General features: G+C 40.6%; 4 protein-coding genes across 12 annotated transcripts; 2 read left to right on the top strand and 2 right to left on the bottom strand.

Annotated features, from left to right (window-relative positions):
• The first annotated feature begins 50725 nt into the window (after positions 1 to 50725).
• On the top strand, positions 50726 to 54152 carry LOC122557328 (G protein-coupled receptor 12-like). Its single transcript, XM_043704915.2, has 2 exons — positions 50726 to 50909; positions 51633 to 54152. Exon 2 carries the CDS (start codon positions 51633 to 51635, stop codon positions 52629 to 52631), a length of 999 nt encoding a protein of 332 aa, XP_043560850.1. The 5' UTR covers positions 50726 to 50909; the 3' UTR covers positions 52632 to 54152.
• Positions 54153 to 60858: 6706 nt separating this feature from the next.
• On the bottom strand, positions 60859 to 181227 carry LOC122557329 (actin-binding protein WASF3-like). 7 transcript variants are annotated; one of them, XM_043704918.2, is made up of 12 exons: positions 181073 to 181223; positions 170149 to 170225; positions 128696 to 128742; positions 128134 to 128266; positions 124967 to 125122; positions 116454 to 116588; positions 108125 to 108278; positions 101709 to 101826; positions 85364 to 85539; positions 81712 to 81975; positions 79730 to 80112; positions 60859 to 78557 (listed from the first exon to the last, which is right to left on the bottom strand). In XM_043704918.2, exons 5-12 carry the CDS (start codon positions 125097 to 125099, stop codon positions 78400 to 78402), a joined length of 1521 nt encoding a protein of 506 aa, XP_043560853.1. In that variant the 5' UTR covers positions 125100 to 125122; positions 128134 to 128266; positions 128696 to 128742; positions 170149 to 170225; positions 181073 to 181223; the 3' UTR covers positions 60859 to 78399. The 7 variants fall into 7 exon arrangements, with proteins under 7 accessions (XP_043560853.1, XP_043560855.1, XP_043560851.1 ...); XM_043704920.2 differs by lacking the exon at positions 170149 to 170225 and having other exon boundaries at positions 128684 to 128742; positions 181073 to 181227; XM_043704916.2 differs by lacking the exon at positions 170149 to 170225 and having other exon boundaries at positions 181073 to 181227.
• Positions 181228 to 242603: 61376 nt separating this feature from the next.
• Positions 242604 to 263772, top strand: igbp1 (immunoglobulin (CD79A) binding protein 1). Its single transcript, XM_043704923.2, has 6 exons — positions 242604 to 242866; positions 246426 to 246734; positions 246848 to 247043; positions 255833 to 255903; positions 260082 to 260194; positions 262895 to 263772. Exons 1-6 carry the CDS (start codon positions 242625 to 242627, stop codon positions 263032 to 263034), a joined length of 1071 nt encoding a protein of 356 aa, XP_043560858.2. The 5' UTR covers positions 242604 to 242624; the 3' UTR covers positions 263035 to 263772.
• A 5445-nt stretch (positions 263773 to 269217) lies between these two features.
• Positions 269218 to 288042, bottom strand: LOC122557511 (serpin H1-like). 3 transcript variants are annotated; one of them, XM_043705258.2, is made up of 6 exons: positions 287909 to 288042; positions 282977 to 283044; positions 274773 to 275386; positions 274558 to 274656; positions 273704 to 273936; positions 269218 to 270249 (listed from the first exon to the last, which is right to left on the bottom strand). In XM_043705258.2, exons 3-6 carry the CDS (start codon positions 275353 to 275355, stop codon positions 269950 to 269952), a joined length of 1215 nt encoding a protein of 404 aa, XP_043561193.2. In that variant the 5' UTR covers positions 275356 to 275386; positions 282977 to 283044; positions 287909 to 288042; the 3' UTR covers positions 269218 to 269949. The 3 variants fall into 3 exon arrangements, with proteins under 3 accessions (XP_043561193.2, XP_043561199.2, XP_043561191.2); XM_043705264.2 differs by lacking the exon at positions 282977 to 283044 and having other exon boundaries at positions 287909 to 288011; XM_043705256.2 differs by lacking the exons at positions 282977 to 283044; positions 287909 to 288042 and adding an exon at positions 277403 to 277500.
• Positions 288043 to 288358: the final 316 nt, after the last annotated feature.

Here is a 288358-nt window from a genome sequence, read left to right as displayed (position 1 = left end):
GGGGTGGTTGGGTTGGTTGGTCCGGGTGTCCCAGAGGTGTTCTCTGAAACGTTCCGCAAGTAGGCGGCCTGTCTCCCCAATATAGAGGAGGCCACATCGGGTGCAGCGGATGCAATAGATGATGTGTGTGGAGGTGCAGGTGAATTTGTGGCGGATATGGAAGTGTCCTTTGGGGCCTTGGAGGGAAGTAAGGGGGGAGGTGTGGGCACAAGTTTTGCATTTCTTGCGGTTGCAGGGGAATGTGCCGGGAGTGGAGGTTGGGTTGGTGGGGGGTGTGGACCTGACGAGGGAGTCACGGAGGGAGTGGTCTTTTCGAAACGCTGATAGGGGAGGGGAGGGAAATATATCACTGGTGGTGGGGTCCGTTTGGAGGTGGCGGAAATGACGGCGGATGATAGGTTGTACATGGAGGTTGGTGGGATGGTAGGTGAGGACCAGTGGGGTTCTGTCCTGGTGGCAGTTGGAGGGGCGGGGCTTAAGGGCGGAGGAGCGGGAAGTGGAAGAGATGCGATGGAGGGCATCGTCGACTACTTATGCCCGAAACGTCGATTCTCCTGTTCCTTGGATGCTGCCTGACCTGCTGCGCTTTTCCAGCAACACATTTTCAGCTCTGATCTCCAGCATCTGCAGCCCTCACTTTCTCTCACAGAAGATTAAGTCACATGGAATCTATGGATACAAAATGGGTTTAGTCATAGAAGACAGAGGATCATTGTGGAAGGGTGTTTTTCGGACTAGAGGTCTGTGACCAGTAGTGTTCCACAAGGACCAATGCTGGAACTTCTGTTGTTTGTAATAAATATAAGTGATTTAGATGAAAATATAAATGGTCTGATTGGAAAGTTTGCAGATGACACGAAAATTTGTGGCATTGTGGATAGCGAGGAAGGCTGTCAAAGAATACAGTAGGATATAGACAAGTTAGAAAATTGTGCGGAGAAATGGCAGATGGAGTTTAATCCAGACAAGTGTGAGATGACGCATTGTGGGAGGTCAAATGCAAGAGGGAAGTATACAGTAAATAGCAGCACCTTTAGGAGCATTGATATAGAGAGGGACCTTGGGATGCAAGTCCATAGCTCCCCGAAAGTGGTAACACAAGTGGATATGGTGGTCAAGAAAGTGTATGACATGCTTGCCTTCATTGGTTGAGGCATTGAGTATAAAAGTTGGCAAGATTAGAGTGGTGCTGGAAAAGCACAGCAGATCAGGCAGCATCCGAGGAGCAGGAAAACCAACGTTTCAGGCGGGAGCCCTTTATCAGGAATTCTTCACTTCCACTTATAAAAGTTGGCAAGTCATGTTGTAGCTGTATAAGACTTTATTTCGGCCACTTTTGGAGTACTAAATGTAGTTCTGATCACCACACTTATAGGAAGGTTGTGGAGATTGTGGAGAGGGTGCAAAAGAGGTTTACCAGCATGTTTCCTGATTTGGTGAGTATTAGCAATAAGGAGAGCTTGTCAATCCAGGATTGTTTTCACTAAAGTGTCAGAGGCTGAGTGGAAGAGACATGGATAGGGTAGATAATCAGAGTCCTTCACCCAAGATAGAAATGACAAATACTAAGGGATAGACATTTAAAGTGAGATGGAAAAAATTAAGAGATGTGTGTGAGGCATGTTTTTTTACACAGAGTGAGGTAGGTGCCTAGAACATGTTGCCAGGGGAGGCGGTAGAAGTTTAAGAGGCATTAACACAGACGCATGAACAGGAAAGAAATAGAGGGACATGGACCATGTACAGGCAGATGAGATTACTTTGGAATGGCATCATGATTGATACAAACATGAAGAGCCCATTCCTGTGCTGTACTGTTCTATGGTCAGTGTTCTATATTCTTTGGGAATGGCACTGACCCAGATGTCAACATCAGAGCAGGCTCCTGGATTGGATATCAGGATCTCCTCTACCAGTCTTAGGGACAGCCTTCCTCTGTACCTCCAGTTAACCGGGACTTATAGGTTCCTATTAGCATAGCAGGATGATAATTTGCCTTTCTCCACCATCTGTTTTAGAATGTTGTAGTGACAAACTCTAAAGGGGGTGCAGCTAAAGTTTGAACATGGAACTGGCAGAGTTAATTCCAGAGAGCTAGCAGTTCTGTCACTGCCAAGGGCAAGATTGTACAGGACCAGGGCTGTGGAGGGCAGGGCAGGGTGCATACTTAATAGTTGAGGAGCTGAGAATTGTTTGAGAAAATTGTGTGGGCTCATGTTAGGAGATGGGGCCTCCACGAAATTTCCCAAAATTGACAATTGAAATGTGGGAATATTAAGTCCATTGTTATGGCTTTTCTCAGTCATTTATGCACTTACATGCTTGTCTTTTTGGTCTTTAGTTCAACCTATATGGCCTCATTCAATGGTCCTTCAAGCGCATAATCTCTTTTCTCAGCTCTAACCGTTCCTTTAAGGACAAGCTTTGGAAGTGATTAAAATTGACCTCTGTATGACAGAAGGAATGGTTGAACAAAGGGAATCCCATTGTGGCTCTTGGAGGAAGAAGTAGGGTGCAGGAAGAAGTGCAGAAAATCTGACTTACATTCTTAAAGACCTTCTGAACCATGGTGGAAAGACATCTTCAATTGAGGATAAAGGAATATGTATTGGAAGCACAGGTGTAAATATGTTTACTTTATTGGTAAATATATACATATTAGACTTTCCTGGTCACCAGCTTCTTTTGGCTTAGGAGAGAGCCTCTAAAGGGCTTCCTGGTTTTTTGAAGCTGTGCATGTCTGAAGATCATCATTTCCTTCATGATTAACAGCACCATGTTCAATGAAATTGAAAGATGTGAGACATCAGACTTTTTCAATGACCTTAATAACTATTCTAACAGCTGAATTAATTGTTCAGAATCTATTGCTTTATATTAGCAATTGGTGTTTATGAATTACATCAGTCAAGTATTATGCCACTTTATACAATACAATATTGGATATCTTTTACCAGGGAACAAGAGAAGCTTTGTTTATTTCAAGTCAAGAAACTCCTCCATTTCAGGATACTTTACGGTAAACGGAAAGCATTATTCTTTGATTGTTCAACTGAAGCCACAGAAGGTCTAATACTTGGAAAAGCTAAAGATTCCTTTCCTTCTACTTTGGGGATCTACCCATGGCTACTCTAGTTGAGATGGTTTGTATGCCAGCTTGGAGCAATCAGCCAACTGTGACCTATGTTATTGATCGGCTGAACATTTACCTGTGGGATTAATAGAGTGCGTGGCCAACACATGTCCAAGTCTTACGAGTAACCTGCCCTCTAAAAAGAGAAATGTACTCAATGTAAGGAAACTGCTGTTGACTCGTTGCAAGTACAAGTTGAATAAATGGAGCACCAAGAAGACAAAGGCTTGAAGGATCACAGATGCTGCTCTTGAGACCTGAGTGAAGAAAATGCCAGGAAGAGAGAATCCATGTGTCCATGGAAGCCTGGAAGCCCTTTAGAGACTCTCCTAAGGCAAAGGAAGCAGGTGACCAGGAAAGTCAAATCCCACAGTCAGGTCCCATGAACATGGCTAAGATACTCCAAAATGTTCAATGACCTAACACATCTCATCAAAGTTGGTGAATCCATCTTCACATTACGTTTCACACCCAATGCACATCAAAAATGTATTGTGCAATGTACCACCCCTATGTACAGTATCCAATGGCAGTCAAGACACAGGTAGAACATTCATTTACACTTTTTCATTACCTGCACACATCTCCTAATGATACTAGGCTCACTCCCACCTCTTGCTGCATTCAGCTATTTAGAAGGGCAGAGGTATCCCTGAATACAATGCAAAACCATCAGCAACATTCTTTCCCTCTCTCATGCAGATCAAGGTTGCATGCAATTGTAGTGAACAGAGAATACCAGTGGTGGCCACACTTATAGCTCCTGTAACCTAAGGAGGAAGTGGCTCTGATGTTGTGGAGCTAACTGTTAACAAGCCCACTGCAACCAGTATCATCAAGAGCATTGTTGATGATGGTATGCTATTTTTTTTATGCCCCTTCTCAATTGCAATTTCACCATCATTCTTTAATCTGGTATGAAATATAAATTACTGATGTTGTAACCATGACATTCTTGCTTTCCACCCCACAATGTCCTTCACTCCCAAACTCCTTTTCTGACTTTCTCCATTCAGACACCAAAGACCTGCTGTGTATGAAACACAGCAGCTCTCAGAGGAAGCGAATGAGCTATACATACTATTTTCAGTTCTCTATACAGTAGTGTGCTATTTCCTATTTTGGTCTCCATTGTTTTTTTTGTTTCTATAAACCATTCTAATGACTTAGAAATCAAGCAGTGAAAAATATTTTAAGATTGTCATATTTTGTCTAGCCTAGGCTGGTAGACAACATAGTTGCCTTCTCACTTCCTCTCTCCAATTTAACTTGATCAAGATTAAAAAGTAGACCTCACTTACACTCACTTAGAATGACAGAAGATAGAATGCAAGTTTCAGTTTTAGGCTTGCTTATGGAAATTACATTAGGCTACCATATCACCAGGATCAGATGATATACCATCCTATAATTCTGAAATAGCTTTGACAGGAAATTGAATAATCATTGGTAATTAATTTGCTGCCATGAAGATATAATACTTAGCAGAGACAATAAGACAAAGTTCCTTAGGTAAAGGTAACCACAGGCTTAGTAACACAATTGTAGTAAAACAAAATGTCATGGAAACTATTTTAGGGGCTGCGGGAATACCTGTACAAAATAACACTGGAAGACCTAGCCTGACAAAATTTCCAAAATTCATGTATATAGAAAAATCAATGAGCTCCCTGTGATGCAGTTTATTTAGACTTTCAACAGATTTTGACTTGTTTCCAAAGAAAGATTAGTAATTAAATTCAATGTCATTTTAAACATTTCCAAATACAACTGGATTGATATCAGATCAGAAGAAAACTGAAGGTTATAAGGACAACACAAGTAATCAGATATTCTGCAAAATGATGGTTAACTCATCAGCAGATTTTAACTGATCAATGTTGGATTAATGGTCTGGACATTTGTTTTTCCATAAGCTTTGGGAATGAGATAGAAACTTTAACTTTTATTTAGATTATTAAGTAAGTTTGGAAGAGTTTCTGACAAGGCAAAATGTTTGTGGTATATTGGAAAGAGAATGTCTTAATGGCTTAAATATTTTCTCATTCTGTACTTCATGTTCTTTTATGCATGTTTTGTTCACAAGCAAAACTTTGCAGTACAGCAGTTTAATGCTGCCCACGTCACAAACTGTTAACACAGCAACAACACAGCGAGCCAAGTCTGATTGGAAGGACAATAAATATTTTAGTGTTTACATTACAAATCTAATGAGTATTAAAAATACTACAGAACTAATAAATATTTATTGTACTTTCCTGGAATGTAAAGCATTACACATCCACATTTGCACTTTCAGGGAATATTACAGCATTAAATATTTAGTACAAAACTAAAGTTATTTTAAATACACTATTGTTAAAAATGTCAGCATTTTGTTTCAGTCTCTACATAAAAGCTTGCAGTATGTGCAAGAAATTGCCCACATGAAAACTAATTTCGATATTTGCTTTGCACTGAAAAATTGACCCTTACGCCTACAGTCAAAATCTTTGGCATTGTGTTCCACCACAGTGGTAAAAGATTTATCTGAGGGTGTAAGAGTGAAGTGTAGATACTAAACAAATATTGAATTTAATATTTCACATGAAGAAAGAATACACAAAATACATCAAACAAATAAGTAAGCAGAATTTGATTTAAATAGATTGTGCAAGGTTCTTGCTAGAAGGACAAAGTAGAACAACTATCATGCATGTGGTAAAATGATAATATACAATGATTTTCATTGAACTATCTTGATATATCATGCTACAACAAACAAATCTCAGAATGTCCTGGCATTTCTTATATGGTGGCATGTCTAATAGGTTGTATCACATTCTCAGAAATATCATTAATTTTCTTACTCTTTCACTGACTTCAGTTCTGCTGAATCTTTCTCCCTTGTTTTTCTCCCTAGCAATCTGATATACAGCAAAACCATTTATGACTGTAATTATGGACTACAAATCTGAAAGAATATATGTCACAAAAATAATTCTGAATCTGAGTTCTCTATCAGTCTTTGCATGCCGATTGCCAGTAACAACATTTAAAAGGCATCTAGATGGGTATATGACTAGGAAGGGTTCAGAGACATATGGGCCAAGTACTGGTAAACGGGAGTAGATTAATTCAGGATATTCGGGTTGGCAAGGACAAGTTGGACCGAAGGGTCTGTTTCCGTGCTGTATGACTCTATGACTCTATAAACCATATTTGATATTGGTCAACTGATTCCTAACTTACCAACAATAGATCAAAGAATATTATAAGCAAATGAGGTGGGAGTTATTGTACTTGACGTTATGGCAGCAGATGATCAATTTTGGCATTGAGCAGCCTTGAAAAATTGGAATTCAATGCAATCAACTAATTAAAACCATAATTAGTGCAAAGGAAGATGGTTTTGTTTGTTGGAGGTCAATTATCTTAGTTCAAGTCCTTTGCTGCTAGGGTTCCTACAGTTAGCAACCCTAGCTCATACATCTGATACTGCTTCATCAATAATTATCCTTCCAATATAAGGTCAGCTAATTGCTTCACATTGTTCTGTCATTAATACCTCCTCTGATAACTGCTAGTGGTAGCAAGAAGGGTTTCGGCAGATATTCAGGTTTGAACAGATATGTAGCAAGTAACATCTGGTGGCACACAACTGCCAGACAATGATCAAATCTAACTAAAGAGAACCTAAACATCACTGATCAATGGATTATTCAATCACCCACCATCAATATCATAGAGTTGCCATTGAGCAAGAACTTAACTGAAGCAGCCACATAAATACTATCACATCAAGAGCAGGTCAGAGGCTGGGAGGTCTGTTGTCAGTTACACACCTCTTGACTCAAAGCATGTCCATCAACTAAAAGGGACAAGTTAAGAATGTTATGGAATACTCTCCACTTGCCTAATAAGTGCAGCTCCAACAATACTGAAAAAGCTTCTCACAAATCTCAACAAAAAGGCCCAATTAATCAACACCCCAGACAACACCTTCAAAATTTACCACCCTTATTACTGGCATGCAGTTGCAGCAGAGTGTACTTTCATTCCTTTGTTGCCACTGGTACTGTGACTCTGGCTTTGTGGTGGAAAAAACACTTTTTGACAGCAAACTCACTTAGCAGAATCAGAGGCACTTTTTAAATATTCATTCATTGGACATGGATTTTGCTGGCTGGGCCAGCATTTATTGTCCATCCTTGGTTACTTTCACAAAGGTGGTGGTGAGTTGCCATCTTGAACTGCTGTAGTTAGGGAGGGAACTCCAGGATTTTGACCGAACAACCCTGAAGGAACTGTGATAGTTTTCCAAGTCCGAATGTTGAGTGGCTTGGAAGAGATTTTGCAGGTGGTGATATTCCCATATATCTGCTGCACTTATCCTTCTATATGGTAGTGGTCAAGGATTTGGAAGGTGCTGTCTAAGGATCTTTGATGAGTTTCTGCATTTTGTAGATGATACACACTACTATTACTGAGCATCACTGGTGGAGGGAATTAATATTTGAGGATATGGTATCAATGTCCCAAACTGTTTTGTCCTGAATGGTGCCAAGCTTTTCGAGTTGTATTTGTACTGCTGTCATCCAGGCAAGTGGGAGAATTCAATCACATTCCTAACTTTTCCCTTGTGGATTTATATATATATGGTTTAGTCTCTGGCCTGCTCTAGTAGCAACAGTATTTATATGGTGACTCTAGTTGAGTTTCTCATCAATGGTAATCCCCAGGATGTTGAAATGGGGGATTCAGTGATATTGATACCATCGAATGTCAAGGGGAGATGGTTAGATTGTCTCCTGTTGGAGATGGTCATTGCCTGGCATTTGGACAAATGTTATTTGTCACTTTTCAGCCCAAATCTGGATATTGCTTCTTTTGGACATAGGTTATTTCAGTATCTGAGGAGTCGCAAATGGTGCTGAACATTGTACAATCATCAGCGAACATCTCCTCTTCTGACCTTATTATGGAGTCATTATTACGGTCATTAAAGAAGCAGCTGAAGACAATTGAGCTAATAACACTGCCCTGAGGAACTCATGCACAGATGTCCTGGAGCTGGGATGATTGATCTTCAACAATCACAGCCATCTTCCTATGTGTCGCATATGACTCTAACCAACAAAGAATATTCTCCTGAGACCCATTGCCTTCAGTTTTGCAAGAGCTCCTTGATGCCACACTCGGGTTGAATGTGGCCTTGATATCAAGGGCTGTAATTCTCACCTGACCTCTGGAATTCAACTCCTTTTGTCCAGCTTTGAACTAAGCTGTAATATAGTCAGGAGCTGAGTGGCCCTGGCGGAGCCCAAACTAGGCATCACTGAGCCGGTTGTTACTGAGCAGGTGCCAGTTGACAGCACTGTTAGATGTCACCTTCCATCACTTTGATTGTCCTTACTTGACTATCTTTGTCTCTTCAAGTGTACTTAACAACCTTTTTATTTCCAGAACATCTACTCTGTCGAGCTCACTCATTTGTCATTCTCACCATCCAGCTGGTTCTCAGCATCCTCTGCCATTTCAAAAGTTGTTATTATCCTCACACACTCTTTCTTCAGAATCCAATTCTTGCATAGCACAAACAGCCTTGCTGTGCAAAATAGCCACAGGAGAATAGAAAACATCAAGCATTTCAAACTGATTTTTAAAAAAAATTAAATAGTTTGTTTCTGTCTTTTCTTAGTTGAATTACTTTCTTATCTTTTAGGCTTCCCTTGCCATGCACCACATGTCAGCTACTGGAAATGGTGACTAAGTAACCTGGCACCTGTTGGTAACCAGATGTATCATACTGCAATACATTGGCATGTCCATTAGTTCTTTTTCTTTGTCCTTGTAAAGGAAATGACTGCCCAGATTTTATAGTAAGAAATGTGTAAATGCAGCTCAGCATTCACCTTGCAGCTAGCTGTTCACAATGTCAGCTGTCCTGGAAACACTTACGGCATTGTCTCCAGGTTTGAGGAGCCACACTCCTGCCGCTTACTTCCCTGGTACTTTGCTCCATCCACATTTTCTTGCTTGGAGAGGCTGGATTCTTTCTAACAGCCTGGAAAATATCATGTTATTTCAGTCCCCTACTTCCTGCAGAAGAATGTCCAGGTAAGATTCTGAAACAGGAGAGACAATCTTCCCAATTATTTCTCTGTATTCCTGTGGTTACTAAAATCAGAGGAATCAAGGCACAGTTCAGCAATTGTGAACCTTTCCTGGGCTCTTTAACAAAACAAAAACCTTCCTTTGACAGACTTGCTACATCACCTCACATGTTCTTGCTGATCAATCAAGGGACTTGTTTGGGGAATTCCAGTACTATGGCTCTTTAATTCCCACCTGTGTCAGTGTCACTTTAGATAAGATTTTCCCTAAAGATTCTAAACCAAGAAATAAAAGCCACGAAGTTTAAAAAAGATTAAATCGTGTGGGAAGGCAGACCAACAATTGGGAAAGGAAGACATTTGGGGCAGCATGGTGTCTCGGTGGTTAGCACTGCTGCCTCACAGCCCCAGGGACCTGGGTTCGATTCCAGCCTCGAGCAACTGTCTGTGTGGAGTTTGCACATTCTCCCCATTCCTGCATGGGTTTCGTCCAGGTGCTCTGGTTTCCTCCCACAATCCGAAAATGTGCAGATTAGATGAATTGACTATGCTAAATTGCCTATAGTGTTCAGGGATGTATAGGTAAGGTGCATTAATCAGGGGTAAATGTAGGAGAATGGGTTTGGGTGGGATGCTCTTCGGAGGATTGGTGTGGACTAGTTGGGCCTACAGGCCTGTTTCCAAACTGTAGGGATTCTATAATAATAAGAATAAAAGAGAGTAAGGTTAAAAAGCATGAAGGAAGAAGATTATTTTTTTTAAATCTCCAACAATAATAAAATCCTATCGGAGTGAAAAATTACATTGTAAAATGTTATTTTTGGAGTCAAAGTGCAATCATTATCATTTATCACATAGTCAGAAGTTCATATATATTTGAATGGAGCAACCCTAACCTTCTCTGACATTTTAGTGAGGAACTAGTGGGTAAGGAACACCACTTTTCTAAAAGATTATTTGTCACTGGCTAGGCAAGCATTTTATTGCCCATCCCTAATTGCCCAGAGGCCAGTTAAGAGTCAAACACATTGCTGTGTTTCTGAAGTCTCATGTAAGTCAGACCAGGTAAGGATGAAAAACTTCCTTTGCTAAAAGACATGAGTGAACCACTTCCTGACCTAGCATTGATTTTAATGACAAGGGTATCATTGAGGTGCTGTTTTCACACAGTCTGCAGAGAAGCAGGGTAGCTCAGAATTTCTGGCTGGTAGGTCAGAGTTACCTTCTGAAATTCGGCTTTTTAGCTGTTCATGAGTTTACTATAAACTTTGCTATCCAAATTAATACAGATAAACAGTGAGCACCATTATTCTCAGCAAAAAATCTGGGCTATTATCTGACGTTGGCTCAATATTTACCCAATGACAGGCACAGATGAGAGTAGTCACACAGAATAATTCTATTCCTTAACATCTGTTGTCATAAGGTATTAGTAAATCAATAAACAATTAATCATTTTGAGTGAGAATAACTGCTTATGATTTAGAAATGCCAACTACATGGATATCATTCCATATTACAGCATAGGAGAAAGTGAGGACTGCAGATGCTGGAGATCAGAGCTGAAAATGTGTTGCTGGAAAAGCGCAGCAGGTCAGGTAGCATCCAAGGAGCAGGAGAATCGACCTGACCTGCTGCGCTTTTCCAGCAACACATTTTCAGCATATTACAGCAGAGCTCAATTTTTATCAAACTTACAACAAATCCATTCCTAATCAAAAATTTCACCCATAACATTTTTTCTTGATGTTGCCGTCTCTTGGTGGTCTTAACTGAATTCAGTGCATCTGATCCTTAGACTATTTCTAAGCAGCTTAATCATGACGTTTTTACTAATAAACATTGTAAATATGATCCTTAGTGCTGACTTATTGGCATATTAGTACATTACAATTTGAAAGAAAACAGTAGGGGGATTAAATCATTATCATCAGTTCTTTTAAAAAATATTCCAAAGGAATCAGTGTTGGAATTTTTATCCAAATACATCTAGCATAATGCTACTTATATAACTCATGTGGGAGGGTTATTGGTTAATACATTTTGGTTATTCTAGTGTCTTCCATTTAGTATAATATATTCAATACTGTGAGACTATGACTAATTTGCTGCTCCACTCAATTTTCAGAAATGCTTCAGTTAATTTCTTCCCAAATGTAGGTTTTAATGATTAGTTGCAATGCCAGTCAGAATTTCAAATGCTATGATTTAATGGTATTGTAAATATGTACAAAATTGGTGGTCAGAGGAAAAGTGAACCAGGAGATGTGTCTCATTTCACAGCAGATAGAGGCAAGACATCACATCAACGCTGATGATAAACTGAAGGTTAAAGTCTGACAAAATTGGAAACCTTACGTCTTCCTGATAATATTCCATATTTCTCGAAATTTCTCAGTTAAATTACACACATACACACAGCACACAATTCATCATGCAATTGTTGTTAGGCTCTTGATCAGAATTGGGGAAATTAATATCTTTTCAGTGTTTATATGTTTGGGCACAGCATAATTACATTTCTTTGGTAAGCTTCAAATCTCTGTCAGACGGAAGATGGTCAAACATTCCTTTTTTTAAATACATATTTTATTGAAAAATAGATTTTTTAATATTACAGCAAATACAAACAATACAAAGAAGAACACAAAAAAATTTTAAAACCCAAACCGTCCTCATCTACAAATGTATAAATATATATTAAAATATATATTTAAAAAACCAACTAACTACTTAACTAAATAAATAATCACTAACAGCAAACTAATAAATAATAATAATACAGCTCAGCAAAACAAAATACTCACTCTCGAATATCATGGGCATTAATTTTCACAGACTCATACGGTCGCAGCTCCCCCTCTCTGGATACTGCACTTATTAAGCACAATCATTACATCTATATAAAAGTCCAGACAAATCTGTGTCAAGGTACTCCAAAAAAGACTGCCATGTCTCAGTCATGTGGTGTACCATACTTGTAAGAAAATCCAAGGGGATATACTCCATAACAGTCTTATGCCAACCTGACAGGCCCGGGGAATTTTCGGATACCCGACCTAACAAGATATTCTTCCTTGCGCAGAAAGTGAGGATGTTGAAAAGTTTTTTCTCATGCGCATCTATAGGGAACACACTGGGCAGGCCAAGAAAAAGAGAGATCGAGTCCATCTCCACCCTTACACACAACATCCCCTCAATTACACCTGCTGCAGCACTCCAGTATGTTTGACGTTTACCACAGGATCAGAGACAATGGGTAAGAGTGCCCATTTACATTCAGTTTTGGGACATGTTGAAGATACTCCTGGTTTATACTTTGACAAACGATCCAAAGCCAAGTGGACCCTGTGGAGAATCTTCAACTGTAAAGCATGGGCCTTATTGCAAATTGATATCTTTCTTGCATTTTCCTACATATTTTCTGAGGAGACCTTAATGCCTAGATCTCTCTCCCACACCCTGCAAGGTTGATCGAACTCATTGGGGGTGTCATCCCCACCCCCAGTTGATGATATAAAGGGCTGACAGAAAGTATATTCTTAGCACTGACCACCCTGCTCTCTGTTGGATTTGTAGGGATCAGTCAAAAGAGTAGTCTTTTTTTGAATAAAATCCCTCACTTGAAAAGAACAAAAGATGTCCCTACTAGGTAGTTCATATTTCTGCACTTACTGATCAAAGGACATTATTGTGTCTCCCTCAAATAAATCACCCATGCAAGACACCTAGCTGCCCAATGTTTGAATCCCGAATCCATCATCCCCGGTTGAAAACCCGGCATGCTCGCTATAGGTGTAAGAAAAGATGTTTTGCCAATATTGCCTTCCTTCTGCTTTAACAGTATTGATAACTCTCGGGTGATGGCAATATTCCTTAACTGTCCTCATTTTGTCCAAAAACAGCAAGCTAGTAAGGAGGCCCCCTGCCCGAGAAGTTTTGATATCTAACCATATTGAAAGAGGGCCCCCACAAGCCCGATGACACACTTAAGATAAAAGCGAGCTTAGTTGGTCGTTTTTAATGTCCGGGAGATCCACCACCCCAAACTGTGAGACAATGGCAGTTTAGCTAATTTAATAAGGGGCTGCTTACAATGCCAAATAAAAGAGTTGAACCAACGTTCAGTGTCCTGAACATTTGCTTAATGAAATGTTCCATGGGAGCATCCAGATAGCATACAACAAACAGGAGAGAATATTCATCTTAATAAGAGCTATCCAACCTAACCATGAGACCGAAAGCACCTCCCATATTTGAAATTAAAAATCACACAACACCAGGTTGTAGTCCAGCAGGTTTAATTGGAAGCACACTAGCTTTCAGAGCGACGCTCCTTCATCAGGTGATTGTGGAAGGCTCGATCGTAACACAGAATTTATAGCAAAAATTTGCAGTGTGATATAACTGAAATTATACATTGAAAAATTGATTGTTAAGCCTTTCATCTGTTAGAATACAGTGATAGTTTCACTTCTTTTATGTGTAAATCACAAAACCTTTTTTTTAAAGTTGCATTCTCGGGTTAGCTGTTAACAATGGTGATAGCTAGACAATATGTTGAAGGTGTTAGCCCCCTGTGTCCTCTGTCTATGACCTGATGTTTAGATTGATTCTAATCTAAAAAGTGAGATAACAGAGTTTTATATAAATTCATGCAGTGTTTGAGCTCAGAGTTCTATATGAATGTATGCAGTTTTTGAGCAAAGTGCAATGTAACTCTGCAAGTACAAATTCACCCCATAAAATATATGTGTGCATGTGGGTCTTTGTTTGTCTGTGTGTGTGTGTCTGTCTGGGTTGGGGGTTGTGAGTGTGAGAAAGTGTGTGTGTGTGGTGAGTGCAGAGTGTCTTAAGTCTGTGAGGGGGTGTATGTGTGAGTGTGGGAGTGTATGTGTCTATAAGGGTGTGTACGCGTGTGCGCGTCTGTGTGTACCTGTGTCCGTGTGTATGTGAGAGTGTGTGTGTGTAGGAATATCTGTGTGTGTGTGTAGTGCAATGGTGATCACCTGTAATGTGACATGAACCCAAGGTCCCGGTTGAGGCCCTCCCTATGGGTACCAAACTTAGCTATCAGCCTCTGCTCGGCCACTTTCCTCTGCTGCCTGTCCCGAAGTCCGCCTTGGAGGATGGTCACCCGAAGGTCCGAGGCTGAATGTCCTGGACCACTGAAGTGTTCCCCAACTGGGAGGGAACCCTCCTGTCTGTTGATTGTTGTGCGGTGCCCATTCATCCGTTGTCGTAGCCTTTGCTCGGTTTCCCCAATGTACCATGCCTCTGGGCATCCTTGCCTGCATCGTATAAGATAGACAACGTTGGCTGAGTCACATGAGTACCTGCCACGTACAAAGTGGGAGGTGTTCCCACGCGTAATAGTGGTATCTATATTTGAAGGTCTTGTTTAATTTTGTCGAATAATTGAACAAAATTAGCTTTAAACAACTGATCAAGCACTGGAGTGACGAATATGCCCAAATACATAAAACCCCACTAGAGGGTCACTATAGAGAACCTTCTCCCATCTTAGAAAGGCTTCAACCAAGCCAAACTGCTCTAGAATATAAAAAAGGTGAGCCCTCTCAACTCAGTCAAATGCCTTCTCTGCATTTAGAGAAATCACCAATCCCTGTATTGGCTATTGTTGATATGCTTGAATTACATTATGCAACCTCCTAACATTATTGGAGGATCTGTGGCCCTTTGTGAAAGCCATCTGGTCCTCTTAACAATAGAAGGTAAGACAGTTTCCAGTCTTAACACAAGAGACTTAGGATTTTAAAGTCAATATTTAAGAGTAAAATGGGCTGTAAGAAGCAAAGTACTCCAGGACATTCACTTTTTAAAGAATAATTGAAAGATTGGCCTCTCTAAGAGATGGCAGGAGTTGATCATAACTGGATGAGTAATTGAACATGCTGAGCATCAGGCCTGACAAAATGCTTATAAATTCCTTATAGAATTCGCTGGGAAGTCCATCAGGACTGGGCGCCTTTCCACTCTGAAGTTGCTTCACAGTCTCATGCACCTCTTGCTCTGATAAGGGTGCATTGAGAAAAGACTCTTATTCGGGGGTCACACCCGGGAGCTCCAGATCCTTGAAAAAGGATTCCATTTTGGCCCACTCCTCTTCACAACCCTCAGGATAGTATAATTCAGACTAAAATCTCTGAAATGCCGCATTAATCTTTTTGGAATCACACGTTAGGTTCTCAGACCCTTTCCTAATTGTTGTGATGGCTTGAGGGGCACTCTTTTCCTGGCAAGATATGTGAGGTACTTGCCTGGTTTGTCACCATGTTCATACAACCTTTGTTTTATGAAAGTAAGCTCCTTGTTTGCTGTCTTCAATGCAGATCACAGCACCATAATTTTCTATAGCTTGGCCAATGAGGACCAGTCAAATTAAGCCTTCTCGATTGCCTTCAACCGTGCTTCAAGGAGACGTTGCCGCTCGCCCTTCTGCCGCTTCCTACTGACAGAGTAGGAAATAACTAAGCCCTTGGCATAGGCTTTGGCAGTTTCCCAAAGAACAGATGGACTACGAACCGAGCCTGAGATAATGTCTAGGCATGCCTTAAATTCCTTAGAGAAGTACTCCACAAACTTATTATCCTTAAGGATAAAGGGATCCATTCACCAGTGCCTCAGGCTCACTGTAACATCCTTAATTTTAATCAACAGGTACACTGGAGTGTGATCAGAGATGGTAATATTTTCAATTGTACAAGATGCCACCAAGTCCAGGGTTGCCACGGGGGTCAGAAATAAATCAATCCGGGTGTAACATCTGTATGGATTGGAAAAAAAAACATGAAATCCTTCCCTGTAGGGTGGAGACACCTTCAGAGGTTCACCAACCCCTAACTCCACACACAGATCCACTAATTGTTTAGTTTGTACAGAGGGTATCGGAGGGCCCTTGGGCAACCTGTCTAGTGTAGGATCCATAAGACAATTAAAATCTCCCCCTAAAATGATTTGCCGGGTCTCAAGACTGATGAATTTAGACAACGCATCTACCAGAAATTTGAGGGGACGGGCAGGAGGGCAGTAAACATTTAAAACACTATATTTTTCCCTGTTTATCAGGGCTTTGAGGATTACAAACCTCCCGTGTGTGTCTTCAACTCACTCTAGTAACCTAAATGGGAGATTCTTCCTAACCAATATAGCCACTCCCCTACTTCTGATATTAAAAGATAAAAAGTAAACCCGATCAAAGCCATTCTGCTGTAATTCCAAATGCTCCCTATCATCCAAGAGTGTCTCCTGTAATAAAGCAATATCCACCTTTTCCTTTCTAAGACTCGTAAGTACCTTTTTCCTCTTAATTGGTGAGTGACTCCCCTTGATGTTCCAGATACACCATTTAATCAAGTCATTATCTGTAACCTTCCGCAGTAACATTTAGGTTCCAGAGAGGAGGAACTCGAATTACAAATCACCGAGCCTTAGTATCACAAGATCCATCAAATGTAAAAACTACATAAACTAAACCCACTACCTTAACAAACCTACAAAGCTATCAAAGATTATATACAACAAAAACCAAAAAGAACCCAACATACAAAGCACCAAGGGTGCTAAATAGGGGAACTCACCCCTGCCCAACATAAGCATCTCCATATGCCAGAACCCAACTTCCCATCCTGCTGCCAATACAGCAGACAAGGCATTTAAATACCTGAACCGGGCATAAACCGGGCGTAAGTAGACATCCAGCCATCCCAACCATTTTCTCTCCTCCTAGCTAGCGCTGCACCACAAACACAGGCAGCAAAGAAAGTTAGAAATTAAAGGTAAACATTCCAGCTGCCCCCGAGAATAGTTTAGACTGGATTGTTACCAATTAAAAAAAAGAAAGCCCCGATCGGACTTCCTCTTTTTATTAAAGAAAAGTAGAGACCTACCCAAACAACACTACTATTTGTACATACTAACTTGTTCAGATTAAGTAAATTTGTCCACAAAGTTTCTCGCCTTCTCCAACATGTCAAAGAGATGTACAGATCCATCTAAAGTAATCTGAAGCACCACCGGATATCTCAGAAAGCACTGAATCCCAAGTTCCCTCAGTCTTTTCTTGATGCCACCACAGGATTTCCTTTTCTGGATCACCACCACTGAGAAGTCCTGGAAGAACATGATCTTAGAGCCCTCATAAACTAGGGCTTTCAGATTCTTCCCCTGGATTCTAGAAGCTTCCACGATTCTCTCCTTATCTGGATAGTGATGAAACCGCACCAAGATAGGACAAGAACGTTGGTCCAGACCTGACCTCTGAGCCGTAACCTGGTGAGCCCTCTCAATCTTCAAGCTTCCCATTCCAGTCTCCAATTTAAGGAATTTTGACAAGCTGTCTTCAATAAATTCAACTGGTCGCCTTCGTTATCTTCCATCAGACTGACAATACGAATATTTTTTCTCCAGCCCCTGTTCTCGAGGTCATCAACCTGGTCAAGCAAATTACGGGCCTGCATCTCCAGGGCCTGGATCCTATCCTTGGAGGAATCGATATCAGCTTCCACCACTGTGACTCTGAGTTCTACCTCATCCATCCCTTTCTCCAGGTTTCCCAGCTACTGTTCATGCTACTGCAGCATGATAGAGATCGGGGCCAGCTTCTCCTCTACCCACTTGCCCAACATTTTGCGAGATTTCACGATGTCCTTTACCAGGACCTGGATCCTACAGGCTGGGCCGTGGGCCCAGCCTCAGACATATCTGCTCCCTTCTTCGGCATCCCTGGATGGCGAAAACTGAGATAAATTGCTTTTTAAAATTTTCCAGGGACTCCACGACCTTTCCAGAATCTCAGGATATCGCTGTGGTCCGGGTAAGGTGGGTTAGAACCTGGCCCTGCTTGTGCTGTGGCACGGAGCTCAGCAACGCTATCTTTCTAAATCGCCGCCATCTTGGATCCCCTGGTCAAACATTCTTAAGTCAGATAATTTATTGGCTTGAGTACAGTTTTCCTATTAATTATTTTTGAAGTAAATCACAAAATGATCAGCTGACCACTTAGCCCATTGCATCCAATTTCCTCTCAACCGCTTCAATTGAACCTGCCTCCATCACAATCAAAAACATATTCCAGACACTAACCACTCACTGTGACATGTTTTTCCTCATGATTCCATTGCTTCTTCTGCCAGTGACACTAAATCTGTGCCTATTGTTCTCAGCCATTCACCAATAAGGATAGTTTTTACAGATTTATTCTGTTCAGACACCTCATGATTTTCAATACCTACATCAAATCTCCTCTGAACCGTCTTTCCTCTCATTTTGTACTCTGTGCCCCTATTAAATAAAGGCCAGGATGGTGAATATTTCATAAACTGTACTCCCAATCTGTCATGGGAGAGAGTGAGGATTGAAGATGCTGGAGATTTCAGAGTCCAGAGTGCGGCGCTGGAAAAGCACAGCAGGTAAGGCAGCATCCGAGGAGCAGGAGAGTCAACTCTCCTTCTCCTCAGATGCTGCCTCATCTGTTGTGCGTTTCCAACACCACACTCTCGACTATCAATCTGTTCTGCTATTTCAATGGCTTATGTAAATATACATCCAGGTCTGTCTGGACCTCTACCCCTTTTAGAATTGTACCTTTTTTTTAATATTGTCTTCACATGATCTTCAAAGGAAAATTAATTATTTTACATTTCTCTGCCACTTGTCCATCCATTCTACAAACCTGTCTATGACCTTTTGAGGTTCTACATTGTCTGCCTCACAGTTCGCAATGCTGCCAAGTTTTCCGTAATCCCCAAATTTTGAAATTGGATTTGTTTCCCCTGCCTTTCCATTCATGTGAATATTTGACTGAGTCTGAATAACTTCCCCTTTAAAGGCAAACATTATTCATTACGATAGCCCGCCAACCTTTTATTCTAACTTATCTAGCCCAATCTTACCCATTGAAGTTGAATTAACCTCAAATGATTTTTGTTTACTTAGATTTTTTTTTTTTGCTTTCCATAACCAAACTAAACTTTAAGATATAGTAATCATTGTCCTCTAAATATTTTCCTAATGACACAATCTACTTGGCTCACCCTATTCCCAAGATGCTGGTCAAACAATGATTCCTTTCTTGTTGGATTGGAGACATACCACTGTAGAACATTTTTCTGAACACATTCTAGAAACTCTTCCATTTCTCTGCGTTTTATGCTACTACTATCTCAGTGTAAAATCAAACATCTAAAGTCTTCCATTTCAAAAAGCTCTTTAATTCTTGCAACTTTCTTGAACTTCCTTGAAAATTTCTTGATGTTCTAGAGACTAAACTGGACAATATAACTGCATTTTGTTTTGTTTCTTAGCTGTAACAAGAAAGATTCTGTCCCTGTCCACTCTGAGATATTCTCTCTCTGCAGCACTGTACATTTTCTTTTCAACTCGTACTGCCACCTTTCTCACTTTCTTTCTTCCCTTATCTTTTCTTAACATTGTGCATTCAGGAATATTTAAATCCTTTTTTGACACAAGAAACAGGAAGTGCTGGAGAGACTCAGTAAGTCTGGAAGTATCTGTGGAGAGAAAGCAGAGTTAATGTTTCGAGTTCAGTGACGCTTCTTCAGAACTGTTGGTATAGCTGTAAAGTCTATCAAAATTTTGAAACGAAATTGAACAGGAACAGCAAGGAGAGAGGAGTAACAGGATTTAGGAGATAAATATAAACTCGCAACATCTGAATGCAGAACTGGTAAATAATCAAGAGTCAATGCATCCCGAAACAGAGAGAAAAAAATGTAGTCACTGTATCAGTTAAACATTGACACCAAACAACTCATTAGAGGAATGCAAGACCAAAGCCCATAACGAGAGCTTCTGAAGAGAATCACCTACGGTGCTTTTAAAAAAACTTATAATTCATGTAATTGCATCACAACATCTAAAGTAAAGGTCAAAACGCAGTTTTCATTACGTTTTGTTTGTGAATACTAAGCGTGATCATTTTCACAGCTAAGACTAACCAATAGCCTGTGTGTTGGATTATTTCAGAAACAAACAAGAATCCAATATAAAAACTGAAAATGTTATAAAAATACTGAATAGGTCACATAGCATCTTCGTAAAAAGAAACAGAATGAATTAGCAGGAGCTTATAGGGGCCTGAATGAAATAGGATACATTGAGAAATCTGGCATAATCACAGGAAACTATCTTGAACATCAGGATCAACTCACTACATCTTTTCGCTGGGTTCCAGACATTTGAGGCAAGATTGTCGCTAGATACCATGAGTTGTCTATGAAGAAGAATTATTGCTTGTTAACAACCTTAGTAACTGCAGACCTTGCCTCATTAACACACAGCTCTTTATTCTAGCACTGGTTGCAAGAAGCTGAGAATTCTAGACATGGAAGTCAGTACGGGTATCTGGTGACCCCAATTGGTGACTTGCTCCAAAGAATCTTCAAGTTGAACACCAAGCACAAACATCTCAGGGCACACTCTATGAACAATAACTGCATGCATCCCACATCAACAGACACTGGCATACGACATATGCCAGTCTACAAACCCTCCTGACATGTCTTCAAACCACCAACAGTGCACTTCTGCAGTTCAATGTTGCACATCAGGATGCAACAACAGCTGACATTGTAATGCTGCAGCAAGGACACTGTGCTCACAGACATGCACCCAACTCATGGTCTGGACTAAGCTGCATCTTTTGGCTGCTTGCTCGCTCTCTAAACGCTCGCTCACTTTATGCCTACTTGGATGCTCATAGTTCCTCTGCCTTGCCTCTCAGCCAGTGATGCCAGGCTCATGCTACTGATTTATGGCCTTGCCAATTCGTGCAAATACTAAGCCAGGAAGCTCATCATGGTTGCCAGCAGCATCCAGTCAAATCAACGTAGATAGCCTTCACTCAGGTGGTTACAGCACAGCAAGTGCATTTGGATGGGTATATGGATAGGAAGGGTTTGGATAGGTATGGGCCAGGCGCTGGCAGGTGGGACTAGATTGGATTGGGATATCTGAGTCTAGATTAGAGTGGTGCTGGAAAAGCACAGCAGTTCAGGCAGCATCCGAGGAGCAGTAAAATCGACGTTTCGGGCAAAAGCCCTTCATCCTGATGAAGGGCTTTTGCCCGAAACGTCAATCTTACTGCTCCTCGGATGCTGCCTGAACTGCTGTGCTTTTCCAGCACCACTCTAATCTAGACTCTAGTTTCCAGCATCTGCAGTCACTGTGTTTACCTGGGTTGGGATATCTGGTCAGTATGGACGGGTTGGACCAAAGGGTCTGTTTCCATACACCTCTATGACTCTATGACTCTAAGTGAAGGGTAGCCTCCAATACCACTCCAAGGGCTTGGACACAGTCAGTCAGCTACCTGGGGTAGTTAGAGGTATGATTCTCTCCACATAAAGGGGTGAGGAGCCGAATGTCAGTAGTCTGCCACCCATCTTTGCTTTTCTTTATTCATTCATGGGATGAGGTAATCACTGGCTAGGCACAGCATTAATTGTCCATCCCAAATTGCCCAGTGGGCAGTTAAGAGCCAGCCACATTGCTGTGGATCTGGAGTCATGTGTAGACCAGACCAGATAAGGATGGTAGTTTCCTTCCCGAAAGGATATTAGTGAACCAGATGGGTTTTTCCGACAATCAACAATAGATTCATGGTCATCATTAGACTCTTAATTCCAGATTATGTTTCACTGAATTTAAATTCCACCATCTGCCAAGGTAGGATTCAAACTTGAATCCCCAGAACATTATCTGGGTCTCTGGATGAACAGTCCAGTGGTAATACCACTAGGCCATTGCCTCCCTTAGATAATCTTGTCTCTTTCTGCTATATTGTGGGCTGTTTTCCTCCTGGAATGAGAGAGAGGCAGGTATTAACGGTGATGAAAGTGGATGGCACAGCAGTCCTTTTTGGTATAGGTGGGAAGGTACTCCGAGCAAGTGATTAGGCAGCACAGGGGGCATCATGCAGGGTTAATACTGTCAGGGGTTGGGTTGGGTGGGAGACAGCAAGTGAGGGAACATTTTCTAGGCAATAGTCAGAGTGGTGAACCTGGGAGGAGGGTACAGTTTCAGAGAGAACATGTGAGATATTAGAAAGACAATGGTGATACATTGGGCAGAGTGAGGAAGGTGACTGACCTTCTTCCTACTCTGCTGTGCATTCTTCCAGACGGCTGAGAATGAACTGTCCCGGGGCCAACCTTGGACTAGGGTGGCATGGTTTGCTGTTGAGGCCTCCACTGCCAGTCCAGGCAGTAGCGGATGCCTCATCTCTGCACCACTCTATCCATCAGGACCTCCAAGTTCCTGCCCACAAAGCGGGGTGCCAATCTCCCCATCTCTGCTATTTCCATGGCAAATAATCAGGAACCATGCAAGGCAGTTCCAGACTAACATTACTTGGCTGAGTGCACAAAAACCTTTTAAAATTGGTACTGGTGCCACAGATGTCAGTGAACATGGTGAGGCAGTGGCCTGGTGGTATTACCGCTGGACTGTTAATCTGGAAACCCAGGTAATGTTCTGGGGACCTGGGTTCAAATTCCACCACAGCAGATGGTGGAATTTGAATTCAATGAAAAAGTGGAATTAAGAGTCTAATGATGACCATTGCCAATTGTTGGAAAAACCCATCTGGTTCACTAATGTCCTTTGGGGAAGGAAACTTACCTGGTCTGCCTACATGTGACACCACACTCACTGCACTCTGGGCAGTCAGTGATGGGCAATAAATGCTGGCCTAGCCAGCGATGCTCTCATCCTGTGAATAAATAAAAGAAAAGAATTCCGGGATCTCCTTTGAATGGCAAGTTGCTCTAAATATGACGAATGGTAGAATGGTGCTGGGGGTTTGGGCAATACTTGCACTGTAGGGATAGGATACATAGTTAATAATGTGGCTTTGATAAGATTTGGTAAGAAATATCAGTAGATCCTGTTGTGAGAAACCCTCTAGAAACTTCACAAAATTTACACATAGCCAACCTTTGATTCCATGACTGTGCATTAGACATTATGCCTAATTTCAACTTTTGGAATAGCAAAGAAGCATTAAGTTTTAAATTTGTTGACATCAAGGAGAAAGGTACAGTAAATTAAGAAAAAGATAGTGTGAAAATTAGTGAAACTAAGAGAGCACATTAGATCTAATAATCTTGCAGAAAATAAGGATCAAATAATGGGCACCTTGGGGATTATTTTTCAGAATTCTATTAAGGGTATATATGTATCAGAAAACTGGATAGTGGCTAATTGATACACATTTTAAAATACATGACAGAGCTAGCCAAGGTAACCTTTGGCCAGAAAGACAGAAATGTTGGAAATATACAGCAGGTCAGGCAGTATATGTGGAGATAAAAATGAAAGTTAACATTTCAGATTTGTAATCTGTATCAGCTTCACAAGATATTAAAAGCAGGTCAGTGAATAAGATCACATAGAGAGAAAGTTTCCTTTTTGTGGGGGCAAATGTAGAACCAAAGGCCATCATTAAAAGCCAGCTCTCAATAAATCTAATAGGAGTTTTAAAGATGTGGCACTCGTTACCACTGCCAATGGTTGAAGCGAATAATAGAACTGTATTAAAGGAAAGCGAGACTAGCATTTGAGGTAAAAGGTTAAAATGCTGGATTTAAATGGGAAACTATGTAAGGACCCTCAAGTGAAGCATAACCACCAGCTTGGACTAGTTGGGACAAATACCCTATTTATCCTAAATACTATATATGCTCCATGATCTTATGCAATAAAAACAAAGAGTGCAATATGAGGAGTAGATTTTATGACACAAAGGGCAAAAGTGAGGACAGCAGATGCTGGAAATCAGAGTCTAGATTAGAGTTGTGCTGGAATAGCATAGCAGGCCAGGCAGCATCCGAGGAGCAGGAAAATCAACGTTTCAGGCAAAAACCCTTCATCAGGACTGAAAGCAGGAAGCCTCCAGGGTGGAGAGATAAAGGCACAAAGGCATAGGGATAAATCAGCTCCAGAAAACTGACTTATGGATCACAATAGACAATTAGCAACTAATTACATTGCTTCAATGCAAGCAACATGCAAAGTTAGTGCTTCTTGTTCATTAAAATTATTGTAGCGTACAACAGCTAGCAATACTTAGAACTTATCTGTAAGACAGACACTTCTTGGAAGGGAGGGAAGGTGCATTCCTTATGCATTAGACCCTGGAAGTAGTAGAGGAGAGGATTGTGACAAATAAGGAAAGTGAATAATTGCATGATAGATAAGAGAATATGCTCCATTGTTCTCAGCAACGGCACTGAAGGCTTTGGTGGGAAAGTAGAAGGGAGGAGAGATGTCCTTCATCGAGAGGAGGCCCAGAGATCTTCTAGACAGACATTGCAAAGGTAAATTAGGTATTTATCACAATCAATGCTCCAAGTTTATCCCCAACCACCTGAATGCAGTTTAGAAAGAAGGTCAATGATCTCCAATGGGTCACCAATGTCAGTACATCATCAAGTGCAATATCGTACCAACTGAGCCATTAGTTTCAGACACTGCTCAATTCAACACATTCCTCTCACTCACTGACAAACACTAACAATCACAACTTGTACCTATGGCTACACTTCACCGTATCACACATAGCATGTCTGCAATCCTCACATCCACGTATCACAGCTCCCACACACCGCCAGCTACTCAACTTTGCGAGCCATAACATCCAAATAAATTACACATTCATTGGCACACTTCACTTTTTCTTGCATAACTTGTTGGCAAATAATTGGAAGCAGAGGCAGCAAACTGATGAGGGACAGGCATGGTTATATTTCCTTACGACCCTCACCCCCACCCCCATTATGGAGATAGTACTAAATAGCATTTTGGCAGCTATAACTCACCCAATAACTGGAAATGAGGCTGAAAACATCAAAAGTGAATGTAGACACATCATCTTTCTAACATTCCACTTTCCTTTTATCCTACAAGCTCCGGATTTACAAGTATCAGATACACCCTTTGCTTTGCATCGTTCTGCTCACCACATGCAGACTATTGCAGAAATTTTCCCTGATTGCTAAAGCCAACTTGAGAGGTCTGTGAAAATTACAAGAAATAAATAGCAGCATACTCCCATCTCATTCCACCTTGCCCAGAGCAGGTAGGAGGTGAAGTGGAGAGCCTACGTAGCAAACAGGGGAAAATAATTAAAATTGTTAAGCAGATAATTAGGAGGGATTTTGTGCATTGAATCTCTGTTTCTCAAAATGGGAGCAGTCCCACACATAATCTCCTGTCAAGCAAGTCAGGGATGACAGAACAGTGGGAGGGATATTCTCAGGGTGATGGATATGCTGTGAAAGCATGTGTCAGTTCCATTGATGCAGTCTGGACATGGTCAAGTGAGAGACTGCTGTGAGCAAAACATTTCATCCCTCAGAGTGTGCTATTACTCTGTGATAGGTGTTTGCCAGATCTTTGGAAGGCATTTCATCTGATCAGTACCTCATTTACTTTCATTGCTAGTAGCCTTCAGAGCTCTATCATTGTTAATGCAGAACTAGGGAAGGGGATTTCCTTTGCAATTTGCCCAATTGCAGCAGGAACCTTACTAGAAGAAGCATCAGCTGCCTCCTCCTCATCTATACGCCCCTTCACAAGACAGAGGGGATGGTTAATGTGATCCAGCCTGAAAGAGTCAGTGCCCAGGCCAGACTGCATGCATAGCACCAACTATCTAGACATATAGAAGCACCAAAGTCTCAGGAGGCTCTTGTGGCAAGTCACAGCCAATATTTTAATCCTCAAGATACTTGGACTATTTGGGCACAGATTGATACAAGTTGCCCATCAATCAGCGGCCAACTCACCCCTACCTCTAACAATCATGCATCTCTACCCCTAACTAAGTTGTGTGGTCTCCTCAACTATAAGGATGGCTGAGTGGTTGTAATGACTTTGGGCAGAGGAGTGAAGGTGGCCATTTGAAAGAAAATGGCTATGGCTGTGAGAGGGTAAGAAGCTGAGGGTGGCTGTGAGCACTGGCTGTTCAAATGGGTATGTTTAGTTACTGTGGGGACAGGAATGAGTGTAGGAGCAAGTTGTGTTGACCCGAGCAGAGTTGTTCAAGGAAATTCAGAGCAAGTCAGAGTTTGATACTTGGCATCTCACTCTTAAGGCCTTGATGCCCAGTCTCCAAGATGAATAGGACACCATGTTGCTTCTCACTTATAGTCATAGAGTCATAGTCATAGAGATGAACAGCATGGATGGTTTGGACCGAAGGGTCTGTTTCCATGCTGTCCAACCCATCCATGCCGACCAGATATCATGTGATTGGAGAGGCTGTGCTCTTCCACCTTTCTTTTTTGGTTAATATACCTTAGTGCACTCATCTGAATCTCAAGGCAAGAAGGAGAGATCTGTAGAGCAGCTTTCACAGATGTCTTCTCCATTCTGATTGTGCAAGTCTAATAAAAGCAACTGCGGGTGAGATTCTCCACAATGTGCCATGGTTGGCTTGAGCAGAAACCACTCCTTGACAAAATAGCCATGTCATCCTGTCTACTCTCCCTAATTGGAGGGAGCCCATTGGTGTATTTTAATTGGTCCCCTTAAAAAAAGAGCATTTGTACCTTTCTCCATTCAGATATCCAAGAGGTACCACCAGGTAGAAAAGAAAGAGATGAGTGTGCAAGAAGAATGGGATGAAGAAGAAACACCATCACTCACTCTCAAACTCACAGACACAAGCTCAGACATTAAGATTAAGAGGATAGCATACAATGGGACTTGCACTGATGATGAGTGCCTGCAGCCAGGGGAAGGGACAAAGGTGTGTGAGGCAAAATAGGAGTTCCAACACAAAAGACTCAAATGAGGACTTTGATGAAGTGGCTGAGAGATGATGGCTGATGACTATACGTGAACAAATATTTGGTGCATTGACAAATGTGTCAGAAAACTTAAAATCACTGTCAAGAAGCATGGAGTAATCCAGCATCAACTTGGGACAGAGCTTGGCACAGAGCTTAGCATTCAGCCTCTGCAATTTGTTGTGAACATTATTAACCATCACAATGCAGCATCTAATGATTGATGTCATGGTTCCTTTGCAACACAAGCAGAATCTAACCAATGTTTGGATGTTGCCGTGAAAGCTCAGCCTTGCTGTCATGTAAGCTTATAGCTGCAGATACGAACAAGAAGCTAGCAGGGTATCTCAGCAATCCACCACTCTGTCTTCCAACTGTCATGTTACATTATGTTGTGGCATTTTACATTTTTAAAAATTGAACAAAAGATTGCAAAGTATGGCTGCCCCAGGGTCACCTCACTTCTTTTGTGGATGAAATTATTTCTTATCACCTCAAAGATGGTGGTGGAGTAGGGACTCTTCCATTCCCATCTGCTTTCTTCCTCTTTTTTCTTTTCACTTCTGATCTTTTCTTCCCAGTGGTCAGAGGTGGCAGCAGCAGACACGGCTCCTGCTGGTGATTGGAGACGGTGATGGCAGCGGCAGCAAGGACGTTCTCCAGTGTTCAGGGCCAGCAGCAGCAGCGGCAAACATCTTCCAGCAATCAGGGCGGCTGCAGCAGAGAACTCTGCAAGGTGGCAACACCGACAAGGTTTCATCTCCGAAGCCAGTGGCCAGAGCGGGACTCTTGGTATGGCGGTTGCCTGGCCTGGCAGCAGAGCCAGGGACACCTGTTTGCAATAGGCCCAGAGTGGAGACTTCTGGCCAGGCAGCGGAGCTGGGGACATCTGTTTGCAATAAACAGGGGACTCAAGGAGCTGGCAAGGTAGAGCAGGGACTCCTGGTCTGGCAGTGGAGCCAGAGACTCGTGGTTGCAATAGGCCCAGAGCAGGGACTCCTAGAACTGGCAGCAGAGCCAGGGACTTCTGGTTGAAATAGGCCCAGAGCAGAGACTCCTGGATCTAATGAGGTAGATGCTCAGAAAGGGTTGTCCTGGCATCACTGAGGTAGCAGCAGAGCTGGGGACTTCTGGTTTCAGGGTGACTGTGCGTTCAGCATTGGACTCGGCAGTGCATCGGCAAGTTAGGCCCAGCAACAAAGAGATGGCGCCTAAACAATGACAACTCGTACATTGGTGGGTCCAGTGCAGGCAGTGGAGGAGGGATGACAGCACAGACATTGCTGGTGAAATGGCTCAGGGCTCATGGTGGAGGCGGTGGAACAAAGAGAGAATCTTTCTCAGTTATATCTTTATACCTCTTCTTATTCTTAAACTAGTCAAAATGGCACCAGACTGTGGCAACAGTTGAAGCTTTTCATTGTACTTCACTGCAAAATGCAGGTGACAATAAATCATTCAATTCAAAAATGGAACAAAAGAGGAACTTGACAGACTAATATTGAATCAAAGTGCTTCCTGGATCTAAATCAATATGCTAATTTTACTTGAATGTGTTATTCAAAGTCCTAAGGTGTTAAATGATTACACAGAATGATTGGAATCAACAGGCACACACCACCCGTTATTTGGCAAAAAAAAATTGAACTTACAGATGTTATGACAAAAAGTCATTTTTGTTGTCTGTTCATAAAATGAGCAGACACTGCTTGTAGACAGAGACTTTCACTGGAAGTCATCAAAATAGCTGGAAGTCATCCAGTGATCTTGCCAGGTAAGGTAATAAAAAACAATACCTTGAAAGTAGGAGAAGGAATTTCCCAACCTGTTTCAATTTTAAGTTCACTTGAGAATCAATATCATGGAAATTTGATGACAAGATTACTGAAAATCATTTGCTATACCAAACAACTGTATCAACTACAAAGCTTTTGTGTTCTCAATAAGATAACAATGTAACACTTGGTCAGAAGCTAGGGTAGCTGGTTGCCTGGAGACAAAAACAGATTTAAATTAGACCAATCAGTTTAAATTATACCCAAACATATACCAAATTCCAATCAAATTTGAGTTTAGTATATTTACAATCTTAAAAGCCACTGACAATCTAATGCTTTGGGTGTGTAGGACCGGGAAAAATTGAACAGACGAAGGAGAACTGCCACATCACCGCATGCAAAGACTGCCTGAAAATTAGCTCTCTTAAAGGTACCTTTATCGATCCATGACTGGTGAAACATAATTCCCAAGAAGAAAAGAAGACACGGGAAGATCCAAGTAGCTGATCCAACTGGTTTTGAAAACTTGAATTTTTAGTAAATCTTAATCGGGGGTTTTTATTGGACTAGTATTGTAGAAGGAAAGGTAAAAGGTGGGTTAGAGGAAGGAGTTGTAAATAATTGTTAGTTAATTATTCTCTGTTATACTTTAAGAAAGAGAGTTGTTAATTTTTACTTTAAATAGTTCTTGGCCTCTCAAATTGTGCGGGATAAATCTTTTCTGTGTTGCTGTTTTAAATTAAGCAGGACGGTTTACCCTGTGTCATAACCGTTTACTTTCATCTAAGAAACTACAGGCCTACCACAAAACCAACTGCAACAATTATAAGTTGCATGCATGTTGTTTACCTTTGTCTGTATCTACATTTTGCATGAAAATCTCAAGCAAGTGAGATATTACCTTTTATAAATCAGGGTGTGTATAGTGATAACCTTCCTTATTTTAAAACTTATATATAAACCTTGCTGCTGAAATTATTTAGTTGGGACATTCACTCTGAGGGTAAGAAAAGACACTTTTTTTTACGTATTTACATATTTAACACAGGCAGCAAAATGTGACATATAAATTCTGTCCACGACGCAACCACACCCTCAGATTGCTGAGGTGCCTCCCCGAGCAGGACATGAGGTGGAGATAGCAGGGGCAAAATGGAGCAAGAGGATATTGTTGTCCTTTCTTAAGTGAGAGCATTTGTTCTCCATTGGTATCCTTACTGTTTCCTATCAGGAGGCCATCTAGGCTGTTACCGCCCATGCTGAATTGGTGCAGTCCAAAGCAAGTCATTTTAGGACCAAGGTATTGTAGCCAGAAAGATACTGCAATGGTCAGTAGTGGAGAGTCGGGGTGGTTTGAGACTGCTGTTGAATGGGGAATTTGGATTCATACTGACAATTACAGTAATTAGATCATGGAATTAAAGGGATCAGAAAGACAAAGTTCTGAAATAACTCAGCAGCTAAGGTAGCATCTGTGAAGACAGAGGGAAAGTGAAATAACATTTTGGATGTGCAATCTTCAAAAGGGGTATGTGTTCATTGATACCTCCTCTTACTTTCCACTTCAGTGACAATATGTCAAGTGACAAGGACTGCACCCTTTCAAAGGTTTTGAAGCATGATCCAAGCAACAGAAGCATTGCTGAAGCACCAAAATATCCTGCTATATCACATTTTGTGTGCAAACATGGCTTATATATAAGCTGTCAACCAGAATTGTATGATTAGCAATTAAGCCAGTGATACCCTTTGTTTTGGTGTGTCAAACACAGACTGCCAAAGAATGAAGAGATCATAACTACTGCCAGGAGGATGAGAGGTGACATCATTGAAACATATAGGATTCTTAATGAGCTTGACAAGGTAAATGCTGAGAGGATGTTTCCCCTCATGGGAGAATCTGGGACCAGAAGACATGAAAGGAAAAGGACACCATTTAAGACTAAGATGAGGAGGAATTTCTCCTCTCAGAAAGTTGTGACTCTTTGGAAATCCTTGCCACAGAGAAATGCAGGGGGCAAAGTCATTTTGATACTTAAGGCAGAGGATTGATAGATTCATGATCAGAAGGGGAAATAAGGCTTAAAGGGAGAACACAGGAAAGTGGCCATGAGGAATGTTGGATCAACCATGATTCTATTGAATGGTGGAGAAAGCTCAAGGGACCAAATAGTCCACTCCTGTTCCTATTTCTTATGGTCTTATAGTAGCAACTCTGTCATCAAAGTGCCACAGTGCCAAAGAGAAACAGGTGCTGTAAAACCAAATTCTTCAGTCATTTAGGTCAATGTGAGACATAGTGGGCAGAAACCAACTGTTCCCAATGTTTGACACTGGGAAGTGAACAATGCTGAAATAAAGATCATCAAAATAGTTTAGATTAGTTAGTGAATTTTATGTGTTGACTGCTGTTCCACAGTTAAACTCCATTAATCCTTAAAACCAATCCCCTAAGGATAGCAACAACAATATTTTAAAATCTTTTTGGTTTCACAAAAAGAACTTTGTTTGGGAGTTTTCAAACCAATGAATCATCTAGTACATGGTTGCAAAGTTTGCAGTCATATTCAAGATGAGATTCTGGCTTACAATTTCCTGGAGGTTTCAACATCCACATTTAGTGATCTAAAAAGGAAATATTTATCTGATTATAACCCAGTTTCTTGCTGTTGCAGTAAACCAGTAGGGACACAATGTGTTGAATGGCCTCCTTCTGTGCTTTAACTACTCTACAATTCCATGACATAATAATTGTTCTGCCCTCTGATAAAAACAAGAGCAAATTTGTTGTATTAACAGTACTTCAATTGTCACTGCTACTTAGCTCTCTGCTGTATGGTGCCGTATTTAATCTATCATACCATGCAACTGCCATGCAATAACCATAGAATCCCTCCAGGGTGGATAGAGGCTATTTAGCCCATCAAGTCTACATTGACTGTCTGAAGGGAAACCCACCCAGACCCATAACTGCATTAAACATGGCTAAACCACCGAGCCTACATATCTCTGGACACTGCAGAGCAATTTAGCATGGCCAATCCACATAACCTGCATGCCTTTGGACTGTGGGAGGAAACCAGAGCACCTAATGGAAATCCATGCAACTCCTCTCCAATAAGAGACAATGAAACCATTTTGGTGTTCTTGAACTTGATATTCAATGACATTAACATCACTGAAGTCCCGACTATCAACATGCTGGAGATTGCCACTGACTTGAAGCTAAAATAGGCAGGCCTTGCAAATACTCAGTCTACAGGAGAAGGTCAGAGGTTAGCCATTATGTGGAAAGTAGTTCACTGCCTGTCTCCCCTAAGCTTTCCACCATCAACAAGACATGAGTCAGATGTTTCATGGATTACTGTCTGCTTCCATGGATGGGCACATTGCCAATTACACTCAAGAAGCTTTGTGCCAGCCAGGACAAAACATGCGATTATGTTACAAGGAGACAGGCAGCCAAACCAAATTAGCCTTTCTGCCTTGGTATTTGCAACATATTAAAATTAAAATTGTCAAAGGCCCCCAATAGTTACTCCTATAGTTCCTGAACTGACTTTTTAATAACTAATCTCAGACTTTGCAAATAATTAACTCCAGACACCAGTTTTGTATTTCAAACAAAAGACTTAACAATTTATTAAATATGCCATCACTTAAGCAGAGAAATGTTAAACAAGTTAATCTAATTAATGTATCTGCTTTAAAACTGAAACATTTGTTTTCAGCCCCCATTCGCACAAAAGACAGACTGAGAAATGAACACAATTGAGGGATAAATGTGAAAAAACACAAATTGATCAGATCACATAATGGCTTTCATGATGCTTTGTTTCATAGGCATAGTTGTAGACTCCTTGGTAGCTTATCTGGAGACATCAATAAGGATCACCTTTTCAGTTCATTCTGGTAAAGGTAGTGATGCATCAGTAGTGATTGTAATGAGGTCAGCCAGATGGGGCCTCATAGAATATTAGTTCCCCAATTGGGGCTGTTAATCTCGTGCAATCAGGGAGCCCTGGCTGACAGATATAAACAGGGTGTCAGACATCCTGTTCACACTGAGAGCTAGCTCTGGGGGAGCTGGATTAGTACCAAGGACTTTCCACATGTAAATAAAGTGACTCAGTGACAGGACACGAGCCTCTGTGGAGTTATATCAGCAACTAACTCTGCTTTCTGCTCTTTGGGTTTCTGGAAGCCAGTGAGGGGGTTGAGGCAGGGAAGTTTTCAGATTTTCATGCTGTTTCAGCAACAGGCAAATTAACCTTCCCAGAAAACACAATTCAAAACAAACAACTTCAACTCTGGCTCTGCCCCAATAGACTGATCATCTTTCCTTGAGGCCTCAATTACTATTCTACTTTTCCATTTTCTTGAATATAAGGTCTCTCCCAGACTTGCCAATAACCAATTCCTAGATACTGATCTCATTAATAGCCAACTTCTACCTTCTGTTTAAACACAATGCTCTTTCACAGATTGTTGTGCGTGTAGGAACCCTTTTAGTCAAGAATCAGTCTGCAATTAACCTCCTGACCTGGTCTCACAAACAAAAACAAAGCTTGTTTTATCTTTTCATTTTACCACAGGTTGTTTCCCAAAGTCCATAAGCCATCTTCAACTCACAATTCCCCAGTTCACAGCTCCAAAAAAAATTGATAAAAAGAATTTTTAAAAGCTGTGGTTCTAACAATTGACACCCCATCCAACACCTTCAACATTCACTCTTTTCACCACTGATATACATGACATGCGTCTGAGAGGGGTTCCTGGTTTGTGAATTTTAGGTACAACCGTGGTGTGTTGGATCCGTTTGGTTTCATTTTTTGGAAGTTGGTCTAATTTATTTCTCCAGAACCCCCCCCCAGACCCATAGTCTTGCTTCCTGAAACACCAACTTACAGATTGGCTAAGGAGCTACACCAAAGACAAAAACACTTCGTAGAAGACACACACCACCCCATCCACTCCATCCAAGAATTCCTGAAGACCATCAAAGACACAAAGATAGAAGAGGATGAAATAATGGTCTCCTTTCATGTAACAGCCCTGTTCACATCAATCAACATCAACCTGGCCCAGTAAACACTTGTGACACTATTAGAAGACCCAAAGACACATGCATCAAACACCACCAACTTCATCAGCAAGGACAGTATCGTCAAGCTAGTGGACCTATGCCTTCTCACCCACTTCACCTTCAACAACAAAACCTACAGACAAACCAACAGAACCCCATGGGATCTCTGATATCAGGGTTCTTAGCAGAGACAGTAATGCAGAGACTCGAACAAATAGCTCTGCCAACCATCCAACCCAAACTTTGGGTCCACTACATGGATGACACCTTTGTCATCACTAAACAAAACAACTTAGAGGAAACCTTCAAGGCCATCAAGAATACCCTTATTGGCATAAAATTCACTTAAGAGGAGGAAAACAACAACAAACTGCCATTCCTAAATGTCACAGTAGAGCGAACAGCCAATGGGGAACTTCAAACTAGCGTCTACATGAAAACAACACATATGGCCCAAATATTGAACTACAGAAGCAATCATCCCAGCATCCACAAACGAAGCTGCATCAGAACATTATTCCAATGAGCACCACAGACTGCAGCACAGAGGAACTGCGCAGAGCAGAGGAAAATCACCTATACAGTGTATTAAAAAAGAACGGGTACCCAATGAACACAGTCTGCCGATTCCTCAGCATAAAACCCCAACAAGCAGACAAAGTGCGCCCAGAAACCCTAATCACTCTCCCCTACATCAAAGACATCTCAGAAATGACTGCCAGACTATTCAGACCCCTTGGCATCATGGTAGCCCACAAGCCCACCAACACACTAAAACAGCAGCTAATGAACTTGAAAGACCCTATACAGACAACAAGCAAAACTATTATCATTTACAAAATACCGTGCAAGAACTGTAACAAACACTACATTGGACAAACAGGCAGAAAACTAGGATACATGAACTAGCCACAAAATGGCATGACCCTCTCTCAGTGGCATCCTTACATGCAGATGAGGAAGGGCACCACTTTGACTGGGACAACACATCCATCCTAGGATGAGCCAGAGACATGCACGAGAATTCTTAGAAGTATGGCATTCCAACCGGAACTCTATCAACAAACACATTGAGTTTGGCTGAGGAGTTGGGGCCTGTCTAAAGAAACACAGTTGCTGAAATTTCTGGCAACTTAACGAAAGTGTCTGTCATAGTAATGGACCTCATTGCCACTTAAAGGTGGCATGATCTCCCACTAACCCCACAAACTTGACTGGATCAACAGTAGTGGGTACTGCATGGTGGTTCAGTGGTTTGCACTGATGTCTCACAGCGCCAGGAACTCAGGTTCTATCTCACCCATAGGTGACTGTTTGTATAGAGTTTGCACATTCTCCCCATGTCTATGTGGATTTCCTCCCACAGTTCAAAGATATGCTGGTTAGGTGATTTGCCCATGCTAAATTACCTCGTAGTGTCCAGGGATGTGAAGGTTAGGTGGGTTAGCCATGGGAAATGCAGGGTTACAGGGATAGGGTAAGGGGGTGGGCCTGGGTGGGATGGTCTTCAGAGGGTTGGTGTTGGCTCATTGGGTAAAATGGTCTGTTTCCATGCTGTAGGGATTCTATGATTCTATGATACTGGTACATCCTTCACATGCCTGTCATGCATTTCTTGCGGACAATGACATTGAGCTTATAATCTTGACGATACATGGCTGAGGGATAATGGCACCATTCCCTTAACTGAAGCTTCTTCAACTCATTGTACTTTTCGCTAGTTGCCCTGCTGAAACATTTGCAGTGCTCTAAACCGTTCCTTGGTCTTTCTCCTTTCACCACTGGCAATTTCTCCTCCTTTGAGCTTTTCACCTTGTTCTATCCTACAGACTTCTCACTTAAAATCGGTTCTGTGTCACCCTCCAAATATCACTCCAAATTTCTCACTGACATATCTTCTTGACCATCTTTCTTCTGCCTCTTTGCTGAGTGACTTCTCAGCTTCAGTAATATCAATTGCCTTCTCAACTCTTCCATCCTCTGTCCTCAAAGATTACTGTCATTTTCTCCTCCCAAAATCTCACCCATCGTATAAACACTTCTTCTCACTTATATGGCCACTCATCTTGTCATCTTGTGCAGACTTGGTATCATTATCATAGGCCTTCGATTAGTTCCTTGTATCATGTCCTATTCATAATCCCCTCCCACTCCCTAAGCCCACTATCTTCTGTCCCCAAATCTGGAAAAAAACCTCTCCCACAAGTAAATATCCATTGCACTTTTAAATGGCCACTGTCTCATCTTTAACCTTTAATTCATCAGGCAATTTCAGCAGCTATTTGCTAAATCAAACTCTCTCAAACTTTGATGCATTTGCCCCCACTATGACTTTTTTGTTTCCTCGCATTAATCATTCCCCTCATACCTTTATTTTACATTCTTATATGTCCAAGAGACATGGATTTGAAAGTGCTTGATGAACAATTGGTTGAACTATTCATTGCAGCACTTGGATAGACCATTAACAGAATTTTCAAGCAATGCTCTGTTTCACTATAATTTCCAAATATAAACCTTAAGACAGTAAGATGTAGGTACTAAAGAAGGCTATTTGGTACAGCATATCGGCTTGCCAGTCAATGACATTGCGGCTGATCTGATAATCCTCAACCCCACTTTCCTGCCACCTTCCCCATAACCTTTGATTTCTTTGCTGACTAAAAACTTGTCTGTATTAATCCTGAATATAACTTAATGGTTCAGCTTTGATAGCCCTCTGTGGTAAAGAATTCCAAAGATCGCTATCTCAGAGAGAAGAATTTCATGCTCATCTCTGTTGTAATGGGGTGAGCCTTTATTTTGAGATAACACCCTGTGATCCTAGATTCTCCGATAAAAGGAAATAATCTCTGCATCTACCCTGTCAAGCACCCTAAGAAACTTACTTTTTAAAACAGAATCTTATGTTATTCATTCTTTGAAACTCCACTGAGTACAAACCCAACCTACTTAACTTCTCCTCATAAGAAAATCCCTCCTTGCCCAGGATCAACCTTTAATATCTTCTCTGGGCTGCCTCCAACAGCAGTGTATCTTTTGCAAGTTAAGGGGACCAAAACTGTTCAAAGTATTCTAGGTGTGATCAGGCAAGTAACTTGTATAGCTTTAGTATGACTTCTTCATTTTGTACTCCATTCCATTTGAAATAAAAGCCAATAGTCATTTGCCTTCTCTCTTACCCACTGAATTTGTATACAAGCTTTTCATGATTTATGTATGAGGACCCTCAATTCCCTCTGTGCTGCAGTTTACTCCAATATCTCACCATATTTAGCTCTTCTATTCTTCCTGCCAAAGTGCATAACTTTACTGTTTCACACATTATATTCCATCTATATTCCATTTGCCCACTCACTTAATCTGGCTATATTCCCATGTAAACTCTTTGCAAGTCACCATTTGCCTTCATGCCTATTTTTATGTTATCCACAGTTTGTCTATAGTGCATTCACTTTCATCATCCAAGTCATTAATAATTAATCGCAATACAAAATAGTAACTATTCAAAAATCATCCAGTTCAAAAAAATTTGCTTTTCCTTCTGCAATGACAACACTTCACCTCGACCTCCTCCACCTACCCTTCCAACAATAGGTTTAACGAGCTCTTGAATTTTCTGGTGGAGAAGTTGGTGGGAAGTTTAGAGCTGACGAGGGAGTGAACTGTCCCTGCAGAACATGGATAAGAGTGGAGAAAGAAATTTCTTTTTGATGGTGGGGTCTATATGGGGGACACAGATGTAAACGGCCTGCACGTCTATGGTGAAGATGACGTATTAGGGGCTGGGGAATTGAAAGTTTTGGAAAAGGTGGAGGGTATTGGTTTTGTCACAAATGTAGGTAGGAAGTTCCTGGACCAAAGAGGAACAGAGTCGAGGTAGGAGGAAATGAGCTCAGTGGGATAGGAGCAGTCAGAGACAAAAACTCAACTGGGGCAGTCAAGTTTATGGATTTTGGGTAGGAGATAGGAACGGGCAGTGAGGGGTTGGGGAACTATCAGATTGGAGGCTGTGGACAGGAGATCTGATGAGGCTGTTCATTGTCTGGGCAATGATGGCTTGGGTGATCAAAGGTGGAATCATAATTGAGGGAACGGTAAGAGGTGTCAGAGAGTTAGCATCTGACCTCAGCGATGTAGGTTGGCATCTGACCTCAGCAATGTAGAGGTCAGTTCACCATACTACCACCGCGCTCCACTTTATCGGCAGGTTTAGTAGGTTCGAGTTGGAATGAAGGAAGCGGAGGGCTGCGCATTCCGATGGGAAGAGATAGGAGTAATTGAGAGGGAGGGAGAGGTGGCAGTTTGAGATGAAGGAGTTGAGGGAGTGTAGGAGGCTGGGAGGGGTGTCCAGGAGGATAGACTTTGCTGGAGGTGGGAGAAGGGGCTGTTAAAGAGTGGATTAGATTCCTGTTCAAAGAAATAGGTATGAAGGTGGCAGAAAAAGAGCTTGACATCATGACGTATGCGGAATATGTTTATGTCTGGGTGAAATGGAATGAAAATGAGCCCTTTGCTGAAGACTGACCACTCAACCTCAGTGAGCGGAAGGTCTGGGGGAATGGTGATGTAGCAGCCACATGGTCCTCAACGTTAGCGGAACCGGCTGCCGGGTTTTCACCATCTCCCTGGACCTTGCTGAGATATTCGTATCATTGATAGCCACTGGTGAAGTGTTGGAAGAGTGGAGGTTGGTTCACGCGGCTCAGTATTTAAGAAAGGTAGTAAGGAAAAACCAGGGGACTATAGACTGGTGAGCTTGATATCAGTGGTGGGTAAGTTGTTGGATGGAATTCTGAGGAACAGAATTTACATGCATTTGGAAAGGCAAGGACTGATTAGGGATAGTCAACATGGCTTTGCATGTAGAAAATTGTATAGAAAATTGTTTCTCACTAACTTGATTGTTTTTTTTGAAGAAGTGACTTGGGATTGCTTTCAGACTGTAGGCCTGTAACCAGCGGTGTGCCACAAGGATTGGTGCTGGGTCCACTGCTTTTCATCATTTATATAAATGCTTTGGATGTCAATATAGGAGATATGGTTAGTAAGTTTGCAGATGACACCAAAATTGGAGATGTAGTGGACAGCGAATCAAGTTACCTCAAAATACAATGGGATCTTGATCAGATGGGCCAATGGGCTGAGGAGTGGTAGATGGAGCTTACTTTAGATAAATGTGAGGTGCTACATTACAGAAAGGCAAATCAGGGCACGACTTATACACTTAATGGTAAGGTCCTGGGGAGTGTTGCTGAACAAAGAAACCTTGGATTGCAGGTTCATAGCTCCTTCAAAGTGGAGTGGCAGGTCGACTGGATTTTGAAGAAGATGTTTGATATGCTTGCCTTTATTGGTCAATGCACTGAGTATAGGAATTGAGAGGTCATGTTCCAGTTATAGAGGACATTGGTTAGGCCACTTTTGGAATATTGTGTAATATTCTGGTCTCCCTGTTACAGGAAAAATGTTGTGAAACTTGAAAGGGTTCAGAAAAGATTTACAAGGATGTTGCCAGGATTGGAGGGTCTGAGCTACAGACAGAGGCTGAATAGACTGGCCTCAGCAATGTAGAGGTCAGTTCACCATACGACCACTGCGCTCCACTTTATCGGTGGGTTTAGTAGGTTGGAGTTGGAGCGAAGGAAGCGGAGGCTGTTTTCCCTGGAGCATTGGAAGTTGAGGAGTGACCTTAAAGAGGTTTATAAATTCATGAGGGTCATGAATAGGGTGAATAGTCAAGATCTGGATAGGGGAGTCCAAAACTAGAGGGCATACGTTTAAGATGAGAGGGAAAGATTTAAAACGGACCTAAGGGGCAACATTTTCACATAGAGCATGTTGCATGTATGGAACGAACTGCCAGAGAATGTGATGGATGCAGGTACAATTACATTTAAATGGCATCTGGATGGGTATATGAATAGAAAGGGTTTAGAGGGATATAGGCCAAATGCTGGCAAATGGGACTAGATTAATTTAGGATATCTGGTCGGCATGGACAAGTTGGACTGAAGGGTCTGTTTCTGTGCTGTACATTTCTATGACTCTACTGTATGCTGCTGTATCTCCTCCTTCCCTCCCTTCCTCTAACACACCAGCCTAACTTAAGATTCCCCATCGTCCTAACCCTGAATTTGCATTTTCTATTCATTTCACTCCCATCTCCCTAAATCTCCAACCTGGTCAGAGATGTTATTACACACCTCTGGAGCAGGTGGGTCCATATTCACCTTTTCTCCTGAGAGTCTAATCCTGCTATACTGTTAACAACTCAGCTTCCTCTCCTGGCTTCCATGGTAGCCAACATTACTAATACTCATCTCTCCTCAGATGCTGTGTCTTGCCATTCAGGTCACCATCATTGTCCCTCTCTTCAAAATAACAATCCTTGAGCTCTGTGTCTTGCAAATTACTGCCCCATCTACACCCCCACACCACCTTAAATATGTTAACCTTTCCCAAATCCATGCCTATCTTCCTCAGACCTTCTTGTTGAATCACTACAATTGAGTTTCCAGCCTCATTAGAGTGTCAAAGTGGCTCTTACCAAAGTCACAATGAAATCCTGGTTGAATGCAACAGAAGTGTACTATCCCACCTCATTATTTTCAAACTGTGCACAACCTTTGGCATAACCGACTATGAATTTCTTCTTCTGCACCTTTCTATCATTGTCTACTTCAGTGCGATAGTATTTCCCTGGCTCCTTTCTTATCTATTCCTTCAGAGCCAGAGAATAATTTACAATGGCTTCTTTTTTCACTCTAATGATTTGCATTTGGCATCACCAAGTATCAATATTTACTCCATTTTCTACTCATTTACTACCTTCTTCATTCAAAATCAACTTCATTCAAAATCAAGATGTCAACTTCCATATGAAACCTGGGACTCCTGTGGTGTAGTGGCACTGTCTGTATTTCTGAGTCAGGAGGTCTGGGTTCATGACCCACCTGCTCCAGAGGTGTGTAATAACATCTCTGACCAGGTTGGTTAGAAAATATGACCATATGAATGCTAATGGACAGTTCATCCAATATCCAGTATGATGAGAAGAAAATTCCTGCAATTAATAAGACATAAATTAGAAAGGCAGAAACCATTATTTCCTGTTCTTATAAGAAATTGAGTTCCCTTGCACCCTGATTCCATTCCTCTCTTTGCCAACTCTCCAAGGCTGGAATAGATTGTTCTCAATTTTGGTCTTTATATTTGAACCTGAAATGAACTTGCTATCAGTCTTCCATGTTGTCACTATCACTACCTATTACCACCTCCATGCCACTGGCAAATCACACCTCCCTCAGTTTCTTTGCTGCTCAAACATTCATTCATTCTATCAATACCTCTAAACTTGATTGTTTTAATGCATTCCTAGTCAGCCTCCCATCTAGCCTCTGTATATTTGAGGTAATTCAAAACTTTGCTGTCCATATCTTAACCTGTAGTAAGTCCCATTCAGCCTCTGTTTCTCTGTGCACTAATCAACATTGGCTTCCCATCAAGCAAGACCCCAATTCCAAAATTCTCATTTTAAAAAAACAATTCCTTCATGCCCTCATACCCGTCTATTCCTATAACTTCCATCAGCCCTACAAACCCCCTAGATCTCTTTACTATGCCAATTCTGCTCTCCTAAGCATTCCCAATTTTAATCACTCATCTGTTGGCAGCCATTCAGTTGCCTAAGCACTAAATTCTTGATATCTTTCCTTCTCTGCATCTCTTTATTTCTTAATCCTTCTTCCTTCCTTTTAGATCCTCCTTGTTTCTTTGACCAAGATTTTGGTCATCTGACTTTATGTAGCCATGTGTCAATTTGTTGTCCATAATGTTCCTTCAAAATGACTTAGAACATTTTATTATGTCAAAGGTGTTATATAAATGCACAGGGTTATTGTTAATAACCAGGATCAGCCTTTTGTCCTTTCTCTTGCGTATATTACTTGTATTTAATGAGATGCTAATTCACAACTTTTTTTCCCAGGCACCATATTTTGTTGGACAGTCACAAATTACAGAGAAAAAACTCCTTGCTTTTTGCTTTTAAAACTTTGAGTTGTAGAAGTATTTTACTAGATTTATGGCTACATATTATGTTTGATTTAGGAATAATTTTATCCTCAGTCAAACCATTCAATTGAAAATTGAAGATTAGTAGGAAGCCAGAGGATTGAGAAACCTTTGAAAATCAGCAGAGAATAATCCAAAAATGCAGTAAGGGAAGGCAAGATAAATTAGTAGAACAAGCTCAATAGTAATATTGTAAAAGATTGCAAGACTCTTTTCTTGCAGATATTTGAAAGTTAAGAGAGAGGCAAGAGTGAACATTGGACTGAACTGCGAAATGAGGCTGGAGAAATAGTAATGGAGAGCAAAGAAATGGCAGAGGAACTAAATAGGTACATTGCATCAGTCTTCATGATGGATGACACCAGTAGCATATCAGAACTTCAAGAAAGTCAGGGCAGAGGTGAGGCAGTGGCAATCTCTAAAACGCATGTGCTGGGGAAGCAGATATGTCTGAAGGTGGATAAATCACCCAGACCAGACAGACTACTCTGAAGGAGATAGCTGCGGAGATTATGGAGACATTGGTGGTGACTTTCCAGGAATCACAGGAGTCAGGGAGAGTCCCAGAGAACTAGAAAATGGCTAATGTAACACTCACATTTAAAAAGGGAGGGAGGCAGAAGGCAGGAAACTATAGGCCAGTTAGCCTAACCTCAATCATTTGTAAGATTTTAGAGTCGATTATTAAAGATGAGATTGTGAGTACTTGGAAATGCATTGTAAAATTGGGCTGACTCACCAAGCTTCATCAAGGGAAGGTCATGTCTGACAGATCTGTTAGAATTCTTTGAGGAGGTAAACAGTAAGTTAGACAAAGGAGAGCCAGTGGATGTGATCTATCTGAATTTTCAGAAGGCCTTTGACAAGGTGCCATACAGTCGCCAATATTGTGAGGGGGAAGATACTGGCATGGATCAAGGATTGGCTGCCTGGCAGAAGGTATCTTTTAAGTATGGCCTTGCAGTAAGTCTGCAGTAGTGAGTAGAGTGGGTTCTTTCTTAATTATATGTTTTATTGAGATACGTCTCTTGATTAAACTTAAAATATAAGCCATAAATATTAATTTAACCTGGAGCAGTGTTTTGCAGAGGAAGAAGACAGTGCTGTTTTCTGGGTCTGAAGATTGAAAGAAGCAAAAATGGCCTTTATGCTCTTCTTGTCGGATGTGGGAGTTTAGGGATAATTTATGGGTTACTGAGAATTATATCTGCAATAAATGCCATTGGTTGCAAATCCTATTGGATCGAATGGATTGGTTGAAGAGACAGTTAGAGGCAGTGAGGAATTTACAAGAGCAAGAGGGTGTGATGGATGGCAGTTATAGGAAGGGGAAGGTTGCAGACACAGTCACATAAATGGATTAACTGCACGAAAGGTAAGAGAGGTAGGTAGTTCATGCAAGAGTCGCCTGTGGCTTTCCCCATTTCAAACAGGGACCCAGGGAGATAGTGAGAAAAGAGATCTGGTACAGTTGAGAACGAAAGCGAGTCAAACCGTCAGGGCAGGCAGGGATAAAGCAGCTCAAGGTAGGACTGATAAATTAAACTGCATTCATTTCAATGCAAGAGACCAGCAGGGAAGGCAGATGAACTCAGGGCATGGTGAGGAACATGGGACTGGGATTTCATAGCAATTACAGAAACATGGCTCAGGGATGGGCAGAACTGGCAGCTTAATGTTTCAGGATACAAATGCTACAGGAAGGATAGAAAAGGAGGCAAGAGAAGTGGGGAGTGGCGTTTTTGATAAGGGATAACATTACAGCTGTGGATATTCCCGGAAACACATCCAAAGATGTTATTTGGGTGGAACTGAGAAATAAGAAAGGAATGATTACCTTATTGGGATTGTATTATAGACCCCCTAATAGTCAGAGGGAAATTGAGAAACAGAATTTGTAAGGAGATCCCGGCATCTCCAAATCATAAGGAGATCTCAGTTATCTGTAAGAATGATCAGGTGGTTATGGTAGGGGATTTCAACTTTCTAAACCTAGACTGGGACTGCCATAGTGTTAAGGGTTTAGACGGAGAGGAATTTGTTAAATATGTACAAAAACATTTTCTGATTCAGTATGTGGATATACCTACTAGAGGAGGTGCAAAGCTTGACCTACTCTTGGGAAATAAGGCAGGGCAGGTGACTGAGGTGGTCAGTGGGGAGGACTTTGGGGCCAGCGACTATAATTCTGTTAGTTTTAAAATAGTGATGGAAAAGGATAGACCAAAACTAAAAGTTGAAGTTCTAAATTGGAGAAAGGCCAATTTTGATGGTATTAGACAACTACTTTCAAAAGCTGATTGGGGACAGAAGTTTACAGGTAAAGGGACGGCTGGAAAATGGGAAGCCTTCAGAAATGAGATAACAAGAGTCCAGAGAAAGTATATTCCTGTTAGGATGAAAGGAAAGCCTGGTAGGTATAAGGAATGCTGGATGACTAAAGAAATTTAGGTTTTGGTTAAGAAAAAAAAGGAAGCATATGTCAAGTATAGACAAGAAAGATTGTGTGAATCCTTAGAAGAGTATAAAGGTGTATACTTAAGAGAGAAATCAGGAGGGCAAAAAGGGGACATGAGATAGCTTTGGCAAATAGAGTGAAGGGGAAGCTGAAGGATTTTTACAACTACATTTAGGACAAAAGGGTAACTAGGGAGAGAATAGGGCCTCTCAAAGATCAGCAAGATAGCCTTTGGGTGGAGCCGCAGGAGATAGGGGAAATACTAAACAAGTATTTTGCATCAGTATTTACTGTGCAAAAGGACATAGAAGATATAAAATGTAGGGAAATAGTTGGTAACATCTTGAAAAATCAAGATTAGAATGGTGCCTGAAAAGCATAGCAGGTTAGGCAGCATCCCAGGAGCAGGAAAATCAATGTTTTGGGCAAAAGCCCTTCATCATCTTGAAAAATGTCCATATCAGAGAGGAGGAAGTGCTGGATGTCTTGAAATGCTTAAAAGTGGATAAATCCTCAGGACCTGATCAGACCCTAGATCTCTGTGGGAAGCATGGGAAGTGATTACTGGGCCTCTTACTGAGATATTTGTATCATCGATAGTCATAGGTGAGGTGCCGGAAGACTGGGGGTTGGCTAACGTGGTGCCACTGATAAGCCAAGGAACTATAGACCAGTGAGCCTGACATCGGTGGTGGGCACGTTGTTTGAGGGAATCCTGAGGGACAGGATGTATATGTATTTGGAAAGGCAAGGACTGATTAGGGATAGTCATGTCTCACAAATTTGATTGAGTTTTTTGAAGAAGTAACGAAAAGAATTGATGAGGGCAGAGCGATAGATATGATCTACATGGACTTGAGTAAGGCATTCGGCAAGGTTTCCCATGGGAGACTGGTTAGCAAGGTTAGATCTCATGGAATACAGGGAGAACTAGCCATTTGGATACAGAACTGGCTTGAAGATAGAAGACAGAGCATGGTGGTGGAGGGTTGTTTTTCAGACTGGAGGCCTGTGACCAGTGGAGTACCACAAGGATCGGTGCTGGGTCCACTACTTTTAATCATTTATATAAATGATTTGGATGTGAGCCTAAGAGGTACAGTTAGTAAGTTTGCAGATGACACCAAAATTGGAGGTGTAGTAGACAGTGAAGAAGGTTACCTCAGATTTCAAAGGAATCTTGATCGGATTGGCTAATGGACTGAGACGTAGCAGATGGAGTTTAATTCAGATAAATGCATGGTGCTGCATTTTGGGAAAGCAAATCTTAGCAAGACTTAAACATTTAATGGTAAGGTCCTAGGGAGTGTGGCTAAACAAAGAGACCTTGGGGTGCAGGTTCATAGCACCTAGGAAATGGAGTTGCAGGTAGATAGGATAGTTAAAAAAAGCGTTTGGTATGCTTTCCTTTATTGATCAGAGTATTGAGTACAGGAGTTGGGAGGTCATGTTGCAGCTGTACAGGACATTGATTAGGCCACTGTTGGAATACTGTGTGCAATTATGGTCTCCTTCATATCAGAAAGATGTTGTGAAACTTGCAAGGGTTCAGAAAAGATTTACAAGGATGTTGCCAGGGTTGGAGGACTTGAGCTATAGGGAGAGGTTGAATACGTTAGGGTTGTTTACCTGGAGCGTCGGAGGCTGAGGGGTGACCTTATAGAGGTCTATAAAATCATGAGGGGCATGGATAGGATAAATAGGCATTTTTTTTCCCCTTGGGATTGAGGAGTCCAGAACTAGAGGGCATAGGTTTAGGGTGAGAGGGAAAAAATATAAAAGAGACCTAAGGGGCAACTTTTTCATGCAGAGGATGGTATGTGTATGGAATGAGCTGCCAGAGGAAATGGTAGAGGTTAGTAAAAATTGCAACATTTAAAAGGCATCTGGATGGGTATATGAATAGGAAAGGTTGGAAGGATATGGGCCAGCTGCTGGTAGGTGGGACTAGATTGGATTGGGATATCTGGTCGGCATGGACAAGTTGGACCGAAGGGTCTGTTTCTGTGCTATATATTTCCATGACTCTATGAATACAAGTGTGAGCTTATGCACTTTGGTAGGAAGAATAGAGGGATAGACTATTTTCTAAATGGGGAAAGGCTTTGGAAAGCTAAAGTACAAAGGGACTGGAAGTCCAAGTTCAAGATTCTCTTAAGGTTAACACACAGGTTCAGATGACAGTTATGAAGGTAAATGAAACTTTAGTATTCATTTTGAGAACAGGATGAATAATGCTGCTTTCATGATACAATATTGGGATTCTGATCTGTGTCAATGCTTCTGATAGCCACAAACATGCTCATGAACATTAGAATCCGAGAATTGTTTCTTCAGGATTAAAGGCAGCTTATCACTTAATTTACAAATTTACAAATATACTGAGTATTATGAAAAAACATTTTTCAAAAATGATGATTTTGGTGTCACCCTATAATGTTAAAACAAGATTATAAAGAATTGACAAAAAGATTAAAATATTTTAAAATAATTTTTAAAATCCTATAACCAACAGCACTTATAACATGACATAGATTCTCATTCTGTTAGAACAGTGACTCAACTATGATGAAGCTTTGCTTAAAATTCTGAAAAAGTGCCGTTAACATTTAAAAAGAAACCTACAGTTTTGAGCATTGTCAATGCTTGTTGCTGCAGAATGCACTCAGAATGTCAGTTGGAGGTCAAATTTGACAACAAAGATACAGTTACAAAGAAAGAGAAGTAAAACAGGAGAAAAACTAAAAAAGAAAGAAGAAAATACATTCATGGAAGATCGATCATAGGGCAAGAAAAAACACAAAGCAAACATTGAGTGCAATGAAAGGGAAGCAAATGGTCAGGGATAAAGGAAGGAAAGTCACCGTGAAGCAGTACAAGTAATAAAATAAATAGAAATGATGTGAAAAGCAATTGGGAAAGAGAGGTAATGAAAATAATGAAATGGACTGAAAATCCAGATAAAACATAATAATATGAAAACAAGTGATGGCGTCAACAAGTAAGAAGCGTAGAAATCAGCGAGAAAAGAAAAACAGGAGCAGGTATAAAACAGGTAGAGCTCAAATGAAAAATAAGAGGGAAATAAAACAAAAGTGAGATTCAAAGATAAGGCAAATACGATTAATTCTGAAAAGAACATTATCAGCAAGTGAAAGACAGAAAAGTCAAAAAGGAGTAACAGAAGTTAAGCTTTCCGAATTATTAAAGAATAATAATAAATGATTGGTTATTGAATTCTCATTATATTTTGCTTCAGTCAGAAACGATCGACAAAAGCAACTTAGGAACAGAGTTATAGGTGTGCATATCAAAGACCTGTACATAGCATGGCATGTAATATTTCTGTAATATTTCAGCAGGATTTGATTTGACCGGAGTTTGCTAATTTTGTTTTAAGTCAGTTGATTTGACAATTCTGGGTCAATGGAACAAATCGCGATTAGTATTTATAATAAAGTTAAAAATCACACAACATTAGTTGACAACCACCTGATGAAGGAGCAGCTAGTGATTACAAATAAACCTGTTGAACTATAATCTGGTGTTGTGTGATTTTTAACTTTGCCCACCCCAGTCCAACACTAGCACCTCCAAATCATGTTTCTAATAACGTTACTTTATTGATTTAATTGAAGTAAACGAATCAAGCAGTGCACAGTTGTTCATGTTGTCCAGTCTGTGTCCACTTTCATCCTTCCGTTTGAGTGCTCCTCCCACTTCTTTCTCTCCAGCTTTATTTTTTTAAAGCTTCATTTTCGCAAAGTTAGTCACCATGTTGGCGGGAAACACTTTTTAAATCTGCACATATAGAGTCATAGAAATGTACAGCTCGGAAACAGACCCTTCAGTCCAACTTGTCCATGCTGACCAGATATCCCAACCCAATCTAGTCCCACTTGCCAGCACTTGGCCCATATTCCTCCAAACCCGTACTATTCATATACACACCCAGATGCCTTTTAAATGTTGCAATTGTATCAACCTCCACCACTTCCTCTGGCAGCTCATTTCCCTCAGCGTGAAAACGTTGCCCCTTAGGTCTCTTTTATATCTTGCCCCTCTCACCCTAAACCTTTGCCCCCTAGTTCTGGACTCTCCCAACCCAGGGAAGAGACTTTGTCTATTTATCCTATCCATGCCCCTCAATTTTATAAACCTCGATAACGTCACCCCACAGCCTCTGATGGTCCAGGAAAAACAGCCCCAGTCTATTCAATCTCTCCCTATAGCACAAATTGTCCAACCCTGGCAACATCTTTGCAAATCTTTTCTGAATCCTTTCAAGTTTCACAACATCCTTCCAATAGGAAGGAGAACAGAATTGCAAACAATATTCCAACGGTGGCCTAACCCATGTCCTGTACAGCCGCAACATGACCTCCCAACTCCGGTACTCAATCCCCTGACCGATAAAGCAAAGCATACCAAATGTCTTCATTATCCTATCTACCTGCGACACTACTTTCAAGGAGCTATGAATCAGCACTCCAAGGTCCTTTTGTTCAGCAACACTCAATACGACCTTACCATTAAGTGTATAAGTCCTGCTCTAATTTGCTTTCCCAAAATGCAGCATCTCGCATTTTCTAAATTAAACTCCATCTGCCACTTCTCAGCCATTGGCCCATCTGATCAAGATCCTGTGTAATCTGAGGTAACCTTTTTTGCTGATCACTACACCTCCAATTTTGGTGTCATCTGCAAACTTACTAACTGTACTTCTTATGCTCATATCCAAATCATTTATATAAGTGACGAAAAGTAGTGGACCCAGCACTGATCCTTATGGCACTCCGCTGGTCACAGGCCTCCAGAGTGAAAAACAACCCACTACCACCACTCTCTGTCTTCTACCTTCAAGCCAGTTCTGTATCCAACCAGCTAGTTCTCCCTGCATTCCATGAGATCTAACCTTGCTAACCAGAGTCCCATGGGGAACCTTGTCGAATGCCTTACTGAAGTCCATATAGATCACATCTACTGCTCTGCCCTCATCAATTCTCTTTGTTGCTTCTTCAAAAAACTCAATCAAGTTTGTGAGACATGATTTCCCACACACAAAGCCATGTTGACTATCCCTAATCAGTTCTTGCCTTTCCAAATACATGCACATCCTTCCCACCACCGTTGTCAGGCTCACTGGTCTGTAGTTCCCTGGCTTGTCCTTACTACCCTTCAAACGTCAGCAGTGGAGAGGTCTGGATCAGCATTCACATAGCACCTTGGGCCTTCTCTCGAACACGACATTGGTTCTGTTTGACACAAAGGTGCATAAAAAGCTCAAAATAAAGATTTGATCTTACCTGCTAACCTATGTCCTAAGCCTAGCCAGCAATTCACAGTATCCTACTGGCCTCTGTTGCTTTAACTGTCCGTAATGCCTTGGGCCGTGAATCGACATCTCTGCCCTTTCCCATTAAGGAGTCATCTCACTGAACTGCAGACCCAAATCTAAAATTAAATTCGCACTGAGTGAATATTTGTGATCTCAGGAAAATTAATATTTAATCCTCAATCTTCTAGGCATTCATAGTGATTGTTGCAGTGTGGTGTATTCCGATTGTCTGAAGATACCCTGTTCAAATACAGCAACCCTGCATATTTCTGTTTTTGCATACAGGTTTTACCTAGGACATTGCTGGTCTCTGCTCTGCAGCAAGACAAGGGGATTGGGCGCCGGGATTATTGGACTGGGTTCCGTGCCAGAAATTGGGTGGGGATAGGCTCTCTCTTAAATAATTGCACTAATAAAGGATGAGCTGGATCCGACACTAGGATGAACCGCGGGGAAAAGTAACCTGGAATCCCCGTGTATAATCATTGCATGTCCTCCCTTTCAGACAATCTGTTACCGGGCGTTCGAGTTGGCTAAACTTCGAGATTGAGAATGATATTAAAAATGCCACTTCATAACAGCGCGATAAACGGGCCCTTTGAAAGAGCCAGAGGCGAATTGTTTGCGGTACGTTTTAAATTGTGGTTTGCAACAACAGAAAACAGACACACGAAAGAGAATGGGTGTGAGTGGAATGGTTCCATCTGTATTCGGTGCAGGAGCTATTCCTGGGGATAATCTATTTGCTACCTGGCTGCTTTCAATGACCTTGGGATGTGTCTGCAGAGGATGGGCGTCTGGTTAAGAAATCTTGTGAATGAAGCTCGGCTGGTTCTGATGTGTGTGTGTGTGTGTGTCTGTTTGATATTCTCATCACAGCCTGTGATTCAGTCAGGGAGCTGATCACAAGAAGTGTATACTTTTGACGTCAGAGCGGAGATTTATCACCACCCCATTTGGGCATCGCATCCACCGCATTCAATTCACCAAATCTAGTGTTTGATTAGCAATGTCAGCCACTGAATAAACCTGCAAACCGGAGCAAAGATCCTCCCCATCAGAACCGATTAAAGCCCAGACTACCAGCATCGAGAACGGAGCACAGGAGCCGGTAAGACTTAGTCCAGTTTCTGTCCTGTTATTAACATTGGAGGCTAAACGGAGAAATGTAAGGTTTCAAACTATATAGCGTTATATATCTTTTTAAAAACAAGTCTTAACTTTATTTCAATTCCGCTGTTATATTAAAGCATCAAAAACGTATGTATAAGATTTTACAGCATAGATGATTGCAAAGCCTTTCAGTGTTTAATATGAAGTGCCGGTATATTTAAGGTACTTATGAATTGCACATGGATTCAACAATGCTTGTGAATCGTCATTATTGTACAGGATAGAATGTCAGTATAAAATGTAAAAGTCTTTTTTAATTGTATGTTGAAGTATGCCATGCTGTTTGCATTTGAAAATCTAGACTGCTTTCACATTGTTGAGTAAAACTGCACTTGTTCGTGCCACCATTTAGTTTAAACTAAGCTGGCTTCACTCTCTATTAGTCCCCTTTCTTCTAATGCACACCATGGGGTCTAACTCCCTGCTACTGTAAATGGGTGCTTATGGGAATTTGCACCTTTTCCACCAGGCAGTTGCTACGTCACTATGAATTCTATTTTAACGGGTCTTTCTTATTGTGGGAACAACTGTCAATAAATGTTTGCCAGTTCATACACAACCCGCTGCAGCACAGGGCTGGATTCTTGGCAAGCAAGTGTGTTTTAGATGCCTTGTCCCTTTTGCCTTTGAACTATCTGCGTTTGTTCTCCCCTGTCCTCAGATGATGCTTTTCATGCCTCCAGTTATGAATGGTCAGGCCCGAAACAACTCGAAGCAGTCCCTCAGTTGGCTCTCCTCAGACAACAATAACTCCTCAGTCACAACCTCCGACCTAGCCACCGAGACAGTCAATCCGTGGGACATCGCCCTGTGTGTGGTGGGGACTGTCATCTCCTGCGAGAATGCCATCGTGGTGGCCGTGATCTTCTACACGCCGACCCTCAGGACTCCAATGTTCATCTTGATCGGGAGCTTGGCGTTGGCTGATCTCCTCGGAGGAGTGGGCTTGATCCTCAATTTCATTTTCCTTTACTTGCTGAACTTCGAAGCCGCTAGACTGGTGTCGGCCGCCCTTCTGATCGCTTCCTTCTCGGCTTCAGTCTGCAGTTTGCTTGCCATCACCATGGACCGTTACTTGTCTCTGTATAACGCACTGACATATCACACAGAAAGGACCACCACGTTCACTTACCTTGTACTGTTCGCCATCTGGGTCACATGCATCAGTCTGGGGTCACTTCCCGTCGTGGGCTGGAACTGCTTGGAAGACGAGACGTCTTGCAGTGTCATCAAACCCATCACCAAGAACAACGCCGCTGTCCTCTCGGTCTCCTTTCTGCTGATTTTCGCCCTGATGTTGCAACTGTACGTTCAAATCTGCAAGATCGCCTTCAGGCACGCTCAGCAGATCGCTGTGCAGTACCATTTCGTGGCCACCTCCAGCACCTCGACCAGGAAGGGGATCTCCACGTTGTCGGTCATCCTCGGCACCTTCGCTGCTTGCTGGGTCCCTTTTGCAATCTACTGCTTGATTGCAGACTCCAGTTACCCGCTGATTTACACCTATGTCACCGTGCTACCGGCGACTTGCAATTCAGTGATTAATCCTATTATTTATGCATACCGGAACCCTGACATCCAGAAATCGCTCTGGGTCGCATGTTGTGGCTGTATCTCATCTAATTTCTCATTTAGACCAAGGTCGTCCAGTGACGTATAGTGTCTTCTGTTTCGTGGGATTTTATTTTTTTTAAAACAATTATTATTTGTAATTTTTATTTTTTTACTGGAAGTTATTTTCAAAGAAGTACACATTTTTTATTTTGCCCGCTGTATAAACCATGTCCAACAAGGGAAAGTGTGCTTTTCGAGAGCAGCTTTTTCCACATCAGTGCATTCTCGTGATATGCGCCCCCAGCGGTTTCCAGTAGAATTGTGATGAGAAACTGCATTATTCCAGACGGGGCAAATGCGACTTGAATTGATGTAAAGATACAACATATCCACTGATGAACTAGCCCTGTGTGGGGGAAACATGTTATTTTGTTCCCCCCAAAAGTCTGCCACTTAGAGATACGGGCCATGTTTAGGAAAAGGGTAGATATTGTTGGAATGTTGTAAGGGTCACTTTGTACCTTCCCCAGCGGTCCATGAACACTAATGGTTACTAGCCTCCAGTTTAAAGCACTATTGGTCTGTGATGCACTTTAAACTACCTAAATTGAGAGCCCAGTGCTCTAAACGTCTTTAAAGATCTACCTAGTGTATTGTGATAAGAAAACAACATGATTTATTTATGTAAATGTATCTGTCCACCTGTCAATCCCACACCTACCCATCCACTATTTATCATTAGTTGAAGCCTGAAATTCCAACTGTGACGGGATTCTATTTTCTACAGTGGAGGTTTAACTGTTCACATCCAATAGAAACTGCGCATTATATTGGTCACAAGATTGTGAGAGTGTCAGGATGATTTACTGTATTTTCCAGTTGATCCCTGAGCGTGATGTGGTCTGGTGCAGTGAGCATTATCCCGCAGCAGCGCAGTTTCATCTTCAAGCGCACCTTGGTCCCTTACTGCGGCTCTTTCCTCCTGTTTCTTATTTGGGGTATCTTTTATTTTCTGATTTGTACCAATACCTCAAATTGTGAGTGTTCATGTCACCCTGTGAGCGAAACCCCTTGCCTTTTGGGGGTGGGTGGGGGGGTGGTGGGAGCTGACCAGAGTAGAAAACCCACTCGAAATGGCAGTTTTTAATCATTAATAAATTAGCACAAGAAAGTTCATCCAGTGTCATACTATTGATTACCCTCTGAAAATAGGCTGAGGGATACAGATAGATCCTTTCCCAGGAGTCATCGTGCACTTTGTAATTCTGTCCGTTTATCAGTAGAGACAACTGTAGACATAAAGTCCTTTTGCCAATACTCACCACTCTGAATGAGGAGCCCCATACTCAGAGCTACAGTTCACTCAGTATTTGCCAACGGTTTTGAACCTGCCCGAGTAGGTTTGTTGAACTAGATGTTTCCTCCCCACCCCCCACCTTAAAATTGCACTTTATCAAACAAGAGTAAATTTTTAAAGACAAATGTCACTTCCTGCACTGTCAAATGTCTGAGAAGCCTATTTATCTGCTGAGATGGATTTATTTTGTTATTGTTACATATGACTGTAAACAGCATTAACGACCTTTTTGCAAAGGGTAAATTGGATTAAAATAAACAATATTTTAGGAATCAACCTTTTGTTCTGTGTTGCTCTGCTGTCGATTGTTTGCAAATGGGTAGCAGTCTGCATGATTGGAGCCTGCGCATTGAGTTGCTGTAACGACCTGCAATGCTGATTTATCGCCCGAGTCAGATTCCAGGAGCCTTCGTATAGTTCGTCAAATTCTTGTTCCCATCTCGGATTCTCTGGCCTCATTGCCAAACCGCTAGGTCAAAGCCAGGCTGATTGGAGTGCCCATCAGTTAAGCGCGTCAGGAATACATAAGGTGTGATATCCAGTGGGCAACCTCGAGAATTTTGCGCAGTCAGTTCCGAATGGAGAAATATTCCCGTTTGAAGACAGAGCCTCCCATATACGGAACGTGTTCCCCCTCCCCACCCCCTCTGGACTGACGTCAATTCAGCCAGGGCCCGGGAGTGTTGGCAACGCGGGCAGACTTCAGATGTGAAACCATGTTAACCTGTACCCTGTACGCATTGCAAATTACTTGCGGACATTCCCTGAGCCTTTGGTTATTGTCGCCCAGTGATTCATTGCCCACCTGCCGCCCCCTCTTGTCCTCAGTCATTTGAAGTCCAGAAAGCTGAGATTTCTTCTTGTGCGTGTTTGACTTTCAACTAAGGACAGAGAGATGAAACATGAATGGCTCTATAATAGATACCGCAGCTTTCGACCGAGGTCATGTATTTTACCAAATGCCAAGCAGCATTTTAAATAAGCATAAGGGGAGCCGGTAGCGCAGTGGTATTGTCCCTAGTCTAAAGATCTACAAAGGTTCGACTCTCACAATGGTGAAATTTAAGTCCAATTTTAAAAACCTGAAATTAGAAACCTAACTGTAGCAACTAATCTTAGGAAGAGAAGAAAATGTGTGAAGCAGTGTAATCGATTCTTAAATTCCCTCTGGGCAACTAGGGATGGGCTGTTCTGAACATTTGTATTTCAGATAATTTATTAATAAATTATATTTTACAAAACAATATAGGGGTGGAAAATGACTCGGCAATGCCGACATCCCATGAAGAAAAAATAATTTAGTTATATCAAATTCAATGTTTTATTGCATAGATCATTGGGAAGGGAGACATCTTTTATTTTTTTTAAAAACTGAGTTCAATAATGCATTTTTGGGGCAAGAAAACATTTTCTGGAATGCACGCTTTAAATAGCAACAAATAATTTGGACAAAGGCACTTACATGTGATTTAATGGTAAAGGCAATTTCTCTCGACTAACCCATTCAAAATTAGAAAAATGAATTGCAAGTTCATAGCACATTTAATATTGACTGACTCCACTACTATGTTGATAATAGTTGATATTGGGGTGTTCGTAGATTGCCAAAGCTACCCTTAATACCAATACCATGAAAAAAAGTGTTTCTGCACCTAAATCACTATTTAGCAACCTAAACCTGTTGGACTATAACCTAGTGTTGTGTGATTTTTAACCCTGTTGGAAGTGTGCATGTGTTGGGGGTTGGGGGTCCTGGCAGAGGTGGTTCAGAGTTTTTATTATTAATTTCAGAGATTTGAGTGTCACTGGTTTGGGATCTAGATGGGGTTTGTGTGGTAGCAGGAGGAGTGGAGAACTGTGTTAAAACAGGTACAGGTTGGCCATAAATGATTCCTGCAAAATCCATGGCAAAATGATTTGTCAGCACTCACAATCTAAGTGTGAATAAACTAAATATAGGTGGCTAACATTGTATGGAACTGAATTCTAATATTTAAACATTCTCAATATGGAATGCTGCATGTGGGGTGGGGTTATAAATTTTGCAATATAAAAAGGATTTTCTACATTTTAAGTATGAGCACAATATTTGACACTAATCATACATTTCTATATTGGCCATAGTAATACATTTTTGTTAAAAAGAGGCATCAAGTCAAAGTTTTTCATTTTGTACTCAGACTGAAACATAACCAATTTCAGAAATGAAACAATAATTTCTGCAACATGAGAAGAGGGTGTTGATTTTTGAACTGAAGTGGCACGGATGATTCATTCTTCTTGAGTTATTTGAACATTCTATATTGAAAACAAATAAAATTTAGATTCTTCAATAACAAATTAATGACATGAAGTGGTGAACTCTCCACGAAGAGCTCTTCCCTATAATTCAGGGGGAAAAAAGTGAAATTTCCATGTAATAGGGCCATTTTCCTTTAGGCACCAAAGAGCTGTAGAATGTCTCTAAATTAAATTGCATATACCATAGTGACCAGAGAAGTAGTGTTGGTTTCTCAGACACTGTTAAATATTCTTAAGAAATGGCTAAAGAATTTCTCAGAGCTTTTCATGAAGTTGACCACATTTTCTTCTGTATCTTTCTAAAAGTTAGCTTTTTCGTAGTCGGGTTGAATGATGCATGAGGGTGTATAGGATTTGGTTGAGGATTTTGGGACCTTACCAATTTTGTTTACCAATGGTGTTGAGCACATTTCTACCATCAATGGTTCTTTGAAACATCAATAATTAGAATCAATAGATTTTCTTTTCTACTTTGATTTCTTATCTTATTTATTTTTGTTAAGGTAGTGAAGACTAAATTGCCACACAAGAGACCAGTTAGGAGGAGTTATTGAACCATTAGGAGCCAAAAGATTAAATTGACATCTGTAGGAAAAAAAATTAGACTCATAAGTTTATACAGGGTTACTCGAAGAGTGTTGTTCCTGTCAAAAGGTGAAAAAAATGCTAAATGGGTATGAGTTAATAAGACTAGCTGCTTGGAAGTCAGGACTTAGAATGTCCTGTACCTGCAGTGGAGAAGCGTGATGTGTCTCCTTACTTGCCACCCTGTCCTTCTCTCCTGCCAATCCTAATGTCATGCTCCCATTCCTTCTGCAGACTAAGGCATTTCTCTATTAAGATGCCTGCGATAAAGTGCTGCTTTATGGTGCCTCCTGGAAAGTTCTCTATAAGGAGACATAGCCATCTCTGGAATAAATATTGCTGGAGTTTTGCCAAACCATCCCAGAAAGTCTCCCAATGTTAGCGATTCTCTTCAGTGTAAATAATGAGGTTAAGTAGTGCATATTCCTTTAAAGTGATGCTCAAAATTAACAGCAATGCCACATTTACTTCCAAACAGCTCCCATTTTTTTGTTTATCAGGAGCAACATTTTGGTTATTTTCAGGTTAGCTTGTGCTGTGTAGAACAGCACAACTGCAAGAGACCAGGTTGTTGTTTAATGAACCACCTAGAGTATTATTTTAATTGAAAAGAACCCCTGAGCAAGATGTGTTTGTTACTGTGCTCAAATCCCATAAATTATAAGGATGAAAATAAATTACTGAAGGAAAAAAAATGGAATATTGCCACCATGTGGTTAAAATGTGTCATAGCATTTCGAAGGAATTGCACCCAGTTCAGTGGAGCAGAAACAAGCATCACAGCCGAGTGTAGCTACAGCTGTTTTTACCGTCTCCAATAAGGAGGAGCATTGGTTTCATGTTCAGGTTATAGTCCCAAAATGCCTACCTTCCAACCATAGGTCAATGTGCAATCTTCTGTAACTGATAAACATTTCATTAGGCAACACTGATGTAAATTAATAACTCCCTGTCGTCAAATAACATACACAGGAAATTCCCAAGAATGCAACCATAAAAATAACTGATTAAACTACCATACCTTTGTTTCTAGTTCTGTTTCAGCACCTAACAGCTTTGACAGGATATGGAAAATTGTGGTGCATTGCTGTTGAAAATGATTGTGTGAAATCCTGAGAGTCGAGTTTTGGAGCAAGGAATATTATCATGTTTCAATGCTAATATATATATATATATTTATGTTTATCCTCTCATTCCCTTGACAACAGCTTTAAAATGGATTGCACATACATGCAGGTGCTTGAGAGCAGAATTAAAATGAGGAACTAGTTTATTCAACTGGCACAAACATGATGGACTGAATGGTCTCTTCCTCGCTGTAACTGTTCTGTGGTTCTATTTATCCTTTGGTTGTGAACTTAAAGAATATTTTGAATTTCATTCTATCATTTCCTGCAGTGGATAGTTATTCTTAGCGCTCCTTACACACACACACAAATTGAGTAGTACCTAGGGTCACTAGATGATGAACTTGGCAAAAAACATTATTGTAACAAATAGGTTAAGATTACATAGCCCCGGCTACAAGCTAAAGCTTGTCACTGGGACTCAAATACCTTGTGAAGTGCAGAGGTCTGGGTTTTTTTAAAAAGCATCCAATAGAATTTCTGTTTTGCCTTAAGAACGCAAGGACAGTTAAGTCAGCTTCACTTGATGGACGTCGGTCCAATAAATCCAATCTTCTTAGCATATTAAAAATAAAAACTGCTGGAAGTACACAGCAGGATAATAAGTATCTGTGGGTAGAAGAAATGTTTTCATATTTTGGATGCATCCACATCACAGAGGCTGACTGACCTTCTGAAGGGCAGTTGGGGACACACAATAAATCCTTGCCAGTGGTGATCACATTTCAAGATTTTTTTTGAAGTGCAATTTTCTTACATTTACTGCACAGACATGAGTGAGAAAAGTAGTTTCAGTTCCATGTAGTTGATGAAAAAGAGTAAAACAAGTTGTGCTCATTTGTGTGTATAGCTCCAGAGAGATCCAGCTTTTTACAGCTTTTACTGTTTCTCTGATGATTCCAGAGATTTTCCTTCAGTATATTAATCATCCCATCATGGCATATGATGAAGTGATCCAGATATTTTGCTGATAACCATTTGATAAGTTGTTGCAAACATCTGCTATTCTATTCTGAGATCCTTTCTAATTTTTTTTCAATATCTTCACTAGATGCCATTTTGCCATATTGAATTTTGAAGCATCTCTACAGTCAGATTTCCATTTCAGCCACAGTACATGAATGACTGTGAAATTCAAACAAATCCTCCAACTCATCGTTCTTGGATCTCTCTGCAGCCATATAGACAAATGTGTACAATTTCTTTTACTCTTCTCCACCAGTTGCATGGGAACTGAATAAGTTGTTGTGGTTCTGTTCGCTGAGCTGGAAATTTTTGTTGCAAACATTTCGTCCCCTGTCTAGTTGACATCCTCAGTGCTTGGGAGCCTCCTGTGAAGCGCTTCTGTGGTGTTTCCTCCGGCATTTATAGTGGCCTGTCCCTGCCACTTCCGGTTGTCAGTTTCAGCTGTCCGCTGTCGTGGCCGGTATATTGGGTCCAGGTCGATGTATTTGTTGATGGAGTTTGTGGATGAGTGCCATGCTTCTAGGAATTCCTTGGCTGTTCTTTGTTTGGCTTGCCCTATAATGGTAGTGTTGTCCCAGTCGAATTCATGTTGCTTGTCATCTGCGTGTGTGGCTACTAAGGATAGCTGGTTGTGGCGTTTCATGGCTAGTTGATGTTCATGGATGCGGATCGTTAGCTGTCTTCCTGTTTGTCCTATATAGTGTTTTGTGCAGTCTTTGCATGGGATTTTGTACACTACACTAGGGCAAGCCAAACAAAGAACAGCCAGGGAATTCCTAGAAGCATGGCACTTATCCACAAACTCCATCAACAAACACATCGACCTGGACCCCATATACCGGCCACGACAGCGGACAGCTGAAACTGACAACCGGAAGCGGCAGGGACAGGCCACTATAAATGCCGGAGGAAACACCACAGAAGCGCTTCACAGGAGGCTCCCAAGCACTAAGGATGTCACCTAGACGTTTGCAACAAAATTTTCCAGCTCGGCGAACAGAACCACAGCAACGAGCACCCGAACTACAAATCTTCACCCAAACATTGAACTGAATAAGTCCTCTCATTCAGATCTGTACAATCATAGCAAGAGAATTGCATTTTAAAAAATTCTTGAGATGTGATCACTACTGGCAAGGATTTATTGTGCATCCCTAATTGCTCCTTAGAAGGTGGTGTGCCATCCTTGGACCACTGTAGTCCATCTAATGTAAGGTACACCCACAGTGCTGTCAGGGGAGTTCCAGGATTTTGACACATCAACAAAACAGTGAAATTATTCCAAGTTAGGATAGTGTCCAGCCTGGCGGGAAGCTCACAGATGGTTGTATTCCAATGCAATTATTATCTTGTCCAGTGGTAAAAGCCATGGATTTAGAAGATGCTGCCAACACGCCCCAGTTAAGTTACTGTAGTGCATCTTGGGCATTGTACACATGACTGCACTTGTCCTCTCATCTTCCCTGCTCCCATTACTTCTGGAATGCACCATATGCATCTTGATCTCCTATCTCTCATCTGTCAGTGTACGTCAGCCAGCAATCAGTGCAAGAGTAGTTGATGATACCTTTCAATAGTGCTGTTTGTGAGAGGTGCCACACTGAAAGAAGGTTCTTTTTGCTGTTGAACATATTTCCAGCTGTGCAAGATTAAGACAGGAAATTAGCTGAACTATTGAAAATGAAAATGGCACTGATAGTGTCAGCATTACACCTTGACTGACACGATCTGTTTGCTTTGGATATCTTTTGCACCAACTCCAAAGTGCCATTGTTACCCACCCACCCAAAATATCACCCAGTGTGGCCCATATCAGAAGAGTGAATGCATGGTGCGAATGACACCCTTGATGTCAAGGGTTGCTTACAAAGTTGCATTTTGTGACACTTATGTTTAAACTATCCAGCTAATACAACAATAAGATTATAGTGTGATGTTTGACTTGTGCCTAGATGGCATACAGAGTTAATAGCAATGAAAAACATTCTAACGTAATCTCACAGAGACTAATATTTATTTCAGTTTTAAAGACGATGTACAGTTAAAAATCACTAAGGTTTACATCATCATGACCCATCTCATGAAATATAATAAGACACAATACTGTCAAAACTCCAATGATAAGCTACTGATAGGATGATGTAAACTGAAGCAATGATGAATCCTGTCCAAATATGTACAAAACAATGGGCAAATCAACTGAGTCAATTTGTTATCTGTTACTTGGTGTTGCAGTAATTAAAGAGGCAGTAAACCTTTTCATGTACTCTACTCCACAATCTTAAAATCTAAATCTGAAAATTTACCAATCTCCAAAATTTCTGGGCAGGATCTTAAAGGCAGTTTTACACATTTTAAATTTTTTTCAAGCTACGATTTTATGTTTGTGAAACTAATATAGAACAGTCATTTGTGTTGACTTTATTTTGCATGTTATAATTAGATGGGTCAATAAAATTGTAAAAATAACTCATTTTCTTTAATAGAAATCTCCAAAACTCCACTCTGAGATTTTCAAGAATATTGGTAATCAATATAAAATAGGCTCATATTTATTTTAAAAAATGCAAATTTCTTGCCTGTCACTTCAAAAACTAAATGAGACTAAATAAACATCAAAACAAAATAAATTGCCCAAATTATCTTACAGAAGGAAATTCATTTTAAATTAAATTAAAATTTGGCTAAACAATCCAGAAAAATTAGTCAAGGCAGACTTGCTCATCTCAGTCATACAGAATCAGATAGCTATTTGGCTAGAAGCATCAGTTGAGATTCTAGGATTGGGTACTGATTGAGGTAATCAAATATTCTATGGAATAGTAGGATGGTAGTTGGGAGAATGATGATGAAATTACAGCCAACCACAGCTAAATGATGAATGATTGAACATTTTAGTGTTCTGTTGGGTATTTGCACCTCCTTCCTCATGACTGTCTTTGCTATTTTTTTCCCCTGAATCTAAGTTCTCTCCTGGAAGAATAAGTGGCACTATTTCATGCAACTCTGTTGATTCCCATACAGGTTGACATTGCTTGGTTAACTCTGGAAGTTATGGAGAAGTCGGCAAACTGTTTCTTTAAGTAGCTACATTAAAAAAAAAACTACGCATTTCTGAAAAGAGAAATGAAACTTGTAAAAGGAAATCAGTCTGGCATATGGCAGATCTGGATGATATGATGTAAGGGTCTAACTGTGGTCTTCCATGACAGCATTCCTAGTGGTGGCTAGGAGGAATTACAAATAATTCAAAGAAATGTGTGACAGAATTGAAACAATTCTACTATTCCATGATTAGAAGCAAACAGAGACTATAATTTAAAGTTGTCACAAGTCAGAGAGCACATGAAAATTGTGTACAAGCAAGCATCATGATAACAGTACCAATAAAGCACTGATTAATTTCTAAAACAAGACGTTTAAACCTTTATATTATCACCACAATATTTACATCAGCCCCAATGTTTGCTAAAATGTCAAATCACTTACAAAACAATTGAGAATTTATTTCTTTCAACTTGTATTTAAATATTTAATAAATAAAAGTGAAGCTTTAAGCATTTGTTTGATTACTCACTTATGACAATGTTCATAGACTAATTATTGTGCTATACAACAAGTACTGATTTGATACATCAGTATGAGGAGGCAACATGGAGTTACTTTGCCAAACCTGGATTTATCGCTGGTTGGGTGAAGTGGAATTCTGTACATGCTTACTTATATAAAAGGAAAATGATCTGCTCGAGAGCATCTTAAGCCAGTTACATTCTTCATGTTAGCATATACACAGTTGACTTTACTCATTTCAAAAACAAATTAAATGAAGCTTAGAGGTTGATTTTGCATTAGAGACATATTAATAATGGAACTGTTCCAATTGCAGAGCCAGATCCCACTACACAGAGTGAGTCAGAATCGCCACCTTGTGCACAATTGAAAAATCTGGTTAGAAATTGCATTACTTTTGCAAAAGAAACTTACGACTCATGTTTCTGCCTGAACTCATTGCAAAATCACATGTAAAATCTTCCACTATCCACTGATTTAAAATGTAACTGTTTATTTTATTTAGTAACAATATTTCATAAAAATGCACTTAAAAGCAGTAACTATTATTTTATGAATATAACTGAAAATTCAACAGTTGTGAGTAACCAGATTTAAATAAATCAAAATTACTTTGAAAAACTATACTGAATCACTTCACTCATGTACCTTTGTCAGTTCTTCATGAATTAAACATGTCTTCTAGTCTCTGTGCAACGATAAAAGCAAGCTTAACTTCAGGAGCCTCCTTGAACAGCTATAAATAGGTGCAATAAGTGCAAATTAATTATGCTAATAATTTCAATTGGGCTATGACTAGTTTTATGGGTAGACCAGGTTCCAACATTAGACATCACAAAAACTTAATTTTCACATGAGTAATTTGCACTTAAAACTCCACAACCTTTTTCACTGGTTTGGCCTATTTCAGGCAAATTGTGATGGTACAATTTCACTCAGCAATGACTGTTAACTTGACTAACAAGAAAAAAATGCTATTAGTCAGTAAGTCCTCATTCAAAGTCGTCCTGTTTAACATTGGTAAATGAATGGGGCCTGTAATTCATTGCAAGACTTTTGAAAACACTGTCCCCTGCTCCCCAAACTCAAGAGTTGTAGTCCCTTGCCCACATCTTTTTTCCCCAATGACTTTCAAAACTGCTCCTGCCTCTAGGTTCAGGAGAAGGAAGCAGTAGCATTTTTTTAAAATGCTGGATTATAAAAGCGCAGTGCACCGGAACCATCAGACTCACACTTTCACAACATTTCTTCACCCAGAGGGTTATGAGCCTGTGGAATTCTCTGCCGCAGAAAGCAATTGAAGCCAAAGCATTGTATGTTTTTAAGAAGAAGTTGAATATTGTTCTTAGGACTAGATGGGTATGGGAAGAAAATGGGAACAGGATACTGATTTGGATGATCAGCTATGATCACATTGAATGGAATGACAGGTTTGAAGGGCTAAATGGCCTACTCCTATTACTGTTTCCTATGCTTCTATGACATCAGAGCTCCAGCTTGAAACTGAACCTGGTTGTTGAATGGGAATAGTCTGGAGAAGCAAGCAGTGAGAGAATGGTTCAGAGGAGTTGCACAGATCACAACTCAGAGGTCAGGGAGTGGGTATGGGGTGGGTAGGGGGTAGGTTGGTTCACATCTCAGAGTTGAGAAATGGCAGGCGTCTGCACTGCTCAGTAGGATTAGGAAATAGAATTTTGGGAAGCAGGATCATTAACGCAAAGTTAATGGAAATAGGTTATATCTTCTATACTTTTAAACTTGTTTTTAAAAAGTTATTTCAATTACTAAGATAGGAACTTAGCAATTTTAAATACGTTAATTGAAGATAAAATGTTTTAATGTTGTTTTTGATAAATTCATACAGAACCTAATCACAGTTTTAATGCTGGCTAATATTCCTATTGGGAACAATGTTTCACTGAAAGTCATGTTTTTCAAGAAGCCAACCACAACTTTAAGTGAGGATATACTGCACTGCATTTCTTCAAGTGTTCCACAAATCACAATGATGATAAAACTCTGACTAGATGTTACTACTAGATGTCAGCCTTGAGTCAGTGATGCCACTCTCACTTTGAGTCACAAGGTTTTGGAACCAAGTTCAACTACAAAGATCTACTCTAGGCCAAAGGTATATCCCGTTGTTGGAGGTGCTATCTTTCAGAACTGATGTTAAAGTGAGGCTAGTTAATCCTCTCAGGAAGCTGGTAAGTATTTCACAACACTACTTGATAAATAGCGGAGCAAGGGAGCTCTCCTTCTGGCCAAGGCAACATTTCTGTCAAACACTTTCCAAAACAGACTATCTGGTCACTTACTTAATTGCATTTCGTGGGACCTTGCTGTGCACAAATTCATTGCCATGTTTCCTAAACTGCATCAGTGACTACAGTTCAAAACACATTAATTGGCTGTAAAGCACTTTAGGTTTCCTGAGGTCAAGAAAGGTGCTACATAAACGCAGGGTTTTTTTCTCTTTTGACATTTCGTTGGCACAGTTCAGCTGATGATACTCTACTGAACTCGGTCTTCACTATGTTCTATGAGTATTCACTGTATCCCATGCTATTCTCAGGAGAATCCCAGATTCCTTAATACGGTTCAAAGAAAATACTGTACTAGATCAAAAAACAGTACTGTTACAGTATGATGAAATTACATACATGTGTGCATGCTATAGTGAAGAAGCGAAGAGAAGCCAAACAACAGAGAAAAGCTAGCCTGCTGCTGAATAGTTTGATCAATTACTTGAATAACACTCTCACATTCAAAAACATTTGCAACATAACAGTTAATATCTATTGTCCAATTGCATCAGGCCATTAATTTTGATCTCTTTGGCAAAAGATTAATTATTTGCCACAGGGATCCATTATTTACACCAAAACATTATGCAAATTACAAGCTATAAAAATAGAGCTTTATAAATAATTTCAACATCTCAAAAATGCCTCGCATTCAAGTAGTAAATGATATGTGATTTAAATGACAAATGTCCACTTCAGCACTGCATTATGTTGGTGTAATTGTGCATACAGAATTACAGCAGGATGACATACTGGAAGTTATATATAAATACCATGAACAGTAACAAATCTAGTCTCAAATTATCTCAGGATACAACATTGACAATCCTTTGACATCTGGTAATTATTATCTTCAAACACATGAAAAGTGAGGAGAGTTGAAATTTAGTGGTGATGGTGCTTTCTCACCTTGACACTTTTTAAGGCTATTAAATAATCTAAAATGTCTCCTTGTTAGTTTGTAGGTACTATTAAAGATGGTGTTATTTAAATCACCAGCTTGCTGATATAACATGTGCGCTTTGGTTTGTGTCCAGTCACTGCTAGCAATAGAAACTGACTTTCTTTTTATCCATGACATGAGAACGTCTCTGGTTGGGCCAGCATTTATTGTCCATCCCAGAGGATGATTAAAAGTCAACCAGATTGCCATTGGCCTGATCCAGTAAAGATACCAGTTTCTTTCCCTAAACAACATTAGTGAAGAAGATGGGTTTTTCCAACAATCGACAATGGATTCATGGTCATATTAGACACTGATTTCCAGATGTTTTTACCAAATTCAAATTCCACCATCTGCCATGACAAGATTTGAACTTGGATGCCCAGAACATTACTTGGGGTCTCTTGCTTAATAGTCCAGTGATAATGCCACTAAGCCATCAGTTCCTTGAAATCAGTAGATGTTGAGGAATGCTGGCCAAGATGCTGGCAAGCTAGTTACAATATCATCAATTACAAATTTCAAATGTAAAACCGATAGCTAATGTTAAGCTAGCTAAAGAATTGCTTAGTTTCTGCTTCAGTTCCAACGATGTTTATGCATCAAAATTAGAAACTGTTTATAAGATGATAATGCTACACACAGCATGGTGATGGAGGTTGGTTGGCTAAATTGGCTGGATGGCAGGTTTTATGTTGCAGACTAAAACCATGGGTTCGATTCCCACACTAAATGAGGTTACCATGAAGGATTCTCCTCCTCAAAGTCTTTCTTCTTTCCTCACCACTAGCCACGAAACGACACGACCAGCTATCCTTAGTAGCCACACATGCAGATGACAAGCAACATGAATTCGACTGGGACAACACTACTATTATAGGACAAGCCAAACAGAGAACAGCCAGGGAATTCCTACAGGCATGGCACTCATCCACAGATTCAATCAATAAGCACATCGACCTGGACCCAATATACCGACCACTGCAACGGACAGCTGGAACTGACAACCGGAAGCGGCAGATTCAAACCACTACAAATGGCAGAGGAAAGATCACAGACGCGCTTCACAGGAGGCTCCCAAGCACTGAGGAGGTCACCTAGACAGAGGACGAAATGTCTGCAACACAAATTCCCAGATCGGCAAACAGAACCACAACAATAACTACATTAAACTTCACATGATTTAATTGTGAAAAGAATTTGGAGCACATGCAAAATACCTCAGTAAATGTATTCACTATTTTGAATTAAGGTAATTAGTAACCTAGGCAGTGAGATTGACTCCAACTGCAGAGAAAGCAAGTGTACTCTCTTAATCAATAATCTACATTTATTTTTGTGTACATAGCACTAGCCAACTATGGTACATAAGTCAATAAAAAATGAATATGTAAGTAAGGTAATCCTAATCTTTAAATATAGTTTTACTTTGCCTTTGAAATGGCAACAAGCTACAGGTGATCTACTGATTGTTAAATTATACTGTGACCTACATAGATCACTATCAAAGACAAAAAGGTAATGGTGACCCCTTGGAAAGGAAGCACCAATTACATTAGTGCTCAGCTGTGCAAGTGTTACAAATGGTCTTGCATATTTTTATTATTATGCTTTAAATATGTGAAACCATATGTTGTGGTTATTCATCTAACAGATAAGTTTCAAATTTAAAATTATCAAATTATAAAAGACAAATTACTTCTTTGATGTTATGTCCCAAATGATTTTAGTCTTGCAGAAGAATGAAAGGATTTCTTAATGAAGGTGAAATTTACTTAAGAATAGTGACCATTCACTGCTTATGATATTTAGGCTCACCATACTAAGGTTGTATATACATGTCGATAACACAAAACACCAATAAAATATAAAATATCTAAACTATGCACATACATTCTGCAGTATCCAAAATACATAATCTTAAAAAGAAAATTATAGAATGCAAACTTGAATCATATTCTTAAGGTTCCTATCTTTTGCCATATCGAAAGGCAATTGAGGTTGTGACTGGGTAGGTACTGTGAATAGAGTTCTGAGGTTTGTTGATGATGAAAGTTCATTGAAAACTTACAAGCCCACTATCGAAAATGTGCACTAAGATGAGCATCAAGGTATCAGGAGAAATATGTCTCTAATTGACTCAAACATCAGGAGATCCAGTCTAAAATTAAATTGCTGGCCAAATTAACTACAACTGAGAATGAAGAGCACAAGCCATATAAATTTGAAGGCTCAATGGCCCCCTTCTGTGCTATTACATACTATAAAAGGAAACAATAGTGCAATTTCTATAAAAACCAAAACTCTGGATGCTGTAAATCAGAAACTAACACAGAAATTGCTGGAAAAGCTCAGCATCTGCGGAGAGAAATCAGAGTTAATGGTTCGGGTCAAGTGATCCTTCCTCGGTACTATGGAGGACCTGCTGAGCTTTTCCAGCAATTTTTAGTTTTGTTTGTGAGTGTAATTTCCATGACTGAACCAAATGAATTTGCTACAGTAACAGGAGACTGTAATATTCACGGCTTTTCTGAACTTTTCTCAGTGCTTTCTCCTTTTAAGCTGATTTCAGCTGAGTCTTAGTTTTGGACCTATACCACATACAGGATACAAGATACCATAATGCACACAACCATATGGAAATGCATCTCTAATCCTGGTATGTGTAAGGAAAACAATGGCAGGATTTGAGCATCACTATTTTGTTTCTAGTTCTAAACATAGAAATCAACGCAAGCAGCACAGTTTTTTGCTGGATCTGAATCAAATGAGATCAGGGTAGAAAGTGGAAATGAATGGTGACGTCAGGTCAGGTATATGCATTTTAGTTGCAAGTTATATTCCAGATAACAGAATCAGCATTCTTATCCTAGACATCCACAAGGAAACTTTGCTGCTGGTTTCCCCCCTCAATCCTGTGAGGATAGCTTCCATTCAGCAGAATCCTAGACAAGTCCAGCTTTGACTGAGAGTTTAGCAGTGACAGAGAATGTTGGGAGAATATAATCCAACATTCTGTAATGCATTGGTGTCTTATTGATGTCATAATTTAGCTAACACTTTATTTAAAATTTGACTCAAACACTGATTAACAATGACCCTTATTTTGTTTATCACATTTTCTTCTTTTATGGATAGGAAAGAAGTTTATTGTTTTGCATTATGTAGTTAAAGGATGTTTTCTCAACTTCCATCATGCATGTTTTTGTGCTTATTAACCAAATAAATCTATATTTGCATCAAATATTCCCAGGTCTAGTACACTAAGGCACAGAATATAGCTCACAACTGCATTCCTACAACTTACATTTGTACTAACCACAGAAAATCCTCTTTTACAGCATCAGGGGAACTAGCTACTAACCTAATTCTACTATTTCAAATCACAATTTAAGACTTAAACCTATACCTTGGATTATATATCAGGGACAGGCTCCCTGCACCCCAGCATAAATGTAGGGAGAAAGGCCACCTCCTATCAGCCTCACTGTTTCAACCAACTATCATCTCCTGTTGCCCATTCAATTTAACAAATGGTACGATGAGACCCTTAAGTTGGTCTTAATTCCACCTAAGGGGCTCAAGCAGGCACAAGTTGACAGCCCATTGGCACCCTCATTCAACAAGTGGAAAATCACAGTAAGGGTCTCTGAGTTAGGGATGGGTATGTCACTAATGGTAGGGTATCCTATTTTACCTGTGGTGGCCTGTTAAATCTATCTCCATATCTTTCAAGTTAGGGATGAATTCCATTAGCTAAGCCAAGCTAACACAGTTTAAGATAAAATAAAGAATAAAACATTTTCTAAATCAAGAGATACAATACTTAAATCAGGGCCAGAAGTTAAAGTTTTAGCAAACTAGTAAATCATCCTAACCTAAAAATGTTTGGATCATAAATTTGATCCTTAAAAATGACACATTAATCAACTGAGTCCAACCATATATTCCTTAATTACCTGTACTGATTCTGGATCGATTGGAGTTGTTAAGAGTTGAACATAAAGTTATTCCCATCATGGAAACCAATTGTAGACACAAACAAATACTTCTTCCTCCAAGGCCATCATTTTATATTTTTAAAAGATGTGCATCTCATTATTAAAAATTGAATTACAGTATTGAAATTTGTGAAATAAGTGTTTATGATAAAAATATAAATCAATAATTAAAAATCAATTTACTGAAAACATAGCTTTCTACTAGCCTTGCATTCCTATCTACATGTTTCTATTTTTGACTGAAGTCAAAAACTTGAGACAGAAGTGAACTCCTAGCATATTTTTAATTTTTAAAAAATCATTTGGATGTGCCAAAAAGTAATTTGAAGAAATTTTAAGTTGGGTAGAATTACTGGCTTCAGCCCCCTAGACTACCAGTAGAGATCAATTTTGAAGTGTTCCTGTTCCCAGTAATTTAGAGTAGATTAGATTTGATTCCATACAGTATGGAAACAGGCCCTTCGGTCCTACCAGTCCACACCGATCCTCCGAAGAGCAACCCATCCAGACCCATCCCCCTCTGACTAATGCACCTAACACTATAGGCAATTTAGCATGGCCAATTCACCTGACCTGCACATCTTTGGATTGTGGGAGGAAACCCATGCAGACATGGGGAGAATGTGCAAACTCCATACAGACAGTTGTCCAAGGCTGGAATCAAACCTTGTGCTGTGAGGCAGCAGTGCTAACCATTTCTGCTGGAAAGTGCAAGTAGAAGCGTGACAGAAATTGGGCTTGGCTATTAACATTTTGTGTCGCCAAAGAATGTCATAAATGCTCATTATGTAGACTCACATATGAAGTATGAAGCTTGTGTTATGTTTCCACAGGACTGCTGTTATTTAAGTAAACTAACTCAAATCAGAAATTAAATGACAAAACCCGCTACAGGGTGCTTTTTTCATTGTTAACATCTTCCAGCATGAATTAATTGTATTAAAAATTGGTCAGACAATATCTTTCCCTCTGAAGCAGAATTGGCAGCTATTTACAATATTATCACACAGGTGATCCTACTTCTGAAATCAATATGATTAAATTTTAAGTGTCTTATTGACATAATTTTGGCCTGGTCCTTTAAATCAGCCATAATATGTTAAGCAATTTAAAAGACAGCTTCAGACAAAACCTTCCCCTATGCTAACCTTAATTCAAATGCTTCAAATTTAATCAACTGTCCTCAAAGCAAAGAAATAAAAATCAAGCAATTTTCAAACAACAATTGATGGTTCAGTTATTTGTACGACAGCTGGTTATTTTTAAAATGTAGTCTGCATTCCTTCAGATGCAGGGAATGCTGATAATTATTTTGGATATATCCAAATAGCTGTAGCTATATTTTCTTTTAAGGGATAATATAGAAAGATTTTTAATGTAAATCTGCATGTAAACACAGTTACTTTGAATGATGCTTTTTTTTTGTAAAATGGTACGAGGATGTAAAGCAAAATGAGTTCTGAAGATTTTGAGCTCAAAAGATAAGGGTGCACTTTTATGGAAGCATAGGATTATGATGTTGCTAAAAATAAAGAACAGAAAGATTTCTCTGTTTGTTCTCCAGGAACACAGCTGAAACTGTTCCCAAATCAGACTCTTTAAAAAAGATAAGAAATTTTGACTAGTCAACAAGGGGAATGTAATATTTAGGGCCGGAAAAGATTTAAAAGCAATAGAAAATTATTCCACTATTATGTCAATTATTAATAAAAGGCTGATGGACTGTGACATTGCACAGATTAAATTTATCTCACTTTTAGATAAATATTACATGAATTGGACTTCTCCACTATTGAAGGACACTTTTATTGCTAACTGTAGTAATTCTTATCTCTAGCTTCAGTGTTTCAACAGATGCTATGGATCCAAGGTGTTTGCTTCTCTTAAATGAGAAGAGGCCAAAATGCAGTTCCTATGTTACCCAAACAGGTTTCTTTGACTTTCAACATGATGGTGGTATCACATCTAGGTAAAGTAGCAATTTACTGACAGTGCATTCAAGCGTGCAGAAACATCTTTGCCCACATGAGAAATTTCAAGGAAACCAAACCAGCAGCTTGCAAGACATAGCTTTGAAATTAACAAACAAATCTGCAGCAGGATTGCCACTTTCAACAAGACCGATGAATAAGCAGGCAATAATGCCAAGTGAGCAGTGACATCCAGAAAAGAACAGTAACGGTGGATAAGTGAACCAGAAAATTTTATTATGGCTAGAAGTCCAGATGATAGTGGCTTTGAAAGTGTGAATTGTTGCTGATTTTGATTAGGAGTTCTAACTGTTAATAATGATGAAACTCTGAGGTGTAAGTGGTATTTAATTGGATTCATTTTCAGAACTAAATCTGCCATGCCTTCACTATCACTGAATTAAAAACTTAGAGCTCCCCTCCTAAACAGTGGATTACCAACACTATAAGGATTGCAGCTGTTCAAAACAGTGCTCAGCACCACCTTCTTGACAGCTGTTGGGAATGATTAAAAAAAACTTTACCACAATGCTCACATCCCACGAAAGAATCAAAATGAAAAAGAAGAGATTTTATTGCTGTGTCTAGTGCCAGCAACTACGAACAACTTTCACACACTCTTTTGTCCTCTGGTCATTTTTTGATATGCTTCAGAAGTTTCTGTAATTTCCCAAGCAGAACAACCCCAAATCCCTTCCACACTGTAAATTTGGTGATCCATTTCTCTTCTTCTTTTAGTTTGGAATGACTTGTCACCCTATTTAAAATGGTCTGAAAGTTTAGCTTATCTTAGGTATTTGTTTACCTTACAGTAAAAGTTCAGAGACATTCTATTTGCGTTAAATTGAGGTATGTGTAGAGAAATTTTCCTGAATCAGTCCGGTAAAGTTCTTTTCACACCTGAGTCCTGGGGCAGGTCTTCCATGGTCCCAAAAGGGACTGTGTTGGGAGTGTCTCCTTCATTCCCAGTGCCAGCTCATTTCATTACCATGGATAAGGAAGCAGGTTATGACCCATAGCCTACTTGGTTATGTGTTGAACCTGACAAAATTGGTGAGATTCTCAATGATTACTTTGCATCAGTGTTCACTAAGGAGAGGCACATGATGAATGTAGAAATTAGAGATAGAAGTTTGTTTACTCTGGATCACGTTGACATAAGGAGGGAGGATACGTTGTGTAAACTAAAGGATATTAAGGTGGACAAATCCCCAGGGTCGTATGGGATCTATCCCAAGTTAACTAATGGAGAAAGTGAAATCACATGGTGTGCAGGGTGTTCTAGCTAGGTGGATAAAGAACTGGTTGAGCAACAGGAGACAGAGAGTAGTAGTTGAAGGGAGTTTTTCGAAATAGAGAAAAGTGACTAGTGGTGTTCCACAGGGATCAGTGATGGGGCCACTGTTGTTTGTGATATACATAAATGATCTGGAAGAGGGCATTGGTGGCCTGATCAATCAATTTGCAGATGACACGAAGATTGGTGGAGTAGCAGAAAGCATAGGGGACTGTCAAAGAATACAGGAGAATATAGATAGACTGGAGAGTTGGGCGGAGAAGTGGCAGATGGAGTTCAATTCAGGCAAATGTGAGGTGATGCATTTTGGGGAGTCTAATTCAAGAGCAAACTGTACTGTAAACAGAAGAGCCTTGGGAAAAGTTGATGAGCAGAGAGATCTGGGAGTTCAGGTCCATTGTACCCTGAAGATGGCTGCACAGGTGGATAGAGTGGTCAAGAAGACATATGGTATGTTTGCCTTCATCGGAAGGGGTATTGAGTATAAGAGCTGAGAGGTTATGTTAAAATTGTATAAGACTTTGGTTCGGCTGCATTTAGAATATTGTGTACAGTCCTGGTCGCCACATTACCAAACGGATGTGGACACTTTGGAGAGGGTGCAGAGAAGGTTTACGAGGATGTTGTCTGGTATGGAAGGTGCTAGCTATGAAGACAGATTGAGTAGGTTAGGTTTGTTTTCATTAGAGAAAAGGAGATTGAGGAGGGACCTGATTGAGGTCTACAAATTCATGAAGGGTATGGACAAGGTGGATAGAGATAAGTTTTTCCCAGTGTGTGGGATTCCATAATGAGAGGTCACGTGTTCAAGGTGAGAGGTGAAAAGTCTAAGGGGGATACACATGGAAAGTACTTTACACAGAGGGTGGTAGGTACCTGGAACGTGTTGCCAGCAGAGGCAAGCACAGTAGATTCATTTAAGGTGCATCTGGACACATGCATGAGTAGGTGGGGACCAGAGGGACACAGATCCTTAGGAAATGGATGATAGGTTTAGACAGTGGATTTGGATCAGCAGAGGCTTGGAGGGTCGAAGGGCCTGGTAATGGGCTATAATCTTTCTTTGTTCTTTGTTCCTGTTAGGAGAGAACAGGAATAAACCATTCAACATGTGATGCTACTCAGTCAGTCATTCAGTGCACTTACAGTTGATCATCCTCTTCAATCCCTTTTTGCCATCTGTGTATCACTGGTAAATCTCTACATTAAACACACCCAATGACGGTGCTTCCACAGTCTCAAGGAAAGCGAATTCCAAAGATTCATGACCCTCTGAATAAAAGATTTCTTAAGTCAGCTTTCCCATTATTTTGAAATTGTGTCACCTTGTCTGAGACTTCCCAACCAGGGAAAGCATGTAAATTGTATCTATTCTGCATCCACTCTTTAAACATCTTTTAGATTGAGACCACCTCTCAATCTTCAAAACGCTGGAGAGAAGTTTTTACCGATCACTGGACAGTCCTGCCATCCTGGGAACAAAATCAAAACGTGTGGTGCTGGAAAAGCACAGCCAGTCAGGCAACATCCGAGGAGCAGGAGAATCAGCTCTTGAGTGTCAGCTCTTCATCAGGAACAACTTATGCTCGGAACATCAACTCTCCTGGTCCTTGAATGCTGCCTGACCTGCTGTGCTTTTCCTGCACCACACTTTTTGACTCTGATCTCCAGCATCTGCAGTCCTCACTTTCTCCATCCTGGGAACGAGTCTGGTGAAGCTTCACATAATCACTCTGGCAATAATATACTTCCTCAGGTAAGGAGACTGAGCTGCACATAGTGCTCCACACATTGATATATATTGTGAACAACTAGATTCCAAGCATCAGGCAGCCACACTCATACAGAATATCATGGAAATTTAGCAACTACTGTCAATGATCCAACATGGTGACTTAGCAGTTAGCACTGCTGCCTCACAGCGCCAGAAACCCAGGTTCGATTCCAGCTTCAGGTGACTGTCTGTATGGAGTTTGCACATTCTCCCCATGTCTGTGTGGGTTTCCTCCAGGTGCTCCGGTTTCCTCCCACAGTCTAGAGATGTGCAGGTCAGGTGAATTGGCCATGCTAAATTGCCCACAGTGTTAGGTGCATTAGCCAGAGGGAAATGGATCTGGGTGGGTTACTCTTCAGAGGATTGGTGTGGACTTGTTGGGCCGAAGGGCCTGTTCCCACACTGTAGGGAATCTAATCTAATCTTCTTTCCAGAGGATATAATGTTGGAGCATTCAAACTGCAAGCAATGGGATTTTTTTGCATTGACAGAAACTTTCACTATTAGACTGTTAATCTTACCTAAACGTTCCTGGGAAAGGCGCATGTTATTAACAGTGGGTTTTTTATTGGAATATTAGCTCATTACCACCAATAAACAACCTCACTGACATGGACACATTGATGGAATAGAAAACCTCTCCATTATGATCCACAAAGTCCACAAATTTTTAAAATAATATACTTTTGAAAGTTTATCTTTATTTTGGCTTCCATATTATTCCAATCATACTCAATCATTTCACCATCTGAAATTTTTACTTTAAAGAGATTCAGTGCTTTTAACTTCCTGGCTTGCTGTCTGTATCAATATAATAGGGGAGGTGATGGCCTAGTGGTATTATTGCTGGACTATTAGTCCAAAGACCCAGATGTTATGGGGACCCAGGTTCAAATCCCACCATGGCAAATAGTGGAATTTGAATTCAATAAATATTAGGAATTAAGAATCAACTGACAACCATGTGCCAATGGTTGGAAAAACTCATCTGGTTCACTAATGCCCTTTAGGGAAAGAAACTACCTCCTTACTTGATCTGGCCTATATGTGACTCCAGACCCACAGCAATATGGTTGACTCTTACCACCCTCTGGGCAATTAGGGATGGGTAATAAATGCTGCCTAGCCAGCGATACCCTCATCCCATGAATGAATGAAGAAAAAACAATATTCAAAAGTGAAATTGCTGCTACTTAATTTGTTGGCAGAATCACTGCCTCAGGCTTGGATATCCCCTTAAGTTAGCACCTGTTTTAAATTGTTGACATGAAAGGGGAAGTCTGTATCATACAGAACGTTAGATCTGTCCGAACAGCCTTCTTCAAAGAAAATGCTGAACACTGCTGTTGTTGCCACTAACCTGAAAGTCCAGATTACTACATTTACAAATTCTGATTCTAAGTAATTTGGACTATCACAACTCAACTTGTGGTTGAAAGTTGCCCATGAAGAAAACACCAGGTTTTGGCTGAGTCCATTTGTTCACTATGATCAACCCTGCTTATTGAGATGGTGATCTATAGTAAATCATCACCACTCTCCCTCAACCTACTCCAAAACTGTTTTATCAATCTCTGTTCAGCTAGAATAGCTTCGCCTTCCACAAAATCTATTTCTCCTGCCTTTCCAGAACTTAGCATTTCATAGAATACACCTTTCCTTTCTAGCTATTCCATTTTCTTTAATGTTCTACACTTTTTAAAATATATATGTCAGTTTACATCTTCTGGAATAAATTACGCCTTTGTTATACTGATATTCTCCATTGCTACAATCTTTTCTGGTTCATCATCGTATTACGCATGTTTTTAGCATTCATGTGCATATCCCTTAATGAGAAATTCAGCCTTTTTGGTTTTCCTATTGAACTGGCTGTTTCTGAAAAGGTGCAATCGGTATTATTCTTTGGATTATTAATTTCCAGTTTGTCTTTTACTGAAATGAACTCGAATTGGTTTAAAATGGAATCTAGCCCTGCCCTCCTTTAATCTTATTTAACAACTTCTTTCCTTAGTGGTCGTATGATTCCCATTTTATTAAAATGCAATACAGTCCTCCTTACCCATTTTCTCATTCCTGGAATCAATTCCAGTTATTTACAAAAAGAAACATTATTATCATTATCAGCACGTTGCCAGCAATTTGCTTCCTCCATTTCCTTACCATGGTATTTCAGATGCTCAGTCAATGAGGATTGGCCATCAATAAAGCAAACAGAATACTGATAGACCAGCAAGAATATAAACAATTGGTGTCACTAAAAGTAAACAGTATTGTGGTCAGATCCCAGCTACGGACTTGCAACCTGCTTTGGGCATCAAAAGATAAGCAAAATATAAAGTGTAAACTCATTAGATTGAAACAATTATCAAAATAAATGCATGACAAAATTTGGGCTGTTTGGCCCTGAAAAGAAATGAAAAAGTACGCAACCTAATAGAGGTACACACAATATTAAGCAATACCAAAAAGGTATATCCAGAACATTATTTTAAAACACGCCATGTGAATCCAACTAAGTAGCATAGTGTGCATAGTGTAAAGATTTTAAAAAGTGGCTGTTGTTTAATAATCCCAAACATTGAGCTATGAAAGAGATACTATTTTGATAGGCCTGACCATCGGACTCTCTTATACTAATATTATTAATGTGTCAAATTTAGTGGTTGACTCTTAGATCATTATCTGGGATCTTGGTCCTATAATGCATGCATTTTGGTGCCCTTCAAACATTTACTAGAACTGGTATTTTGCAGCAACACATGTAAATATCTTCCTGCCACTGCAAGGCAGCAAATTAGAGCAAAACTCGAGTAATTTGTATTGATTATCTGACCTCACTGACTGGACTACTTAAAATTAGTTGAACAGCAGCAGGTACGCATATTCACACAGCAAAGTGTGAAAAAAAATTATCACTAGATTGTCAGTGGCTGTAATGTTGTTGATCTATAACACAAATAATAGCATTCTCAGAATGTAGAACATCAAATAATACCATTAGGATCAAGGAATACTGATATATAGATTAGAATCTCCAACATTTACCAAGTATTCTTTATAATGAAGTACAAAAAAATCCCTTTCACATTTATGTTATAAATTTACTTTTTGAGGAAAAGACAGAATATTGACAATTGAAGGCTGAAATGCAGGATCAAATTCACTTTTTTGATGTTCCATAGATTTTAGGTCAACCAAAATTCCTGAACCCTGACATCAGCCAGTTATTAGATATAGAGATTTCACTTGGTAGTACAGAACTTGTATATTGCTGAACAGAGAGGCATGAGGAAAAGCTTCAGCAATATAAATTTCCCTTTTCAGCAACATGTAGACATTTGTTTCAAATATATCAAATATTATTGAATGTGTACGTCATTTGAAATACACAATTTTATGACCAGTTCACAACAGCTTAGTCTAAATCATGGAAAAGAACCAAAGCCATGCTCATAAAAAAACATGTACCATCTTACACCAGAGACAAGCTGATGAACAACAATGATTTATTTTACGTATTTTTATGTGCACTTTGCTTGAGTGTAGTTAACCTGATGCATTAACTGAAAACATGTAAATGTAACTGCAATTACCAACCATTCCACTTCATCAGAAACAAACAAAATAAAACTTGTTGGCAGGGTCATTCCATAGAACATTACTGAATCAACTTATTAATCAGACCACTCATTCTCGTCCAGTTCTGAGTCATCATCAGATTCGCTGTATTCCACTGCAATCCGACGGGACAGAATGGTTGCCACATCATTCCCAACGGGCTCCTTTTTTGCTTCTTGCTCTCGTTGTTCTTGTACTTTTCGAAGCTGAATTCCTGCAACACATAATTCATTCTGATTACAAGGCTTCAGTCCACAATTTTAAATTCACCAAATTTAAATGCACAAAAAGTACATTAATTTTTTTAAAAAGTATAAACTTAATAACGATTGATAATTATAAAAAAGGAATGAAAATGATACTGAATTTGAATTATGAGGAAATGTTAAAGAAGGTAGGTTTGTTTTGTTAGGGAAATAAAACTCAGAGTACCCCTTGAGATTTTCATTCAGGCAGATTATTCACTAAAGTGAAGGGTTCAATTAGTAAAGAAGAAGTTAAAAATAAAAAGAAATTAGGGAAAAAAAATAGATTGGGGAAACTGTTGGCATAACATTTGCAAGAGAATTGCAAAATAAAATGCTTAGCAAGGTCTTTTTATAGATAATATAAATGAGCTCAAATGTAATGTAGCCCTTTTCTAAGCCCTTCAACACAAAGAGCTTGACTGATATAGTAAGAAAGCAGTCAAATGAAACAAAATGAAACAAACCTGTTGAGTCTGTTCCTAAAAATTGACAAACTGTTATAATCTGTTAATAAAGCAAGATTACACTACCGCATATCTGAATTCATGGTCTTCCAAATCAGATGACAGCCTGAGTCAAATTCAATATAAGCAAACCAAAGGTTTGATCAATAAGTATCTATTCTATATGAAATGAACCAGGCATCTTTTTCTTCTGTTGCAGACTGGTTTGAAGGTGTTCATCTTTAACTCCAACCAGAAATATGCTTCTGATGTGGACAAACTGCTTTCAAACCCAACTGGTCAAATTGGCCAGGAGAACTGTCCAACAGTTCAAATAAAATCAATTTCTCACAGGTCCTCAAGGTTAAGAAGGACATACATCTGTGCTGACATAGAAGGACTGAACTGTCAGATTGAATAATGCAGTGCCTTCTTTGGTAATTTAGCCCAAATTCACAACCTAAGCTAAAACATTAAAATTGAAACAGAAATAAAGCAAAGCCAAGAATGTCAAAGTTAATAGTTACATTGAGCGGTGTTTTTTAAAAGAAAACTATCCAGCTGTGTTAAAATACTAAACGATGTATGGCTTATACAGTAACCATGACCTGTGAGAGAAATATGTACACGATTTTTGACCAATAATCAACTTAGCCCACCATAACTTAATTTATCTGAAATGAAATACCACTCACCTCTTCGAATAGCAGCCAGCAAGTCACTTCGAGCATCACTAATTGGCATCAGAGTTGCTTGGGCTTTCTTTATTTCAATTGCAGTGGGTGGTGAAGCAGAGTGCAGCGGAGATGGGGCTAGAAGGGGTGGACCAGGTGGAGGAGGAGGGGGTGCAGCAGGGGGACCAGGAGGGGGTGGTGTATAAGACAATGGAGGTGCAGGCGGGGGAGGGGAAGGGGTATACGTGCGGCCCACTGCTGCCACTGAACTGACTGCAAGAGGTGGAGGTGCAGAAATTGGACTGTCAAATGCTGTTTGTGCTGATGGGATGAGGGGAGGGGGTGGTGGAGGAGGAGCAGGAGCAGGTGGTGTATAGTACTCTGCCAACTGCACTGGCTGTGCACTGTAAAACCAAACAGTAAAAGTATTAGTCAACACTTACTTGACAGCAAAATATCGGAGAAAGTGGAATGAACTGAGAAAATTACAATGAAGTGAAAGCTGGGAAGTGATTGCTGGGCCTCTTGCTGAGATATTTGTATCATCGATACTCACAGGTGTGGTGCCGGAAGACTGGAGGTTGGCAAACGTGGTGCCACTGTTTAAGAAGGGTGGTAAGGACAAGCCAGGGAAGTATAGACCAGTGAGCCTGACATCGCTGGTGGGCAAGTTGTTGGAGGGAATCCTGAGGGACAGGACGTACATGTATTTGGAAAGGCAAGGTCTGATTAGGGATAGTCAAAATGCTTTATGTGTGTCTCACAATGTCTCACAAACTTGATTGAGTGTTTTGAAGAAGTAATAAAGAAGACTGATGAGGGCAGAGCAGTAGGTGTGATCTATATGGACTTTAGTAAGGCGTTCAAGAAGGTTCCCCATGGGAGACTGATCAGCAAGGTTAGATCTCATGGAATACATGCAGAACTAGTCATTTGGATACAGAACTGGCTCAAAGATAGAAGACAGAAGGTGGTGGTGGAGGGTTGTTTTTCATACTGGAGGCCTGTGACCAGTAGAATGGCATAAATCAGTTCAGGGGACAATTCTGATAAGAGAAAGAATTGAGGAATGTAATATGAAAGCAACTAATGGGATTAATCGACATATATGCGAATATGAGCTGAAGAACTCTGGGTGTAGAAATTCAGGCACACCCATTTTTGAGATTGGCAGAGTGCAGAGATCAAAACCTGTGTTTAAATAGTAAGCTCCAAGGCACCATGATTTTGGTCTTTGGTCTCATTTTCATGGAGCTAGCAACGCATAGAGTAATAGGCAGCTCAGTAGTGAACCATGATTATTTAAGGTACTAGAATCTCAGGGGAAGAGCAAACAACTCAGGTGACTAAGTAGCTGTGATCAGCGTAATAAGGGTGGTACTACTAGTGATCAGATAGTGAATGTGGTGGCAGTTGGTATGGAAAATCCAATGGACAATCAAAGTCTATCGGGTGGGCATCAGTGTCCATCAAGAGAAAATATGTATCAATGTATTTATAGGAAGGTGAGGAGGACTGAGGGTGCAGTAGACCACTTTTTTAAATGTAGAGTCAAGGGGAAACACTATTCTGGCTTATAATTGAACAAGTCTGTGTTCCTGCCTTGAATATTGCAGAATAAAGAGATTGTTCAGTTTGAGATTTACAACTTGATGCCCTAAGTCTTGGCACAACACAAAAGGCACTGGCAGACATTTTTACAAGTATAGGCCATCTTTAATTGATCCAAATATATTTCCCATGGAATGTGTCCATGTTTAACTAGACTGGGGCAGAACCTTGTAGTTGGGAAAATATAGTTTAATTCTTCTCGGGATCTCCTCCTGGCTTGGTAAATACTATAAACTATCATCCTCATTCAATGTGAAATTCTCATTGATAAAACATCAAGCAAATGCAACAGTCAAAAGTATAATCTTTCCTTTCTAATGCTTAGTGAATCACATTTCCCTTGTATTAATCCCTACAATCCAATATTCAATATTCAGCACAATCTTGTTTACCTGTAGTCTTTAACTAGCTGGGGTCTTGGTCCATTCAGTGTAGCTTCAGTAGGCTGTGTTAGATGGGGCTGCTGTGGTCTGGTGAGTGAGCCTTGCCGAACATTTGTGGCAGGTAGTCTGTATGCACGATCCTGTGCCTGGGTTACAGCTGACAAGACCTCTTTGTTATCAGGTACTACATAGGAAACGGAGGTGGCTGACTGTTGAACTGGATGATTGGGGCTAGCAGGATACGAAAGCTCTCCAACATCAGATACATAAGACCTGTAGAGAATATAAATACAAGAAAATGCTATGTTCTTGAGAATTGTGGGGGAATAAAACAACTGAACTGCTGAGTTTTATAGGTGCAGGACTTGATCCTTGTTGGTCGCGATGAAATCCATGTTATTTTGTCACAGTCACTTTTATCCGCATTGTTATAGCAAAGACCCAGCAGCTCACGCACTGACCTCTGATTCGCTGCGAAGAGGCCACAGGCAGCTTGGAGGATTAGCAGTGTTGCTTGTCAATCACACAGTACAGCATTTTGCTTCTCTTAAAGACAGGCTACATCATAAAGGGAAGTTGGACTTAAATATTGCTGTAGTGTAATTAATTGCAAGTGAATTCCAGGACAGACAGGAGGATCCCAGACTGATGTTTTTATTCTTTGATGGATGCAGTGCTACAGGGATTCAAGTGGGGAGGAGCAGCATCCATGGCTCTGCAAAGGTCTGAGGGACACTGATAGAGCATCTTCAGAAGGGAGTAGTAACAAATGATTCAGTGACATCAACTCCCAAAGCCTTACCCTGAGAACCTCATAACAGTGCTACCTCATGTGGGTGTGAAGGTCATCAATGCATCCTTATATGTCTTCTCCTGCCCGTCATACCACCAACACATTATCTACGTACCCAACTACCTCATCTTCACACTATTTATCAATGCAACTAGTGTCACAACCTATTAATCACTGCCTATGCATGTTCTCCATTCAGGTCAAGTAGGGTCATCATCCATACCCGGCAAAACACCATCACTGATATGTGGTTTTGTCTCTTACACAGAACAAGGCAAAGAACAGAATGGTGCACAGTAGAACTAGCAGGGTATTTCTAGTTCCTGTAAAGAACACTGAGCCAGTTGTGGCATGGCCCAAAATGCTGCTCATCACTTAGATCACGAACAACAATGGCATATCCGTGCCTTTTACCCCTTCTCAACTCCAGGTTCACTCTCAGCCTGCTATCAAACATTATGTGCAAGGTATTCATGGTGTGACCATTGATCTCCTTCTTCCCAACTCAGTTCTCTTCCCTCACTCCATATTTTATCTTCTAAGTATCTGCTTTTCAAACAGTTGAAAATGCCTGCTTGCCCAGGAACTTCAGTTTCAAGAGGAGGAGGAGGAGGAAAGTGTAACAACAAGGCACGATCACTTAATGTGATACTCTCAGCCACCAGCTCAGATAACGATATTGCACAAAACCTGAAGTCCAGGCAAAAGTTAGGATTACCACATTGAGACTCATCTGGGCACAAGTGGCCTGCAGCCATACAAGTGGTAAAATGTGATCCCATTGCCAGCTTACTGGAGGGTGAAGTGGCAGATCAGTATTCCTACAAAGAACTCAGATGAGGGCTTCAATGGGGACTGGCACACAAGAGAATGCTGATGGGAATGAATACTGACTTGTTGGGTGCATTGGCCAGCCTGCTCCAGCTCGAAGTTGCCAGAGGACATAACACAGAGATTTCCCTCTTCAAGATTTTTACTGCATCTCCCCATCCTGCAGGAGACACAGCTACAGTTACTTCTCTACCTATGCTGCCTTTTTGTGGACAGATCGCCATTCCATTCTGCCCCACCCTATCTTTAGGATGCAACAATACTGTCCTTCAAGTCCAATAACTCATAAAAAACCCATCTATAACAGTTCAAAGAACTTCCAGACACTTGGCAGCAGAAGAACTCCATGGATCATTCCTTATCATAAACCAAAGGACTCCAATGATATATGTGTAGTTTTCAATGCCCATCCCTAATGACCCTCTAATGATTTATCAAAGTCCAGTTTTCTAATTTATACCTTGAAGTAGCAGAATTACAATCAGGTGGACTTTGTTCTTTTATGATTTCACTGATTATGCAGACTGAGTTCCTGACCTGTGTTCCTACCAGCAGACTGGGAATGGGAATAGGAATGGGAAATACTATGCAGCGGCCCCCTACAATCAATTCCTGTAATCTTCTTAGGCCTTCTTAAGTTTTCAGTTATTAATTTAATTCTTGCAAATCCCAATCATTATTCTCATTATTCTGACATTCATCACTACTGAATGTCTATTAATTCCTGTGACCAAGAACGTGTAAGATCAAAATATATTGACTTGCCTGATCCCCTCTTAAATTATATTTACACTGATTCATTCCTCTATACTCTTGACTTCACTTCCTCAAAACTTCTTTCAAGAGCATACAACAGCGATTCTGCCCACCATTTTCCTTAGTTTGCTCTTCTTTTCAGTGATGGGTACACTATGTGCATTCCGCAAGCTATTAAATTCAAAATATTAAATAATATTAAATAATTATTACATAATATTAAATGATTTCCATTGCTCCTAAAAAGGCTTTTGAGGATATCACATTAATTATCTTGAATGAGTCAAGGAATAAAATTCATTTTTGTCTGATATACCCAGTTCTGCCAGCAGTAACTGTGTTACATAGCTGTAGTCCATAGTCCTGATGTACACATTTTTTTCCAAATAAAATAATATTCACCCAATTCCTACACCTTAGTACAGATACTAGAAAACTTTCCAAACTTTTACATTACATCAGCTTAGTGGTGATAACGTGGGGCAGATCCCACTCCTCAACATCTTCAAAGAACTGACAACTCAAACTGACTGTGGCAATCTCAACTCGGTGTATTTCAACTTCAAAAATATTTTTGAACTTCAAACAGAGACTGTGAGTTATACTCAGAAGTTGCTGGAGATCATGACAAAGGAGGACAAAGAAGAAAAGCCTGGCAGAAGAGTAGGAAACATCACTGAGGTGTTATAGAGGAAAGAATTCTGAAGGCTGGCTGCATACACAAAATCAACTGCTGGGACCACTGGTGTATCTAATTTATATAAATGGCCTGACTTCAAAAGTCTAATAATATATGATCAAATTTGCTGATGGCACCAAACTAGCATGAGTAATGAACTGATCTCAAACACTTCCTTAACTATCAGGCTGAGATACTGTAATACTTTGAATTAACCATTTTTTGGGCGGGGGTGGGTGAATACCATCTGCTGCAGAATGATATCAAACCTAATCCATGGTCCAGTAACTGACCAAAGCATGACCTCTACCACACAGATGCTTAGGAAGACCACCACTTGACATTTCCCCTTCATGTCACACACTATCCAGATTGGAACTATTATCATTGTTTCTTTAGTGTTGCTGGATCAAATTCTTGGAAGTTCTTTCATAAAGGCATTGTGCACCTACACCCCAAGGGTTCACAAAGCTCACTAGTACCTACTCAAAGGAAATTAAAGATGGTCAATAAACAGTGACCTAGCCAGTGACTTCCACACCCCACGAACAAATGAAAAAAGGCAACAGAGAGCTCCTGCTATTATGTTGGAAGAGTTGTACCTGGTATCAGGTGACACTGAACCTTCAGAAGATGCTACGTGATAGGGTGATGGAGAAAACCTGTGATCAGCTCGAAACTCTTTATCGCGTCCCATCACATCCCACTCTGGTCGTCGGGTTCGAGCTTTACGAACCTTCTTCACCTCACGAGTGGCGTCTTCCACCAGTTTCTGCTCCTAAGTGAAAAGGTGCGCAAGTTCAGAAATTGTTAAACAACCTAGCCTCAGCTCTGCTGAGCAATGAATTGGATCTGAATGAAGAATAAAGTAGGAAGGAGGGTGAAAAGAAGCAAACGTAAAACTTTATTCGGGTAAACACTCAGCAAGCAAGGATGCATAAGGTATAACTAATTTTAGTGGGAATTCAGGTGTGATCTGTAGGCCCTAGGGAAATTCGCTATTTTGTTTGGAATTTTAAAAATGGCCATTTATTCATAATAGAACCTGGGTTTTATGATACATTAGGTGCTGCACTCATGTTGTGGGTGTATGATACATTAGGCACTGCATTCATGTTATGGGTGTACTTTCATAGCACGTTCGATATTGGTCAGCAGGTGGCAGACAGAAAACATGCACCCTCCATACTTCTACTGCAAATGTAAGATGCCATATGATGCAAAGGTCCAACATCAGCTTTTTAAGGTTGACACTATAGCAGTACTAGTCGAAAAGTATGGTACTGGAAAAGCACAGCAGATCAGGTAGCATCCGAGGAACAGGAGAGTTGACGTTTCGGGCATAAGCCTTTTATCAGGGACTGGGCCTGAAAGATAAGTAGGAGGGTAGGGTGGGGCTGGGGGAAGGTTGCTGGGAAGATGAATAGGCAGATGAAGGTGGGGGCCAGTGAGGTCTGCAGATGCTGGAGAAGAGAGTTGAGAGTGTATTGCTGGAAAAGCACAGCAGGCTAGGCAGCATCCAAAGAGCAGGAAAATAGACGTTTCGGGCCAGAGCCCTTCATCGAGAATGAAGTCAAGAACCTCGGGGGTGGAGAGATAAATGGGAGGGGGGGGGGGGGGTGGGGCTGGGGAGAAGTAGCTGAGAGCATAATAGGTTGGTGGAGGTGGGGGTAAAGGTGATAGGTCAGAGAGGAGGGTGGAGCGGATAGGTGGGAAGGAAGATTGACAGGTGGGACAGGTCATGAGGGCAGTGTTGAGCTGGAAGATTGGAACTGTGGTAAGGTGGGGGAAGGAGAAATGAGGAAACTGGTGAAGTCCACATTGATGCCATGAGTTTGGAGGGTCCCGAGGCAGAACATGAGGCGCTCTTCCTCCAAGCGTCGGGTGGTGAGGGAATGGCATTGAAGGAGGCCCAGGACCTGCATGTCCTCGGCAAAGTGTGAGGGGGAGGTGAAATTTTCAGCCAAGGGGCAGTGGGGTTGGTTGGTGTTTAGCCACAGAGCGGTGGGGTTGGTTGGTGTTCAGCCATGGGGTGGTGGGATTGGTTGGTGTTCAGCCATGGGACGGTGGGATTGGTTGGTGTTTAGCCATGGAGCAGTGGTGGGGGGTGACTGTGATAGTTCAGTCGGGAGGGTGGTGCTGAGTTGGACAGTTGGATCTGGGATGAGATTGGGGGAGGGCAGATTTGGAAACTGGTGAAGACGATGTTGTTGCCAGGTCCCAAGGCGGACAATGAGGCATTCTTCCTCCAGTCATAGGGTGGCTTGGACATGGCTGTGGAAGGTGGCCCAGGACTTGCATGTCTTTGGTGGAGTGGGAAGTGGAGTTGAAGTCTTCGACCATAGAGCGCTGGGGTTGTTTGGTGCATGTGTCCCAGAGATGTTCCCTGAAACGCTCCACAAGTTGGCGTCCTATCTCCCCAATGTAGAGGAGACCACATTGAGAGCAACAGACACAGTAGATGAGGTGGGTGGATGTGCGGGAAAATCTCTGCTGGATGTGAAAAGATCCTTTGGGCCTTGGTTGCAGGTGAGGGGGCAGGTGTGGGTGCAGGTTTTACACTTCTTGCAGTGGCAAGGGAAGATGGCAGGTGTGGATAGTTGGTTAGTGGGTGAATGAACCTAACAAGAGAATCATGGAGGCAATAGTCTGTGCGGAACACAGATAGGGATGGCAGAAATGGCAGAGAATAATGCGCTGTATCTGGAGATTAGTGGGGTGGAAGGTGAAAACCAGTGGGTTTCGATCCTTGTTGTGATTGGAGGGGTGGAGTTCAAGGACAGAGGTGTAGGAAATGGAGGAGTTGTGTTGAGGGCATTGTTGATCATATGGGAGGGTAAATTGTGGTCCTTGAAATAGTAGGCCATCTGGGATGTCCTGGAGTGGAACTGCTCCTCCTGACAGCAGATATAGCAGAGGCGGTGGAATTGGCAGTAAGTGATCGCATTTTTACAGGAGGAGTGGGTGGGAGTCGGTATGTTTGAAGTAGATGTCCATGTTGAGTCGTTGCTGGAGATGGAGATGGAGAGGTGCAGGAAGGGAAGGGAGGTATCCAAGATGGTCCAGGTGAACTTAAGGTCGGGGTAAAAGGTGTTATTGAAGTTGATGAACTGTTCAATCTCTCCGTGGGAGCATGAGGTAGCGCCTTTACAGTCATCAATGTAACGCAAGAAAAGGTGGGGATGGTGCCAGTGTAATTGCGGAAAATGAACTGTTCCATCGAACTCTTACTGTAGTAGTACTAACAACCACATTTGTTCCAATGAACTTAAAGAATTTTTAAAGAATTTTAAAATAATTATTAAAAGAATGTTTACATCAATGGTTTTGGTATCTAGCTTTCTCCAGAATAAGCTGCACTAACATTTCTGGTTATCCCCATACATATGAAGACTGTCTAGAATGCCAATCATTTGTGATAAGTATCTTTCCCACTGAGTAAGTTATGATTACCAGTCTTACAGTTTCTGATTAATAGTGTCAGCTATGAGCATAACAGTAGCTTGCAAATGCAACAGCTACAAATCACTACTTTTGTGAAAATCTCACATTTTTCTCCACATTGAGCTTCCCACATCAATCTAAACAGACCCTCCAGTAATTGAATGTGTGACTCAAGACTTGCAGCTGTGCTACTCCATTCAATCTCCTTTGTTAACAAGTCTAGTTGCTTTGCTGCCTGGGTAGGCAAGTCAATTTCACATCAGAATGAATCAGACAAGAACCTGGAACCAACCATGTGGAACAAAACCTTCAGCGAATCATATTATTTTTGAAAGGCAAATCTCACCAAGAATTCTCAGGTTCAAGCACAGATTCTGCTTTGTAAGCTAGCTTTACTCAGGTTGCCAGTACAACGTCCAAAAAATTAGCTTCAGCAACACAGACACAATGTTCCAGCTCCTCCCACCAAAGCAGAAACATTGGGAGAAAGTGGGTCACTGTAAAAAAAACGTACTTCAACAATCCATGAAAATGTACACATCACCCCACAGGTTGCTCCTATCACCCACAAAAAATTTATTTTGTAAATCAGGCATTCAAAAATTAATTTTCTGATGTTCTTTGTAAACTTCTGTTTAGAAAAATAATGAAGGCCTTCAAACGAGAATTGGATAATTATCCGAAGATTTATTTCAAAATGTGGGAGTATGGGGAACAGCAAGGTTTGAGGTGTGTGTATGTGTGTGTGTGTGTGTGTGTGTGGAGGGGGGTGGAGACAAATGAGTTGCTCTTGCTGAGAGTGTGCATGGAACAAATGGGTCAAATGGCATCCTTCTGCGCTGTAGGCATTCTACAATTTTAGGATAAGAATACATTTCAAACGCAGCCTCCAAAACACTAGTCACATCACTTCAGGCCACACCACAGGCAGATTAATTTTTTTTAAAAGCCCAACATTAATGGATTTCCATATCATTCTTTTCACAAAGATCTGTTCTGATAATGGGGAATCCCAAGATGGAGCAGTCTGTAGAATTGTGACTAACCAGAATGCGGATGGCACCAGCCTTAGAGGAGTTGGAAGAACTGGGATTAATTGCAGGTAAACCAATGTAGACATGATGGACTGAATGGCCTTTTTCAGCACCATAATAACTGTTATTCTGTGAATCTGCTCCATAAAGGCCAGAAAGGAATAAGCTAATAAAACAGAACTCTTCAATGTTCACAGGGACACTAGCCACATGGTGTTTCAGAGTACCCTGATATGTCATGCTCATCAAAACAGTGCATGCTTTGACTTCAGATTCTATGCAAGGAGCCTTCCAAACGTATGAGTCAGCTGGCAATTGCTAAATATAGCATGACATTTGCAAAGAGCTAAACCAGTAACATCATGCAGTTTGTGCAAGCTGATGAAGGTATAGAATGGGGACTATAAGATTTTGGAGCCCAGCTTAATAATAAGTTTGTGATCGTTTTGTGATTTATTGAGGTGTTGTTATGTTATTATTGAAAAAGACTCAGGCCATTCCAAAGCCTTCCCAGTCCATGAAGCTCTTTTCAAATGCAACCACTATTGTATCATAGAAAGGACGGAGGCCAATTCACACACGGAATGTTCCTACAAACTGCAATATCAATATGACCAGATCATTCTTTTCAAGTGATCTTGATTGAGGAATAAATATTGTTCAAATGTCAAAGATAACCCCCTTGTCCTTCTTAAAAATAGCACCATCCAATTTTTTAATATTCATCCACCTGAGCAAGAAGTTAGGGCCTCCGATGAATGCTGATTTGAAAGATGGCATTTCCAGTAGTGCAGCATTCCCTCAGTACCAAATAGAGTGAGAATCGAACCTGAAACGACAAGCTTTTATCTCAAAGTTGAGAGTGCTAGCAACTCAGCCATGGCTGACATCTGGTAGTGGTTCTTAGCAGCAGGGACAAGAATGGAAATCACAGACCCCTGTACTGCTCCTGACCCAGGCACCCAACCTGACATCAACCCCCTGTTACCAGAACCTCTATTGTCAGAGGCCCTGAAGTAACCTCTGATCCTGGGCCTGAACAATTAAGAGGCCAGTCAATTGTAATAAAGACTTTCAGAACATTTTGTTAAAATTAAAATGCTGTGCAATTAAATTTCAGAATGTCAGAAAGACATGTTATTTGGAAGAACAAAATTAAATGTAAAAAAACGACTAACTAAAAAGCAGGCTTCAGGTGCAGATAAAAAGATATATGAAGTGTGAATGATGATGGCTTCTAATTCTTATGGTCTCTTTACCAAAAAATAATACTGTAAGTGCTATGTCCTAGTGAATAAATATGAAGAAGGGGAAGGCATCAATTTTGTTTAAGAGCGCAACACTATATAGAATTCTAATTCACCCCAATACCCCTGCATTTCTTTTCTATTTAAAGCTTATCACACATTTCCCTCTCTATTCCCGTTTGGTCCATTAATTGCATATAGTCCTGTTACAGCTCATTGCACCACAACTGCAGCTGTCAGTTGTAATGAAAACTAACCAGAAGCTGGCGAAGGCAAGATCCAGGCTGTGGAACCTATTAAAGAAAAATCAATTCAATGCCTCAAGGGAATCTTCTTCCATACACAAGGAAGGGAAATTGCACCAGTCTTTTTCAAGGAGAAATTTGAACAAATTCTCCTTTAATTCATTTTCTCCAAGTAAAATGTGTCACAATAGGTATCTGCAAGGGTCCCAGTTACTCTCATCTCTTTCTGAAGTATGTGGATCATCCTCGTTTCACAACCTCTTTGGATCCCTCACACAACTCATTATCTGATATATCGATGTGTGTGTCAATGCTGCTGCCTATTCTCATCCAGAAAAAAATCATCAATTTTGCTTCCAATTTCAATCCTTCCCTCACCTTCAGCTGATCTATCTCTGACACTTTCCTTCCCTTCCTTGATTGTGTTTCCATTTTGTGGGATAAGCTGTACACCAATATCCATGACAAATCAACTCCCAGTTCCCTTGACTATACTTCCTTGCAGACTGTTTCCTGTAAGGAGTCCACTCCAAGCTTCCAGTTTCTCTGAATACGTCACATCTGTTCCAATGATGCAGCATCCCACAGGGGTGCTTCCAATATTTTTTCTCTTCTCCTGAGATTATTCCCAACCCCAGCATGACCATCAGCCATTTCTGACACATTTCCCACACACTTCTGGCCTCACCCCTTCTAATTCATCCCAGAACAATAGGGTTTCCCTTGTCCTCACATTCCACATCAGTAGTCTCCACATTCAAAGGATCACCCTCTGCCTATTCTGTGACCTCCACCACCAAATATATCTTCCTCACCCTGCTCCTCCTGTCAGTATTCCACAGGGACTATTCCCAATATCCTGGTCCTGACGTCATTCTCAGCAGCTCCCCATGACATCTTCTCATGCAATCACAAAAGATATTAAACTTGTTCCTTTATATTCCTCACTGTCTAAGGCCCCAATCAGATATTTCAGATGAAGCAGTAATTTTCTTGTATTCCTTTCAATCTAGTCTACTCTATCCACTGCTCACAATGCAGACTTTTCTACACTGGACAAGATGAAACATAAAGTGAGTGACCATGGGCATGAAAGCAGAACTAGCTAAAGTGAATGAGTAAATTAGTTTCAGGTGCAGGTCAATAAAGATGCGGTAGCAAACGTTAAAGAAGATATTACAGGATACACAGAATAAATATGTTACAATAAGAAATAAAACATCTATGAAGAGGAACCATTTCCATGGTAAACTAAAAATTTAAAGATGCGTATAGGTGTGTGACAGTGCAAGATAAATCAGAAAATTTGACAGGATAAGGAAAAGAGTTTTTAAAAAATGACTAAAAGAGAAGGAGGGACCAACTTGAGTATGAGAGAAAGCTCACTAGAAGTACAAAATAGATAGTAAGAGTTTCTATGGATGTCTAGAAAAAGTTAAGAGTGTAAGTGTTGGTCCTTTGAAAAGTGAGGAAGGGGAATTCATCATGAAAAATAAGATGTCAGATAAAGTGAACAGGCATCTTGTATCAATATTTGCAATAGGGAAAGAAAGTAATATCGTAGAAATAGCTGTAGAGCAGTAAATGGAAGGTAAGGAGGATGTTGGAGCTGCTCATGGGTGAGCAGAATTATTTTTTGAGGCAGCAGTTTCCACAGTCAGAATCATGGCTTTCATACTCATGGCAACCAGATAAGATAATGAAGTGCCTCATAGAAATCTTACTGGGAAAGAGAAAACTTATTTAGTAAAGTGTAGAAGAGAAAGTATGATCTCACCATAATCAAAGGTTTTTTTTTAAAGTAATTGCCCATTACATATTATACACGCAGGTATACTGGAAGTATAAGTGCAATTAACAAACTAACATTAAAGCATTGAGACAAACGGCTGTGGAAAAACCCATCCGTCAGCAGTGGGGGAATTAAAGGACAAATGGTATAAACACCAAAGGACTGAATGATGCACAACGATGGACGTAAACAGAACTTCGTGAAAGGACACCAGAAAACAGATAGGATTGTGAGGGGGAAAATGCAAAACACTACTTCAGTAGGATCCTGGGAAAATAAATAATCGCAGTTTCACAAGGTACCAAACAGAACCTATTCAGTATAATGGAGCTGACAAATGTCCAGGGAGGGATATAATGGTGAGAGGGGAGGTGGCAAGCACTGATATCAATCATGTATATAATCATTGTAACACAAAATGTATAATATCCTGTACTTTACTGGGGGAGGTGGGGGAATTATCTTGAAGTTTGTCTCAGGTAACCTCTTCCAGGCTGTTTTGTCAGGGGCATCAAATGAAGTTTGGATTGTGCTCCTGAACACAGCACTGAGACTCTTCTTTAAAATCTCCCTCCAGCAGAGGAATATAAGAGACTTACAGAAAGGAATGGTACTGAGTAAATTGTTGGAGCTGCTGGTCAATAACTCCCTCTGGTCCTGGTGGAATTCATCCCACAGTTGGAGAAGAAATGGTTAAAAAGATCATTGATGCATTGATTTTAATTTTACAAAATTTCCTAAATGTAGGGGAGGTTTCACTAGATTGAAAAGGAACAAATGTAACTTCTCTTTCAAAAAGGGAGACAGCCAGAAAGCAAGAAACTATAGGCCAGTTAGCTTAACATCCCCAATAGGGAAGATGTCAAAAGTTATTATTAAAGACACTCTCGAAGGCGGGTTACAATGCTTCAAGGTAATCAGGCAGTATCTGAGGAGGCAAATCATATTTAACCAGTCTGTTCATGAGGAAGGAAAATGTGCAGTGAATAAGGATGAACTGGTGGAAGTACTATACTTGGATTTCAACAAGGCATTTGGTAGGTACTACATCATAAGTAATTGCAGAAAATGTAGTTTGTAAGACCATAAGATGTAGAAGCAGACGTAAGCCATGTCATTCAATGGGATAATGGTTAATCTGATAATCCTCAACTCCACTTTCCTGCTTTATCCCCATAACCCTTGATTCCTTTACTAATTAAAACTCTAGCCTTGAACAGACCAAACAACGCAGCTTCAATAGCCTTTTGCATTAAAGAATCACACAGATTCACTATACTTCTCATCTCTGTTTTAAATCAGTGGCCCCTAGCTCTGAGATTATACCCTCTAGTCCTAGACCCTCTCACAAGAAGAAACAGTCTCTCGGCATCGAAACCATCAAACCCCCTAAGACAAATATACATTTCAAGAGTGCAGGCCTAAACTAAGTCTCTCATGAGAAGATCTTCATGCCTAGAATCAATTTGATGAATCTTCTCTAGACTGCTGCCAGTGCCAGTATTCCTTTCCTTAGATATGGAGACCACAACTGTTGTGTAGGGGGTAACACATTTGCATGGATACAAAATCAACTAGCTAAGTACAAATAGAGAGTAGGCATAACTGTGTCACTTTCTGGTTGACAAGATGTAATGAACAGAGTGTCAAAGGTATCAGTGCTCAATGTTTTACAATTTACACAAATAACTTGGATGAAGGAGCCAAAGGTATGTTTGTTAAATTTGCTCACAGAACATAGAAAGTAAGTTGTAAAGAGGATAAAAGGAGGCTACAAAAGGAACATAAATAGGTCAAGTGAATGGCAAAAGACCTGGTAAATGGGAGTGTGGGGAAAATATGAAACTATCCATTTTGGCAGAAAAGTAGAACAAAAAGAATAGAGATCGAGCATTATCTAAATAGTGAATGATTAGAGTTTGTAGATGCATAAGAATCTGGACGTACTAGTGCATGAATCATAGAAGGTTAGTATGTAGGTACAGAAATTAATGAGGACAGTTAACACAATGTTCTTCTTTAGGATGAAGGGAATTGAATACAAAATAGGGAGGTTATGCTTTAGTTATATACAGGGCATTAGACCAGCATTATGTAATTGCTGGGGAATGTACCATAATTTCTATTGAAAAGGTCCTCTGCTGTCATGTTTTTATGCTCTAAAGGGACTGGGAGGACAAGCTGTTGTTTAAAAAAATCCTGCTTCCGAAGGCAGAAAAATGCACACACCTCCCATCCACTGATTGAGAGACACTCTGCTTTAAAATGGATATCTGTTCTGTCAGTGGAGCTGGAAACTTTTGCTATAAATGTTATAAATGCTTGGCTGGGTTTTGAAAGATTCAATTCAGTGATATAATTACTTGAAGAACAATTTAAACTTTTCCAAACTTGTAATAACAAAATCTCTTTTTGATGTCATTTCTTGTTTGTTCACAAATCTAATAGGTACTCAAAAGATTTCAACTTTCTTCCCCTTGCAATTTGAATAATCATTTAAATTCAGAGTTTTTTGTAGATTATGAGAGGTTTGCTATGTCTCTAATCATTTTTAAATAATTCCCATTCCTCAGTTCCTGGGCACTGTGCATATTGCACACTGGGTGAATGATTACAGAAGATAATTGGGAGGTATCTAGGTGGCATGTGAATTCTGAGGGGGCATGGATGAATGCAAGGTTTCATGGGTAGCATTGTTGGGGATGGTGCAGGGATTGAAAAGTGAGATCTAAGGGGCCCTTAAACTATTTTGGAAGCTAGGCTGCTGTGTTGGAGAACTGAGACTGACTGCCTGACCAAACAACTTCCACACCCAAACTCCTAACACAGTCCATTGTAGTTTTCATGATGCACACCTGACCAACGTGTAACTTTGCTATGGATTTTCATCTTTCCATACATGTGAGGCACACAATGCAGAACACAGTGAAAATGTACAGATGGGTTTACTTAAGCCCAGATTTTACCTCCTCTTTCCAGGCTATTAATGTGGATGCAGGGCAGCTGGTGTTCCCTCGAGTGGGCTCCTGCTAACATCGAAGGCCAGGAAAGGGTGGGGAGAGGAATCCAGTATCTTTCTAGTATAATTAAGCTAACTGAATTGTACTGCTCAGTTAGATTGCAATGATGTCTATGTTTGAGTTCAACACAATGAATGAATGAGATCATTTGGCATAGATGTATTGATGTTTTTATTCTAATGATAGAATTTGGATATTAGAGACATCACCTTTTGAATCTTGTGTAAACCACTTTAATGAGCTGATTTATGCCTTGGAGCTTTGCCTGTTATTAGCAGCTGTTTATTTAATCCCTCAAGACAGCATCATTAAGAAACGGGACCTGCTGTAGTTTGTTAGTAATAAGAGCTCTCAGTGATTACAGCTACTCACCATCTTATAACTACAACAATATTTATTTGATCCTAACTTTTAAGTTTCAAGTCAAACCTTTCTCAATCATCTCATTGCTGTGGCTAAGTATAAAGTGTCTCATCAAGCAAGACAGAGCTATCTCAGTATTCAGGATCGCCAGATCCTCTTACTTCAGGACAGCACCCAACTCAGGGATCTGTGAGATCATTTGAAGGTGTCACTCTGCAGCTTCTCCAAACATCACCAATCTCACCTCCAGAGTAGCTCAGCTTTTACTGACTGATCAGCAACCATCACCAGCATTCTACCAGCAACGTAGCGAACAATGTTCCCTCACAAGTCAGCAACTCCTTTGCAAAGTTCAATGTTGAAGCTACATTTCCATCAATATTTTAAATATGGGTTTCACCATTTAGATACAAATGATATAATGTTATCTTCTCACTACGTGATATTTGGTTTATTACATCTCCTGCTATATTTCTGTCTTGCTCTACCCACTCACCTCTACTGTCTCCCCCACCCCCACGTCTCCCATGTCCAGGCTGTTCAACAGCATGAAACAATTGATCTGTTTTAATTATGCAAGCTTAGGCGTTTTGTCAGACTGTCTCCAGATACTGTGATGCATAGGAGCTGGTGTTAAACAGGGATGGACAAAGTTAAAAATCACACAACACCAGGTTATGGTGCAACAGGTTTATTTGAAAGCACTAGCTTTTAGAGCGCTGCTCCTTCATCAGCTAGCTGTGGAGCAGGTCCATAAGGAAGCTGTATATTTCACTATAAATTCTGAATCTTATGGTCCTGCTCCACAGATACCTGATGAAGGAGCATCACTACAAAAGTTAGTGCTTCCAAACAAACCTGTTGGACTATATATAACCTGGTGTTGTGTGACTTTTAACTTTCTCCAGATATTGAATAGTGCTTGTAGCTAAATGCAACATTTGGATAGGAAGTAGGTCGCCGTGAAGACAGAAGAGCAGGCCATTGGTCAATCTTCCAGAATTGATCCCTCTTAGAAGAAATACAGTAAAACTGTACCTAAAAACGGTCAGAAAAATAAATGGTGACTGGAAGCTGCAGACAAGAGAGAATGAGCCCTATTAATCTTTTGCACAGAATATGCTTGTGAGTGGAGTTGCTATAAACAGAGAGGTACATTTGAAAAATGTGGTCAAAATAGCATGCAGAATCAGTTTCTGAAGGAAAATGCTGGATCATTTATTGAAACCAAAGCAAAGGAGGAAAATGGTGAGTAGTTATTCGAAATCTGCTATTTTGTTGGAAGGAGGTTAGGAATAATGGTGATGGCTGGAGTTGTGAAGCTATTGTTATTAGGTAAGGGAATCTGCAGCTTGGGATATTCCACTAAACAACAACTCTGCAGACAGTTGTGGACATGTAAACAAATAACAAGAAGAGGAGGTTCCACAAATATCGTCATTCTCAATGATGGGCCATCACAGCATAGCAGTGCAAAAGACAAGGCTGAAGCATTTGCAACCATTTTCAGCCACAGGTGGCCAAATGGATGACCCATCTCAGCCTTCACCTAAATCCCATAGCAATACAGATACTAGTTTTCAGCCAGTTCAATTACTGAGGCTTAGTTTGGATCCACCAGGGCCACCCAGTTCCTGACCTCATCGGAAAAAGGACAAATGAGCTAAATTCCAGAAATGAGGTTAGAATGACCGTCCTTGACACCAAGACAGTATATGACCATGTGTGGCATCGAGGAATCCTAGCAAAGCTAGATTTAATGTGAATCAAGGGGGAAACTCTCCACTGGTTGGTGTCATACTTACCACAAAGATATTTCTAGTTGTCAGAGGGCAATCTTCTCTGGACATCATTGTAGCAGTTCTTCAAACATCTTCAGCTGCTTCATCTGATCTATATGCATAGTATTAGAAGTGGGAATATTCGCTGATGATTTCAGTGTTCAGCACAACTCACAATCCCTCAGATCCTGGAACTGTCTTTGTCCAAATGCACTAAGGCCTGGACAACATGCAGATTTGAAGTCATAATTGGTGAGTAAAGTGTCAGGTAATGGCAACATTCAAGTGAGAATCTAACCATATTCCCTTGGTATTCAATGACACCACCATTACTAAATCCCCTATCAATATAGTGAGCATTACCACTGACCAGAAACTGAACTGAACCAGCCATATAAATACTGTGGCAACAAGAGCAGGTCAGAGACAGAAATTCTCCAACAAGTAACTCGTCTGCTGCCTTCCCAAACTTTACCAACATCTACAAGGCATAAGTCAGGATGTAATGGAATACTCCACACTTGCCTGGGTAAGTGCAGTCCACAACATGCAAGAAGCTCAAACCAGGATTAAGCAACTCACTCAATTGACACGCCATCCATCACTTTAAAACATTCACTACTTCTACTACTGACACAAAGTGATAGCAGCAGGTACTACTGAAAGACACATTGTAGCAACTCATCAAATCTTCTCATTCCAAGAAGAAAAAAGGCAGTGGATGGATGGGAATGTCACTACCTTCAAGTTTCTAACCAAACCATTCACTTTCCTGAATGTGATCAATATCATCATTCGTACAGTCATAGAGATGTACAGCATGGAAACAGATCCTTCGGTCCAACCTGTCCATGCCGACCAGATATCCCAACCCAATCTAGTCCCACCTGCCAGCACACGGCCAAAATCCCTCCAAACCCTTCCTATTCATATGCCTCTTAAATATTGCAGTTGTACCAGCCTCCACCACATCCTCTGGCAGCTCATTCCATACACGTACCACCCTCTGTGTGAAAAGGTTGCCCCGTAGGTCTCTTTTATATCTTTCCCCTCTCATCCAAAACCTATGCCCTCTAGTTCTGGACTCCCCAACCCTAGGGAAAAGAATTTGCCTATTTACCCTATCCATGCCTCTCATAATTTTGTAAACCTCTATAAGGTCACCCCTCAGCCTCTGATGCTCCAGGGAAAACAGCCCCAGCCTGTTCAGCCTCTCCCTATAGCTCAAATCCTCCAACCCTGGCAACATCCTTGTAAATCTTTTCAGAACCCTTTCAAGTTTCACAACATCTTTCCGATAGGAAGGAGACCAGAACTGCACGCAATATTCCAACAGTAGCCTAACCAATGTCCTGTACAGCCGCAACATGACCTCCCAACTCCTGTACTCAGTACTCTGACCAATAAAAGAAAGCATACCAAACATCTTCTTCACTATCCTATATACCTTTCAGGAGCTATGAATCTGCACTCCAAGGTCTCTTTGTTCAGCAACACTCCTAGGACCTTACCATTAAGCGTATAAGTCCTGGTAAGATTTGCTTTCCCAAAATGCAGCACCATGCATTTATCTGAATTAAATTCCATCTGCCACTTCTCAGCCCATTGGCCCATCTGATCAAGATCCTGTTGTAATCTGAGGTAACCCTCTTCGCTCTCCTCTATACCTCCAATTTTGGTGTCATCTGCAAACTTACTAACTATACCTTTTATGTTCACATCCAAATCATTCACGTAAATTACAAAACATAGGGGACCCAGCACCAATCCTTGTGGCACTCCGCTGGTCACAGGCCTCCAGTCTGAAAAACAACCCTCCACCACCACCCTCTGTCTTCTACCTTTGAGCCAGTTATGTATCCATATGGCTAGTTCTGCATGTATTCCATGAAATCTAACCTTGCTAATCAGTCTCCCATGGGGAACCTTGTCGAATGCCTTACTGAAGTCCACATAGATCACATCTACCGCTCTGCCCTCATCAATTCTCTTTGTTGCTTCTTCAAAACACTCAATCAAGTTTGTGAGACATGATTTCCCACGCACAAAGCCATGTTGACTATCCCTAATCAGTCCTTGCCTTTCCAAATACATGTACATCCTGTCCCTCAGGATTCCCTCCAACAACTTGTCCACCACTGAGGTCAGGCTCATTGGTCTATAGTTCCCTGGCTTGTCCTTACCACCCTTCTTAAGCAGTGGCACCATGTTAGCCAACCTCCAGTCTTCTGGCACCTCACCTGTGACTATCGATGATACAAATATCTCAGCAAGAGGCCCAGTTGGGCCAGTTTTGCAGCTGTGAAGACATTTCTTCACTGTCAAACACCTACAAGTTCCTTCTAAACTGTGCTCTGGGTGTCTCTACACCACCTGGTCTGCACAGGTTCAAGAAAGCAGCTCATCACTACCTTCTCCAGGGATGGGCAATAAATTTTGGCTCAGATGGCGATGCCTGCATCTTGTGTACCTTAAAAAAGGTGACAGTTTCAAAATTATGGACAGGGACAAAAAGAACAAATTGAATAGGAGTTTTGAAAAATGAGTTGGTTAACTTGTTGAAAGAGACAAAAGTTTAGAAACATAGTTAAAAAAACTAGGGAATGTGACTAACTCGATTGTTCTTCAAAAGGTGGTAGCATTGTTGCAATGGGCTAAATGGTCTCCTCTGCTGTAGTATTCTATTATTTGTCTCTATTCTCTGAGGCATTATGGGAAAAAGGCAGCAGTGAGAATGAACACAAGTGGAAATCACATTGCGGACTCTGGGAATAAATATTCCAATGAATACAGCACAGCCGCTTGAGAAGCACAGAGTACTGGTGGTATTTAGTTCAAATGAGGTGAAATTGGATTTTCAGCAATGGCACATGTGACTTCTTTGTCAGGATGAGCTTTGGCAATGATATGTAGGTGCATGCCAAAAGTACCTTGACATCTCAACAGAGTAGTTCAATATGAGCAAAAGGTTTCATGTTGAGTAAGTGAAACAAAATGAACAAATACATATGGTTAATAGCTTACTAAAGTAAAGAGTCAATGACATTTTCTGTAACATAAGAGAGCTGTCTGAGAAGCAAAAAGGTTGGGAATCCTTGCATTACAGATCACTACCACTCCAATCCTCCACTACCATAATATGATCCAAAAGGGCTGGATATTAATGCAGACTTTGAGAATCACAAAGGGAAAAGCAAATGTGATTCTGAGCAAGCACTGACTTGCAGCTGCCTGACAGTGTAATATTGTTGGAGGATTCTGTAAATCAGGCTCCTCTGCACTCACCATCCTTACACGGGCTCTCAATGCTGCAGGTGCAAGAGCTTTGGCAGCCTCATGGGAAAGTGAGACCAGGTACCACAAGGGTGTCTCAATATGGAGTCATCCTCAAATGTTCAGATATTTAAAATCTGACAAGGATCGAAAGTAGTAAGGGCCCTCAAAGCGGAGAGGACATCCTTCCAGAGGATTTGTTTGAGACACAGATATAGTCTTTTCGGCCCACATCCCTGTTATTGGGCACATAGCCTCTGACTTTGAAAAGCCTCTCAAACCATTTATTGATGAGGCAGCTTTCAAGGTGCAATTGTGGCAAAAGGTGTGCAATCTACTGGCAGTAAAACGCCTTCACAGCATTCACAATCTTAATTGGCCACCCGCCTCCTTGCAGGAAACATCCTGACAGTGGGAATTCCATGGGGTGCTATCCCAACACAGCCCCCACCAATTTCCTGGCCCACTACTTCTCAAATCTTTTCCAGAAGTCTGCAAAATTGTAGCCTGAAGTATCAATAGTTGATCACAATGTCCTCAATCTTGGATGCCCAACAAAATCAATTGATTATGATGGATATTATCAGTTTGTTCTAAGTAGTGTATTTCCTGTCAAACTCTGCAGACTTGGTTTGGAATTTGAAGTTTTGTCCATCATTATGTATTGCCTGCTACGTCTACTTCAAATCAGAGTGAATGGACTATACATGGGATATTAATTACGTAGAACATAATCTCTTTGTAATACCTTTTGTCTTCGTTTCTCCTTCCTTTTATCCTCTGTAGCCTGCAGCATCTTTTCCTTCCATAAATTGAAGAAATACGAGGAATCGGTGTAGAATTTCAACCCATCTTTTCTGTCATCCCTACAACATAAATGCAAAGAGCAAAGTAAAAATCTGTTATAGAACAGAGCAGGACACCCAGTAACACATTCCCATAATATTATTTTACCCAGTCCTTCAAAGAGCATAACTACGCTCACAATATAAAATGTAAACAGGAATGTCCTGCAGAAATGACACTGCAAATATTTTTAAAATGATCACAACTACCCTTCAAGTCAGAAGTCAGAACAAGTTGCAATACATTTCTTGCTATCTATCTTCGGGTAGAACCGACAACTTCATTGCTCTCTCCAATACTTCTATTAAATTTTCATTCCATTTTATAATGCCTACAGTTTCTCATAAAAGTTGAATTTATGAAATGTCTTCAGCTTTGGAAAATTAAGATCACAGAACCACAGAGCTGTTACAGTACAGGAGGCCATTTGGGCACTGTGTCTAAGCCAGCTCTTCAAATGAACATCATTACTGCCAATCTCCTTCTTGTTCCTCATACTCCTGCACATTAGTGCAGATAATCATCTAATGTCCTCTTGAATGCCTCAATTGAATCTGTCTCTATCACAAATCCAGGCAGTGTATTCCATATCCTAATTAGTCACCGAGTGAAAATGTTTTCTCTCACATCACATCTGCTCCTTGTGCAAGTCACTTTTAATCTAAGCTGTTTTATTCTATTTCCTTTTATGATGAGGAACATTTTCTCCCCATCAGCCTGCTCTTGATTTTACAAACTTCTGTCAGCTTCCCCCTTAGCCTTCTCCCCTTCAAGGAGAACAGTCCTAACTTTTTCAATCTATCCTCATAACTGAAGTTACTCATCCCTGGAACCATTCTTGTAAATTGCTTCTGCACTCTCTCCAATGCGTTCACATCCTCCCTTTAATGTGGTACAAATATAGTCCAGCTGAGATCTAACAAGATTATACAAGTTCAACATTCCCTCCTTGCTCTTGTACTCTATAACCCTATTAATAAAGCCCTGGATACTGTATGCTTTATTAACTAATCTTTCTATCTGTCCTGACATCTTAACCAATCTGTGCACATATACACTCCTGCATCCCTTAAGAATTGTACCCCCTATTTTATACTGTCCTTCAATATTCTTTCTACTAAAATACAGTGCCTCACACTTCTCTGCAATGAATCTCACCTGCCATCCTGTTCACCAACAAGTTTATATTCCTTTGAAGTTATACCGTGTCCTCCTCACAGTTTATAATTCTTCCAAGTTTCATGTCAGCTGCAAGCTCTATAATTGACCCCTGCACACCAAGATCTAGATCATTAACATGTATCAGGAGGGGCAAGGGTCCAATACTGACCCCAGGGAACAAACCTTTCACCAGTCCAAAGAAAATCCATTGACTATCCCATCATTCAGCTAGGTTTAGATCATAAGACAAAATAAAGTAGCAGCATTAGGTCATTCAGCTTGCTCTGCCATTCAATCATGGCTGATAGGTTTCTTAACCCCAATCTCCTGCCTTTCTTCTGTAACCCTTTGTCCCCTTACTAATCAAGAACTTTTATATCTCTGTTTTAAATGTATCCAATAAATTGGCCTCTATAGCCTTCCATGGCAATGAGTTCCACAGATTCACCACCCACTGGCTGAAGAAATTCCTCCTCACCTCAATTCTAAAGAGTTGGCCCTTCACTCTGATGTGGGCCCCTGGGTCTTAGTCTTTCCTACCAACAGAAACAGCTTCTCTACATCTATGCTACCAGGTCTCTGAGTATTCTGTAAGTTTCAATGAGATCACAAAGTCCTCAACTGCTCCTCATATAAGCCTTTCTTTACTGGGTTCATTCTTGTGAACCTCCTCTGGACTCCCGCCAAAATCAGCACATCCTTCGTTAGAAATGGGGCCCAAAACTGCTCACAATATTCTAAGTGCAATTTTGTATCCACATTGCTTCTGTCTTTTGTATTCCATGGCTACAGTTATTTTATTCTATTTTCCGTACAAATCTGTTTTGTGGCACTATATCAAGTTTATTTTGTAAGTCCACATACATCACATTAACAGTGTTAACCTCATCAAGTCTTTCTATTACCTCTTCAAAAGCCCCAGCAGGTTAGTCAAGGACTCTTCCTAATCAACATAGCTTTTTTTCATGTGACTACAAATTTTATCCAAAATAATTCTTTCTAGAAATTTTCCCACCTCTGAAGTTAAACTGACAGATTTGTAATTGTTGGGTTTATCCTTACAACTGTCTTCAACAAGGCCATAATCTTTGCAATTCCCCAAATTTCTAGCACTTCCCCCAAGTATACAGAAGACTGAAAGATTATGGTCAGTGCCTGGCAATTTGTACCACCTGCTTCAATATCTCTGGATGCATCTCATCCATCCCTGGCTCTTGTCAACATACGTACCAACAACCCAAGACTTTGTCCTTATCAATTGTGAAACTCTGCTAGTGGCGGTTTCCCCACTGTCACATGGTATAGATGGCACCTCCTTCTTCAATAAGGATAGGTGAAAAGTATTCATTTAGAACCTCAGCCATTCGCCCTGCCTCCATGTGTAAATCCCCTTTTTGCTCTCATCCGCCTTACTCTTCATTCTATCACTGTTTCATTTTTTATGTGAGTACTGAAGATTTTGGGACAGCCATTTCTGTTCGCTACATCTTTTCTCTTTAATGATTCCTCAACATTTCTCTTATTTGCTTTTCCACTTCTTCTCTGAACCATCTGCATTCCTCTTGGTTCTCATCTATACTTTCTACCTGACACAAGCATATTGTTTCTTTTTTATCTTATTTTCTATTCCCTTTGATCCAGTGATACCTTTCCCATTTGAGAGACTATTCCATGACTGTACCCAAGCCATCCAAGAGAAGGATGGGCACAGTCATTGTTCAGTTACAGTTTCTCCGATCAACCTCTTGTTCCAGTTTATCCTGCCCAACTCCACCCTTATCCAATTTAAGTCAGTCCTTGACGATTGATTTTCTTCCTCTAGATTGACCAAAGTCATTCTCCATCATCTTGAACCTTATGATATAATGATCATGGCCTCCTACCTGGACCCCACTTTTTTTTTTACATAATACTTCATCTGCTCCAAGTGCCTATTATTAATTTTCCAATTTCTATCACAATATACTAACTTGTGAGATTCATTCTATTTGGTTGCACAAAGTAGAGTTGAACTCCATTCAATATTTGATTAAATACAAATCATATCACCAAATCTAACAAAATTGACTTATTCCATTCTATTGTTTACTGTTCTCCTGCAGTTTGTTTAGCAATATATGAGGTTAATTTAACACCCCATTTTGTTCCTTTGCCTTAAACAGAGGACTTTTTCAATTTAGTCAATGAATAAATTATTCCTTACTTAGTACTTCATTCTTCCACTAGTACAAGTTTACTAGTACAAGTAATATAGCACTTTCATACAAAAACGTCTAAATGTAGAAAAGTACAGCACAGAAAATTAAACTATAGATCCACAACAAATAAGAACAGAAACTATTCGAAATATTGAGTTCAGTAGTCTACAGAATAATTTGCTGCTTTACAGATTCAGAAACAGTGAACAAAATAGATGAGAACGAGTGAACTGTCCCATCGGCAACAGAACATTTGATCAAAACACCTTACTCTGAGGAGTATCTAACATCTCCTTCATGGAGCAGGGCTGCAGAGCTATGCATCTACACCATACGGACTGCAGTGGTGTAAAAGAGTAGTTCACCATCACCTTCTCAAGAATGAGCTATGCTCACATTCCAGATTGAGCACATAATACATGAGGATCAAGAGGTATAATAGGGACAATTCACCTTTAGAGTATATTCAGTGTATTTTGCTGAGATAAAACTGGCCTCTCTAATTATGCAGATACTGCAGGAGGTAAGACTAGAGTTCTGTTTCAAGTTTGGACCTCTATCATAGAAGGGACCTTAAAACCATGAGAATTAGAAATGTAAATTCATCTAGATGATGTCAAGGTGGCAACTTTTAAATATGACAAATTGGCAATAGGACAGCCTTTTCCATTAGCACAAAGAGATTTCAAAGAGGATTTTAAAACTGAAAGGGATGGTGGGGTATCAGTGATAAAGTCATCAATTTAAAACTATTAAAAACTTGAGGAGAGAAATTAGAAAACATTTCTTCAGAGTTCTTATTGTGTGGAATATATTATCAGGAAGTGTTATATTCTTTTAAAAAAAACTGATTATTGTTTGAAGCGCTGAAAAATACAGTGTTGTAGAAACAAGGCATGGCAATGGAAGCAGTTTAGGATTCTAGGAGCTAACTGGAGTTAAATGATCTCATTCAGTGCAGTAACCCTATTGTGAGAACAGTCAGCAGTACAGTTGGTTTAGGCACAGGCCATAAATTTGCTTGATTTCACACTGAGTTTAATGTCAGTCAGGCTAAATAATGATAAATATAGGAAAGAGAAGTATCATACTGTTTTAATTCAGCTACTTTTACCCCAGGTCATAAACAGACTGGGTGAAACTTTAAGGCCACCATCACAGTCAATTTCAATCCTGTTCCGACTGTGCCTATTTCCAGTTTCCTAGGTTGGAACAGTGAGTAACCTACTCATTTGTCAATAATTCAACTACAGTAAGAAGAAAGACCTCCATTTATATAGCGCTTTAAGGGCAGCAGAAATCACAACGCACTTTACTGCAAACAAGGTATTTTTAAAATGTACTCATTGTTGTCATATACGAAAATGGCAACTAATTTAAGCAGAGCAATTCACAGCAATAAACAGCAATGTGAGGATGATCAGATAATCTGTTTTTATGGCGCTGATCGAGGGATAAATACTGTTGGAAGGCACTGGAGATAACTATCTTTTTCTTCACAATAACCCTATTTAGTCTTTTACTTCCATCTGCAAAGACAGGTGGGCCTCAGTTTAATGTCTCGTCTAAATGATCACGCCATGCCATCAACCTCATCTTGAAGTGAGACTCGAACTCAACCTTCTGACTCAGCAGAAAGCTTGCTACCATACTGACATGCATTATCTTAACAAGGCTCCGTATTTTAGATTTTAATGAACATTTGTATGAAATCGCTACTTGCTGCATTTCCCAAGACCCAGGATGTCAAGCTGTTCAAGGAGGGTCAGAACCAGCAGATCCGGCAGATTATAAAAACAGGGATTGCCAGAGTAACTCAGCAAGTTGGACAACATCTGTGTAGAGGTAGAGTTAACTTTGTGCCAAGTATAATTATTCTTCAGAATTTAATTCAGACTGGACTCGAAAAGTTAACGCTGTTTCTCTCTCCACAGATCCTGCCAGATCTGCTAAATTGCTCCATTATTTTGTGTTTTTATTTCAGATTTCCAGCATCTGCAGTATTTTGTTGTTAGTTCAAACAGGTAAACACTTTTGCAGCACTGCTTGTGGGTCAAGAGAAATACCAGTACCTCCCTATGGCCCTCCAACACCAACCTGTTTCGATCTGCTACCGTCCACGCAATTGTATCTGCTGGAGCCCTGTACAAAGCAACATTATCCAATCCCACAATCAGATACCCCCACCTCTGACATTTGCTCCCCCACCCCTAGCGGTGATCCAAAAATCCTCCTCAATATGTCCCAGCGCTCCCTTTCCTGGACCCCATCACAGCCCCATGATGCAACACACCACAATCTAACACCAATGATCCGCTGCATTCCCAACCCATCTGTAATATTTTTCCCGGAGATCCCTCTCCTCCCAATCTCACATAATCTTTTCACATTTCCACCCTTCCATTCTGAATCTGCGCTGCCATCTACTACCAATGGTTTGCTTGTGGGACAGCTAGCGAAATGCTCAACCAGGCCAGCTGGGAAACAGAGTCAAAAAGTGTGGTGCTGGAAAAGCACATTCCTGATTAAGAACTTGTATACGAAACGTTGATTCTCCTGCTCCTCGGATGCTGCCTGACCTGCTGGGCTTTTCCAGCACCACTTTTTTTAACTCTGATCTCCAGTATCAGCAGTCCTCACTTTCTCCCAGCTAGGAAACAGAAAACTTCACCTGAACTCCATGATCACCATATGGCTGCTATAGGTCATCATTCTTTCTATAAATAACGGGGCCACTGTTCAGTACAGAGAGTTTTACTTTTAATCATGTCCGAGATATATCTGACTCGGCCACACTACATACTAATAATGTCACCTTGTTGCATGCACAAAAATTCACAAAACCTTCTGAAAAAGAATTTAATTTGCTTATAAAAAGTGATTGTTAAGGAAACCAATTTTCCCCTCTAACATATTACAGAGATTTGAGTGTATTTTCAAGCATCAAATAATATCTTACCTGTATGGTGTCAGGATGTTGAGAGGTGGCGGTTTGTCACATTGTTGGAACATTTCCAATACTGGATTTGGAATAGTATTCCGTGAAACCACCTGCTGATCTTGTGTTGTTGAACTCTTAAATGCTTTCCTCATGTTGATGTCCTGAAGTGACACTTCAAACAAAAACAAATATATGGTTATTGAAACAATAAATCCACCTTTATTCAACTGACAATTTACAAGGAAAGAGAACATACTTTTCAGCCTCAATTTATCCCTATTCAAATGTCCTTCTGAAACATTTCACAATTTTTTGCACTAATTTTAACTCCACACATTGAGCTTCTCATTACCACTGAATGTTAAATACAATTAGATTTTATGATGATTCAGTAGCAGCATTAGTCACTGTTCTCTTTATGAGAATTCCAAAGATTCTATTCAATAGTTTCTCCCACTCCATTCACTTTCCATCAATTTCTCTCCTCCCTCATTTCTTGTTTGCGTAGAGTCATAGAGTCTTACAGCATGGAAACAGACCCTTTGGTCCAACCAGTCTATGCCAACCATGTCCCCAAACTAAACTAGTCCCACCTGCCTGCGCTTGGCCCATATCCTGCCAAATCTTTTTCATTTATGAACTTATCCAAATGTCTCTTAAACGTTGTAACTGTACTTGCATCTACCACTTTCTCTGGCAGTTCATTTCACACATGAGCCATTGCATGGATGCCCCTCATGTCCTTTTCAAATCTTTCTCCTCTTGCTGTAAGGATATGCCCCCTCAGTTTGAACTCACCCCATCCTAGGGAAAAGACCCTTGTCATTCACCTTATCAATGGCCCTCATGATTTTACTAACCTCTCATAAGGTCACCCCTCGACCTCCTACACTCCAGTGAAAGAAGTCCAGCCTATCCAGCCTCTCCTTGTAACTCAAACCCTCCATTTCAGGCAACATCCTGGTAATTCTTTTCAGAACCCTCCCCAGCTTAATACCAGAACTGCACAGAGTTGTACAGAAGAGGACTCACCAACATTCTGTACAACCTCAATGTGACGTCCCAATGCCTACACTCAAATGTCTGAGCAACGAAGGCAAGTGTGCTAAATACCATCTTAACTATGCTGTCTACCTGTGATGCAAATTTCAAAGAATTATTTACCTGAACCCCTAGGTTTCTCTGTTCTACCACACTATCCAGGGCCCTCCCATTAATTGTAGAAGTCCTGTCCTTGTTTGTATTACCAAAATGCAATACCTCACATTTATCCAAATTAAACTGCATCTGCCACTCCTCAGCCCATTGAGCCAATTGATCAAGATTTATTTGTATTGTTAGATAATCTTATTTATCACCAATTTTAGTGTCATCTGTGAACTTACTCACTGTGCCTCCTATATTCTCATCCAAAATATTTACATAAATGACAAACAAAAGTGGATCCAGTGCTGATCCCTGTGGAACACAGTTGGTCACAGGTGTCCAGTCTGAAAAACAACCCACCACCACCATCTTCTGTCTCCTATCGTAAAGCAAATTTTTGATCCAATTGACAAGCTCACCCTGAATCCCATCTGATCTAACTTTACTAATTAGTCTACCATGTGAAACCTTGTCAACGGCTTTACTAAAGTCCAAGTAAACAACATCTACTGCTCTGCCATCAATCATTTTGGTTACTTCCATTAAAAAACTCAATCAAGTTTGTGAGACACAATTTTCCTCACACAAAACTATGCTGACTACCCCAATCAATCTCCGCCTCTCCAAATGCAAGTAAATGCTATCTTTCAGAATCACCTCCAACTTGCCCATCATGATGTCAGACTCTCAGTCTACAGTTTCCAGGCTTCTCCTTACAGCCTCTCTTAAACAATGGCACAACGTAAGCCACCCTTCGGTCCTCTGGTACTTCACTCGTGTTTATAGATGACACAAATATTCCTGCCAGGGGCCCTGCAATTTCCTCCCTATCTTTCCACCACATCCTGGGATACACTCGATCAGTTCTTCGAGATTTATCTGCCTTTGTGTTTTTTAAGACCTTTAACACTTCCTCTTTTGTAATGTGAACTGTTTTCAAAACATCAATATTTATTCCCCTGAGCTCTTTCGTCTCCATTTAAAACTGGTGCGAAATAATCATTTAATATCTCTCTACAAGATGATTAGGGGTTTAGATAGGGTCGACAGTGAGAATCTTTTTCCACGTATGGAGTCAGCTATTACAAGGGGGCATAGCTTTAAATTAAGGGGGGGGTAGGTATAGGACAGATGTTAGGGGTAGGTTCTTTACTCAGCGAGTCGTGAGTTCATGGAATGCCCTGCCAGTAGCAGTGGTGGACTCTCCCTCATTATGGGCATTTAAGCGGGCATTGGATAGGCATATGGAGGATAGTGGGCTAGTGTAGGCTAGGTGGGCTTGGATCGGCGCAACATCGAGGGCCGAAGGGCCTGTACTGCGCTGTATTCTTCTATGTTCTATGTTCTATGTTCTATGCAACTCAGATCTTTGACTTTGTGGGTAACAAGGCCCTGGATTTGGAAAGCTGCAGTGGAGGTTCACTAGGCTGATCCCAGACATGGAGGGATTCTCTTAAAAGAAGAGGCTGAATTGGTTGGGCCAGAACTCATTGGAGTTTGGAAGAATGAGAGGTGACCATATTTGCACACACAAAGATTCTTAGCAGATGTCAGGTGAAATGTGAAAAGGTTGGTTCCCCTTGTGGAAGAGTCTAGGATCAGACAGCATACTCTCAGAGTAAGGGGTCACCATAAAAGACAGAGATGAGGAAGAGTTTCTTCTCTCAGAGAATAGTTCATCTGAAATTCTTAACCAGAGAAGACTATGAAGGCTGTGTCATTAAATATACAAATTTTTAATCAGTAAGGGAATCAAGGGTTATTGGGAAAAGGCAGAAGATTGGAGTTGAGGATTATCAGATCTCATTGAATGACAGAACAGTCTTGATGAACTAAATGGGCTACTTCTGCTCTAATGTTTTATGGACACCCTATCAAGGATTTTCTTTTTGCCCTTGTCCCAATTACACTTTGCTCAAATCTAACATATTTTCAACTCTTCCCAGTTCGGATTAAAAGTCATTGAACTGAAACATTAATACATTTCTCCCTCTTGCTTAGTATTTCCAGCATTTTCTGTTTTTTATTTCAGATTTCCAATATCTGCAATATTCTGTTATTTGATTGGTGTTGGAGCTGCTGGGTTATGCCATTTGAAGACATACCAAATGGTTTCAGAACAGCAGAAAGCTGCTCAGTTCAGCAAGCCAAGCTAGCTCAGATGCAGTCACAGAAATTGTTGTGGTATTCCATCTCAGTTCTCAGGATTAGATTCCTGGCATTGATAGAAAAACCCTGTGTAGGGTAGAAGAAAGTGTCAAGGAAGGGGATGTAGAGAGACAGAAAACAGATAATCTACTCAACAAGTAGAGGACAATGGAATGAATAACTTGCAAGGAATTATTAAATGGTTTAAATCTCATTCTGATGAGATAATGAAAGGGTTCTTAGAGCCCTCTGTAACCCTTTGCTATTCGTCAAAAGGGCCTCCTGAAGATACAGGGTATCTATTCTCATTTTCATATCCTCCAGCAAGACCTACAGCATAATGTTGGAAACACTCAGAACTTACTTTCTCCATGCCCTTCTTCTGACTTTCCCAAGAAATATTCAGCTCCCACATGATTGTCAGCAACTGCTCCAGCCACACTGAACCTTCCCTAACTTTAAATCGTGCTGGGAAGTTATGGTTTCAAACCCCTTGCTGATGCATGCAGCTAACAAACAGCATGTTAAACATGGGCAGCTAATCTGATCAGCAGACAACACAAAGTGAGCTTGCTCCCTGCATTTCAGTCTGTAAGAGTTTGAGGGGTTGTCCAATTTAACCCTCCTAGAACAAAAACACTGGAAAGGCCCATACAAGGAAAATGAAGAAAAGTGGGGGACAAATTAAACAGAAAATAGGAGTTAATAAACAGGAAATGGTAGAAGCATTCCATCATCTGAAATTCTCAAGAAGAGATAAGACTGAATGAAGGAGACAAATGAAAATCGTAGGCAAGAGCTGAACAAAATCTATTCCACGTTGCCAGTGGAGGGAGATGGAAATGGCAATAAATCAAAGGGGTTAACTGTAGAAGAATGGCTATGAAAGCTGAACACCTGAAAAAGCGGCAGAGTTTATAGAAATATGTGCATCAAGAAAAAAGGTAAGTTTAAAAGTCATACCAGATTTGAAATGTTAACTCTATTTCTTTCTTCACAAATGCTGCCAGAGTTTGTCTGACATTCTCTGTTTCAGTGTCGGTTATGTGACCCTTCAAGCCTGCTCTACTATTCAACATGACAATGGCTGGTTATCTATCTACATGCCACATTCTTATTTTCTCCCCATATCACTTGATGCCTTTAAAATTTAAACATTTATCTATCGCTTTCTTGAATATCTTTACTCATTCTTCTGTTCTTCCAATAGGCATTCATTACCTCATCAGAATTAGATTTAAACCATCTAACAAGTTATTCATTCCATTATCCATGAGATGCTGAGTAGATTATCTACTTTCTCTCTCTACGCCCCCTTCCTTAATATTTTCTTCTGCTCTACAGAGATTTTTTTTCAGTTTACAGGAGGAGTTTTGGATTGGAAAATGTTTTCAATTTCGGAAGTGAACATTTATGAAGGGATTTCAGGTGTAGTGCAAAACGTTGCACTGACCTGCCTTCTTCGTCCCTCCAACAAAAAGTGAGAAGGCCTGGTGAGCTCTTACACACAAGATAGAAATTTTAGTTATCTTTGCTACTTCACTGACCAAGATAAAGCTGCACCCAGCCATTAAACTGACCACCTTCCCTTAATGCAGTAGCATTGAAACCACAGTTTTGATATTAATAAGAGGGCAGGGAGGGTGCGGTGGAGGCCTGGAACCAGTGACAAATGCAGCAAGAAATGGAACCAGGCCATAGTTAAATAACACATATATATAAATATACATAAATGCAGATAATCCCCAAGCACACCAAGTTTACGGTAAACCAGCAAAGGCTGCAGGTTTAACATATTAGTTGATATTGTAAGAAGATTATTCACCTACATACATCCTCCGACAGGGTTAATTTTATACACTGTTCTTTTTAGCTGAAGATAAATGCTTTCTACCAGAATTAACATCCTGTGTTAACAAGCTGTGGGGGAGTATGTGGGCACAAATGCATCTGTTATCTGAAGTATGGGGACAGAGAGATCTACAGGGCATTACTCAGTATTACAACACTTCCACTGTATATTTGGTGGGAACGGGGAGGAAGCATAGTTGAGGGCAAATTCACTTTCACAGTCACCAGAGGGGACCTGAGTGCTGTGTCCAAAATGAAGGACAGGTGGGAGATATTTGCTTTTGAACTGGCATACCGTGATCAAAAGCGAAGCCCCGCAGTGCAGGACATCTGTGGATCTCCCCTCTGTGACGCATCATGATGCTGCAAACCGCAGAGTGGCTCCCAGGCAGGATATTACTTTCAAATGTGACTTTTGATAGAAGTCTGCAAAACACCTGCTGCAACTAGCACCTTTTTAAAATGGTCTAACACCATCTGCATTAACCATTCACAGTCAGTATCACATGGGAAAGTAGAAACATAGGAACAGGTAGGAACAGGTGGGGCATTGTGCCCCTCAAGCCTGTTCCATGTTCAGTTTGATCATGGCTGACCTGTATCTCAACTCCATTTACTACTCTTTGATCCACATCTCTTTGTACCATACCAAACCAAAAAAAAACGATTAACCTCAGTTTTGAATGCTGGTCAATCATTCCAGCATTCACAGACTTTTCAGGAGCGAGATTAATATCTCCACTACCTTTTGCTATGATTTCACTCAGACATGTATGTCAGTTTATTCACGTATGCTGATGACACTGAACTGTCAGGCACCTTTACAATAACTATTCTTGGATTACACACAATTTTTTTCCTGTTAAAACCAGGAAGCCCAAAGCCATCACCTTCGGCCTCTGACACAAGCTCCATACACTTGGTCCTGTTTCATCCTTCTCCTCAACCACTCAGGTGAAGGAGTGTATGAACAAACTTCATCTTTTTCAATCAGCTATTGAACATCTGACAACAAATCACATCTACTTCCACTTCCATAACTCCATTTGCTTCTACTCATGCACCAGCCCATTTTCTGTTGAACAGTAATTCAAACCTTCGTCATCCTTAAACCTGACTATTACAATATTCTTAAACACACCACCAATTCTTCATGTATCACAACATTATCCATGTATCTTATCCTGCACCAAGTCTCTTTGGCCTGTTATACTTAATCTTGGTTCTCTCCGTTGGCTCGGAGTAGCCCAATGACTCCAATTTAAAATTCTAATTTTCATGTCAAGCCTTTCATCTTTCCTATTCTGTTACTACCTTGAGACTTACAATGCCATCATAACTCCAAGTTATTTAGCAGATAGACCCCTTTCACGTACACAGGTAGCCATGGCATCTGCTGTGGAGGTCCTAAATGAGACCTTTCCAAAATGAAGGTCAGGATGCCCAAGAGGGATCACAAGCTCTGAGGCTGAATCTCAGTCTGAATTTTAATAGCTTTTCTCCTATTTTAACTGCTCTCACTCTTATAGGCAGCATCATTATCAACCACCCACCCAGGTATCACAGATCTCTGCAGTTTCTTAAGTGCCATGGAGTTTTCTTCAGCTATAAGGTGCTGTAAAAATGCAGTTTGTACCTTAGAACAAAATAAAGGCACACCAAAGCTTTTATATTGTACAATTACGTCTTTGAGTAACACCTTGCCACGTTAAAAGGTGCTATGTGAATTCAAGCTGTCATTTACTTTCCTGAATGCATTATCAAATGTTTATGTAGACATCATGACAATCATTGACAGTCTCCAAAGCATGGACAGTTACAATTTAACCCAGGAGGATTGTAGAGCTTGAGGATGTAAAAACAGAAATAAACTGTGAAGATGGCTTGAAAGGACCCAAAATATAGCAGCCATGTTAGAGTGCTGCAGGAAAAAAGGCCTTTCACAGCAATGACATTTTAGTGTTACAATTCAGATTAAACAGCAGGAATTAGTGAGACTATATTATTTTGAAATATTTAATTTAGAAATCTCAATTTTGACAGATCTTGTTCTGAGAAATAAACAAACCATCAACTTAATCCTTAATGGTTTCTCAGTCAAGCCATAATTACTCATTTAACTCAGCATCAAGCAGACAAACACTGTGCAAGATTTTTGACCTGAACATTATCTTCACGGAAATGGAAAATGGTTAAAGGTTATCTTCCTGAACCTGTAAAGGTTTGCCTTGTTTGTACACTGGAGGGCATTAACAGCCAACAAGATAGGTCAGACCATGTCCAGGTGGCAAACACATTTTCATTACTTTTGGTGTTGGCACACAAAAAAAATCAATTAAAGTGCAGCTTGACAGCTTGCCATGTTGCAGTTTGAACCCATTGCAGTCCAGAACCAAAAAAACCACTGCAATGCTATACAAATCAGTTGATTTATTGCAGACATTGTCTTTCGGGTAAGAGAAGATTTGAGATCATTTTGATTTCAAGAGAGTTGTTGTCAATCATCAGTACAGAGAAGTTCAGAATACATTTGGAAATTTGTCACAGCAATAATTGTTCACTAAAGTCAGTACAGCAGGGGTAAGGAACAAGTTCTGCCTGTGTTAAGAGAAAGGATACAATTAGGTTTTCACGAATGTAGCAAGTTGACATTTTACGAAACAAGCCTGATCTATGAACTTGGAAAGTTGGCCAATGTATAATCAAGATTAAATACAGATGTCTTTGACAAAATATTTTGTGACAAGTTCCTAGTATGTGTTCTTCGATTCTTTACTCACTCTTTTTAAATTAAACTATTCAGTGAAATGTCAGGAGGATTAGCATTTTGTAAGATTGAGGTGAAATGGGAAAGGATGCTTCATCATCCAAATTCACCTTCATACGTAAAAGTAACAGTATACAAATATACTTAGCAATTTAGTCCTGAAAAGGCTGGAAATTATATAATCTGGCAAGAACCACTTTTCAAGCCCAATGTGAACAGAAGCTTCCTTTCCTTATATTCTCAGTTGTGCGTTTTATTAGTTTTTTTACAGCTTCTTTGTTTCTCATTGCGTTTTTTGGCCATGTGCATTCAATCTAACTAATCTCGCTGCCAACACACACAAACATACCACACAGCATAAAACCCTGCGGGCGCAATTCAGTGCAACTGTTTGAGTTTGCACTGGTCTGCATTGCACTTTCTCATTTCACTCACCTTCCTCCACAGTGGAGTCCAATTGAGTGACTTTAATTGCCAGGCAATCAATTCTCTCTTGGAGACAATTAACTCTCATACAGAAATTGTTAGCTTCATTAAAGAGCTCGCCAAATATATCTTCAGCATGTCTGCCTGTGAGGGAGAAGATGAAGCATGCCAGTTAGAAACACTGTCAAGGCATCCATTTTGAATGCCGTCAATTTAATGAGAAATAAACAACTTAACATGCAACCTGCATATAGAGAAGAAACTGTAGGCAACAAAAGTAGAACAGAATCTCTACAGTGTGGAAGCAGGCCATTCGGCCTATCAGGTTCACACTGACCTCTGAACAGCATCCACTCAGACCCATCCATGTAACCCTGCATTTCCCACAAGTAGCTAAAAACAATGACTGCAGATGCTGGAAACCAGATTCTGGATTAGTGGTGCTGGAAGAGCACAGCAATTCAGGCATTCAAGGGCTTTTGCCCGAAATGTCGATTTTGCTGCTTATTGGATGCTGCCTGAATTGCTGTGCTCTTCCAGCACCACTGATCCAGAATCCAGATTTCCCACAAGTAACCCACCTAACCTGCACTTCTTTAAGGACTGTAGAAGGAAACTGGAGTATCAAAGGAAACCGGAGTATCCAAAGGAAACCCACACAGACGTGGACAGAATGTGCAAACTCCACACAGACAGTTGCCCAAGGGTAGAATTGAACCCAGAACCCTGGCGCTGTGAGGCAACTGTGCTAACCACTGAGCCACCGTGCTGCCCCAAAACTCAACTCTGTTGAAATATGAGTGCACAACCTTTGAATGGCACCATGACCCCTCAGATAATTGCAGTTTGATTTTTGATGCTGCCAGGAGATACAAGTACAGTTTACTGTACATGGCAAGATTTTGTGTGCTAAGTTGCTGGGGATAATGTCAAAATTTGTAGAATGATAAAGAAGAACAGAAACACATAGCACAGAGTATGGAAGTTTCTGACCTCAATCTTTCACATTTCATTCTTCCAATTGTTCACTGCACGCGTGACATGAGGACGACTGTAACGTTGTTTATCAATAACCAATTCACTTCTTCAGCTGCTGAAGCTGTTAAGTTTACTTTTACTACTTCCACACTGGGTTAATTTAAAATACTCCTGCTAGCCTCCATTGTTCAACCTACACAAACTTGAGCTCATTCAAAACTTTTCTGTCCATATTTTACGCTGTTTACCCATCCTCTCATACTCAATCTACATTGGCACCCAGTTAAAAAGCACTTTCAAAATCTCTTAATAATCTGGCCCCACCCAATCTCTAATCTTCACCAGCCCCATAATTCTCCAGAATATCTGTGCTCTGTTCATTCCAGCTGCTTGAGCATCCCTAGATTTCTATACCATTGGTGACTACATCATTAGCAACACACCAAGCCTCTGAATCCCCTTCCTGAATTTCTCCATCTCTCTACCTTATTTTCTTTCTGTTACTCCCTAAAACATTGACCATGCTTTTAACTTAGTGGGCGGCACAGTGGCACAGTGGTTAGCACTGTTGCCTCACAGCGCCAGAGACCCGGGTTCAATTCCCGCCTCAGGCGACTGACTGTGTGGAGTTTGCACGTTCTCCCCGTGTCTGCGTGGGTTTCCTCCGGGTGCTCCGGTTTCCTCCCACAGTCCAAAAATGTGCAGGTTAGGTGAATTGGCCATGCTAAATTGCCCGTAGTGTTAGATGAGAGGGTAAATGTAGGGGAATGGGTCTGGGTGGGTTACGCTTCGGCGGGTCGGTGTGGACTTGTTGGGCCGAAGGGCCTGTTTCCACACTGTAAGTAATCTAATCTAAAAAAAAAACTATCTGACCTTGTAACTGATTACATGGTTTAGCAGTGTAGTTTGCTTTAGAATGCCTTTCTGAAGCACAGAAGGACTTTTTAATTATGCAATTTACTGTCACTTCAGTTGTTGTTAACAATCTCTAAGGAGAGCTTGAAAAGCCAAGCAATAAGTGAAAAATACTTTGACAATTGCAGATCAGTAAATTTCTTCCTCACCAGCTCAGGCATTTCTCAGGAAATATTTACTAATTTCTGTAAGCTCCATTGAAGCTGCTCCACCTATGGCTGACATAAGACAGAGATTCAAAGAAGAATTATTTTTTAAAAGCTAATTCAGGGATATGTATGTCGTTGCCAAGGCCATCATTTGTTACTCATCCTCAACTACCTTTGAGAAGGTAGTGGCAAGCCAAATTCTCAAACTGCTGCAGTCCATGGGGTTGAGGGACTTCCATACACTTGTTAGGACCCTCTAGGATACTGACCCTGCAACTGTGAAGGAACAAGCGACATGGTTCCATGATAGGAATGCAGGTAAACGTGCAGGTGGTGGTGTTGTCTTGAAGCTATTTCCCTTGTTCTTTTAGGTGGTGGATAACACTGATTTGGAAGCCACTGTTGATGATGCTTTGCGGTTTTCTGCAGTGCATCTTGTAAATGGTACATAGTACTACACTGTGCACAGTGTTAAAAAGAGCGAATGTTGAAAGTGACGGACAGGATGTCAATTATACAGACTTCTTTGGATGGTTTGTAGCTTCCAGTGCACCATTGGAGCTGCAATTAACCAGGAAAGTGAACAGTACTCCATCACATTCATGTCTTGTGCCTTGTAGACAGTGGACAGGAGATGTATAACAAAGCAGGAGGTGAGTTAATTGCCACAAAATTCCTAGGCTCTAACTGCTCTTCTAACCACAGTGTTTATCTAGCTCAATGGTAAACTTCCAGATTTTGACGTGGTACTAACGTTAAGGGGGAATGGTTAGATGCTCTCTCATTAAAGATGATGATTGCTTAGCATTAGAGGGGCATGGAATTTTCTTGCTATTCATCACCCAAGTCTAATTATTGTCCAGGCCTTGCTGCATATGGATAAAGACTGCTTCAGTATTTGGAGAAGTCAAACTTTGTACTGTGCAACCATCAGCAAACATCCACACTTCTAATTTTATGACAGGAAAGGTGATCAGACAACTGAAGATGTTTGCACTAGGACATTATCCTGAGGAACTCCTGCTGATGACCAGGATGGAGATGATTGGCCTCAAACATAATTCTTTGCCCTGGGCTATTACATCAATGTAGGAGAGATCTCCATCCCCCCAATTCCTAGCAGATTGGACAACGGCACACGTAACTCTACCATTTAAAAAAGGAAGGGAGGGAGAAAACTGGGAATTGAAGCCTCATGTCAACAATAGAGAAAATGCTGGAGTCTATCATAAAGGATGTGATAACAGGACACTTAGAAAACACCAGAGGCATTACACAAAGAGAACCAGTATTTGACAAACATATTGAGTTTCTTTATGGACATAATTTGTGGAACATATAAGAGAGAAGCAGTGGATTTGGTTACTTGGATTTTCAGAAAGCTTTTGATAAAGTCCTATATAAGAGGTTGGTGTGCAAAATCAAAGCATGTAGGATTGATGATAACATACTGGCATGGATTAGTGGATAAGAAACAAAAGAACAGAGATAAATCTCTTTCTGGGAGTGGAAGGAGGTGACAGATGATGTACTACAATGATGAGTGCTTGGGCCCCAGATATTCACAATATATATCAACAATTTAGATAAGGGAGTCAAATGTTTGCTGATGATACAAATTTAGGTGGAAGTGTGAATGGTGAAGAGGATGAAAAGAGGCTTCTTGATTTAGACAACTTGAGTCAATGGATAAAAACATGCGAGATGCAGGATAACATGGATAAGTGTGAAGTTGTCGACTTTGATAGAAAGAAAAGCAGAGTATTATTTAAATGGTGATAGATTGCGAAATGTTGAGATATACACAGACCTGGATGTTGTAATATACTGATTCCTAGAAGTAAGTGTGCAGAAATAGCAGCAAGCAATTAGGAAGGCAACTGGTATGTTAGCCTTCATTGCAAGGAGGTTTGAGTATAGCAGCAGCTGCACAGAGCCTCAGTGAGACCACAACTGGAGTTTCCTGTACAGTTTCGGCCTCCTTACCCAAGAAAAAATTGCACTTGCCATAGAAAGAGTACAGTGAATGTTCACTAGACTGAGGGCATATTTGTCTCCTTCTGAGGAGAGATTGTTGGCTGGGGTTGTGTTCACTGGAGTTTATAACAACAAGTGGGGATCTCATTGAAAAGTATAAAATTCTGACATAGCTGAGCAGACTGGATACAGGAATGACATTCTCTCCCCAGCGCTGGCCATGGGATCTAGAATAAGGCGTCACAGACTCAGAATATGAGATAGGCCATTTCATGAGGCCAATGACTATGGACAGGATGAGCCTAAAGGTGAAGACAGGGATGGCGGCTTCAGCAGTATTGAGGATAAGGTCGATAATTTGCAACAGTGGAAATAAATCTTGCTGATCTGTAGAATGAGTTTGGAAGGATGAAGCAGGATGAGGAAATTACATACAGTCTGGAAAGGGAAGCTGGGTGTAGTAATACATGCATGTATTACAAGGAATGTCATGATTCGGAGATGCCGGTGATGGACTGGGGTGTACAAAGTTAAAAATCACACAACACGAGGTTATAGTCCAACAGGTTTAATTGGAAGCACACTAGCTTTCGGTGCAGCAACCACCTGATGAAGGAGCGTCGCTCCGAAAGCTAGTGTGCTTCCAATTAAACCTGTTGGACTATAACCTGGTGTTGTGTGATTTTTAACTTTAAAGGAAAGTCATGACTGTGCTAAGACTTATTCAAGAGTCCATTTGGCCAAATCCAACAAACTGTGTGGGAATTTGTTTCATTATGACAATTTTGCACAGTAAATTGCAAACTAGGCAATTAAAGAACGTTATTAACCAATTGCAGTACAGAATCGATTTTCCTCATTCATTTCAATCAAGTAATTTTGCTATACTAATGGGAGGTCCAGAAATGATTGTCAAAAGGAGACACGAAGGGGTGGTTAAGAATGCATATGGGATACTTGTCTTTATTAGCTGAGGCATAGAGTTTAAGAACAGGGTGGTTATGCTGAAACTGTATAAAATGTTGATTAGGCCACAGCTGGAATATTGTGTGCAGTTCTAAAATGCATATTGTAGGAGGGATGTGAATGCACTGGAGAGGGTGTAGGGAAGATTTACCAAGATGTTGCCTGGGCTGGAGAGATTTAGTTATGAGGAGAGATTGGATAGGCTGGGGCTGATTTCCTTGGAATAAAGGACATTGAGAGGGTTTTGAGATGTATAACATTATGAGGGGCATAGATAAGGTGGACAGGAGTGAACCTTTTACGGGCGGCACAGTGGCATACGGGCAGCACAGTGGCACAGTGGTTAGCACTGTTGCCTCACAGTGCCAGAGACCCGGGTTCAATTCCCACCTGAGGCGACTGACTGTGTGAAGTTTGCACATTCTCCCTGTGTCTGCGTGGGTTTCCTCCGGGTGCTCCGGTTTCCTCCCACAATCCAAAAAATGTGCAAGTTAGGCGAATTGGCCATACTAAATTGCCCGTAGTGCTAGGTGAAGGGGCAAATGTAGGGGAATGGGTCTGGGTGGGTTACGCTTCGGCGGGTCGGTGTGGACTTGTTTCCACACTGTAAGTAATCTAATCTAATCTAATCTTTCACTGTGTGTTTCTCTCACAATGTGGTGGGTTTCTGGTACTCACTGCCTGTGAGGATGGTAGAGGCAGAAACCCTTATCCTCATTCCATATAAAATGCCTTTAGATATGGACTTGCAATGCCAATGAATAGAAGGCTATATGCCAAGTACTGGAAAATGGGATTAGAATAGGTAGTTGTTTTTGTCTGGCACCGATTCAATGGGCTGAAGGGTCTTTTACTGTGTGGTAAACCTCCATGACTCTATAAATAATTTCAATGGAAAATCCCCTATGTGAATAGACATAACATACTGGGATTCTTTTCTCTAGGAAGGGAAATAAATCTACAGGTCTTTAAAACCATGAAGGCATTTAAAAGAAATAGTTGTAACAAAATTCTCAGTTATCAGGAAGTCACAGAAAGGGACTACATATTTAGAATTGCCACCAATCGTTCCAATAAGGAACTGGGATCTACTTCCTCACAGAGGAAGATGGGCTGTGGAATTCACTAGCACAAGGAACACTTGAAGCAAATGGCATTGATACAAATAAGGAGAAACAAGGTATGCACAAGAGAGAAAAAAAGTTGAACAAATTAGGTGGGTGATCACACATAGGGAAAAACACCAACGCAGACACCAATTGGCCAAATAGTCTGCAACTGCACCTCAGATTCCATACGTGTAGATGGAAAACTACATTTGTCAAACAGAAATACACAAGGCAAGACTTTGATGGACCAAAATGTCTCTGAATCAAATTTAATCTTTGCTGTAATAGCCAATCTCCACCAGAGGTAACAGTTAAATGCTATAACTGACCTCATTCACCCTTAATTAGAAACAGGGAGGACAATCAGATTCAACAACTTCTCCTAATCGTCCAGAAAATGTTCTGCATGTGGACATTGGACAGCATCAGGTTTGGTTCTGAATTAGCTGTGAGGTCATCCAATAATAAATAAGCTTTGGTACTCATGATCATACCCCAGTGGATCTTCATTGAAAATAAGACTGTTCTCACAGGACAATGCAAGTTAGCAAAAGTACCCTATTCTTTTGACAACTAATTGGTTGTATATTAATCAAACACAGATGTTCCTTTTTTAAAAAAAATTAGACAAACATCTTATACTCCAAAAAACACTTGCTGTTTTATAGGATCTTATTTTAAATATATTTTACCTTTTGAGATCATAGGGGTCAAGTCTCAGGACATTTAATTTAACATTCATGAAACAATACAAAATGATAAAAGCAGCAAGTTGAGAATTCTGTCACGACCATTGTGATTCAGTATTCTGTGCAGCTATCACAGTTTCTGCTCATTACCTTGAATCATTGCTATTCATCCTGCAGGAGCACCTATTTCATTACTGAAATTACTTGGTTCAAAGGCTGTCTGAAACAAATAAAACGGAATTGCACAATTGTTTTCAGGATGGTGCAGAGGTTGGAAAGAAGGCGAATCAGAAGCTCGACCCAATCCTTAAGCTGCCAGAAGAAACAGCAGAGGCTGGAGCAACACACAGGACATCTGGGAGTGGGGTGTAAAATCAATTATAATATTTTTAAAGCAGTTCAGAGCAAAGTTTGGAAAGAGAGACTGGAAGGAATACAGAATTAATAGCAGACCAGGGCTGACAAAGCAGTGCACAGGACTAGACTGCTTGTGTAAACACAAGAAAAGAGGAGCTGAGCCATGGAAACACATCCCAGATGTACCTCCATGGGCTGCCAGCAGAAGTGGCAGTGACCACATCCTGGATGCACCTCCATAGGCCACCTTCAAAACCGGCAGTGACCACATTCCGGCTGCATCTCCATAAGCCACCTGCAGAACCGGCAGTGACCACATCCCAGATGCACTCCATGGGCCATCTAGAGAACTGGCATGACCACATCCCGGGTGTACCTCTATGGTCCACCTACAGAACCCACAGTGACCACATCCCGGGTGTACCTCTATGGTTCACCTACAGAACTGGCTTGTGGTGGTCCTACTGGCACTGCCACTATGAAGAATGATGGCTTCCAATTGGCTGGCAACTCTAAAGGTGGACTTCCAGATGTACCCCTGCCCCAAACTGCTGCTACTGAATGTTGGTAGAGAAGGGAGTGGACACTTGTGGATGTAATGCCAGTCAACTAAGCTGCCTTTTCCTGGATGGTGTCAAGTTTCTTGAGTGTTTTTGGAGCTGCACTCAGAGTGTTCCATCACACTCCTAACTTATATCTTGCAGATCTAGGCAAGGTGTGAGGTGAGTTACTCGCCAGTTTTCCTAGCTTGCTCTGACTTGCTCTTGTAGCCACTGTGTTTATGTGGCAAGTCCAGTTGAATTTCTGGTCAATGATTACCTCCCCTGCACACCCCCCCCCAACCAGGATGTTGATAATGGGGGTCTTCAATAATGGTAACACCATTGAATATTAAGAAGCAGTGGTTACATTGTCTCTTATTGTGATGATCAGAGCCTGGCATTTGTGTGGTGTGAATGTCACTTGCCACTTATCAGCTCAAGCTTAGATATTATCCAAATCTTGTTGCATTTGAACATGGACTACTTCAGTATCTGAGGAGTCATGAATAGTGCTGATCATTGTGCAACCATTGGTGATCATCCTCACTTCTGTCCTTATGGTGGAGGGAAGGTCACCCATAACATTTATGCGGCGGTGTTTTCCATTCCTACACTATGTGTTCTGAGCCCACACTTACTGGTGGAAGTTGGTAGAGGCTAACCAAACCCATGTAAACTAAGTCCTTTAAGATATCAAGTAATGGCCAGTTTCCATCACATTGAGAGAGCAAACCCAGTCTAACACACACTTCAACCATAAATGCACTTTTTTAAAAAAATGATAAAACTTGCAAGAAAAGTAACAGAAAATAGAGTAAATATTAAATCATAGTTACGTACTGAGACTGCCAAGTTGCTTTATAATGGCAGCTAATGTGCTGTTTGTCACACATTCCAACTCACTGGTGACACCTTCTGGTAAAGCCCCATGACACAGATGCCGAGGTTCAATGATCCTCTTGATGAGCGGCATCTTTGGTTCAGAACATCAAACTTCTAAAACAAAATATACAACGTAAGCAAGTCAGGCAGATCAACATTATGTCGAATTATTGGAAATAATATGTCCAATATCTTTTACAGTAATGAATGATTGGTGATTATATTACAGAACTATAAGTCCTTAAACGAAAACTTATGATCTCAAGAGTAAATTCAAATCCCACCATATCAGCAGAGAGTTTTACATGTAATTAATGAATAAATTTGGAACAGAATATATGATAACCTATTATTATTCAAGCTGATGGTAATACTGAATAAGTCAGATTCCAGAGCAAAACTTGGCTTGGTAGACTGAGATTTGTTTTTGCAATTTGGTTACTCTGGTGGTCAGTTACTGAGCAGGTTCACTCATGACTGCCAATATTCTTTTAACAAAAGAACACATGTTTATTACACAAAAGGAAAAAGCAAAACCAATTTATGACAATTCAAAAAGATCTTAATATGAACATAATAAGTTTAACATTTTAAAAAAAGCTTTAACTATTTTCCCATCTATTTCCTTTACAGTTATGGAGTTGTAGAGTCACAGTGATATACAGCATGGAAACAGACCCTTCAGTCCAACTCGTCCATGCTGACCAGATATTTGAAATAAAATTAGTCCCACTTGCCAGCATTTGACCCATATCCCTGTAAACCCTTCCTATTCATATACCCATCTTTTAAATGTTGTAATTGTACTATCCTCCACCACTTTCTCTGGAAGCTCATTCCATACATGCACCACCCTGTGTGTGAAAACGTTGCCCCTTAGGTCTCTTTTATATCTTTCCCCTCTCACATTAAATCTATGCCCTCCAGTAGTTTTGGACTCCCCATCCCAGGGAAAAGACCTTGCCTATTTACCCTATCCAAGCCCCTCATGATTTTATAAACCTCTATAAGGTCACCCCTCAGCCTCTGGTGCTCCAGCGAAAACAGCCCCAGCCTAATCAGCCTTTCCCTGTAGCTCAAATCTTCCAACCCTGGTAACATTCTTGCAAATCTTTTCTGAACCCTTACAAGTTTCACAACATCTTTCCTATAGGACGGAGACCAGAATTGCATGCAATATTCCAATAGTGGTTTAAATAATGTCTTGTACAGCTGAAACATGACCTCCCAACTCCTATGCTCAATCGACTGACCAATAAAGGCAAGCATATTATAGGCCTTCTTCACTATCCTGTCTACCTGCAATTCCACTTTCAAGGGACTATGAACCAACACTCCCCAGGACGTCACCTTTAAGTGTATAAGTCCTGCCCTGATTTGTTTTTCCAAAATGCAACATCGCACATTTATCTAAATTAAACTCCATCTGACATCCCTCAGCCCATTGGCCCATCTGATTAAGATCTTGCTCTATGCTGAGGTAACCTTCTTCACTGTCCATGACACCTCCAATTTTGGTGTCATCTGCAAACTTATTAACCATACCTCCTATGTTCACATCCAAATCACTTATATGACAAAAAGCAGTGGGCCCAAAACCAAACTTTGTGGCACACCTCTGGTCACAGGCCTCCAGTCTGAAAAGCAACCCTCCGCCATGACCCTCTGTCTTCTACCTTTGAGCCAGTTTTGTATCCAAATAGCTAGTTCTCCCTGTATTCCCTGTGATCTACCTTGCTAACCAGGCGAAAGTGACGACTGCAGATGCTTGAGATTAGAGTTGAGAGTCTGCTGCTAGAAAAGCACAGCAGGTCAAGCAGCATCAGAGGAGCAGGTAATCAACATTCAGACAAAAGCCCTCCATCAGGAAGGGTTTATGCCCGAAACATCGATCCTCCTGCTCCCCGGATGCTGCCTGACCTGCTGTGCTTTTCCAGCACCACACTCTCAACTCTAACTTTGCTAACCAATCTCTCATGTGGAACCTTTTTGAATGCCTTACTGACGTCCAGATAAATCACATCCAATGCTTTGTCCTCATCAGTCCTCTTTGTTACTTCAAAATCGTGAGGCATGATTTCCCATGCACAAAGCCAAATTGACTATCCTTAATCAGTCCTTGCTATTTCCAAATACATTGAAATCCTACAGGTGCTCAACTTCAATGAAGCATCAAAGAATCATACAATACTACAGCACAGAGAGGCCTTTTAGCCCATCACGTCTGTGCCAGTCATCAAGCACCACTAGAGCCCCATTTCCCAGCACTTGTATGTGCTTCAAGTGTTCATCGAAATACTTATTAAATGTGATAGCCAACACCTCTTGCACCCTTTCCAGGAGTGAGTTCCAGATACCCACCACCGTTTGGGTGAAAATATTTCTCCTTTAATTCCCTCTTAATCCACTGCCTATATTTCTAAGTCAGATGGTGTGGCTAGGAGAGGAACTCACAAGTGATGGTGTTCTAATGTATCTGCTGCTCTTGCCCTTCTCAAGACAAGTGGTCGTAGGTTTGGAAGATGATGTCTAAGGAAACTTGGTGAATTTCCTGCAATGCACCTTGTGGATGGTACCCACTGCTGCTACTGAATGTTGGTGCTGAAGTGAGTGGATGTTTGTGGATCTGGTGCCAATCAGGCAGGCTTTGAATTGGATTGTATTAACCTTCTTGAGTGTTGTTGGAGTTGTACTCATTCAGGCAAGTGGGGAATATTCCATCACACACCTAACATGTATCTTGTAGATGGTGGGCAGGCTTTGAGGAGTCAGGAGGTGAATTACTTGCTGCAGCATTCCTGGCCTTCTGACCTTGAATTTCTGTATCATAAAACTCAATTTTGTAAACATTCAGTAAAAAAAACTCCTCAGAAATTCAATGGAGTCATTTAAAGCACTTTAAGTCATTTTTTAAAAATTGTTTTCTTCTGTTCACTGTTCAAAATGACTTTCAGATCTTTAATAAAATGTCACCTTTGTAGAATTGAGAAGTGAAATTCAGTTTTTCTCAATTTCTGAATTGAAGTTCTTAAGTAATAAGAATATACCACAAGCATCCTCATACTGCTTTAGTGAACGAGATAGGCTTTCATGACAACGGATGGAAGAAAATCTGCTGCCCTTACCTGATCTGGGCGATAATGTAACTCCAGACCCACTACAGTGTGTCTGCCTCTTTAACTGCTCTCCAAAATGGTTGGTTAGCTTCTCAAAACCAGGATGGTAAATTCTGGCCTTGTTTGCAATACCATCATTCTGCTAAATGAACAAATAAAAATATCATTTAATATGATTGATTTAATGGCAATTTAATGACAATCTGTCATGGTTAGTTTTTTCCGTAGGTTTTCTAAACTGAATTTAAAGTTTCCAATTGCCAAATGGGATTATGAACGCTTAGGTGAGTACTTTTAATTACCTGTCCAGTATCATAAACACTGCATTGTCAAATCCTATAGTTTTCCAAACAAGATAACAATCTTCCTCAGACAGGCAAGAATAATGGGTCATGTAGATATGAAAAACTCACCCTGACAAAGAGTTGGTGGGTGCACTTAGAAAAACAATTGTTTAAATTTTGCTATAAATGTAAATCTGACAAAATCCCCAAAACTATTCATGATCCTCACTACACCTAGCAATGAAAGGAATTATAACGAGGTAGGATGAAGAGACCTTTAAGTCTACCTTTTGTGTACTGGAGTCCTCTTCTAAACACTCAAAATCTTCTTTGGCTGCAAGAAGAGGTCAGAGGCAAAGGAAACAATCACTTTCTTTCTATTACACCTCCAACATGCCCAATGACACACTGGTACACTGAAAAGTGAGAACAGTATTTGGAGATTACATATATCCCATTAATCACTACTCTACAGAGACTCATATTACCAGAAGCACAGAGCTAGTGATACTTGCTTCCTCAAATCCTTTATTGTCTATGGTTTTAAACATATAAAGTATTATTTATTCTTTCTTTTATGGCTTTCTTACATTATGCAACTCTATCAGCTGACAGAGCAAGCATTTATTTCAAGCCAATGAACCTTTATAGTAGAGTAACAAAAAAAGTGGAACAGTTAGTTAAGAAACTAAACAATCTTTGAACCACATTTGTTGGAAATTATAATATTTTTATCTGCTGGAATAACTTTGCAAGATGTGTCACATTGCTTTTGACTGCCTTAAGCTGCCACAATAAGAAGTAATTAATAGTCTTTCCTCTATCCTCAAGCCTTTGGCTGTCCTGAACAATGGATGTTAAAAAAAAAGTCGATGGCAGAACAAAAATTGCTGGCAGACAGTCAAAAAACTTTCTTCATCAAAACCATTTTTGTGAAATCACAAGACTTGGAAGTTGCCTCAATAGCGGCTGCTTCATCAGCTTATATTGTCTTGCAATAAATCACTTCCCTATATACCTACACACAAGCACATCTAAATTAATACTAGAGAGGTAATCTCTCACACCCAAAAATTGTGGTATGCGAGTGTTGGAAAGCAAAATTTGTTTTTCCTGTCACATTTCCACATCCCCAACATCAAGTCCTCTCAAATCAGGTATCGGCAATATAGGAAAATGTCATCCATTCTGTTCAACAATGTGCTTTAACCAGTGGGCAGCAGCCTTACTTACTTGTACAGATGCTTACATGAGGAGTCTTTGTTAAGCCAGATATTGATGTGTGCTTCAAGATGCAGATAGATTTAGTTGATTATGCTACAAGATCAATTCAAGAGGTTGCTTTGAAATGTGTATGTGTACAGAGTTCTGGTGTTTCCAGTTGGATTTAATTTCAAGTACCTCAGGGGAGATTCTGCTAACTATTTGTGTGCACATCTATCCATTTTGAATGTAGATAAGCAAAAGAGACTGCATATCCCCACCCATCTGAAGCCTGATCTCTGTAATTCTGCGCAAGTGCCAAGAAAAGGATATGTGCTGTACCACAACAAGGAACGTGTTATTTGACAACATTTCAAATACAGTCAACTTCATTTTGCACACAGAGTGGAAATACCATTGGCATATGCAATACTATCTTCCTGATGTCAGCACACAGCATGTATGGTATCATAGGTTGGGCACTATGTTATTTCTTTTGTAAATATGCTGAAAATACTCCCTGTTTTCACAAAGAAACATTAAAATGAGTTGCATGGACTTTAAAGTTTGCATACATCTATTTACCATATAAAACTGTAGCCCACATTTCCAGCATGACAAAATGGCAGCCACTAAAACTAATAATAATTTATTTTGTTTAAAAATATAGTCTTTTTGAATGTTCATCCCTCAAATCTAATTACAGCTCCTTCTGTTTAAATGAGTTGGTGATTCAACTCTTTTGCAATCACAATTTAATTTTAAAATGTTTATCTTTCCTCAGAGTGCCATGCACATTGAAGATACTCCAATGATCTGTAGAGGGAAGACAACAATTCTCCATGTGTACAGGCTGTACACAGATTTCACATACTTCAGTGGTTGTGCACAATTCCGCATCCATGAGAGCTGCAAAGCTCTGCATCTCCAATGGAGCATGCACAATTTGGGCGGTGAACAGCTGCTACTATACATCTGCTCCAGTCACCAACTCCCTACAGCAAACACAAAATACCAGCTCTATCATTTCAATGTATCATAAACATCATAAGAAATTAACAATTAGGTTTTAAAGGTTTTGAGTTGCTTCTACATAAAAATGTAGGAATTCTGCTATAGTTGAGTCTTATTAGAGTCCTATCATTAAAATTGCTAAGTCAAATGGTAAATGGATTTACAATCCTCAGTGTTTGAAATACTTTGTTTAGTGAGCAGCTGCAGTATTGAGATCAGAAAATCAATAGGTTTGTCAACCAGTCTATGCAGAGTTACCTGATCAAAGCTGTGGCAATGGTGAAGTCATCACAACTCACCTTACTGTCACCAGATTAAGGAGGAGGAAATCATCAGAGGTTCCTTCTCTTAATCACGTCAAGCAGGCTTGCTTTGCTTGGACTGATGTGAGGTGATGACATAATCAGACTCAGCGGTTTATCACAGACAGTGTTTAATCTTCTCCCTTTGTCAATGGACAGTGTCAGTACACAGTGCACCTTCAGTTTCATACGACACATACAGGAAGCTGAGTAAAGTTCCATAGGGAAGATACACTAATGATACAGCTAATGAGACATGACACTTTGTAGAAACAGTCACAAGTATTCATCAATAATTAAAGACATCCCATTTGTACTTCTAATTTTCTTATTTAAACCAATGCATCCTGATAGCATACACAGTTTTATTATTGACCCAAATGCATATTCACTTACAACTAATTGTCTTATATTTGGAAGAGGAAAAGGGTAAAGGAACCAAAACATCTATCAATATATTATTTTATTATTAACATCAATTCTACCATCAACATTGGCTGTAAAGACCTGCTCCTTAGGTGAAAGAATATGTTGTAGACTGGGTTTTACACTTTCCCATGGCCCTTATACAAGCAATGCCAAGTGGGCCGGTTGAACCATTGTCAGAATTTACCTCTCGGCAGAAAAGGCTCATACCAAAGGTTCCCTGATCCCAGAGCGCAATCCCACCAAGGTGTCACAGTCACATACTCCCCTCTTCTATTGGTCTCTCAAACCCTAATACACCCCCAACTCCCTCACCAGGGCCTGCCCGTTTGGCAAAACCCTGAAACACCGATCCAAATCCTAATCAATGGCACTGTCCCCAAGTGCTGGGGAACTTCCAGCCTTTGATTGGCTGGCAGGTCTCTGAAGTATGTCATCCTGATCTAGAAGGGCAGAAACCCCACGTTCAGCCTCTTAACAGCTAATGGACAAGCAGTCAGTGGACCTCCCTTCTCATTCTTTAGTCAGGTGCAGCCTTTAGAAACTGAAGTGACAACACAGGAGCAATTCTAGCACATCCTCACACTACATAGGAGACAGTTGTTGCTGGTTATTGGAGGAGTCGGGGGGGCATTAATTTGTAAAAACACATGAAATTCCAACCCACTATAAGCATATTTATACATTCATTATATCTATCTTAACTGAAGCAGGTTTGGGAGCATCCCAGTAAGTTCCTCAGATTTTAGGAGCCTTTTAAATTGAACGTTGATTGGTTGTGTTTCTAGGGCTCAGAAAAAAACAGATAACTTAAAAAGTGGCAACAGCTACATCAAACAGATAAATCTTCCCAGCACGCATTAGGGCCAGGAGCAGTAGAAATGTTTTCCCGGATGCTCAAGTGAACCTTCTGCCACAATCAACTGTCTGACCTGTGGTCTGGCATCTTCACTCAACCCAGATCTGGAAGTCAAGGTCTCCTTCAAAGCAATCCCTCCCTCCCTCCCTCCCAACTGATAATCTGAAACCCCCCTGTGCCTCCCAACCAAGTCCCCTTCCTCCCACCCATTTCTAATTGCCGTTGGTCCCCATCGCAACTTTCTAAAGCTGGCTTTCCCACTCACTGAATCTGCTCAACTGCCAACTGAGAAATAGAATTAAAGTAATTGTCATTGAACCTTCACAAGTTTGAATAAAATCACTTCTGAATTTAAAAGAAAACAAAAATGTAAACAATTTCTGCATTGAAATAAAACAAAAAAAAAATGAAACTTTTTGAACCTTCTAGAGTTTAAGTAAAACTATTTCTGAATTTAAAAACAAAAATGTAAATTTTTCTTTCAATAAGATACTGAGATTCTGCCATTGCAATCTCTACTACCATGCAAAGATGCAACCATTTTCTTTTCGCCAACCCACAAATGTCAGGACCCATTAGTCCCACCAAAAATAGATTTGACCATGAAACCTTACACCCCCACTCTGCTCCCATCAATTGCTATTATATTATGTGATTTCATGCACACAATTTGTATAATGTAACTGCCCTATACTCATTCCATTATGCTCAAGAAATGCCTTTGTTCTTTTACTGGGAGACTTTGATACCATTTCAAATGACGGTTCAGTTTGTTGCAGATCATAGACTATTAAAATAGACTCCCTTGAGTTAAGACAATTGTCGGCTGTCTTGTGCTGTTTAAATAAGCTCTGTTTACTGTCTGCTAATTATGAAGACTTTTTTGTAAAACAAGTTGTTCGTTTTAAATCTCGTCATAAGTTGCCCCCAGTCTCCAAACTCAGTCACTGATGCAGTAGCATTAAAACTCACTTTTGCAAAAGAGCTACAATGTAATGGATGTCTGTTCATAATTATCTAGCAGTAATCTAATTTGTGGTGTCTTGAGTCGTGAAAGCAATCTTTACTTATCAACTGAATGCTATGATTATTGCTTCCAAATGACCAAGACTAAAAAGGTCAAAATGATGGGGAGTAAATGCATAATAAACTTGCTACATGATTGGAAATGAAGCCTTGTTAAAATGTATGACAGACGAAGAGTGGGTAATTACTGAATGACACATTTCACAGTTCATTGGTGGGACCAGCAATATACGCATAACGTGGATTCAGAAACTCCATGCACGGTGATCAGGTTTGCAGATGATACCAAACGAGCAATTACAAAACAATTTAATAAACTACATCCATGAGAAGATCAATGACATAGAAAATTTAATTGAAGTGTAAAGGAACGATTTTGTGAAACTTGAAAGGGTTCAGAAAAGATTTACAAAGATGTTGCCAGGGTTGGAGGATTTGAGCTATAGGGAGAGGTTGAATAGGCTGGGGCTGTTTTTCCTGGAGTGTCAGAGGCTGAGGAGTGACCTCATAGAGGTTTGTAAAATCATGAGGGGCGTGGAAAGGGTAAACAGACAAAGTCTTTTCCCTGGTGTGGGGGAATCCAGAACTAGAGGGCATAGATTTAGGGTGAGAGGGGAAAGATATAAAAGAGACCTAAGAGACAACTTTTTCATGCAGAGGGTAGTATATGCATGGAATGAGCTGCCAGAGGAAGTGGTGGAGGCTGGTACAATTGCAACATTTAAAAGGAATCTGGATGGGTATATGAATAGGAAGGGTTTAGAGGGATGTGGGCCAGGTGCTGGCAGGTGGGACTAGATTGGGTTGGGATATCTGGTCGGCATGGACAGTTGGACCGAAGGGAATGTTTCTGTGCTGTACTTCTCTATGACTATGACTCTATGACTGTACATAGGAATGAAGAATAGAAGACATGCATTCATAGAGGGTTGATGACGATTCACCACGGCACATTCGCCGCTGCCGATTAGCCACTGCCGGTTCGCCACCAGCATTTCTCCACTGGGGTCGTTTGATCTCTGGAGGGAAATATATATATGTCCTGATTGTTTTCCCTCCCACCTGTTCTTTCATACTTCTCAGTCCCCTTTATTTATACAACTACATACGACATATTGATAAAACAAAAGTGAAATAAATATGATTTTATTGGTTTATACATAAAAATGAGTTACAAACACTTGCGGTGGCGAATCATCCTCAGCGGCCAATGGGCGGTGGCGAACTGTCCTCAGCGATGATAGGGCAGTGGCTAATTGGCAGCAGCGAATGGTCCCATCCCGATTCATTAGAATGGTGCTACAACACTGAAGGTGAAGCCATGACCCTGGAAAATCTTAATACACTCAATACCAGACATAAAAACAAAATATTACAAATGCTGGAAATCAGTTGCTGGATTTCAGAAAGAACAACAAAGTGTTGGTAAAACTCAATGTTTGGCAGCATCTGTGAAGAAAAACAGGTTTAGTGTTGAGTCTTCTTCAGAAATAAAAATGAAGTGCAGGAGAAATTCAGCAAGTCTGGCAGCATCTTTGCAGAGAGACGGTAACATTTTGAGTCCAATATGATTCTTCTTCAGAACTGAAGAGAAGTCAAAACATGATGGGTTTTATTAAGTTGAAAAGCTGGGGAAGGTAACACAGAACAAAATGGAAGGTCAGGAACAGTCACAGACCAAAAGGTAGTGGTAATCGCTGTAGTAAAGAAGCAAAGCAAAGGACCAGACTAAGTCTAAGAATATAGGAGATAGCAGAATAAAGGACAGCTTTGTTTGAATTAAACAAAGATACGAAAACCAGATACAGATTAATTAGCAAAACAAATATCAAAATGGAAGGTAATGTTATATATGGGTTTGGAAGAGTTAATAGCTGGAAGAGTGTGTTGAGCACCATTCACAGTGAAGATGTCACATAGATAATAACAGAAGATAGAAAGGGCAGATTTTTCCCTTTTAAAACTAAAGAATGGCGTCAAGCAAATGAATTATCTTGCACAATCATCCATTTCATTATTTATGCAAGAAAGATGCTGGGTACATTTACTTGGCAAACCATGTAGTCAGTGAGATGGAAGTGCTCGCCACTGCTGGGACCTCCCAGCTTTTAAGGTTCCTTTGCTATGTTTAAAACCCAGCTAGACACAACATCAGATGTTGCTGGCCAGTAATCTTTTCTCACACTGTGGTGCTCACTTCTAAAGTGCTCACTGTGGTGCACACATCGCACAGAGAAAATATAAATGAGCTCCCCACTTTGTAGAGAAAGATCTTAAGGTGCTGAAGGACGGTGAGTGGAGAATAGGTCATCCTGACTGACTGCAACAAGAGGCTACATCACCAGGTACATCCAGCCCAGGATCAGCCATAGGGCTCAATGCAGTGCCAACAGAACTCAGTAATCTCCTGTGCTCCACGAGAGACAGAGTCATACCATCTTCTCCCTGCCATTGCCGATGTGATGGACTACAATCCTTAGCAATACATACATCATATCTATACAAGGGCTCACACCCACCTCATCACCTCTACAACCACTAACCACTTGTGCCCTCTGTGCTTCCTATTCACTCACAGGGGACAGCTCATCACCTCTCCTGCTCATGCATGATAACGAACTGCTCGTGCACCCACTTCCATCACACTCCATCATTCTCTCTCTCCTTGCAAGAAAAACAGACCCACAACCACAACTAAGTTTCCAAGAAAAGTATGAGCGTGGGGGATATCATCCTCAATGTGGGCAGAAGGTAATCATGCTGGCTAGGTAGGCATCAAAACAGAGAAACAGGAGCAGGCCATTCACCCCATTGAGACTATCCCTGTTCTTGGCCACCGGTGTTCAGCATCAATGGCAAGGCAAAGGGGAAAATAAAATTTGACCTCTGGAAGACAGAATGGTGCCAGAAGCCTCTTCTAGGGCAATCCAGAGGTGCCCTGCTCCTCCAACATGTCCCTGCCTATGTTTCCAAAGCATGCAGCAGCACAAGCTGAGAAGGGTAACCTTGCATCTTGGAGGGAGATCCTCAACAGGCCTGGACCATTTCAGTCATAAAGCAACAGAGGATCATCAGCCAAGTCTTTCAAATCAACAGGGCTAACTACAGAGCTAACACCTTTACCCAGCTGCAGAACCCATGCAGTGCAACTAGACATAATGGGAGGGGGAAGGAGAAGAAAACATACCCAGGGTACATGGGTGGCACGGGCACTACACCATTGTAAATACACCATCACTTTTGCCAATATATTTTCCAATTGTTAGACAGAGGGTGGTGGTGGAGGGTTGTTTTTCAGACTGGAGGCCTGTGACCAATGGAGTGCCACAAGGATCGATGCTGGGTCCTCTACTTCTTGTCATTTATATAAATGATTTGGATGTGAGAATAAGAGGTACAGTTACTAAGTTTGCAGATGACACCAAAATTGGAGGCGTAGTGGACAGCGAAGAAGGTTACCTTAGGTTACAACAGGATCTTGACCATATGGGCCAATGGGCCGAGAAGTGGCAGATGGAGTTTAATTCAGATAAATGCGAGGTGCTGCATTTAGGGAAAGCAAATCATAGCAGGACTTATACACTTAATGGTAAGGTGCTAGAGAGTGTTGCTGAACAAAGAGACCTTGGAGTGCAAGTTCATAGCTCCTTGAAAGTGGAATCGCAGGTAGGTAGAATGATGAAGAAGGCGTTTGGTATGCTTTCCTTTACTGGTCAGAGTACTGAGTACAGGAGTTGGGATGTCATGTTGTGGCTGTACAGGACATTGGTTAGGCCACTGTTGGAATATTGCGTGCAATTCTGGTCTCCCTCCTATTGGAAAGATGTTGTGAAACTTGAAAGGGTTCAGAAAAGATTTACAAGGATGTTGCCAGGGTTGGAGGATTTGAGCTATGGGGAGTGGCTGAACAGGCTAGGGCTGTTTTCCCTGGAGCGTCGGATGCTGAGGAATGACCTTATAAAGGTTTACAAAATTATGAGGGGCATGGATAGGATAAATAGACAAAATCTTTTCCCTAGGGTGGGGGAGTCCAGAACTAGAGGGTATAGGTTTAGGGTGAGAGGGGAAAAGTATAAAACGGACCTAAGGGACAATTTTTTTCACGCAGAGAGTGGTACATGTATGGAATGAGCTGCCAGAGGAAGTGTTGGGGGCTGGTTCAATTGCAACATTTAAAAGGCATTTGGATGGGTATACGAATAGGAAGGGTTTGGAGGGATATGGGCCGGGTGCTGGCAGGTGGGACTAGATTGGGTGGGGATATCTGGTCGGCATGGACGGGTTGGACCGAAGGATATGTTTCCATGCTGTACATCTCTATGACTAAATGTCTGCTGTAGTATTATTTTTGTTTTTGGATCTTATTAAATCAGACCCTGTGAGGGACAAGGGTACTCATCATAGATGCCAAACACAGAAAATGTTGCAATTGCCAAGCATTGCTGATCACTAACGAGCAGAAAGCTTCATCCATCAGCAATCCAGGAACCTCAAATGTTGAGAACTGGAGCTATGGCATTGCATTTCAATGTGGAGGTCACTGAGCCTAAAAGGCAATGTCTAGGGGATGTGCCTGCAAACATCCTACAACATTGACACCCACCTTATGGGTGGGAGAACAGGACCAGTGATGGTTCCACATATGTCAGTAGGTTGCAAGGTTGGCAGTGACATTCCAGACTTGGAGATGTTCAATGGGCAGGTCACATGTCCACAATACCTCACAAAGCACTGGTCTGGAGAGAGAACTTTACACAATGGGCTGCCTCTCACAGGTTAAACCCAGGTCATTAAGGATGTTCTAGATTATCAAGGCAATGCTACAACCTCTGCACATCCTGATCTGATGAAGGGATAGAGGTGAAGGAAGAGTCGAAAGGAGCTTCTTCAGAATTTGTGTTAACCAGCTGGCTCTCATGAGGGAAAGTGATTCATATCAGATTTTCATGGATGGTTTCTGAGTTAAACAAGTGTAGTGCCACCTCACTGCAACTTTCTCCCTAATGCTGATATAGGGCAGAGTCTATGTGACAACTTTAGCTTTGGTTCAATTGAGGATATAACTCACACATCGACATTTACAACATTTAATCTGCAATAAAAAAGGTGATAAACATGTCCTTCATACCAAGCAAGGTTCTACCAGCTAGATAAGCAACTTAGATATTGGAAAAAAATCAAAGTCTATACCCAGCTTGCTCAGTCATCCTGAAGCAGCTAGCAATACAGTTGACCTGCAACCTTGTGATTTCTCCAAACCAATATTCTTTCATCCTCTCTGGGTTAATGTCCTGATCCTCAGCCGAATTGGTATCTCTCGACTTTTTCAAGTGCATCCAGGACATTTCCCTGTTTGTCTATGAAAATTATGAGGGGCACACCATTCCACAATGATGTGGAACACTTGGATTGGAATATACTGCAAAGCCACATCAGAGAGGTCCAAGTGTAGAAACATCGGCTTCAGGAGATCTCTTTTCAGTTTCACCATGTCATTAGCAGAAGCATGTACAGCATTGTACATTGGTTCTGCATCCATCTGTACATTTTCTACAGATGTCCTGACCAGGTTTGGAGGTGGTACCCCTTGACTCCCAATAGCCATCTCTGCATGGCTAAGGACTTTGGAAGGAAGGAGTGCTACAATATGGATGAGTGTCAGGGCATTTCCCAGGATACCTGATATATACCTCTAAAATGACATTTTAATGGTTACTAATTAGTTGAGCATTAAGGGAGTGAAATCCTGCCCTTTCTCAAAGATCACTAATTGGTGAGAGGGTACTCTCAAAAGTAACATGGGTGCATCAATAGCATCCTATACATGGGGAAGCTAGTGATGGTCAAGAATCCTAAGTCCCTAGCAATTTGATTCTCTTCATTCAGGTTGAAGGTAAATGAGACAGTGGACTCTTATGAAATCAGCAGCATCAGTAAAAACCCAGATGTATATATTAAGAGAGGATTCAGAGATGGTAGAGTTCACCAGTTGTTCCCCGAAATGAGCCACTAAGATTGAAAATGAAGGGCACCTGGACTGATTTACAACTAGTCCTCAGGAATACAAGTCCTTTTCTGGCAGCAGATATAGCTGACATGATGGAACAGAATATCTTTAATCTTCTGCAGTGTTGACTTGCCAACATTTCCACATGACTGCAAGAAAACCTATAAACCCTGGTTCTCTGTCCTCCTCTGTCTGCTTTGGCTAACCATGTCCTGTAGCTTCTCCGTCTGGAGGCTGACTGGCAGCTGCTGAAAGTTGCTGTCCTTTGTTGGGCTTGCTGAAGCTCTTGTCTCTGTTGTGCCCTTCTCCTATTAATTCTCAGTAGCAGCTTCACACAAGCGATAGGTGTGGCTTCTCACTTTTTAGCTCTCTTAGTGAATAATCTGCGGGGAAAGTCAAAGAGATCATGGCAGTGTTATTGAAGTGATGCCTAAGATCTCTCAGCCACAGCATCAAGCTGCATGCTATGCCCTCACACAGAATGGCATGGAGACTTCCCAAGGAGATCACTATCATGCCTCGGTAAGGTGAAGTAGGTGAACTACCAGGACAACCATGGACTTCTGCCAGCAGACCCCCACCTCAATCTCTCCCTCAAGCAATCCTGCCACATCACAGATATTGCAGACTTAATGTTCTCTGTAAGGGTGTGGCAATTGCTATGCTTTACCTTTCAGTATATGTCAAATAGGAAAATCAGTTTCAGCTTTGAAGTTCCTTGTTACAAGATGACTTGCTGAACTTACATGACAACAAGGCAGTCTTAATGGATACAATGTAATGCTCATGATTATTTGACTCCATAATTTGTTATCTGCATTCTTTGACAATTGTTGACTTCCTGACAAAGTGAGGTTTAAAGGTAGATGGGTAAGTATTGTCCAACCAGAGAAGTGGAGGTCCTGGTGTTGGACTTGGGTGGACAAAGTTAAAAATCACATGACGCCAGGTTATAGTCAAACAGGTATATTTGGAAGTACAAGCTCTTGGAGCGCTGCTCCTTCATCAGGTAGCTACCTGACGAAGGAGCAGCCCTCCGAAAACTTGTACTTCTAAATATACCTGTTTGACTATAACCTGGTGTCATGTGATTTTTAACTTTGAGTAGTGAATGCATGATTACTACAACTACCTCTTGCAAAGCCTCAAAGTGAATGGCGCAATTACAAAGTCAGTAGAAGAAAACAGGAATTTACTTCTCCTCATTTTCATGCAATTACAGTCATTTTGTGAACTTATTGCATAACTTGTTCAAATATGCCGAAGTCCTAACTTTAAGTTCACTTCAGTGACGTGTAGCCCCTGCTGACAACCCACAAATATCTCCCCATTCATGTTCCCTCTTATGCTGCTGTCCCTGTGGTCTCAATGACCCTCCAGTCTCCCCACCACCTCTCCCAATTTTTGTTAAGCCCCCTTTCAATCACGATTAATTTGCTTGATCTATTCCCAGAACCCTGAAGGAACCATACCCTTGCTGGCACTACATCATCCACCTACAGAGTCAGGTTAACCCTGTCCTACTTAGAGCCTCCCTGTGAGAGTTTCAGTCCCCTATGAAGTCCTACCCTACTGTCTGCAACATCCCCTATTATGGTCATAATTCTCTCAGCAATCCAACACAATGAAGCCCATTCCTACATTTGAGGTGCTTTATTTCTCCAGGAGTCCATGGACATGCACTCTAAACAACATTGACCAAAACCATATTACTGACTGTGTCCTACACCCTGGACTGTTTTGCCAGGATAGTCCTGTGTAACCATGGGTAAAACATTAGCACCCCATCTAATGTAAATGAAAATGCTGGCCTGCTTACACTACACCTCAAAGACTGACCTAAGACCAAAGCCCAGACTGCAAGGGCACAAATCCCCAGTCTGACCTAGCCAACCCTCTGCATTGCAACTGAATGATCCCCTACAATGACAGTGGCAGTACCCATTAATCTGGGACCTGACTCGTCTAGCAGTCCCATCAGCTGGGATCACAACAAATGTGGCTCTTGCTGTGATCTGAGAGCCTTGAACTTAAGACAGATCTATGTGTGTTTTTTTAAAAAGAAACAGTTACGTCATGGTGCAGAACATAACACAACATGCTGTGATCAAGTTTATTGTTAAAGATTGGGTTTCAGAAAAGGCTTTGAATGTTCCAGAAAATTTTCTCGGAGTAAACATATAATAGTGAATTATTTGAAATCTTTCACAAGGCTAAATTGAGAGAATTAGCAGACAAAAGAAAATCAGTAGGTGGAAGAGACACCAAAGCAGTAAAGAAGAAAGGCTGGAACCAAATAAATCATACAAAGAAAACAACATGCTTCCATTGTAATAAGACTGGATGTAACAAAGTCAATTGCTGGAAGTTAAATCAGAGACTGAATGTTGTAGCAGGGATGTCCACAGAATCTTCAGGAAAGGGAGCATGAGGAAAGTTAATAGGTATTAAAACCATAGCAGTAATACAAACAGAAGATTCCACCAGCATTTGCTAAAAAGGGGCAGCTGTCTCAGGAATGGCATGAAAATGTTTCTTCAAATGTTGATGAAGAGAATCAGATCGTTGGAGGTTCTATATTTTAACTCTACCCGGATACATTTCCTAATGCTTCCAATCAAGCAAGTGAACCGATAAAGATGCTGACAGGCACTGCAGTTAATCAGTCACAGATGCTGGCTGATACCAACAGGGGAGGTGAGAGCTACTGCCATTGACAAAGTATGGCATTAAGGAGACCTGGCAAAAAAAAAATCGGGGTCAGTGGGAATGAGGGGGAAAACTCGCTGATGGTTCAAGTGATACCTAGCACTTAGGAACATGATTCGCTTCGCGGAAGATCAGATGATCTGAGCTCCAGGATATCTCTACAAGAATTTCTCAGGGTATTATCTTAAGACCAGACATCATTACTGACTTTCTCTGCATTATAAGGTCAGAAGTGGGGATGTTCACCGATACCTGTACAATGTTCATTACCATTTGCAACTCGTCAGATACTAAAGCAGCTCATGTTCAAAAGCAACAGTCGTACGGACTGAAAAGTGGCAAGTGACATTGTTTCTTATTGGAGATGGTCAATTCAGTGCCATTCAACCATTCATCAGAATCTGAACTGGATAATATTTATATACACTGAAAGAGCAGGTCAGAGGCTCAGAATACTGCAACAAATAAATAATCACCTGACTCCTGAAAGCCTGTTCAACATCTACAAGACACAAGCTGGGAATGTGATGGAATATTCCCACTTGCTTGGATGAGTGCAGTTCCAGGAACACGCAAGAGGCTCGACACTATCCAGGAAAAAGCAGTCTGCTTGATTGGCACCACATCCATAAATATTCCCTCCTTCCACCGCTCATTCTCAGTAGCAGCAGTGTGTAATATCTAAAAGATGCACTGCAAAAATTCACCAAAGATCCTCAGATAGCACCTTCCAAACCAGCCACCATGACCGTCTAGAAGGACAAGGGTAGCATTGGGACACCACCACATGCAATTGCCTCTAATTGGAAATATATTGTTGTTCCTTCAGTGTCAATGGGAAAAACATACTCCCCAGAGGCATTGTGCATCTACAGGACATGGACTGCAGTGGTTTAAGAAGGCACCTCCACCTTCTCAAGGGCAACTAGGATAGGCAATAAATGCTGGTCCAGCCACTTCTGATGAGTGAATACAAAAAACAATTTTACTTCTCAAGGGCTAAATTACAGAGAAGATATTAGTTGCAGGTATACATGGAGTTGACAAACCAGTCCCATTATACAGAATTGGATTAAAGTGCAAGTTAACAAATGGAGAACTCATTCTGGGAGTACTGAAATAAGTCACAAGGTATAGATTTTATGTTGGGAAATGGCCTGGCTGGTTCACAAACATTGGCCTTATGGAATATCCAACACAGGTAGAAGAAAATGGAGATGCTGCATATGAAACATCATAGATTGTTTCCTGACTATGTCATGACCTTAAAATTACACAATTATGAAAAACAAGATGGTATGGAAATTCAATTATCAGATGCAGTTTTTAAAAATCGAAACAAAAGGTATGAAGATAAAGAGAAGGAGGCTAGCAAGTTTCACCCACGTTCGTTAATGGAAATGAAATGGATTCCAAATGGAGAGTGTTATTAAAAAGCCTACTCAAAAATTGAATCAATAATTCAGTATTATAACACAGTTCCAGCAGATCACTCTATCATTGGAGAGAGCTGATTAGTGGTGAGTTTAACCTGACAGACAGCATGTCAAATATTATTACAAATATACAAAGAAATGATGAGTAATTGAGGAAAAAAATTGTTTTCAACAGGTCACCCACAGGATGGTGTCAAACTTTGAAGAGTATAATTTGAGTTTATTGTCAAGAATATCCTAATGATTGGGATAACAAAATTTCGCTGTTAGTGCTTGTCATTAGGAGTGCTTCTTAATGAGTACGCTGGATTCAATCCTATTGAACTGATATGCAAAAATGAAATGAAAGGACCAATCAAATTGATTCAGGAAAAACTGATAAAACAAAGCTCTACACTTTCAGCCTCGGTTTTGAGTTACAGACAGAAATGAACTAAAGTACGTGGGTTTGCCAAAAAAAGATTGCAGAGTGCTCAATAGACAATAAAAACACAAGTAGATAAAAAGGCCAAAATCTAAAATTTTACTACTGGAGAAAAGACACCTGGGGAATCATTAAAAGCAAAAGTTAGTGGGCATTATCAAATGAGAAAAGAAACTCAATGGTGTGAATTATGTAATGAGTAATCTAGACAGAAGGTATAATCTGTGAGAGTATTATGTTAATATGTTCAACAGATATTATGATAGGAAAGATAATCAGGAGAAAAGTGTAGTAAAAGAAATGGGGAGTGAAGACAAAGTTCCAGAACAATTGGAGAATGAATCAGAAATTCAAAATTCAAACATGGATCCACGAGCAATCATATTGGCTAATACCAATGTGCTTAAAACAGTGCATAGCATAATATTTTATATTCCAGTAAACTACTGAAATGATTTACAAAGTAAATTTACAGACTTATAAATTAATTTGTGTGAATGGGTCAGGAAAAACATCCTTTGCTATTCATTACATCAGTGGAGGGAATGCATTAACTATGAAAAGCATCTTTACAGACTCAATCCAGAGAAACAAACTCAAGTGAGCAAAGAGATGATTTTCATGATGAACAATTACGTTATAGAAGCTGGAGCTCACACATCATTATTATGCTAAAATCATGTTGCAAAGATTCAACCTTGGTCATTGCAAAGTCAACACAGTAACAAAAACAGATTCATATCCTATTCCAAGACTGAAGGATTGCACTGAATGAATTGAACATGGATTATTCATAATCAAAACTGACCTGTTGAAAGAATATTGGAAAGGGCCATTGACAGATGGAGTTTTGTTTTGATTAAAGATTGATTTTAGTTTTAAAAACTCAGAGATTGGAAGTTTTGAGCTGTTCAGAGGAGATCTAACCGGGATAAGAAACACAATATAATTTATCTCCTAGAGAGGAGTATTTAACAGCTCAGGAAATAATTTACCTTAATATAAAGCTGGTTTGTGCAACTTCCCCAACGGAGTGATTGGTTAGAAATCTAGACTTTAAAAGACTGAGAAAGTCTAAGCTTTCCGTCTTGAGAGTAATCATGTAAGACTTCACAATATTCAGGAGGGAACTGAGAAGAATCCATTTCATTAAACCTAAAGATTTAAGATAGAGGAATAATCTATCTTGATTTATATTTCTGTAAAGTGATGTGTTAGGAAGTAAGGTAAAGATTTAGTTTTGCTGTGATTTATAAGATTAGTTTAAACTGTTTTATGAAGATGTAGAAATGTACTGTATCTTAAAGAAAGTTAAAAGTTAGCAGAACTATCTGACAGCACCAAACGTGCTGAACAAGATATAATGTAACTTTTTGATCCATCAGCTTGAGTAGCTGGTTGCCTGGAGACAAAAACAAATTTGAATTAGGCCAATCAGTTTAAATTATACCCCCAAAAAAAACCAAACCCCAATCAAGTTTGAATTTAGTATATTGACAACATTAAAAACCAATGACACAATCTGATGCTTTAGGGGTATAAGATCGGGAAAACATGAACAGTTGAGAGAGAACTGCCAAGCCTCCAACATCTGCAGACTGCCCGGAAAAGTAACTCTCTTAAAGGCACCTTCATAATCAGTGATCTGTGAAACAGAAATCCCTAAGGTGAAGAAAATCTACAGAGGATGTAGAAAAGATTCGACAGCTAGCTAGTTTTGAATTTGAATTTTGGTAAATATTAATCAGGGGATTTATTGGACCAGTATTATAGAAGGGAAAGTAAAGATAGGATTGTAAATAGTTATTAATTAATTATTCTCTGTTATACTTTAAGAAAAAAGTTGTTACTTTTTACTTTAACTAGTTCTTGGTGTCTCAAATCTTCACAGATTACTGCAGGGGATAAATCTTTTCCGTGTTGCTGGTTTAAAATTAACAGAGGGTGTTTACCCTGTGTCATAACAACTGTGTTCTACATTTAGACAGCAGAGTTTGTTTAATATTATCACTTTCCCTTTTACGTAGTAAATTACAGAAATTCTTCAGCCATGTGTGCTTATATTACAGTGAATGATCACCACACTAAATAAAATACATGATCTATCAAGCTGGATTTCATTCTAGGATCTGACTTGTTGAGTAGTATCTTCATTTGGCATATAACAGGGTTTATCTATTGGATCATGATGGTCTTGATACTAACCATTTCAAAATAGAAAGTTGACTAGCTCAGTTAAAAAATTAGACCCAAAAAATGTTTTGACTTTCTGCATATACAATGAAATAGCAATAGCTATGATCTTACCAGTCTGTGGCAGATAGTTTGTAGAATGAGAGCTTTGTGAGTCCATACATTAGTGTGTAACTTTGAAAAAATCTTTTGTTGTTGGCTTTTGCCTGTTTCCTGTGTTAATTTAACACAGTATTAGTATTTAGGAAATTAATGTATATTATGGCTTCAAGCTTAATGGAGAGATGATCTCTATTGAGGATGTTAAAAATATACTTAATTCTGTTTGAGTGTCCATACATCAACAAGGCAGTAATATGTGGCATCACTGAATAAGAGAGCTAGTGAGAATCAAGAAGGCAACCCAGAAATCCAAACAGTAGCCTCAAACAAAAGTCAAAAAATATCCCGTCAAGGGGAGGTCATGCTTGACAAAACTGTCAGAATTCTTTGATGAGGTAATGAGCAAGTTAGACTCAGGAGAGGCAATGGATGTGGTCTATTTGGATTTTCAGAAGGCCTCTGACAAGTTGCTGCACTGGTGGCTGCAAAATAAGATAAGAGCTCCTGGTGTTAGGGCCAAGGTATTGGCATTGACAAGGGATTGACTGACAGGCAGAAGCCAAAGAGTGGGAACAAAGAGATCTTTTTCAGGATGGCAGTTGGTGACTTGTAGAGTTCAGCAGGGGTCAGTGTTGGAACCACAACTGTTCACGTTATACATTAACAATCTGGACAAACGAACCAAGGGCATTGTTGCTAAGTTTACAGATGACACAAAGATTGGTACAAGGACAGGTAGTACTGAGGAAGTAGAGAGGCTGCAGAAGGGCACTGGAAATGCTAGGAGAGTGGGCAAAGAAGTGGCGTATATAGAATACAATATTGGAAAGTGAGAGGTTATGTTCTTTGGTCGGGAATAGAGATGAAGTCGATCTTCTAAATTGAGAAAGGCTTCTGAAATTCTGAAGCACAAATCGATTTAAAAGAATCCTTAATTAGGGCTCCTAAGGTTAACATGCAGGTTCAGTTGGCAGTTAGGAAGGCAAATGTAACATTTGCATTCATTTCAAGAGGGCTAGATTATGAGAGCAGAGATGTACGGCTGAGTCTGTACAAAGCTTTAGACAGACTGCATTTGAAATAATATGGGCAGTTTTGGACGCTGTATCAAAGGAAGGATGAACTGGAATTGGAGGGTAATAAAGAGGAGGTTTATGAGAGTAATCTACTGGATGAAGAGCTTGTCATATGAGGAGCAATTGAGGAGTCTGGTTTGTACCTGATAAAGTTTAGAAGAATGAGTGAAACTTACAGAATACTGAGAGGCCTGGATAGAGTCGATGTGGAGAAGAGGTTTCCACAATAGAAGACTCTAGGACCCAAGGGCGCAGCTTCAGAGTGAAGGGATGACCCTTTAGAACTGAGATGAAAGAGAATTACTTCAGTCAGAGGTTGGTTATTCTGTGAAACTCATTGCTGCAGAAGATTGTGAAGCCAATTTATTTAGTGTATTTAAGACAAAGATAAATAGGTTTTTGATTGGTACGAGGATTAAGGGTTATGGGAGAAGGCAGAAGAATGGGGTTGGGAAGCATATCAGCCATGATCAAATGGTGGAGCACACTCAAATGGGCCGAATGGCCTAATTCTACTCCTATATGTTATGTTCTTTTGGTCTACATCTTTAAGACTATAGGAAGTATCCCTTCTTTAGTACTCCCAATGCATTTTTAAAAAGACAATATCCTAACCAAAACGTGTTGAACAAAAATCTGATTTACATAAGAAAACATGAAATATGCTTAGGTTACACTAACTATTCTGTAATGTTAAATTAAAAAATTATTGGTTTCTTTGAATCTGACAATCCCAAAAATCCTTACACTAAATTTAGTAACTCATTAACTCTCGACTCATAGTTCTAATGCTTTCAATTAATTTCCTACTCCACAATTCCCACCTCCAGCTCTCAACATGTCTTGACTATCCATATTTGCTCCTTCTCCTGCTCTTCCATTACCCTGATAACTTGTTTCTCTGGCACTCCCACTCATCACTTCCCTTTCCAACTCTCACACTGACCTGACTCTCCCGCTCACAACTTCCATTCAATGCTCACTTTCACTTCCTTTCCACCAACTCTCCTGGGCATTGAGAGCAAAGCATTTTTGTGAGTGGGAGGGAATAACTGGAGGTGGGTGGGGAGGCGTAGGGGGAGGCAGCAGCAATTATGAAGGATATGAGTTAATGAGGAGCAAAGAGAAATGTGGGAGGCACTGAACATCAGATTTTAAAACAAAAAAAATCAACATGACAACATCACAACCAAAACAGCAGCCACTACTGAAGAGCATCTTTACCCTTGCTCAACTGAAAACACACTTTTAGAACAAAAGAAATCTGTAAAGTCAACATGCTCACAGAAATATTAACATAGTTTGAAATGATAAAATGGCACAATTAACATAGGAAAAATACAATTTACTATAAAGCAATGTCAGCTGGTGAACATCATATAACAATAAGCAACAGTGTCAAGCCAAAACACAACTCAGTTCCATCACTTTCTAACTGGGCATTGGAATTTGCTAGCTAAGAAATACATTTTCATTGAATGGTTTTGGAAAAAAGCAAGAGAAAGGAGGCACTATAAACTGGGAAAGTACTGGATGGAACAGATTGTAGTAGATAGGCTGTTACGTTTAGTAAAATATAAAGCTTGTTGTGGAGTTTCTATGAAACATTTCAACCTTTACCCCTCGTTGCCATTTCAGGAAAAAGTAAATTACCAGAATATGCTGTACTCTTATTTTACATTGATCTCCTTGTTCCGATATGTCAACTGTATTCATCTAAACAATCTATTTATGTACCAACTACAGCAATCAGCACTTCAAAATTCTGATGAATTTTACAAAAAGATGTCCTGTTCCTTTCCCCTTCCAACTACTCCAAGCAAAGATTGGCTTTTAGCCAATAAAGTGAAAACTAGAAAGTCATCTTTTTTAAGCCAACTGCACAAAGGCTGTTCCATTATGTATCTAAAATTAAGTTTGTATCATTAATCCAAACAACAAGTTAAAAGGCTTTCTCTTCATTTCTGTCGAATTTTAATGCCCACCCCATTCAGCTTTAGCAAAGGCTAGAACTCGGTTAAGCACCTCCAGAGATCTCCAAGAATATAAAACTTTTGTTTCAGCTGTTGTTCCAGTCAACTTTTGTCGACTCTAGATGCCATCAAATTATAACTACATACAACTTTCAATCCTACTAATAATGTGCTCTCTGCACATGTCCAACATAGCATTGAAGCGATGCACAATTATGAATATAATTTGACCACAGAAAATTGATTTTATGCAACATATTTCCCTTGAGGTCAGTCTAATAACCATTTCAATACATCCATGTGAAAAATGCACTTAACTGCATCTATATCAAGAAATCTTGATTATGCATTGTGACAAATGTCTCTGCAGTGCATTCCAGAAAAACTATTTCAGATCCTTTACTATCATATCTTTGTTGTCCTTTTATCTTTGTCCCATTATCCTTTAAATGATAAGATACTCTTGCACTTTCTCATGCTTACTTCAATAGTGGTAGGAGGAGCAATAAATGTTTGACTTATAACAAATTCCACATTCTCCACATCCATTGCTGAAATCAGTTATGCCAGTACCATTAGGGAATGAATCATCTGTATGGATTCAGTGCAGATTGCCACTTCTACCCAAGTAATGAGGGGAACAGCTTCTGAATTATGATGAAGTGCCACATCAAAGGTTACTGCAGAAATGAAAAGCCCATGGTGTCGGGAGTAACATAATGACACGGAGATAATTGACTGGCTAATAGGCAGCAGACAGAAAGAATAAATGGATCTTATTCAGGATGTCACGAGTGGTATGCCACAGGGTTGAGTGCTGGGGGGGTGGGGGTCTCAAATCTATGCAAATTTATATGGATGATTTGGATGCAAGAGCCAATGGTATGGTAGCTTGTCAGAGAAGCTGGAACCAGGAGTTCAAAACCTAAAAATAAGGGGTTGCCCGTTTTAAAAAATAGATGAGGAAACATTCTTCTTTCAGAGGGTTAACAGTCTTTGGAATTTCCTTTATCTAAAGGCAATGGATGTAGAATCTTTAAATAATTTTAGGCAGAATTTGATAGATCCTCGATTACCAGGGAATGGAAGATTAGCAGGGGATATGCAGGAAAATGGAGTTGAGGTTAAAATCAGATCATGATTTTATTGATGGGCCTAGTGGCTAACTCTTGTTCTTTGATTATATGTTCAATAGTTTCATGTGAATTCATCTCATATTAAAAAATAATAGTGCAATAACAATATTTGATTGTGAATCTCAGAATATTTGTCAAGTGGGGGATGTTAATGAAATTTATATTAACATCTCATGGATTTAACTTCACTTAAAAAACTTTCAATGACATAGAATATTAAAACCACCAACAAGCATTCTGTTGTGGTCATAGTACAGAAACTGGCTTCAAAAGGTTTCTGGGGGAATTTTAAATCTATAGGAGCGTGTGGTTTGTGTGCAGATGAGGAATTAAATCCAGCAAAAGTGAGAGGACATTAAGATGCTGGCTTCAAGCCACTGACTTCAACCTACAGCATGAAAGCATTAGACAACTTACACACAATTCACCTTGAGAGAATTGAGTTGCCTATTAAAGTATTGCTCAATTGCTAAGTTGCTCAATTAGATTGACACTTAACACAGTTTTACATTTAACACAGTATTAACAGGTCTTCCTGGCTTTGCAAGAACACAGCACCCAGAGAGAGCCATTACCCTTATGAAAATCTTACACTAAATGTTCATTACTCACAGCTCTCTTACCCACTAACTGGGAATTTTGAAAGGGATGTTTGAAATAAATAGAGTAAAATTAAGCAGGCTGTCCAACTGGTTAGTTAAAACTATGCCTGAATGTCTATATTGTCAAAATATTATATTTCAATCACAGTGCATCTAGAAGCTGCTAAGCAGAAGCTGGGCAAGGCTGCACAGAAAGAAAGACTAATTCAACTTGCAATCATATCAGAAAACATCCAAGGTGCTTCACTTGAATATTATAGAGTTAACTTTGACCAAGCCACACATAAGGAAATATTTGGGCATGTGATCAAAAGCTTCAAAGAGACATTTTTTAAAGAGACTTTTAGAGGAGGAAGGAATAAGGATGAGGCAGAGTTAATGGGAAGGAATTGCAAAACCTAGGACCTTGACAGCTGAAGGCTCAACCACCAAGTGTGCAGCAGGTTAAAATGGAAATATTCAAGAGGCCAGAAACAGAAAAAGCATAGATATCCAATGTTTTTTTTTACAGTATATGGAATATTGTTAGATAGCCAGCATGTATGGTCCATCTCTAATTGCCTGAAGATGATAGTGGTGAGCTGCCTTCTTGAACCACTGCAGATTTGTACTTTATTATGCACAAGGCCAGATAAGGCAAGAGATAAACAATAGTAATGGGCACTGGGTTTAGAATAGTGGGAGGAGGGAAAGAGAAACGAATCCTATATAAGATATGTACTTGCTAAACTCTGCGTGTCTATTTTAGGCACCACGCTTGCAAGTGTATAATAAACAATACTGTTGCTTCAGGTCTTGTCTCGGACTGAAATTATTGAAGTGAGTGAGTTGTATTTCCCACAAGTGGCCTCCCAAAAAACATGTTTCGTCTGATGTTCCCACAGGGCGGCATGGTGGCTCAGTGGTTCACACTGCTGCCTCACAGCACTAGGGTCCCAGGTTCGATTCTAGCCTCGGGCAACTGTTTGTGTGAAGTTTGCACATTCTCCCCGTGTCCGCGTGGGTTTCCTCTGGGTGCTCTGGTTTCCGCCCATAGTACAAAGATGTGCAGGCCAGGTGAATTGGCCATGCGAAACTGCCCGTAGTGTTAGGTGCATTAGTCAGAGGGAAATGGGTTACTCTTCAGACGGTCGATGTGGATTGGTTAGGCCGAAGGGCCTGTTTCCACACTGTAGGGAATCTAATCTAATCTAAAATGCGTGGGAATTGTAAGCAACAGGCCTCAGCTGCCTGCAAAACAAGATCCATTCTCATTGTTAAACAATTTTCATTAATACCTCTGAATTCAGTTTGAAGAACTTATTGTCTCCTGTTCTGCCTCAGAACCCTCCTTGTCTTCAGAACAGCACCTCTTCCATTACTAAACAAAATTCTTTCATTCACCAAATTCTATGTTTAGTACCCTGTATAGGTGTACTCAATGCTACTTGCTCTGTGCACTAGCAAACGCCACCTGTATTTACACAGTCTATTCTGATCTATCACAATAGTTCTGTTCCCATGCAATCCAGCAATATAAGAAATTGTGTATTAGCAGCACCATTTAAATTAATGGGACCGGAATCATGTTACAGCCAATACAATTAAGGTACGTTCGCAGTCTACAAATAATGGTCTAAATTTTTCAATCGCAGTATAGTCAATTCATGTTGAAGAAACATGGGTTATGGCAGGCTGACTGTACCAGCAAACAATCTGAAGACCTGTATCAGCCAATCATTAAAACATAGACTGAATACATTGGAAATGTGTAAAGCATCTCAGACCAAAGCCTGAAGTCCAATCTATTATCCTTTCATCTCTTTCACAATTTTAGTCAATGTAAAGAGAGCACAGAAATGCTTTACCCCCACAAATATCCCATAATTGAATTATATTTCTTGTAAGTTATAACTATGCATATAACTATCTAAGACATGTACATAAATTATGCAAATAGCAACTGCAGTTAAAATGCAGATCATGAACTATTGACCTACATGCGTTAGGAATGATGAAATGCATTATAATGGCCACAAGCTACTATTAAATTTGTATCTGTGATTCAGGGCCAACCGTTCAGCTCATTAAAGCCTGAAAATATGAAGCATTGGCTCATTATTTTGTTCAAAGAGATATACCACAAACTATTTCCATGCAATAAATCACAAATTCTGTTTCATGTATAATTACATTTTTATTGTGCAAGTACATATTGAACATAGACAATTGTAAAACATTGTTAAATGTTCCTAACCATCCCTACCTTCTTCATACACACATTCCAAAATCCTGGCAAGGACATTGCTGCTGCTAATTTTAAAGCTTTTCATTGCAGTGTTGAATACTTGCAAAGCATCGGCATAGAAATCTCCCATTGCAAAAAATAACAGCACCATGAATCATTTTTTCAGCATATTGAGGTCAAAGATGCTGGAGTATGGTTCCAGAATCATTTCACAAGGCATTACAAGACTTCCTCAAGGATGCCACAATTAGTTCAGGGGTGAAATGTTACATTAATGGTGCCGTTTTGCCTGAGTTAGGTATCTTGCATGTTCTGTTAACAGCATTAATCGGACATTCTTTCATGGCTTTCAAAGCACTGGTACTTACTGAAATATCTCCATAGAGGCCGTTATCCTATCACCAAGTTACCCTTTATTTACATTTAGAGAGTCCTTGACACTGACTCAGCTCCCTCAAATCCAGCTCCCAGAGTGAACAGAACCTCTGACACTCCTATTCTTATCTGTGAGCCAGGGATCCCTGACTGACAACCCCAATCACGGAACTCATATTCTAGGAGGTCTACCTGGCTAACCTCATTACACTTACACCCATGAAACAAACTTTAACATGAGCTTTCATCTCATTCTAACTTCCTTGCATTGATGGCTAAAAAAATCACCCTTTTTTTGGACAAAGTATCAGATGATACACCTCAGTGCATTTTTCAAGTAATGAACCAAAAACTATTTCTTGGTAAATTTGTAATAATATTCTATTACTTAATTCTTCAAAGTAAATGAAACTGATATTAAGGGCATGGAACACCATGTGCTTTTAGCATAGGGACTTGTCTGAAAAATGACTGGAAACAGAATTAACTTCTCCTGAACAAAATAAAACCCCAAAGAACTTCAGATACAGCAAATCAGAAATAAAAAAAGGAAATTGCTGGAAAAACTTAGCAGATCTGGTAGTATTTGTAGAGAGAAAGCAGAGTTAACATTTCAGGTCCAGTCATGGTTCTTCAGATATTCTTCAGAAGGAGGGTCATTAGACCCAAAATGAGAACTCTGCTTTCTCTCCCAGATGCTGCCAGATCTGCTGAGTCTTTCAAGTGAATTTCTCCTCGCCATGAGTAAATAAAAATAACTTAGTTTACCCTGAATCACTCCATCTTTCCCTCAAAATGATGACATAAGCTACAACACAGCTGGCGTTTCTCTTCAAATCACTTGCTTATTTTTGAGGATAGATGCTGAGTGTTGGTGAATTATTCAACTGCGAGAGTTTTTTTTGTTGAACCATTCATGCCCTTGTTTGTTGCATGTAGATGTACTTTTCAGCTACTCTTTGGAGTCGAATGTCACGTATGGTGATGCTTTATCCACTAGACTAGACTATCATGGACATTTATGAAAACCCCTAATATTGTAAATGCAGCTGATCTCAATAATAATTCTGAGGTAAGTTACACCATTTGTCTTGTGTTTCCAGAAATCTACTCCTAACGGTAGAGGATGCCTGGTGGAAGTCCATCATAATTTCTGATGAAGGACTTACGCCCGAAACATTGATGTCCTGCTCCTCGGATGCTGCCTGACCTGTTGTGCTTTTCCAGCACCACACTCTCAACACTAATTTCATCATGATGCCAGTCCTCATAGCTTCTTTAAGTACACAGACTTCTAGCTTTAATCAAAATCCAATATTTTAAACATCACCAATCTACTAAACCATAGTTTATTGTACTGTTTTATTACATTCTGAATCAGCTTAATTGTATGTAAAAAAAATCTGTAAATAAACAAAAACTGATAATGATTCTAAATATGTTATTGCCTTTAAGCATTACAGTTTTTAGTTTAATCTCTTTTGCAGGGCGCACTAAAAATCATACCAGTAAATCCAATAAAATTCCAAGAGGTTTTGTTGCTTTGGCAAAGAAACAACACTGCATAATATTGCTGTTCTGATGCTTAATATTTTCTCTCTGTAAATTCAGTTCTTTATTCACCTCTAACTAAAGGCCTTCTCATATTCTGCATGACCATTTTCATCATGACTTAATACAATGCTTTATGATTATTTATGATTATTTTCATACATCCTACAATGGCATTAACTTTCCTGTCTGCATTAGCCTGGAATAAAATTATTTCCCTATGTGACTGGATAGGAAACACCAATTCTGATTTCAAAGTCTGAGGCTCAGAAAATGTAATATGCATGCTGATTTTTGAACAGGGCCATGTGGGTTATTCTCATAGGAGAAATTTATAATGGGGAGTAAGGAACTAGCTGATGAACTAATACATACTTCACATCTGGTTTCACAAAGGGAGAAATGAATAACCTACCAGAAATAATGGCAAACACAGAGTTTAGTGAGGGGGAAGAACTGAAGCAAATCTATATTGGTGGAAGAATGATGGTGCAGAAACTGATTGTATTGAAGGCTGGTAAATCCCCAGGGCCTGATAATCGACATCCCAGAGTACTTAAAGAAGTGGTCCGAGAAATTGTGGAGGTATTGGTGGTCATCTTCCAAGTTTCTTTAGGCTCTGAAACAGTTCCTACAGATTGGAGGGCAGCTAATGTAACCCTACTATTTAAAAAGAGAGGCAGAGAGAAAACAAGAAGTTACAGACATCGGTAGCGGGGAAGATGCTAGAATCCATTATCAAGGATTTTATAGCAGAGCTCTTAGAAACCAGTGGTAGAATCAGTCAGTCAATATGGATTTACTAAAGGAAAATCATGCTTGACAAATCTGCTGGAATTCATTGAGGATGTAACTAGTAGCATTTATCAGGAGAAGCCAGTGAACGTGGTTTATTTGAACATTCAGAAGGCTTTTGAAAAGGTCCTACCAAAGAGATTCATGCATAAAATCCAAGCACATTGGAGATGGATGGAAAGCTGGTTAGCAGGCAGGAAACATAGAGTAAACATAAATTGTTTTTTATTGGAATGGCAGGCAGTGACTACAGAGGTACTGCAGGTACTAGGGCCCCAGCTATTCACAATATGTATTAATGATTTAGATGAGGGCACTACATGTAATATCTAAAAATTTGCAGATGACGCGAAGCTGGGTGGAAGGGTGAGCTGTGAGGAGGATGCAGAGATGTTGCAGTATAATTTGGACAGGCTGAGTGAATGGGCAAATGTATGGCAGATGCAGTGGATAAATTTGAGGTTATCTGCTTTGGTAGCAAAAATAGGGAGGCAGATTATTATTTGAATGTCTGTAATTGAGAGGGATAAGTTTTCAACAAGACCTCATGCACCAGTGGTTGAAAGTAAACAGGCAGGTCCAGCCGGCATTAATGAAGGCATACTGCATGCTGGCTTTCACAGCGAGAGGATTCGAGTACAGGAACGAGGATGTCTTGCTGCAATTATACAGGGCATTGATGAGGCCACACCTGGAATATTGACAGCAGCTTTGGTCTCCTTATCTAGAACGAGTGCAGCAAAGGTTTAGCAAACTGACTCTCGGGAGATGGCAGAATTGACGTATGAGGAGACAGGTTAGGATTGCATCCTCTGGAGTTTAGAAGAATGAGGGGAATCTCATAGAAACCGATAAAACTCATACTGGACAAGATAGGTAGGAAGCATGTTTCCAATGTTGGGAGAGTCTATAACTAGGTTCATAATTTAAGGATAAAGGCTAAACCTTTTAGAACTCAGATGAGGAAAACTTTCTTTATTCAGAGAGTGGATGAGACTGTGGAATTCACAGTCAAAGAACATGGTCAAGGCCAAAACACTATGCCTTTTTGAGAAATAGGTAGATATAGCTCTTGTAGCTAAAGGGACCAAGTAATATAAGAGGTGAAGATGAGATTAGATGTATTGAGCTTGATGATTGCAATGATCATACAGAATGGCAGAGCCTCAGTGGGTCCAATGACCTACTGCGCCCACCTTCCATGTTTCTATGTTTACGGGTCTTCATAAATGTTCTTAAATTGATTATTTCTGCTCTCTGTCCAAGCTCTTTTCTCCCCAGAAGACCTATATAATCCTGGTCTCCCAGCTGAACGAGAAAGCACGCCTGCAGGAGGCAGTATGACTGAGAGCTGGGAGCAGCAGCAAGAGCAGAAACGCTAGTTGAACTGAAACTTGCAAAACCAACCCATTCACTTAAGAACTACTGAGATGAGCACTTGAAATGCCAACAAGGCTAAAGACCAAGTGCTGGAAAATGGCATTAGCATAGATAGATGACCGGCACAGACATGGTGGGCCAAACAGTCTCTTTCCATCCCAAAAAACTCTGACTGTTTGACTCTTTGATTCATGATAGTTCAATATTCCTTCAAGATTGTTTGATATGCGAACCATTAACAATAACGTTTGCTGCACTCCCTTTATAGCAAGAACATCCTTCCTCAGATAAGGAGACCAAAACTATGTATAATATTCCAGGTTCTGGCCTCACAATTGTCAGTCCCATTCTTCTTGTCACCATCCACTCATGGCCTCCCCTTTAAACATTTCATATCTTCACTCATCAAATGTGTAGACTTGAACCAATTCCTTCAGGTAAGTATTATGCAATAAAGGTTGCATTTCCTTTTCAGACAATGACAGTAATTGCTGGCAGCATGAAAAAAAGGTGAAGGGTTCAAAATTGGTATGCAGCTACTTACAAATGCAGAGATCACAATTTGCTCTCTACCTGAGCCCACTCTCATTGATTTAGGCAACGAGCAAAATTCCTGCTGCATCATTATTTCTGCAGCCTAGCTCAAACCATGCTACTTGCTGGCTCCACACAAGAGGCCTAACATTTGTTACTGATGGATTGACAAATTCTTAGAATCCCTATACAGTGTGGAAACAGGCCCTTCGGGCCAACAAATCCACACCCATCCTCGGAAGAGAATCCCACCCAAGCCCATTCCCCATTATCCTACATTTACCCCGACTAATGAACCTAACCTACACATCCCTGAACACTACGGGCAATTTAGCATGGCCAATTCACCTAAACTGCACATCTTTAGATTGTGGGAGGAAACTGGAGCACCCGGAGGAAACCCACACAGACACAGGGAGAATGTGCAAACTCCACACAGACACAGTTGCCTGAGGCTGGAATCGAACCTAGGCCCTGGCACTGTGAGGCAGCAGTGCTAACCCACATTGTTTTAAGTTAAAAGCTGGAAATATTTTTTTCTTAAAAAGAAGCTGTAATCAATCAAGGAACTGATGACTGCAACAACTGAAGACAGGGTAACTAAAACACAAAAGCAAAGAGAGGACCGCTTGGTTCACATTGAGTGCTAGTGACCTTAGTCATAGAGATTGTCAGAAAGAGACACACCAGTCCCAGCAAATGCTAGCAGGGCCTCAAAGAATATCTTTTGAAAGCAACGGGATACTGCGAACTAGGGAGATCAAGCCCCTAAGGACCTGGCAACAAGTTTGCAAGGGGTTTAAAGACTTCTTGCAGGTGGTCAAACAATCTCTTCCTGATTTTCATGACATAATATACTTTCATCCTCTCTCTCTGCTTAATGCAGGTACTGTCCATGCAGCCAGTAGCATGCCCTAGCACTCAGCATGCATACCTAATATTCAGAAATTCTGAACCTCCAACTGCACCTCCACAACCTTTCAATTATGTCAGCCACTTATCTACTTATCCCTGCTGACACATAACTTCAGTTTTTTAGTTAAAGAAGTTGCATGGCCCAAATACTGACTCAAAGTTACTATTATTTTTAACCTCCCTATTGCAAGATAAGGTAACCCATAATCATAGGGAGCTGCAGAGAACCAGAGAGCCAGGTCAGGCTGTCATCCTCTGTGTTCAGAGACGGGAGTGTTCAACTTCATGGGACTGGCTGCAGCACAGCTCATTGCACTTGGTATTGCCAAAGGCACTTAAAAGGACAGAATGCCCTCATGATATTTCTCAACTCTTACCTCACCCTCGTCCTGCTATCTAGCATAGAGGAGGTGGTGGTTTATTGATAATGTCACTGGACGAGCAATCCAGAATGGTCTGAGACTTGAGTCTGAATTCTACTATGACAGATGGTGAAATATGAAGTCAATAAAATCTGGAAATAAAAGCGAGACAAATGATGTCTATTTGTCAACTGTTGACTTCTGTTCACTTATGTCCTTTAGGGAAGCAAATCTGCTATCTTTCACCATTCACCAAGACTCCTCAGACAGCATATTCAAACCCACTACTACTACCATTGAGAAGGACAAGGGCAGCAGATACATTGGAACACCCCTACCTGCAAATTCCCTCTCAAGCTATTCACCATCCTGACCTGGAAATATAACATTGTTCCTTCAGTGTATTTTGGAATTTACTCTCTAACAGCACAATGGGTCCACCTACACCAAATGGATTGCGACAGGTCATTGCCACCTCCTCAAGAGCAAGTAGGATGGGCAATAAAAGCTGGCCCAGCCACTGAGGTCCACTTCCCATGAATGAATAAAAAACAATCCTTACCTACTTTGGCCTACATGTAGCTCTTGCACCAGAGCACTGTGGTTGATTCTTAACTTCCCTGTAGAATGGCCCAGAGAGCAAATCAATTCAAGGGCAATTAATAATGGGTAACAAATGCCAGTCTTGTCAATGATGCCTGTATAAGATGAAAGAATTTTTAAAAATGATATACAAGCTGCGGGTGACCATGGGCCTCCTGTCATTCCAACCCTCTCCTTCTATCTTCTGGATAGAGACAGAGAGAGAGACAGACAGAGAGACAGAGAAACACAGAGAGAATGAGACAGCAAGTTTCAGACTTGAGACAGAAGAGGCACAATGACTTGATTGGACATCACTGCCACCAACATTAGAACTGCGCATAACCTGGAGGTCAGCATGGCATTGGAATCTGCCAGAGCTGAGTTTGCAACTAAAGGAAAGAATAACTCATAAGTCAATTTACTGAAAGACAAGATCAAAGACAAGATAAAGACAAGCTCTGCCACAGACTGACAGCCTTTGCCTCTATCAAGAAGCATGGTGAAGCGCAGCTCAGAGGATATTGCACAGAGTTTGGAGCACATTCTTTTCACTGTGCTAGTTGCTGCCAACTCAATGATAACATTAGCAAATCTACTTGTAAAGCACTGTCTAAATTCTCCATAAGCTTTAACTGCAGAACAGGTAAAAGCCATGCAATATCTATTTGGTTCCATGGGAGCTCAGACAAGTCAATGAAATTGATGTCTGTGCTCATGCAGGTAATTTGATTAAACTGATACCATTATTACTGCGGATATCAGTGCCCAAGGAACCCCAGGGTTGCATATAGTCCAGCAATCTGTCCTCCAAGAGGTCTGGGAGAGATGAGATTCCTCCCCCTTGAGGTGACAGTGGTTCCATGGAACATTTAACCGGCTGTCCTCTCTCTGAGTAACAGCTTTTATGTTCCCATCACCACCACTCCACCTGCAAACTTGCTGCAATTTCTCAGTCACTCAACTCAGATGGCTGTCACCCATGTCATGTCAGCAGTCCAAAGCCAGACCTTTTAAGGCCCAGAGCTACTTGAAAATACACTACCTATCATCCCCTCAGTGAGTGGCAGCCATTATTCTCAGCCATGTTGCAGATAAGGGGATAATACAGTTCAGGGCAGGCCCCAGGAGAACAATGCAGATTAACAAGTCAGTTTTGTTTGTTCAGTTATCTATCTTCGGACAAAATGTTTATGAAATGGTTTTAGTTTGTTTTTGTTTTGTTGGCCAAGGTGATGCCGAGATGGAGTGTCTAAAGTCAATGTTATATGGGGGAAGGACAGATGGGTGGTTCCAAAAAGAAACTGTCCTATGGAAAAGAAAGCAAAAGGTTTTAGATTTCCAGGTACCAGGTAGAAGATCAATTCTACAGTATCTTTTACGGACATCAATAGTGCCATCCTCACTCCAAAATGAATCTTCAGATTGCATTGAAAGTACGCTTCTGTGATCATCCATTGGCTGATCATCCTGGGTTGGAAATGTGTTGCTGGAAAAGCGCAGCAGGTCAGGCAGCATCTAGGGAACAGGAGAATCGACGTTTCGGGCATTAGCCCTTCTTCAGGAATGAAGAAGGGCTAATGCCCGAAACGTCGATTCTCCTGTTCCCTAGATGCTGCCTGACCTGCTGCGCTTTTCCAGCAACACATTTCCATCTCTGATCTCCAGCATCTGCAGACCTCACTTTCTGATCATCCTGGGTTAAATACAGCACAAAAAGTGCTTTCTAAAAAGCTATGGTGAGCTGTGGGCCCTTCTTTGCAGAGGTTCCATCTCTACTGTGCTTAAACCATTTCTTGTCAATGTTGTGGACTCAAAGTAAATGCAACCACAAATCCACATCTCTCATGCAGACTGGATGCATCAGGTCCTTGGGCCTCCATCAATATCTGCAACACTTTCACCACAAAACATCCAAAACAATACTATAGCACTTCCACCTGCTTTGGCATGAGTAGTAAGTTTAAGAATTGGATCTTTGTCCTTTAACTATGTTATTACAGGGCCTCATTTGCTACTGAATGCACGCTCAGATGATAGTGATTGGCATGGGTGTTAAGTGGTCATATTACACACCAATTTTGAGTAGTGTGTGTCAAAAGTGGCAGATAACATCAATCAGAAATCGCCTCACTCCCTTAGTACATGTATAGTATACTTGAGCTAGTGCTGTGTTACACAGGGGACCTCACAGAATGCAGAATAAGTGCCTGACAAGATGGCACCACCGCCTCCCATTTTAGGACTTTGGGGCTCCTGTAACATAGGCACTAATGGTATTACAGAGCACAAAATCACAGCATAAAATATCATCCATTAAAAAGAATAGGAGATCTTGAGTTAATGTCTACTCTCATGAATTTTTAGTCATTGTAACTATCTATCTCAACATCACTATGTTAACAACTGCCATTAATAAACACATAGGCAGGCAACCAATAATTTTCATAAGGAGTCCTCAATTTAACATGCTTGCTAAACAAATCTTTTGTCAAACAATATGAGAATAGATTCATCCTAAACACAATTATTTATAAATCCCAACAAAATAACTAATAGCTTCCTTACATTGCTCAAGGTTATTGAATTCAGAAGAAAAATTTGCAAAAAAAACCAACTGGAGAAAAATAGTTTGACCTAATATTGACTGGTGTTAAAAATTATTTCACCTCGTCTTCATTAAGTCTGAGGTTTCTTTGGTGTTGGCAAACACTAGTTTTCTATTTAGTAACCCTTACCTTCCAAATTCAAAGAGTTAAATATAATTTCCAAAAACGGAAAACTGTTTTAGCATTATTTTACACTGCCATACAGGATACAAGAATTTTTTTTCCATTCTTTCATGTACTGTGGGTATTGCTAGTTAGCTAAACATTTATCGCCTTCACTAGTTGCCCTGAAGAGGGAGTGGTGGAGAGCTTTCTTGAACTGCTGTAATCCATTTGGTGTAGTTATGCTCGCACTGCTGTTCAGGGACAAATACTAGGTTTTTGACACAGCAACAGTGAAGGAAGAGTGATATTTCTAGATCAGGATGGTGTGTGGCTTGGAGGGGAACTTGCAGGCAGTGATGTTCCCATGTATCTGCTTCCCTTGTCATCATAGGTTTGGACGGTGCTGCCTAAGGAGCTTTGGTGAATTTCTACATGACAACGTATAGATAGTACAGACTGTTGCCTCTGAGCTTTGGTGGGGGAGACAGAGCATGTCTAAGGACATGGTGCCAATTAAACAGGCTGCTTTCCCCTGGATAATGTCAGGTTTCTTGAGTTATGTTGGAGCCGCACCCATCCGGGGAAGTGGGGAGTATTTCATAACATTCCTAACTTGAGCCTTGAAGATTTTGGATAGGCTTTGAGGAGCCAGGAGGGGAGTTACTCACTGCAAGTTTCCTAGCTTCTGACTTGTTCATATAAATACTAGCTTCAGTATTTATATGGCTAATCCAGTTTAGTTTCTAAACAATAGTAATCCCAGGATGTTGACAGTGAGAGATTCAACAATGGTAAAGCAATTGAATGTCAAGAAGCAATGGTTAGATTCTCTCTTACTTGAGGTAGCTATTGTCTGTGTTCAGATCTGTTTTCACTGGGGAAGACACAAGCAATCTCCCAGAGGTAACAGTGGCTGAAGGACCTGAACTTAAGGGAATTTTATATTTGCCAGGAATTGGTGTTGGAGAGACTGTTAGGTCTGAAGGTTGATAAGTCCCCGGGGCCTGATGGTTTACATGCCAGGGTACTGAAGGAGGTGGCTCAAGAAATCGTGGATGCATTGGTGATTATTTTCCAGAGTTCGATAGATTCGGGATCAGTTCGTGCAGATTGGAGGGTGGCTAATGTTGTACCACTTTTTAAGAAAGGTGGGAGAGAGAAAGCAGGAAATTATAGACCAGTTAGTCTGACTTCAGTGGTGGGAAAGATGCTGGAGTTTATTATAAAGGATGAAATTACAACACATCTGGATAGTAGTAACAGGATAAGTCAGAGTCAGCATGGATTTATGAAGGGGAAATCATGCTTGACTAATCTTCTGGAATTTTTTGAGGATGTAACTCTGAAGATGGACGAGGGAGATCCAGTAGATGTAGTGTACTTGGACTTTCAGAAAGCTTTTGATAAAGTCCCACATAGGAGGCTAGTGAGCAAAATTAGGGCGCATGGTATTGGGGGCAAAGTACTAACTTGGATTGAAAGTTGGTTGGCTGACAGGAAACAAAGTAGTGATAAACGGCTCCATTTCGGAATGGCAGGCAGTGACCAGTGGGGTACTGCAGGGATCAGTGCTGGGACCACAGCTTTTTACAATATATATTAATGACATAGAAGATGGTATTAGTAATAACATTAGCAAATTTGCTGATGATACTAAGCTGGGTGGCAGGGTGAAATTTGAGGAGGATGTTAGGAGATTACAGGGTGACCTGGACAGGTTAGGTGAGTGGACAGATGTATGGCAGATGCAGTTTAATGTGGATAAATGTATGGTTATCCACTTTGGTAGCAAGAACAGGAAGGCAGATTACTACCTAACTAGAATCAATTTAGGTAAAAGGGCAGTACAGAGAGATCTGGGTGTTCTTGTACACCAGTCAATGAAGGTAAGCATGCAGGTACTGCAGGCAGTGAAGAAGGCTAATAGCATGCTGGCCTTCATAATAAGAGGGATTGAGTATAGAAGCAAAGAGGTTCTTCTGTAGCTGTACAGGGCCCTGGTGAGACCACACCTGGAGTACTGTGTGCAGTCTGGTCTCCAAATTTGAGGAAATACATTCTGGCTATTGAGGGAGTGCAGCGTAGGTTCACGAGGTCAATTCCTGGAATGGCAGGACTACCTTACGCTGAAAGACTGGAGCGACTGGGCTTGTATACCCTTGAATTTAGAAGAACTGAGAGGGGATCTGATTGAGACATATAAGACTATTAAAGGATTGGACACTCTGGAGGCAGGAAACATGTTTCCGCTGATGGGTGAGTGCCAAACCAGAGGACACAGCTTAAAAATACGGGGTAGACCATTTAGGACAGAGATGAGGAGAAACTTCTTCACCCAGAGAGTAGTGGCTGTGTGGAATGCTCTGCCCCAGAGGGCAGTGGAGGCCCTGTCTCTGGATTCATTTAAGAAAGTGTTGGATAGAGCTCTCAAGGATAGTGGAATCAAGGGTTATGGAGATAAGGCAGGAACAGGATACTAATTAAGGATGATCAGCCATGATCATATTGAATGGTGGTGCAGGCTCGAAGGGCAGAATGGCCTACTCCTGCACCTATTGTCTATTGTCTATTGTCTGGCACTGATGTTATGTGAATGCTCCTTGCCACTTCTCAGTTCAAACATGGCTATCAGCCAGGTCATGTTGCATTTGGATATGGAACGCTTTAGCATCTGAGGAGTTGTGAAAGGTACTGAACATTATGCAAACACTTCACTTCTGTTGGAGGGAAAATTGTTGAATAGTTGAAGATGGTTGGATCTGGAATATTACCCTGAGGAACTCCTGCAGAGATACCCTGGAGCTAGGATGAAAAAATGCACATTATTTGTGCTAGATGTGCCTCCAACCAGTGACGTGTTTTCTCCTGATACCTACTGAGTCTAATTTTGCTCGGGTTCTTTGATATAATTCTCAGGTAAATGAAGCCATGATGTCAAGACCAGTCACTCTCACTTCACCTACTGATTCAGCTCTTTTGTCAACTTCTGAAACATGTCTAGCCCTGGTGAAACCCAAACTGGGCATCCATGGGCAGATTATTACTAAGCAAGTTTTTCTTGACAGACTGTCCAAGAACCCCTTCATTACTTTATTAACAATAGAATAATCGGCTGGACTGGATATGTCTTGCTTTTTGCACACAGGAGATATCTGGGCAATGTTCTATATTATCAAGTAGATGCCAGTGTTGTAGTTGTACTGCAACACCTTGGCTAGGGATCCAGCAAATTCCAGAGCATGTATCCTCAATCGGAGGGTCATAGAGAGGTACAGCACGAAAACAAACCCTTCGGTCCAACTCGTCCATGTCGACCAGATATCCCAACCTAATCTCGTCCCATTTGCCAGCACTTGGCCCATATCCCTCTCAATCCTTCCTATACATATACCCATGTAGAAGCCTTTTAAATGGTGCGATTGTACCAGCCTCCACCACTTCCTCTGGCAGCTCATTCCATACACACATCACCCTCTGCATGAAAAAGGTGCCCCTTAGGTCTCTTCTTTTCCCCTCTCACCCTAAACCTGTGTCCTCTAGCTCTGGACTCCCCCACCCCAGGGAAAAGATTTTGTCTACTTATCCTATCCGTGCCCCTCATGATTCCTATTGCCAGAATGTTGTCGGGACTTATAGACTCTACAACATCAAGTGCCTTCAGCCATTTTTTTGATATCACATGGAATGAATCAAATTGGAAAATTAAGAGGATCTAAGGTTCCTGCCAAGGACAGCCAAGTGAAAGTCTTCCTAAAACTAAACAAGGATTTTTGGAATGTATGATTTTACCAGAGATTTGTGCATAATTTCAGTCTAATAACTGTATCGTTCACACATTTTTTAAAGGAAAAAGCAAAAGTGGTATTCTCAACAGAATGCAAATTAGCTTTTGAGAAGCTGAAGGCAATTGTTAAAAATGAAGCTTTGTTGATTGCCCCTAATTTTTTCAAACCTTTCAAAGTGGCAGTCGATGTTAATGTTTTGGATGTTGGTGCTTTCTTATTACAGGATGTTGTGTGGGAATAGATATGCTAGTGCAGTACTTCTCCAAGAAACTAAACCAGTATCAGAAGAAGTATTCTACTGTAGAAGAGATTTCGAGATTGTTGTTAGCCCTTCGGCATTTTAGAGTTCATACCCAACATGGTAACAGGGAAATATTATAATAATTCACTAGTCTTCATTAAAAAGTTTAAAAAATAGAATGCATGACAATTGGGATGGAGCCTTTCATTTCAACCATTTGATGTGCTGCTACAGAACTCAGGAGAAACTTGTTCTATTAAGCAATCCTTCTCATTGCTAGCCTCCAATATCACATATAGAGTCATAGAGTCACAGAGATGTACTGTTAGAATCTTTTCTGATAGATATTGCCTGTGAATCTTGAGCCTTCAGGGCACTGCAGTGGTCATCAGCGGAAGTTCCTTCTAACATTAGGAATTACTGTGACTTCTGGCGATGACTTGGTTAAGTCAATGATCTGGCTACTACATGGTCGCTTGACATCATATAAAAATACCTGGAATCTTTTCCTGCAATCATTCATCTTTTTAGCCTCAACTGGACTTCCATGATTATAGGTGTCATGTGACTTACTCTCCTGCCAAATCATTCCCACAAATAAATCAACTCTATCTACCAGTAATTTCTTAATTACCCCAACTACCACTAGTTGAGACAACATGTCATACTCCTACAGGACCTGTAAAGTGGAAGTGGGATATATCTTCCACCTTTTCCATCACCAACACTTTGGCTTTCATTGGACTCTCTGGATGGAAAATTAAAACCTGATCCAGGAAGACAGTTTTCCAGGACCCTGTATCTCTCAATAATTATTGGCTTGGATGCTGCTTTTGGAGATGTATAGCTATCTTTTTTTAAAAACTCTTCATATCTCTCATCTACCTTTACTACTTCTTTTACATTCACAAGAGTGTCTATCCCCAGTCTCTTATTTGTAGTTAAAACTACAATCTAATCTGTAGTCTTTTCTTTCTAGGTTTCTTTTTTGGACATATTCTTCCAATTCCAATAAGTTCCATAGCTTTCCATTTCAATTCCAGCATTCCAAATGAATGTGTCCCACTTTGTTACCACAGAGGCAACTTGACTTCTGATTTTCACCTCAGTACTTTTTGTTCTGATGTGAGGAGATGATCTTGGGGGGCTCCTAGCTAACCATTCCTTACCTTGACTACTTGCCTTCTTTTCACTATCTTATCTTATTTCCCTTTTGAAAGTATAAAAGGTGACAGAAAAAAGATTTAGTTTTACAGATTAACTCAATTGTCAGCCATTATTGCCAACTTCCAGCAGTTGCAACTCTTTGGTCCTCACAGCGCCTGAGACCCGGGTTCAATTCCCGCCTCAGGCGACTGACTGTGTGGAGTTTGCACGTTCTCCCTGTGTCTGCGTGGGTTTCCTCCGGGTGCTCCAGTTTCCTCCCACAGTCCAAAAGATGTGTAGGGTCAGGTGAATTGGCCATGCTAAATTGCCTGTAGTGTTAGGTAAGGGGTAAATGTAGGGGTATGGGTGGGTTTCGCTTCGGCGGGTCGGTGTGGACTTGTTGGGCCGAAGGGCCTGTTTCCACACTGTAATGTAATGTAATCTAATCTAATCCCAAGACACATCTTCTATGAGTAAAGCGTAGATTTCCTGTGTTCTACCTGTCAATTTGCCATGTGTGAACAAGTCCTCTTCCACCCAATTCATTTGTCGAGCCATATTCTCAAATGCATGAATAATATCTTTGATCCATTTCCTCAGATGTTGGTAGGGTCTGTGCAAACATAAATGTTTCTCTACTAGACCTCAAATTATGGTTCAGGTTCTGCTTGCTAGGTAATAAGAGCCTATGGTATTGGAGGTAGTTTTTTTTAAGCATGGACAGAAGATTGACTAAATACTAGAAGACTGAGATTTGGGATAAGGGGGACATTTTCAGGATGGTTAACCTGTAACCAGTGGAATACCATAGTGATCAGTGCTGATGCCACAACTGTTTATAATATTTATCAATCACTTGAATAAGAATATTAAATGTACTTGAGCCAAATTTGCAAGTGACACAAAAATAGGTGGAAAGGAAGTGATGGGGATAATACTAGAGTCTGCAAAGGAATACAGATAGGTTAAGTGAGTGAGCAAAAACTTGGCAAATGTAATATGAGAACATAAGAAATAGGAGTAGAAGGCGGCCATATGGCCCCTCAGGCCTGCTCTGCCATTCAATAAAATTATGGCTGATCTTTTCGTTTCACTTACCTGCCCCCTCACTAGAACCCTTAATTTGTTTACTGTTCACAAAATCTACCTTTGCCTTAAAAGGAGGCAGCCTCAACTGCTTCAGTGGGCAGGGATTTCCACAGATTCACAACCTTTTGGGTGAAGAAGTTCCTCCTCAACTCAGTTCTAGATCTGCTTCCCCCTTATTTTGAGGCTATGTCCCCTAGTTCTAGTTTCTCATGCTAGTGGAAACAAGCTCTCGGTTTCTCTCTTAACTATTCCCTTCATTACTGTATGCGTTTTTATAAGATCCCCCCTCATTCTTCTAAATTCCAATCTACTAAATCTCTCCTCATAAGTCAAACTTCTCAATTCTGAATCAATCTAGTGAACCCCCTCCACCCTGCACCCCCTCCAGTACCAGAACAACCTTTTTCAAGTAAGGACACCAAACCTGTACACAGTACTCCAGGTATGGCCTCACCAGCACCCTATACACTGCAGCATAACCTCATGACTTTTAAATTCCATCCCTCCAGCAATGAAGGACAATATTCCATTTGCCTTCTTAATTACCTGCAGCACTTGCAAACTAACTTTTTGTGATTCATGCACAAGGACATCCAAGTCCTTCTACACTGCAGTATGCTTCAACTTTACATCATTTAAAGAATAGTCCAGTATGTTTAGTATGTTTAACCATACAAAATGCTGGTGCGGCCACACTTGGAATATTGTGTATAGTTCTGGTTGCCCCATTACAAAAAGAATGTGGAAGCATTGGAAAAGGTGCAGAGGAGATTTATCCCCAGGATGTTGCCTGGTCTTATAAGGAAAGGCTGAGAGACTTGGGCTTTTCTCATTGGAAAGAAGAAGGCTAAGTGGGGATTTGATAGAGACATACAAGATGATTAGAGGATTAGATAGGGTAAACAGAGAAAGACTTTTTCCTAGGATGATGACGTCAGCTTGTATGAGAGGGCATAACTACAAATTGAGGGGTGATAGATTTAAGACTGATGTCAGAGGCATGTTCTTTACACAGAGTGTGGTAAGGGCGTAGAATGCCCTACCTGCTAAGGTAGTCAACTCAGCCACATTTGGGAGATTTAAACAATCCTTAGATAAACTCATGGATGATTTTGGGATTGTGTAGGGGGCGAGCTGAGAAAAGTCCATAGGTCGGCTCAACATCGAGGGCCGAAGGGCCTGTTGTGCACTGTATTGTTCTATGTTAGTTTCTGAGCATTTCAATTTTTTATTTAGTTTCTTTTCCTCTAGGAACCCATCTATAATCCCCGGATTTCCACATGCTTTTCCTGGCTTCCTGCCAGCACCGAAGAATCTACCTAAACCCATCAGATTCCATGTCTTAATTTCTGCCACTTTGTCCAAGACATTCAAGCCCTGGAAATCCTTACATATGTTAATTTTAGGTGTCCTAATCATATCTATGAAACACAAGACTGAGGTTCCAAATCTTTATAACTTAATTTGCCTTCATCTATCACTTTCAATTCCATAATTAAATCTGCACCTTTCACCTCGGTTTATCAGCCACAATAATCTGTGAAGATTTCACTTACTTTTAATCTGGAATTCTTGGAATGTTTCTGCATTCTTCTAAATTTCAGCTTTGGATTTTTTTTAAAAAAATGTTTCTCTGAAACAAGTTGAAAATGGAAACAAGTCAGGAAATATCTCTGACAAATTTGAACATTAATCTTGAGTTGTAACATGTATTTCATTGGGAAGCTAAAATTAATGTATCCAAAGAGTTCTGTGGTTAAATTTCTTGAACAGAATGAGAGAAATTAGAATATGGAATGTGATGGGTTTAGGTGGAATTTTCGCAGCCTGCAGGAAGATTGACCTGGGTGCTCTTCCCACAGTCCAAAGATGTGTAGGTTAGGGTGGATTGGCCATGCTAAATTGCCCCATAGTGTCCAGGGATGTGCAGGTTAGGTGGATGGCCATGAAAAATTGCTCACAGTGTCTATGGATGTACAGGCCAGGTGGGTTCACCATGGGAAATGCGGGTTTACACAGGTAAGGTAGGGAGGTGGGTCTGGGTGGGATGTTCTTCAGAAGGTAGGTGGAGACCCGACAGGCTGAATGGCCTACTTCCACACTGTAGTGCACACCTATTTCTCCCTTAGTGCACTTTTATTTTGTCACTTTACCAGAGAATCTACTTTTTTCTCCCTCTTTACAGTCACTCAACAGCAGAAAAGATTTCAAACCCACTTGGAATTGAATATTAGTGCTGGTGTGATGCAAAAGTGATGAACTAGGCTGGATTAAGAGAAATGCCAATAACTAATGAAGGGAGAAAAAATGCGAAAGTCAAAAAGCCCAAAGATATGCTTGCAATAACTAGTAATTTTTCTTTAATTAGGCAGGTGCGGCTTTGAATCAAACATCTGTCTTCTATGTACAATCGCTGATGTTTTGTTCCTTGGTATAGTTTCTCAAAATAATGAACAGAGTATAATTTTGCAGAGTAGCATACAATAATATCTACAAGAAGCATATGTAGTTCACATTGTCATGATGGATATCATAAAATGCGATGCTCTGCACTATCACACCATCTCAACCACAACAAATAGTTCATGTGGGTCATATAAGAGGATGGTAAACTCAAAGCAAAGATCAGGTGTCCAAGATGACCAAAAGGCCCTTAATATAGTGAAACCTTAAAAAGGTCATTACACAATCAACCTTAACTTTACTGCTGTCATCAGAAACCATGAGCTTTGGAAGAGTCATTATCATTTGCCTTATCAGTTATGAACTAAAATTTAATAGATATATTAAATCAATAATATAATTGATTAACTTAATTATTTTTACTTTTTTAAATATATAATCATGATATCACTTACCTCATCAGTTATGCACTAAAATTTAATAAATATATCTGATTAACTCGTGTTTTTTTGAGTACCTTTGCAATAACTTTGGTGTTGTCGGGGGGGGCTAAATCACAATGCTACAATTCCCAACTGGAAATTATGCTCAGGGAGCATGGAGAAAGATTTTACAAACAATAATGTGATAATAACCAATTAATCTGTTTTAAGTAGTGGTAGTTGACAGATAAATATTGGAGGAGAAAGTGAGGACTGCAGATGCTGGAGATCAGAGCTGAAAATGTGTTGCTGGAAAAGCGCAGCAGGTCAGGCAGCATCCAAGGAACAGGAGAATCGACGTTTCCTGAAGAAGGGCTTATGCCCAAAACGTCGATTCTCCTGTTCCTTGGATGCTGCCTGACCTGCTGCGCTTTTCCAGCAACACATTTTCAGATAAATATTGGCCACAGCATCAGGGAAAACGCTGCTCTTCTTCAACAGTGACAAGAATCATTCACATCCATCTGAGAGTGCTTTGAATTAATGATTCAACTGAAAGAAAGAGACCACCTTGCATGGCACAGCACTGCCTCAGCAAATGCAATTGAATGTCAGCCTAAAATTTGGCCTCTAGCCCTGCTAACTCAGAGGTAAAATATGTCCAGAGCCACAGATGACACGATAAACAAGCTCACCTCACAGTGTGTTACAGACTTCATATTATCACATTCAAATACAATTAATGTATTGCATTAACTATAAGCTGTACTTGATTAGGGTTACCACCTAGGGGATATTTGTTGAAAGAAATAATAAGCTAACAGATGACTCAAAGCTTTGATTATTCTGTTTACATACGAGTACTACAGTAGCAGATTTCTTCAAGTGCTTCTTGAAATGACTCCACAGAGGCCGGTAACCCACAACCAAGTCACTCTTCATTTACAATTGGAGAGTGCTTAACACTGATCCAGCTCCCTCAGAGCCAGCCCTCAGCATCAACAGAACCTCTGACACGCCTCTTCATATCTATCAGCCGTCGTGAATTAGTCCCTTGTTTTCAATCACTGACAACAAAGATATTGCAAAAGTACTCAAAAAAACATGAGTTAATTGGATATATTTATTAAATTTTAATGCATAACTGATTAGGCAAATGATATCATGTTTCTTCCAAATATATTAACAGTACGAATTGGTGAACCAATATTCTATGATGGCCATCCGGCTGCATTGTTATAATCACTAGATCCCTCCCCTCTGAGTCAGAGGACATTGGCTGGTTCTTTTTCTGTAGCTCCTCCTGGGACAGGTTCCTCCAACTCTGCCTCTGATATGGCAGCATGTTATGCATAATAGCTCACTTCTTGCACACGCAGCATTCATTCTCTTCTTCAAAAGCATCAAGGCAACAACATTTACAGGGTCCATCTCAGATTCCAAGATATCTTCAACACTCGAAGAGGGAGAACCCATCAGTTCCAGAACAGTCGGAAAGGCAGTCGAGGAGCCGGGCATGGTTTTGCTCCCGCACTGTTTGTGCATTTGCAACTTTCATATGGTTCGCATGTTTACAGTTATAGAGTCATAGACATGTACAGCACGGAAACAGACCCTTCGGTCCAACATGTCCATGCCGACCAGATATCCCAACCCAATCTAGTCCCACCTGCCAGCACCCGGCCCATATCCCTCCAAACCCTTCCTATTCATATACCCATCCAAATGCCACTTAAATGTTGTAATTGTATCAGCCTCCACCACATCCTCTGGTAGCTCATTCCATACACGTACCACCCTCTGCGTGAAAAGGTTGCCTCTTAGGTCTCTTTTATATCTTTCCTCTCTCACCCTAAACCTATGCCCTCTAGTTCTGGACTCCCCAACCCCAGGGCAACTTTGTCTATTTATCCTATCCATGCCCCTTATAATTTTGTAAACCCCTCAGCCGCCGACGCTCCAGGAAAAACAGCCCTAGCCTGTTCAGCCTCTCCCTAGAGCTCAAATACTCCAACCCTGGCAACATCCTTGTAAATCTTTTCCCAACCATTTCAAGTTTCACAACATCTTTCCGATAGGAAGGAGACCAGAATTGCATGCAATATTCCAACAGTGGCCTAACCAATGACCTGTACAGCCGCAACATGACCTCCCAACTCCTGTACTCAATACTCTGACCAATAAAGGAAAGTATACCAAATGCCTTCTTCACTATCCTATCTACTTGCGCCTCCATTTTCAAGGAGCTATGAACCTGCACTCCAAGGTCTCTTTGTTTAGCAACACTCCCTAGGACCTTACCATTAAGTGTATAAGTCCTGCTAAGATTTGTTTTCCCAAAATGCAGCACCACGCACTTATCTGAATTAAACTCCATCTGCCACTTCTCAGCCCATTAGCCCATCTGGTCCAGATCCTGTTGTCATCTGAGGTAACCCTCTTCACTGTCCATTACACCTCCAATTTTGGTGTCATCTGCAAACTTAGTAACTGTACCTCTTATGCTCGCATCCAAATCATTTATGTAAATGACAAAAAGTAGAGGACCCAGCACCAATCTTTGTGGCACTCCACTGGTCACAGGCCTCCAGTCTGAAAAACAACCCTCCATCACCTACCTCTGTCTTCCAACTTTGAGCCAGTTCTATATTCAAATAGCTAGTTCTCCCTTTATTCCATGAGATCTAACCTTGCTAATCAGTCTCCCATAGGGAACCTTGTCGAACGTCTTACTGAAGTCCATATAGTCACATCTACTGATCTGCCCTCATCAATCCTCTTTGTTACTTCTTCAAAAAACTCAATCAGTTTGTGAGACATGATTTTCCACGGACAAAGCCATGTTGACTATCCCTAATCACTCCTTGCCTTTCCAAATACATGTACATCCTGTCCCTCAGGATTCCCTCCAACAACTTGCCCACCACTGAGGTCAGGCTCACTGGTCTATAGTTCCCTGGCTTGTCTTTACTGCCCTTCTTAAACAGCAGCAGTACATTTGCCAACCTCCAGTGTTCCGGTACCTCACCTTTGACTATCGATGATACAAATATCTCAGCAAGAGGCCCAGCAATCACTTCTCTAGTTTCCCACAGAGCTCTCGGGTACACCTGATTAGGTCCTGGGGATTTATCCACCTTTAACAGTTTCAAGACATCCAGCACTTCCTCCTCTGTAATCTGAACATTTTGCAAGATGTCACCATCTATTTCCCTAGTTTATAGCTTCCATATCCTTTTCCATGCTTATATATCCTTATATATCACTGGACCTGACCTCATGCCAACCATGCCTCTTAACCCATGTAGGGTCATTCCCGTGGTTTCTAACCAAACATCACCTCCCAAAGTTAACTGCCTCTTTCACTTAGCGGAGTCTCATATCCAGCACTGTTGATCCTGATGCCATTTCCCAGGTCGAGGAAGATGAGATTTAAGCTGGTATGGAGTCTTCTCCCTTTTAGCAACTCTATTGGAACTATCCCTGTGGTTGCAGAAGGGGTGATCCTAAAATCAAATATAAACTGGGACAGTTTGGTATAATGTGAAGCTATAAGCTATTTCTTTAAGCCTGCCTTCAAAGCTTAGAATGCCCTTTCTATCAGACTATTGGATCATGGATGGTATGGAGCTGTCTTTATATAGTGAATACCATTTGATTTTAGGAAACACTCAAATCCCCCACTGGTAAACGATGGCCCATTATCTGTGACCAATACTTCCAGGAGACAGTGTAAGATGAACTCAGATTTTCTATCATATTCCCATGTTTGATGAATGAACTCTGTGCACATCCAGCTATTTTGAGTGGGCTTCCAAAAAGCCTAAAAAGATTGAGCACATTAAAGGACCTGCATAATCCACCTGTAACTGAGTCCAGGATTTACCCACCATTCCCACAAATGTGGAGGAGTTGATGGTGGTAATTTTGGTCCTTGCTGGCACTGCCTCACCAATACGGGTATATCTGCATCCAACCCTGACCGCCAGACATAATTTCTCACCGATACCTTCATTTTGGAAACCCTGGAGGAGTTCAGCCAGTATTTGGCGGTGACCTTTGCTCGAGACAATCACTCTTGATCCCCACAATAATATGCCGCCCCTACAGTAATCTGGTCTCTCCGGGTCCAAAAAGGTTTCAATTCTGGTTGCGATGGCCCTTTGATTCCCCCCATCTGCACCCGCTGTTTCAGTTTTAGGACCAGATCTTTATGCAACCAAAGTCTGATATTGTCAGCTGTGACAATTTAGTACCATTGCTGACTCTTCCAGTGATGGTACCACTAGTGTGTATCTGCCAGTGGAGTTAACTGTTCCAAACCCAGGTGTGGGTCGACTTTCTAGCATGTGCACTCTCCTGGATACTGACCTATGAGTTCTCTTGCTCAGTTTAGGTCTAATGGTACTCTTTTGCTGTTTTGAGTCTGGATAGCGGCAGCAACTACAATGGTTTTCCGGCTGGGATAATGAAGAAAACTTTAAACATTTGACTAAGGCTTGGCTTTGCTTTGTGGTTTTGATGTGGGCTGACCTAGACTCCCTCTGTTCAGAACATATCTGGAGTGAGGCTATGCAATTGCCTTCACTCAAGCGGTGTTCCCCAAGCTCATTCGGACTGGCAAGGGTATCCACTTCCATTGGAATACCTTGCAAATCATATGCTCTATTTGCCGCATTTTCCAAAGATAAAGCCTGTTGCATTACCTGTTGTTAGAAGTCCAGTTGGGCTTCAGCTACTAGGTGCTTTTGCATGCTTCCGTCTTTAATCCCACATATAAAACGGTCTGTCAGCATCTCATTAAGGGTTAAATCAAAGTCACATGCCTCTGCCAGTCGTCTTTACCTAGTCAAAAATCCCAACATGGACTCCCCTGGTTTTCGAATTGTCAAGTAAAATCAATAGCATCTCAGAATTTGAGGAGGCTTAGGGGTCATAATAATATTTCTGAACTAAATCCACCAACTCTTGAAAGGTTTTAGTATCTGGTGTCTCAGGAAAAGTTACACTCCTAATAACCAAAAATACTGCAGGTCCACATGCTGTCAGGAGAATTACTCATTGCTTTTCATTTTCCCAATGTCAGTTGTCAGGAAAAAAAGTTAATTCTTTCCACATACTGGACCCAATCTTCGACAGCAGGATCATATGAGTCAAGGTTCCCAAAATAACAGCATGATGCCCCAGAAATGCTTAAAGACAACTGCTGCAAGTAAATTTCTTCAGGAGCGTGCTTTTCTCTCATCATCACTGAAATAACTCCAGAGAGGCCAGTATGCTATCATTCTTTATTTACACATGAAGAGTCCTTGACACTAATCAAGCTTCCTTACTGTCAGCCAGGGTTCCCTGATTGGGGCTGTCAATCTGGTCCAATCAGGGAACTAATAATCTATATGGTCCACCTGGCTGACCTTGTTACAATCACTCCACGTCTGTTATTTATTAACAGAAAAATGAAAGTGAGAGAGAGAAGAAATTCAGGTTATCATCAGTAAGATTATATCTACATGCACCTTTGTTTTCCTTTGGTTCTTAACTGAGGAAATTATGACAAGGTGAGCCGGTTCTATGACTAAGCACCTTAAAGAAATTTTAAAAAAGCCTTAACATTTTCATAACCATTTACAGAAAAGAAAACAGAATATATTTCATAACACCAACAACCAAGATTAATAGCTAATTCTTTCCCAGTCAGAATCTCATTATACTTTACCTATGATTGCAATTTACCCTGTGTGTGCCCTAGAAGAGTGTTATCAAATTTCTACCAAGTCCTTGCAATCAATTCCTCAAAGACAAAGATATATGCATTTGTATTTCTCATTTTCAGTCATTTGAAGTTTGACGGCTGGAACATCAGTAAAGTCTGATTTTTGAGTAACTGAATTCCATACCACAAAGATCAGTTACATGGAACTGCCTAGAAATATCAAAACAAAATAGCACAGAGAGTTTCAGATATCTGCAAATTAATGAGTAGCACCTGAAGTTCCACCATGCGCATGTACCAAACCAAACTCAAGCTTGTGCACCTCAGTTGTAAAATATTTAACCTACAATTAATTAGTATTTGCCTTTCATAAGTCTTACCTATCTCTGAAATTGTATTATGTAAAGGTTTTTACCTGTGTTCTCAGTTTCTCCACTTCTGCACTTTGACACTTTGCTCTTCTTACTATATCAAAACACTCAAAAGTTTCATTAATTTGCTGCTGTTAGATGACAATGTTTAAAGCTATCTTCTAATTTATAATGGAAAAAATAGTTAACTACTTTCTTCCTTCAAAATTATATTGAGCAAGGTGAGTCTCCAATATTTCTTCACCATTATCATTAGTTTTTGTCATCAAGAGAAACTAATGGATAATTTATGGGACCAAGTCACCAAATAATGCAGATTAGGTATAAGAGAAACAGATGCAGGAATATGAAAATCAAATTTAAATAATTATCAAACTGAAACAGTTAATTTAACAAATATAATCTTGTTGCCAATACAAGTTACACCTTGGGAAAAAGCACTGATGAGATACTCTAACACTTCACAAAATCCCTTTTCTTCCTCTGTACCTTTGGAATCCAAAATATTGTTTTATCTTCTTACTCTTTAATCAACATCTTGATTTCTTTTCCATCCTACAAAGTGCTCAGAGATTGGTAAGAGAGGTACTATTAAATTAAGCTTTGCTTTGTTATATTTATTAGAAAAGCAACTGGCAATATTAGGTGATAAATTATCCAATAAAACCTGAGAGTATTAAGAATAGCTATGCAATACTAGTTAGGTAGTTCTGTACTTTACCTTGTTTTTTTTAAAATCACCTGGTCAGATGTATTATGACTCATTCCACAGCAGGTGGAACTTGAACTCAAAACATCCGGCTGGGACAAGGACACTACCATCATCCCTCAAGATATATTGATTAGTATGCTAAATAAATTAATAATTATTATTATAAATGTTCAACCAATCTAGCAAATTGTCTACAGAACTGCAACTTACCATTTCATGCATCTGTCACAGAATGAGAAAGGACAATTTATCAAATAAAGGTTATTAATGCAATTTCTTTCACAAGCAGTCACTATCTGCCCAATTAAACAACAAAAAAGAACACTAATTTTAGATGATGCTTGCCTACAGCATAAATCTTCCTTCATAAGTGTAGGTTAGAGATAGTACAATTCAAAGACAATAGGCGTTTTGATCTGTGCTACAGGGTTTTACTCAGTACCCATCAATATATATTTATACAGCATCTTTAATGTAATGAAATGCTCAAAGCATTTCACAGGTGCATAAAGTAAAGCACAAAAAAATGTAAGAAAATATTAGACCAAATTACCAAATGTTAGTCCAAGGAGGTAGGTTTTAAGGAAGGAAAGCAAGGTAGAAAGGCAAAAAATATGTTGCAAGGTATTCTAGAGCTTGAAAAGTAAGCAACTGAAGACATGATTACATGGTGGAAAAGAATGTGCACAGGAAGCCAGAGAAAGGAATGCCATATCAGAAGATTGTGTGGGTGGAGTAAATTATAGAAACAGAATTTTGAAACCAAGAGGCTGCTTGCCTGTGAACCAATTACAGAGGTGATAGAATAAACTCCAAGTTAACTCATGGGCTGAATTTCGGATAACATCAAATTTAGAGGTTAAAATGTGAGGAGTCAAGCAGGAATATATTGGGAAAGTCAAGTCAAGAGATAACAAAGATATGAATGAATCAGTATAAAAGTCTCATCTTATGAAGACTAGCACTACATGCTGTGATAAAAATAACTGCAAAATCAAAGCTTATCACTGCCAACAATATCTATTCAAACTGGTAAAAAAAAAGTAAATACAGTTGCCAATGAATTAAGCATAATTCAATTGCCAAGATGGAGATCAGTGTGAGATGAACAAAAACTACCAAAGTTGCTATACTCTGACATGTGACATGCAAGTCTTCCTACTGGTTTATTGTTTTGCAATTCATTGACAATTATACCGTGTTTTCCAATTTGAGAGTGCTGTGATCTCTGATTCCAATGAAGGTTATTACTACACTGGTAGCTAAAGAATTACTGTAACAGTAGTTCTACTCTGCTCAGTCTCGAAATCCAAAGCATTACATGTGCATATATACACAAAATATTATATAACTGTATAAGCAAATCTTTTTTTAAAATGATAACTCAGCAAGCCTACGATTTTAGGCCAGTGTCAATATATATAGTTGCAGCTCTGTTTCTTGCCACTCAGCAGCCTGACCCAGTTTCCATGACAGCAGGTATGGAGATTGCACCAGTAAGTCTACTACCATAAGTCACTGCTCCCTATTCAGTGTGACAAACAAGGATAAGAAAATAAAAATAACGGTGCACTTACCCTAAAAATACAAAAAGTCAAGGCAAGTTTAAAACATTTTCTGTAAAGCAAACCTTTAGAAGACTAGGGAATACAAACATTGCATTAAAAAGCAGTATAGAGTCACAGAGGTATACAGTATGGACAGTGAATTTTCTGTCAAAAATATTTAATTATATTTAATATACAAAATTCAGCACTGCACTCTTTTACTTTATATTTGTTCACTTTTCACTCGGTGTATTTCAGTAATCGAGTGAACAAGTTTGAGATACAAAAACTTTAAACTGTTACTTTCCATCAGGGTTAGGGAGAGGTTGCCATGTCTCCCTTCTCTGCATATCTCAGTTACTGCATAACATGACCATCTTCTGCCAAGGCAAAATAAGTATAGGAATCAAATAGGGCATGTGCAAAGGATGGGAACACAGCTCCAGTACTAATGTTTTGATTTTCTGCAAACTGAAGACAAATTAAAACCGTAATTTCTAATTTTTCTATGCAAGAAGATGCAAGAGTTAACTTATTCAATCAGCCAAAAATGCACAATTTTAAGAAGCAGGATCCTGTTTTTCAGTATTAACCTTAACAATTCTCAGAAACAGCATGCAAAAATAAAACAGGCTGGATCAAACCCAGTCCAATAGCAACCTTTGTAGCACATTGTGTTATGACATTCCAACATTTCCTAAATTAGTTTAAACTAACAATGAATCTTAACTGAAGTTCGGATGGTATTCACCAGACTGCATGATTACAAAGAGGATTATTTGAACAAATCACCATAAACGTATTATCACTTAATTCCGCTCCCTCCACCAACTTACAAATGCTAAGGCATCTTCTTTTAAACTGTTACAGCCACTGGCTGCATAAAAAGCAGAATTCAAATAGTTCTTTTTTTAAGCTTCAAAGTTAGTGAAGTACAGAAGCTAATAAGTCACTGAATATATCTCTAACGGGTGAGGTATTCTGCTGCCACCCTGGAATCCTGAGCTGTCCAGTTCAAATTCTAGCACCGCGGTTGTTGGAAACCAATAAATATTAAGTACCAGCCTATAATACTAGCGGTGATGACGATCTGCCTTTTGGTTTCATTGTCCACAGCGAATTGAAGCTATAGTCAGCTTCTCAACGTCATATCACTTCTAGCTTTCTCTCTAAATGCTATTTTTCCATGCTTTCGGAAACAGTTGCAATGGTGGGGTTTGGTTTTATTAATTCGCTCAGCTTTGGCGCAGATGGTTGCAGCCATTGTGATCTGTGTTTAAACAGACAACAGGCGAATGGGTTTTTCTTTTACCTGGTGCACTTACTGCTTCCGTGGTCTGGTGCAGATTTGAGGGCAGGTTAAACCCCCGATACCTGATCGCTGAGGATGCGTTTCCCTTCAGGCACCTTCATCTTTCCTGAAGATGCCGGCCGAGGAAGCGAACCTGTAGCTGCCGCATCTGGGTCCTGGTGAGAACCAACTCGCTGCCCGCAATGGGCAGCGCGCATGCGGCTGACATCCCGGACCACCACCTCCCCCCCCCCCCCCCCCACACACACACACACACACACAAACACACACAAGCTTAAAAGGGCAATGCAGCTCCACGCCAGGAAAACCTGGTAGAAGCAACAAATTCATCACCAATTTGTATGGTTCTTGGTTTTTTTGTTAGTATCACAGTGTGAAGTAAAATGGGAGCAATAACATTGAATGCAATCAATGATTAGGAAAAAACCATAAATTCCTTATATGCGAATGCAGACCGTGAAGCCATGAGAAATAGGAACAGGATTATGTTGTGCTCTGCCGTTCAGTAGGATCATGGCTGATCCGATATTCCTCACATCAATTTTCCTGCCCTTTCTGATAACCCTTGGTATCCGTCCTGACTAAGGATCTATCTCAGCATTAAATATACACAGGGACTCTGCTCCAACAGCTCTCTGTCACAACGAGTTCCAAAGACTCAGAACGCTCAGAGAAGAAACTATTCCTTACCTGTTTTAAATTGGCACTCTACTATCCTGAGGCTGTGCCCTGTCATCCCTCCGATGACGGAAAACATTCTCTCAGCATTTACTCTGTCAAGCCCCTTCAGAATCCCATATGGTTCATTGATATCACATCTCAATCTTCTAACTTCCAGTGAGCAGAGTCCAACCTGTTTAGCATTTGCTCAAAAGACAATCCCTCCACCCCAGGGATCGTCCTAGTGAATTTTCTCTGGACTGTCTCCAATGAAATGATATATTTTCTTAAATATGGGGATCAAAACTGCTCACAATCCTCCAGATTACAATTGGACTTCCGTATTCTTATACTTTAGTCCCTTTGAAATAAGGGCCAATATTCCATTAGCTTTCTTGAATACCTGCTGCATCTGTGTTTTAGCTTTCTGTGTTTCTTGTACAAGTACCCACAAGTCCCTTTGAGTTGCAGTTTTCTTCAGTTTTTCTCCATCGCAATCATATTATTTTTTTTGTTCTCTCTTCTAAAATGAACAACCTTGTTTTCTCACATTATACCGCAATTCGCAACTTCTTGCCCACTTACTTAAACTATCAATATTGCTGTATAAATTATTTGTATTCGTCTCACAACCTGCCTTTCCACCTATTTTTGCAAAAGTGTCTATGGTGCATTGTTTCTTTTGTCCAAGTTATTAACAAACAGTTGTGGTCCCAGCACTGATTCCCATGGAAACGCACTGGTCATAGGTCGTCAAACTGAAAAAGAATCCCTTATCCCCACTCAGTGTTTCCAGTCATCGAGTCATAGAGTCCATGAGGCAATTTTCTATCCATGTCAAATTCAACCTCTCCAACCCCATGGACTCTTATCTTATGAGTTAACTTGTATGAGGTACCTTGTCAAATACTTTGATGCTTACTCAAATAATACTTAGCCCATTTTAACTCTGACCTGTCCAGTTATATTTTCCCAAATCATTATCTAACTATTTTATTTGACAACATTTGTTTGTGACAAATCCATGCTGTGGGAGTAAAACAAAAGAAACATAATATGTTCTTATAACCTGGATATTCTTATACTCAAAAGTATTGAAATTCCTTTTATTAGTAATTGTCCTGAAAAGCCTGCATGAGTGCAAAAAAAAACCCATATCGTACTAGCCTTGCTGTTTTCACTAACATTCGCAACAGCACAGAAACAGATCCTTCAGTCCAACTTGTCCATGCCAACCAGATATCCCAACCCAATCTAGTTCCACCTGCCAGCACCCGGCCCATATCACTCTAAACCCTTCCTATTCATATACCCATTCAGATGCCTTTTAAATGTTGCAATTGTATCAGCCTCCACAACTTCCTCTGGCAGCTCATTCCATGCACATACCACCATCTGCGTGAAAATGTTGCCCCTTAGGTCTCTTTTATATCTTTTCCTTCTCACCCTAAACCTATGCCCTCTAGTTCTGGACTCCCACACCCCAGGGAAAAGACTTTGTCTATTTATCCTATCCATGCTCCTCATGATTTTATAAACCTCTATCAGGTCACCCCTCAGCCCCCATAGCTCCAGGGAAAACATCCCCAGCCTATTCAACCTCTCCCTATACCTCAAATCCTCCAACCCTGGCAACATCCTTGTAAATCATTTCTGAACCCTTTCAAGTTTCACAACATCTCTCCGAAAGGAAGGAGATCGCAATTGCATGCAGTATTCCAACAGTGGCCTAACCAATGTCCTATTGTTATCTCAAAAACACTCAATGAAGTGTTTTTCTTCATTACCTTTTAGAATCTATGCATAATTGATGACTACTTCTACCACTGTACTAATAATTTGAGAGTAGACGGATGGGATAGTAATTGACCAGGTGGCATTTGACCTCTTGGTTTTTATGTACAGAATATACATTGACATTTTTCCACATTGCTGCGTAGATGCCAGTGTTGTAACTGTAGTGCACAGCTTGGCTAAAGGTGTGGCACGTTCTAGAGAACAAATCTTCAGCACTATTGTCAGAATGGTGTAAGGATTCATAGCCAATGCAATATCCAATAACTCCAACTGTTTCTTGACAGCAGTCAGGGTGAATCAAATTGGCTGAAGACTGTCATAGGTAATGCTGGAGGAGGTTGAGATTAATTATATGCTTGGCACTTCTTGTGGAAATTTGTTGAGAATGCTTCAGTCTTATCTTTTATGCTGATATGTTGGTTTCTCAATTATTAAGTATCTGAATGGTTGAGGAGCCTTCTCTTCCAGAGAGTTGTTTACTCATTCTCCATTGTTCATGTCTAAATGTGGCAGGACTGCAGAGCCTTGATCCATTCTTTTGATTGTGTAGTCACTTAGCCTTGTGAATGCCACATCTGAATATTGGGCCAGGAAGTGGTCCAGTTTTGTAGCATCACCTGGCTGACTCTCATTTTTGGTGCTTTTCCTGACATGCCCTCCTGCATTCTTCATTGAACAGAGTTGATCCCTTGATTTGATAAAGGCAGAATGGGAATGTGCCAAACTGTAAGGTTGTAGACAGGGCTGGAGCACAATTCAGTAAGCTGCTGTTTGCTAACATTGCCTCATGGATGCCCAGTCTTAAGTTAGTAGATATTTTTGAAATCTATCACAGTAATAGTGACACACAACATGGTGTAAGACATTTTCAACACGAAGGAGAAAGTGAGGATTGCAGATGCTGGAGATCAGAGTCGTGAGTGTGGTGCTGGAAAAGCACAGCAGGTCAGGCAGCATCTGAGGTGCAGGAGAATCAATGTTTTGGACATAAGACCTGATGAAGGGCTTATGCCGAAACATCAATTCTCCTGCTCCTTGGAATCTGACTGACCTGCTGTGCTTTTCCATCACCACACTTTCAACATGAAGGCAGGACTTAATCTCCACAAGGACTGTGCAGTGATTAGTCATACCACACCATCATGGACAGATGCAATTGCAGCAGGCAGATTAATGAGGATGAGTCAAGTATGATTTTCCCTCGTGCTGATTGCCTCATCACCTGTCACAGGCCCAAACTAGTGGGTACGTCCTTGAGGACTCGATCTGCTTGATCAGTCGAGGTTTTGCTGAGCCAACTTTGAGCTGGAAATTGAAGTCCCCCACTTGGAGAAAACACAAGGAGTGGCAAAGGCAAAGAACATACTCCAATTGGTGTTCAGCATTGAGGAGTACTGATTCATCTGCTGAGTGGACAGTAGGTGATAATTAGCCAAAGGTTTCCTTGTCCAAGCTTGAACTGTTGCCATGAATTTTTATTGTTGATGACTCTCAGGGCATTAAGGGCTACGGGGAGAATGCGGGTAAGTGGAGTTGAAATGCCCATCAGCCATGATTGAATGGCGGCTTGGACTCGATGGGCTGAATGGCCTTACTTCCACTCCTATGTCTTATGGTCTTATGGTCTAACTTCTTCCTGACCAGACAGCTCTGTGTCATGGTTCTGTTGGGGATAGTCTGTTCCATTGACAGGACAAAGGTAGTGGTGTCTTGGAAATTATCTGTAAGGTAATCTGTAAGTCATAGAGTCATAGAGATGTACAGCATGGAAGCAGACCCTTCGGTCCAACCTGTCCATGCTGACCAGATATCCCAATCTAGTCCCACCTGCCAACACCCGGCCCACATCCCTCCAAACCCTTCCTATTCATATACCAATCCAAATGCCTCTTAAATGTTGCAATTGTACTAGCCTCCAACACTTCCTCTCGCAGCTCATTCCATACACGTACCACCCTCTGTGTGAAAAAGTTGCCCCTTAGGTTTCTTTTATATCTTTCCCCTCTCACACTAAACTTATGCCCTCTAGTTCCTCCCCGACCCTAGGGAAAAGACTTTGTCTATTTATCCTATCCATGCCCCTTATAATTTTGTAAACCTCTATAAGGTCACCCATCAGCCTCTGATGGTCCAGGGAAGACAGCCTCAGCCTGTTCAGCCTCTCCCTAGAGCTCAAATACTCCAACCCTGGCAACATCCTTGTAAATCTTTTCCCAACCATTTCAAGTTTCACAACATCTTTCCAATAGGAAGACCAGAAATGCATGCAATATTCCAACAGTGGCCTAACCAATATTCTGTACAGCCGCAACATGACCTCCCAACTCCTGTACTCAATACTCTGACCAGTAAAGGAAAGCATACCAAACATCTTCTTCATTATCCTATCTACCTGTGACTCCACTTTCAAGGAGCTATGAACCTGCACTCCAAGGTCTCTTTGTTCAGCAATACTCCCTAGGACCTTACCATTAAGTGTATAAGTCCAGCTAAGATTTGCTTTCCCAAAATGCAGCACCTCACATTTATTTGAATTAAACTCCATCTGCCACTTCTCAGCCCATTAGCCCATCTGGTCCAGATCCTGTTGTCATCTGAGGTAACCCTCTTCGTTGTCCACTATACCTCCAATTTTGGTGTCATCTGCAAACTTACTAACTGTACCTCTTATGCTCGCATCCAAATCATTTATGTAAATGACAAAAAGTAGAGGACCCAGCACCGATCTTTGTGGCACTCCACTGGTCACAGGCCTCCAGTCTGAAAAACAACCCTCCACCACCAGTCTCTGTCTTTTACCTTTGAGCCAGTTCTGTATCCAAATGACTAGTTCTCCCTGTATTCCGTAAGATCTAACCTTGCTAATCAGTCTCTCATGGGGAACCTTGTTGAACGCCTTACTGAAGTCCATATAGATCACATCTACTGCTCTGCCCTCATCAATCCTCTTTGTTGCTTCCTCAAAAAACGCAATCAAGTTTATGAGACATGATTTCCCACGCACAAAGCCATGTTGACTATCTCTAATCAGTCCTTGCCTTTCCAAATACATGTACATCCTATCCCTCAGGATTCCTTCCAACAACTTGCCCACCACCGACATCAGGCTCACTGGTCTATAGTTCCCTGGCTTGTCCTTACCACCCTTCTTCAACAGTGGCACCATGTTAGCCAACCTCCAGTCTTCCGGCACCTCACCTGGGACTATCGATGATACAAATATCTCAGCAAGAAGCCCAGCAATCAATTCTCTAGCTTCCCACAGAGTTCTAGGGTACACCTGATCAGGTCCTGGGGATTTATCCACCTTTACCTGTTTCAAGACATCCAGCACTTCCTTCTCTGTAATATGGACATTTTGCAAGATGTCCCATCTATTTCCCTACAGTCTATATCTTCCATATCCTTTTCTGGCTATGACTAACTAATCTGTGAGACAACTGTCAATTTTAACACCAGCCCCGAAGGTGTTAGTAAGGAGGACCTTGCAGGATTGACAGGGTTATGTTTGCATTGTCATTTCTGATGCCTTAGTTCATGCCTGATGGTTCATCCAGTTCCATTCCTCTCTTGAGACTTTCTAGAGGTTGATCCAACCAAGTGGCTTGGTGGGCCATTTCAGAATGCTGTTAAGAGCCAAGTTATAATTTAGATGTATTTCAACTGCAGTGATTCAGCAAAGACTCAGGCCTCCAAAGATAAAATTGACTATTACTTCAACCAATATTGTTTAAATATTGTGAATCACTGGAGTACTTTCTTGTTAACAAAATTGCCAAATTGCATTCAAAACCGGAGAAAATATATTATGAAATCTGTCTTGCCTTTGACTGAAATTGAAACGTCAGGAGATCATTAGCTTTTAAGTATGCCCTGCTGTTAAAGATCAAATCATTTTAAGCACATTTACCATTGTTTCATTAAGGGCAATCTTCTTCAAAATGTAACTTTAACATAATCTGCATTTTAAAGGGCCACGTGATTTGTTTTCCAATTGTAATAGATTTTAGATTTCCAAAGGTTGATAATTATAGCTGTTTCTGCTATGACTGTTAGCATTTCAAAAGCACACAGAACCATTTTTCTCAGTATGGAATTCTATTTTGAAAAGCAGTTTCAAGTGATTCTTAAAAGTGCATGTATGTATGATGCGTTTAGTGAATAAGTATTTTAAATGAACACTTGAGGGATTTATATTTTTAATGACTTTTATAAATGAGGAGTTTTTGGGGGGTATGAAATGTCTGTGATTACCAGCTTAATTGGATAGTTAGTGTCCATTTCAAGGACGTCCTGAGACATTCACATAAAGGATCGTAGATGACTATTTGTGGAAGACATATGAGAAGCACAAATGGTAAATGGGAGTATGAGGGAGCATGACATATGAGTGGTTTCAAGAGACATGTAATGTTTGAATGTCATTGAGTTGCATGGGATATAAAAGGATACAGAGGGGTCACAGGGTGTATGAGGGGGTTATAAGGGCAGAATGATGCTGAATCAGGGGTTGAGGAATGAGATTTAGGAAGAATATGAAGTATATCAGGAGCTAGGTTGCTGTACTTGAGAACTGAGGCAACCTTCTAACCAGATACCTCCTTCCCATTCCCTCCACACGCAATGCTATTCAAAAACCTGAACTCTCTCTGTCAGCAGACAGAGGCAAAATATTGTCGAGATGGAGTTCAAAAGTGAATTTGGATTTCGCAAATCCAAGCATTTCCTTGCAAAATCCATGCGCAGGCTTGAATGAGATCTAGAGCTGTGTTTTCCTGGTAGAAACTAAATTAAACATGCTTGTGTCGGCTCCTTGCAATTGATTATGGCTTTATCATATTGATGTTGACTTCTTCCATTCCAGTATATCACTAGAGAAAAGTAGAACCAGAAAAACTAATGGAATTAAAGGCTGATAATTTGCTGTGGACCTGATGGACTGCTATGGAAAATAAAGAACATGAAAGCATAGGAAGGGTTAAAGCATGAAGACCACTGGCAGTCTGTGGTCTGTGGAAGGCAGGATGGGATAAAAATAGTGGAATGCTCTTACACCAATTAGCAGAGTAAGGTTAAGGCTGAAAGTTCACTATAGCGAGATGAGATAACACAAGTAATAAAGCAAGTTCTCTTTTAAATATCATTGTGACAAGATTGGGACAATAAATATTTGGGACATGACATTAAAATACCTAATTAATAATTAGTAGAGTCAGCTTGAGACAGGAGACTATTATAATAGATGGAATAGCTAAATATCTATCATGACAGGTTAGTCTGGAATGGAAGATCACTGTAGCAGAGTTAGCAATAAGTATCCCACTGTGACATTAGAATAACATTAAGTAGAATGTACAACTAAATAGATAATGGGAACTAACATCACTGGTTTATTGTGTAGCTAGAGTGAGGTACTTTGATTAATATAGGACATAGAACATTAAGCGCCCTTCGGCCCTCAATGTTGCGCTGACCTGTCATACCAATCTGAAGCCCATCTAACCTACACCATTCCATTAACGTCCATATGCTTGTCCAATGACGACTTAAATGTACTTAAAGTTGGCCAATCTACTACCATTGCAGGCAAAGCATTCCATACCCTTACTACTCTGAGTAAAGAAACTACCTCTGACATCTGTCCTATATCTATCACCCCTCAATTTAAAGCTATGTCCCCTCGTGCTCGCCGTCACCATTCTTGGAAAAAGGCTCTCCCTTTCCTTCCTATCTAACCCTCTTATTATCTTATATGTCTCTATTAAGTCACCTCTCAACCTTCTTCTCTCTAACGAAAACAGCCTCAAGTCCCTCAGCCTTTCCTCATAAGACCTTCCCTCCATACCAGGCAACACCCTAGTAAATATCCTCTGCACCCTTTCCAAAGCTTCCACATCCTTCTTATAATGCGTTGACCAGAACTGTGCACAATACTCCAAGTGCGGCCGCACTAGAGTTTTGTACAGCTGTAGCATAACCCTCTATTAATAAAAGCTAAAACACTATATGCCTTCTTAACAACCCTGTCAACCTGGGTGGCACCTTTCAAGGATCTGAGTACCTGGACACCAAGATCTCTCTGCTCATCTACACTACCAAGAATCTTACATTAGCCCAGTACTTTGCATTCCGGTTATTCCGACCAAAGTGAATCACCTCACACTTGTCCGCATTAAACTCCATTTGCCACCTCTCAGCCCAGCTCTGCAGCTTATCTATGTCTCTCTGTAACCTACAATATCCTTCATCACTATGCACAACTCCACCGACCTTAGTGTCGTCTGCAAATTTACTAACCCACCTTTCTACGCCCTCATCCAGGTCATTTATAAAAATGACGAACAGCAGTGGACCCAACACCAACCCTTGCGGTACACCACTGGTAACTGCACTCCAGGATGAACATTTCCCTTCAACCACTACCCTCTGTCTTCTTTCAGCAAGCCAATTACTGATCCAAACTGCTATATCTCCCACAATCCCATTCCTCCACATTTTATACAATAGCCTACTGTGGGAAACCTTATCGAACGACTTGCTGAAATCCATATACACCACATCAACCGGTTTACTCTCATCTACCTGTTTGGTCACTTTCTCAAAGAACTCAATAAGGTTTATGAGGCACAACCTACCCCTCACAAAACCGTGCTGACTATCCCTAAGCAAATTATTCTTTTCTAGATAATTATAAATCCTATCTATTATAACCTTTTCCAACACTGTACCAACAACTGAAGTAAGGCTAACTGGTCTATAATTACCAGGATTGTCTCTACTCCCCTTCTTGAACAGGGGAACCACATTTGCTATCCTCCAGTCTTCTGGCACTATTCCTGTAGACAATGATGATTTAAAGATCAATGCCAAAGGCTCGGCAATCTCCTCCCTGGCTTCCCAGAGGATCCTAGGATAAATCCCATCTGGCCCAGGGGACTTATCTATTTTCACACTCTGCAGGATTTCTAATACCTCTTCCTTGTGAACCTCAATCACACCTGTCTAGTAGCCTATATCTCAGTAATCTCCTCGACAACATTGTCGTTTTCTAGAGTGAAGACTGTTGAAAAGTATTCATTTAGTGCTTCCCCTATCTCCTCTGACTCCACACACAACTTCCCACTACTATCCTTGATTGGCCCTAATCTTACTCTCGTCATTCTTTTATTCCTTAAATACCTATAGAAAGCCTTAGGGTTTACCCTGATCCTATCCGCCAACAACTTCTCATATCTCCTCCTTGCTCTTCTGAGCTCTCTCTTTAGGTCTTTCCTGGCTACCTTGTAACCCTCAAGCGCCCTAACTGAGCCTTCACATCTCATCCTAACATAAGCCTTCTTCTTCCTCTTGACCAAAGATTCCACTTCCTTCATAAACCACAGCTCCCGTGCTCTACAGCTTCCTCCCTGCCTGACAGGTACATACTTATCTAGAACACACAGTAGCTTTTCCTTGAATAAGCTCCACATTTCTAATGTGCCTATCCCCTGCAATTTCATTCTCCATCCTATGCTTCCTAAATCTTGCCTAATCGCATTGTAATTGCTTTTCCCCTAGCTGTAACTTTTGCCCATAGTTGGACATGCTGATAAGCTGACAGAAACATGATAAAAAAAGATATAAAAATCCACAGACCCTGAGGTTCGTGAGCATTCAAGAATCTGCTTTCTCAACGGTTTTTTGTTTGCAAATAAAGGACTACTTCTTGAAGAACTCTCTGCATCTCCTGGTGATTCTCTGTATCCTGTGATCTAAAGGAAGGGCTACAGAAGTAATACCTTTATGATTGTAATTTTCTATATTTCCCTGAAATTGGGAAAGATCCCAGGTAGCCAGTTGGAAACCAGGAATGACCACGATTAATCAAGAAAAGAGGGAAATAGAGAGCAGGTAAGTATAGGACAGTTGGTCTACCATCTGTCATTGGAAAAATGCTGGAACACTAGAATAATAAGGGGATTGTCACAGTTCACTTAGAATATCATAATACTTACTGGCAACATGGTTTAATGAAAGGAAATCATGTGTGTCAGATTAAATGGAACTTTTTGCGAATTTGACATGCAGGGTCACCAAAGAGGAGTCAATAGATACTTGGGTTTCTAAAAGACATTCATTAAAATATCACATCAAAGGTTGCCGTGCAAGGTAAGAGTTCAAGGTGTTGGGAATGATGTTTTAATATGGAGAGATGATTTGTAAATTAACAGGAAACAGTGAGCTAAGGTAAATGGATCATTTAAGGTTGACAAATTGTACCTAGTGGAGCTCCGAAACAACCAATACTGGGCCTCAACTATTTACAATCTAGAATAATAACTTGGATGAAGGGCAGGCACTCATGCAGTCAGGTTTGCTGATGATACAAAGATAGGTAGGAAAGAAAGTCTTGAGTAGGATACAAGTAACCTGGAAAGTGATATTTACAGTTTAAATGAGTAGATGAAATATAATGTGGTAAAATGTGAGATTGTGCACTTTGACAGGAAATATTGAAAAGCACTCTATTAGTTAAGCAAAGAGAGATTGCAGGATGTTGCAGTTCTGATGGATCTTGGTGTCCTTTTGTTTCAATCACAGAAAGTTGTAGTGCAGATACAGCAAGTAATTAGGAAGGCAAACAGAACATTATACCTTTTTTTGTAAGGGTAGTAGTGTCAGGGTTAGAATTGTAGGTTTCTTTAAGGGTAAACCAGAATAGCTTCTGAGTTGATGGAGAGTAAGTGATGCTTATTGTCAATGTATCAAGAGTTGTGTTCTTCCCCATTTGAGACAGGAAAAATGTCCAGAAGGGAAAGGTGGAAAGCTATAGATTTGTGCAAAGCTATAGATTTGTGCAAAGCTATAGATTTACAACGAAACCCTTGTAAATATCTGGAAGCTTTTTGCTGCCTAATACAACATATGGATATCAGTCTGTTTAACAGGTAGAGTAAAACCATCAGATGCCTTGCTGCAACCATTATTGATCAGGTCACATTTAGATACTTTGCAAATTTCTGTCACTTAGTGAAGGAGTGAAAGACATGCATTGGAATTTTTTCAGATAATATGCACTATCTTGATTCCTGGACTGAATACGTTGTCTCATGAAGAAAGAGTGAGCAGATTTGATCTGTAATTATTAGAAAATTAGTAAGATGAGGGGTGATCTTATTAAAGCATACAATATTCTGAGGGTGTTCAAAAAGCTAGATTCTGAGAATGTGATTCCTTTAGTCAGAATATCTTGAACCAGGAGGAAAGGTTTAGAGATGAGGTGTCCCACATTTCAGGCAGAAATGAGAAGGAATTTCATTTCCAGAAGGTCTTGCACATAAAATAATGGAGTCATTGAATTATGCAAGGCTGATACAATTTTGATCACATAGCAGAAAAATGGAAGTAAGACCACAGTCAGATCAGTCATGATTTGTTGAAATGGTAAAATTGCCTCAATGAGCCCAATGGCCTGCTCCTGCTTCAATGGTTACACTGCAAGGCTAGTAACTAGACAGATTTATTTAATTTTGTAGCTAGAGCATTCCTGGGTGACTTACACCATTTTAGGATAAATATCACTATCATAACTGCTCAGAGAAAGGCTAGCACTAGAACATAGATGAGGAGAAAGTGACGATTGCAGATGCTGGAGATCAGAATCAAAAGTGAGGTGCTAGAAAAGCACAGCAGATCAAGCAGCATCCGAGGAGCAGGAGAATCGAATTTTCGGGTAAGAGCCCTTCATCAGGAATGAAGCTTGTGAACCGAGGGGGAGGAGAGATAAATGAGAGGGGGATGGGGCTGGATGAAAGTTAGTTGAGAGTGCAGTAGGTCGATGGAAGTGGGGGTAATGGTGATAGGTCGGAGCAGAGGATAGAGTGGATAGGTGGGAAGGAAGGTGGACAGGTAGGACATGTCATGAGGGCGGTGCTGAGTTGGAAGGTTGGAACTGGAATGAGGTTGGGGGAGGGGAATGAGGAAACTGGTGAAGTCCACATTGATGCCGTGTGGTTGGAGGGTCCCAATGTGGAAGCCGAGTTCTTCCTCCAAGCGTCGGGTGGTTAGAGTGTGGCGATCGAGGAGGCACCTGATGTCCTTGGTGGAGTGGGAAGGGGATTTGAAGTGACCTGCTGTGCTTTTCTAGCACCACACTCTCAAACGTAGATTTTCAGCACTGTTTAAAGGATATTGTGAGGGCACAAAGACTTTGCTCTGCATAATGCACTTAACTGTTATTAATCTCATGTGGAGTGAATCAAATTGGCTCGTGCCTATGATGATGGAAACTTTGAAAGCAGACCAAGTTTAATCCTCCACTCAGTACTTTTGACTGAAGAATTTCCAACCAACTCAGCCTTCTCTCCTGTACTCACATGCTGACTGCCACCATGAGTGAAAATGAAATATTCTTTCACTGAAAACAACGAATGCTGGAGATCACAATGAGTCAGACAGCATCTGTGGAGAGAGAGCAAGCTAATGTTTTTGAGTCTCATTGAAAGGGTTCAGAAAAGATTTACAAGGATGTTACCAGGGTTGGAGGATTTGAGTTATAGGGAGAGGTTGAATAGGCTGGAGCTGCTTTCTCTGGAGCATCAGAGGCTGAGAGGTGACCTTATCGAGGTTTATAAAATTATGTGGGGCATGGATAGGATAAATAGACAAACTCTTTCCCTGGGGTGGGGGAGTTCAGAACCAGAGGGCATAGGTTTAGGGTGAGAGGGGAAAGATATAAAAGAGACCTAAGGGGCAGCTTTTTCACACAGAGGGTGGTACGTGTATGGAATGAGCTGCCAGAGGAAGTGGTGGAGGCTGGTACAATTGCAACATTTAAGAGGCATCTGAATGGATATATGAAAAGGAAGGGTTTGGAGGGATGTGGACCAGGTGCTGGCAGGTGAGGTATCTGGTCGGCATGGACAGGATGGACCGAAGGGTCTGTTTCCGTGCTGTACATCTCTATGACTCTATCACTCTTCAACAGGCTCTACTGAAGAGTCATTAGACTCAAAAGATTCACTTGCTCTCTTTTCATGGATGCTATCTGACCCACTATGATCTCCAGCATTTGTTGTTTTCGGTACAGATTCCAATATCTGCAGTAATTTGCCCCTAAATATTTTTTCACCATTTGACTCTACTCTACCATTCTTGTCTATATTTGGGCTAGAGCACTCTGCTCTGAACAATTGGCTGTGGGACTGACTTAAAAGGTACAACTAGGCAAAAGGGAGGACTGCAGATGCTGTAAATCAGAGTCTAGATTAGAATGGTGCTGGAAAAGCACGGCTGGTCAGGCAGTATCCAAGGAGCAGGAAAATCAACATTTCAGGCAAAAGCCCTTCATCAGGACTGAAGGCAGGGAGCCTCCAGGTGGAGAGATAAATGGGAGAGGGGTGCGGCTGGGGAGAAGGTAGCAAAAAGTACAATAGGTAGATGGGGGTGGGGATGAAGGTGATAAGTCAGAGAGGTGGGTGGGGGAAGGTAGCAAAGAGTACAATAGGTGGAGGGGAGGGGATGAAGGTGATAGGTCAGAGAGGAGGGGTCGAGCAGATAGATGGGAAGGAAGATTGGCAGGTAGGACCAGTCATGAGGATGGTGCCGAGCTGGAAGGTTGGAACTGGGGTAAGGTGGGGGGGTGGGGAAATGAGGTATTTGGTGAAGTCCACATTGATGTCATGGGGTTGAAGTATTCTGAGGTGGAAGATGAGGCATTCTTCCTCCAGGTATCGGGTGGTGAGGGAGTGGCGGCAGAGGAGGCCCAGGATCTGCATGTCCTCGGCAGAGTGGGAGGGGGAGTTGAAATGTTGGGCCACGGGGCGGTGGGGTTGATTGGTGCGGGTGTCCCAGAGATGTTCCCTAAAGCGCTCTGCGAGAATGCGTCCCCAATGTAGAGGAGACCGCATCGGGAGCAACGGATACAATAAATGACATTGGTGGATGTGCAGGTGAAACATTTGCTGGATGTGGAAGGCTCCTTTGGGGCCTTGGATAGAGGTGAAGGAGGAGGTGTGGGCACAGGTTTTGCAATTCTGGCAGTGGCAAGGGAAGGTGCCAGGAGGGGAGGGTGGGTTGTTGGGGGGTGTGGACCTGACCAGGTAGTCACGGAGGGAACGGTCTTTGCGGAAGGCGGAAAGGGGTGGGGAGGGAAATATATCCCTGATGGTGGGGTCCGTTTGGAGGTGGCGGAATGTCGGCGGATGATGCGGTTTATGCAAAGGTTGGTAGGGTGGAAAGTGAGGATCGGGGAGGTTCTGTCCATGTTACAGCTGGAGGGGTGGGGTTTGAGGGTGGAGGTACGGGATGTGGATGAGATGCGTTGGAGGGCATCATCAACCATGTGGGAAGGGAAATTGCAGTCCTTAAAGAAGGAGGCCATCTGGTGTGTTCTGTGGCGGAACTGGTCCTTCTGGGAGCAGATACGGTGGAGGCGGAGGAATTGGGAGTATGGGATGCCATTTTTGCAGGAGGTAGGGTGGGAAGAGGTGTAATCCAGGTAGCTGTGGGAGTCGATGGGTTTGTAAAAAATGTCAGTGTCAAGTGAATCGTCATTAATGGAGATGGAGAGGTCCAAGAAGGAGAGGGAAGTGTCAGAGATGGTTCAGGTAAATTTAAGGTCGGGGTGGAATGTGTTGGTGAAGTTGATGAACTGCTCAACCTCCTCGTGGGAACACGAGATGGCACCGATGCAGTCATCAATGTAGCGGAGGAAGAGGTAGGGAGTGGTGCTGGTGTAACTACAGAAGATGGACTGGTCTACGTAGCCGACAAAAAGACAGGCATAGCTGGGGCCCATACGGGTGCCTATGGCTACCCCTTTGATCTGGAGGATTCGAAGGAGAAATTGTTAAGGGTGAGGACCAGTTCAGCTAAATGAATGAGAGTGTCAGTGGAAGGGTACTTTTGGGGACGTCGTGAGAGGAAGAAACGGAGGGCTTGGAGGCCCTGGTCATGGCGGATGGAGGTGTAGAGGGATTGGACTCACCTAATTAATTCAGATTAATTCATTACTGGGATGAGTTAATGAATTCTGCTGTCCTACTCTATTTACTTTAAGAAGAAGTAATAATGAACCAACAGAAGAAATAATCAAAATGCAATAGCAAACCTTGGCTGAAGAGTGCTTAATTACATTTGTGAGTGGCTGACAGTCATCCTATGACTGAAACTTAGGAGACTTTCATCTGTCTTATTAGATCCTTGCTAGTTTGGTTTCCAGTGGATAGTCCTAAGTTGTCAAATGTATTTAAGACAGGCATCAGAAGATTTTTTGGACGAAGAAAATTTTGGAATATGAGGAAAGAGCAACATTTTGAAATTGCGATGATAGCTCAGCAAAATCATATTGAATGGCAGGCTAGGCTGAAAAGGATGAAGGGACTATTCCTCCTCCTATTTCTTAAGTTCTTTCATTCTTGTTTCAAATCATTTATCTAGTCTCAGTTGAGTCGCTGAAATATCATAAACTACCTAATTTATTTTGTGGAATGCTAAATGATTTAACATATCATAAATGTTCCCAGGTTAATGTATTTTGTTAATTTGTAATTTTATAATTTATTTCAATCTCCAAAAATACAGTGAAATTGATTGTATTGAACAGTTTATGATTGCTTTCAATTTCCAAGCTCTCAATCCACTCACTGTCGAACCAAATTTCATTGCCCCTTTAGTAAAATGAATTGCACCAAAGACAGTCTTTCTGTTTTTTCATGATGGATCATGAAGTAATCTTCGATTGCCATTTCTTTTATTTTTGTTTGAGTAATAACGTAATTCCTAAAGAAATTATATATCTAAACCAGTTTCTCGGCGTTGTCTTTCACTATTTTATACATCTATTGCAGTTACTTGACTCCCTAGTCTTTCTTCAACTTTCAGTACTTTTATTCTAAAACATCACCCATAGGAAATAGGAAAAGAAGAAAAATGTTGAAATGTTATAAGCCTACTATGTTTTCACATTTACAATTCATGTAGAGAAATGCAGGTGAAATAAAAGCCATATTTTGTCTCATGTTATGCTACAGTGAACAAAATTATGTTCATTCAGCAGTTCATTCTGGACTATCTCATATAGTTACAAATATATTAGATTGGATCTCCAATATCCACACTCCATTTATCAACCAGAAATGTTATGGCATGCAGTCTTAGGCAAGATATTTCTAGCATTAATCTGTTTCTGTCTGATATTAATCCACCTCACACAGAAAGGTAAATTATATCCATATGGTCTGTGCTGTATTTCTCTTCATTTCTTTGCCAAGACTATTGTTTCATGTATAAGAACAACACTTGGAGATTCAACTGTCAATTTATATTATTCAGCACAGAAATTTCCTACATTATAAAAGATATTAGATGTTAGGCTTTCATTCATATGATCATTGCTGCTCAACATAATGTTGCAAATGAGATAGCTCGTAAGTTTTAAAAAACAAAATAAGTGAATTTTCTGTTGAACTATCAAAGCTATTAAACCTTTCTTGTATTGTTATAAATAGGGTTGATCAGATCTTACTTAAGTTAGTTCTTGGATATTTTTGAAATATCAAAAATTTTAACACAACAAATGTGTGTCACATTAATCAGTGCTGCACCTGAAAAACAAAGAATTAGCATGATATTGAGATTGGACAATGACCATTTGCCCTTGGAACCTCAACCAATTTGATAGCACACTGTGTCAAATTAAGTTGGACTCAATTGCAATTCCAGTTCCAATTTCAATTCTCAGTAGTCATGGATCCGTAGCACTAAATTAGGCAGTCTTACACAGAGAGCTGCAGGGTAGCTAATGTGAGAAATGGAGACATAGCCTATTCAAATACAGAGAATGAAGCTTTACCCGGATCTATAGCTAGTCTGATAATACTTGAGTGGGTTGTAAAAACAACAGGCAAAGATAAGGAAAGTTATTCATTTCATCAAAAGAAGATTTTAATACTTGAAATCATGCAATCTTAAACACCCTTAATTTCTTTGATCCTGAAAATTACCCTTTGATCATTCTTATCATTTAACATACTTTGATTGAAATATATAAGATCTTGAGGGGACCTGATAGAGCATCTGTGAAAAGTAAGGTTCCTCCTGTGTGAGGTTTAAGGTCTAGTCACGCTTCAAGCAGAGATGAGGTGAAATGTACTACCACAGAGTTTCGTGAGTATTTGGAACCCTCTTCTCAAAGGGAGCTGGAAACAAAGATTTGCATCTTATTAAGGCAGAAGAATGAAAAGTCTTCAGAAATGAGGTAACCAGAGTTCAGAGACAGTATATTGCTGTTAGGGTGAAAGGAAAGGCTGGTAGGTGTAGGGAATGCTGGATGACTAGAGAAATTGAGAGTATGGTTAAGAAAAAGAAGGAAGCATATGTCAGGTATAGACAGGATGGATCCGGTGAACCCTTACAAGAGTATAAAGGCAGTAGGAGTGTACTTAAGAAGGAAATCAGGAGGGCAAAAAGGGGACATAAGATAGCTTTGGCAAATCAAGAGTTAAGGAGAATCCAAAGGGTTTTTACAAATACATTAAGGACAAAAGGGTAACTAGGGAGAGAATAGGACCCCTCAAAGATCAGTAAGGTGGCCTTTGTGTGGAGCCACAGAGGATGGGGGAGATACTAAATGAGTATCTTGCATCAGTGCTTACTGTGGAGAAGGATATGGAAGATATAGAATGTAGGGAAATAGATGGTGACATCTTGAAAAATGTCCATATTATAGAGGAGGAAGTGCTGGATGTCTTGAAATGCATAAAAGTGGATAAATCCTCAGAACCTGATCAGGTGTACCCTAGAACTCTACGGGAAGCTAGGGAAATGATTGCTGGGTCCCTTGCTGAGATATTTGCATCATTGATAGTCACAGATGTGGTGCCAGAAGACTGGAGGTTGGCTAACATGATGCCACTATTTAAGAAAGGTGGTAAGGACAAGCCAGGGAACTATAGACCGGTGAGCCTGATGTCAGTGGTGGGCAAGTTGTTGGAGGGAATCCTGAGGGACAGGATGTAGATGTATTTGAAAAGGCAAGGACTGATTAAGGATATTCAACATGGCTTTGTGCGTGGGAAATCATGCCTCATGAACTTGATTGAGTTTTTTGAAGTAACAAAGAAGATTGATGAGTGCATAGCAGTAGATGTGATCTATATGGACTTCAGTAAGGCATTCGACAAGGTTACCCATGGGAGACTGATTAGCAAGGTTAGATCTTACGGAATACAGGGAGAACTAGTCATTTGGATACAGAACTGGCTCAAAGGTAGAAGACAGAGGGTGGTGGTGGAGGGTTGTTTTTCAGACTGGAGGCCTGTGACCAGTGGAGTGCCACAAGGATTGGTCCTGGGTCCTCTACTTTTTGTCATTTACATAAATGATTTGGATGCGAGCATAAGAGGTACAGTTAGTAAGTTTGCAGATGACACCAAAATTGGAGGTGTAGTGGACAGCAAAGAGGGTTACTTCAGATTACAACAGGATCTGGACCAGATGAGCCAATGGGCTGAGAAGTGGCAGATGGAGTTTAATTCAGATAAATGCCAGGTGCTGCATTTTGGGAACGCAAATCTTAGCAGGAGTTATACACTTAATGGTAAGGTCTTCAGGAGTGTTACTTTACAAAGAGACCTTGTAGTGCAGGTTCATAGCTCCTTGAAAGTGGAGTCATAGGTAAACAGTGAAGAAGGCTTTGGTATACTTTCCTTTATTGGTCAGAGTAATGAGTACAGGAATTAGGAGGTCATGCTGCGATTGTATAGGACGTTGGTTAGGCCAATTTCAGAATGGAATATTGCATGCAATTCTGGTCTACTTCCGGTCGGAAGGATGTTGTGAAACTTGAAAGGGTTCAGAAAAGATTTACAAGGATGTTGCTAGGGTTAGAGGATTTGAGCTTGAGTTGAATAGCTTGGAGCTGTTTTCCCTGGAGTGTTGGAGGCTGAGGGGTGACATTATAAAGGTTTACTAAATCATGAAGGGCATGGATAGGGTAAATTGGCAAAGTTTTGTCCCTGGGGTCGGGGAGTCCAGAACTGGAGGACATAGGTTTAGGTTGAGAGGGGAAAGATATAAAAGAGACTGAGTGGTCAACGTTTTTCATGCAAAGGCTGGTATGTGTATGGAAATGAACTGCCAGAGGAAGTGATGGAGGCTAGTACAGTTGCAACATTTAAAAGGCATCTGGATGGATATATGAATAGGAAGGGTTTAGATGGATATGGGTTGGGTGCTGGCAAGTGGGACTAGATGAGGTTGTGATATCTGGTCGGCATGGACAAGTTGGACTGAAGGGTCTGTTTCCATGCTGTACATCCCTATGACTCTAAGTGCGTGAAATGTTCTCATGGGCAAACAGGAAAATGGAGTTATGCAATTGGCCATGATCTTATTGAATGGCGGAGCAGGCCTCAAATTACTGAGTGGTCCACACTTGCTCCTAATTCATAGGTTCCTATGGATTGTTTCTAAAGAAGTGAAAATCAGTATTGATCTTATAAACATACACTACTGACAGGGAAATTTGCCCAATTGCTTTGCAGTGTAAGAAATTGATTCACCATTTATGAAAGTTTAGGGCAGCACACCTACAATTTCCCAGTATCCAAGCAAGATGTCTTACCAGGTTTCATGTCTGCACTGTCAACAGCCAATGATTAATTGTCATCACTCTATTGCTTCAATGTCACTTACTGAGCTGTCAGTCTAAAATGTGCACAGATGTTCAGTATACTGAAAGCACTTCATGAATTTAATTTCTGTCATTATGTTGATTTTCTAATATTTACATTAATCTCTGTATTATTTCTAATATTTATGAATAAGGATTCTAATTACACAGTGTACAGTGGGGAAAAATAACCATTTACATTTCATGTTGTAAAGATCTTCCATATATATTTCAGTGTGAGTTGCATTTCTGTATAGTATGGCAGATCATCATAGAATCCCTACAGTGTAGAAGAAGGCCATTAGGCCCATTGAGTCCACATAGACTCTCCAAACACCATTCCACCCAGACCTGCCCCCAAACCCCACACTTCCCATGGCTAATCCAACTAGCCCACACACTTTGGGCAATTTAGCATGGTCAATCCACCTAACCTACAAATCTTTGGATTGTGGGAGGAAGCCAGAGCACCCACAGGAAACCCACACATACACGAGGAGAATGTGTAAACTTCACACAGACAGTCACCTAAGGCTGGAATCAAACCTGGGTCTCTGACTCTATGAGGCAGTGGTGCTGACCACTGAGCCACCATATTGCCCATAAAGCCAGATGAAAAGCTGCCAGTTTACGTATGTGAATTTCTCAGTGTTGACTCATTCATTTTTCTGGTAAGACTGCCTCAACACTGAAGTGACATCTTACATCAGTTGTGAAGCAGATAATCTTTTGCACTGCCCCATCAAGCCTTTGGGAAAATAGATGAAATGTCGCAGTCTCCTGAACAATGCATTGATAAATATTGATATCAACAAACTTATATACTACGAGATTTGAACACACTGACAGCCCAAAGGTCAGGAAGCAGAGGCTTTTTATTCTACTGGCATAAGTCGTTATAAACCTAAAGAAAACTTACGGTTAAACACGGACGACACAGTATTAATGGAATTAAGTCTGCATTTTATGTCAGGTTGAGGAAATCCTTTGTCTGCCTGACCTTTCACCCCATGAGGCCTGTTTACAGTATACATCAATGATATAGATGAAAGCACTGTTTACAATATAGATCAATGATATAGATGGAGGCATTAAAAGTAATATTAGCAAATTTGCTGATGATACAAAGCTGGGTGGCAGGGTGAAATGTGAGGAGGATGTTATGAGAATACAGGGTGACTTGGACAGGCTAGGTGAGTGGACGGATGCATAGCAGATGCAGCTTAATGTGGCTAAATGTGTGGTTATCCACTTTGGTGGCAAGAACAGGAAGGCAGATTACTATCTAAATGGAGTCAAGTTAGGTAAAGGGGAAGTACAACGAGATCTAGGTGTTCTTGTACATCAGTCAATGAAAGCAAGCATGCAGGTACAGCAGGTAGTGAAGAAAGCTAATAGCATGTTGGCCTTCATAACAAGAGGAATTGAGTATAGGAGCAAAGGGGTCCTTGTGCAGCTGTACAGGGCCCTGGTGAGACCACACCTGAGGTATTGAGTGCAGTTTTTGTCTCCAAGTTTGAGGAAGGACATTCTGGCTATTGAGGGAGTGCAGCATAGGTTCACAAGGTCAATTCCCGGAATGGCAGGGACTATCATAAGTTGAAAGATTGGAGGGACTGGGCTTGTACACACACGAGTTTAAAAGGATGAAAGGGGTTCTGATTGAGACGTATAAAATTATTAATGGACTGGACACTCTGGAGGCAGGAAGCATGTTTCCGCTGATGGGTGAGTCCGGAACCAGAACCCCTTTAAAATAAGGTATAGGCCATTTAGAACAGAGTTGAGGAGAAACGTCTTCACACAGAAAGTAGTGGATAAATGGAACGCTCTGCCCCAGAAGGCAGTAGTGGCCAAGTCTCTGGATACTTTCAAGAAAGAGATGGATAGAGCTCTTAGAGGTAGTGGAATCAAGGGTTATGGGGATAAGGCAGGAACAGGATACTGTTTGTGGATGATCAGCCATGATCGTAATGAATGATGGTGCTGGCTCGAAGGGCCGAATGGCCTATTCTTGCACCTATTGTCTATTGTTTATTTACCCAAAGGCACCCTGTTCTCCAGAGTGGTTCCTTTTAACTAAACAAGCTGACCTGGCCAGTGCCCTTCTTCAGGTCACCAGCCACAGGTGGAGGTCCTGACACAGATGCTTGAGAAACCATGCTCGATGTTGTCTATCAGCACTACCTTCTATGGTCCCGTTTTGCATGCTTTACAGAAAAGTGCACAATTGAATGACTAATACCTGTACAGCAGACTTCAATGAACACAATTTATGAAATTTTGTTTGCTATCTTCAAATTCATGAGTGCAGCGTTTTTGTTAGAAGTGTTCCATGATGTGACATAATACATTGATTGTTCAATTTGCGAAGTGTGGTTTCTGGGGAATACTTTATTTCAATTTATTTCCAAATCAGCTTGACATGATTTCTATTGATATGTTTCAAATTTCTATTTGGGATTTGAGATATTGAAAGTGCTTACCAGAGCTGGAAGGAGCTCTACTTCAGCATATTGGTATAACTCTGATGGGAGTCAAAAAGTGTGGCGCTGGAAAAGCACAGCAGGTTAAGCAACATCTGAGGAGCAGAAGAGTCGACGTTTTGGGTATAACACTTCATCAGGAAGGGCTGATGGGAGTTGATAATACATAGTTAATCAAGCCCTACTACTTCATGAACCATACCATTTGTGTAAATCTTCAGACTCAGTCACCAAAAGGGTCAAAGATATCATTTTCGGGAATCTGAGCTGCACCCTCTCGAAGACCATAATATGGGCTTTGGATAAATATCCAAAGGCAGAATCTTTATTCTTGTTGAATATGCTGTGTGAGTCTAAAAGCCTCTGCAGAAATAAGCAGCCAGAATTGGTTTATACAATGTTTGGTTTATACAATGTTAAAGTACTTTATGTGTAAGAATCAATTTGTACTTAGATAGCTATGAAAAAGAATTGACTGTTTATCAGTTATATACATGATCGAATGGTTGAATAGGCTTCTTAAATAAAATGGTTGGCTAGCACATGCCATTCATAGAGACTGAAGACCTTTAAGCGGCAATTGGATAGGTACATGGATGGGTGCTTAAGCTAGGACAAATGTTCGGCACAACATCGTGGGCCGAAGGGCCTGTTCTGTGCTGTATTGTTCTATGTTCTATGTTCTATGTCTATGTTCTAACGTATTTATACATTCATTAACATAAATATATGTTCATATTGCAAATCTACTGACAGCACCATAAATCCAATTACTGTTCCTCAATAACATTTTCTTCCAACTTTGCCCTTTTGCTTCTGAAAGCATTCATTTCTCACTGGATATGGACTAGAATCAACAATTACCCTCTGACACCGCTCATGTATTTAAAATGCAAGAATCTGCTTACTTCTGAAGGACTTTGCAGATGAGTTCAATTCTATCTCACCCTGATGTCCACACATGTGTTTCAAGGTTTGGTTGAATAATAATTAGGGTGGTAGTGCTAGTCACCTTCATTTTCTCTTGCCTAAGGACAATACGACTCAATGGGAATTCTGGAAGCCATGCTTCCACTCCGACAGAGGTAAGCTAATTCAACACAACCTGTGAATTGAATTGGACATTTTTGTAACTCGAGGTTCATGTTGTCATTTTTCCAACCAATACCCACTGCTAAGATACAGGTTAGTGATTACTAAAACACTGCAAGGGATCATTTCTTTCAGTCTCCAATTACTTGCCACGTAGTTACTTCTGTTTGAGCAGAATGCCTGAATAAATCTGAATGGAAGTCAATTATGTATGCATCCATTATGTTAACAAAAACCTTTAGGAGAAGTCAACAAACCTGCTATTGAAACAATTATTTCAATGTTTAATTCAAAGGGAAAGAAACAATACTTGCAATTTTTAAAGACTTATTTTGCAAGTAATGCCAATGCACATTGTTATTTTGAAACAAGAGTATTTTAAGTATACATTTTTGAGATAACAATTTATCCTTATGTTGTAATATTAACACATACTTTCTACCAATGCTTAATTTATTTTATATGTGTTTCAAAGAAAACAATGGAAGAAGATGTTTATTTAATGAAAGAAGCAGAAGAAACATTGCTCAAATCACTACCATACAGAAACTGACTGGAGTATTGCTCCCAAAGGCAGGGTTCATCATAGCAGAGGACAGAACGCCTCTGGTGCTCACCTTCCACCCTACCAACCTTCACATAAACCAAATCATCAGCTGACATTTCCGCCACCTCCAAAAAGACCCCACTATCAGGGACATATTTCCCTCCCCACCCCTTTCCGCTTTCCGCAAAGACCGTTCCCTCCGTGACTACCTGGTCAGGTCCACGCCCCCCTACAACCCACCCTCCCATCCTGGCACCTTCCCCTGCCACCGCAGGAACTGCAAATCCTGCGCCCACACCTCCTCCTTCACCTCCATCCAAGGCCCTAAAGGAGCCTTCCACATCCATCAAAGTTTTACCTGCACATCCACCATTATCATTTATTGCATCCGTTGCTTCCGATGCGGTCTCCTCTACATTGGGGAGACTGGACACCTCCTAGCAGAGCACTTTAGGGAACATCTCCGGGACACCCGCACCAATCAACCACATCACCCTGTGGCCCAACATTTCAACTCCCCCTCCCACTCTGCTGAGGACATGGAGGTCCTGGGCCTCCTTCACCGCTGCTCCCTCACCACCAGACGCCTGGAGGAAGAATGCCTCATCTTCTGCCTCGGAACACTTCAATCCCAGGGCATCAATGTGGACTTCAACAGTTTCCTCATTTCCCCTTCCCCCACCTCACCCTAGTTCCAAACTTCCAGCTCAGCACTGTCCCCATGACTTGTCCTACCTGCCTATCTTCTCTTCCACCTATCCACTCCACCCTCCTCCCTGACCTATCATCTTCATCCCCTCCCCCACTCACCTATTGTGCTATATGCTATTTTCTCCCCACCCCCACCCTCCTCTAGTTGATCTCTCCACCCTTCGGGCTCTCTGCCTTTATTCCTGATGAAGGGCTTTTGCCCAAAACGTCGATTTTACTGCTCCTCAGATGCTGCCTGAACTGCTGTGCTCTTCCAGCACCACTAATCCAGATTCATCATAGCAGAACCTATGGCCATCTCTCAGAACCTACTATAACTGGAGCTCCATTGAGGTAATGGTGATATATGTATAAGCAGGTTACTGACAGGGCTGTCACCAAAAAGAGAAAACAAACATGCATCATAACAATATCTTGATTATTCTGGCAACTGAATATTTAAAGGCCCAGAATATCCCTAAAGATCAGGAAATTAGTTGCCTTGGAGCTTCACCAGTGATTTGATTGGTTATGGATTATAAAGGAAATTGAATATGTGCATGAGAAAGAAAAGTTTGAAATACATGGGGGAGAGGAACTAATTGAAGAGCATTTTCAAACCACCGGCACAGGCACATTGGACTGAATGATCTCCTGCTATGTTCTGTAATTCTATGACATGGAGGAGCCGGTGTTGGATTGGGGTGGACAAAATTAAAAATCACACAACACCAGGTTATAGTCCAACAGGTTTATTTGGAAGCATGAGCTTTTGGAGCGCCACCGATGAAGGAACGGCACTCTGAAAGCTAGTGTTTCCAAATAAACCTGTTGGACTATAACCTGGTGTTGTGTAATTTTTAACTCTGTAATTCTATGATCTGGTAAGTATGCAGCAACTTGCGCCAAATTGTCTGAGACAGATACAGGTGTTCAGTTCTTTTGAACTCTACCTCTGTTCATTCCGGAAAAAGGATCTTCTGTATTATCAGTCAATGTGATAATCACAGATGTAAAAAATCTGCAAGTAGAATATCAAATTGTTACTCTTTAGAGGAAGGATCAAGAGAAAGATCTATTCTGCAAGTTCAGAAATCTTTGAAGGTGATATTAAAAATGACAAGAAAGTTAAAAAAGAACACATGAAACTTGCTTCTAAAGTCAATGCCCCGATTTACAAATCTAAGGAAGTCATAATAAAGTATTGATTATGAGCTCAACTGGAAAATTATGTGCAACCCTGGGTACCATAATTTAGAAAGTGTGCCTTGGACAGAGTAGACAGGAGTTTGCCAGGCTGACATTAGGAATGAAATGCTTCCAAAGATGTTTTTGTGAACAGCCACAATGCATGATGTAAATTAGGCACATGGCAATCACATTCGGGGTTGTGTCAGTGCGAAGTGGGCAATATCTGTGATATGTTCCTCAATGATACATGTGGAAGCTCCATAGAAAGTGAAACTATAGTTGCAAGTGGACTTGGGTTCCAGCATTTTCTGGTTTTACTTCATATTGACATCATTTGTAGCTTTTTTTGATATCGCTACTGTGATAGCCAAGGATCTACATTAGACACTGATGTGGATATTACACATTTTGGCAAAATTGGTGTTGCTGTTTAATCAACCCATCACATTAGAAGCTTTTGTAAGTAATATCTTATTTTGTTTCTGATATACAATCTATTTACACATGGAAAGGAGCATGAAAGACAGAAAAATGCAGTTTGTAATCAGCATTATTCTCTGAAGACAATTTTCTTTTAATTCCTTAAAACTATTATATATTTATCAGTATAATGATGACACAATGTTGTAAGCAGTTGAAAGATAATCATATCCAATGTGAAATACAGGCTGAGAGATGTAAATTTGATGCCAAAATTATTTCAGACCAAACTGCAATTCTGTTTGTTTTTGTTACCTCTCACAAGAGTTACATTATTCTGTGTCTAATTTGCTGGAAATATTTGGAATTCTGCTGCTCGACCATTTTGTCAGATGATTGCAAGAGGAGATAGCCTACCTATATTAAGCCTTTAGTTTGTTCTTACAATTTATAATAATTATATATGCAAGCACACATTACTGCTCAGTTCTGCTTGAATCTGATTAGTGATTACTGGCATCATTTAATCAGTGATTATTTAAAAAGGTAGTATTGTTTAGAATGTGTCATTTCTAAGCTCACAGTATAAGAAAAACAAATTAGTCTCTCATCAATATTCTGCCTGGCGTAGACTGTGAGCAGCTGATTTCTTCTTTAAGAGATTTTTCTCAAAGGTTTTGAACACTGCTGTCTTCAGATATGAGCTTATTTGAAGATAATGGTGTTGCCATTGGCAACCAAAAAAACTTTGTTTGATTTTATCATTTTGTCACTCACACCACTACCACTTATTAAAGATTCAAGCAATTGGAGAGCTTCTGTGTGGTATTATTTTGTGGAAACATTGAAATATAGCTGGAATCATTAAGGGAAGACATTTTTCCCCCCAATGTGGGGATTGGAGGAAAACATAGATTTGGCTTCAAGGGAAATGCTTGTTCATAGGAATCGGATCTGTGCTTACAGCAACCCAGCACAGATTTTACAAAATAAACATCTTATATCAATAGCCTTAATTATTTTGGCAAGATTTTCTTTTCATTAAAATCTGTGAGCCCTGAACATTTAAATACAAAATGCTTAGTGTCCTTTCAAAATGTCACTTTTCTTATATTATCTACAACTTCCTCTCTCCTCTCCCTCTGTCTCTCCCCTAACGACTTCACTCCTACATACTCATAGAAAAGTCAGAGTATCATAAAAATAGTATAAATTTATTGCAAGGAAGGGTGGCATTCAGCCTATCCTGTCAATACTGCCTGCAAGGTAGCTATCCAGCCTTATCCCACTATCCAGCCCTTGGATAGTGCCTTTCCAGACACCGTTTGGGTTCTGTGTACATGGACAGCAAGATCCCTCTCTTCATTTACCCTTTATTATTCCACCATATGTTATATATTCCCTTGTCTTGTTAGCCTTGCCCAAATGCATTACCTCCACATTTCAGGACTGACACACAAAACATAGATCTGACTCAACTAGGTGGTAGGAGGTAGCACCTCATAGAAGCTGCAGGAAGGTAACTGATCTTATTAAAAAGGTCATTTAGTAAAATTAACATAACTGACTTTAATTAAAACTGGTTTCAGAATTTAACATGGGGTTCAGGCTGTTAGATCCCTGAACAATCAAAAGTGTTCGTTTCAAGAAGAGGTCTTGGATTCTGAGGTAAAGGTCAGAATCTGATGCTGTAGCTTATAGCTGGACAGGCAGTATGAGGACTGGCAACAAGACAAAGCTATAGCAAGGTCATTCAACCATATAAGTACTGCAGCTATGAACAGGTCAAAGTCTGGAAATTCTACAGTGAGTGACTCACCTCCTGACTATCCACAGTCTGTCCACTACTCATAAGGCACAAATCAAGTGTATGATTTACAGGGATGAGTTCAACTCCAACAACACTTAAGAAGTTCAACATTATCTTGGATAAAATGGACTGTTTGATTAACTCCCTATGGTTAATAATCACAATTTACACCACTGACACACTGACACAACAGTGTATACCATCTACAAGTTTCACTGCAGTATCACAGCAAGGCTCCTTCAAAGACTTTTCAAATTCATAATCTCTACCATCTGAAAGGACAAGGGCAGCAGATCTGAACTAATTTTTAATATCTGGCCTTGTGAACTGTTGAAAATAGATGACATAAAATATTTAACTTTCCTGATATTGATTGGGAAAGCTATAGCTCAAGTTCGTTAGATGGGTCAGTGTTTGTTCAATGTGTGCAGGAGAGTTTCCTGACACAATATGTAGACAGGCCAACAAGAGGTGAGGCCATACTGGATTTGGTTCTGGGTAACGAACCAGGCCAGGTGTTAGAATTAGAGGTAGGTGAGCACTTTGGGGATAGTGACCATAATTCGGTGATTTTTACACTCGTGATGGAGAGGGATAAGTGTGTACTACAGGGCAAGAATTATAGCTGGGGTAAGGGAAATTATGATGCGGTGAGGCATGACTTAGGATGTGTGGCTTGGAAAAGTAGACTCCAAGGCAAGAGTGTAAATGATATGTGGAACTTGTTCAAGGGGCAACTATTGAGTGTCCTTGATAATTATGTACCTGTCAGGCAGGGAGGAAAGGGTCGTGCGAGGGAGCCGTGGTTTAATAAGGAATTGGAATCCCTTGTTAAATGGAAGAGGGCGGCCTATCTCAAGATGAGACGTGAAGGTTCAATTGGGGCGATTGAGAGTTATAGGGTAGCCAGGAAGGACCTGAAGAGAGAGCTAAAAGCAGCAAGGAGGGGACATGAAAGGTCCTTAGTAGATAGGATTAGGGAAAACCCTAAGGCTTTCTATAGGTATGTTAGGAATAAAAGAATGACTAGGGTAGGAATAGGTCCAGTCAAGGATAGTAGGGGGAAGTTGCATGTGGAGGCGGAAGAGATTGGGGAGACACTGAATGAATACTTTTCTTCAGTATTCACTCAGGAACAGGGCATTGTTGTCGATGAGAATACTGAGGCACAAATAAGTAGAATGGATGGCTTTGAGGTATGTAGAGAAGAGGTGTTGGAAATCCTGGAAAAGGTGAAAATAGATAAGTCCCCTGGGCCTGATGGCATTTATCCTAGGATTCTCTGGGAAGCAAGGGAGGAGATTGCAGAGCCATTGGCCTTGATTTTTATGTCCTCTTTGTCTACAGGAGTAGTCCCAGAAGACTGGAGGATAGCAAATGTGGTTCCCTTGTTCAAAAAGGGGAGTAGGGATAGCCCTAGTAACTATAGGCCGGTGAGTCTCACTTCTGTTGTGGGCAAAGTCTTAGAGAGAATTGTAAGGGATAGGATTTATGCACATCTAGATAGGAATAATGTGATCAAGGATAGTCAGCATGGTTTTGTGAAGGGCAAGTCGTGCCTCACAAACCTTATTGAATTCTTTGAAAAGGTGACGAAGGAGGTTGATGAGGGGAAAGCGGTAGATGTGGTATATATGGATTTTAGTAAGGCGTTTGATAAGGTTCCCCATGGTAGGCTACTGCAGAAAATACGGAGATATGGCATTGAGGGTGAGTTGGAGGTTTGGATTAGGAATTGGCTGGATGGAAGAAGACAGAGGGTAGTAGTTGATGGCAAAGTTTCTTCATGGAGTGCCGTCACTAGCGGTGTTCCGCAAGGATCTGTTTTGGGACCATTGCTGTTTGTCATTTTTATAAATGACCTGGAAGAGGGGTTAGAAGGTTGGGTGAGCAAGTTTGCGGATGACACGAAAGTCGGAGGAGTTGTTGACAGTGAGGAAGCATGTGGCAGGTTACAGCAGGATATAGAGAAGCTGCAGAGCTGGGCAGAAAGGTGGCAGATGGAATTCAATGTAGCTAAGTGCGAGGTGATTCACTTTGGGAAGAATAACAAAAAGATGGGGTACTGGGCTAATGGTCGGATACTTGGTAGTGTGGATGAGCAGAGGGATCTTGGTGTCCATGTACACAGATCTCTGAAAGTTGCCACCCAGGTAAATAGTGCGGTGAGGAAGGCATATGGCGTACTGGCTTTTATTGGTAGAGGAATTGAGTTCCGGAGTCCTGAGGTCATGATGCAGTTGTATAAGACTCTGGTACGGCCGCATCTGGAATATTGTGTGCAGTTTTGGTCGCCATACTATAGGAAGGATGTGGAGGCATTGGAACGGGTGCAGAGGAGGTTTACCAGGATGTTGCCTGGTATGGAAGGAAAATCGTATGAGGAAAGACTGAGGCACTTGGGGCTGTTTTCACTAGAGAAAAGAAGGTTTAGGGGTGACTTGATTGAGGTGTACAAGATGATTAGGGGGTTAGATAGGGTCGACAGTATGAACCTTTTCCCGCGTATTGAGTCGGGTATTACAAGGGGGCATAGCTTTAAATTAAGGGGGGGTAGATATAGGACTGATGTTAGGGGTAGGTTCTTCACTCAGCGAGTCGTTAGTTCATGGAATGCCCTGCCAGTAACAGTGGTGGGCTCTCCCTCTTTATGGGCATTTAAGAGGGCATTGGATAGGTATATGGAGGATAGTGGGTTAGTGTAGTTTAGGTGGGCTTGGATCGGCGCAACATCGAGGGCCCAAGGGCCTGTACTGCGCTGTATTCTTCTATGTTCTATGTTCTATGTTCTATATCTCAGATTGCTATGTGTTTTCATACCATATTCAGAGTCAGTGATAACTCCCAGATGATTACAATTCCGTTTGTAATGCATTTTTCTATTTTAATTCCAACATTTTGAAGCTTCCTTGACCTCATCAGGTATATCAATCCAGTCTCTCCCTCTCCTTTGCCCTCCACCCCTGGATAGGTACTAAATTTACATCAGAAATATCTTCTAGCTTGTATGTCCCTTTTGTAAAGAAAACATTGTAAGTAAAAATGTAATTAGTAATTTAGTATTTGACATGACATTAGAAGTAACCACCTAAAGTCTTGTCATCACACTGAGGAAAGCCTCCATCATGTCATGTACACAACTGCCGTGCTAAATCAGATAGATTTTGAACAAATCTGGTACTCAAAATTGGGTTCCATGATGTGCTGTGGGCCATCAGCAGCAGCAGAATTGTGTTTGATCATAATCTGTAGTCTCATAGCTGTCAGATCCCACACCCTACAATTACCATCAAGCTAGGGTAGGGAGATTGACCATGGTATAATAAGATGAACAGGAAGGCATTGCAAGGCAGCATCAGGCATACCTAAAAAATTAGTTATCAACCTTGGTGAATTTTTATAGTACCTAATCTGGCTCTGATACTCTGTAATCATTCACTTTACTTGGGGGAAAGTGAAGCTTGCTATCATTTTCTGCACACTCAAGACTTACTCCAACAATGTGTCCAAAATCGAGAAACATAGGAACAGGGGCAAGTCTTTCAGGCTTATAAGCCTGATCCATTATTCAATTTGATCATGGTTGATCATCAATCTCAACATTACACCGTGTACTATTTCCAAATCCCTTGATGTCATTAGTCTACAGAAATCTATCGATTTCTGACTTGAATACATTCAGTGAATGAGTTACCATATCCCTCTGTGGTAAAGAATTCCAAAGATTCACCATGGTCTGAGTGAAGATATTGCTCCACAACATGATCTTAAATGATTTACCATTAGTCTGAGATGATGTCCCATAACTCTAAATTCAATACCTAAGAGAATTTTTTTTATCCATCCTATCTAAAAGAACTTTTCAATTACACTTTAGAGAATACAGACCTGGTTTCCCATGTCTTAGCTAAATGGCAATCCTGCCATCCAGGAATTAGACTGGTGAACCTTTATTGAATTCCCTCGATGGGAAGTATACACTTCATTAGATAAGGAGAAGAAAACAGTACACATTAATCAAATTTAAATCTCACCAAGACACTATACAATTGTAGTTAGATTGTGTACTATACACCATTGCTAATCCAAAGAACTGAGAAGAACTTTCCTCTAGGCTCTGTCACTGCCATTCTATAACCAATGATCACAACAGTGCATGACAGACTCCACAAAATGTAATTCCCTTCCAGTTTTTACTCCACCCTCTACATTCTAATTAATGTTCACTGCCTTTTATTGACATCACGCTATTGAGTACAATATCTGCTTTTTAGAAACGTGATAAAAGTTTGCCTAATTTTCTTTATAAATGGCACTGTTCCATCAAAAGAGCAGCTTCATTTGGGGTTAGTCAACTTTACTTGAGAAGTCAGCCATTGGAGAATAACCAATGTTGTCCCATTGTTTAAGAAGTGCAGCAGGGATAATCATGTAAATTACAGGCCTGTGAGTCTCACGTTGGTGGTAGGGAAATTATTGGAAAAGATTCTCAGAATCAAGACCTTTACGCATTTAGAAGCAATGGGCATATTAGCGATAGATAGCATGGGGAGGTCATGTTTCACTGACTTGATTGAGTTTTTTGAGGAGGTAATGTAGATCATTGATGAGGGAAAAGCAGTTGATGTTGTCTCTATGGACTTCAGTAAATTCTTTGACATGGTCCCTCATGGCAGACTGGTACAAAAGATGAAGTCACATGGTATCGGGGTGAGCTGACAAGACTTCTTAGTTGTATGAGACAGAGGGTGGTGGTGGAAGGATGCTTTTCAGAATGGAGGGCTGTGACTAGTGGTGTTCCACAGGGATCAGTGCTGGGACCTCTGCTGATTTTGATCTACATAAATGTAGCTGTTCTAATTAGTAAGTTTGCAGACGATATAAAGGTTTATGGAGTTGTGGATAGTGAGGAGGATTATCAGAGGATACAGCAGGATATAGATCAGTTGGATGCATGGGCTGAAAAATGGCAGATAGAGTTTAATCTAGACAAATGTGAGGTGATATATTTTGGAAAATCAAGTACAGGTGGAAATTATACAGTGAATGGCAGAACCCTTAGATATATTCATATACAGTGAGATCTGGGTGTGCAGATCTACAGATCACTGAAGGTGGCAGTGCAGTTAGAAATGGTCGTAAAAACGTCCTATGGCATGCTTGCTTTCATCGGAAGGAACATTGAGTATAAGGATAGATGAGCTATGCTGCAGTATTATAGAACTTTAGTTCGGCCGCAATTGGAATATTGCGTACAGTTCTGGTCACCACACCACCAGTTCCTGTGCTGTATTGTTCTTTGTTCTTAATAAATGTATAGCAGCTCTGATGATAATCTTCATCTTACTAAAGTGCTAGCAGGTTTCTCATGCTCTAGCTATTAGACATAGCTTACAGTGAGGCAATCAAAACGCTCAGCAATAGTCACTTTTACATAATACAAATCCTGCTCTTTAACTGTACTTTCAAGTATCTAAACCTATTAACAATTCTTTCCATCCTTGTCACAGTAATTGTGGGTATTTGATGCCAGCTCAAATAGAGGGTAAAAATTAACCCTACCTGTTCATAGAAAATTGAGTAGGTGAAAATTTCGTTGCCTACTTTGGAACTACTGGCAGCTGCCAGGTTTGTCACTTTAAGTTTCTGTTCTGATTTACAAGGATGTTGACAAGTTTGGAGGATTTGAGCTATAGGGAGACGCTAAATAGGCTTGGGCTGCTTCCTCTGGTGCATCAGAGGCTGAGTGGTGACCTTTTTAGAGGTTTATAAAATTATGAGGGGCATGGATAGGAGAAATTGACAAGATCTTTTCCCTGGGATGGGGGAATCCAGAACTAGAGGGCATTAGGGTGAGAGGGGATAGATATAAAAGGGACCTACGTGCAATGTTTTCACACAGAGGGTGGTGCATGTATGGAATGAGCTGCCAGAGGAAGTGGTGGAGGCTGGTACAATTGCAACATTTAAAAGGCATCTGGATGAGTATATGAATAGGAAGGGTTTGGAGGGATATGGGCCAAGTGCTGGCAAATGGGACTAGATTAGGTTGGGATATCTGGTTGGCATGGATGAGTTGGACCAATAACAATTTGTAGAACACCATATCTGTTCATTCTCAGAATTGGCACTGCAAAATTCTTTGAGATAACCAATCTAATCTATTCTCCTCTCTTTAAAGTATTTAAAATAGCATTATTCATGTAGGAATTACAAAGTTTAGCTGAAGGAGTTGGGCTGTACCTTGTAAACACCAAAACTAGAGAATGAAGAGCAAGGAGAGAATAGAACAGAGCTGCAAGAGGTGCAGTGAGAAAAACACCAAGTGGGACATTAAGAGAAGTGGCAATAAGGGTGGCAAGAACAGTGGAGAACTCAGCAGCAGCAGAAAAGCAAGCAAGGTGGTGAGGAAGTGGAGAATGAAGCAGGGGGAAAATGGAAACCTGCACAGCGGCATAGGGAGAGGACAATGAAGCAACGAGAAGAGCAGAGGGGAGAAAAGATCAGAGCGGCAAGTAGGGAGGAGAGCGGGGCACTAAGGGAGAGGAGAATGGGCTGGAAAGGGAGTAGCAGTAATGATGGGCATATAATGTCTAGTTCCAATTCCAACTTCTGGTTCCAGTATGGTATAGCAACACAATGACAACATCAATTGTTCCAACTTCCTGTCTCAGTGCTTTGGCAGGAGATTGGGACAAATAATCAGACAACTCGATCTATTCCCAGAAGTAATTAAAGGCAAGAGCGTAACAAACATGTGGTCCACAGATGGCGCAGCATGATGTGAAGCTTTAGAAGAGGCCATACAAAATGTTGTAAATCAAATAAAATCTAGATTTTTAGAATGTAAATTTAATACAAACTCCAAAAAGACAAAAACAATGATAGAGAGAAGGTATACATTAAAGAAGACTAGAATGGGGATGAAATGGATAATGTTGCACTGAAACACATGGGCTGTTTGTCTACTTAGGACAAATCATAGCAGAAAATACATTTGATGTAGTCTACCTGAGCTCTAGTAATGCTTTTGAGAAAGTCCTGCATGGGAGACTGGTAGTGAAGGTAAGGGCCCACAGCATCTAAGGAAATTTGCCATTTTGGATTCAGATTTGGCTGAGGGGAAGGAAGTAGAGGATGATGGTCAAGGAATGTTTTTATAACTGGAAGCCCATGTCCAGTGGGATTCCACAGGGATCAGTGTTGCGCCCCTTGCTATTTATGGTAAATATAAATGATTTAGACTTGAATGTAGGAGGGTTGATCAGTAAGTTTGCGGATGAAATGAAACTTGTTGAGGTGATCAATCATGAGGATAGTCTAAGATTATAGTGGGAGGTAGACAGGCAGCTCAGTGACAAATGAAATTCAATCTGTGTAAGCATGATATGATGCACTTGGGCAGGACAAACAGGCAAGGAAATACATGATGAACAATAGGACTCTTGGAAGCAACAAGAATCAGAGGGACCTTGGTATGCATTTTTCCTGACTGGTGCTATACTCATTGGAATTTACAAGAATGAGGGGGAATTTTATAGAAACATATAAAATTATGGTGGGAATAGATAAAATAGAAGGAGGGAGGTTGTTTCCGCTGGCAGGTGAAACTAGATATAGGGGGTATTGCCTCAAAATAAGGGGAAACAGATTTAGGTCTGAGTTGATGAGGAATGTTTTCACCCGAAGGGTTGTGAGTCTGTGAAATTCCCTCCCTAGTGAAGCAGTTGAGGCTACCTCATTGAATGGTTTTAAAGATAGAAAGATGTTTGAACAGAAAAGAATTAAGAGTTATGATGAGCTGAGTCCACAAAAGTATCAGCCATGATTTTCTTGAATGGCAGAGCAGGCTTGACGGGCCAGATGGCCTACTCCTGCTCCTATTTCTTATGTTCTTATGTTCCTTGGAGCAGAGGAATCCAAGAGGGTGATATGATTCAGATATGTAAAAGTGTGAAGGATATGGGGTAGATGGGAAGAAACTTGCCCTTGATAGATGGATTAATGATTGGGGCATAGATTGAAGGTAAGGAGCAGGTGATTTAAAGTGGACATGGGGAATTTTTTAACCCCTCAGCACGTTGAGACTCTGGAACTCACTGCCTGTAAGGGAGGTGGAAGCAGAAACCCTCATAACATTTCAGAAGTATTTAGATAGCCATACAAGGGTATGGATCAAGTACAGGAAAATAAGATTACAATAGTTCAGTGGTTTAATTTTTGACCTACACAGACTCAATGGGCTAGAGGGCCTTTTATGTTGTGTAGACTTCTTTAACACTATGACTGTAAGATGGCAGGTATAATATAGAAGTTCGAAGAAGGATGTGGTCAGCCAGAAGTAATTTTGTGGAAATGAAAGATGTGCTAACAAGAAAATTTAAAATTATAACAAGGTAAGCTTTCATAAGGTGCTTCTTTCTTTCCATTTCTGGTCTGTCCCTGAAACCTGAGCAATTAGATCTGTGGAAGACAATAGATGACTTTGTAATATAGATGCTAAGATATGCGTTGAAAATTGCATACAAAGACCACAAGAGAAATAAAGAGATATTTAAAATTGTAAGTGCAAAAGTTACTCTAAAAAAGCGATGTCTAGAAAAGAAAGGCCCAGACTTTGACCACAAAGAAAGCTCTCTGTCATGATAAAAATGACAGAATACTTGTCCCACAGCCAGGGACACAATTGGGAGGACTGTGGTTCATGCATTAGCCGTTCACAAAGGCGTTTGGCCATTTAAATAATAACATACTTCTATACAAATTAGATATTGAAACTTCTACTATCTGAACCCCAGAGTGTTGAAGTTAGACTCGGTAAGATCAGGTTTGTTATTCTTCCTTTTTCTTTGGATGGTCAGGGTACACCTTTGGAGAACTGAAGTACCTTTGTGGAGATGGTCCCAGGACACCTTGGAAGTAGGGCAAGGTATCCATTGGGAAGGGATTTCAGGTAACCTTTGATAGGGAACCAAATACCCTTAAACCACTTGTCAAGGCTTTAAAAGAACTGTCAAGAAGAGTTAAGTTTCAAACATGTCAAAAAATGAAAAGTAGAGAAAGGTGACACTGCCAGTCCGCGAGGCGGTCAGGTCTGTCAATCAAAAGTTGGCGTGGAGGCAGAGCCGAGGAGTCAGACATCACACAGCGCCGTGGTGATAGGAGACTCCATAGTGAGAGGAACTGAATGAGGTTTCTGTGGCAACAGGCGGGCATTAAGGATGGTGTGTTGCCTTCCTGGTGCCAGGATTAAAAACATTGCAGACAGAGTGCAGGAAATCCTCAAGGGCGAAGGTGAAGAGCCAGAGGTGGTGGTACATGTCGGCACAAATGATATCGGGAAGAAGAGGAGGAACATACTACAGTGGGACTTCAGAGAACTAGGAAGAAGGCTGAAAAGCAGGACGTCCAGGGTGTTATCTCCGGTTTGCTTCCAGTTCCTCAGGCTGGAGAGGCCAGGAACAGGGAGACAATGGACTTGAATGTGTGGCTGGGGATCTGGTGCAGGAAGCAAGGATTTAAATTCATGGATCACTGGGGTATGTTTTGTGGTAAGCATAAATTATACAAAAGAGACAGTTTGCACCTTAATAGGTTGGGGACCAGCATTGTGGCAGGCAGGTTTGCTACTACAACACAGCTACGTTTAAACTAAATAGCGGGGGGGAGGGGACAAACTGGACTTTTAAGAAGGAAATTGAAGGGAAAGTTAGAACAAGGGAAGTCAAGAAAGACAACGGTATCAATGAAGCAGAAAACTCAAAAAGGGATCGTGCCGTAAGGTTGAGTGAAATAGGGGTTGATAGGAAGGATGAGGGCAGTAATAAATTAAAAATACTATATATGAATGCACGAAGTATTAGAAATAAGATGGATGAGCTTTTGGATGAGGCTCTTTTGGAAATTGGCAGCTACATATTGTGGGGATAACTGAGACGTGGCTTCAAGTGGACAGGGCGTGGGAAATGAATATTCAAGACTATATGTGCTATCGTAAGGACAGACTGATGGGCAGAGGGGGTGGGGTGGCCCTGTTGGTAAGGGATGATATTCAGTCCCTTGCACGGGGGGACCTAGAATCAGGGGATGTAGAGTCAGTATGGATAGAGCTGAGAAATTCTAAAGGTAGAAAGACCCTCTTGGGAGTTATCTACAGGCGCCCAAACAGTAGTATGAATGTAGGGTATAAGTTGAATAAGGAGCTGAAATTGGCCTGTCGCAAAGATGTTACTACAGTTGTTATGGGGGATTTCAACATGCAGGTAGACTGGGAGAACCAGGATGGTATTGGACCTCAAGAAAGAGACTTTGTGGAGTGCCTCCGAGATGGATTCTTAGAACAGCTGGTGCTGGAGCCTACCAGGGAGAAGGCAATTCTGGATCTGGTATTGTGCAATGAACCAGAATTGATCAGGGACCTCGAAGTGAAGGAGCCATTAGGAGGTAGTAACCAAATACAATAAGCTTCAATCTGCAATTTGAAATGGAGAAGGTACAATTGGTAGTGACAATATTTCAGTTGAATAAAGGGAACTATGGAGCTATGAGGGAGGAGCTGGCCAAAATTCAATGGTGCAATATCTTAGCAGGGATAACAGTGGAGGAACAATGGCAGATGTTTCTGGGTATAATGCAGAAGATGCAGGATCAGATCATTCCAAAAAGGAAGAAAGATCCTAGGAGGAGGCAGGGGTGGCCGTGGCTGACAAGGGAAGTTAAGAAACATATAAAGTCAAAAGAGAAAAAGTATAACAAAGCAAAGATAAGTGAGAAAATGGAGGAGTGGGAAGCTTTTAAAGAACAACAGAGGATTACTAAGAAGGAAATACGCAGAGAAACAATGAGGTACGAAGGTAAACTGGCCAAAAATATAAAGGAGGATTGTAAAAGCTTTTTTAGGTATGCGAAAGGGAAAAAAATGGTTAAGACTAAAATTGGGCCCTTGAAGACAGAAACAGGGGAATATATTACGGGGAACAAAGAAATGGCAGAAGAGTTGAATTGGTACTTCAGATCTGTGTTCACTGGGGAAGACACAAGCAATCTCCCAGAGGTAACAGTGGCTGAAGGACCTGAACTGAAGGGAATTTATATTTGCCAGGAATTGATGTTGGAGAGACTGTTAGGTCTGAAGGCTGATAAGTCCCTGGGGCCCGATGGTCTACATCCCAGGGTACTGAAGGAGGTGGCTCTAGAAACCGTGGATGTGTTGGTGATTATTTTCCAGAGTTCGATAGATTCAGGATCAGTTCCTGTGGATTGGAGGGTGGCTAATGTTGTACCACTTTTTAAGAAAGAAGCGAGAGAGAAAGCAGGAAATTATAGACCAGTTAGTCTGACCTCAGTGGTGGGAAAGATGCTAGAGTCAATTATAACGGATGAAATTACGACACATCTGGATAGCAGTAACAGGATAAGTCAGAGTCAGCATGGATTTATGAAGGGGAAATCATGCTTGACTAATCTTCTGGAATTTTTTGAGGATGTAACTCTGAAGATGGACAAGGGAGATCCAGTGGATGTAGTGTACCTGGACTTTCAGAAAGCCTTTGATAAAGTCCCACATAGGAGGTTAGTGAGCAAAATTAGGGTGCATGGTATTGGGGGCAAAGTACTGACTTGGATTGAAAATTGGTTGGCTGACAGGAAACAAAGAGTAGTGATAAACGGCTCCCTTTCGGAATGGCAGGCGGTGACCAGTGGGGTACTGCAGGGTCTTTCTACCTTTAGAATTTCTCAATACCGCAGCTTTTTACAATATATATTAATGATATAGAAGATGGTATTAATAGTAACATTAGCAAATTTGCTGATGATACAAAACTGGGTGGCAGGGTGAAATGTGAGGAGGATGTTAGGAGATTACAGGGTGACCTGGACAGGTTAGGTGAGTGGACAGATGTATGGCAGATGCAGTTTAATGTAGATAAATGTATGGTTATCCACTTGGGTGGCAAGAACAGGAAGGCAGATTACTATCTAAATGGAGTCAAGTTAGGTAAAGGGGCAGTACAAAGAGATCTGGGTGTTCTTGTACACCAGTCAGTGAAGGCAAGCATGCAGGTACAGCAGGTAGTGAAGAAAGCTAATAGCATGCTGGCCTTCATAACAAGAGGGAGTGAGTATAGTAGCAAAGAGGTTCTTCTGCAGCTGTACAGGGCCCTGGTGAGACCGCACCTGGAATACTGTGTGCAGTTCTGGTCTCCAAATTTGAGGAAAGACATTCTGGCTATTGAGGGAATGCAGCGTAAGTTCACGAGGTCAATTCCTGGAATGGCAGGACTATCTTACATTGAAAGATTGGAGCGACTGGGCTTGTATACCCTTGAGTTTAGAAGACTGAGAGGGGATCTGATTGAGATGTATAAGATTATTAAAGGACTGGACACTCTGGAGGCAGGAAACATGTTTCCGCTGATGGGTAAGTCCCGAACCAGAGGACACAGCTTAAAAATAAGGAGTAGGCCATTTAGGACAGAGATGAGGAGAAACTTTTTCATCCAGAGAGTGGTGGATGTGTGGAATGCTCTGCCCCAGAAGGCAGTGGAGGCCCAGTCTCTGTATTCATTTAAGAAAGAGTTAGTGGAATCAAGGGTTATGGAGATAAGGCAGGAATAGGATATTGATTGAGGATGATCAGCCATGATCATAATGAATGGTGGTGCAGGCTCAAAGGGCAGAATGGCCTACTCCTGCACCTATTGTCTATTGTCTATTGTCTGTCAAGAAATGTCAGCCTATCAAGGGTCAAGACCTATGAGGAAAGATCAAGACCTATCAAATGTCAAAACTTGTCAGGAAGTGTCAAGACCTGTCAACTGCCAGGACTTGTAAATAAATATCAAACTTGTCCAGAACTGTTATGAGGATTTGTCAATACCAGTCAAGAAGTATCAAACATTCAAAACCTGTTGTCAACACCATCTGATTTGAATTTAATTGGTTCTTAGTCTCCAAGTGCCCTTTTAAGTTAATTGTGCCGCAAGACATTACCTGAGTCGGTGGATTAACAGTCCAGCAACACCATCAGGCCATTGCCTCCCCAAGACATTGGGTGATGAACAGTGGCCACTAGATGGCCCTAAAAGTATTCAATTGGTTAAATCAGCCCAGCATTGATTTGGTGATGAAACCTGGGCTCTAAAACGAAAGAATTGATTGGACTGTGGCAGCAATTCTGTGATGAAAGCTGCAAAGAATCAGTCTTGCGCTCATGGCAGGATACTGCCAGCAAGTTGGGAATTGAATTAACTAATGATGGTACCATGAAATCTACTGAAATCCTCAAAAATGAATGTGCTCAAGTCGAACGTCAACAGAAACAAAAGGAAAAGTCACTGGTGACTGGTAAACAAAAAGAGTTGTGTTGTTCGATGGTTGGCTTTGGCTTGGGCACAGTTCCTGTTTATTTTTTTCCTTTTTTTAATTTCTTTTTTTTCCCTCTTTTTTTATTTAACCACGATAGTGCTTATTTTTTCCCCAGCACCCATGTTGTGTGCGTGCAGGTGTGGGACACAGTGAAAGACACAAGGTGTATGAATCTTTATTCAGTTTCCACCACCAGGAAGAAAGGAAACACCCGAGTGGCCAGTGATAAGTAGTGCCTTTCACATCAAAGGGCAATGCTGTGTGATCAAACAGTGAAGGGGAGGGCAGGGATTAAATCAAAATAGATTGGAGGGGGAAATAATGCACTCCATTCCCTGCGGTGCCCACCTCTCCCTGAACAACTCCAGGGTGTTGGTGGAGACCGCGTGCTCCTTTTCCAGAGACACCCAGGCTCTAACGTAACCGCAGAGGAGGGGCAGGCAGTCGGCCCTAAAGACCCCCTCCACGGCCCGCTGCCTGGACCTATGATTGGTATTCCTATCTGTGCCTCACACCGCCATCGCCTGCCCCAACCCCACCTATCCCACAAGTGAACCTGAGTGCGCCCCCTGTTATTCAAGCCCCTGCTGGATCAGCAAATCCAAAGCCCCAAGCGCCCCCTGCCCTCACCCTTCCCCCATAGACTGTCCAACCTCCTGCTTATCAAACTGCTGTTCCACCCAAACCCTCAAATTCCCCTTGTTCCTCTGCCACCAACCCCTGTATTTTTCCCACCTGGCTTTATCACCCGCTAATGCCGCTCTTTCTCCAATTCCTCAGGTTCCTGTTAGCTCGACAGCTGCAGCTCGTCATCAGACATATGCTGCTGCCATAGCCACGCTTGCTCCCCCGCCTCCTCCTCAGTTTACTAACTCTGTTGCTTAGAACACTCGCAGTCAACAAAAATCAAAATCTCACCAATTGGGGACATCCAAGATGGCGGCAGTCTGAGTGGTCTCCTGTGCTGGGCTCTGTGCCATATCCCTAGGCAAGGTGGACCTTTACCACCCCAAGGAGAAAAAAAGTATTAACTTAAACTTACTATTTGGAGCTGCTGGAATCGTGTGGGACAGCTTTAAGGTCAGGATGAAGTTGAATGAAGGAAAGGGGCCTAAAGGAGTACAGAAGACAAGGCACTCCCCTACTGCGTCGGGGGTGCCTGCAGCCACTGTTCAAGCTCCCAGGGCGGCACCTTTGGAGCGGGCCCACCGGATCGCAATGCGCAGGTCAGGGCCGGACTCGTGCCCCCACGTGGTCCAAGTGCAGCTCCTATGTTGTAAGGAAAAACAATTATTAGTTGAAACAGCAAGAAGACTGGGAAGGAATTCACAAGCTTTAAAGTATAAAGGCTCAAAAATAATGCTTTTTCAGGACTTTTCAGGAGCCCTAATTAAGAAGAGAAGGACATCTGATGATATCAAGAAAGAATTAAGGGACCTGAATATTCAGTACTCCTTGAGATACCCGGCTGTGTTGCGATTCGCCGATGGAGGGGACAATATATAACTTAGACTCCGCAGAAAAAGCAAAGGACTTTATGAAGTCTTCGAATTGAAAGACCTGAGTCAGGGTGGGATGGGGCATCATTGCGGACAATGGTTTGGAGGATTTTTTTTCTTACCCCCTTTTTTACTTCCCTCTTCTTTCCTTTTTTGTGGTTATTGGTTTTATATGTACAGTTTTGTTGTAAAATTGTAAAATTGGGATTATTTTAGATCTCGGTCGTTTGGTTATTATCTAGGGCTCCTTATTTTTACTGCTGTCCCTTTGATTTTGTATTGGGGTGGCTATATCTGTGGTTAAGATGGGGGGGAATGGGTATCCATTGTTAGCTTTCAGAATGTAAATAACAGATTTTCCTCATTTGTGAATTGCCTGGGACTAGGGATCAGCCTCAGCTAGAGGAAGGTAAGATGATAGTAAGGATTGGGAGGAGTGCCCCATGTGGGCAAAGAGGAAGATCTCGAGCAAATTGGGGGATATTTGGGAGTTTGCTTCAGTTAAGTGTAGTTTTTTTTAGTTGTAGTTGTTTTATAGGAGTAGCTTTTAGTTCTCATAGAGTTAATATCTTTGTAGCTCATCACACCTCAGATAAGCTCCCTCCTCCTGGGAAATCACAGGCTGCCCTGGACGACCATGGCTAGTGATTTGTTTAAGTAGACCATCTGGAATTAAAAAAGGGAGCCATTCTGCTGTTAAAAGAAAGTCTTATCAAAGCTTAGGAAGGAAAAGGTGGACATTGCCCTGCTGCAGGAGATGCATTTAACTGATAAGGAATGTCTGAAACTGCAGCTGGGGCGGTGGTGGTGGGGGGGTGGAGGGCGGGTGGGTGGAGGGGGAAGATTATGACAAGGTATTTTTCTCATCCTTCAGCTCTAAGAGTAGAGGAGTGGTTATACTGGGAAGAAGGAACCTTCATTTCCAGGTAATTGAACAGATTAAGGACTAACATGGACCATTTATCATTCTTAAAGCCCTAATACATGGAGAAGAGTATGGCGTTTTGAATTTATATTGTCCCCCAGCACACCCTCTTAAATTTCTAATTGATGCAGTGGCTAAGTTAATCATTCTTGGGGTACACCATATAATTATTTGGGATGGCACAGTGGCTCAGTGGTTAGCATTGCTGCCTCACAGTACCAGGGTCCCACGTTCGATTCCAGCCTCGGCGACTGTCCGTGTGGAGTTTGCACCTTCTCCCCGTGTCTACGTGGGTTTCCTCTGGGTGCTCCAGTTTCCTCCCACAGTCCAAAGATGTGCAGGTCAGGTAAAATTGGCCATGCTAAATTGCCCATAGTGTTAGGTGCATTTGTCAGAGGGAAATGGGACTGGGTGGGTTACTCTTCAGAGGGTCGGTGTGGACTTGTTGGGCTGAAGGGCATGTTTCCACACTGTCGGGAATCTAATCTAATCTAAAAAAAATTATAATTGCCTAATAGACCCAGAGATTGACAGGGTGCCAAAAGGCCTGGCAGGTATGCCCGCGCAGTCTCAACAGTTGGTGGGACTAGTGGATGTGTGGAGGTACCTCCATCCAATGGAAGAGACTTCACGTTCTATTCCAACCCACACAAGTACCATACTTGAATTGACGTTTTTATGCCAACTGACGGTTTGGACAGAACATTGGTGTGCAAAATTGGGAATATAGTTGTTTCAGATCATGCGCCAGTGTATTTAGATGTTAAAATCAAGGGTAGTGGAATGGATGTACGTCACTGGTGCATGGATCCATTTTTGTTAGGGGATAGCAAATTTGTTGAGTATATTACAAGAGAGTTCAAGACCTTTTGGGATATCAACTCAGGTACGGCGAGTTATCCGGCCTTTGGGAGGCCACTAAGGCATATTTACGAGGCCTGATCATTCATATTCGACGACTAGAAAGAGGCAGAGGGAGGAGCAGCGATTTATGCTGGAGGCCCAGCTGAAGGTAGCTGAGAAAACATATTATAATGGCAATCATTGGTTAAGCTGCAGTGGGTTACAGCTCTCTGGGCTGCTCTCGACTCATTGCACACACAAGTGGCTAAAAAAAGAGGTCTCCTTTGCCAAACAAAGATTGTTTGAATTTGGAGATAAGCCTGGTAGATTTCTGGCTTATTTGACTAGGAGGAAAAAAAGCTTCCCAATCTATTATGTCTGTCAGGGAGACGGCTGGTACGATTGCCCGTGAATTGAAAAAGTTCAATGTTAGGTTTAGGGAATACTTTGCAGAGCTATATCGGTCGGAGGGTGGAGTGAACAATGGGAATGCAGTCCTTTTTTGAAAATCTGGACCTCCCCAATATAAATACAGAACAGGCTTCCCTTTTGAATGCGCCTATATCAGTGCAGGAAGCAATAAGGCATCTCCAGGGTGGCAAAGTACCGGGGCCAGATGGATTCCCAACTGAATTCTATAATGAATTCATAAACATGTTAGTGGAGCCACTTCTGGGGATGTGTAACTATTCTTACACACAGGACTGTCTGCCGCCTTCTCTTAGGAAGGCTGATATCTCCCTCATTTTAAAGAAAGGGAAAGACCCCGAAGAATGTACTTCATACAGACCAATTTCACTGTTGAATGTAGATTTTAAAATTTTATCTAAGATGCTGTCTCTAAGGTTAGAGAAGGTCCTGCCTGATATTATAAAAGAAGACCAGACAGGCTTTATTAAGGGCCAACAATATCAGGAGAGTCCTGAACACAGTGCAGTATGCCAGCAAAGATTGATTCCAGATTTGGTGGTCTCCCTAGACGCAGAAAAGGCATTTGATCGGATAGAATGGCCGTATCTATTTGAGGTCCTAGAGCGCTTTGGTCTGGAGGGATCCTTTGCCAGATGGGTAGCAGTACTGTATAATGATCCTAAGGCGGCAGTCATTACAAACAATATTAAGTCAAATAACTTTTTTTTTTATAGATTTTTTATTAGAGATTTAACATGTTTACAAGTTTACAAAAATAAACAAAACTCTCAAATACAAACATTGATATACAATTAAATCAAATATACAATAGCCAAAATTTAACAAAAGAAAAAATACCGAAAAAGGAAAAAAAAACTCAACTATCTACTAATCTAACCTACAACTAACCAGAGTGTATATTTAAGTCTCTTACATGCTCGGAATGTGTTAACATCAAATGTAATAAAACCCATATTCGTGCGGGATTCCTCTCCTAAGGGGCCCCGGACCAGCCAGGTTTGTAATCTCAATTAAATAAAAGCCCTTGTTAGGATAGCCGAAATATCTGTATTTATGTAATTCATGAAGGGCTGCCATATTTTATAAAATAATTCGGTCTTTTGGTGCACCATATTTGTAAGGAAGTCAAGGGGAATACATTCCATAATTAATCTGTGCCAATTTGAAAGTCCAGGGGGGCCCTCAGCCATCCAGTTCACCAAAATATTTTTCCAAAAGAGAAAATAGAAAATAGTCTCTTCCCGTACATGTCCAGGGAGGGAAAGTTCGAAAAGCCCAAAAGGAGAGATACAGGGTCTACTTTAATTTCCGTTCCTAAAATTTCTGTCAGGGTACTTGCTACTTTAGTCCAATATCTACGGATCTTATGACAGGTCCATAGGCAATGTACAAGAGTGCCCACCTCTATTTTACATTTGGGACATGTTGGAGATGCTCCTGCCTTAAATTTTGCCAATCGAACCGGTGCTATATGGGCCCTATGAAGTATCTTCAGCTGGATAGCCTGGGTTCTGTTACAGATAGTAATTCTTCTAGCGTTTTCCCAAATATCATTCCATGTTTCTATAGAGATTTCTAGTCCCAAATCCTGATCCCATGTTTTAAGCAAATTATCCATATCTCCCCATACTTCATCATGTAGTAAATGATAAATAGTACTGACGGAAGATACCCCACTGGTCGTAGGACACTACATTCTCTATCTGATTTATAAAGACTATCTAATAACGTAGTCTTCTTCTGTATATAGTCTCGAATTTGGAAGTATCGAAAGAGGTCTCCATTGGGTAATCCGAATTTCTGACGCAGCTGTTCAAAAGACATCAGGACCCCATCTTTAAATAGGTCCCCGAGACATGAGATACCCCTCGATCTCCAGAGTTTAAAAGTGGCATCTGTAAACCCCGGTTGGAATCCCCATGCTCCCACTATCGGTGCATAGGGGGATGTTTTATGTGAATTACCCTCATTTTGCCGCATTATATTCCAAGCCTTAATTGTGTTTAGTATTATAGGGTTTTTACAATGATCTGTAATGATTTTCCTCTTGTCTGAAAATAAAAGGTTAATAAGTGGGTATTTTACTTGAGAGGCCTCGATGTCCAACCAGATTGATTGTGGATCAGACAAGACCCAATCAGCTATGTAACTTAATAGGGAACTTAACTGATATTTCCTAAAATCTGGGAAGTCCAATCCTCCACCTGCCTGTGGAAGCTGTAGCTTCTTCAGCTTAATGAGGGGCCGTCTATGATTCCAGATAAAGGAACCCAACCAGCCGTATAATTTACATAGAGCCAGCCTCAGCAGCATCACCGGAAACATTCTCATAGGGTATAGGAGACGGGGCAGGACATTCATTTTAATTAGTGCTATTCTACCCAACCAGGAAATTGGAAGGTCTCCCCATCGCTGGAGGTCCTGCCTTATCCTTTCCAGTAAATGCACAAAATTAGCCTTATACAACTGATCAAATACTGGGATAATAAAAATGCCTAAATATAAGAAGCCCTCCAGGGACCAACGAAAGGGAAAAAGGAATCCGTCCACTAAGTGGGGTATCATAGCAAGGCCACCCATTGGCATAGCGTCCGATTTTGAAAAATTAATTTTATAGCCTGAGAATGCGCTAAATGTATTAATAACTTGGATTAGGCGAGGTACGGACATCAGAGGATTACTGAGGAATAGAAGAACATCATCTGCATAAAGGGTAATTTTATGTTTACCTGTACCAATCCTCGGGGCCGTTATATTAGGATCAGCTCGTATAGCTTCTGCTAGTGGTTCAATTATTAGCGTAAATAACAATGGCGAGAGAGGACATCCCTGATGGCAGCCCCTACCCACATTGAAGCTATCCAAACCTAATCCATTGGTAACCGCAACTGCTTTGGGATCACTATACAATGTTGAGACCCATTTGGTAAACACCTTTCCAACGCCAAACCTTTCCAATGTGTAAAACAAATATGACCATTCAACCCTATCAAATGTCTTTTCCACGTCTAATGAAACTACTACTCCTGGTATCTTTCCCTGATGACAGGCTTGAATCATAAAGTAGTGAGATATTATTTAATTTATTTGAATTTAGTTTGTTAGTATTTTGTAATATGTTTGAAGTTCAGTTTAAGTTAAGTAGATATGTTTTTCTAGTAGAACAGTAGGTTGTTCATTAATAATAGCACTGTGTTATAGCTTTGTTGTACTGTCTTTTTTCTGTTTTGATGGTGTTATTCTTTTTTATATAAATGTTTTGTAAAAGATTTAAAAAGGTTTTCAATAAAAATATTTATTAAAAAAATTTTGCCATCTTCTAAAAGAAAACTTGTTCAACGATCAGAAACCCCATTGAGCTCCTCTTCCAAGGACTCAGAAGATGAAATACCTGCTCCAGATATGTTCCCTATGAGAGAACTGCCGAATCCACAGACTGGCACTTCCAGTCAAAACGCCACTAACCCTTGTCTATTGTCCCTGGAAGCCCCATGAAATTATGTCCATTCTCAGTAATGCGCCAGACTCCCATCACAAGGCTCCTCAATAGTTTGTTGATTTTCTAAACACCGCAATTAAAGTTTATGATGGCACTGCCCAGGACATTTTGGCCCGTATTCAAAAAAATCCTTACCCGTACTGAATATGCCTGGTTCACTAAACACATTGATTACAATGATTTCACTGCCCTCTCCAACGCTGTAGCTCAGGATCAGCAGTGACAGAATGATATCCTTGATGTTGCATCCGCCATACTGGCAAAACCTATTAATCTGTCCCGTATTCTCGAACTTCGCACTAATAGTAAGGAGTCTGCTGAAGATTTCCTTGAAAATTTTCGAGAATGCTATGCGTCTTATTCTGGGGATCGAGCTTGGAATTTCCATGCTGTCAATGCTAAATATAATTTTAAAATATCAAAACTGTTTGCTTTCCTGTGTCACCACAGCTGTCAAGACAAACAACCTGGACTGGGTCGACACTAATCCTAATCAACTCCACCGTTCTGTAAGGCTTTGTGGAAACATCACAGCGAAGACAAGGCTCCAACCTGCATAAAGTCAGAATTTGCTGTCTAGGAGGAGACTTCTCAACAACTACCTGTGCATTTCAGTGGCAGCCCTGCACCCATTCATGGTCACGGTCGTGGGTGTGGCCAAGGGGCCCCTCTCAGGCAGCTCCCTCAGTGATGGCAACCCACATCACTGTGCTTGTGACTGCCCAACCCAAGGCTGCTTTAATTGTGGGCACCCTCTTCATTAGGGCAGTTAGAGAACCAAAGAGGCAACGATGGGAACCAAGGAAGCACTTATGGAAATTACCCTCAGGACACCTATGACACCTGGGGGAGACTCTCTAAAAACAGAGAGGCCACAAGCGAGAGGCAGAGGACGAGTCAGTATGTTTCGCAAAATAGCCCCTTTTCCCAATGATTAAGTAACTTTCCTTTACAGTCTGTGTCTTAGAAGCAGGAACCCACAGTCTTACTTAAAGTTGAAAACAGGTGGTATCCCTTTTTGATTGACACAGTGTCTTCTGTGAAATCAACCTGAACCTCCCAATCTCTAAAGAGACAAAGACATTATCTGGCTTTCAAGGAGAAACTCACAAATATCCACTTTCTTATCCAGTCCCTGTCTATTTCTAGGCTGTTCCCTGGACCACCACGTTATGATCACTACCACATTATCCTGCAATCTAAGGGATGAGACCTGCTGTGTGCCTTCCAAGTTAAACTCACCTACTCCCCTGATGGTGTCCAACTTGATTCTGACTCAGTTGAATGCCAACTGTATGTGTCCACTGAACCCCAATGGTGATCACTTGTCCTTGACCCCCAAGGGTCTGGAAGTCACATCACCCTTATGATCGGACAGGCCAAGACAAATCCCTTGAAGACTTCTTTAGAGACTTGATTGGTCTTGAATGGACTATACAGATCTTGGCTTGGGTCACCAGCCCAAAAAGCAAAGCAGATTTCATTCAAATACCTCTAATCTGTAGTTACAAGCAGACACCTCAGATCATCACATCACTCGGAAGGTTAATCCACTTCATTATGCTAAGGACCTGGGCCCTTTGGTCTACATGTAGTCACCAGGGCTGATCCACACTGCTATCAGCTGCAAACCTTCCAAGGAGGGATGACTACCCTCTACTATCCAACTCATATCTCTCACTATGCCACACTGTGCCACCATGAAAGTCGGGATATCCTTGATTTAATCTACGCTGATGTATTGGACTCACGAACTATGAATCCATTCAGGTTGCCCTAAAACCAAATGTTACTTTACCATCCGAATGCCAATACCTGCTGAAACAATAAGTGATACCGAGCCTTATTGCTCTAATTAATGACTTTCTCCATCAAGGTTTGGAGACCCAGTGTTGGACTAGGGTGTACAAAGTTAGAAATCACACAACACCACGTTGTAGTTCAACAGGTTCAGTTCGAAGCACTAGCTTTCGGAGCACTGCTCCTTCATCAGATAAATTGACATAACCACCTGATGAAGGAGCAGTGCTCCGAAAGCTAGTGCTTCCAAATAAACCTGTTGGACTATAACCTGGTGTTATGTGATTTCTAACTTTCTCCATCAAGGCATTCTGGTCCCTTGCCAGTCACCCTGTAACACTCCAATTATGGCTGTCTCAAAACCTGGCAAGCCAGATCAGTATAGACTGGTTCAAGACTTAAAAGCTATCAACACCATTGTGCAGCCTCTTCATGCCCTGGTCCCCCATGCCCAAATCCAGCTCATATTCTAACCTCGGTGCCATCATAGAGTCATAGAGATGTACAGCATGGAAACAGACCCTTCGGTCCAACCTGTCCATGCCAACCAGATATCCCAACCCAATCTAGTCCTACCTGCCAGCACCCATATCCCTCCAAACCCTTCCTATTCATATACCCATCCAAATGCCTCTTAAATGTTGCAATTATACCAGCCTCCAACACATCGTCTGGCAGCTCATTCCATACACGTACCACCCGCTGCGTGAAAAAGTTGCCCCTTAGGTCTCTTTTATATCTTTCCCCTCTCACCCTAAACCTATGCCTTCTAGTTCTGGACTCCCCAATCCCAGGGAAAAGACTTTGTCTATTTATCCTATCCATGCCCCTCATAATTTTGTAAACCTCTCAAAGGTCACCCCTCAGCCTCCGACGCTCCAGGGAAAACAGCCCCAGCCTGTTCAGCCTCTCCCTGTAGCTCAAATCCTTCAACCCTGGCAACATTCTTCTAAATCTTTTCTGAACCCTTTCAAGTTTCACAACATCTTTCCAATAGGAAGGAGACCAGAATTGCATGCAATATTCCAACAGTGGCCTAACCAATATCCTGTACAGCCACAACATGACCTCCCAACTCCTTTACTCAATACTCTGACCAATAAAGGAAAGCATTCCAAACGCCTTCTTCACTATCCTATCGACCTGCGACTCCACTTTCAAGGAGCTATGAACCTGTACTCCAAGGTCTCTTTGTTCAGCAACACTCCCGAGGACCTTACCATTAAGTGTATAAGTCCTGCTGAGATTTGCTTTCCCAAAATGCAGCATCTCGCACTTATCTGAATTAAACTCCATCTGCCACTTCTCAGCCTATTGGCCCATCTGGTCCAGATTCTGTTGTAATCTGAGGTAACCCTCTTCGCTGTCCACTACACCTCCAATTTTGGTGTCATCTGCAAACTTACTAACTGTACCTCTTATGCTCGCATCCAAATCATTTATGTAAATGACAAAAAGTAGAGGATCCGGCACCGATCTTTGTGGCACCCCACTGGTCACAGGCCTCCAGCTTGAAAAATAACCCTCCACCACCACCCTCTGTCTTCTACCTTTGAGCCAGTTCTGTATCCAACTGGCTAGTTCTCCCTATATTCTATGAGATCTAACCTTGCTAATCAGTCTCCCATGGGGAACATGGTCGAACACCTTACTGAAGTCCATATAGATCACATCTACTGCTCTGTCCTCATCAATCTTCTTTGTTACTTCTTCAAAAAACTCAATCAAGTTTGTGAGACACGATTTCCCACGCACAAAGCCATGTTGACTATCCCTAATCAGTCCTTGCCTTTCCAAAAAAATGTATACCCTGTCCCTCAGGATTCCCTCCAACAACTTGCCCACCACTAAGGTCAGGCTCACCGGTCTATAGTTCCCTGGATTGTCTTTACCACTCTTCTTAAACAGTGGCACCACGTTTGCCAACCTCCAGTCTTCCGGCACCTCACCTGTGACTATTGATGATTCCAGATGCCCAGCAATCACTTCTCTAGCTTCCCACAGAGTACTCGGATACACTTGATCAGGTCCTGGGGGTTTATCCACCTTTAACTGTTTCAAGACATGTGCTAATTTTTTCGCTGTTGTTGACCTGCAACATGCCTTTTACTCTGTACGTCTTCACAGTAGTCAGCACCTGTTCGCCTCTACCTTTAATGGACACCAGCCTCGTGAACTCGACTATGTCAAGACTCCAACCTTGTCTCTCAGACCTTGTAGAAACAATTGCGATCTCTAACCCTCAAGGTGGATCTGCACTGATACAATATGTAGTTGACCTCCTTAATGCCAGTCTGGATGAAGAATCCAACCACTCTTATGTCGTCCTCCTCCTCAACTATCAGAAACGCCTGGGGCATGTAGTCTCCCCAAATAAGCTTTCCATTGTACAACATCAAGTAAAATTTCTAAATTTCAACCTGACTGCTGACTCATGTTCTCTTGAATAGAGTGCATCACTCCTATTGTCAACTTTCCAGTTCAAACAACCACAAAAATGGTACGCTGGTGACTACGCATGGTCAACATCTGCTGACAATGGATCCCCAATGCTGCTCTCCTTGTTAAGATGTCAACCCCATTTACCACCCATGAAGGTACCCTCGACCTCTCCTCAGAGGCAAAGCAAGCCTTCGATGAACTTAAGCAAGCCTTGTCACAAGCTCCAGCTTTGGGAAGACCCCTCAATGACAAACCCTTCCAACTATGCTGCACCATTCTAGCTGACCGTGCTACCTCAGTTCTCACTCAACTACATGGAGATTGACACCGCCCAGTTGCCTATTTCTCTACTAAACTTGACTCTGTTGCTTTAGGACATCCCCGTTCCACCCAAATCCTAACCACTATTTATCTTAGTTTGCAGTCCGTAGAAAACCTCACACCTCAACAGGACATTGTTATCTACAATTCTCATGTGGTGATCACCCTGTTAGGACAATTGCAAACTCAGCATTTGACTGCAGCTCGCCAAAATCTTTATGAGGTTTACTTCCTGAACAATCCCAGACTGACCTTTAAGTACTCCACCACCATTAATCCTGCCGATTTCCTTCCACACCCCCTTCACCCTTATCCACTCCTGACCATGATTGCTTTCTTCTCATCGATGAAGACATCCAAATTCATCCAGATCTTTCTGATGCCCCTATCTCAGACCCCAACATTAATATGTTCACTGATGGTAGTTCCTCTACTAACCATACAGGTACTCGCCTTTCAGGCTATGTGATAGTTGATGACCATAGCTCTGTCCTGGAGTCTGCTGCTTTTGAGTCTCCCTTTTCCACCCAACAAGCTGAGCTTTTTGTCCTCATCTGTGCCTGCATCTTCAGATTTACACTGACTCCCGATATGCTTTTGGGATTGTGCATGATTTTGGACAACTCTGAAGAAGCAGAGGATTTTTGATATCATATGGTACTCCCATTTCCCACCGCCAACTTGTCTCAGATCTTTTAACCACGCTCCTGCTCCCAAAACCGGTTTCTGTTATCAAATGTGCCGCCCATACTACTGGCCAATCCCCTGTTGACATTGGTAACCGCGCTGCTGATGACACTACAAAAGAAGCCTGTCATGACCATCTTATGATTGTGCCTATAATGATGAGCCAGACTGAAAGCTCCGACAAGAGTGGGTCAACCTTGGACAAACTAGTGCCAACCGTTAAAGATGTTGTTACCTTACAGGGGGGCACCTCTGATTGTGAAAGACAGTTGTGGTCCAAAGCTAGCTGTTATTGTAATCCTGTTACTAAACTATGGACCACTCCGGTTGGACCGACGTGTACGTCTGATGCTCTTGCTTCATGGATAGTCAATTGCCTCCACAATGCGACACACTCTGGTGATCGCTCGATATCTGACCTCCTTTAGACCACTTGATGGTACCCTCGCCTCCAGCAGATGGCCCAAAGTGTCAGTGCTCGATGCCTCACCTGCCAAGAACACAACTCGGGCAATGGTGTGCCTTCCCTGGTGGGGCAGACACTCCTCCCTGAAGGGCCCTTCCAAACCCTCCAACTTGACTTCATTGAGTTACAAAAGCATCAACACTATGTTTTGGTCATTGTTGATGTTTTTTCTCGATGGGTTGAAGGTTACACCACTTCTAATGCTACTGCCAAAACTGTTGTAAATATCTTACTTAAGGAGATTATTCCCCACTTTGGTATTTCTTTTTGCCTGTCTTCTGACAATGGTCCTCATTTTATTGGCGACATTCACAAGGAATTATACTCTCACTTTGGCATCTGCCACTAACTTCATTGTGCTTATCGCCCACGTGTTCTGAAAACTAAACTTGCCAAATTGACTTCTGAGACAGGTCTTTCCAGGGTTAGATTATTGCCTCTGGTATTGTTCCACCTATGCTGCACTCCTGTTGGTAAAACCCGTTTGTCCCCAGCCGAAATCATCTATGGTCGAGCTTTCCGCACACCTTGGAATGATGCTTCCTCCCCTATTCATTTCCCCCACATGACTGAGGACATGTCCACCTCTGTCCTTTCCTTTACTAAAATTTTGCCAGGTCTTCACTCCCAAGTCGTGCTGCTCACAAGAAAATCCCCTCCCTCAACAGTGTTCCCATTGTTGAAACAGGCTCTTCCGTTCTCATCAAAATTGGAATTGCCACGGCCTCCAACCTCGATGGGAAGGACCCTTCCAGGCCCTCCTCACCACCACAACTGCTGTTAAGGTCACTGGGCGCTCTGCCTGGGTTCATCTCCATCATTGCAAGGTCTTCGTATGAGCCCCTTCTAAGGGAGGAGATGATGGAGATGAAGACGATGGGGAACTGAGAGAGGAACCGGAATCAGACTACTAAGATATAGCTGCATGTTTCGAATAGTAATTCTTCTTCTGTTTTAGATATCCTAATCCTTGCTCCAGAAATGACTACTAGGATCACGATCGAACTTGCCCTGCTATAATGATTTGTCATCGCCAGCATTGGTAATCAAGAAGGGACTGTTTACCTGTGTGATCCTGAGCAACCAGAGACTGTGTATCATTTATGCCAGAAAAATGTCCTTGTGTGCCAAGAGACTGATTCCTTCGATGCATGGAACATTACCAAAAATGACTGTCGCAATAGTCAACTGCATCAAGATTATCGGACAGTTCAGTTACAGAACAAGTCTAAATGGTCCTTACCCTGTCAGGGTGTTGTGTGCCAGTTTGATTTCAGTTGTGCTATGGGCAGCCCTGGTAAGCCTTTCCCCCGTTCAAATAGGTCTAAATCTGCATGCCATAAAAGAGAAAAGGGGGAAATGTTATCTTTCATTAATAATCTGTTTCTTCAGAGTCATAATAAAATATTGGTTCGGGATGAAGTGGTCTGTTATGTCCTTACATCAGCAAAAGACACTTTGACCCCTTTCCCCCTCCTGAATCCCAACGAAGAGGTATGGAACGCTTCTAAGGCATTTATTGGACATAATATTTCGTTTGACTATTACTTATTCCCACCTGCTAGCTGCTTATGGACTTCCTCTAGTAAGTCTGGAGTAGCCTATTCTAACTGTTACAATGGTGAGGGAAGGGAGTGCACTTATGTGAATGTGACTAAGACTATTCCCTGCACTATGATCAAATGGTACCAGTTGCAACTGCTCCCCTGTAGGACCTCGAATATCGTGGGTATGGCCTAGAGGAGGAGTGTGGCTCTGTTATCGCTGGTACTCAGGCCCTTCGTGGAATGGGTAATGGCACCCACCTGCACTATGAGACCCCTAACGGGACCTCCATTTTCCCAATTGTGGGATGGAAGGAACCATTCTGGCACAATAACCATATCTCTACCAAAAGACCCACTTCTTTCTATTGAGCAGCTTTCACCCTAAGCACTCAGGACAACCATACTTTGTAGCAATGGACAACCATACTTTGTAGCGGGGAAGTCACAACGACAGACCTGCTTCTTATCGGGAAGCTCCCTCCATTATCTGTACTAAACCTGGTTACTACTTTTTCAGCCAAGGCAAAGCAACCAACTTCCTTCCCTTGATGAAATAAGTACTCCCCATGCTGTAGCTGTAGGGACACCTTTCCCAACTACTGTTCCCTGTCCAATTACCTGAGGAATGGGATTGGAGTTTCCCTGCCAAATGTTCAGTTTCACCTGAATTCTTCACACATTGGAGGCTAAGGCTTTAGACACCACAAAAGCTCAGTCTGTGGGTTACGCATTTCTTAGTACTTTTTCCTTAGGAGGGTCTGCAGGAATTATTAGCCATCAAACCCAAAATTATCTTATTTCCAGTCTCACCCTCTTGGGCAACGAGACGGCCTCGGCCTTAGCAGGAATTAAGGACATTCTTTCAGAATTACGCCTATTTCCCAACAAAACGCCCTTGATTACCTTCTTACAAAAGAGGGTGGGGTTTGCACCATAGTTAAAGGCAAATGCATGATTGAGGTCATCGAGAATATTACTAGACATGTAGATAACACCCGCACCTTCATCAGTCAAATGACAGAAGGCATGAGAAGGGGAGATTGGGGCTTTGGCTCATGGTAAAACTGGTTGATAAATCTGACCATGTATATTGGTATTATTTTAGTTTGTCTCTTTGCTGGTATTACTATTGTTAAATGTGTTATTGCTAAGTTAATAGCTTCTGTTGACAGCATCGGTTCCCACCCCCCCCCCCCCCCCCAATGCTTCTTCTCTATCCAAGTGAAGATGAGGAGGTGCAATTGCCTACCCCTACTTCCTCCCAAGAGTAGAAGGAAGTCTGGAAGTCTCTAGCATCCATTCGATTGGACTGATCTAATCTATGCCCTCCCATCCTCTGGTATGGTCATGGAATGACCAAAGTGGGGGAGATAAGGATCTGAAATCTGAATATAGGCTGAAGTAACTAGTTGTAGTCTGAAACAACCATTTAATACATGCCCTTACTAACATAGGCAGCAATAAAATGGTTTCTTGATGCAAATAATGTAACAAAATGGCTTCTAGGCTGCAAATTGACAATTCTGCTTAAAAGCTGCATAATATAGCTTTTAACCCTGCTAAAAGCTGCATTCCTGAACAAGCTATAGTGTGCCTCAACAAAGATTAGCAGACAATGCTTCCTTTACAGTATATAAATAACTAGACTAGATAAGACATTGCTAGCCATCCTAAATGACCTTGCAAGTGCAGGTGCAAAGAAGATGGGGATGCTTGGATGTGGAAAATAAGGTTGGTTCCCAGGAAATACCATTGGGCTAAGTTGCTGTCAGTAAAGCCAGTTTATTAAAGTCGGCTGAATGTGTTCTGTAATAATGCTCTGTACTCCTCTCAAAAAAAGGTATAAAAAATGTCTTTGTCTTAAGCCATGCGCTCAGTTTCTCCTAGGGACACAGAAATGTTTAACCTCTGTGTTGCTGCACAACCTGTGCCCGGCCGTAATTAAAGTTTGAAATCGTACAGAACCAGACCGAATTGCTAGTGTTTATTGACCAATCACGGAACCGAGAGACCCCTCCCATGTGTTGAGATCTTCAGATGGAGAGCATGGGTTGGCATAGATTGCATGTAGAGAGTATATGGGACTAAAGAGGAATGAGGGTGGGTTGACAACTGAAGGTTGGAGGAATATTTCATGCCCACATCCATTGTTTTAACTTTTAGGTGCAGCACTGAAGCCCTGAGGTAACGCCAATCTACCTTGATAACTGGCAGACTCAGATTCTGGATCACCTGGCCTTGCTTCCAATCCAACTCATGCCCGTGGAGCAAAAGTGGATAGAGCATGCTGTCATTTTCAATTCAGGTTCACAAAGCAGACCACCTCTGCCCACAACCTGGGAACAAAAGTTGGGGCCAAAATGTCAGTATTTCAGCCGTTTGATCAATCGCTGAAAAACCACAGAGATCCTTTCTGGCAGAAAAAAATGAATGTCAGCAAAATTGAGCAGGTCAGCCTTTGTGTCTTGGATGATGGTCACCACAGAATGGTTGAAGATAAACTACAGTGGATGTGTGAGGATGGTGCATGACATAGCATGGCAGCAGCACTCTTGGCAGGATTAGCAGTGGCACAGCAAATCTCCTCTCAACATTCTCTTCTACAAGGGGAACAGTCACAATTTCTCCAATCTGAGATCCAGCAGAAATCCGAGTCATGTACAGACATTAATACAATTGCACAAGCAAAAGCAGTGCTCTGAGCTTATTTTAATTAATCACATCGGGGCTTAATCAGGTTTTGTTATGGACAAAGTACCGCAGATGCCGGAGATTGAAATACAAACAAAAAAGTGCTGGAGAGATTCAGCAGGTCTGGGAGCAGCTTCAGAGAGAGGAGTTAACCGTTCAAGTCCAATATGATTCTTGTTCGGAACAGCCAGTCAATTTTAGATTGTCTTGTAGCTACTTTTCCATCTGTGTATGCAAAAGGCTTCAATGGGCAGAAGACATGGCTTGAGTGTCATATTCCAGGTCTCTGCCAGTGAGCAGTCTATTTAAAAGGTGGCAGCAGAGGAGAAAAGCAGAGCAATAGTAAAGGAGATGGGCGAAAGATGTATCCATAGAGAAAATCAGGAGCTGAAGCAAAGGGAAGGTTGGATCCAGAATGAAGATTAGAAACCAGAGGAGAAGTCAAAAGCTGTAGATGAGGAGCCAGGTTCCAGGGAGATCAGAAGCCTCATCAGTGGAGACATCACAAGAATCAAAGAAGGGGAGATGGTATGGGGTGTCCAGTCATGGGGATGGAGACAGGTGGTGAAATTGGTAAACTTAATCTATAAATTGAATCCATCAGCTAAGTGGAAATTGCTTAACCTCAGATCCAGCAGTCCTCACCTCCCTTTACAAGGATCATTAACCCAGTGATGTAACTATCAGATCAGCATATAGTGAAATTCAAAGTTTGTGAGAAGATTTGTAGCTCGGGTGCTCGTTGTTGTGGTCCTGTTCGCCGAGCTGGGAATTTGTGTTGCAGACTTTTCGTCCCCTGTCTAGGAGACATCCTCACCTAGACATCATCAGCTGGAACTGATAACCGGAAGTGGCAGATTCAAACCACTACAAATGCCGGAGGAAAGATCACATAAGCACTTCACAGGAGGCTCCCAAGCACTGAGGATGTCACCTAGACAGGGGACGAAACGTCTGCAACACAAATTCCCAGCTCGGCGAACAGAACCACAACATATAGTGAAATGCCTAGGGAGCAAAGGCTGCCTGATACATATACCACAGCAGTCATACTAGCAATCACATCATAATGAATTATGCTCTCTTTCTCTCTCCTTCTCTCTTTTGCAGTTTTCATTTCTTAAACATGGCAACAGTAATTTGATGCTGAAGATTCTTGAATATGCCATGTAGGTGCCAAAACAAGCTGGAAAATAAATTTTGTCTCTTTCCACCATAGTTTAAATCAGAAACCTATCAAGCAAACAAAATCAAGTGTAACTAAAAATATATTTTAAATCTATTTCATTCACATTAACATGGTGCAGTTGGTGAATATAAAATAGGTGCCACACTTATTTTCAACCATATTCACATTCTCCCTCGGTTACGGGGGGTGAATTTGGTTGTACTGGAAAGATGGCGGGCTAGGCATTGAAACGCATCCCCCCATCAATTGAAAATACACCTGACAGGGGCAGGTAAAATCCAGTCTGTGACCCTAAAGCTGGACTCACCAGCTAGGGAACATCTTAACCACATTCATTCTGTCACACCCTCCATGAATTTTGTAAGTTTCAATGAGATCCTTTGAAAGTCTAAAAAAATACAGGCCTAATTTCCTCAAATGGTTCTCTTAAAATAATCCTGACATTCCAGGGACTAGTTAACTCTGTTCCTCTTTCCAAATTAGAATATTATTGTATTCCCTCCACAGGAAGTACACTCTTCATTAGAAGACTAAAACTACTCAATACTTTAGGTGAGGGCTTGCCAAGGCTGTATAACAAATGCAACAACACATCTTTAATTATGTACTCAATCATTTTCAATATTTTACTGAACACCAGTTGTCCTTGTGGGATTTGAATCAAGAACATTAGCCTGTGGGCACTGGATTATCAGTCCAGTGACATTACCACTACACAACTGTCTTTTCACAGAAGCGTGGTTTAAGGATTCTGCAATATTCCATGTGGAAGCACGTTTGGCCATCTAAATTGAATGGTCTCTGTGCTGTTGAACACAGCGCAATAGAGGATATTTTGTTGTTAGTGAATTTCTTTAACTGTTGAATTTTCATGGGCGTCCTCAGGTGAATTTGACGCATTTTCCATAGTAGAATTACGATTCTAGGCCATGCAACAGGGAGGAAGGGATAATAGCGTGCTAGCATTTAAGTTTAGTCTTCAGTTTACGTGTTTCCAGATATTAACGTAATATATTTTAAGTTATAAACGTGCTAGCCGTAAGTTAAAAAGCATTCCAATGTTAATCAGAAACATAGTTTGACATTTATTTTTCTGGTGAAGTATTCATCCTACGTGTTGCTCATTTTTCTCTCATAAATGCATGCACCCGCATTTCCAAATTTGTTGTTCACACATGTTTTCAAGGTGACTTTTTCCCCCCTCGCTCAAGAAGAGCCGAACAAATATCTGCTGAACTCATGTTCAAAGCTGGACCAGGAGATAGCGCTGCAACTGCACGGAAGGGACAGGAATGAAGGTTATCGAAAACTGGAAATGCCATCCTCCTACCGCTGGGTGGCGGTCAAACAACCAGTTTCGGGGGGCGAGAGGCGTGTTCAGACGGAAACAGTGAAGGCGGTCCTCCCACCGCCAGGGCGGCGTGGCAGCGTATCCCCGCTCTCCTTCCCTCCCCCCGGACAGACGGAGCGGAGGCGGAGCGTTGCTACCTCGGAGTGATGGCGGCGGTGGGGATGTCAGAGCCTGAGAAAGAGGGAGAGGCGTCCGCGACGTGTTCTAAGGCAGAGCCGGCCGAGTCCCGAAAACTGTCCGACATCTTCGAGAGCGGTTGGAAACTGCACGAGGAGGCCGAGAGCAGCAACGAGCCGTCCAACTCGGACACCTACCAACGCAAAGTGCGGCGAGGGGTGGAGCTGTTGGAGCAGGCCACCCGAATGGTCAACCAACTGGATCTTTTCAGGTAACCAGAGATTAACAGCAGGAGCCTGCAGTCTGGGCTGTTCACGCAATGCTTTATTACAACATGTATCACTCTTAAGTGCTTTAATGTTACTCACGTTTTTCCATCTTTAATCATTGGCTAGAGTAGGCTACAATTACACAGTCATTGGTAGCCCTGCAGCCTGTTGTCTGGACGAGGGGGTGTTGTTTCAATAACTGAAAATGCTGGAGAAACTCAGCAGGTTTGGTACCATCTACGGAGAGAAATAAAGTTCCGAGTCCACAGACACATCGAAACGGCTGTCTTCCTTTTTGGAAAGAGCTAATTTGTCAGTCTGTTATTTCTGTCTTGTGGGCAGACATGGGCTGCTTTGTAATCAGAGGGGTTCTGAATCAGCCAACATTGCACTAAACGCTAATATTCACACTTCTGATCTAGTGGCAGACCGTTCTATACTCTGCATTGAATCAAGGTTCATTTCCTGACTTCATGATCAAGGTTGAAGGTTATTACCAGATGTAAAATTATAGATTATTATGGTGTATAAACTCAATAGTTTCTCAGTTTCTGTTAATCTGATTTTAATTTGGCCTACTTGGGGGTAACCATTCCATGAGAGAAGATAGTGGAAAAGTGAAGTAAAAGCAGGAATTGATGAAAATTTTCAGTTCATCAGGAAGCATTTGTGGAAAAAGAAGTTGTTTTTTTTGTTGGTAAGGTTTCAAAAGTGACTTTGACTTCAAATTACATGGTCACCTTTACCTCCTGTTTGGGAACACACATTAAATGCCAGAGACAATGATTTGGAGATGTCGGTGTTGGACTGGGGTGTACAAAGTTAAAAATCACACAACACCAGGTTATAGTCCAACAGGTTTAATTGGAAGTACACTAGCTTTCAGAGCCTCGCTCCTTCATCAGTCTTCAAAGTACTGTTACATGGCAGACAGCAGATATGTTCCTTGAAGGCACGCAAACTCAAAGAAAGTCAACCGTCGCGAACAAATTAAGTTCAGAATTATATGAGATCAAAAGAAAAGGCCTACAAAATTGTCAGAATTTCAATAAATTTGGGAAGTTTTGAGAATACAGCAAAAGACCAAGAAATTGATAAGGAAAGGGTGAATAAAATAGGAATGGATTCTAGCAAAAAAAACAAAAATTATCTGAAAAAGCTCCTATTGGTATGTTTAAAAAAAGGAAAAAAATTGGCTAAAATGCAATGAGTCGATAACAGATAGGAGAATTCATTTTGGAAGAATAGAGAAATAACAGAGAAGCTAAATCATTACTTTTGAGTGTTTTCATTCAGGAAGATACAAGAAATCTCCCAGAACTAGAGATCCAAGTGGCTAAGAAGAATGAGAAGTTAAAATAAATTAGTGTTAATACAAAAATGGTACTGGAGAATTTAATAGGTCTGAAAGTTGATAAATTCCAAGGATTTCTATAATCCTACAATACTGAAGGAGGTGGCTATTGAGGTGGTCAATTGATTGGGATTATCTTCCAAAATTCTTTAGATTCTAGAATCATTTCCTGCAGCTTGGAAGATAGCAAATATCGCTACACTTTTTAAGAAGTGAGTGAGATGAAAAACAGGCAACTACAGACCTGTTGGCCTTGAATCACTAATAGGGAAAAATATTAAAATCTAGATATTTTCTAATTAGCCTGATCAATGATGTTATTGCGCATCTTTGGAGCAGGTGAAACTTGAACCACAGACTCCTGGGTACGAAGAAGGGACACTACTGCTGCACCACAGGTGCCCAATGAAAAAATACTGGAACCTATTATAAAGGAGTATGATGAATAGATAATTAATTATCATGATCTGATTGGGCATCGTTGATATGGTTTTGCAAATAGGAAATAGTGTTTGAGCTTGGAGTTTTGATTTTGAAGATGTGTCTAAAATAATTTATAAAGTAGGGTCAATGTGCATTTATACTTGGATTTTCAGAAAGCTTTTGATAAAATTGCCCACTGGAAGCAGGTTTGAAAAGTTAAAGCACCTGTGATGGTAGATGATTTATTGACGTGGATTTATAATTGGCTAATAGAGAAAAAGAGTAAGAATAAATCGTTCATTCTGACATTGGCAGCCTATGATGTAGGGCGAGAATCAATACCTGTGCCCCAATTGATCACTATATATCAATTACTTGGAGACTAAATTAATGTTTTCACATTTATAGATGACACATAGCTAAGTGTGAATTTATGTTGTGAGGAAAATGTAAACTGACTCCAGGAGGATTTGGACAGGCATAATGAATGGGCAAAATATGGCAGGTGGAATATAATTTTGTGAAATGCGAGCTTACCCATTTTGGAGAAACAGATGGACAGAATATTTTCTAAATGATAAGAGGTTGGTAAATGGTTGTTATTGATAAGTTACTGGAATAAACATGCAAATGCAGCAAAAGACTATTTGAACGTTGACCTTTATTGCAAGAGGATTTGAGAACAGGAATAGTGAAGTCTTGCTTCAATTATATAGGATCTTGGTCAGACCCCACCTGGTGTGTAGTGAGCAGTTTTGGTCACCTTATCTCGGGTAAGATATTATTGCCATAGAGTAAGCGCAGCACAGGTTCACCAGACTTGTTCCAGGATGGCAAAACTATCAAAAGAAAGATTGGGAAAACTGGGCCTATATTGTCTAAGGTTTTGAAGAATGAAAGATGATCTAATTAAAATTTAGAAAATACCTAAAGGGTAGACAGGATTCATGCAGGTCAGATGTTTCCTTTGGATAGGGACTCTACATCTAGAAGACGCAATATAAAAAATGTGATGCCATTGCAACTGTTGAGAATTTATTTTACCAGAACCTTAGGCATTCTTTACCACAGTGGGCTGTTAACGCTCAGCCTTTTAAGTATGTTTAAAGCAGAGAAGAAGAGATATGCTTTTCAGTGGCCTACAGGGTAATGGGGATGGAATGGATAAAAAGCATTAGTGTTTCATCGGGAACATATGTATTGAATGCCGGGGCAGACTTGATGGGCTGAATAGTTAGCATTTTGATTCCAGTGACCCTTCTTCAGAACAGGTCATGGCTAAATCAATTGGCTTATTAGTTTCAAATTTAGGAGGCATCCAATTCCTGGCAATAGCTCTGTCAATTTAAGTTTGGAACAAAAATTTCCATTTGGGTCACTCAGATCTGCTGACTGAAGCAGCATTGCTTTTTTACTTTTGCATTGTCATCATCAGCAACACTGTCAAATATAAATGTGAAGCTTCCTAAACACGTCTTGTCAGTGTTCCTTTAAACCAGATCGTAGGGGAGTACAAAAATGATGAAAACACTCAGCAAGTCAGGCAAAATCTACAGAGAGAAACAGAGCTAATATTTAGGTCCCTGATCTCATCAGTTCAGATTAAACACCATTGATAACTTTAAATGTAGTTTCTTCTTTGTGGGCAAACACAGCAAATTTCTACATTCAGCACTGAGGTAAATTATCAGTTAACGTTTTTAGTTTTGACTTAATATCAAAATTGAAAGTTTTTGCTTAATGCATTTGAATTTATGTTAAGATTTTCTTTCATTGAATTGCAGTCGAAATGAAGAGCTGGAAGAAATAGCCACTGCAGATGTTAAATATCTGTTATTGCCTGTGCTCCTGGGAGCCCTTACAATGAAATTAGGAAATTCTGCTAAGCGACTGGAACATGTACAGAAAGCCCAGGTCTATTACATGGACTTCTTAAAGCGTTGCAAAGATTACAATATTATGAAATTTGAAATCCCTCAAAAAGTAGAAAACAACGAAGAACATAATGAGTCAAATGTTCCCAGTGGTCCTGGTGTCTGCAGTCAATCCAGTTTACTCTCCATGGCAAGTAAAAGACAGGCTAAAATTGAAAGGTAAGAGTTTCATACATTTCTTTGTGCTTAACGGAATAACTTTGGAATAAATGAGGCTTGAAAGCAGATTATCTAGCAGTGCTTTGAAAGTTTTTGTAATGCATTCCAAACAGGTATAATATGAAGAAGGAAACTGAAGCTCAATTGAAAGAGATTAAATCTGTTATCTGCAGTGGAAAGGCAGATGATGAGCAAACGAGAAAATTCTATCTACTGAATTTGCAGCATTGGATAAGCACAAGTCTAGAAGAGATTGAGAGTATAGAGCAAGAAATTCAAATTTTGAAAAGAATGGAAGGAACGAAACGGGTATGTGATTTATTTTAGTCTCTGCATTTTATACACTTCACAACTACAGACGTCGTGTGTAGAAGAACTGTAATAGGAATGTTAGTGAGCAGACTTGGATCATCTCAAATATAACATGGTTAATTCTTGTGTTGTTACTCCCAGTGTGGATGAGGGCATAGACTGCAGGAAGGATAAGTTAACTGACCATAGCATCGTGGCCAAAAATACCAATTAAGTGCCTGGGAGAAAAGAAAAAGTAGTATTAAGGCTAGCATAGTTTGGGGATGCTCGTCCTCACTGTTCTGCAATAGTAGATGCTGAAACAAAAACAAAGATTCCTAAAGGTTATTTTGCCTGCCTAATGAACGCCTGTTCTGGAGTGGAAAGGAACTTGAAGTTCAAGGAGTGGATCCAATTGATGATGCCTCAAGTTTTTTTAGAAAAGGGACTTCAAAGAGTATTTCAGGATTGCTACCACTGTACGCACTAGTTAGAATAGAAATAGGAGAATATGTTCAATGAATATGTGGCTGGAGAGATGGTGCAAGGTGAGCATTTCAGATTTCTGAGGCATTGGGACCATTTCTCAAAGAAGTAACTTCAGTACAAGCTGAGTGAGTAGTACCTATCCAGGACTGGAACTGATATCTTAGGGGTGTATTTGTGAGTACGGTTGGGAAGGGTTTAAATTAAAATGGCAAGCGTGGGAGCCTCAAGAGACAGATGACAAGAAATACTGTACATACCCGTGTAAAAATTGAATTTTTAGACTTTTTTTAAGGTTAAAATTATGGGGTCAACTATTGCATGGATACTACTTTTGAGGAGCTGAAAGTCGTGCTACAGTCCAAAGTAGCAGAAGCCCAAGTAATCTCTAAACGAATAAAGAAAAGAAACAGTATGAATTACAATAATTCCACAATGCTACAGGGGAACTGAGCTGCACACATTGGAAGGTTGTCACCTGACTCTGACTTGCACGACAAATTCTTCTACTTCCCACCATTTTCTCTCGTCTACTGTTGTATTAGTTTTTCAAACTAATATTTTAAGCTTTTATTTCTGATAAAGTTGTCAGACATTTGATTCTCGTACAGTCTCACCGATCATTGTAGCCATGAAAAATTGTCAACAAATGCACTGTAATTGTAGTGAAGTAAATGCATATAGGCCTATCTTATATAGGAAATAATGTGATAAACTTTGTAGCACACTATTTCATACTAATTACAGTGCTCATTCAATAATAATTTTAAGTAGTCCGTAGCATAACGTTGGTGTGAATTGTACATCAAAACATAATAGCATGAGAAAAATTCATTTCCTCATCATAACGTTTATGTATAGATAATACCTTGACTCTCAAATCTTGATCTGCGAAGAATCTTTACATGAGATCAACTTTTGCTCTAGCATGTACAGTAAGGTCTAAAATAAAACACTGAATTGGAAATAAGGTGACAGGCAGATAATTCCAGAGAAGAGCAAGGCCTTAATGCACAGATGTTTGCAATGAAATGGATGAATTAGTATCACAAATAGATCTAATTAGATACAATATAGTAGGAGTTGCAGAGATGTCACTCTAGAGTAACAGGGAATGGGAACTGAGTATGCAGTTTCCAGAAAGGAGACAAAAGGGAAAGGTGGAGTAGCATTGCTGATTTAAAAAGAAGATTTAATGTGATTGTGAGCAAGGATGTTAACTCCAGAGAAATAGAATCTCTGGGTTGACCTTAGAAACACCAAGGGGCAGAAATGATAGGAGTTGGATTTTCATTCCAAATCTATTGGGGAAGCATTAAGAAAGAAATAGAAATGCAAGTAATAGAGATATGGTTGTAATTTAGTGACTTCAGTCTGCATGTAGGTTAGATAAATGAGTAGCAATATTGTAGAGGAGGAATTCTTGGAATATGTACAGGATAGTTTTATAAATCTATATTTAGAGGAACCAATTAGAGAAAAAGTTCTCCTTGTCTGGGTATTTTGTAACAAGGAAGGAATCATTGACAATTCAGTTGTGTGTGGGCCTTTGGGAAGAGTGACCATAATAGGATAGAATTCTTTATTAAGATGAAGAGCGACTTGTTTCTGACACTAAGGTCTTGAATTTAAATAAAGGCAATTATGATGGTGTTAGTTGCAAACTCGCTATGACAAGTTGGGGGTCATTATTCATCGACTTTTATTTTAGCATATACAGATAGATAAACAATGAAGATCATTTAATGTGTGCATGGGTGAACTGCAACAGTTATTCATCTCAGTTTAGCAGCCCGTGGCTAACAAAGAAAATTAGGCTTAATATTAAATCTAAGGAAGACGCACAGAAATTAGCCAAAACACACAGCCCTGAGGACAATTTTAAATTCCAGCAAAAGGAAACAAAGAAACCGATTAAGAGGTGGAAAATGTTACAAGAATAAGCTTGCAGGGAATAGACAAACCAATAATAAAAGCTTCTATAAATATATGAAGATTTAAAAAAAACAGCATATGACCCCTACAGCTTTTTTTAAAGACAGGAATTTATAATGGGAAACAAAGATGGCAAACCAGTTAACTACATACTAAAGTTTTGCATTCACAGAGGAAGACACAAAAAACTTACCAAAATATGGAGGAGCACATGGTTGTGGTGTCGGCGGGGATAGCAGGAATTGAAACTGGAATTGAGGATAAAAGATAGATAAATGCCCATGGCCTGAAACTGCCAGAATACTTGAGGAAGTGTCCCTAGAAATAGGCAATGTGCTAATGGTCATCCAAAAATCTATAAATTCTAGAACAATTCCTATGGGTTGGAGGGCAGCTAATGTGACCCCACTATTTAAGAAGGGTGGCAGAAAGAAAACAGCAAATTGTAGATTGGTTAGCTTGACATTGGTAGTGGGAAAACTGTATCGGCGCCGCCTCGTGCTCCCACGAGGAGGTTGAATAGTTCATCCACTTCACCAACACCTTTCCACCCCGACCTCAAATTCACCTGGACAGTCTCAGATTCCTCCCTCCCCTTCCTCGACCTTTCTATTTCTATCTCAGGCGACCGAATCAACACGGACATCTATTACAAACTGACCGACTCCCACAGCTACCTGGACTACACCTCCTCCCACCCTGCCCCCTGTAAAAACGCCATCCCATTCTCCCAATTCCTTCGTCTCTGCCGCATCTGCTCCCAGGAGGACCAGTTCCAAAAACGTACAACCCAGATGGCCTCCTTCTTCAAGGACCGCAATTTCCCCCCCCCCGACGTGGTCGACGATGCCCTCCACCACATCTCTTCCACTTCGCTCTCCTCCGCCCTTGAGCCCCGCCCCTCCAACCGCCACCAGGACAGAACCCCACTGGACCTCACCTACCACCAATCTCCATGTACAGCGTATCATCCGCCGTCATTTCCGTCACCTCCAAACAGACCCCACCACCAAGGATATATTTCCCTCCCCTCCCCTATCAGTGTTCCGTAAAGACCACTCCCTCCGTGACTCCCTCATCAGATCCACACCCCCCACCAACCCAACCTCCACTCCCGACACCTTCCCCTGCAACCGCAGGAGGTGCAAGACTTGCGCCCACACCTCCCCTCTCACTTCCCTCCAAGGCCCCAAAGGAAACTTCCATATCCGCCACAAATTCACCTGCACCTCCACACACATCATCTATTGCATCCGCTGCACCCGATGTGGCCTCCTCTATATTGGGGAGACAGGCCGCCTACTTGCGGAGCGTTTCAGAGAACACCTCTGGGACACCCGGACCAACCAACCCAACCACTCTGTGGCTCAACACTTCAACTCCCCCTCCCACTCCACCAAGGATATGCAGGTCTTTGGACTCCTCCATTGCCAGACCACAACAACACGACGGTTGGAGGAAGAGCGCCTCATCTTCCACCTAGGAACCCTCCAACCACAACGGATGAACTCGGATTTCACCAGTTTCCTCATTTCCCCTCCCCCCACCTTGTCTCAGTCAAATCCATCGAACTCAGCACCGCCTTCCTAATCTGCAATCTTCTTCCTGACCTCTCTGCCCCCACCCCAGTCTGACCTATCACCCTCACCTTGACCTCTTTCCACCTATCGCATTTCCAACGCCCCTCCACCAAGTCCCTCCTCCCTACTTTTTATCTTAGCCTGCTGGACACACTTTCCTCATTCCTGAAGAAGGGCTTATGCCCTAAACGTCGATTCTCCTGTTCCCTGGATGCTGCCTGACCTGCTGCGCTGTTCCAGCAACACATTTTCAGCTCTGATCTCCAGCATCTGCAGACCTCACTTTCTCCTCGGAAAAATGTTGAGTCCGTTGTAAAAGATGTAATAGCCGAGCTCTTGGAAAATAATGATGGGATGCAATAGAGTCAGCATGAATCTATGAAGGGGAAGTCTTACTTAACAAATCTGCTAGAATGTTTTGAGGATGTAACTAGTAGAGTGGATAAGTGGGAGCCTGTAGATGTCATTTAGTTGAATTTTTCTGAAGGTTATCAAAAATTCCACATAAGAGATTAACTTGCAAAATTAAAGCGAATGGGCTTGAGTTCGTTACTGAAATGGACTGAGAACCAGGGAGACAGGAAACAGTAGGAAAAAGCAGGTCTTTTGCTGAGTGGCAGGCAGGGACTAGTGAGGTATCGTAGAGATCAGTGCTTGAACTCCGGTTATTGATAATGTATTAATTAGATGGGGGAACTATGTGTCATCGCTCGATGTTTGTTTGAAGAGGACAAAGCTGGCTGGGAAAATGTTCTAAGAGGAAGATGCAAAGAAGCCTCAGTGTTATTTGTACAAGTTAGGTTAGTGGACGAATAAATGATAGATGGAGTATAATATGGATAAGTATGAGGTTATCCACTTTGGTAGTGGATTAATATCTAAATGGTGATGCAATGAGACCTCTGTGTCCAAGTACACCATTTACTGAAAGTGCAAGGCAAATAGTATGTTGACCTTCATAGCAAAATGATTCAAGCAGGGTTGACTTGCTCCAACTGTACAAGGCATTGGGAAGACCACACCTGGAGTATTGTGTCCTGCTTTGGTCTCCATATTTGAGAAAGGATATTCTGGCTGTTGAGGAAGCACAAAGAAGGTTTATTACACTGAACCCTGGGATGGCAGGACTGAAATGCTGGACAGCGACTGGATTGTTTAGCCAAAAATAATACAACCTCAGGTTAAAGTCCAACAGGTTTCTTTGAAACTGCAAGCTTTCGTACCCCCTGCTTGTTCCTCAGACAAGTTGGATTATAACCCAGTGTCGTGTGATTTTTGACTTTGTCCACCCCTAACACTAACACCTCCACATCATTGATAGTTTAGGACTATCACTGTAGTTTAGAATAGTGAAGGGGAATGTCATAGAAATATGTAATATTCCAACAGATTAGACAGTAGATGTAGAAAGAATGCTCTCGATGTTTGGAGATACCAGAACCACAAATCACCAGTCTAAGACTAAGAGGTAGAGTCCTTCCTGAAGAAGGGCTTATGCCCGAAACGTCGATTCTCCTGTTCCCTGGATGCTGCCTGACCTGCTGCACTTTTCCAGCAACACATTTTCAGCTAAGACTAAGAGGTAGGCCTTTTAGGACAGAGATGGACACTGTAAACATACCAAAGATAACAGATTGCTAGTGGGAGGAAATATCTAGTAAGAGTCTATATCACAAGAAACAGAGAGGATTTTAAAGAAAGTGGCTGCAGAAATAGTGGAGGCATTGTTTGAAATATTCTAGAAATCTTTGGATTGTATATGTTTCCAGCAGATAGGAAATCCACTATTTGAACCCAACCATCTTGTGGTTGCCGGGACTGATGTTTGAGTTATCGGGTTAGTTTCCCTGAGATGTAGAGGGCTGAGGGGTGACCTTTATTGAGGCTATAAAATCATGAGGGACATGGATAGGGTGAATTGCCTGGGTCTTTTTCCGAGGCTGGGGCAGTCCATAACAAGAGGGCATAGGTTTAAGGTGAGGGGTAAAAGATTTAGAAAAGACATGAGACATAACCTTTAAATGCAGAACGTGGAACAATTTGCCAAAGAAAGTGGTGGAGGCGGATACAATTACAACATTTAAAAGGGGTCTAGATGGATATATGAATAGGAGCGATTTAGAGGGATATGGGTGAAATGCTGGCAAATAGGACTAGGTCAGGCTAGGGTGCCTGGTCAGCGTGGACAAGTTAGACCAAAGGGTTTGTTTCTGTGTTGTATGACTTGATGACTCTAATTGCACAGGCTGATAGTGAGGTTACACATGGAGTGTTTTGTAAGTTTTGGTTCCTGTATTTAAGTAAGGATATTCTGGTAGTTGAAAGCCAGATTCACAAGACTGATTCCAGAGATGAAGGGCTAACTTATCAAGATCATCTAAGCTAATTAGGCCTTTATTCATTAGAGTTAGAGCAATGAGAGGTGATCGTATTGAAACATGAAAGATTCTGAGAGAGCTTGACAGAGTGGATGGAGAAGAGGTTGGCATAAGTTCAAAGCATTGAATTTACTCATTTAAAACTGAGATGTGAAAGAATTTCTTCTGGAGGGGATGAATATCTGCAATTCAGTACTCCCCATAAAATTGTGAAGGCTAGATTACAAAGTATTTAGAGAAGGGCTAAGTAGGCTTCACCTCTACTCTACTACAAATTATATGATGAGATGGCACAAAAAAGTTGAGACTTGGGGCATATCAGCCACGATCTTGTTGAATGGCAGGGTAGGTAAAGGTAAAGTCACTAGTCCCAGAGGACCATAGGGCTGTTCTGTCATTAGAGAGACAACAGATGGTGAGTTTAATCTGAGGGACACCACACCCACAGTGAGTTTGGGAAGGCAAATTCTTCAATCTAGCTTCGGCTAGTGCGGGAATTGAATCCTTGCTGTCGGTGTTACTCTACGTGGCAAACAAGCTGTGTGTGCCAAGTGACTTAATCTTGCTCCTATTTCTAATGTACAGGCCTTACTCCACCTCATCTCTGACTTCCTCCAGTCCAACAATCTCATAACATCTGTTTTCCCCTAATTCCATTCTCTTGTGCATCCTTGCTTTCTATTACACTACTCAGGGCAACTGTACTTTCAACTGCCTAACCTTCTGTCTAACTTGCTCCTTTCAGATGCTTGACTATTTTAGTATCAGTTTATGTGGCTTAGTAACAGGTTATTGGCCTGATAATCCTCTCATGAAGTGTATTGGAACATTCTATTGTGTTAAAGGTTCTTTCTAAATAAATGTTACATAACAAAGTCTAGAAGTAGTAGCTCTTGCAATATATTTTACACCATTTGTTTGAGTCACAAGACTTTCTTCCATTTAATCTGGCAGTTTGATAGATTGGAGAGGTTGAAACTATTTTCTTTAGTGACATAACTTCTACTGGATTGTCCAGTAGCTCTTTTCAGAAATGAGTGGTCTGGAATAAGTAGCTGAGGAGTCTGCTTATGAAAGGATCAAGAATGAGACAACATAGATTTAAAGTGACTTGCGAAAGGACGAAATATGACATTTTTTTTAAAGACAATAACACAAGTGATTCTGATCTGGAACTGTTGTTGTGATATTCGTGCTTTAATTAAAGTTCTCTGTCTTTTAAGTAGTTGCCCTTGAAAAGAAGATCTGAAACAGAACCATGGATTGTGTCTATAGGTACAGCTCATAGATGTCGAAGTTCCAGTTGCACTGCTGGGCTGATTATAAGCTTGCCTATTTGTTTGCACTGATAGTGACAAGAACTCAAGTACCTTCGCCCCCCCGCAAACTAATTCTGTGTTATGTCGATGGCTTAGGATCAATATTTTTAGTTTTATTTTTCTCTTTCTGAGATGATCTCATTTATCACTTGTAACTTCTCCTAGATTTCCATGAGCATAACGGCTGTCAGGATTAATGCAAAATAGGCAATTGCATAATATGTCATTTACTCAGTATCACAGTGACATAGCTGAAAATGCAGAATTCGTGAAGTGAGTTCATGGTTGCCTATTTGAAGGGGTGCTGTAGTATATGTCACAAAGTTTAAAAACATATGGATGTAAACTTTCAACTTACTATGTCTACTTGACCATAAAAGAACCTTGCAATGTATTTACAGCTTGCATTCTCCAAAGCTATCAATTATTTAAATAATCATCCAATGCTGTATTGAATGCCTCAATTGAACATGTCTCCACCACACTTCCAGGTAATGCCTTTCAAATCCTAAGTACTTGCTGAATGAGAACTTTTTTTTGGTATTAATCTTGCTGCTTTTGCAAATCACTTAAAGTCTATGCTCTCTCATTATTGTTTCTGTTATATGGATTGATCTACAGTTTCCAGCCCATTCTTAATTTTGAAAACCTCTATCAGATCTCCTTTTCTCTAAGGAGAACAGTCTCAATTTCTTCAGGCTATCCTCGTAACTGATGTTTCTCATCCCTCCTGTAAGGTGCTTCTGCACTGTTTCCAATTTGTCTTGAAGGGTGGAATGGCCCACTCGTGCACGTATTTCTTATGTACCTAGGCTTTTGAATCTGTTGGTGTATGTTTTACTGTAATGAAAAATAGATTCATTGCAAACGTTACACTTTCTGGAAGCATCCTTAAGGATTCTTTAACAAAATGTAAACTTGACATTTAAAATTTAATGGCAAAACTTTGGTGTTTTGAGAGTATTTTAACAGGCAGTTTCTTACTTTCATGCTATAAATAAGTACAGTTGTGAACTTGAATATTTGCAATGACTTTGGATTTGAAATTTTATTTTACGATACTTGTAGACAATTCTGTCTACCCACATAAAACTAATGGTCTTTTTCAGCCTCAGGCCACTCGACCACAAAGACCTCCCATGAAACCGTTTATCCTTACTCAAGATGCAGTCCAAGCCAAGTAAGTGCTAAACCAGAGTGCTATTGAAAATCTAATATCTACTCTAAATTCTGTGACCAAAAAGCTTACAATTTTGTGAATAGCTTTTTCTTTTCTTGTCATCTTATTCACCCCATCCAAATTTTCTTTCTAAAAGAATAGTACACATTACCATAACTTCAATGTCCGCTCACCTCCCCTCACCACCGGCTACTTTATCTCAGCAAAGCAGCCGTTCTTCACAAGTGATTAGGAATTCACCATCAGGTTTGCTTGAAAGGAGACTAAGTGTAGTGCTAGAAAATCACAGCCTGTCAAGCAGAATCCCAGGAGCGGGAGAATCGATGTTTCGGGCATAAACCATTCCTGATGAAGGGCTAATGCCTGAAACATTGATTCTCCTGCTCTTCAGAATGTGAAGAATGGCAGCTTTGCTGAGATAAAGTGGCGGCTTGGGGGTGGGGGGATTGGACATTGGAGTTATGGTAATGTGCACTATTCTTTTAGGAAGAAAATTTGGATGGGGTGAATACACTAATACACTCTTCGACTCTGTTCTCCAGCATCTGCGGTCCTCACTTTTTCTCCTTGCTTAAAAGGAGGACAGCAGAGTCAAACTCAGTCTTGTTCTGAATTGACATTCACATACATGTGTTGAATTTTATGTTTTCTATATTTGTCCAGACCAAGTCAAGCACGAATCTTAAAAGAAATGTAAAGAGAACTGTAAAATGCACCTCAAGGGTGTACAAGTTAGCAAAATGAGCAAACATGCAGCAGGAGCAAAAATAAAAATTGCTGGAAAAGCTCAGCAGGTCTGGCAGCATCTGTGGAGAGAAATCAAAGTTAGCATTGCGGTTCCAGTGACCCTTCCTCCAAACAGTTCATGGCTAAATCAATTGGCTTAATAGGGCTCAGAAACTTAGGAGGTAGTACTGAGGAAGGGTTGCCAAACCCAAAATATTAACTCTGATTTCTTTTCACAGATGCTGCCAAGCTTGCTAAGCTTTTTGTTTTTGTTTCTGATTTACAGCATCCACAGTTCTTTTGGTTTTTAGACATGTGGCAGATATAATTTAATGTCAGGTAATTTAATTTGGGAGGTAAAACAAAAAGTGAGCATGTGGTCAATAAATGCAAACATGTGCAGAGACATTGGGATTCTAAGACATAACTAAATAAAACAAGCCAGCAGTATTTTGGATTGCTTTTTAAAGGAGCATAGATCCTAAAAGTATTCCAAAAAAAGGATGTAATCCTAATTTTGCCAATGGATTGGTTAAACCATAATTGAAATATCAAGTGCAGTTTTTGGTACTCCATTTTAAGGACATAGAAGGCAAAGTAAGCATTTATGATATGTTTAACAAGATGATGCCAGAATGGGAAACTATAAAGAAAGACTAAACAGCCAGGGCTGCATTCTTGAGATAGCTAAGGAAAAATATAGGATGGATATTTTTTTAAATCATTGAAAAGATCTCTTCCTCAACGTTTAGCAATCATTGGCAAGGTATCATAAACATAGAATAGCACAGTACAGGCCCTTCAGCCCACCATGTTGTGCTGAGCATTTATCTTAATCCAAGGTCAACCTAAGCTATACAGCCCTCAATTTACTGCCGTCAATATGCATGTCCAGCAGTCGCTTAAATGTCCCTAATATTTCTGACTCTACTACCACAGCTGGCATTGCATTCCACGTACCCACTACTCTCTGCGTAAAGAACCTACCTCTGGCATCTCCCCATACCTTCCTTCAATCATCTTAAATTATGACCCTTCGTGATAGCCATTTCTGCCCTGGGAAAAAGCCTCTGGCTATCTACTCTCTCTATGCCTCTTACTACCTTGTGCACTTCTATCAAGTCACCTCTGTTTCTTACTTCTCTCCAGTGTGAAAAGCCCTAGCTCACTCAACCTCTCTTCATAAGACAAGCCGGCAATCCAGACAGCATCCTGATAACTGTCCTCTGTACCCTCTGCAAAGCATCTACATCCTTCCTATAATGAGGCGACCAGAACTGGGCGCAATATTCCAAATGTGGCCTAATCAGGGTCAAATGGAACTGCAGCGAAACCCTGCGGCTCCTAAACTCAATCTCCCCTGTTAATGAAATCCAAAACACCATATGCCGCCTTAACAACCCTATTAACTTGGTTGGCAACTTTGCGGGATCTACGTATGTTGCCGCCAAGATCCTGCTGTTCCTTCACATTGTCAAGAATTCTGTCTTTAACCCTGTATTCAGCATTCAAATCCGACTTTCCAAAATGAATCACTTCGCATTTATCCAGGATGCACTCCATCTGCCACTTCTCAGTCCAGCACTGCATCCTGTCAGTCTTGTTATAGCCTGCAACAGCCCTCGAGGCTATCTACACCACCAACCTTTGTGTCATCAAGAAACTTACTAACCCATCCTTCCACTTCTTCATCCAAATCATTTATAAAAGTTACATAGAGATCCCTGCAGGACACCACTGGTCACCGACCTCCAAGCAGAATACTTTCCATCCACTGCCACTCACTGTCTTCTTTCGGCCAGCCAATTCTGTATCCAAACAACCAAATTTCCCTGTATCCCATACCTCCTAACTTTAAGAATGAGCCTACCATGGGGAGCTTTATCAAATACCTTACTGAAATCCATATAGACCACATCCACTGCTCGACCTTCGTCAACTGTCTTATCATATCCTCAAAGGATTCAAAATGATTTGTGAGACATGACCTGCCCCTCACAGAGCAGTGCTGATTATCTTTAATCAGACTATGTTTTTCCAAATAGTCATAAATCCTTTCCAGTAACTTACCACAGACTAAGACTGGCTAGTCTGTCATCCTCAGGAATTTCACTTTTCCCTTTCGTGAACAGAGGAACAACATTCACCTCCTTCCAATTAACCGGTACTACTCCCGTGGAGAGTGAAGATGCAAAAGTGATCATTGCCAAAGGCGAAGCAATCTCATTCCTTGCTTCCTGTAGTAACCTTGAATATATTTGATCCAGCACTGGAGGCTTATCTATCTTGATGCTTCTTGAACTTTCCAGCACATCCACTTTCCTAATATCAATCTGTTCACCCCTATCAACCTGGTCCACGGTGTTTTGCATGAAGGGGTAAACATTAGAACCTCCTTTTTGCAAAGGATAAATGGAAATTTTAATGCTTTACCACAGGAGTGGTTGAGGCCATTTAATCTTTCAAGGGAGGATTAAATAAATGTTTGAAGTATTTGGATTATTCTAGCGAATGTCACTGAACAGGTACGCAAGAGCCCAGGCTCATGTTTGGAAGACATTGTTTGTATCCAACCATTGTAGATGGGGAAATTGAATTCAATAAAACAAAACTAGAATAAAAAGCTAGCCATGTAACCACTATTGAAAAAACTCCTGTCCTTTGGAAAGGAAATCTGCCATCCTTAACTGGCCAGTCAAGTGACTCCAAAGCTCTATCATGTGAGTGACTCTTAATGTCTGCCCTCTTAACATTGATTGCAAGTCCCTTGTTACCAATGTTGGTGTAGCCAGCAATTTCCACAAATGAGTGATTTTTTTTTTTAAAAGGCCATAAAGGACATCTTTCTGTGCAGTATACATTGATGAAATATGAAGCACTTAATGTTTGCTTCACACATACTAGACACCGCAGTTCATAAAGTTTTTTTTTAATTCATTCATGGAGTGTGGGCATCACTGGCTTAAACCAGCATTTATTACCCAATTACACCAATGTAAAATCACTTTTGGATAATAGTTGCGACAGCATGGAAGGAACCGCATAATGATAGATTAATGCATCTGGTATCACACCTCCAAACTAGTTTTCTTGGTTGAAAGTTGTTTCTTTGAAATTTTAACATGCTATGTAATATAACTCAAATTTTTATTTAGTTTGGTGGCAAAAGGTAAACATTCAGGGTTGCATAGTAAAGTATGAACTCTGCTAAGGGCCACCAAATCAGCAGTATTCTATATGGAAGCATTAACTCTAAATCGTGATATTTGTTCATTGTTTGTTTAATTTTATTTTCAATATTGCTCAAATAGATATAGTAGATATAGCACATTAGTGTGAACAAGGCTTTCAGCTGAAAAAAGTCCACTTAAAATGATGTACACTTAATTACAATTCCAGTTGAACCTGTATTTTCATAATTGTCATTCATAAATATTCTGATTTGTTTCTAGGGTGTTTGGTGCTGGTTACCCAAGTCTTCCTACTATGACTGTTGATGATTGGTATGAACAACATAAGAAGCAGGGTGCTCTGCCTGATCAGGGTATTTCAAGAAGCTGTCCAGGTAGGAATAGTCCTGTCACGTGTTTTGATACGGAATAATTTGATCCATTCCGTTTTGATGCATAATTTTTGGTGCAATACCTTTTCTAAAATGCCAGCAGTTGAGCTTTATTGATCTCAAATATTATAGAACCACAAATATTGAAGACCTGCAAATGATTCTGTGTAATTTACCTTGTGATAATGCAGCAACACTGCATATTCAAGGTTTTTTTCTTCTTTATTTATCACCTAAGAATGAAACAAAAGTTGAGTTGAAAAAATTAATCTTAAAATGTTAATGTTAAAATTCTCAACTAGATCCTAATTATGCAACGGATATATTAACCAAAAATTTCAACTGTCTGTAATTTAACAGTTTTGCATTTCACAGTTGATTTCTGACTTTCGTGCTGTTTAGCAACATCAAAACCTCTGGCTAGATTTTCACTGTGTCCCATTGGCAGATTTGCAGATGGAGTGAGTGGTAAAATTTCCCAGTTGTTTTTCCTGACGCAATTCCATGCGTCCCAAGTCTGTCCATGATTTTATGTGAAGCAGTTGAGGTCTAGAATGGCATGCCCATCCTCTCATTAGTTAAGGCCTTTAAGTGACCAGTTATTAACAACTTAAGAGTGACTTTAAATTTGAGGCTGACAGGAAAACTTCATGGCAGAGAGAAACCTAGCAGTTACCATACTTGGGCAGAAAGAGGGTCAGAGGTGCTCCACTAAAGAGCCCACATTCCATAATATGCTCCCACACCAAGGTCTGCCAGCTGCAGACATCCCTTACATCTCCTTCTCCGTCAAGACTCTTTCCCCACCACACGCCCATCCTCCTTACACCTTTCTTGGCCTTGCATATTTGTGTTGCAAAATTTTATATCTGTGTACACTTCCTAGTCTCTTAACAAGATTTTCTTCTTCAAGTTCAACATAATGGTCTGTCTGTTTCATGCTCCTTCTGTAAAGACAAGCATCCACAATACTAGTGAGTGTTATCCAGGGAAACTCCTAACGTGACTACAATCTAACCACAAGATTTTCTGTTAACTTGCTCTAAGTACTTTTAAGCAGAATAAATTTAATCTATCTAACTTTAAAATGAGTAGCAGAAATGTAGAAGATGAAATTTAAAAATTACTTGTTACAAGGAAACAATATTTGTAGCATTACCTTTAATTATTCCGTTTTTCTCGAAAATCTCACTTTTTCACAAAATCTTAAAGTTCTCAGCCCTGTAGCTCAATCAGATCCCCCCTTACCCTTCTGAATTCTAGAGAAAACGGGCCTAATTTACATAGTCTGTAAACCTATGTTGTACTCCCTTCAAGGTCGGAGTATCCTTTGTAAATTGTGGTGCCCAGATCTGCTCAGTACACATAGTGGGGTTTAGCTAGGGTGTTTTAAAGCCACAGCATAACTTCTGCATCCTTGTATCCCTATCCTTTAGATATAAAAGCCAGCATTCCTTTAATTTTTTTGATTATTTTCAGTTTGTGATATTTTAAAGATCTATGCTTCTGAACTTCATCTTTTTGGACATCCACTATATTTAACTTAATGCTATCTGTCAAATACCCTGATCTGTACTTTTATCAGTACAAAATGGATAACCTCGTACTTGCTTCCATTGAACTCCATCTGCCAAAATTTAACCTGTTCACTTAATCTATCAATGTGCCTTAGTAATTTTAAGTGGGACTAGTTTAATTTGGGAACATGGTGTGGACTGTTGGACCAAAGAGTCTGTTTCCATCCTCTGATTCTATATGCACACTGTTTATAGTGCCACCTAAATTGTCATCAGCAAATTTGGCTATATGAGTTTCTATGCCATTTTCCAAGTTGTTAATAAAGAATGTGAATAATTGATTCTCTAACACAGATCCTCTTGGAACCCCACTGGTTGCATCCTGATATTTTGATTTCTTTAATTGAGAAATTGGATGTTTTAGCCAACCAACTGCTGTTTTGAATTCACCATGCCAGATAGACTCCTCTGGCACAGGAGGCAGTGTTTGTGAAAGATCCTATGATTTCTTTTGGTCAAACCTATTTATTCAAATATTCATTGAAATGTTTATGGATTTTTTTTCCATTTATGTAAGATTATATCCATTATAAGCCATATAGATCAGCACCCTCACTAGTGTGTTCTTAGCATTTGGCATGTGTGTGGACATTAGGAAATTGAAAACATGCAGCACAGAATTTAGCATATGTTATTTTGAGGAGAACATTAAATTCTTGCACTAAAGCATAGGAATATGGAACAGCCAATGTTGGGCAGAGTAGTGATTGTAGTATGAGCCATTCAGGAATTGGAAGACAGAAGTTTAAAAGGAGCCAATAACACTTAAATTGGTAATGCCTTTCCCACAAATGTATTGGGTGCAGCTGTTTCCAGCACTGTTGAGATTCCAGTAACACTCCAGATGCTTCCAGCGTTTTGCTGGATATTGGGGTGACCTTCCTCAGACTTCTGCTTTCAAGATTCTAGTTCTTCTGAGTCTTTTTGATATTATTCCAATTCTAGAAAGTCTTCCCTTATCGAGAGGCACGTGGGCTTGACTTAGTTATCTCAGTCCAGATCAACAATGGAATTCTAAACTTTGCAACTTTATACTTATGTGAACCAAGTTGTATGGTTCATTTAACTTATGTTGTTGGTGTAGTTGATAGATGTCAAATTGATGTTGGAAACTTTCTTGTTCCAGGTGAAGAGGGCAATCAAGATCAAGAGGCAGAGAATGATAATGAGAGTGATGATGAACAAACCTTGAAAATCGCACGTGACAAGGATGACTGGAAGGACACGCATAGGCGTGGATATGGCAACAGGCAGAACATGGGCTAGCCTTTCTACTCCGATAACACTGCTTTCTTTGGTGCCTGTGAAATTGCACTGAGAGTCGGATCCTGCACCAATGCTCAAATGGATTTGGCAACCATGCAGAGTATATTCCTCTGTCTCTTGTCTGAGAATGTCACTGGTTTCTGAGTTGTCAGCAATTACGTTGTTGCTGCTTTAAAAAAAATTCGGTGACAGTATTGTGATGCTTAACTGTTAACAGTCAGGCACTTGTTGCTTTATGCCATTTAAAACTTGCATTTTCTCAGTGTATGGAAAGATAAATGGAGGAATGGCTTTGGGTGTGAGAAATGTGTATACTGCACAGATGTGCAATTGCCACTTATTGAGATGTTTACATAAGTAATTGCCTTAGTGGAGTTCTTCTGAGTTGCAATTATATAAATACAGTACAATTGCTAAATGTAATATTAACAACATTGAATACATTTTAATCTATAGCTCCTAACTGTTTTCATTCTCCAAATTAGGAGTTCAGATCTCTTTGGCAACTTTCCTGGTGTTTAAAAAAAACTAGATGCACCAGATGAATTCTCAAGCTATAATTAATCCCTGATTTGATTAGTTTTTTTGTCACCTGAATTCATGTAACCTGTATGTATTCAATTTAGCATTTGTAGAAAATGTTTTACTGCCCTTTCAGAGTCCTTGGAATTGACTTAATTTTTAAAAATCCTATGTTGAAAACCAAATATTGCAAAATAAAAGAAAATTCACTCTCTTCATCAGTTATTGAACTTTTCCTACAGCAAAAACAAACCCTGCTGTTCTGAATGGTTGATTTCTTTAATCATAGGCAATGATAAATTGTCAATGTGACAAATCTGCTTCTTAACAAAGTTATGCAGTCCTTGGGTTTTTTTTTCAGAGAGGTTGTAAGTGACACAGATTCCGAAAAGTCTGGAGGTTGACTGGTTTTAGGGCCAGTTTGATAATAGCTAACAGAGACTGCCTCAGGCAAAAGGCTTTCAAGAAATAAAAACACTAGTACAATGAAAGGGGAGCGGCCATTTCTCCCAGCTCAGCTCTCCTTTGGTTTTGGTATTTGTTTATGCAGTAGTGTGGAAATGCTGCTGGACCCAGAAGCACATCCAGGCTGATACTCTCTCTGACTTCTATCCTGTAAGAACTTGAGTTTGATTTTACCTTTCGTGCTAAAAGGTGTTTATTGGGATTGTTGCAAGTGCTTGGAACAGCATCGTTATGTTGTAATGGTCTGTTGGGCTTTCGGCTGCTTAAGTTATTTGGTATTCTGTTTTCTGTTGTTTGTGTTTCATTCAGTCATCTTGTAAATAAATTCTGTTTTGTTTGAAACTAAGTGGTTTGACCAGCTGATTCTCTCCTGGAATATCCACTTTACACCTCCTTAAAACAACTAGTTAGGGTTTGGGCTACTTTCTTGCAATGTCGTGAGGGGGTCTGGCCTGGTCCATAACAAATTGAGGGCTCTTTGTGAGATTTGTTCTGTAATTCCAAGTTGGGATTAGAGTTTCTGGACTCTAAGCTGGCAGTGGTGGATATTGGTGTCTTTTGTTCCAAGTGTTGAATTTGGTTGGTTTAAACAGTACTTGGGATAGCAATGGTTCTTTCAGTCACCAAGAGTTTTATGGAGGTGGAAGAAGTGACCTTGGGGGTTTTACAAAAGGTGATTAAGGCTAGGTTGTTGGAATTAGCAGAGAAGCTGGAGTTGGAGCTGCCTCCTTGCATGAGGAAAGGTGAGATAATTATAGCAGTAGCTCAGCATTTAAATTTGCTGGAAACACCAAATCTTTCTTTGGCTAAAATTCAATTGAAAATAAAGCAGCTTGAGTTAGAGGCAAAAGACAATGAATTATACTTAAAAGCAGAAGAGAGAGAGTTCGAACGTTGGAAATTGGCACTTAGGCAGGAGTTCAAAAATTTACTTTCAGATATAATGAGAACTCATGGAAGAGCAGAGAGTTAAAGCAGCAAGACTAGCAGCTGAAATGGCTGATGATCATGAGTAGGTCCATAAAGCAAAGTTTGGTTTCCAGAATCAATTTCAATTTGTGAGGGATAGAAATTGGGGAAAAGAGAGATCCTCACTTGGAAAGGGTAAGGTAGGTCTTCATGAAAATCATAAAGATAACTTACCACTGGGTAAAAAGGAAACCCTTAAAGGGGACAGATTGTGTTGCAGATTGTGTTGGAGTGCTTTTTGACTCATGGATGCCCAATATTGAGTTGCTAGATCTGCTTGAAGTCTGTCCAATTTAGTGTGGTGATGGAGCCACACATGTTGGAGAGTATTTTCAATGGGAAGGCAGGCCATTTTCTCCATAACTCTGCACTGGTCACTCTCAACAATACTGACATGGATAGATCCATCTGAGACAAGCAGATTGGTGAGGATGAAGTCAAGTATGTTTTCCCTCTTATTTGTTTCCCTCACCACCTGCTGCAGACCCAATCTAGCAGATGTGTCTTTGACCACTCATCCAGCTCAATCTCTGATAGTGCTTCCAAGCTCTCTGGGTCCCGCACCCAGAGTTCATTAGATCTTTACCACCCCCAGTGTGTCCTGAAAGAAGCTGTATAATGTGGAAGAGTACTGACTTGTTAATTATGGGAAATGGTACATGGCAATCAATAGGAGGTTTCATTGCTCGTGTTTGATTTGATGCCATAAGACTTCATGGGATCCAGAGTTAATGTAGAGAACCCATACGGCAGCTCCCTTCTGACTGTATACTATTGCTCCCACCTCTGCTGAGTCCATCCTGCTGGAACAAGACATGGTGATGGTGTTGCCTGGATTGTTGTGTGCAATGTATGATTCCAAGGGTCTAACTATGTCAGGGTGTTGCCTGACTAGTCTGTGAGACCATTCATCCAATTTTAGCACAAAGGAGAATTTGCTAGGTTAGCAAATCTGTGTTCGCTGTTCTCATTTCTTTCTTGATGTCAGGTGATGCATCCAGGATTTTTTTTCCTTTCTAGTTGATGCAACTGAATGGCTTGCTGGGCTGTTTCAGGGAGCTGGAGTCACATATAGGCTAAACCAGGTAAGTTTCCTTCCAGAAAAGTCAGATATTTTTTCCAACAATTGTCAAATAATCATCATTAGACTTGTAATTCCAGATTTATTAAAACTGAATTTAAATTCAATATTGTGATGGAATTCAAACCCAGTGTAGGTTTCGGCCATATCAACATCCTGGAAGTCACCATTGACTGCAATCCGAACTGGATTACCAATATAAATACTGCAGCTATAAGAGCTGGTCAGAGGCTAAGAATTATGTGGTAAGTCACCTAAATCCCAAAACCTGGTCTATCATCTATAAGATACAAGTCAGGAATATGATGGAATGCTTCCTACTTGCCTGGATCAGTGCATCTCCACACAAGAAACTCAACATCATCCAGCGCAAAGGAAACCACTTGGTTGACACACCTACATGCATTCAATCCACTACTTTTGCTTAACAGCTGCAGAGTGTACCATCTACAAGATATACTGCAGAAATTATTAATGTTCTTTTGATTGTAGCTTCCAAACCCACAATCCCTACATTTGGAAGTCCAATGCAGCAGACACATAGGAGCATCACAGTCTCCAAGTTCCTCTCCAAGTCAATCACAAAGTTAACCTTTGCAGTGTCGCTGGATCAAAATCCTGAAACATCCTCCCTCACAGAACTATTGGATACCTTCACCCAAGTGGAGTCCAGCAGTTGAAGAAAGCAGCTACCACGTTCTCAAGAGCATTTAGGGATGATCAGTGCATAATGATCCAGCCAAGGAAGTCGTCATCCTGTGAATGAATATTAAGAAATATCTGGGGAGTAATGAAAACATTAGCATGAAATTAAAAAAGAAAAATTAGGAAGCAAAGATAGGATGTGAAAAAACATTGGCACGTAAAATCTATGAAAATCCAAAGATGCTTTATCATTTAAAAGCATGAAAAACTGAGGAAAGGGTAGGTCTATCAAAGTTGCACATGGTAATCACTGATGCAGAAGATCCATGCAGGGTTCTCAGTGAGTAATTTCCTCTCCTTGCTGAAGACAGAGACAATGATGCAGGCACTCTAGTTTGAGGAGAGTAAAATATTTGATACAATGAGTATGAGAGAGGAAATACTAGAGGGAGAAATATCCATGAAAGTGGATAAATTACCAGAGCCAAATGGATTGTATCCTAGGCTGTTAAAGGAAGCAATTCAGGAAATAATGAAGGCTTTAAGGAAGATCGTCACTCGGTGCAGATGTGTTGAAGATTGGAAGCATGCAATACTATACCATTACTTAAAAAGAGTGCAAGTGCTAAGTAAAATAATTACAGGCTCATCAGTGTAGTTACTATGGATAGCAAATTCAGGATAGTGAAGCTTTAATAGGGAAAGATTGTGACTGCTGACATTTCTGAAAAAATGACAAGGAGAATTGATGATAGTATTGCTGTAGATGTTAGTTACATGTGGTAGACTGGTCACAAAAATAAAATCCTTTGGGATACAGGAATATGGTGAATTGGATGCAAAATTGACTCAGCAACAGGAAACAAAGGGTAATGATTGCAAAATGCTTATACAAATGGAAAGTGGTTTCCAGTGCAGTCCACAAGACTCAGTGTTGGATCCTTGCTATTTGTGGTATATACTTAAATGTGAAAAACATGACTGGGAAATTTGCAGATGATGCAGAAACTGGTCATGTAGTAGATGGTGAAAAGGATGGCTGTTGACTGTAGGATGATGTCAATGGTTTGGTTGGGTGGACAGTAAAGTGGCAAATGGAATTCAATCTGGAGAATTTGGGAGATTATGCAATTGGTGAGAATAAATAAAGCATATAAATCAAATAAAGAATATTGAGATGGTTAGAGGAAATGAGCAACCTTGGCATATATGTCTTCAGGTCCCTGACAGTGACAGTGCAAGTTCTTAATATGGTTAAAAAAATGAAATGCTTTATTGAAAAGGGGGTAGAATACAAAATCTGGCTCTAATGTTGGGATTATATTAAATACAGGCTAAGCAACAGCTGGAATTTCACATCATAGGAAGAGCAGAATTGCTCCAGAGAAAGGACAGAGGAGACCTACAACAATGTTGCCAGGATTTGAAAATTGCAGCTAAGAGATTGGATAAGCTATGGTTGTTTTCCTCAGAACAAAATAAGCCGAGGGGTAACAAGTCAAGTGTACAAAATTATGAGGGGCCAAAACACAGTAGGCAGGAAATACTGATTTCCACTAATTGGTCAGAGTATTGGGTACAGGAGTTGGGAGGTCACGTTGCAGCTGTATTGACTGGGCCACTTTTGGAGTGTTGCATGCAATTTGGGTCTCCTTCCTATCAGAAGGATGTTGTGAAGCTTGAAAGGGTTCAGAGGAGATTTGCAAGGTTGTTGCCAGGGTTGCAGGGTTTGAGCTATAGGGAGAGGTTGAAAGGCACATGAATAGGAAGGGATTGGAGGGATATGGGCCAGCTGCTGGCAGCTGGGACTAGATTGGGTTGGGATATCTGGTCAGCATGGACGAGTTGGACTGAAGAGTCTGTTTTTGTGCTGTACATCTCTATGACTCTATGAGACGTCAGTTACCAGATTGTGTAGATTTGACGTGATGGTTAAGGAATTGATGGACACAAAGAACAAGTTAGTGAGCATCTGTCGTTCTAAGGAAACCTTGCTCAACCGGAAATGTTAACTCTGATTCCTCTCCACAAATGCTACCAGACCTGCTGAGTTTTTCCCAGCAATTTGTTTTTGTATTTGTAATTCATTGTCTGGCTTCGTCATTGAGGCAGAAACCCTAACTCAATTAAAAGATAATGAGATCTACACCTGATGTTCAATAAACTGTAAGGCAATGAACCAGGTAGTGGAATTAAAACAAGCAGCTAGGTCTTTCTTTTCTCTTTTTCAACTGATGTGGACATAGTGGGCTGAATTGTCTCTTTCAATGCTATAAAGTTTCTATGGTTCTATATATATTGAATACTTTTGAAAATTCCCACAAGTTCACTTAGGACATGCACTGCTCCTGAAATAAAACTCATTCCATTGACCATTAAACTTCACCCTTTCTTGATATCTTTTAAAGCTTTTGCTTAGAATGTTAAATTATCTTACCTTACACCAATATATATACAGGGTGCATTCAATTTCTATAATTTGAAAAGACACGGCAGGCCAGTAACTTTTTTGTTCCTTTTATTAAGAATGGTAAAAATGAGACAAGGTTATTCTGAATGATCCAGCCTACCAAAATATGTGGAAAAATAGATGTAACACTGTCTGCCGAAGAATTGTATTCACTTACAAACAGACTATGTTCCACAGAAGGAAAATATTCTTTTCTTGGTGATATTAACAACCTCACTTCCTAAACAAACTCATGCACACATAGGTAGTATCTGTTGTTGAAGAAGAGAATGACTAAAATATTCATGAATTAATTTACATGAAATGAAGATATGAATCATATAGATTATAATTTTTTGTTCTCTTGATCTTACAAATAGTATATTTAGGGATCTACAAAGCTGTTCAAATGAAAACAAAATGACAGGAACAGGTAATAGAATTGTGTGTGTAATGATTGATCCCATGATAATAGGTTTATCATATATCATTATAAGTTGGTAAATTCCTTAAACTCTGATGCCACTAAGATGCATTTAGTAATCTTGATTTTAAATATTCTTATTTTTTGTGGAACAAAATGCATTTGTTTGGACAGTTTGTCTACTGCCATAATCACAGGCATTAGAATTCAACACAATCAACACTTTTTTACCCCACAGGGTCAACATTGTGGAACCACAATAACAGGAATGATTCTTACACCACCCCCATGTCATAAGTAATCTAAATGTGAGGTCATTAATATACATACAGAATATTGCTGCATTTATTCAATTGAAGTTTATAACTCATCATGGTCATTGCCTTTTGGTTTAACTAACTTTCCAATAAGGAGTATAGAGTTGGTTTTCTTGTCTCGGACTAGGAAGATGTAGGGATGATCTGCATAGAAGAGCTTGGGTGATTTCATTGCCTCATGGGAATGTATGCCTGTATCATAAGGATTTCCTTCAATATTCCATTCAATAGCAGTAGCATGGAGCATGTTGGACAAGTGTAGATCCCTCTTCCCTGTGATACCAGAGAAGTCAGCTTTGTTCTTATCTACAGCTTCAGTCAGACCAAGCTCTTGCAGATGTTTCTAAGAAACAAAGAAAGAAGATTTTCAAAAAATTGAAAACAACCATAAGCAAAGCAAAACTAGTTATGCTGCAAATAAACACAAATTTGTCACTAGAAAATAAAGTAAAAGCATTATCTAAACAATATCTTATTCATACGCGCTTTTTAAAAAATCTTCACTTTATTCCACTGCAAGCATTCAGTTAACCATCGGGTTACGTGCTCGACATATCTGTAATTAAACTGAACGTAAGAAGCATTAAGTAGATGGTGACATCTTGAAAAATGTCCATATTACAGAGGAGTAGGTGCTGGATGTCTTGAAAAGCCTAAAAGTGGATAAATCCCCAGGACCTGATCAGGTGTACCCTAGAACTCTGTGGGAAGCTGAGATATTTGTATTATCGATTGTCACAGTTGAGGTGCTGGAAGACTGGAGGTTGACTAACATGATGCCACTAGTTCAAAAAAGGTGATGAGGAAAAACCAAGGAACTATAGACCGGTGAGCCTGACATCAGTTGTTGGAGGGAATCCTGAGGGACAGGATGTACATGTATTTGGAAAGGCAAGGACTGATTAGGGATCGTCAGGGCTTTGTGCGTGGAAAATCATGTCTCACAAACTTGACTGAGTTTTTTTAAAGAGGTAACAAAGAGGATTGATGAGGGTAGAGTGGTAGACATGATCAATATGGACTTCAGTAAGGCATTTGACCAGGTTCCTCATGGGAGACTGGTTAGAAAAGTGAGATCTCATGGAATACAGGGAGAACTAGCCATTTGGGATATAGAACTGGCTCAAATGTAGAAGACGGAGGGTGATGGTGGAGGTTTGCTTTTCAGACTGAAGGCCTGTGACCAGTGGTGTGCCACAAGAATCAGTGCTGGGTCCACTGCTTTTCATCATTTATATAAATGATTTAGATGTGAACATAGGAGGTATAGTTAGTACATTTGCAGATGACACCAAAATTGGAGGTATAGTGGACAGCAGAGGTTACCTCAGAGTAACTCACTCTTCATATCAATAATCTAAAGTTCAATCCATAGAGTCATAAAGATGTACAGCATGGAAAAAGACCCTTCAGTCCAACTCATCCATGCCTACCAGATATCCCAAACTAATCTAGTCCTATTTGCCAGTACTTGACCCATATCCCTCTGAACACTTCCTTTTCATATACCCATCCTTTTAAGTGTTACAACTGTACCAGCTTCCACCACTTCCTCAGACAACTCAATCCATACATGTAACACCCATTGTGTGAAAAAGTTGCCATTAGGTCCCTTTTACACATTTCTCCTCTCACCCAAAACCAATGCCCTCTAGTCTGGACTCCCACACTCCAGGGAGAGGACATTGTCTATTTACTGTATTCATACCCCTCATGATTTTATAAACCTCTGTAAGATCACCTGTCAGCCTCCAACACTCCAGGTAAAACAGCCCCAGCCTATTCAGCCTTTCCCTATAGTCCAAACCCTCCAACCCTGGCAACATCCTTGTAAATCTTTTCTAAACTCTTTCAAGTTTCACAACATCCTTGAGACTAGAATTGCACTCAATATTCCAAAAGTGGCCTAACCAACGTCCTGTGCAGCCACAACACAGCCTCCCAACTCCTATACTCAGTGCTCTGACCAATAAAGGCAAACACACTAAACGCCTTCTTCACTATCCTATCTAGCTGTGACTTCACTTTCAAGGAATTATGAACCTGCATTCCAAGGTCTCTTTGTTCAGCAACACTCCCCAAGACCTTACTAAAATGTGTCTAAGTTCTGCTCTGATTTGCCTTTCCAAAATGCAGCACCTCACAATTTATCTAAATTAAACTCCATCTGCCACCTCTCAGCCCATTGGTCCATCTGATCAAGATCTCATTGTACTCTCAGGTAACCTTCTTCACTGTCCACTACACCTCCAATTTTTGTGTCAAGTGCAAACATACTAACCATACGTCCAACATTAACTATACTAACTATCCAGTTAAAATAAACAAAATAGATCTCAGCATCTGATAGCTGCAAGGTTTTCTATGTAAAATGTGTTTAAAAAGTGATATTCTAATTTATTATGAACATAGTACCAAATTTATGCTGTGGACCTGATTGTCAATCTAAACTACTTTGTAGGATAACTGGAACATGAGGAAAAAGCTAGGCCATTGGATCCCTCAAATCATCCGTTTCTGTTAATCATGTTATCCATAGTTTATTAATTTTATTTTACTCCCAGTTCTGGCCAGTTTAAATTCTTGACCAAAGAGGTTGATTTAAGGAGGATATTAAAAAGGAAGAGGGCAATAGAGATGGAGTTGCCAGAAAAATACTTTGTGGCTAGAGCCAGCGCCTGTGACTCTGGGCTTTCAAAAGTTTAACTGTAAGAAATTGCAACTTATTCATGGCTGCATGTTGTACAAGTAATCTGAAAACACATAAATAATGGAGAGATTCAGAAAAGGTCACCAGATTTCTCTTCAGATAATTTTGCCAAAAGGCAGAATATTTTTTTCTAAATATTTTAGAAATTCCAGTGATTAAGGTCTGGAAGCAATAAAAACATTTTGTATTCTCAGTCTATGACAGAACAGACAAGAGTTGAACCATGTAAAAGCAGTCCCAATGAGCTGGACAACAGAAGAGGCATGTCGGTCAAAGATGCTGCTACATCAAAGACAGCATTAAAGTTATGAAGAACAAGGAAACAGCATGCAATTAATGACTTTTATGTGGGCCATTTTAATCTGTAGTAAAGTGTGAAGTACAATTGGAAGATATAACATGGATTTCTCAGAAATGATGGTATTTTATGGATTTGATAACAGTCCATAAACTTTGAAAAGACAAGATTTGACAAGACAGAGCAAGTTATTTTTGATTTGGGAAATTATTTGTCAGTTTTGGGGAGGAAAATTGAAATGTTAGCTAGTCTAAGGTTCAGAAAGAAGTATCTTGTGGTCTCCAGTTTACTATACAAAGGATTAAGGAATAATTTCTTGAACAGCTTGAATTTGGAGAGGTCATGAGGCAATATAGAACAGAATTTTCAGATAAGAAATAAAAGAATGAACCTTGAAAGTTTAGAATTGTCAAGGGGAAGGAAGAATGTGGCAAAGGTAGCTGAATAGATGTATAATTCTTAGTGATAAAGACATCAATTAGCTCCTTCTGCAAGTGAGTGAGGGTGTAGAAGGCATAAACAGATTTTAAAAAGGGGGGGGGGTTTCATGGAAAAAAGATGCTTGTTCTCCAGAATAATCTTTGAGCAGTGAGTAAGGCTCCATAGTGTTTTACAAATACACCTAGCGATGAATTGTTGAAGTTTAGAGAGTAAAATACGTCCTTAATTGAATATGTTAATTTCTTATGTTAAGTTTACATGATATTTTTAACATTGTAAATTATCTACAAAGTCAAATTTTCATTAATTTAGTTAGTTAAGCAAAAGCTATTAATTTACAGATATTACCTGTAGCTCATGGCTGACTTCAATGTTGACTTTGGGAAGAGAGATACCAATAGCACGTTTCTGCATCTTGCTAAACCAATTGTTGAGTTGTTCCTTTGTTAGTAACTTTTCTATTCTTTCCAGAGGTTCCACGTGACGAGACAGTATTAAAATCATGCTGGAAAACTTGTGAGCCAGAGGCATCTCAAGAATTTGTACTTTATTTACCTCATCTTCATAGTAATTATACAGACCTGAAAAATTAATTGGTAGTCACGTGTCAAAAATGACAAGCACTTCAATGCAGAGCTCTAAATTATCATTGTAATTAAAGATCACAGTAGATAAATAACATAAGATCTACAATTCCAAACAAAAGACAGGTTTTAACACAAAGCAGTTGGAATAATTTGGATTAATGCTCTATTTCGTTGAGCATCTTGATATAAAAAATTTAATGGAAAATACAAAACTTCTTCTCCACAAATATACACATATCTTTTTAATTTTGCAAGTACTCTCCACTTTACTGCAAGCAGTTACGTCACTGGAGGTGTTAAAGCTGTCTGGTGTACTTTGATATCTTGCCCAGGTAGCCATCATTCATACGTCAGCTTTCTCAGCTAATATTCCAAAGCTATCAGACTTTAAAGAATATCTATCAAGCTTCGCCTTTTCTCCTTTGTTGTCTAAACAAGCACATTTTCAGTTGAAATTGCTCTCACTAACACCCTGAGAAATGTTTCTAACTCACAGCAGTGGAATGAAATGCAACACCCATAAAGTCACCAAGGCTACAAAATCTTTATGGATCAAATCTAGGACTGTCCTAGGCTGTGAGATTCAGAAACATGTTTCAAATTTCTAACACTTGCCTGTGCGGTGCATCATAGGTACAGAAATAGTATGGGTTCTAGTCACCATAAAACCTCTTTTATCAACCAAGGTGTCATGAAACCTCTCGTCCCAGTGTGCTGAAAAAAAAATAATTACAAGTAAGTTTGTAGTCAAGTACAGAGTCACTGAATATTTATATATAATCACTGTCACCATTTAATACAAAATCTTTAATACCAAATACAATACTTACGTTTAAAGTACATGGCGTTAACAAATAAGGCACCATCAACATTAGACATATCCTTTATGATTTCTCCTAGCTTTCCCTCTGTTGTCTGAAAGGCCCATTCATTGATGGATTGGATTGTACTCCTCTTATCCCTGAAGTTTATCTTGGAATGATCATGTCTGTAGTGCGTCTTGCTTTTCTGAACAAAGTCATCCCTGAATTTAACTGAACTTGGTCCATAGAGGCGACTGCCAATCTTCCAAGTGGTGTTGCGGATTGTTTCATTGCTCACCTCATTGAACAATTCTGAGAATGCTGGATGAAAAACATCATCACCCATGTTAATGTTGAGAAGGGACTTCACCTGGTTGGCTGTTTTGTCTTTGGCACCCAGAGACATCACCCCCAAAGAGGAAGCCACCACCACAGGTGAAAAGAGGATGTTCTGAGATGATAACTTCCGATCTTTGGCTATTGTCTTGTAAAGATTAAGGGCCAGGTTTATAGTGCTGTCTGCCAGCATGGAGCCATGTTCTTTCAACATCATAGGATCTGCTGTTACCACAGCAAGTAGCAGGCTGAGGACCACTAATTTTATCTCCATGGTTTTGTCCAGTAAATACAAGTTAGTAGAACTGTTGGATAGAGAATGGAACACAATTATTTTGAAGTACAGAGTTTAGAAATACATAAAGCCTATTCTTAAATATTAGGAGTATTTACAAATTGAAAAATGCAATGATTTCTCAGAAGGCCCGATTTCAACTTCTTGTAAATTTCCAGCAGGACAATATGTCATCAAGATTAATTTCACAGCAGTCCAAACAGAAAGAAATCTAGCTAAATTGTATGAATAACCGCATCCCTTCATCAACTTCCAACCTATCCTGGACATGACAGAAAATCATGCATCCCAGAGGATGCCCTCAAATAGCAGTTACATTGTGACAGCAGCTACATCCTGTTGTGGTGACTGGGGAAAGGTGCAGGGGTTTGCAGATGAGACTGTGCCAGCTGAGCGCCACAAAGAAATATAAAATACAGCTAAATAAATGTTGCCTTTATGAGCCTCCTCAGGCAAGAATCAGCCACTTTACTGGGTTGGTCTGATTAGGAACTCTCTGCCATTTCCCAATCTGGATTGTAAGAAAAAATAGAAAATCTGTAATTCTTTGTACACTTGCACTTGCAAAGTTTACAATATAGTAACCAACATTAGATGCAATTCTGTAATTGCATAACATCCAGTATATAATCCTGAACGTGCAAAGAATTACACTGAATGTCGAATTAGGATTGTCACTTTAGCTCGTAATATGGCACAACATATGTCAAAACACAAAGTCCTCACTTTGCAAACAAAGCACACTGAGCATGGTGGCTCAGTGGTTACCAGTACTGGCTCAGTGCCAGGAGCCTGGATTCAGTTTCTGCCTCGGGTGACTGTTTGAAGTTTTCACATTCTCCCCATGTCTGTGTGGGGTTTTTTTTGGGTGCTCAGGTTTCCTCTCACAGTCCAAAGATGTGCAGGTTAGGTGGACTGGCCATGCTAAATTGCCCATGGTGTCCATGGGTGTGTAAGGTTTGGTGGATTGGCATTGGGAAATGCAGGGTTACAGTGACAGCGTGAGTCTAGATGAGATGTTCTTTGGTGAGTCAGTGTGGAGCTGTTGGGCTTAATGGCCTGTTTCCACACTGTGGGGATTCTAAAGTTTCTATTCTACGAAGAGTCTTTTTATTCAAACTTTTGATTATCTCTGTTTCTCTCTCTCCACAGCTGCTGCCAAATTCCTCCAGCATTTTCTGTTGTTATTTCAGGTTTCCAGTCTCCACAATATTTTGCTCTTATTTTAACAAAGATAACAGTTAGGTCCATGACATCATCGGCACCTGATATGTATGTATAAAAGAGAACTATTGACTATGAACTATTGTCCTTAGTACTTGCTCAATTGAGTAAATTAAAATAATACTGGTCAGTTCCTAGCAGCTTCAGACTACGTAAGTAGTTTGGGCTATTTTATTTGCTCATCCATCTTCCACTAATTATCTAAAATGAATCAAATACCAAAATTGTCTTTCACTCTATGATTGTTACATGGTCTATGTTTTATTATCTGCATTTCATAGGACTATTGCCAATTTTCTGAAAACTAGCACATCATTATGAAGGTTTTCAAATCTGAAGGGAAATGGTGTATGGAACAATGGTGTGGAATGTGCGGCAACAAGAAAACAGAGTCAAAATCAAGGAAGTCCATCCAGCAGCATTGTGTGAGGTTGTTATTTATTTGTTCGCATTAAGTGGCTTAGCTCTTGTTGCACTTGAAAAGATGATAGTGAATTGCCTCCTTGAACTGCTGCAGTCTGAAGGAACCAGTGTCCAAATGCAGCAAATGGTCAATATCCAGGCTTGAGTCAAAAAGTGACGAGTAACATTTGTGCTACACAAACACCAGGAAATGACTACCTCCAGCAGTAGAGAATCTAACCAAAACTCCTTGACATTCAATGGTGTTACCATCACTGAATACCACATCTTCAATATCCTGGGGGTTACTACTGACAAGAAACTTAACTGGACTTTCCAGATAAATATATTGGTTACAAGAGCAGATCAGAGGTTAAGAATCCTGCAGAGAGTAACTCACCTCCTGACTCCCGAAAGCCTGTCCACCATCTAAAGGCCATGAGTCAGAAGTGTGATGGAAAACTCTCCATTTGCTTGGATGAATGCAGTTCCAACACTATCCAGGACAAAGCACTGTGAATGATTGGTACAACAACCACAAACATCCACCCCCTCCACCACCGATGCACAATAACAACAGTATATAATGTCTACAAGAGGCACTGCGTAAATTTAACAAGGATACTTAGACAACGTCTTCCAAACCCTTGACCACTTCCATTTAGAAGGACAAGATCAGCAAATACATGGGAACATCACCACATTCAAGTACCTCTCCAAGTCACATTCTTGAAAATAAGTCACTATTCCTTCAATAAATATCTGTAACTCTCTTAACCTACATCACATGCATGGCAGAGGTTTACTCCCACTTTCTGGCATTATAGAGACCACACTTGAAGTCTTATCACCTTACTTTAAGGAGTATATTAATGTATTGGAAGCAGTCCAGAGAAGTCCATAGACTAATACTTAGAATGAGTGGTTTTCCTTATTCATTCTCGGGCGGTGGGCGCCACTGGCTAGGCAGCATTCACTGCCATCCCTAATTTGTCCAGAAGGTAGTTAAGAGTCAATAACATTACTGTGGGTCTGGAGTCACATGTAGACCAGACCGGGTAAGGATGGCAGATTCCTTCCCCAAAGGACATTAGTTTGCCTTGTAAGTAAAGGCTAGACAGGCTAGGCCAATATCCTCTGGAGGTTAAAATAGTCAGAGGTAATTTAATTGAATCACAAGATCCTAAGAGTACCTAACAGTGTGAATATTGAAAGAATATTGTGTGTTTAAAAATAAGGGGGTGCTCATTTTAAACAGAAACAAGGAAACTTTTCTCCCCCTCAAAAGATTGAGTGTCTTTGGAATTCCCTTCCTCAAAAGGAAGTGGTCACAGAATCTTTCAATATTTTTAAGACATAGATAAATTCCAGATTACTGAGACAGGTAGGAATAGAATTGGGCATAAAATCAGATTAACTGAATGGCGGAGCAGGCTCAAAGGCCAAGTTAGCCTACTCTTATTCCTTATTTATATGTTCTCAAGGGGAGCTAGGGACAGCAAGTGCTGGCCCAGTCAGCGATACATCCATCACATGAATGTTTGAATAAACGAAAGTCCTTGAGTTTAGGTCTACCCATAGTGCTGTTAGGAAGGGAAGTTTCAAGAGTTTGATCCCACAACATCCTTCAGCACCAACACTGTGGCAACAGCATGTATCATCTTCAAGATGCACTAAAGTAACTCATCAAGGTTCATCCAAAACCAACTTCCAAATCCACAACCACCTAGAATGAAAAGAGCACAGGTCCAAGATACAACCACCACTTGTAAATTAGTCTCAAAGCCAGATATAGTAATGATTTTGAATTATTTTGCTATTCCTTCACTGTTGCTAGGTCAAAACCCTGGGGCTCTCTTCCTCACATGATTACATGGATCTCCCTACACCACCAGGGACTGCAGCAGCTCAAGAAGACAGCTCACTACCACCCTCTCAAGAGAATTAAGGATGGACAATATATGCCGACCTAGCTAACATTTTCCATATCCCATCAGCTAATAAAAAAAGTCAAGGAGCAGTGATATAGCTTTACATCAAGATGGTTTGTGGCTTGGACAGGATTTTACAGATGGTGATTCTGTAACCACTTCCTATAATCTGCTGGCCTTATCCTTCCAAGTAGTATAGATTACAGATTTGGAAGATGCTGTTGGTTTTGAAGGGTTTAACCATGATAAACATCAAAAGAGACTTCCACGAGTTGGCAACACAGACGCAAAGGAGCATTAACTATTTGAGTAATGAGCCATTCATCATTGTTGCAGAATACTAATTGGGAATTTCGACAAACATGAGAAGAAAAATATAATGGAAATGAAAAAAAACAAAGAAATGGCTTTTCAGCAGCTGATTCCAGTTGAGAATCTAGCACTCATGCTGGCATGAGGGATCATTTAGCCTTGATCTCGACTCCAATAATTAAACTGACTCGTTCTCATTTAGGTACCACTCAATGTGCTGTTTCAAATAACTTACATCTTTAAAACTACAAAAATGTTTTAAAAGCTAGATGTTACTGTTAATAACCTTGCTGAGCAAGTACTTAACATCCTCACATTGAGATGGATTTTTAATGAGTGGGACTTGCTGATAACATCGAAGCAAGCTATTTAAAGATCGGGCAAATCATCGAGCACTGACTTCCTCTTTCCTAACATCTGTGCAAGTCAAATGGACTTGCAGAATCTAGCAACGTAGAAGACATCAAGCAGGGTAAGCAACCTCACTTTGAAGAATTCTCACATACATGAAAGAAAGTAAAACCCTTCACTTTTAACTTTAAAATTTTACTGTTAGTGAAAGAAATGACTGGGACAAACATATATAAATAAAGATCGAAGCTAATTTTTTTTTTAAATCAGTGCTTTTATTTTGTAATAAAGACAACTGACATTCAACCAATGTAAAAATATTCTATTTAAAGACCAGAGAGGTTGCTTAACCCTACTTATGAATTTTGTGTATTGCTAAAATCCAGTTAAACCCCATTCAGTAAGGTGCAATACTAGTGAGTTTTGAGAAGATTTGTAACTCAGATTGAGGTTCTGGATGTAGGTTTGCTCGCTGAGCTGAAAGGTTCATTTTCAAATGTTTCATCACCATACTAGGTAACATATTCAGTGAGCTTCCAGACAAAGCACTGCTGATGTTTCCTGCTTTCTGTTTATATGTTTGGGTTTTCTTTGACTGGTGATGTAATTTCCAATGGTGATGTCATTTTCTTTTTCTCAGGGGATGGTAAATGGGGTGGTAAAATACCATGCAAGAACTGTAACAAATACTACCTTGGACAAACAGGCAGAAAACTAGCCACAAGGATCTATGAACATCAACTAGCCACAAAACGATATGACCCTCTCTCACTAGTATCCTTACATACAGATAAGGAAGGACACCACTTCGACTGGGACAACACATTCATCCTAGTGCAAGCCAAACAGAGACACGCATGAGAATTCCTAGAAGCATGGCATTCCAACCGGAATTTTGTCAACAAACAAATATTTTTTTGAAATAGCGTATCTATAATGTGCTTTATATATATTATAATATTGTTTATTTCTGACATTGGAGTTTTGACTTTGAACTTCTGGCTTGATATTTTTGTGTGCCTGAAGGAGTTTATGATTAACTTGTAAGTATTTTATTAGCCATGGTGATGTCCTTTTAAAAAAGTCTGAGAAAGACAGTTTTGGAGCAGAATGAGAATTTGTTTACTTTGGGAGAGTTTACAAATGAACAAGGTGAACATATAATACATCAGGCATTTAGAAGAAGAGCCAGCAATTGATTTTTGGGGGAAACATCCATAGCTTGAAACAAAAAGGGTTTTTTTGATTCAGTTGAACAGTTCTGCAGGATGCTTAGCTAAAGCTGAATGTGTAATACAATTGCTACCGAGAAAGGGAAAAGATAGCTTAGAGTTGATAAAAACAGGTTACTTTAGTCAAGGCGTTTAGTTTAAAAATATCCAGAGCAGAAATGTTAGTTAAAATAAAAACATGAAGTCTTAGAGAAACTTGGCAGATCTGGTTGCAGCTTTGGAGAGAGAAACAGAGTTAACATTGCAAGTCTAATATGACTTCTCCACAACTGGGTTGACTGTGTTTCTCCAGCACTTCTGTTTTATTTCAGATTTCGAGCATCCATAGTATTTTGCTTTTATTTAGTATTTGATTAAAGCTTTGAAATGGTTATGTCAAGCTGCATAATTCTAGGCTCAGTTTTATGACAAATCAAGGAAGAGGCTTCCAGATTCTCATGGCCTGGAATTGAAGCAACAGCTCAGTCAAACCTTATGTGGGATCAAGAAAAGCATTAATGGGATTGTATTTTTACTGAGTTTGGTGATCTTTAAGTATGTGATATGTGTAAATAGTTGGTTTATTCTATTTTATTTTGTTTCTTTTGACTAAAAACTTATCTCTTATTGTTAAACCTGAATCTGTAGTATTGCCTGCTTATATCTTAGTGAAAGGACAAAACCTCAGAATGAATGGATGACCTGTTATAAGTGAGACGAGGAAACTTTCGTCAGCTAGAGGGTGCTTAATCTGTGGAACTTACCGGAGCAGAAGGCTGTGGAGGCCAAACCATTAAGTGTGTTTAAGACAGAGATAGATACGTTCTTGATTAGTCAGGGGATCAGAGGTTACAGGGAGATGGTAGGAGATTGAGGTTAAGAAACATATCAATCATAATCAAATAGCAGAGCAGATTCGATGGGCCAAGTAGCCTAATTCTGCTCTGTTTCTTATGGTCTTATAGTAATTATATCAGCAATAAGAAATGTAAAGTGCAGAAAAATAAGGTTATAGGATTAAGCAGTGGTCTCTTGAATTTTGTGATCTCGTATGTATCTGACTGACTGTTTCCCTTCATTTTAATGTTTGTAAAGCATTCTATAATGACTGATCATTACCATTTAGTCCCTGCATTTATCTAGATGTTGATAGTGCAAGTAAATGCAGTGAAAATTCTTCCCTGATTTCCACATAATTGACAAGATAAAATAAATTTAAAACACCTTTTGCAATTAAAAATAACTTTAAAAACTATGTCCTCCAAAAACATTGAAATGAAAATACCAATAGTAAATTATAATAAAGTGCAAAGTATGGCAACTACAGCATGAATTTTTAAAATTATGTAAAGCTCATCTGTTCAAACTTTAAAATTGCTGAAATGATAGAATGTTTCAAAAAATTGTTCTCAAGGCTGAATATGTCTGCATAATCTCAAAAATTCTTATTTTATTAATCTAGAAGAAACAGGCTTCTATATAAGACAATACCAAACTCAACCTTAACCATAACTTTCATAAAGTCACAGCTCTCCTGAAAAAGATGGATAAAAATTTTCTACTATGCAGTATTCCTCCAAACCTCTGGATATATCAAAATATTTCACTTTCAGTTAAGTACGTCTGAATTGTAGTTGCAGTGTAAGAATTGCAAAGCCAACTGCACACATTAAGATCTTACAAACAGCAATGGGAGAGTGACTAGATCATCTATTTCAAGGTGTAATTTCAAAACAATGTTATAAAACCTACTATATCCAGCTAAGAAGGAAGAAGATGAGACCTTAGTTACATGTGTACCTGAAACACAACATTCTGCAGAACTGTGCTAGGGTGTCAGGTTAGACTTTTTCTCAATGTGACTTGAAATGACAGAAAGTACTACTCCTGAATCACAATTGGCACAAAAAAATTATACTTCTCGTTCACACTCATTAAGCAATGGGAGAAAATAAAGTATGTTGAACTGGGACTAACTGCCTCTGATGTTTCTGCTTACAGCTGATCCACTTGGTGAAAATTGACAAGCTCCAGTCCTATGAAAACCCTGCCTTTTCTTGCAAGATTAGTAAAGGAAGACATGGATTAAATCACCATCAAGCAAAACAAACTGATGGCTAACATTTATGTTACTGACACTGCTTAGAACTTTAACAGTCAAACCCGTACATAGGGTAATCGAAAGTTTGCAGACTTGAAATCTTTTCAAAGGGACGTGCATCTTTGCCAAGTTCATTCTGAAAGATATAATAGATACAAATGAAGGCTATACAGTTCATTCAGTTATTGTCTATTATAGCAATGCATTACACTGCATGGAAGGGGAGAAGCATGGACCCAAAAAAAACTTTCATTCTCTGCCTGTGTGTTTCATGCAAACAGGATTCTAGTTAATTTTGATCTCAGTCATCACACAACTATCTAATGTCCTGCTGAATGTATTAATTTTTAACACATCTAATCGAAACATTTGTAAATCTAAATTATAGAAACTGGTTACATTGATAATACATAATCAAATTATACAATTGCCTTACTCATCTCAAGATCTATCAAGATTCAAACAATTCAGTTTTTTTTAAGATATATTAGGCCTTCAACTTAATAGTTCTACTTTAAGGCTGTTCAACAGAAATTACAAACTACCTTAACTACATGCATGGTTTTTGTAAAAACACCTTACTCACATCTACAATACAGATAAATGTACTCCACACATATTGATCTTTTGTTACCAAGATTTTTCCAGGATATTTTGGCCAAAGAATTAAAGCCCTCAACAATTGTAAAAACACTTTGTCTTTCATTGAACAGTTGCACCAACAAAGTGCACATGCATATGCCAAGAGATCACACCCCACAAAATCAGTGACAATGCACTAATGAGGAACACACTGGGATTCCTGAGTTATTTAAATGTGGCCTGTGGCAATGTATTGAACAACTTACATCAAGCAGCTTACAGAATTACCACAATTTGATTTTGGCAACTTCCATTTATGCTTCTGGTACAACAGCACCAATAGTCTGCTAAGCAAGCTCAAAATATATAGGGTAGACAGGCAGGAGGCTAGAAGAACATAGCAAGCCAGGCAGCATCAGAAGGTGGAGAAGTTGATGTTTTTGGAGTAGCCCTTCTTCAGGACTCAGGGTGTGTGTGTAGGGGGAGCTGCAGATAAAGGAGGTGGTGGCGGCAGGGTGGTGAAGTGGGGATAGGTGAAGACAGGTAGTGGTTATGACCTGGTTGGTCAATGGGAGGAATAAATCTGGTTGGTGGCAGGGAGGAGTGGAAGGCAGGGGGAGGAGCTGGAAAGGGAGTCAGGGATGGGAGGGGAGGTTATTTGAAATTGGAGAACTCAATGTTGAGTCCTCCGGGATATAGGCTGCCCAGCTGGAAGATAAGATGTTATTTCTCCAATTTGCGGTTTGGTTCGTTGTGGCAATGGAGGAGGCCGAGGATGGTCATGTCGGAAAGGGAGTGGGAAGGGGAATTAGACTGGGTGGTGACTGGGAGGTCCGGTCTGCCCATGCAGGCCCGACTGAGATGTTCAGCTAATCATTCCTTAAGTTTGGTCTCCCCGATGTAGAGAAGACCACATTGGGAGCACATGATGCAGTAAACTGGGTTGGAAGAGAGGCAGGTGAACCTCCGGCTCACCTGGAAGAACTGTTTGGAGCCTTGGATGGAGGTGAGGGGGGTGGTGTACCGGCAGGTTTTGCATCTTTTCCGGTTGCCGGAAAGGTACTTGGGTGGTCAGGGGGTTGGTGGGGAGAGTGGTGCAAACCAAGGACTGTCAAAGGGAATGGTCCTTGCGAAAGTCAGAGAAGGGTGGGGAGGGAAAGATGTTCTTGGTGGTGGAGTCTAGTTGGAGTTGGTGGAAGTGTTTAAGGATGATGCATTGGATATACGGAGGGTCAGCATTTTATAATCAAGCATTATACTTGCGGACATGAATAACATATTTATGCCATCTCAAGAAACTGGATCGCTTTCACCCAAGCTGCGATGAATAATGAAAATCAGATGGCAAGGCAAGGTCCCTTTATAAAAGCAAACATGAAAGCTCCATTACACTGACCAAGTCATATGATGCATGGGGATTATGGGGCATTAACAATCCAGAAGCATTATCCTAATAAACGGCAACAAGATATAAAGATTAAAAGTGACTGAAGTAGAACAAGAGTCCAAAATCAGAACAACTTGCTTAAGCATTGTATTAAAGAAGAGGAACAAGAAATACTGAGAATAAATAGAAAATATTTAGGGGTTAGCATCTTCAGAAGTGGATATGTTGCTAGGTCCAGATGAAATGTATTCCAGGCTGTGTAGGAAAGCAAGGAAGGAAATAGCAGAGGTCCTTGACAATTCTTTCTTCTTGCAGGTACTTCTAGAATAGTGGAGATGTGTTAATCATATGTCATTCTTTAAATCTTAACTCCAGCCACCAACCAAAGAGGCATCATCAATATTTGTGAATGCATACTTTGTCTAATCTATATGTATTTGATTGAAACAAGTTGGGAAGATTTTATGCAACAAGATCTGACAAAGCCATCTCAGTGTTAGAAAGTCAGACACTTATTCCCAAATTCATTGTTTTGAGCTCCATTAAAGTTGATGATTTTTATCAATGGTGAATTTGCACAGGGATCTGGAATTTCCAAGACTGATTCTCACCCATTCTAATAAGATGCTGAGGAAAAAAAAATTGTTTTGGATTTCAAGAATCTGACTATTAAAATAGTTGCTTTCTTGGTAGTTTATTTTTCCATTAACTGATTTTGTTGTTATTACAGTTGTAAAACACCATCTTGCAAAAACAAATAGCTAATTCAGTGACAAAATGCAGATCTGCATTTAAAAGTTATTTTAAAAATTGACACTGGTGTGTGCATCTCTGCATGTACATGCCCTAGTGTTTCAGCAGAAATATGAAAGGAAGTAGCTCATCACCATCACCTCTTCTCAAGGGCAATTAGAGATTGGCAATAAATGCTAGCCTAGCCCACAGCGTCAAAGTCTCATGGTATTTTTTTTTTAAAACACAGACTTATAATGGGAGTAAGGCCAGTGGCAATAAGCCTAACCTCAGTGGTGGGCAAATAAGCAGGAAAAAAATTAGGGATAATATTAATCAGCATTTAGGAGAGCATGGATCACTCCATCAGAGCCTTGTAAAAGACAGGTTTACTGAATAGTTGAAGGAATTTTTTGAGAAGCTAATAAGGAGCATCAATGAGGACAGCATATCTTGTATAGAATACATAGACGTTAGCAAGGCTCTTTAAAAAGTCACAACATGAGGTAATGGTCAGAATAATAAAATTCTGTGGAAATGTGTCAAGTTACATCTAAAGTTAGAAAGAAGCAAAGAATGATTGTGGAAAAGGTGTTCTTGTGATTCCAAGACAATTTCCAGTGATCTAATGTATTGTGAAGGTTCCTTGACCTTTGTAATGTATCTTAATGATTTAAATTTGCAGATAGGAGATAGGATGCTTCCGGATGAAATAAGGAAAAAGGTTAGCTGGGTAAAGTAAGGAATAAAGCCGTAGACTATAAGAAGATATCAATTAGCCCATCAGGGAGGAAAATGGCCAATAGAGTTTCAGTCAGAGAAACATGAGATAATGGCTTTGGAAAAGGCAAAAAAAAACCACGATAAATGGTAGAACACTGAAAAACGTAGAGGTGCAGAGGAACTTGGGAGTGCATGTCCATAGATCACTGAAAATGATGGGTCAATTGTACAAGGTGGTCAAGATAATACTGTAGAGAGAACAGCTTTCTTAGCTGAGAACTCAGTAAAACACCGATTAGGTCACAGGTACAGTCGTGCATAATATTCTAGTTACCACTTTACAGAAAGATGTGATTGTACTGGAGAGTTTATAAAGGAAAATTACAAAGATGTTTCCATAACTGAAAAATCTTTGCCATGAGAAAACAATGAACACCTTTGTTTGAACTTGACGAAACTGAGATTATTTAATTGAGGTGCTAGGAAGGGCTCTGATAAAGCGGGTAGTAATGACATTTCTTTTCACACGGAGGTCAATGGATTTAAAGTAATTGATAACCGGATTACATAAATGTTTTTTTCAAATCCAGACGATGTGAAAGGTTTGGAGCTCACTGCTAAAACAGTGGTATATAGTCAGAAACCCGCACTTCACATGGAAAGTTCGTGGATAATGCACTTAAAGTGCTGTAACTAACAAGACTGGTGACAAGCTGTAAAATGAAAGTTGGTTGGATAACTCATTTTAACTGCCAAAACTACTATAAATCGAATGTCCTTCGGCATAGATTTCTGGAAGAAAGCAGAGCGAAAATCATCCCTGAAAGACGTTGAATGAGACCCTTCAATTTACAGGCGCCGAATGTATACCCCAGCTGGGGAGATCTCTGAAAAATCAATCTAATTTATCAAGGGTTCGTTGTATACTTGCAGTCTTTGCAATAATTACCTAAATAATCATCTTCAAAAGTATCTACAGAAAACGAATGTTTTGGATGTTTTCAACAGACGGGCCGCATTTTACATGTATTTGTTTATAAACCGCTTGGGATTACATTGCAAATAGTAAACAAAGGCTATCGTCATTTCTACTTTTTTCTACGCTTTACTCTTGTAATTCTCGCAATCTATCCACGCTGGCAGTAGGAGCGCCTCCCGCAGAATTGGAGTACAGTATCTAATCTTACTACGTAAAAATACTTCTCTTCCCACAGATAAACTGCATGCGTGGCAGTTTCTCAACGTTATGTTTTCTAATGAATGCCTACACTTTTTAGCGATTGTACTTTATATAGTCGATAGAAGACTATCTTAATGTCCTCCTTAGCGTTTCGTGCCATATATCAATCAATACTTAAAATATTGCCATATTGATTGTACTAAATCGAACATGTTTATTGTCCTCTAAGAGGAACAATTACCCAGAAACTTTTGGAAAATTTCTCTCCCATCTGATGTTGTATATAAAGTGGAGCCGCATCATAGCGCGCCCCTACACTTAGCTCTTGCGATTACTAAGGTTTTTCCTAAAAGATGAAGCCAGGCAGCTGTGCCATAGTGACTGAGGAATTCTTACCTTCACTCTCCGGCTTGCTCAGGTCAGACAGCGGAACAGTGATAAAGCCAACACCACTTCTACCCCGCTCCACGCATTCAATGCAAACAGACAAAAGACCTCTCGCCCATTTTATAACCAACCACAGGAAAGATCCAGAAAGAATTCGCTGAACGTATGTGAAACCCGAGCCCGCAGAACCGCCTACATTGAAAAAGTTAGTGTATATCCTCATGATCCAGTTTGCAAGAGTTTATAAAATCAAGATCAATTTAATTGGGGAAATCAACAGAACACATTTAATATTTATTGGGGTGGGGGTGGTGGGCAGGTTTTTGAATTTTCTATTTGTGCAGTTTATGTAAATAAAATTGAAAGAAAAAATGGTGGTAAATAAAGAAAATCTAATACGATAGCCGGAAATCAATGCATTAAAAAGAAATTTCACTTCTGTTGTTTTCGCTTTATTCT

Source organism: Chiloscyllium plagiosum, unplaced genomic scaffold, assembly GCF_037043375.1.
Source record: "Chiloscyllium plagiosum isolate Xiang-an unplaced genomic scaffold, Cpla_swu_hap1 HiC_scaffold_11, whole genome shotgun sequence".
In the NCBI taxonomy this organism is placed as follows: domain Eukaryota; kingdom Metazoa; phylum Chordata; class Chondrichthyes; order Orectolobiformes; family Hemiscylliidae; genus Chiloscyllium; species Chiloscyllium plagiosum.
This window is presented reverse-complemented; position numbering and strand designations above follow the sequence as displayed.

Coding starts and splice junctions, on each gene's coding strand:
- LOC122557511 (XM_043705256.2), bottom strand. CDS start 277,431: ATGGTGGACAGGCTTTCGGGAGTCAGGAG. Junction 275,387..277,402: donor AGGCTTTCGGGAGTCAGGAG/GTGAGTTACTCT, acceptor TCTATCCAACAG/TTCTACTAACTTGTATTTAC. Junction 270,250..273,703: donor AAGTCAGCCATGAGCTACAG/GTAATATCTGTA, acceptor TTTGTTTCTTAG/AAACATCTGCAAGAGCTTGG.
- igbp1 (XM_043704923.2), top strand. CDS start 242,625: ATGGCGGCGGTGGGGATGTCAGAGCCTGAGAAAGAGGGAGAGGCGTCC. Junction 247,044..255,832: donor GAATGGAAGGAACGAAACGG/GTATGTGATTTA, acceptor GGTCTTTTTCAG/CCTCAGGCCACTCGACCACA. Junction 260,195..262,894: donor TATTTCAAGAAGCTGTCCAG/GTAGGAATAGTC, acceptor TTCTTGTTCCAG/GTGAAGAGGGCAATCAAGAT.
- LOC122557328 (XM_043704915.2), top strand. CDS start 51,633: ATGATGCTTTTCATGCCTCCAGTTATGAATGGTCAGGCCCGAAACAAC.
- LOC122557329 (XM_043704920.2), bottom strand. CDS start 125,099: ATGCCGCTCATCAAGAGGATCATTGAACCTCGGCATCTGTGTCATGGG. Junction 80,113..81,711: donor CAGCTAGTTAAAGACTACAG/GTAAACAAGATT, acceptor TTGGTTTTACAG/TGCACAGCCAGTGCAGTTGG. Junction 78,558..79,729: donor GCTGGCTGCTATTCGAAGAG/GTGAGTGGTATT, acceptor TATGTGTTGCAG/GAATTCAGCTTCGAAAAGTA.